The sequence below is a fragment of the Phasianus colchicus genome, chromosome 9, assembly GCF_987193195.1.
Source record: "Phasianus colchicus chromosome 9, bPhaCol1.hap1.1, whole genome shotgun sequence".
NCBI lineage: Eukaryota > Metazoa > Chordata > Aves > Galliformes > Phasianidae > Phasianus > Phasianus colchicus.
Genome location: NC_143444.1, coordinates 7,728,208 through 7,955,419, shown reverse-complemented (window position 1 = coordinate 7,955,419; position 227,212 = coordinate 7,728,208). Strand labels below are relative to the sequence as shown.

At 51.7% G+C, this 227,212-nt stretch overlaps 7 protein-coding genes and 4 long non-coding RNA genes across 41 annotated transcripts; 6 read left to right on the top strand and 5 right to left on the bottom strand.

Moving 5' to 3' along the window:
• The first annotated feature begins 8,545 nt into the window (after positions 1-8,545).
• On the top strand, positions 8,546-27,277 carry LOC116230461 (regulator of G protein signaling 8). 9 transcript variants are annotated; one of them, XM_090146047.1, is made up of 7 exons: positions 8,546-8,630; positions 9,128-9,171; positions 10,550-11,034; positions 12,720-12,821; positions 13,578-13,642; positions 20,415-20,581; positions 22,325-27,277. In XM_090146047.1, the coding sequence occupies exons 3-7, from the start codon at positions 11,009-11,011 to the stop codon at positions 22,505-22,507; spliced, it is 543 nt and encodes a 180-aa protein (XP_090002173.1). In that variant the 5' UTR covers positions 8,546-8,630; positions 9,128-9,171; positions 10,550-11,008; the 3' UTR covers positions 22,508-27,277. The 9 variants fall into 9 exon arrangements, with proteins under 9 accessions (XP_090002173.1, XP_090002169.1, XP_090002171.1 ...); XM_090146043.1 differs by lacking the exon at positions 8,546-8,630 and adding an exon at positions 8,728-8,914; XM_090146045.1 differs by lacking the exon at positions 8,546-8,630 and adding an exon at positions 8,728-8,955.
• Positions 27,278-30,264: 2,987 nt separating this feature from the next.
• LOC116230379 (regulator of G protein signaling 16) lies at positions 30,265-36,109 on the top strand. Its single transcript, XM_031595498.2, has 5 exons — positions 30,265-30,776; positions 31,620-31,721; positions 32,345-32,406; positions 33,516-33,682; positions 34,166-36,109. Exons 1-5 carry the CDS (start codon positions 30,328-30,330, stop codon positions 34,364-34,366), a joined length of 981 nt encoding a protein of 326 aa, XP_031451358.2. The 5' UTR covers positions 30,265-30,327; the 3' UTR covers positions 34,367-36,109.
• Positions 36,110-37,952: 1,843 nt separating this feature from the next.
• On the top strand, positions 37,953-49,983 carry RNASEL (ribonuclease L). Of its 7 annotated transcripts, XR_016469097.1 has the most exons (10): positions 38,830-38,999; positions 39,626-41,238; positions 41,554-41,642; positions 42,041-42,231; positions 42,334-42,457; positions 42,824-42,945; positions 43,907-44,002; positions 48,524-48,595; positions 48,675-48,755; positions 49,889-49,983. XR_016469097.1 is itself a non-coding variant. In XM_090146040.1 (8 exons), exons 2-8 carry the CDS (start codon positions 39,801-39,803, stop codon positions 46,897-46,899), a joined length of 2,184 nt encoding a protein of 727 aa, XP_090002166.1. In that variant the 5' UTR covers positions 37,953-38,182; positions 39,626-39,800; the 3' UTR covers positions 46,900-47,738. The 7 variants fall into 7 exon arrangements, 4 of the variants coding, with proteins under 4 accessions (XP_090002166.1, XP_090002167.1, XP_090002165.1 ...); XR_016469095.1 differs by lacking the exons at positions 48,675-48,755; positions 49,889-49,983 and adding an exon at positions 46,776-47,473 and having other exon boundaries at positions 38,829-38,999; positions 48,524-48,572; XR_016469096.1 differs by having other exon boundaries at positions 48,524-48,755.
• RGSL1 (regulator of G protein signaling like 1) lies at positions 45,753-60,548 on the bottom strand. Of its 3 annotated transcripts, none has more exons than XM_031595626.2 (22): positions 59,846-60,548; positions 59,296-59,378; positions 58,976-59,050; positions 58,457-58,586; positions 57,875-57,979; positions 57,585-57,746; positions 56,498-57,432; positions 55,964-56,026; positions 54,231-54,462; positions 53,649-53,762; positions 53,148-53,256; positions 52,709-52,902; positions 52,189-52,306; positions 51,758-51,854; positions 51,323-51,452; positions 49,803-49,974; positions 49,133-49,271; positions 48,409-48,533; positions 48,138-48,253; positions 46,520-46,615; positions 46,385-46,440; positions 45,753-45,969 (listed from the first exon to the last, which is right to left on the bottom strand). In XM_031595626.2, the coding sequence occupies exons 1-22, from the start codon at positions 59,901-59,903 to the stop codon at positions 45,853-45,855; spliced, it is 3,426 nt and encodes a 1,141-aa protein (XP_031451486.2). In that variant the 5' UTR covers positions 59,904-60,548; the 3' UTR covers positions 45,753-45,852. The 3 variants fall into 3 exon arrangements, with proteins under 3 accessions (XP_031451486.2, XP_031451487.2, XP_031451488.2); XM_031595627.2 differs by having other exon boundaries at positions 59,879-60,548; XM_031595628.2 differs by having other exon boundaries at positions 59,967-60,548.
• Positions 60,549-65,731: 5,183 nt separating this feature from the next.
• Positions 65,732-71,604, top strand: GLUL (glutamate-ammonia ligase). The gene is made up of 7 exons (XM_031595632.2): positions 65,732-65,866; positions 66,899-67,089; positions 68,132-68,293; positions 68,612-68,758; positions 69,197-69,324; positions 69,498-69,697; positions 70,541-71,604. Exons 2-7 carry the CDS (start codon positions 66,924-66,926, stop codon positions 70,857-70,859), a joined length of 1,122 nt encoding a protein of 373 aa, XP_031451492.1. The 5' UTR covers positions 65,732-65,866; positions 66,899-66,923; the 3' UTR covers positions 70,860-71,604.
• A 19,429-nt stretch (positions 71,605-91,033) lies between these two features.
• On the bottom strand, positions 91,034-107,000 carry LOC149916802 (uncharacterized). Its single transcript, XR_016469094.1, has 5 exons — positions 104,395-107,000; positions 102,776-103,452; positions 96,017-99,815; positions 94,093-94,286; positions 91,034-92,243 (listed from the first exon to the last, which is right to left on the bottom strand). It is a non-coding gene; the product is annotated as an uncharacterized LOC149916802 (long non-coding RNA).
• Positions 107,001-108,939: 1,939 nt separating this feature from the next.
• On the bottom strand, positions 108,940-116,760 carry LOC116230456 (uncharacterized). 7 transcript variants are annotated; one of them, XM_090146038.1, is made up of 6 exons: positions 116,610-116,760; positions 115,872-116,098; positions 115,105-115,178; positions 113,122-113,280; positions 110,982-111,143; positions 108,940-110,861 (listed from the first exon to the last, which is right to left on the bottom strand). In XM_090146038.1, exons 5-6 carry the CDS (start codon positions 111,028-111,030, stop codon positions 109,870-109,872), a joined length of 1,041 nt encoding a protein of 346 aa, XP_090002164.1. In that variant the 5' UTR covers positions 111,031-111,143; positions 113,122-113,280; positions 115,105-115,178; positions 115,872-116,098; positions 116,610-116,760; the 3' UTR covers positions 108,940-109,869. The 7 variants fall into 7 exon arrangements, with proteins under 7 accessions (XP_090002164.1, XP_031451482.2, XP_090002163.1 ...); XM_031595622.2 differs by having other exon boundaries at positions 108,945-111,143; XM_090146037.1 differs by having other exon boundaries at positions 108,945-111,143; positions 113,131-113,280.
• A 10,493-nt stretch (positions 116,761-127,253) lies between these two features.
• Positions 127,254-133,524, bottom strand: LOC116230378 (uncharacterized). The gene is made up of 3 exons (XR_004167213.2): positions 133,437-133,524; positions 127,960-128,062; positions 127,254-127,663 (listed from the first exon to the last, which is right to left on the bottom strand). It is a non-coding gene; the product is annotated as an uncharacterized LOC116230378 (long non-coding RNA).
• A 4,360-nt stretch (positions 133,525-137,884) lies between these two features.
• CACNA1E (calcium voltage-gated channel subunit alpha1 E) lies at positions 137,885-220,858 on the bottom strand. Of its 9 annotated transcripts, none has more exons than XM_090146021.1 (50): positions 220,730-220,858; positions 210,396-210,819; positions 203,687-203,952; positions 198,183-198,289; positions 197,715-197,854; positions 191,496-191,599; positions 190,763-190,915; positions 190,378-190,559; positions 182,479-182,582; positions 173,532-173,647; positions 172,955-173,008; positions 172,521-172,655; positions 172,129-172,332; positions 171,008-171,120; positions 170,681-170,793; positions 170,434-170,565; positions 170,030-170,102; positions 169,574-169,691; positions 169,182-169,249; positions 168,127-168,224; positions 165,448-165,504; positions 163,506-164,111; positions 163,156-163,418; positions 162,777-162,936; positions 162,363-162,492; positions 162,178-162,237; positions 161,796-161,902; positions 160,510-160,521; positions 159,824-159,920; positions 158,656-158,816; positions 158,137-158,274; positions 157,365-157,566; positions 157,062-157,226; positions 156,460-156,570; positions 155,972-156,055; positions 155,755-155,880; positions 155,544-155,609; positions 154,183-154,274; positions 153,929-154,094; positions 153,505-153,632; positions 147,048-147,144; positions 145,416-145,521; positions 144,255-144,362; positions 143,598-143,698; positions 143,151-143,257; positions 142,843-142,951; positions 141,850-141,978; positions 139,922-140,102; positions 139,625-139,818; positions 137,885-138,600 (listed from the first exon to the last, which is right to left on the bottom strand). In XM_090146021.1, the coding sequence occupies exons 2-50, from the start codon at positions 210,791-210,793 to the stop codon at positions 138,064-138,066; spliced, it is 7,278 nt and encodes a 2,425-aa protein (XP_090002147.1). In that variant the 5' UTR covers positions 210,794-210,819; positions 220,730-220,858; the 3' UTR covers positions 137,885-138,063. The 9 variants fall into 9 exon arrangements, with proteins under 9 accessions (XP_090002147.1, XP_090002148.1, XP_090002149.1 ...); XM_090146022.1 differs by lacking the exon at positions 220,730-220,858 and adding an exon at positions 220,482-220,567; XM_090146027.1 differs by lacking the exon at positions 147,048-147,144 and adding an exon at positions 151,037-151,133 and having other exon boundaries at positions 137,886-138,600.
• On the top strand, positions 192,366-196,567 carry LOC149916801 (uncharacterized). The gene is made up of 3 exons (XR_016469092.1): positions 192,366-192,385; positions 195,400-195,558; positions 196,417-196,567. It is a non-coding gene; the product is annotated as an uncharacterized LOC149916801 (long non-coding RNA).
• LOC149916800 (uncharacterized) lies at positions 203,093-205,161 on the top strand. The gene is made up of 4 exons (XR_016469093.1): positions 203,093-203,242; positions 203,740-203,970; positions 204,271-204,735; positions 204,903-205,161. It is a non-coding gene; the product is annotated as an uncharacterized LOC149916800 (long non-coding RNA).
• Positions 220,859-227,212: the final 6,354 nt, after the last annotated feature.

Below are 227,212 nucleotides of genomic sequence, written 5' to 3'. Positions count from 1 at the left end.
AATGACCAGCAGAGGTAGTGCATGAGGACTTACCCAAGGTCTTTGCTGCTGTGGGCCAACCTGTGATGGTTGGGTACCTGTGTTTGATTTCAGCCTGTGTCTTTAGGAGCCTGGGGACCTCATCTGAGACCTGATGTAAGGATGCCCAGTGCTGTGCAAGTGTCAACTCAGGAGTACAAAACTATTCCTGGAGATAGCTCTTTTGTCATCCTGCTGCTCCCACATGTGAGCAGGTGGTGCTTTGTACATTCATGCAGCAAATTTCCAACAACAACAGGGAGGCATGGCTCCACTGCAGTGCATCCCTCTGGGAGGGACGTGGCTGGTGTTGGATGAAACTGAAATGGCATCCAGTGAGTAAAGGCAGCCCCAGAGAACATCTGTAATGCTAGGAATGAAAGGATGAGGAGAGTTTATTCTCCCAAATGTGAGCTTTTCTATTTTCTCCTCTTGTTTCTCACCATCAGTTGCTTGCACAATGGTATATTTTGACCACGCTTGCTCACTGGTGCCTCTGTGCATAGCCAGCAGTCTGGTGAGGATGCTCGGTGCTGTCTCTGTGCCTTTGGCCCACGTGCTAACAGCAGCAGCAGAGACACAGCCAACTGACAGGCATATCGATGCTGCCAGATGGAAATCCCCTCTGTAAACTTCACCTGACTTCACCTCTAAATATTTGGGCTCTTATTTTAGGCTCGTGCTCTAGTTTGTTGTTTTCCTCCACGCATTGTTTTATGTAATTAACAAATGCTGCTTACATGCGGTCACCAGCTGTGCCAGCCACAATTTTGCAGCACAGAACTCTGGCAGATATATTCAGCCTGCATTGGTCCCATTTTCCTATAATAAGTTCCAGCTTTCTTCCTTAAGTCTTGATAGCACTGCAGCAAAATCAGAGGATGAGTAGAGTTGAAGGTGTCCTGCAAACTTTGTTATATTTTGATGTATTCACTTTCTGCCCTATGCTGCAGCAATATGTAAGGAAACTTCTAGGTGAAAAACAAGCTTCTTTGGTTACTACTCAAAACAAAACCAAACCCAACCACTACACAAAGTACCTTAAAAAGCTACGGCCAACCCTTCGCTCCTCCCTGAGCAGCAGATAGATGCATGCCAACTGAACAGCATAAAAACATTTCAGGGGACAGTTGGTACAAGGGCACGTATAGTTGAGTTGACTGCAGAACAACAAGCATAGTGTGCTATTGGATTTTTTTTTTTAATATTATACTCAATTTAGAGAGAGAGAGGGATCTAAAACACTGTTAGCCCTGAGAATCTGGCTTGTTTGCTTGGCAGTCTGAAGAGAATTGCAGATGAAGCCCACAGCTCTTTGTTGGTGTCCCTTAAAAATGTAGATTCCTTGTTTGTCATCTGTTCTGTTGTCTTGTCAGGAGATGTTTATCCATGTATAAGGAAGACATCCAGTAAATAGACAGTTCTTTTAAGGAGAGGGGTGTAATTTTAGCACAGTTGCCACAGAAATGCCCAGGACCGAATTCAGCCATGGCTGTGCTGGGAGATGTCTTGCTGGATTTCACGTTGTTATGGGAGCCACGTGAAGAAAGCACCTGGCAGGCCTCTGCTAAGTGCATCTGCAGAAGGTGAGGCAAATAACAACGAATACAAGCACCCATTAAGTGCAGACTCATCAGTTAGTTAAGTATGCTCCTGATTCCCTTCTCCCTGCAGTCCCTGGGGCTGCACCAGGCAGGTAATTGTGGAGGCTCTGCTTTTCAGCAGCTCCCTGCATATCTCATCTCTCCTTTCTGGGCATTGGCTCTCCTTAAGCAAATGTGGAAAAAGATGCATGCTTTCCTGGATTTATTGACAGCTTCTTGCTACTGTCCAGCTTAGATACCTGTTTTGTAATAGAATTATCAAAGCTAATATCTTTCTTAAGTACCTCTCCAAGAATATTTCTTGTTCTATTAGGTTCCCTTGGCTAGACTATGTTTTTCTTTCTTCTGAAATGGCTTTTTGATAATAGGGAAGCCTGGACTGTATACAAATTATACCTGCCCTTCTTGTGTACATAGCCTTTATGCCTTGTCATTTATAACATTTAAAGTAAGCAAATCACACATCCTCCATGCGTTTTCCCTTTTATATCCATGTGCCTACTCACAGTGTCATAGAACTGTTTGAGCTGCAAGGGACCCTTCAAGGCCATCTGGTCCCAGTCCCTGCACTCAGCAGGGACACCCACAGCTCCATCAGTGCTCACAGCCCATCCAGCCTGACCTTGGTGTCTGCAGAGATGGGGCACCACCACCCCTCTGGGCAACCTGTGCCACTGCCTCACTGCTCTTATTGATTAAGCTGACTTCATTATATCCACTTTAAATCTCCCCTCTTATAGTTTGAAACCATTTCCTCCTGTCCTATCTTACAGACCCTGCTAAAAAGCTGAAGAGAAGGAAGCACTGACTAGACTGCCGGTGGTAACAATTATCAGTGAGATCTCTGCTTAACATGCAGAAAAAAATGGGTGTTCTTGGGAAAGCAGGTGGTCTCATGCTGTCTGAGTGTCAAGGATTTTGTTAAAGAGCAAGCTGAAGTGATTTGTGAACAGTCTGTGGTGTTTCTTGACAAAAATGGGGCACCTGAATGCCCTGGATTTAAGTAGTACCTGTCTCTAGAAAGAATACAAAGAAGGCTTGGGTAATTACAGATCTGTTTAATTATCATCTGCAGGAGGAAAAAATAATATCTGAAACAAAAGCAGCCTGGAAAGTGCTCAACAAGTAAAGCATGTGAGGTTTTCAGGAAAAAGTCACCTCCAACTGAAGCAATCGCATGTGACAAGACAAAGAGGTCCCAAAGCTTTGGAGAGAGCAGTGCTTAACAATATGCTAAGACTTTTGTTGTGTCTGGTGTGATTCTGGATGAAATGGGCACAAAGTGATTGGATGACTGTACCCAAATGCTCTTTTGGGTGTTTGCCCCAGGAACATTTCTTTCAATCTTGGGTGGTGAATAGAGAGTGTAGGTGCATGTATGGAGGAACCAGCTAATTCCCCACATGGGGCAATGGGGAGAACATGTAGGCTGCTGGGAGAGGGATATGGCTGGAATTCAAGCCTTGCATGGAGAAATGGTCATGGAAAAACTAGGGTGCCATGCAATACAGGTAAATGCATGTTGTTCCACTATAGGAGCTCTATAGACAGCATCAACCAGGAACAGCTGGTGTTTATACTGGATCACAAGCAGAACATGAGTCAACAAAACTTGTCCTGTTGTGCAGAAGAAAACATCACACTGGGCTGTGAACAGACCTGCAGACAGCAAAGCACGTGTTGTGATCTCTTCATTGCACTCAGCACGTGTAGGGCTGCCTTGTGCAGTAGGTGTCGATGCTTTCCAATGGGGCTGCTGCATGTGTGGCTTAAGTAGTGTCAATCAATGGGCATCTTTACACAGATGTGGTAGATGGAAACTCCTGAAACACAACCTTGTCTCTCTGGGTCACCTTGTTTGGATGCCTATAGTCAGATGCAGAGACTGCAGGCACTTCGCTAATCCCAACCCTTCCATTGTTTTTTTCCTACTGAATTTTGAGTATTCATGTCTTTCCTCTTGACTCTTTCTCTGCTGCAGCCATCCTGTAACCTTGCTTTGTCTTACATTTTGGTTTTTTTCTGCCCAGTTTTTTTTTCTCCTGATTTTAGGGAGTTAGTTGGGCTACACTGAAGTTAGGCATTGGGTCCTTGGACGTGGCATAACCCCTTGGAGAGGTGGCTTAAAGGATCATGCTATCCCCAGTCTTGGAGTCTGAGCAGAGCCAGTGAGAGGCAAATTATGGCAGTGATGGGGAGTAGGTAAAAGCCAAACTCACGGATGAGAGCCAGCCCCATCTCCCTCCTGGTGTTGGGTCTTGGGGCTGTGTTGTCTGCCCTCCTAGCACTGCTGGCCATGGATCTCCCCAACCCACGGCTTCTGAGAATGAGCTTTCTGCTGCCTAACAGCATGGAGTAGATGATCTCAGTGCTCTTTTCCAACCTTAATGATTCTGTGGCTCAGGGTCCGGCTGTGTTGCAGCGATAGAAATCTGAAAGAGGACTTGAATTGCTTAGTCAGAGCTGGCGTGTGGCTCTCCAGGCATGCAAGCCATTCTCAGGATCAAGTTGGCTGGGCCGTGTGGTGTCTCAGCTTGTGTCATGAGAACATCTAAATGCAAATCTGGGCACTGAATGAAGCGTCTCTTGTTCTTTGCCAAGTGATACCTGCAACACTCCATCTTCCACAGAGGGCGAAGAAACACTCTCCAAGTGCATCACCTCAAGTGGAGGCTCAGCAGCTTTTCCAGATGTTAGTTCAGTAACACGAGGGCTAAACAAACAGCAGCAGATGGGAAGTCCCCTGTTGTTGTGCACCACGAAGCCGGCCGATGACTCCAAAACACATTTTGCAGAGTTGCTGCTCACAGTGGGTTGGTTTGAGTGAGAAATGAGCGACAGCCAAAGGAAATGAGAGAGCAGCAGGAGCGCTGTTAGATCCTTCTCAGATGTGATTAGGAAAGGGTGTCGGAAGGTGACGGCTCTCCTCGAGGCTGTGTGTGTTGCTGCTGCAGCCAGGCTAAATGGCCTTTTTTTTTTTTTTTTAAGACTTTCTCTGGAAATTCTTTAGCCATTGTGTTGTTCCTAGGGGCGAGAGAAAGAGGTTATTTCAAGAGTCCTTTCCCAAAAGAGCGTTCTATTATGTGATGTTTTAGTTTCTTTAGAAGCTGTGCTTTCCCTCAGGAGATTAATCAGTTTGCCAAAGCTTTTCCTTGTATGTTTCGAAAACTCATTTCTGCCTCCATTTATTTGAAAACAACACTTAAGGTTTGCTTTAGCCTCCAGCCCATTGTGCTCCTGTGGTGTGGTGTTCTCCCAGAGCAGACCTTCCATCACACAGAATTACAACAGAACCCTCTGCAGCTGATGCTGTCGTGCAGTGCTGCCTCCAGCTTGGACTCTGCTTAAAGGCAGTCACAACTTCATCTCACCAATTTGTCTGGAAATTGTTCCCTGCTGCGTTCAGGTAAATGTCCACAAGATCAGATAGAGCCAGACTGGCAATGGTGGGAGCTGGGAGGTGTTAGGCTTTATTTATGCACAAGGGACTGGTGTGTTGTGAGCACACCATGGGTGATGTCTCTGCGAGCAGAGGCCAGGCACTAATGCCATCCTGCATGGCTGTGAATGAATTCACCCTTTATTCAGCATTCTTCACCCCTGCTGGGCTGGAGCTTGTGCTGCTCACAGCACACACAGATGCTGCCATTTGCAGTGCTCCTTCAGCCAGGCTTCCACACCCTGTGCTTCTCCACCCAGACAGAACCTGGGCTGTGGTGTAGCACACACAATGAGACCTCTATTCTTGGGCTGCACAGCCTCTGAGCTGCTCCTTTGGGCTGTAGGGTGATGGGTAAGCACCCAATGGAGGTCCTGACAAAGCAGAGTGAATAGCAGTGCTGTTAGCCCCGTACATCTCCTTCTCTCTCATTGGATCCACAGCCTTCACTGCAGCTTTTCACGGTTACATAAATACGGCCTATTTTTCCCCAGGAATTAACATCTTGCTCGCTAAGTTTAGGTTTTCACAGGCACAAAAAAAAAAAAAAACACCCAAACCATCTGATGCTTCACGTGCAGCTGGGATGCTGGCACAGCCCCGAGGAGCAGCAGTCCCTGGCCATGCAGAGCCTTTCCAGCAGTGCTGACTGTCCTCAGTGAGTGACACAGCCCTGCCACATCCTGGCATGGCACTGCCACCAGCACCCACAGGGCCCCATCCTTTTCCCTTGGGCCAGCCATGCCCCACTGCATCCCTGCAGCCTGTATGCTTTCCCTGGTGCCTGGGAGGGGGGGGCAGGAGGTTGGCTGTGCTCTTGGAGCATGCAGCAGATGGCTCCTCGCTCCCCAGATGTGTTTTGTTGTTGTTGTTTTCCCTTCGATGCGTCGCACCTATTGACTTTATCAGCAGCAGCCACATGGTGGGACCTCTGTGTTTTTCTGGAAATGCTGATGGAAAGAGGAGGGAGCTGAGATCAACAGTAAAAGGAGAGGGGTTGGGTGATCCCCGTTTCAATGGGATTAGCAGTGGGCTTTGATGCTGGAAGGAAAGGCAGTGCCTGAAGCTCTGCTGTGCTCGCATTTCTCCATCTCTGTTGTTGTGATATTAAAATGGTGGAATGCGTTTCCTCTGAATGCTTGCATCCTGGGTATCTGTGATGGTACAATAAACACCAGGGCTGAGCTAGTTGGAAATCAGGCTAACTGTAGCAAGAGGAGAACGTGTCAGAGGCGAGTGAACCACATGTAGCAAAGGCTGCAGTGGAACCTTGCAGGTGGCAGGAGGGCGTGCAGGTGGGGAAAAGTGGGGCAGATGCATTCTCCTGCAGCTTGGCCTCTGGGACTGCTGCAGGTCATGGAGATCCCCTGTGTGATGGGCAGAGGAGTGAGCTGGTGAGTCAGTGCAGCCAAGGACCCATCGTGCTGCTGCTCCTGTGGCTGATGAGCACCGAGTCCTGGGCATTGGCAGCTGTGTTCCTTCAGCTGGAGGCTCTGCACATGGCCAGGGCTCTGCTTGGCACTGCTTTAACACTTAACAAAGCCCACAGAGGTGTTGATGCACTTCTACAAGTGCAGCAGCTCCTGGGTGCGGATGTTTGATCAGAGAACGATGATGAAATTACAACAAAATACACAAAAGTTGGGATGGAATCTCACTTGGAGGTGGCAGCCAAGCCTGTGAGATCCTTGGTAGACGTGCTATGTTCCAACGTGGCCCAGAGGGGTGGATGCCCAGACTGTGGGCTGGTAAATCCCCACCTGCAGTGCCTGGTGACAGCCAGCCATACCCCTGTGTCCGTGTTTGCTGAGAGGAGGTCATGGGGAGATTGCTTTAAAGCATTTCTTTAGAGATTTACCCTGTATGATATGGGATTCAAACGTAATATCAAAATGAGTTATTTTATTAAAAGGTTTTAAATAGGAGCTAGGGGGTAGTTGGAAACATCAGGGCCATTTTAGAAGGAATTTGCTATAAACCTTTTCTCACAGAAGCTTTCTAAAATATTACCCTGCAAAGTACAGTTCTCTTTATCTGCAATTTAATTACACTTCCCGCTGTGCCTGTGTCAACACAGCTCGCTTTGATCTCCATTAACTCCAACCCAGCCCAGGGATGTAGGAGAAAAACGGTGGTCGGCAGAATGGTCTGTGGGTTGCAACAGGAGGTGATGGATGCTCCATCCCTGCAGACAGCCAAGGTGAGGCTGGATGTGGCTCTGAGCACTGATGGAGCTGTGGGTGTCCCTGCTCAGTGCACGGAGTGGGACCAGGTGGCCGTGAAGGGTCCCTTCCAATCCTATGGTTCTATATGAGTAATGGGTCAGGAGGATCCAGAGGAGAGTTTTGTTGATGGAACGTTTTGTTGGCAGCCCTCCACTCCCCCGATGTCTGTACGTGTGAGTGAGATCTGATGGTTGTGTTACAAAACCAGTGTCACTCGAGACATCCTGCAGTTGCCCAGGGAGAACCTGGAAGTGTGGAAATGCATTAAAACAAAAATGACACGCTAGGAGTTGAACCCTAAGTGATGCTGTGTTAAATTTGGCTTGGGTTCAGGGAAGGGCTGAAGCGGATTTTTATTTAACTGGAACAAACCAGAGGCATCAGATGAACCTCAACCTTTAACCTTGGCTAAAAGGAGATTGTATCAACCACTGCATTTTTTTAGGGTATTTTTCAGCACTTGTCTCCTCATCACCGGAGATGTGATGAATCCAAGTCAGGATGACCTGGGCTTTGCAAAGGGAGGATGACAGCAAGGAGAGTGTTTCCTTGCCAAGATGAGCTGTGAAGGAGGGAATCCAGGCTGGAGCAGTGGGATCATCCCTTCAGTGCTGCTAATCCCTGTGTTTTCATAGTAAGTTCTGCAGGACGCTCCCTCCCCAGGGATGTTGCCTGGTGATGATGTGCTATCTCAAGGCATGCTTCTTGCTAGTAGCACGGGGATGTCAGCCCAGTGCTTTGTTAGCTGAGGAAAGGCAGCGAGAGAAAAATAATGACTGATTTAACTGCTTGTGATTTGGGTTTTGTGGTGTGTGTTTGTTTCTGATGCCTCAAGCAGTGAGTGACCAGGAGCTCTCGTGGTCATAGAATCACAGAATTATTTGAGTTGGAAGGGACCCTTAAAGGTCATCTGGTCCAACCCCCTGCACTGAGCAGAGACACCCACAGCTCCATCAGTGCTCAGAGCCCACCCAGCCCACCTTGGCTGTCTGCAGGGATGGGGCACCCACTACCAGTCTGAACAACTTGTTCCAAGCCAAAATGAGGGGGTCTCACAGCTTGGGCCCTCGGTGCATTGGCATCTGCATTGGCATCTAGGGGCTGTGCTTCTGGTGGCTGAGTCAAGCCCAGGCCTGAGGTCTCACTGCTGGAGTGCAGGGTCTTATTAGTGGGGTGCAGGGATAGGTTCCAGCAGAAGCCCTGGATACACGCTCTGTTGGCTGAAGGTGGAGGGGTGGGTGCAGGAGAGGGGTGGGAGGCTGTGCTGTGAGCAAGCCAAGGTCGGTTCTAGGGCAGGGGGCACGCAGAGGAGAGCAAGGGCTGGTCACAACCTGAGCTGCCCAGGTGGGTTGGTTTCTTCCCTTTCCCATGCCGTGCAATAAGGTTAACGATTTCCCTTGACCCCTCTGACACAGAGGCTCTCTAATTAAACTCCCCACTCCCTTCTGTCTGCGCGACTGCCGACGATCCGAGGGCAGCATCCTCCCCTAAACCTCAGAGGAGCTGATCAAAGCGATGCGGGAGGGACGCTCCCTTCCAAAGCGGGGAGGGTGACAGCAGCGACAGCTCTCGCAGACATCCCTCCTCCCCCCGGCATCTGTAGCGGGGCGGGGGGATTCTCCCAGCAGGTGAGAAGGCGAGGAGGGATGCGGAGGGACGTGCGGGTCAGGTGGGCACCGCTGCATCGCCGCCCATCGCGGTGCAGCCGCCGCGTTGCGGAGCGCCGGGTGAGGCTGTGCGGGGCTGAGGCGCGGGGCTCCGGGTGGGGTGCGGGGAAAGAAAGGGCTCGAAGGGCAGTGCGAGGGGTTGGATGCGAAGGGAGCTCTCTGCTGTGTCTCCAGAGCCTTCCCGAGCACACGCGGGTGGAGAGGACAGGTCAACCGCGGTGAGTATCGCGCTGTGTGTCCGCAGTGCCTCCCCGCTCGGTTTATCTACTCGGCTCTGCGGGTTCTTAATCTCCTGAAGTCCCCCCCCCCCCCCCTCCTCCGGGTCTGGTGTTTGTTTGGTTTGTTTTCCTCTTCCCCTTTGTGCTGCTGATTGGGATGGCTCCCTTATCTTTGCTCAGGTGATCTCCTGGGATGGAGGGGGGTCGATAATCCTGATGTTGTGATTGCTCCCCCTCCCTTTGTCTCCCAAGGAGAAACCCCAAAACGCATCCATGATGAGTCTGGAAATTCTCCTGGATGGGGTCCTGCTGTAGGAGGGGGGTAGAGGAGGATGAGGGATGGAGGGTGAAGCGATAATCCTCGCCACAGACTCTTACTGGGATGCCTTCACCGCATTCTGTTTCTAAAGGGATCGACCGACTTCGCTGGCAAGCCAAGGGCATCCCCACAGATGCTCCAGTCTGCCTGTGGGACTCGATGTCCCAAAGTCAGACAGACTTTGGGACCTTGGGGAAGTTGGGTGCCACTCTGTCGTGCAGTTTTTGTGGGTGGGAGCAGGGGTGAGCAGCGAGCTGTTTCGTAACAACACCTCCAAAAGCATGCAGCAACGGGAGACTGCAAGAGAGGGCACCGTGCAGGCACCCATCCCAGCTGTCAGAGAGAGAAGGGGCTGCTGGGCTCTGGGAAATTCTCTGCTTGGCCCCACATGTGGGTGAAACTGTTAATGAGGAAATTTTGAAGGGGCTTAAGGAATTACAAGGATTGATTTCAGTTAAAGCGTATCGAAGCAGCCGGTCAGGGCAGGGATTAAGAAAATGCACTCACTGGCGTATAGTGCAATCCCAGTTCCATTAATTTAGTTGGGAAGAGGCTTTGTGCATTTTTAATGTAATCAGGTTTTAAAAGGGACGCTGCATTGGGCAGCCTGAGCTTTGGGATCTCCCCTGGCCCTGGCAGAGCGAGCTCCTGGCCCTTTGCATGCAGCTGCTGCTCCCTCGCTCTCCTCCTTGGCCATCCCCTCTGGTCAGGGGGACCTGGAGGTTATCAGGAGCTCAGCCTTGTCCTGGCAAACAGGAAACCTTTGCACTTTGCTCGCTACGCAGGCAGCTCCATCCTGCTCTGTCCCACCAGCTTAGTGGATACTGCCTTCACTCCCTGCTGGGTGATCCGTTCCAGCAGCATCTGTGTGCCCATGCTCAGGGAACCCTGCCACCCTCTCAGTCCGTTCATCCCTCCCTATGGCATCCCATGAGCTTCCACCACCCGGACGAGGAGATGCTTTCTTTGAGTTCATCTGTGTGAGTGCTGCTTGAGCCTTGTGATGGTGAGAGGAGAGATCTGCAGGCGCATGAAGTCCTCCTGTTCTTCTGTTTGCAGCACCACGATGGCCAGTAATGCCAGCCATGACTCGCAGGGACGGGGACAAGAGGTAATTCAGTGCTCTTAGTGAGGTCAGCCCAGAGCTCTGCCTGTTGAGGACCGACCTTTGGAGGCACTGCGTGATGAATGTGGCTGTGCTGAGCCCTGCTGCTCCATGCTGAGCCGTGACACCAAGCTCGGACCTGCAGCTGGACTCACCCCATGGCTCTGCTCCCAGAAAGAAATGCTGTCTCTTCTCTGTGATCATCCTTCAACTCCGAGAGTCTTCCATTGGAAAACTGATGAAGATCAAATGGGTTGAGAGCAACGGGCCCTCCTTTTCTGGCAGAGGATTCTTTGTTATATTTTTAAGTGCCAGGGCGTGAAACTGTAAATCCCTCCTTCCTACACTCCTGTTTCCTGCAAACCACTCTCCAAGCCAACCAGATAGAGGATTGGCCATAACTGGAGTCCTGAATGGCTGCGTTACTGATCCCACGGAGGTAACTGCACAGACACCACATCCCTTACCCATCCTGTTGCTGTCTGCCTCATCCTGTGAGCCTCACGGCTCCCTCCTGCCCTTCCCCTGCCTCCCTTCCTCCTACCAACCCAGGTTCTTTCCCCCACGTCCTGTCCTGGAGTCACAACCTGTGTTCCACGAACTGAGTTCTGTGCTCACAGTGCAGCATCGCAGCCTCCTTGCTGCCATTCCCTGCTGCAGTCTCTTCATCTCAGGCACTGGAAAGAAATCCGAGCAGCAGTGCAGCAGTGCATGCCACATCTCTTGCTGAGGAAGCCGTGAGCTTCATCAGGGCACGGCTGAGGAGGATAAGGGAGGGGGGTAGGTGGCATATGGGAAAGGTATCAATGGGATCCTATGGCCACTCAGTGTCAGTCTGAGCACAGCAGGGCCAGCAGGCTCAGCTGGAGATGCAGTTCTCTGCACGCAGGGTGTCTGCTTTGCTGTGGGGGGTGGATGTAGGGCAACATCCTGAGACTGCTGGTCACAGGTTCAGGTTTTGGAGCTATTCTTGCCACTGAAGATCCCCAGGTTCTGTGCTTGGAGCTGCCTGCGCTCTGCCAGGGAGACACTCGTTGCATTTAATTAACATTTAATTTGCTGTAAGATTACATGAAAATGTGCAATAATAGAAACTCTCTGCAGGGCGGGAGGAGAAGGGGGGACAGGCGTGCTACGGATTAGCTCAGTGCTGAAGCCTTCTGCATAGGGAAGGGAGAAACACTGTGCTTCTCTCTGCAGTCTCAGGGAGCGCTTGGCATCTGCTCAGCAGCAGGGCTCAGAGGGGGCTTTCAGGGGGTGTCTAGCAGCTGAGAAGTGCACGCAGCAACTGAGTGGCCCTCCCGTGCTCAGGGGTGACCCAGGAGGGATGCTCTTAGGCTTGGAGGAGCTCAGGCTCTGTCCTTCTAGACACTGTGTCCAACCATCAGTCGGCATCTGTTTCTGAGGGGAGACGATGCCAGTCCAGTGCCATGCATGTGTGTTCCATCTCCCACTCCCTTTGTGTTCCCTCCCTTTCCAAGCCCTCTCCATCCCAGTGATGCTGTTCTCATCATTTGTGCTGGGAAGGAGCTGGCAGGGAGCTGAGGAGCCTACGTGGGAGCAAAGCACTGGAACTGCTCCGAAATTCAAAGGGAAAAGCAGTAAGGTCCTTTTCTGCATGGATAAACCTGCCGTGGAAGAGGCAGCTTTAGCCTGCTTATGTAATGCTGAATCTAAAGAAGCGGGCCGGGCTCCCCTGGCTCTGCAGCACAGCTCACATCACAGGTGCCTTGCTCCTTCCTGCCCTCTAACCCCCTCCTACCCTCCAGCACCACACTGTTCTGATGCAGCTGATTGCAGGTGTAGCTGCCCTCCTGCTCTGTTGAGGGCAGGTCCTTCCAGGACACCACCCAGTACACAGCCTTTGTGCCAGCTGGACCAGTAGAACAACTGGCTGGCATTGGGCGAGCCAGTATCCGTGCCGTATCCATCCTTAGCATCCTCCTGGAGGTGCTTCAGGGTCCCTCCTGCAGGTGAGGGACGAGGGATGCAGATCTGACAAGGCACAGAGCTGCTGAGCTGTGTCATCTTTGGGGTTTTTGTTTTGTTAGCTCTGGCTAGAGTTATAATCCTCTTCTTTGGTTTTCCCCTGCTCACCCCCCTGCTCCCCCACATCGACCACAGGAACAGAGGGATGAGGACTCGCCTGGGCTGCCTGTCTCACAAATCAGACTCATATAATGATTTCACAGCTATTCTTCCGGACAAGCCCAACCGGGCTTTGAAGTGAGTATAGCTGCAGCATCCCACCCCATCCCACCTCTGTCCTCCCCTCCCTGCCCACCACTCCTCTCAAATTACCTTCCTTCCGTTGTATGCTGTAGGCTGCCCAGCCCCATCCAACCCATCCTTGGACACCTCCAGGGATGGGGATAATATATCCCTCTGTCATCGCAAATCGAAGTCTGAGCAGTTGACTTTGTTGAAGAGGTGAACAGCAATTCCAGGTCGCAGTCCTCCTTAGCTGAGTGTTATTAAACACTGCCTAAATGTCCCGTGTTAGTTTGCACAGCACTAAAGCAGATGCCTCAAACAATACGGAGTCCTGATTTAAGGCGAGTGGGATGGAACCCATCTGATCCCATGTCTGAGCTGACCTTCCCCTTGCAGTCAGGAGAGAGAAATAAACACTTCTGCAGGGGTGGGTTTCGTTTCACTTAACTTTTGACATTTACAATGTAAATGTCTGCATCTGAACTTGTTCCCTGGGTCTTTGCTTAGAGTCGGTAAGGAAAAATTTGTCCCTTTTTGGGTGTGATTCATCTGGCTTGTTTTACCCGCCTACCTGAGGACGAGGTGAGGAGACCCACGAGAGTCCCTTGGCATCTCCCCACTGACTTTGCAGGGAACCAGGGGGCTTGCTCACTTGGAGACCACTACACTGTAGACCTCCAAAGTTTGGTGAGAAGAATTCCAGCCTTCCTCGGCGTGCTTGTCAAACAGCCACGGGTTGTCTGTAATCTGCCTCTTCCTTTCTTCCAGAAGACTGTCAACAGAAGAAGCAACGAGATGGGCAGACTCTTTTGATGTCCTTTTGTCCCATAAATGTGAGTAGAGATCAAGTTGTACCACTTTCTTTTCCCCAAGCATGCACTGCATTGCACAGGAGTGGTCCCTTGGATACCTCTTACCCCTAGGAAGTGGTAACAGTGATTCACGGGCAGGACTTCATTGCCACCACTCATTAGCACTCCACTGCAGGGGTCTTAATATTTTATCTTCACATTTGCAAAAGGTCACGGGTAGGGGGTTATGAGACCATAGCATCACATTCCTTTCCATTCATAGAATCGTTCAGGTTGGAAAAGGCCTTTAAGATCATCAGGCTGAACCCATTGCCGCCGTGCCCAGTGACCGTGTCCCTTGCAGAATATCCTAATCCAAGCCTGCAAAGCTGAAATTCTCAGAGCCATCTGGTGAATCTGACTGATTGCTCCCATCAATTGCAATAGGAAATCCAATGTGCAGTTAAATAACCTTGAACTCTGTGCTCCGTAGCAGTCCTTATGAAGAAACCACGCATGGTAGCACTTGGCTGGCTCTAATTTACAGTTCCCAATGCAAACTTGAAAGTTTCACATCAAGAAACATTATGCAAACATATAATCAGTGCACCTCACTCCATTCAATAGATCAATCATATCAGTTCTGTTCAGAATACATTACCCTGCCTCACCGGCGCATTCATGCTGAGGAATTATAAACAAGGCAGCAAAGCTCACAGTATAGATTCATTAATTTGTTTCTATTTAAGAGTAAAACGAGTGAATTGAGGTTGGGAAGAAGTCGGTGTAGGCGGTGAACTGATTTACCGCAATAAGGAACCAGCTGACTTCCTTAGCGGTTCAGGATTTGCATATTAAAGCATCAGGATAGAATTATATTATTATTTTGAATAATATGCAGTTTATTTTCTGGATTTTCGGCTGAGATGACAACAGTTTTGGCTGAGAATTAGGTGACAATTCTGAACAGGCTGGCCGTCCAAGGCAGAAAAAGCGATATGTAATTATAGCAGCAGTATCTCATTGAGATCATGGCTTGCAGGCAGTGGGAAATGATCGTGTATCTGGGTATGGCCAAGAGAGAACATTTCTTTAGTCCAAATCTGGAACAAGAAGGGAAAAAATACACAAAAGAGAGAGGGGTGCCTGGAGAATAGGCAGTGAGAGAGGACAGGATGTTCACGCTGATGTTACAGCTCTGTCTTTAAACTCAAGCCCTTGTTCTTCCTTCAATAATGCTAAAGTTGTCCATTTTTCTCCTTTCTGGACAGAGGCTGCAACAAAAATATGTTGGTTACAAAAGGCAGTGAAGTTGCCTTTTGTCTGTGTTTTGGAATTACACACATTGTTCCCTCTTCAGCTGAGTGCTGTGAATGCCAAATCGAGCCTCAGCCCAATTACTTCGTCCAATAGCATTACAAGAATATCTGGTTCTGTTAATCAATTAGCCTCATAGAGCGATCAATGAAACATCAGGATCTTCCCTGTCTCTAGGATAGGAAGTAATTATGGCAGTTCTTTGGCAGCTAGTGAAAAACATTTAGTTCCTGATAGGTAACTCTATGCCTTATCTGACCAAAATTTCAGAGTAAGAAAGCAACGTCTACAGTAAAGCTGCCAGCTAATCTGTATCGAGTGCCAAGAGAAGTACAGAGCTGTTTTCCCTGTGACTGCCCAGGTGAACAACATCAGCCAGCCACAAATCCCAATCTATGCTTCAGGGCATGGGCTGAGCACCAGCTGTGCTCATGGAGGATTTCCCCCGTGGCTCGCAGTGTTAGCAGGTGGGCTGCTGCTGCCTGGCACGTCTGTCACACCTCCTTCACTATGTGGACATTTGGCTTCTTTTGGAAGGAGGCTGTGATGCTGATTTCAGGGAGCTGAGTGAGGCTCCAGTGCCACCCTGTAGGACACAGCACAGCCCAGCTTTGTTGGCAGCCCCCGACAAGTAGGTCAGCACAACGATACCTGACTTGCTCTTGCTAATGAGAGAAGCAAATCAGCTTGAAACCATGGGATCAGCCAGCCAACCCTCTTCATGTAGCAGGAGCCTTGTCCCAGCTCGTTGCAAGAGACATCTCCCAGAGCAGTGTGCCCTTGGGTCAGGGCTTGTGAGCATGGCAGGCAGCAGGAAAGGGGAGCTCAAGCCTGGTTTACAGCAGGGGTTTGCAAAAGCAAGAGGAAGGATCATATGTAGCATGTTCCCTTGGGTGCTCGGGGAGAAAAAGCAGTGGCTGCAACTCGCTAGGTTCTGGCATCCTTTCCTATTCAGTGCTGGATTAGCAATGGCTCCCAGGGAACTGGAGCTCTGTGGCCTGCAGAGCGTGTGTGCATGATGTGAGTAACAGAGGAGAAATCCCCCCGCTGTACCCGTGCCCAGGAGGTGCAGTCTGGTCAGCCAGATGGAGATTCCTTTTGACAGGCTGCTGCAGGGAGATGCACACAGTGGCATGTCTCATTCTGCGTCCCTCGCGGGGCTGGACACATGGCTTCTCATTTGTCCAGGATCCAGCAGGACAGTCTGTCCTCAACCCTTACTCACTTATCAACGAAGCATCCGACACGGAAAACCTTGGCATTGAGTTTCCATTTTTATCTCACAGATTATTTTTTACTACAATTTTGTGAACTCGAGGCTCTTCTGCCCGAATTTTATTGTCCTCCTCCTCCTCCTGTTGTCTACACCTTGCTGCTCTTCCTACACAGCATAGGAATATCCCTTCCTACTCTCAGTTCTCTCTAAGCCAGAACAGCATTAGCATGAGCATTGTGCTAGTGACAGGCAGCTAGCATTTATCAAAGCAATACTAGGCAGCAGTGAACATGTACATATGCTATGCAGAGCATTGTGACCTTGTCCCTTCAGCCCTGTCTGGTGAGGAATTACCTACAACCTCAGCTGGGGCTGTTCAGCACGGAGAGGAGAAGGCTCTGGGGAGACCTGGGAGCAGCCTTTCAATGTTTAAAGGGGCTGTAAGAAGGATGGGGACAGACTCTTCATCAGGGCCTGTGAGATAGGACAAGGAGAAATGGTTTCAAACTAAAAGAGGGGAGATTTAGACTGGATGTAAGGAAAAGTTTATTACAACAAGAGCAGTGAGGCACTGGCACAGACTGCCCAGAGAGCTGTGGGTGCCCCATCCTTGCAGACAGCCAAGGTCAGGCTCTGAGCACTGATGGGCAACCTGATCTAGCAGAGATCTATCCTGTGATAGATCGAAAGATATCGAACCAGAGAATGGTTTGAGTTGGAAGAGACCTTTAAAGTTCAACTTGTTCCAAGCCCCTGCCATAGGAAGGGACATCTCTGCCTATATCAATTTGCCCAAAGTTGCATCCAACTTGCCCCTCCTGGGATGGGGCATCCACAGCTTCTCTGAGCAGCCTGTGCTAGGGCTTACCCACCTTCATGAAGGATTCTAATACATCCTATCATCCCCATGCTTTTTCTGTAAAAGCATCCCTTTGGAATTGTACTTCTTAAGTGTTCCACGTGCCTTCTAGCCTACTTCAAGAGGCTGACCCAACAGCAGATATTCTCCTGTTCACATCACACAGCAACCCAGTGCTTCTCAGTTGAAATGAGCTTTGAAATGCGGATTCATCAGGGATGCTTCCTTGGTAGCCTTCACGTACAGAGATGAAAGCCAACAACCGGGTCAAATGCCAGCTCAGGTGGTGTCTGTCCCCATCTAATTGTCCTCCTGCCCTTCCTATTAGGTTAGCCACTGTCCCATGACAGACCTGTTGGCAGTGGTTTAGCACTGTGCAGTGATGCAGACTTCCATCTCTGTGGCTGAACTCGCAGCTGGAGGTGCAGGCAGGCAGGCAGAGGCCGAAGGGTTGATCTGCAGAGCAGAGTGGCCTCCAGCTCAGGATGACCTCTCTTCCATCCAAGCTCTCCTTAACAAGGTCCTCTCAGGTCTGCCCTGATTGTTTCCAGCTCCCCAAGGGCTTTGGGGAGGAGATGACAGGAATGTATAAAAAAACCCCATGGAGCTCAGCCAGATACTATTATTTATATATCCTCTGTCTAAACTTGCTTCAAAATAAAAAGGAACTGATTGATGTGAGAGCATGTGGAGACCTCTTGGTCCCAGCTGCTGCTCTGCTCTCTGGGGCAGGGCTGAAGCCAAAGCCTTTCTCATCTCATCAATCACCAAGTCCACTTGTTTGAGCAGATACCACGTTCTGCAGATATTATATTTGCCGTGCACAGCTGCTATTTTTGGCAAGTGGTTCTCTCTCAATGCTGGGGCTGTTGGAGAGGAAAGGGAAAGTTCAGGACAGCGAATCTCAACGTCATAGACTGGCATAGACTCCAAGATCGTCCAGTTCTGACTCTTGCTGTGCGTAGGATTGCCAAACCACTTAATCAGGCACCAATCATGCTGCCCAGGGCCCCATCCAACCTGCCCTTGGGCACCTGCAGAGACGGGACACCCGTAACTTCTGTGGGCAAAAGGCAAGTGAAAGGGAAGAAAGAACTCTGCAGGGACACACAGTGGAGATGGTGTTGTCATAACAGCTTGTTTGGATGCTGGAATGATTAGTATTAAGCATCCTACAAGCTGATGGTGCACCAAATGGCAAAATCTCAGGGAACTGCTGCTTTTCCCCTTTCATACTTCCTGAAATCCATCAGTTCAGCTGTTAATTTCCTCTCCTTTTCCTCCTATAAGGGCTCCTCTCTCCTTTGTCAAGTCCTCCACATAGGCACGATGAATGTTGTAGGCATTAAATAGCAAAGTTTAGAATATCTGTGTATCTCTGGGTTTCAGGAGCTGGAGCAGCTCTAAAACAGCCCTCTCTTGCTCCATATCTACCTGTTCATAGAGGTGCTTGGAGCACCCAGGGGAAGCATGACTGACAGGTGCTAGCTTTCTACAGGTGCCTTTAGACACTCCATTCTGCAGGCTTCTCAAGGGCTGACATTGCCTTATTGCTGCTCTGGTCTTGAACCCACAATTTGTGCTCAGCAGTGCGCTTGGATGAGAGCCTTCCTTTGCCCACAGCTGCAGCCCCAAACCTTTCTACAAGTGCGTTAATCACTGGGTGTGATACAGCTATTTCTCACCCTCCCAGGGCTGACAGGAAGAAAGCAGTGTAGCTGAGGTGGAGACATTCCAGTTTTAGCTGCTGGTTGCTGTGCCACAGCAGCTCTTTGCAGTGCAGAGTGCTGATGGAGCAGTTAGCATTGCCAAGCCTGTCGGTGAGGAAGCTTCATAAAGCCTAAAGCAGAGAGTAATAGCCTGGAGCTTGGTCCTATCTGGCCATGTATCTTCTCTGCTGGTCCCTCTGAGGATCCAGGCAGTCAGATATCTCCCCTGCCTTGGGCTGTTGGCTGCTGTTCAACACTTATAGCGGTTCATTGGGTGAGGTGCAGCTCACCCCTTAATGCAGTGCAGGAGGAGATCCAGGCCTACAAACCCTGTCAGCCTTTGTCCATCTCAGCCAATATCCACTCCCATCATTCTTTCCCTGAGTCTGACCTTGCTGAGTGCTCTCCCGACTCCATCAATATTTATAGATGCTTCCTTGGAAGCAGCCAAGGCTGACTGGGGAGGTTTCCAGTCATGAGCTACAACTATTCAGGCTCTACTGGAAAAGTTTGAGACGTTACTGGAAAAAAAAACAGGAGCCAAATTTATCCTTCAGCTTAGCAAAAGAGAAAGGGTGTGTGTAAAGCCTTCAGTTAGTTCTACTCTGCTCGTGCCATTCGGGGAAAGGAAATAAAAAACAATAGCTGTGTCCATAAATACACCCCAGCTGGGGTTTAAGAGCACATCGATGCCTAATAAATCTCTCGATGTTTCTATTCTGCCCCAGCTGAGTCAGATTACATTACTGGAATGTCACAATTGCTGAGCATTAGCAAGCGATAAGAACACTTTTACTGCTGACTAGACGAGTAGTAATTACGCTGTGTCCTTTCCCTCTCCCCTTTATTGTAGCTGTAACAGTTGTGCTCTCCAAGATCCTTCCTCTGTATGAGTGGGAACTAAAAATATGTCGTAAGGCAATAAAGCAAAGTGATGGAGAACGTCAGAGACAAGTCCACACGTGCTCTATTTTATTAAAGGCTTTTCTTAATGCCCCACTTTGTAACATCCCATCATTAATGTGGACGAGGTGGTGTGGAAACAGGTTGCCTCATTCAAGCTTGTACTGTGTCCAGAGAAGGGCAGGGAGCTGTGTGGGGTCTGGAGCACAGTGTGATGGGGAGCAGCTAAGGGAAATGGGATGGAGCAGTGTGGAGAAGAGGAGCTTAGGGGAGACCTTGCTGCTCTCTACAGCTCCTGAAAGGAGGATGTGCTGAGGTGGGTCAGCCTCTGCTCCTGGTAACAGCAATAGGATGAGAGGTGATGGCATCACGTTGTGCCAAGAGAAGTTTAGGTTGGGTGTGAGGAAAAATTTCTAAGAAGAACCCTGGAGGAGTTCAAGAACTGTGGAGATGTAGCACTGAGGAACATGAGCTGGAGCAGTCACAGGCTGGACTAGATGATCTTAGTGATCTTTCCAACCTTAATGATTCTATGGTTGTTTCAAGAGGAAATTTCAAAGGTTCGATATTTCAGTCCCAAAGAAAGCATTTTGCTATGTTGGCTGGCAAAAACTAAGTTTTCATTAATCACAGTGAATAATGCTTGGCTTCATGGCATCACTCTAGGTGATGGATAATGAGATCATGGACTGTGCTGTCACACAGCTATGAGAATGGCCTCGGTTGGGCAGGAGCAGATGGAGGGATGCTGTAGGATTGTTGCCAGCCTGCTTTCTCCTCCCGCTGTAACTCCCCTTGTATTCCTTGCAGATGGGCTGGCTGCTTTCCGTGCTTTCCTGAAGACTGAGTTCAGCGAGGAGAACCTGGAGTTTTGGCTGGCCTGCGAAGACTTCAAGAAGACCCGCTCAGCAGCCAAGCTGGCAGCCAAGGCACAGCGCATCTTCGAGGAGTTCATTGACGTGCAGGCTCCCCGTGAGGTGGGTAGGCAGAGCTGCCCTTGGGCAGGGAATGGGTCCTGTCCCCCTGGTGGGACTGCAGGGGGTGGGGGATCTTCCTTCCCCTGGAGGTGATGGGGAGGAGAGGGTAAAGAGGAGAAGACTTCCTGTTACAGGAAAGCCATCCTGCCTGCTCCAATGCCTCTGCTTGCAGTGACTCATCCCCTGGTGAGGGCAACTGCTTTGATGATGCTAAATTAGTCATTGCCAATGAGTTCGTTGGCAATTGCAACTTACATTTCCTATCCTCACCAGCTTCCTAGGAGAGCCTCCCCACCAACTTCACTACCGCTCCCCAGGCAGGCAGTTGGGCTCACTCCTCAAGGACATTGTGTCTAGGAGCATCCCACCAATGACTAACTTGTTGACTCTCCAGGGAAGAGTGTTTATCTGCTGACTAACTCCAAATTCAATTAGACCTCCTGAAAAGATGCAAGCAGGAGCTGGGAGCTGAACAAAAAGTGCAGTCACCACCTGAAGCCTGGCATTGTTCAGCACTCTTTAATGTACTGACAGGCTGATGCGGCTGTCAGATCCTGTGTCGTGATGTTGCTTTGTGGTACTGTATTCATAATGCAGTGCTTGCAGCACTGCTCTCCCACAGCGGTCCTCTTGCACGTGTGCTTGTCATCATACGGGTGCTGCAAGGGGATCAGAGAATCACAGAATGGCTTTAAAGGTCATCCAGTTCAAACCCCTGCCGTGGGCTGGCTGCCCACCAGCTCAGGCTGCCCAGGGCCCATCCACAGCCTGGGGGATCTCCAGGGATGGGGCAGGGCTCATCCTAAGAAGGCTCTCACAACCCCATCTCTGCACTGACAAGGCCATTGCAAGGCCACCGATGGCACCAGCTGGTGTGGACATCTCAGGGTGCAGTGCCCCTCAGTGAGCATCTTCCTGCTGGGAGATTCACAGTTCTGCAGGGCTGTTTCTGGGTTAGAAACATGAGTGCAGGTTGGATGGGGTCCTTCCTAAAATTGAGTCCTTTTGTCATCATTCTGGCTTGCTAGTGACTCTCAAGTGACAGAGGGAGCTGATCTATTCTGCTGCCATCAGGGTTAAAGCAGGCAGCTTTGCTATTGAGACAGCTTTAAGTCTGGGCGCTCGTTAATAATGACAAATAACATCTTAGCAGCCAGGTTTTCAATACTAACCCTAACAAAAGCCGACGGCTTGCTAGCAAAAGAAAACAGGAAAGCTCTTGTTGTTGGCTTCACAAACACACTGCAGTCATAACACGAGGGCTGTTTATTTTTTAAAGTCCCATTTCAAGGCATTGTAATACCACGTTGTTATGGGAAAAATCAAACAATTTATTTTATAATAACATAGCTGAATAAGAGTATGCTGATAGATTAAACCCAGCTAAAAGTTCACTCCCCATCCTATTGGGCATAGTGGGGAAAAAGACGGAACAGAGAATTCTTGGGCAGCAGGAGAGAGGTACGTTAGACTGAGCAGGAATTTGTAGGATATTTGCTATGTAAACCCATGATTAAGAGACTGAATAAAAGCAACCTGAGTTCAGAAACACTCAGGTCAGTATATATCATCTTCAACAACTATTTGAATTTTGGGGTAGGATTTATAACTCTGGGTCACTCAGCCCACAGAGTTTGGGGGGCTGTTGAGATGTGTCCAAGAGTAAGTGCTTGGTTGTCCTGCTGCTGAGACAAAATAAGCGTTTTTTAGCAGCACCCAACACTCTTCTGTTGCTTTTCCCAGGTGAACATTGACTTCCAGACACGGGAGCTGACGAGAAGGAACATGCAGGAGCCCTCCCTCTCCTGCTTTGACCAAGCCCAGGGAAAAGTGCACAGCCTGATGGAAAAAGACTCATACCCCAGGTTCCTGAGATCCAAAATCTACACAGACCTGCTGTCTCAAACCCAGAGGAGGCTCAGCTAGAACAGCAATGGGGCCCGTGTGCTTCCCACTACAGCAACAACCCATCTCTAAATGTGAAACTTCCATGGGGTTAAAGGCAGTGGGAATGAGAGAGGAGGTAGGAGGGGAAGAGGAGACTTCCAAAGCGTGACCCTGACATGGTGTCAAGACTTTTTGAGTTTCTGTGCTTTTTTTTTTTAGTTAGCAGTAGCACCTTGCAGCTGTTGCACACAATGCTGTCCTGTCTGGTCATGGGGCCTTGAGGCTGTGGGGAGGGAGAGAGAAGGCAAAGGCACGTGAGTTGTGCTGCTTCCCAGGGTGGAAACCATCAGCACACTCAGCTCCCTTCCCATCGTGCTTGCACACTGTGTGATACAACAGCCACTCCGCACCCCTCGTATGCTTATCTTCGTGGGATGGAGGCTGACTGTTGTCTTCGTGCTGCTGCCAAGGAGCAGAGCGTTTCTCATGAGGAAGGTTATCCCAAAAGCTCCTGCTAGACCTGGTCCTTTAAGGCAAATGATTGCTTTTCGTTGCTATTATTTGTTTGTACTGTAGTTCAGCCTCAGGACTCCTGTCGCCGTTCAGGCTCCGTTGTGCTAGGCACCGTACCAGAACCCAGCACAAAGAGCATCAGGGACATACATGGCCTTGGTGGCTTCTTCTACCAGCTTTTGGGAAAGGGTTGGGAGAAGGGATGTCCCATCTGCCCCATACTGAGGTGTAAGAAAAGCACAAGACCCCTCTACCATGCCAGATATCATTTCTTATTGTAGTACTTGACCAAGCTCGTGGCGTGGAGAGGTGATGTGAGAACCACAATCTTATTTTTGCTCTTGACTGTTGTTACCTACTGAATGTCTACTGTGGGTTCGATGCAATGCAGAGAAATCCTAAAGATGCAGATTCTGCTGCATGAAGCTTGCATACAAACAGTGCGCAGGACGGCCGTCCGAGCTCAAAGTGGTGTGCAAGGTGTGTTTTGGCCCCGCTCCATGGCCCAGATAACAGCTGCAGGAGGAGGCTCTGCAGATGTCGGTTGTGTAACCACACCTCTGTGCTGTGCAGTGATGCTGACTGCCTACATGGCTTTGCTTTCCCAGCTTATCAGCTGTTCGCATTCCTGCAGTGTTGTCTGGTGGGGAAGCAGATCGACAGCCTGTCTGTGGACTTAAGCCTGCAGACCAGAGGTCTGTTTTCTTGATTTTATGAAGGTCTGGATGGTAAGCTCATGGATCTTTCCCTTCTGTCATTTATCAGAGGCTGCAAAGCTCCGTTCTAGTTTAGGGTGGTGGGTAGGTTTGATGCTTCAGATGATCGAGGTTTAAATGTAATGTGGTGTAAGCTGGGTAAACTAAATTCTGAAGCTATACATTATGCTTGGAATGAGATGCACAGAGTCTGCTTGGATGCTAGAAATCAGCAGTATGCACAATAGGTAGTAAAGGGATGCTGAGGGGGTTTGTAGGGACAGATAGGTGCAGATCGTGATAGGGATGATTAGTGCCAGGTACCCTGAGTGTGGCAGGAGAGGTGAGGTGAGCTGCCTGCCTGTGCTTCTCCTAAAGCTGGTGCACCTCCGAGTGGGCTTGGCTGATGCTGACCTCTAGTGCCAGCCAGATTTTCAGCCAAGTGCCCATTGCTGCTATGGTCACAGGCAGCCAGATGGGGAGGAAACAGCAGAACTGTAAGTTTCTATCTAGGAATGAGGGCAAAAAGCTCAGAAGTGAAGTCAATGCCCAGGCTTGCTGGCAGAGCAGCATCTCTGTTCATGCTCTTCCAGACTCGGGGCTAGCATCCTCACCAGAATGTGCCAGAAAGCTTCAAAGCAGCCCAAACCCTGTAAAACCCCAGCTGTTCTCCTCCCATTCATCTGGGGAAGTGCTCTGAGCAGGCGTGTTGAGACGGCCTTGCTGCAGCTTGTGATGGGATTTGTATCCCTGATGATGTAAGGAGTTTTTCCCCTTCACCTGATGCCAGATAGCATCCCAACAGGAAGTGTCCCAGGGTGTACAGTGAAGCAAAGGTATTCTCTGAGGTGTATGAGCCTGGCATGGTTATTTTTGCTGCTGCTCTTACAATTTGTCTCTCTTGCAGGAAAGCAGCCTGGTTATTTAAAGTAAATTTCTTTCCTTCTTTTTAATAAGGAATTGGCACCAGCTGCTGCTTTTATGCCAAATGTCAGTCTGAAGTGAATTAAAATAGGCAACTTATATCTCTTCCTCTTAAACCAGGGGCTGATTAAGGAAATAGTGACAGAGCCAAAGCCTTGAAAAGCACTGAATGATGACTAATCCTCACCGAGGACAAATATCCTATCTTTGATTCATCTCCCACTGAAGTGAAAGGAATATTCATATCTCACAAACCCCCTTTTCCCTCTCCACAGGCACACACCTCCAAAAACTCACTCCTGTTTCAAGTTATGTCAGAGTGCCATCGCATGAAAGGAAGGGGAAAAAAAAGAAAACAAGAGCCAGTCAAGTCAGCTCTGTTGACTCTGTGCTGGTGTGCATGCAGGCAGCCCTCAAGCCCTTTGGCAGCAAAGGAAAGAAGAGTTTACAAATGGCCTTTCCCCACTTTATAGACTGCAGACCCAAAATCCAAGTGGGGATGCAGAACCCAAATCTGCTCCAATTTCCTTTCTCCTGCTGTGGCTGCCAGCCAGGCTGGGGATTACTTCCATCCCTTTTACGTGTCAGTGCTCTGATGGGTCCCTGCTTTCCACGCTGCGAGAGCGTGAAGGGCAAAGTCCCATGAGTTAAGCACAGGAGGGAAATGGGGGTGTGGGTGGGTGAGAGTGCATGTCAATTTGTGTCCGTGTTACCTCGTGTCTCCTTTTAGAGAAGCTTTTCTGAGACATAAATCTGCATGATAAAATAGGAGAATTAGGCATAAACAACATACAGTGAGATTTTTAGTGGTGTTGTGTTTGCCTCTTGTGTAGGTTTGACTAGTAATAGGAGATGTAAACTCTGCTAGGCTTCCAGTTACCCATAAGAGCACATGTATCAAACTGAACTGAATGTTCGCCGATAGACACAAAACCAAAATGTTTACAGCATTCAGAGCAATAGCAAAGCATACCTCATGCCAGCCCTGGAGTGCCTCTCGCTCGTCACTGCGACTCTCCCCCGTGGGCCTCCAGCTTCTCCCCCCAAACCCCTCTCTGGTTTTCAGTCCTGTCCCTGTGGCCGTCCCTCCTCTTCCTCACCCTCACCTGAAGCACTCCTGTCCATGCCCTTCCCCTCCACCAGCACAAGCCTGGGTCACACCGCCTCTTGTTTGCATATCCTCTGTACCCATGTGTCCATTTTTCCTTTCCTTCCCTGGATGCTTGTCTTGCCTACACACCTACAGAGCTCCGAGTAGCTGTTCCTTGCGCGTTATATAAGAAGAAAACGCTCCCCATCATTTATGCATCATCTTTCATCCCTGGGGCTGCTGCAGTTGTCTCCTGTCTCAGTGTGGTGTATCTCTGGCATCGAAGCATTTTGATCCTAAAGCAGGAACGAACCCACGTGTTGCTGCTAGACCAGAAAGCTTTTCCCATCTGTGCACCCCCTGGGCTTTTCTCATCCCTGTGCCATGCTGTGTGCCCACTCGTGCTCCACGTGCTGCTGGGTGAGACGGAGCTGGGCTGCACTTGGTGCTCGCTGCTGGGCTGCTCCAGCACGGCTGCAGCTGTGTTTCCTCTGAGCTTCCTGATTAAACAAAACGAAGTGTAAATAAAGGTGTATTTGCTCAGCGAAGTCGGTCGTTCTGCTCTGTGCTTCCTCTTGGCTTTACTGGAAGGATGCTTCTCTGGTTTGATGCTCCAGTAAATTCAGTGGGAGTTCAGGGAAATGAGTGGATGGGAGGGAGGTGGCAGAAGGGATGAACTTAGTGCAGAAAAAAAAAAGAGCCTTGCTGGCAAAAGGGCACAGGAGACCAGGCAGTGCCTGTTTCTGGAGCACCTGGTGCCTCCTGCAACCCATTGCTGTTACTGAACCCACAGCACAGCAGATCTGGAGCAGCTCAGCTTTGCACTCACAGTGCAGATAGTAGTGCTGCCCTGGGAGAAATGTCTTTACGTTGCTCTACAGCTGAAAAGTAATGTGGGGAAGGAGGCATTTTGTGTTGTTTATGCAGCCCTCTGTGGGATGCTGGTAATTAAAGAGCCCTCTCTGGGGTGGGTCCCCTTCCCTTAATTACCATGACTGAAGCATATCTTCCCCTCTCTCTACAAGCAAAACCCATCAGACAATCAGAGTTCAGACTTCTCCTTAAGTTCCATCTTCTTTGGGATGACAGCCTCAAGGACCTGACCCCATCACCAAGCACTGAGCAAGGAGTGGTGTAAGATGTGTGCTCCTCAGGAAATATCACTGCAAGTGGCTCAGAGGAGGTGTGGAGGGGAATGAATGTATGGGGTGACTTCAGAATGGGGCAGAAAAACTCTTTTTAGGTGTTCCCTGAGCAGTGTTTTTATTTTAATAAGTCCTGATGCTGTAACTGTCTCCTGTGTGTCTGGGAGCTGCGGTGCCACTGGGTGATGGAGCTGCTTGGGCAGGACATGGGGTTCAGCCTGATTCCTTCCCTATGGGGAAGGCTTGGGTTCAGTTGGACCTTCCCTATCTATTAACTGCTTATTAGGTTCTAGGGTCACCTCCCTCATTATCTGGAGGAACTCCTCACCCCATCAGCTGTCTGAACAGACCACCTCCCCACTGAGCCACATCACTGCACCGCGATGCATTGTTCACCTTTACTGTATAGACATCATGAGGATGTGAAATAAACAGCCTGAGAACTACCTGCCTTGGTGTGCCTGTGTGTCTGGAAAACTGCGAGGTCGGATGCGTCCTGCTGTCCTACAGGTCACGCTGCCTTGTGGCCATTTGGAAGGAATGCAGAACCATGGAATCTTTCAGGTTGGAAAAGACCCTGGGGGATCCTTGAGGATCCCCCAACCCATCCCCATCGTTGACCACGTCCATCAGTGCCACATCTCCATGGTTCTGTGACACCTCAAGGGATGGTGAGTCCCCACTCCCTGGGCAGCTGTGCCACTGCATCACTGCTCTTTGAGAGAGGAAATGTTTCCTGACATCCCTCCCTGCCCACAGGTGAGTGTTAGTTACATGGCCCATGCAGGGCTGCAGCCTTATTCTAAAAGAAAACCTCAGCAAGCTTGTTTTTCTACAGGAATTACTGCAGTGCAATTTATCACCCCCTCTGTTTTCTTCCTATCCCACTTTGTTGACCCTAATGATCTTCTTTTATTGTTTTCTCCTTTCATCTGCAGCTCCTTTCCCTCTAAGCCTCTCCCTGAGCCAAACCGATTTGCATGCATCCAAGGGGAGAATCTGCCATTAGTGCCGCTCTGTCTCTGCTCTCAGTTAGGATATATTTAGCTGCTGCCTTTGTTGTTTCTTTTTTTAATTTTTTTTTTTTCCCCTTGCTGTTCAGTGTCTTTACAGAGCTGGTGCTGGGATCGGAAAGGGAAGATTAAAAATACCTGCTGTCAGATACTCAGATACCTCTCCCTACACAGCTGTGCTTGCATGCTGCACAAAGCAGTTTGCAGGGGCAGAGTGGGTAACAGCTGCCCCTTGAAAACCCCATTTGTAATTCTAATTTTTAATGATTTTTTTTTTTTTTTTTTTTTGTGTCTTTCAGTCATCCCTTTCCATGCTGCTATGAATTTCCAGAGCAATGATTCCCTCCAATGCTGTGTGTGAGGACAGAGTGCTTTTTTTTTTTTGGCTGGCAATCCATCCAACAGCCCTCTGTGCAGACACAGCCCTCGGGGCACGGCCTACAGGTATCAGCATCACTGATTGCTGCTGCTCCCAATCAGTTGGAAAGGAATCAGGTGAATCAGCATCACCCTCCTGTGATGCACCAGGTGCCATGCAAGCCCCATAAGAAGAAGAGAACATTTATAAAACCTCAGCAGGAGGGAAACCATAGAACCATCAGGGCTGGAAAAGATATCCAAGATTACCAAGTTCAGCCTTCAGCCTGACTTATGGAAACCCACCACTGTCTCCCATGCATACATGCCTAAGCTCTTCCTCTCCTTCTCCCCTTACCTCCCATTCCTTTCTGTACCCTTCCCATTCCACCAAACCACATGATTTTGCATTTCCTCCTCTGCCCACACCCCTCAGCTCCTTCCCTCCTGCTCCCATTCCCCACGCCCAACATCTGTTCCCTATTTACCGTGGCTCCTCTTCCTTCTTCCACGTCTCTTCCAGCAAAAATACCTATAGGGAAATAGCAACAGGGAGGTTCTTATCAGCAGGGCTGGATGCTGGGACCATGCTGGTTATGTGAAGGGCCACACTGGTTCCATGGGTGGTGGGCTTCGTGCTGCCAGTGTTGCAGCATGTTGATGGGAAAGCGGCACAGCCCTGGGCATTGCAACACAGCTGGGTTTTTGTGTTCCAAAACAAGGGCTGATAACACAGAACACAGGCTGGAGCTGCAGGAGGCTGCTAAGCTAAATGAGACAGGAAGCACGTAATTAAATTAGATATTGAACAGAATGAAGACATCTGAGTACACACACGTAGTTGGGCTCAGAAGTTATTGCATAACCCTGATGAAGAGCTGTGCATTAGAAAATATAGCACGGACCATCTCCCATGCTGGAGCTCACCCACTGAAAGGGAAAGTTCAAATCCTGCCCCGAGGCAGCAGGGCAGGGGCTCAGGTATAATTTCCCATGGCTTTGTGCATTTTCTGGCTGAGCAGCCTTGCTGCCCAAGAAGATGCAGCCTCCGGCTGGCTCTTGATTTTAGGTTTAGGTTGGATTTTGGGAAGAATTTCTTTCTGGAAAGGGTGGCAAAGCCTTGGAGCAGGCTGCCCAGGGAAGAGGGGGACTCCCCCATCCCTGGGGGTATTGAAAAGACATGAGGATGTGATACTAATGGACAAGTGGTGGATCTCTATAGGTCAGGCTGAAGGGTAATCTTGGATATCTTTTCCAACCCTGATTGTTCCACAGTTTCCCTCCTGCTGAGGCTTTATAAAGGTTCTCTTCCTCCTGTGGTGCTTGCAGGCTCCCATTGCAGACGTTTCCTAACATCTGACTTCCATCAGCCTTCTCTCATCTGAGCATTCAAAAGATGCTACAGAGGGAACAAGGTATGTCTACACCTTATTTCTATGGGGAAAAGCAGTGGGGAGGAAGGGGCTAGAGCAAAGTGAAGGCTGGAACATCAGGGCCAGTGATCATAGAACCACAGAACATCCTGAGTTGGAAGGGAAACTGAAGGATCATAGAATGGTTTAGGTTGGAAGGGACCCTAAAGATCATCTAGTTTCAACTCCGCTGCCATGGGCAGGTTGTCTCCTGTGAGCTCTGGCCATTACTATGTTGGATTGATGCTGGCAATGGGGCAGCAAGGTAGGAGGCAGCTTGAATTTATGAAAGATGCCTCTGCTGACTGCTGAGCTGGTACTAATGGGAGAAGGAGGAAGGAGAAGATGAGGAGTATCCATTCAGTTCCCATCTTCTTGCCTGTTTCTTTGTCTTTGTTTCAGTAGAGTTTCAACTCTACTCTTTCCATCTTCAGTTCCCATTGGGATGCCCCTTTACCAAGTGTTTCCCCACGCTATGTTCAGTCTTTCATCAGTGCCCTTCCCCTCCCCTTCTCCCAAAAAATCTGCCATGAAAAGACAGATGAGGGCAGACATCAGCCCTCATTTAACCAGCCTTGAACTTGGCCGTTGATGCACTTTGTGCAGTGCCAGAATGTCTCATCACTCTGCGCAGCAGCGTGGTGCCCGGGGGCTGCTGTGGGGTCAGCAAGGTGTGCCGATCCCCGTGTCCCTGCTGCAGTGATGCCACCATGCCATGCAGGGATGAGGGTTTGGAGTCATCAGCCGGTGGGATGGCGCTGACTAATTGCTTGTCCCCTTCGCCGTCCCCGCAGTTACTCAGCAGGCTGCACACGTCGGTAGATGCGAGCCTGTTTTTTCCACTTATCGAGGAAGCAGTGCTGACTGTGATGCTCAAGGACGAGCCTCCCTCCCCCTCCCTTTGCACCTACCCAAGCGGTTATCATCTCTGCTGGTGCCGAGCAGCTGTTGGTTGGCTGGAGGCTGGAGTGGAGCCGGATACCCTCCCAGCCCTCCCGCCCCATATAAGCACAGCTCCTCGACGCTATTCCAGCCAGCAGCACGCAACGCAGAAGTACAGGTGGTGCTCAGAGGATTCAATGAGTTGCTGGATGCCTCGGTGCCCAGCTCTCAGCATGTGCCGACGATTGGCTGCGCTTCCTATCGTTTGCCTGGAGAGGTAAGGGGCTTTGCCACACCGCAGCGCTGGGAAGCAGAGGGTTAGCTGGAAAAGATGCTCCTGACGTCGGATCAGCCTCTGCTGTCATGATGTTTTGATAGAAATCAGGGTGCAGACTGCACTGAACTCACAGCTAGGGACGGCTGCAGGATTTGCTGTGGTTTCCAGGGAGGGATGTAGAGCTAAAACACATAGGCTGCCCCACACCTTGCCGTGTGCACACAACGTTTGTTCTGCCATCTCCATCTCAGCACAGGTTGGCAGCAGCACTGCTTTAATCGAGGCGCTCACAGCACTCGGTGACATCCTGCCAAACATGGCTACGAAGCCGTGCAATGCTGGTGCCCTGACATTTAAGCACTTATTTTTGCACGGGCACCCTGGGATGCCAGCAGGAGCTGCAGCACGCAAATAGCAGCAGGGCTGCGCGCTGCCAGGGGACTCAAGGGAGAGGAGCAGATTTAGCAGCAGCTCCTGCCCTGTTGCTGCAGGACACCCGGTGGGGACTCATCTGGCTCTGAGTTGGCACAGCTGCCCTTGTGCTGTCTGGGTCCCCAAGGCATGGGGTAGGTGACAGCGACAGCTCTGTGGCACCCCTACAAAGCAGGGGAGCAGCTGCAACAGCACAGCACAGAGATGCTCCCTCTCTGCTGAGCAGAAGGCGAGCGCTGTGATTTTTCCAGCTTGCTGCGGAGCACGGTTGCCAGGGAGCAGAAAAAGCCATTAGGGGATTGCTTGTCGTATGCAGCAGAAAGCAAGAAAGGAGGAGAGAGGGCTACCCCTGCAAACAGGGATGGTGGTGGCAGTCCCCACATTCCAACCTCTTCACTTTCTCCCTTCCAGAGCCAAGGAACTCAAGACCCGCTTGGGGATCCTGCTGCATAAATCGGAGCTGAGACACGGCAGCGGGGAAGCAGGCAAGCTGCAGCTGGGCTCCAGGCGGAGGTAAGCTGAGGCTGCGGGTCCCCTTGGGCTGGGCTGTCCCTAGGGATGCTCTGCTTGGCGGGGAGGATGCGGTGCTGCTCGTCCTGGCGGTCCCGCCCCACTGCCTGCCACGTCCCAGCTCCACCAGTTATAAAGTCGGGTTGGAGAGGGATGCACCGGCATTAGGCAGAGTGGGCGCTCAGCATCAAGTTAGAAAGCCAGAGGGCTCCCACAGGTGCTGGTACCTCAAACCCATGCCTGAGTCCCCCATGGAATGCATACAGCATTAAAAACGAAATACTGAACCTTGCGGCTGTCAGCCAGGTGTCTGCATGCAGAAGGGGCTCTGCTGGGCTGCTACTAGGGAAAAGAGCTCTGCTGAGCATCCTCTAGAGGAGACTGCCCAGCCAAAGCTGCACTATGGAGCTGAGGTCTGGTGAGCCATCAGAGAATGTAAAAGAAAGAGGAAAAGAGAAAGGAAAGAGGGCTCACAGGTAAAGGATACTGGGGTCTCGTTGTGGCTTCCTGCTGGTGCTGCTGCTTTCCTTCTTGTGCTGTCTCATCTGTGAACTGCTTTAATGAAGTGCTCCCATCCTTCGCCGGCAAGATGCCAAGCCTCATGTCCTGTTGTTTTTTCTTTGCAGAGACTCCTCACGAGAGGTGCTTGAGTGGAGGGAATCCTTTGACCAGCTCCTCAAGAGTAAAAGTGAGTCGGATTTTGTTTTTTCCTCTTTATAAGAGCATGTAGGACGTATCCTGGAGCCAGGTCTCCTCCTCAGTTAGCTGCTCTAGAAACTCGAAAGGTGCCCGCATGCCCAGTGTGCAGCCAGGTCCCTGTGGCTTTACCCTTCCCTTCTGGCTGGATGTTTTTGGGGGGCAGAAGTGCTGTCTCATATCTTTGTGGGCCAGGAGCATTGCCGTGGGCATGCTGAGCAGTGGCACGTACCTTCAGCTGGAGGGTATCTTTCCATTACATTCTCAGGGCTCATGTCTGCTGCCCATGTAGCTGCTTTCATGCAGGATTTTATTCCTTTGGAAAACATTGCTGCCCTCTGTCTGCCCATTCTATATGTCTCCAATGACTCTTACACAGAGAGAAGGCATTCAACCGCTGTGTAGAGATGCACACCTCCATTTTCCTCTCCAAAATTCACGGCATTTCATACGGTTCGCGTAAGGCGTTGTACCCGTAGGGCCAGCAAGGAGACCAAATCTGAACACAGAAGTATTTGCTTAAATTTATTCCATGGCAACAGACAGTCCTTCCACAGTGCTAGTCTAGGGCCAGGCATCTTTTTCCAGCCTTCGTCATGTGCTGTAAAGGTTAGCGAACATCTCCAGCTTTGTCACTCAATAAATACATTCCCCCAAGCCTGGTTCCCCTGCTGCAGGCACTCTCCCATACTCCTCAGCATCTCATTCCCCTAAATCCCAGCTGAGAAATAAAAATAAAGCCATCTCTCCTTGATTCCCGCAGGCATACTCATATCTCAGTGGATTTTCCCTTCGTAGAATTAGCTCTTTTCCAAAGCTGTAAAGAAACCACTCTAAAGACTCATTACAGAAAGGTCAGATAAATAAAACTGGAGGATTATTTGTCTGTGGGAAAGGATTTTATTGGAGCCTTAAGGCCAATTAGCAGAGGTTCAGAGGCTGGAGTTTGTCCAGAGGGAAAGGAAATCCACAGATGCTGTGGTATGCTCTCCCAGGGAGACGGTGGGCAATGCCACATCCAGCAGCCCCATCACCTCCCAGTGCAAGTCCTGATGACTTCTTCCCCTCCAACCCCACTCACTGCCTGTCCCTCTGCTGCAGATGGGGTGACTGCCTTCCACACCTTCCTGAAGACCGAGTTCAGTGAGGAGAACCTGGACTTCTGGCTGGCCTGCGAGGACTTCAAGAAGACCCGCTCCAAAACCAAGCTGGCCTCCAAAGCCAACAGGATCTTTGAGGAGTTTGTCCAAAGCGAGGCACCCAGAGAGGTGAGAGCTGACTCTGCCTCTGCTGTGTGGCACTGGATGGGAAGGGGAAGGGATAAAACATCCTAAAATATCCGATGGGTTTTGGTAGATACTATTTCAGCTCAGTGGGAAGGTTTGGCCTCGTACACCTGAGCTTTCCAATCTCATGTGGTGACCCAAAATGAAGGGCTGTAAAAGGCCTGCGAGTTTCATACGAGGAAAAATTTCTTCTCAGAAGGAATGGTGAAGCGCTGGCACAGGCTGCCCAGAGAGGTGGTGGAGTCACCATCCCTGGGGGGGTCCAAGGGTAGATGATACACTGAGTAACGTGTGGTCTGAGGCATGGTCTGAGCGGTCAGGGGCACGGGCTGATGGTGGGTCCTGATGATTACAGCGGTCTTTCCAACCGTAATGATTCTATGACCCTGCCTCTTCACCCTCATTAGGAGAAGCCTGCTCCTCTCCAGCGCTAAGCTAACATTTATGGGTACTCCTTCCTTGCAGGTCAACATTGACCACGAAACCAGGGAGATCACCAGGAAGAACCTCACGGGAGCCACCTCCGCTTGCTTCAACGAGGCGCAGGCCAAGACCCGCACCCTGATGGAGAAGGACTCCTACCCCCGCTTCCTGAAATCAGCCTCCTACCAGGACATGACCAAGCAGGCCGCCAGCCGCAGCATCAACAAGCGCTTGCACACCTGACCCGTGCCCAGCACCAAACCCGCTCTGGGCGGGCGCCTAGGGCCTGGTGGTGGAGTTTTGGCCGAAATTCCAGCCTTCCAGCAGGACGCCCAAGATCTTCAGTGCTCCCACTGAGGCTGCCTTATGGAGAGGCCTTCCCACCCCACTGCCGGTGGTCCCGTTGCTGGGCTGCACAGGGTTGAAGCCACCCATGTTTCAGCAAGAAGAGCGGTGGGCCCGGGAGCAGCGCAGTGACTTTTCTATCCTTTCCTTAAGCTTTGTGGCCTGCAGGTTGCACCCGAACTTAGGTCACAGGCATTTTTATTATTGTTATTATTTATTTTGTGGCTATTGTTATGATGTGTATTTATGAGAAGAGCACTGCTCAAAGCATGCGCACATCCCTTGCTCGGAGGAGCTTGTAAATTAATTTATTTTAGGTATTGCAGCACTTAGCATGCCTCCCACGGCTTCTGTATAATAACTGCAAGAGAGAAAAATAGCTTTGTAATGCATCCGTGGAGCAAGGTACGCAAATAGCAGCAGGGAGAGCTGCACCGAACTGGGTCTGAGGTTTCCTGGGAGCATGGAGGACCATTGATGGCCATAAAAGGATGCTTTGCAGTTCGTGACATTTCCCTTTTTTTGCCCTTAAATAGAGCTCTGTGGCCGGCACCTCGGCACGTGGGCTAGCAGCTTGTTCTAGGCAGAGAATAGCAGTGCAGAAGGGCACTTTGAGTGTTGAAAACTTATTTTTAAATCACTTAGGAGGTAAAAGCTGTGTTTACAGTTTGGTTTACAGTTGGGTCTGGTGTTGCCCTGTCCAGTTTGCAGCTGAGGAACCCCAAGGACCAGTTTAAGGATGTTTTTCTGGGTCCTCTTCCTGCTTCTACCTCTGAGTCTGGTGGGTCCCAGCTGCATTCATGGGGCTATTTGAGCTGTTTTGTTATTTATTATTTGCTTTTACAACTGGAACCACCTTCATTGTGTTACTGAAGTGAATGGCATACAGAGGTCCATTTTTGCTACGAACATGACGTCATGGTTACAAAATAAAATACAAAGAGGGCAATGCTGTGACACCATTACTGGTTGTGGGCTTTCCATTGATTTTCTCTTTCAGCCTTTGGGGGGCCGTTGCAAAGCAGACATGTAGGGAAAGCTGCTTACAGTTTGTGGCTTGAGGCTCCTTTGAAACGTGTGACCTGAGAAACACAGCAAGGGAAGGGGAAAACTGTGAAGAGTAAAACTTCCTCATGGTACCAGGAAGGGTGTTGGAAACCACCCAACTCCTGCTGAGAACATATTGCCTTCCAAGGTCCAGGATGCTTCATCCAAGTGCTGCCCCAAATAACAACCAAACCAAGCATGCCTTTAAACTTCCAACTTTCTATTTATTGGAAGGCAAAATGAGCTGTACTGAGGAGAGCATGAGTGCTGTGTGAGGAAGAGTTGTGTTGCAGATGGCGGTCACTCAGATCCCAAGGCAATGCTGTTACCACAAGTGGGTCACAACCATTGAAGTGATGTTTGCAAGCAACAGCCTCCATAACAAACGCTCCTGTCTCTTCTGGCATGGCCACACATTCCAAAGATCACATCAGCTCTTCTTCACAATTGTCATGCACCTAAATGGAGAAGAGAGATGAAGCTGCCCACCTTATCTTTTGTTCAAGGAATGAGGTGAAAGATAGCCAGTGTTTAAATTACCCAGAAATAAAGACTCAGTGAGAGCAACAAATGGCACTGAGGCAAATAGAAACAAAATCACATCCATTTGATTTGCAGGGCCTAGCAACAACAACAAAAAATACTTTGTCTTGCACACTTTGACATTAATTCAAATGTGATTTTCTGTTAAAAAAAAAGTCAATTTGGCAAAGAAAAAAAAAAAACCCTCATATTGGTATTGTTTCATTTCACAAAGAGAAAACTCCATTGACAAAACCACGTGCTTGCATCTAATACATCCTTCACTGCTGGCAAAACCCCAGGCTCATATAACAAAGCCTTGGGAAAAAAAAAAAACAAAAAAAAACAAAAAAAACCAAAAAGCAAAACTCAAACCACAGACCCGCCTTGAGAAAGCAGAGCTGAAGCCTCCCATAAACCATGGCCAAAGTTTCCCAGGGCAAGGTCTGGGAATTTGGGATCAGAAGGGACATTCTGATATGTGGTTACATGCTCTCACCCATTATGTATTATGGAAAGACAACCTACAAATAAATGCTACAACATGAAGGGCAGTATTCCTGTTTTCTGGCACTGCAGGGTGCTGGGCTCTGCAGCCATATCCTCCATGCTGGCTCTGATGTGCTGCAGCTGCAACCCAGGCACAGCTGGTGGGGAAGGACAGGGGGTAGAAAATAGATGGGAGAAGCAGTGCTGGGATCCCCCTCCCAGCTGGGGAAAAGCATTTAAGTTTACGTCTTCAGGTTGGGTGCCTATTTGACCTACTTTGGGTGCCTTCAATGGATCTGTTCTGCTCTTCTTGTCCGTGCACTGTGGATGGTGACCTGCTTGGTAGGGTGCTTGTATGCCTGGGTGTTGCCCTCACTTCTTCTTGAGCCCACTTGCTGATGGATGTGCTGTTTAGAGTTGGTTTTCTTTTACTAATGAGAACAGTGTAGCAGCCCAGAAGAGAAGAAAGTATAGATGGGAAGTGTAGCAGTGCTCTACTGCAGAATGAGCTTTGGTTAGTGCTTCAGGCTGGATATTTCTTCTCTGGGTGGTGATGAATTGGCACAGGAAGCCCAGGGGAGTGGTGGGGTCACCATCTCTGGTGGTGTTCAAGAAATGTGGAGTTGTGACATGGAGTGATATAGTAGGCAACACTGGGAGTCGATGGATGGTTAGACTAGATGATCTTAGAGGTTTTTTTCATCCATAGTGATTCTGTATTCAGAGCTCCACCTGCCATGGTTCAGGTCACATCTTCCTGTAGGCTATTTTCCAGTGCTCTGCTCCAGCATGGTAGTGTGGCCAAGCATATAAATCCTTAGATGTTCTCAGTTAGAAATATAATAAGGAAGGAAGTACAAAGAACACGAGAAAAAAGACCCATCCTTACTATTCTTAGCTTCTTTAAAAATTATTTTGACTTAGCAGGCAATTTCTGTTGTCATCTTTTAGCTCATGTTTATTTGTGGCCAGTGCGTGGATGCTATCTCAAGGGAGAACTGCAAACTGGGTGTGTGTCCATCAGCATGGAGGAACAGGAGGACTTGCATCACTGTGAGCTTTGTTTCCCTTCTTGTTGAGTCCGTAACCCATCTCCTGAGCCCTCTGCTTTGCTGGTGTGCAGGCATACAACACGGTAGCCATTGCTTTTCCATCCTTTGGTTGCTTCTTGTCCTCAGCTTGGCTTTTTCTTTTTGTGATCCTGATGCTACTTTGTCTACCGTCATGCTGTGAAGCTGAACTTCTGCACTGCAGCCCCCAAAAAGCTGTTGTAGTGTCTGAGACACCCTGAGTCTGTTTCTATGTCTTGCTGGCAATAATGCTGTTTACAAATGGTTTGTATTGTGCCTAACAATTTCTGATGGTGCATCTGTCAGAGCTGGCTCCCTTTCATCCTTACGCTATTAAACAGCAAACTGCTTTAATGTAGTTGGGTGACATTGGTATTTTTGTGTTGTAAATTGGATTTCTTTTTTTTTTAATAATAGGTTGCAAGGATCATGCTCAAAGAGCTGCAACGCAGGCCTGCTTCAAGCCAAAGATGACTCTTCAAAAAAGGCTTCCGGACCATAAATAAGCACAGGCTGCCCAGGAGGGTGGTGGAGGTGTTCCAGAACCATGGAGATTTGGCACTGAAGGATGTGGGCAGTGAGCATGGTGGGAGTTAATTATTTCTGATGATCCCAGAGGTCTTTTCCAGTCTTAAAGATTCTTTGATACTTGGACAGCTAGACTGAAAATGCCTGTACTATATACGTCCACTGGCTAACAGCTTGGTAACCACTGAGCTATGGCAGAGTTGTCCACAGTTATCTAAAAGTTGGTACTCCCTTGGGTGAAGAAGCTGTGCTGAGTCTGTAGCAGGCTACCTTGAGTGATGTTGTAGGAGGGGAAGATATAAAAGGTGATCCTGGGGTGACAGCCAGCCATCAAGAATGATGTAGGGGGCAGCTGCCTTTTTCCAACATGGCTTGGTGATCCCCTGGGTGAAACTTAGGAGATTCTGTTTGATCATGAGGATGGAACCTTGCAAACAGGTTTGCAGACCTCTGCTGCATGCTGAAAGCAGCACATGCTGAAACACACGTCCCAAAAGCTTGTTTTTCTCCTCCAAAAGTGAGCACAATCCTTCCGGGTGCTGCTCCATCCTATGGGAGCTTGTTCTTGGCAAAGCTGCTCCCTGGCTCTGGAGCTGTCTTAAGCTGTTGCTGGGCTTGCAACTGATTAGAGAATCCTGTTCTTGTCTGCCTGGAGCTGGTGGTTACGGCTGACAATGGGTGAGTGCAGGCAGGGCTGTGTGACTTGGCGTGTCCTCTGGCTGAGAGCCAGTGGGATGGGCCAGAAATGCTGAACGCTCCTTTGGGCGGGCTGTTCTGCATCTCGGAAGAGGAAGAAGGAAAAAAAAGAGAAGGACAGATATAGACCTCCATTTTGCAAGCTTCTCCTCCCCTCTTTCACTTTCCAGAGCTTGCAGGTTCTTCTTGGTGGTGGTGGGGCACTTGGTGGGGCCCTGTTGTGCTGGAGGGGTGGGGGTGTCAGTGAAGTTCAGTTCGGTTACTGCTTTGTGGTTTGGGGGAAGATGGGGGGGGGGGGGGGTAGCCCTACGAGAACGGGATCTTTGTCTTTCCTGAGGGTACACTGCTGTGAATTTAAACTTTAGCTTCTTGCATTAAAAACTGCTCTGCCCCTTTTCTGATTAGATCAGATTTAATTATCTAGGATTCTGCTTGTTTCTGCCAGTTTCTGCCTGCATGCTGTGTTCTCTAACTGGATGGGGAGAACATCAGGGACCAGCTTATTGGGTAACCTGTAGGATAATCCATCATGACTTTAATAGCAAGAACATCTGAAATTCACCCCATCCCTTCATTCAGATGTGCCAGCCCCATGGAAGGCACCTGCTTGTGTTGTGGTCAGTGAAGTGGGGCAAGCAATGAGGATGAGTGGGGGATGTGTGCCCCAGTAAATGCTGTAGTCATGCTTGTTTCAGCTAGCGTTGGCATTACTATCCTTAGTTGCTCCTCTCACATCTGCAAGGCATCAGTGTAAACAATGGGGTTTCATGGCTTAATAAAATAGGGTCTTCTGCTAATTAATTAGGTGAAGACCGTGAAGCCAATATCTCACCTAGTGCATTCCATGAGCCAGACCTGGAGCACCCCTCGTGATGAAGACACTGAGTGTTGCACTTAACCTGTCCTTCACTGAGATCCCTGGATCTTTGATGTTTGTTTGATGAGGAACACCAGGGTACAGAATCCTCCCTGTGACCGTCATGGAGCCCAGAGCCCACAGTCAGCAGGAAGCATCTACCATCTCTAGCATGCAGAGAGCAGAAAACATTGCCTCTGAGTTAAATGATGCTTTGCGATATGGCCAGAGGGAAAAGGTACTGGAGCTGCTGGAGAATGGGGCAGATGTCAACTCTAAAGTAGAATTTGGATGGACACCGCTTCACAGTGCTGTGCAATCTGGTGACAAGGAGATGGTCCAACTTTTGCTGGCCAAAGGTGCGTGTCCACACGCCAGGAAGGATAACGGTGGCACTGTGTTTATTGAGGCAGCGATGGTGGGAAACGTGGAAATACTGGAGCTGCTTTTTGGTTGTGGGTTTAACATTAATGACAGTGACGATAATGGATTCACCGCTTTTATGGAAGCTGCTTGGTATGGGAAGGAGGAAGCCTTGAGGTTCCTGCACAGCAGAGGAGCAGATGTGAATTTGGGGAGGACAGCTAGTGAGGAGAAGAAGAAACTGAGCAAAGGAGGGAAGACTGCACTAATGGATGCGTGTTTGGGAGGCTACTTCTCAGTAGTAAAAACTCTTATCCAGGAGATGGGGGCTGACGTGAACATTTGTGACAATGAAGGTAGGAATGCCTTGATCCATGCCCTCAAGGATAATGCAAGGGGAAAAAATGAGTCAGATGTCTTTGAAATAGGCCGTTTCCTGCTGGACTGTGGTGTTGATGTCAACTGCAAAGATGAAGCTGGCAAAACTGCCCTCATTCTAGCTGTGCAAAGGAAGAATACAAGTTTGGTGAAAGCTCTGTTGGACAGGGATGACATAAAAGTTGATGAAGCGGGTGAGGATGGCCAAACAGCTCTGACGGTGGCTGTAGAGAAAAACACATATGATATAGCAGAGATGCTGTGTAGAAAAGGTGCAAGGACTGACATTGGGAAACTTATTGCTGTTGCAAATAGGAACCGTGCTAGTGAAATGGCATGCCTTCTTCTGAAGTATAACACCACGTTTGTTCCAACAAAACCTGACTACTTGGAGCCAAAGAGCAAACGCTGGAGGCAACAGCTGCAAAGTCTTCATAAAATGTATCGCCCCATGATTGGCAAATTAAAAGTATTTCAGCACGCCTCTCAGAGAATTCAGGATAACATCTACCTTGGGCTCTATGATGGGATGGAGGTGGCGGTATGGATACACCACCGTGCAGAAGGTGGCAAAGAGAAAACGTTCCTTGGCCAATGTGGAAGCTGTGAACATCTACTGAAGCTCTTCCAGTCTGAGCAAGAAAAGGGCTGCGTGTATTTGTGCTTTCCTCTCTGGGAGAAAAACCTTGAAGAACATCTGCAGGACCCGGAAGACCAAAAGGATTACAAAGGCATCCTGAAGATGATCTTCCAGGCAGTGAGAGAGCTGCACTCACTCGGGTTTGCTCACCAGTCTCTGCATCCCAAGGACTTCTTGATAGGTTGGTTGTTTTTTGTTGTTTTGGTGAGGTTTTTTTGTTGTTTCTTGTTGCCTGACACCTCCCATCCTAAGTCAGATATGAAAGGCCGGTGCAGATGTGTTTATGCAGAATTAGTTCTCTGGATAAGCACAGATGTGTTCCAGATAGCCCTGGGGGAGTGAATAGAGTAGCTTTCATGTCTCATTAGATCTACATTTCTGGGCTTTGCAGATAGCACAACCCACAGCAGCCTCTCCAGAGATCTATTTTCTAAAGAAAGCAGTGACAAGCTTGTACCAACGTTCCTCACTTGTTAACATTCTCTTATTTCCCCAGACTTAGGTGGCAAAATTTACTTGGCGGATTTTGATAGCAGCAGAAAGCTGACTGAAGGCAAAACAGAAGTTCTCAACAAAGACTTAGAGGTAACTTCCATCCCAATCAATGTACGGTTTCAAGCCTCAGGTTATTTCTGATACTTTCTTTTGCTGTGATTTCTAAGGGCATCTCTTGTGCATCCTCAACTAGAAGATGTGTTGCTTTTTGGGCAAGCCCATGTCACAGCAGACCACATATGAGAATGGCAGTGATGGAGATGTAAGGCTTGGGCTGGTTCTACAGACACCTACAGACACCTTGGGATCTGCTTTATGGTGTTTGCCCCATCTCATTGTGCACAAACCTTCAGAGTTCCTATCCATATGTATTTGCACAGTTGTGCACACCTGCAGACCCATGTATACATTCTGCTCATTTAGGAATACTGGTCCCATTTCTTCCATTTGATAAGAACCTTTACATGTCTTGATTTGTTTCTTTGCAGAACCTCAGCAAGCTCATGCTGTATGTTTTAACAATGGGTAAGAAACCCCTTAATGAAGTCAGTACCAAGGATATGGATGCGGGTTCCATGGATTATGAGGAGGCTTTGGACCTTATTGATAGCCTGGCCTCTCATGATGAGCGGGGCTTGGAAGGTCTGAGCGAGCACCCCTATTTCTGGAGCAAACAGAAGTAAGCCCTAAGAGCACAAAGACAAGTTGTTTGTGCAGGATTTGCCTGCAATGCTGGGAATGGTGTTGGCTGTTGCAACTAATGAAGGTCCTTGTTCTGCAGGAAGTTCAACTTCCTAAAGAATATATGGAATAAAATCAAGGATCTGACTGGTGATGATAAAGAGGATGCTTTTAACACTCTCAATGCTGGAAAACCTATTCTTTACCCAAACTGGACTAAACAGGTAAACCTCTTCTCTTTGGGTTGATGTGAGGTTGGAGCTAGATCTTCAACCAGAAGTTTTCTTCAGCTGGACCAAGACTCTGGATTCTCTCCTCCTCTCTAGACCTGTAGATGTTCATAATCAACTCTGCCATGTTGACAGTCCTAATATGAATGCTACGCCTTGGCCAGGCAGGATCAGGGAGTCTGTATGATGTGTTTCCTCCAGAGCTCATGCTGGTCAACATGCTTATAAGTGTCACAGAGTGCAGCCACACAAGGCGATGTCTCTGCAGAAAGGCAGGAGTGGTGATAAGTAAAAGCAGATGTGCCGCTTTCATGGTGCGTATGAAAGGCAGGGAATAAATAATCTGTAATCTTATTTCAGATTGATCAAAAGATTCTGCGCATCATGACGACTCCCAGGGATGGAAAAAAATTCTTCTACAATAAAAGCATTGCACACCTACTGAGATTCATCAGAAATCTGGATGAGCACCCTGATAAGAGGTACGTGTTCACATGCTTGTCCCCGCCACGGTTGTTTTGTTGGATATCTGTAAGTATTAATGAGTTTTAATGCAAAATCTTCTTTAGAAAGGAACCCAGGATATGGGAGGAAGCTCATCAAAGCTCATTTTTTCAGGGGTTGCTTCTTTTGACAGCACAGTAGCGTATAAAGGGTTGTGAAACACCTCCTGAGGATGAGAATGAAGCTTGTGACCTGGTGTAGGGAACCTGCTTTGGCAGGGGGGTTGGACTCGATGATCTCTGGAGGTCCCTTCCAACCCCTACAATTCTGTGATTCTGTGATTAAACTTCAGATTCTGAAGCAACATCTGGCTCCCAGATTTGTATCATCCCTTCCTTGTTCTTTGAGGTACCTTACTGCTTACTTCTATTTCCAAAGTGCTGATGTTACTGAGCTTGAGTTTGAATCATAGAATCATTAAGGTTGGAAAGGCTGCTAAGATCATCGAGTCCGACCATCTAACCACCAACCCATGCTTTAAACTGTGCCACTCAGTTCCCCATCTACCCACTATCCCTGAAAATCTCAGGGATAGTGAGTCCACCACCATCCTGGGCAGCCAATGGCTCAATCAGTGCTCCTGTAGAGCTGCTGGACTGCCTAACCCTCTACAACCATGGGCGTTTTACATCTGAGGCCAGAGGTCTCTGGTGACACAGGCTCTAACTCCAAGTCCTGCTTTCACCAAAGCCAGTGGCCAGCACTGCTCTTCTGTGAAGATGCAGGTAGAGGTGCTGGAGAAATAGCAAAAAGGTAGAGCGCAGATCTTCGGGAAAGCATGGAAATGTTTGCAGCTCAAGGACTCGTAGGAAACCTTCCTGTGTTATCAGAATGGCTTTTTCTCTGCGAGGGAGGAATTGAGGCATCATGGGTTCCCTGGATGTTTTTTTAGAAACCTTTTTAATTTTTTTGTTTTATTTTTTGTTCTTTCTCCTTCAGGATCAGTGAAATAGCAGGAGACTATGCTGAGTATTTCCTGAAACGTTTTCCAAAACTGACCATTTATGCCTACAACCGTTTACGCCAGCATCCCAGGTACAGTCACTTCATAGACATTCAGGACCCTTCTTCATAGGAGGCCGTTGCCTCGCATCCCATGGATGATCCCACTTTCTCTGCCTCCTTCAGCTGCATAAGAGTTGAAGAAAACGGGTAAGGAGATGAGAGCACAGGCAGGGGCAGAGCACAGAGGACTTGGTCTGAGAAAATGGAATAATGTTCAGAAGATGTGTCTGGTATAGGAACCATAGGCTTGGGAGAGGAGCCAAGCTGACTGTTAGCTCAGTGACTTCCCTATCCCTCTGGGCTTGATTACCCCTTGGAGATGGAGACCTTGTGGCATCTTCATTGTCCCAAGGGTTGCTTGTTTCTCTGTTAACAGCTTTCAGGAGGTGGCACAATGTTTACACAGTGCTTATGGAATATCTTCTAGCTGCTGAAAAGATTTTGAATGCTATGAAATACCTATTGGTGTTTTGTTAGCCTATACAGAGCCAAACTGGGAATAAACTTCTTTGGAAAACTGACATTTCCTATGCTCTTCTGTAAATGAGGTACCCCACTCCTCCCTGAGAGAGGAAAGCATTCTAAAGCTGTGCTGGGCACTGAAGGCTTCCTCTCCTTGGGTGCGTAACATCTCTTGGGAGATGGGCTGTATGGAGAACTAATTGTTGCTTTGCTTTCATGGGGTGAGGATTTCATGGCTGAGTTGATGTGTAAAGATGAATCAGTGCTTGCGTGCTCTTGTGTACATGCAAAATTCAGAGTGGGTGTGTTTGACCCATCTCCTCTCCAAGGGAGTGACTGTCAGAATGCATCACTGAGCCCCGTGCATCTGCTTAGCTGTGTGTGCTGATATCTTTTCGTGTTTGCAAACCAGCAGGCAGTGCCGTGCGTGAGCCTGATTGCCACACATCTTGGTGTGTGTGCACGAGAAATCCAGGCACATCTGTTATTTTGAGCCTGGCTGTGAGCTGCCTTCTGCAGTGCAAACAAAGTCAGATTTCTGCACCTTCCCAACTCGTATTATGCAGTGTGCTCATGCAATGGCTCTGCTCGCTTGCCAGTGCAGTGCTTGCACTGTGTTAGTGCCTGAGCTGCTGCTCTGGGCACTGATGCATGCATGGCTCACCATGTATGCATGCTGTGACTTAAGGGCTGATGCAGTGCAGCTAGCTTTTGGGGCTGGAAGCCTGGAGTAAACCCAGCTTGCAGCACAAGAGCAGTGTTGAGGAGCTGGTTGGACATGCAGCTGGCTGTAAGAAGCTGCTGCAGCTCCTGAGAAGTCTTTCATTTACGAGAACATTGGACTTTGGGTTTGTTTGATCCTGCCAAGTGTTGTTAATCCTAATGGACAAATAGGAAACGTCATCTCCTGCCTTAAATACACCTGTGCTGTTGCCAGGCTGCGGGTTCTAGGATTTGAGGGTTAAAATGTAGCTGAAAATAGCTGTAAAGGTACACAATGGAGTTTGCACGGGAGGCAGCTGTGAGCAGCAATGTGTGCTAAAGGTTTTGCTCTTTGCTTCATGAAGTGATGTCCAAAGTACACCGGATTTCTGCAGCTTCCTGGTGGCTCAGCACAGCCATACTTCCTCACCTTTCAAAAAGGCCAAATGAAGGCATTTGGTAGGATTTGGTTAGTGCTTTGGAAATTTGGATGCACTGGGGATTTAAAAAGGGAACAAAAAAAAAAAAAAAAAGAGGCCCAAATTCAGCATGAGCTGACTCTGATTGGAAGATGGGTATCTCCTTGAGTAGATACACCTGAGTGGCATGTCCCTGCAAGGTGCTGTGTTAGCACAAGGCTGAAGGATGCTGTGAGTTGCTTTATTTTTCAGCCTTGTTGCAAATTAAGCCCAGCCAATGCAGCATGTCCTGACTGCTCAGCTTCCTTGGAGCATGTCCCCATGGCTGTTGTGCTGGGATATCTCTTCTTCTGTCTCTTCTTCCGTTTCTTCTTCTTCTTCTTCTTCTTCTTCTTCTTCCTCCTCTTCCTCATCCTGTGGGGAGGGGAGAAGCACTGTGTCAGTGGCTGATGGTTGGTGCATGGGTGAAAAGTACAAATGGAATGTGGATAGAGCAGGGAGAAGTGCAGCCACTGCAGATCTTCTGAGTGTGTTACTGGGAAAGACTGCAGAGAGCTGGAGTCAGGAACAGCCCACCCAGAGGTAGCAGCAGTCACTTCAGTGACATGGATAGGCCAGTACCTGTGGTATAAACTCAGGAAGGGCAGCAAAAGGAGGTGGCTTGTGTCTGTGTGACCCCATCCTGGAGGCTGTGGGGCGAGCAGCATCCTGCACAGCTACCCAGCAGCCCCACAGCTGGAGGAAACAGCCCCTCCCAGCTGGCTGCCCTCCTGCTCCAGCTGCCTGTGCTGGTGGAGCCTGAGGACGTGGCTGCTTTGCAACCACCTACCTGCTCTGAAGGCTCAGAGGTGGACCTGCTGGATGACGTCTCAGCACTTTCTGACCCTGTGGAAAGCACAGAACCCATCACAATACGTCAGGGAGCCCTAAATCTATGCTCCCATCCCGGCAGCCTTTTGCTCACCCTCGTGCTCCTCCTCTAACTCCTCCTTCTTATGAGACCGGGGCAGCAGGACCTGGATACCTCTCAGGAGCGAGAACAGAATGACGACGTGATTGCCTGGTGTGGGAGAAGAGAGGGAACAGTTAAGTGGGGGGGGGAACAGCAGGACGTGTTGTCCCCTTCGGCTCCTACAGAGCACAAGAGATGGAGGGGATGCGGTGACATCGAATGCTTGCTCGCACAAAAATACGAGTTCTGCGCACCTCCTCGTTTGCAGGGAGGAGGTGGCACGCCCTGCTCTGCCTCGCAAGGAGATGGCATTCGGAGAGCTGCGGACGCGAGCCCCCGTGAGCATCACCGCACCGAGCTCCGCGGAGCGAGGCTCGGCAGTGCCACAGTGACGCCTGGTGACAGGCTGCGAGATGGCCGCAACCACAGCCCGGCTGCTGAGCCCGCAGCTCCGACTCCTGCATGTTCTCCCCCCCCCTCCCTGCATCTCCCAGCCGAGCCGAGCTGAGCCTCACAGCCTGACAGTGATGAATTAACGGGAGCGGAACGCTGTGCTGCAAGACACCCACCCGGCCGTCAAAGCAAGATTAGGACGTGCCTATTTTGGTTTCCCCTTTAATCAAAAAATCAATTAGGCAATTTCCAAATGAATATTCAGTCGAGGAGCCGGGTTGTCAGGCAGAGTGACAGCGCATAGCAGCACTTTCTTTGTGGGTTTCTCTTCTTTTTTTTTCCCCCACAGTTTAGCATTGTTTAGTATATTGGAACCAAGTAAGAGGATGAGGGGAAAAAAGATCTTTTCCCTAGAGATCATAGAATCCTTAGAGTTGGAAGCGACCTTTAAAAGCCATGTTGTCCAACTCCCCTGCAATGAACAGGGGCACCACAGCTCCATCAGGTTGCCCAGGGCCTGATCCAGCCTCTCCTTGACAGTCTCCAGGGATGGAGCACCAACCACATCACCAGGTAACCAGTGCCTCACCACCCTCACTGCAAAAGGTTTTTCCTTATATCTAACCTAAATCTGCCCTCTTTCAGCTTGAGATGTCCTGGTGAGTGCTCCCTCTGACCCTCATGAAACCTTTTCTCCATTCCAAACATCCTCAAAGCATCTTCTGTGCTGTGCCACTAAGCCTGCTGTTTACCTGCATGTTTCTGGGCAGCCTCTTTTCTTTCTGCTCCCAGCTGACTTGTAACCTGGCTTTAACAGCTCTTTTAGGGGATGTATTTTTAAGTTTCGGTTTTTTTTGTTTTTTTTTGTTTTTTTTTAAGCAAAAAGGGCTTATGCAACAGCTCTGTCCTCATGAACTCTCTGCACCCCACTTCCCTGTTCCCTAAAGAAATTTCTTAAAACCTCCCTGGGTGATTTTGGCTGAACTTGAGAGGAAGGAAGGGCTTTAAAGACGTTGCATTCTCCAGCCCCATGTAGCTGAAGCTGTGTGTATTAGTGGAACGTGCCATGTGCACTGCATGGGAGGGGTTTGGCTCTTCTATGGGGAACCATCACTGAAGATTTGGGGATGTGGGGGGTCCATAAACACTGCGGGACACCAAAAAGCCAGGTCTGGAGGCTTCTGTGCTGGAAGAATGAGAGAGTAAATGTGGAGTGGGGAACGGGCGCTCATCTTACTTGGGCTGTAGATCTCAGATGATTCAGAACAGGCTTTTTTAATACTGGTCAACGAGGTTGGTTCCCTTTCCATTGAGTAGACTCGGAAGCTCTTCATCACCTTCCAGTTGCAGAACCTGCATGAGGAATGCTAATGACAACAAGTCTCTGAGCAGATATCTGCAGCTCAGATCCTGGGCAGTGTCTTGTCTTCATTTACATCGTGCCAGAGGCTGGAAGCAGAGGCTGGCATCTGTGCAGCCTCTGCAACCCAGAGAGAAGGGCTTCGTACCTCTTCCAGAAGTAGATCAGGATGGGGAAAATGGCCACCTTGGCTCTGTGGTAGAGGAGCCGGTTCAGTAGCCCCTTGGAAGACAAACTCCAAATTAAATCTCTCTCATCTTCAGAGATGTTCACCTGAGCACAGAAAGGAGCTTGTTTAACCAAAGCAGTTTGGAGCAGCCTGGTGGGCCCTAGAGGTATGTCTCTCTCCCTAACCCCACTGTGCAATTCAAGCTGTGCCTATGAAGTTACAGTATTTCTGTCCTGGATATAAAGGCTGGATTCCTCCTGGATTTCCATGGAAAAATGCTTTCCAAACAGGAGATAAACAGAACCACTGCTACTCTAGGGGAAGAGGTAAGTGTGTGGGGAGGGCACTGTGATGACATTGACTTCTGGAGACTGAAAGGACTGATCTGGCAGATTGCTGCACACATCCTGGTGCTTCAGCTCTACCATCCTTCCTGCAGATAGGGGATTTCACCATCTCCATGCCTATATGCTTGTTCTTAGTGGCTACAGATCAAGTGCTAACGTGGGCCTGGTGATAGATCAGTTCCCATGGAGCCCAGGGATGGTTCCCAAGATCCAGAGTGTGTTCTGAAGCTTCAGAGCATTCATGGAGCAGATCCACCCCCCTATCTGGTCTCTTTCTCCCTATACCTGCTTGCAGCTGCTATGGTCTTGAGCAATGAACAGCCTACAGGCTTCCTGGGTGGGACCCAGCATCTCACCCGCAGTCTGGGGGGAATATCAGAGCTCAGGAAGAGCTTGCTGATGATGGCAGCTTTCCTTTTGAGAAAGTCAACTTCATTTTTGGTGCACACGTTGCGGGCTGCCAACGCTTCAGCTGAATCAGCTAGCTTGGAAAACCTGCAAAAGCATGTGTTTAGGTGTCACTCTGAGACAAGTTCCCTGATCAGTAGGCTAGGTAGGCATGGAATCACAGAATCCTGGAGCTGCTTGAGCTGGAAGGGATCCTTAAAGGCCATCTGATCCAACTGCACTGCAATGAACAGAGTCCCTTACAGCTCCATCAGGTGCTCAAAGCCCCAGACCTTGGCTGTCTGCAGGGATGGGGCACCACCACCTCTCTGGGCAGTGGTTTTGTTTAGCTCAGTATTTACCAAAATGAAGGTCTGGGGCTCTCTAGGGGGCAGGTAGCCACAAGCAGATTAGATGCAGGCAGCTATAGAATGAGACTTCTGTTGAGCCTCACACTGCAGTGTGGTGTCCAGCAGCCTTGCTGAGGGGAGTTTTAGGATGGCAGCAAAGCCCTCAGTATGTGCAAAGGAACCCATGCACCAGGCTTTCTGCCTTACCAAGGGGTGCAGACTGCTCCCAGAATGGATTTGGGCCTGAGAAAAGGAGACTTGGAGGCACCTGAGCACTGGTGAGGCTTACTTGTTGATCTCCAGGTAAAAGTGGAGGTCGTCAACGAGGAAGTTGACAGTGATGAGCTGGTTGTTAAACATCTGTCTTTTCACCAGCACCACATCCTTGTCCCTCGGGGATCTGGCAGAGGATGCATGGGAACGCAAGGTGTTGTTGCTCTGCGTCGAGGTCATGGGCAGGTCTGTGAGAGGGTAAGAGATGTTGTCTCCTGCTTATAGCATTGGTTTGGGGGCAACTGAGCATTTGATGCTGAGCTATATCCCACTCTTTCACCTCCCTTGTGCTTCCCTTTCCTGCTTACAGGGGATTTGTTGGTATTTTTCTACCTTAGAATAATAGAATGGCTTGGATTGGAAGGGACCCAAAGCATCATGAAGTTCCAACCCCCGTGCCACATGTAGGGCCACCAACCACTCTGATCTGATACTAGACCATGTTGCCCAGGGCTCCATCCAACCTGGTCTTGAGCACCCCCAGCGATGGGGCAGGGATGGGTACCTTGGTAGACTACAGCCTATAGGGGCCCCAGGGAATTCAGATGTTCAGATCCATCCAGTGTGTTCCATTCTCTTAGCTCAGTAACCTCCATCCATCCTCCTCTTTGCACCCATAGAGTGCTTGTGTTCCTTGTTTGCTTTGGAGCTGGCCACAGTATGTTAGATCAAAAATCTGCCTGTCTGCCTAGCCATCACCTTCTCTGATAGAGGCCATAGTGGATAGTTAAGGAGAATGAAGTTAAAATATGTTACTATTCCCATATAAAACATTCTCCAAATTCCAAATATTTTGTACGTCTTTCTCAAGGTGGGCTTTCTGCATATCCACCAATTCCAATGGATTTCTTCTCTACCAGCTTTTCCAGTGTCCTTTTGAACCAACTCTACTCTGCATCCTCTTGCTCAGCACCTTGTAGAAAGGCTCCCTGTTGCATCTCCTTCTATTTATTTTTGCCTTGTCTCAACTTAGTTTCATCTATTGCCTCCTGTTGTGTTTCTTTTTATTGTGGAAGGTGTGCAAACTGTTGCATTTATGTTGCTTGAGAGACATGCACCAGCATCACTGCACTCACTTAGCAGAGAAAGGAGGGACACTGATGTCAGAAAACCAGATATTGTGTGAGTGTGTGTATATATATGTCCATGTTGCTTCTGCTTCTCATCTCCCAGCCCCATCACCAAGGTGCTGATATTCCTGTGGCTTCTCTGTGTCAGTGTGCAGGGCCTGGGAGCACTAGGATTAGTGGCCAAGGGCCCAGCCTGACTGTTAACCTCCAGAACTTCTTGGCTAGAAGAGACAAGCTCATTTTGTGCCTCATCTCTGCCCTCCTTTCCACCCTCTGCTCACTCGGTGCAGATTTCTGCAGGCAATATTTGGTGCTTTGCCAGCAGGAAAGAAGAAGTGCACCTTCAGCAGAGACAACTGAATATATGAGGATGGGAGAGAAGCCTCACAAGTTTCTTCCATTTATCTCTCCCAAACCTAGGATTGCCTTGGGGAGGGAAGAGAGGTGTTCAGGAGTCTAGCCATACTTTCCTCCTCGTTTTCTACTTCCTTCCGGAGAAAGTCCTCAAACTCCACACGGCACTTGTTGTTGTTCATCTCCCGATGGAACTTGCAGATGCTCCTGACAATGTTCTGAATGGCAAACCATGCCCATCGCTGCAGAGACAGGACAGTGCACGTCAGTTGGTGGTACAGCAATGGGGAGCCAGGGTTGGAAATGACCCAGCCATCATTTCTGGTGTTTCTGCATTCCCCTGGAGGCCATAGGTGATAGTGTGAATTGCTTGGCCACATGCCACTATCTAAATCTGGAGCCTGTGAGAACAAAACTTAAACTCTGCTTTTAGCAGTCCTCCAGTTCTAACCTCCCTCATCCCATTTCTCTGAGCACTGCTTAATGCACAGCATCTCCTCTTTCCTAGACAGCACCCACAGCAGGCCAGGAGAAGGTCTTTCCTTACCAGGTTGTCTGTCTTGAAGTTCCCCATCCTGTGTCGCAAACAAAGGTTGGACTTGCTTGTGTCACTGGGGGGAAAGAGGTCCTGGTACTCTTTAAACCTGCAAGATGGGAGATCAGAGAGCATCAGGGACAGCCAGATGTGTGAGCAGGGGTTGGGTGGGTAGGATGGGGAGCAGCTGAGGGGGGTAGTCCTGTGGTTGGGGTCTCATAGGACTCCTATTTGTGGAGGAGGATGGAGAAAGGGATGGGAACTGGAGCTCTCCCCTTGCATGGTTAAAGACATCAGCAGATCTAAGGCTGGGGTGAGGGTCTAGCTGGGACGTTGATGCACTGATAGATGGTTCATAGAGTAATACATTTGTAGCAGTCATTGTCTGTAAGGAAAGGGTGTTTGTGTCTGTACCTAGGAACCCATCTAAGCCAAGTCCTCACCATCGTTTTTCCATTGCTTTCTGGACGAAGATCTGTGCTGTCATCAACATGAAGGGAGTGACTGTTTCAGCCTCACTTATTTCCTTGATGATAGAAGAGCTGCACTCCAGCTGTTCCTCTGGAAGAGACGTGCAGTTGCTGCCTGCCATTAGCAGCCACCTCAGCCACCATGACAACTCTTCCTACCCTCGCATCAGCAAGTGGCATCCTGTCCCACCTCCGCCTGCCTACCCCATCAGCTGTTCACTGAATTTGATAAGTCTCACCTCTTTTTCTTTCTCTACTGTGCTAATTGCATGCTTTGGGAGTGAAACTCTGACTCCAAGAACATCAGAGGTCCCTGGTAAAGAGCAGACCACCTTCCTAGAAATTCAAGTGGCAGTGGAAGACCTCAGCAAACACTGGGCAAGGAAAGGAGAACTGGCAGGTCCCTGTGAGAGGATCTAAAATCTTCACCCACATCAAGGAAAAGAAGCCTTTGTCACAGCTTGTGTAAAGTACAGGGCAGGAGGGTGCCTACCAGCTGGGATTTCACCATGGAAATAATTTCTGACAATGCTGTTAACGAGGAGGTTCTTTGTCTTGGTGTTGGTCTCTGCAGCTAACTTCTCCGTGGCCATCCAGAAGCGCAGAGGTTCAGCAGCATTGCGCTCCTCGAGGAACTGCTTGAAGTACTGCAGGTGGGCAGGGCTGTGCAGAACCTTCACAAAGTGCCTGCAGGGAGGAGACACCAGGAGACAACCAGAGCTGAGAGCAGGGAGGGATTTGCAATTTACATCCTGATGTGGGGCTGTCAGAAGTCTTGTCTGGAGTATCCCCAGGAGGTGGGACTCCACATGGACATTCACATGGCATCTCTATGACAAAGCAAGGAGTGAGACTGAAGGAAATCAGTGGGAAAATTCTGTTTCCTGAAAGTAGCAAAAAACAGCAAAGCTTTGTACTGCAAGGTGCCAGACCTGGGTCTTCTCGTTGGCTTCTCTACTGCAACAGTGGTGTCCTTCTTGGCACTTGATTTGGTTTTTCTCCTAGGAGCAGCCCTCTTCCTTTTCTTCTCAGGCTCAGCAGCTGTGGGGACAGAATGGAGCTGGCCCCTTCCTTGGGTGACAATTATAGCCTGTCACAGCTGTTCTCAGGTCAGAGGGCCCCAAAGAAGCCTGAGCTGCCTCCAGAACTGCCCTGCTGACTTCAACAGGATGAGCCTAACTCAGGGGATGTTGGATACTGTTAGGAGCCCTTCACCTCTGCATGGCTTCAACTCCTCAGCATCTGCTTCAGAGGAAACCTCCAGCTCCCACCCATGCTGGCTGGATTAACACCCCTAACCATGTGCCTTCCAAGGGTGGATGCACCTATCTCTCCTTCTGGAGATGTTTCCCTGATGATGCCTCCCCCTGCTTGTCCTGGGGGGTACTGGCTGGGAGCCTGCCCTGCTTCTAGTCTGCTTGGGTTGGACTCACCAAGTGGTGGGCTTTTGGGAGACAAAACCTCCTTATCCTTGCTGCAGCTATCCACAGACAGCGATTCTTTCTGAACAGCCAACTCTTTTGATGTCATCTTCTGGGAATCTGCATCTGATAGAGAAGAAGGAACAGATCCATCTCCTGCAGGCTCTGATTGTCCTCCAGCGCTTACTGAGTGCTGCCTTAGCACTCTTTGTCTTTCCTTTTCCCTTCTCTGTTCTTTTCCTGTGATCCACCCATGATGCTACATTTCTCAGAACCCCAAGCTCCCCAAGAGGTCAAGGTATGGCAGTGGGATAACAATGATCATTCCTGCCAGTGCAGGGACAAGCAATTTGGTGCCTCTAGTACTGAGAAGGGCAAATTTGACACAAAGCTCACCGCTAAAGCTTGGATTACAGCTTGTGGCTTGCAGATACCCTGTCCCAACTCACCCAGTGACACTGTCAGCAATAAAACAAGATACCCTGCTAAGCCAAAATCTGTGTGTTGGTGGCTTGGTCACTACAGACATGCAAAATATGCTGCATCAGCCTGAGCCAACCTGAATACCTGCAGAAATTCAGAGCCTTCTCTTACCAGTTTTGCTTACAAGAGGTTCCACCTCTACTTGGAGCATGCCCCTTTTCTGGGGGTCTTGAGTACCAAAGGTTCGCCAGCGCTCAGGGGAGAGGCCTTCCAAGTTTCTTGTGTCATGCAAGGCCTGGCTCAGCTTCAAGGACTCATTTATCCGCTCGGACAGAAGGAAATATTTGTCTTTCCCAAGATCGTGTCCTTGTACCTTGGGCACTGGGACATCACTCTGTGAAGACTGACAAGAAGAGCAGAGGGTGATGGCACAGAGCATCCTATTACACCCCATTCGAGGAACTTCTCCTGCAGTGCACCCAGCAGGCTAGCTGCGCATTTTTGCAGTTAAAACCTATCCAAATTAAACCTCTGGAAGAAACCTGAGCTCAGCATAAGACTTGGACCTGTCCACACTTTTCCTAAAGCTGGCTCACATCTGCCTGCAGCTGCATCCAAAGGCAGCTGCTTTCCTGAAGAGGTCACCATCCATCCAGGAGGATTGAAAACAGCCACAAGGGTGTCATGGACAGACAGGTGAGCTCACATTTTCTTTTCTGCTGTCCCTGGTGCGGGCTCTGGCTGATGTCCCAGGAGTGCCACACACTGTCCCCACTGAGACCCTCGTGCAGGTTTTGGCCGTTCACCACCAGCAAGCAGGTACAGAGAGGCTGCTAACCGAGCTGCATGTTGCTGAGAGCAAGCACCAAAAATAGCCCTGCTAAGCTTCAAGCAGCTCCTCTGACACTGGTGCAGAGAGAGCCCCCAGTGAGTTTGGCTTAGGTGCCTGCGGAGAGCATGGCCCCGACACCTGCCCAAGTGCTAATTGCACTCCCAGACCAAGCATTTGCTCTGAGTGGTAATTTCCTTGACAAGGGATGCTTAGAAACATGGGCAGCTAATTAACTTACAACCAAAAGCATTTAATGAACAGAGCCAGGAGCTGACAGCTGCCAACTGACTGCTCCATAAGAGCTCGGCTCTCACGGGCTGCAATGCTGGGGCTTTGGGGCACTGCCCTTGCCAGACCCTCCTAACCATTTCTGGGGCCAGCTGCTGATTTTTTACATTGCTATTCTGGGAAAATCCTAATGGTCAGCCTGAAGACATGAGGTGCAGTGAGCAAAAATTCCTGTGTGGGTTGTGCAAGGGACCAAAACATGCAGGATGTTCCGAGGTTTCTGTTTGCGAGGAGGCTTCCTGGAGTTAGGGTAGCATTCAGGGCACTGAGAAGTATGATGCATGAGTGGGATATCTGCCGGAAGAATGGTTTGCTTGTGTAATTCTTACTTAAATCACTGCTTTACACAGTGGGGGAAAAAAAAAAAAAGAAAAAAAAAATACTTGGAAAACTTGAGTGCAGTTGAATCAGAGGCCAAAACGCTGCACATCCTCCTCCTCCAGCATGCTGGCAACAAGTTTGTGCTGGGACAAGGATGTATGCATGTGTAGCTGCCCATGAGTCAGATTAAAAAGCAGTATTTGGTCCAGGCAGGGAAAAAGGGGGAGAATTAATTCCCAGAAGTGGTTTGCTCAGCATGCTGCCTGCTGCTGGCTTCGCATGGACTTTGCATTTAGATCTCTCCATTTCTGGGATGGGTAATGGCCCAGGGGCTGACCTATGGGATGCTGGATCACTGCAGCTAGTGCTGAGCTTCCCTCCCTCCCTCTCCCCCCTTCTGCCATCCACACTGCCACCTGCAAACCCCTTGAAGATGCCCACAACCCCTATGCATTCCCTTTACCATGAACTGGAGGAACGTCTTGTCATCATGAGCCAGAAATTTCTCATAGTAGGTGCAGAGGACCTGAAGAGGAGAAAAGGTAGGGTGTCCCCAGCTGTTCTCATGTGTCCCATAGCAGCCAGCACCCTTACTGTACCCCAAGGTCACAGTGACAGTGTTGAGACAGCCAAGGGCAGCTTTGCTGTGGGCTGTACACGACGTGCTTCAGTCATGTTGTGCTGGAAGCAGTGACTCAGATGTGAAAGGATGGCTGCCATCCTGTGAGCACCATCTGACAGCTGAGGCCACCAGCTGCTCAGTGGCTGCTCATCTCTGCTCCTCAGCCCAGCAGACCCATGGGGATGCTTCTCTCTGCCAGTCTGCTGCATCTAGGTCACTGATTCCAGTCCAAGCTGACTTGTGACCATAAGTTTTGCCCTCCCTGTTCTCTGTTCGCCTTCATCTTCTAAATATCTCTGTTAAGCCTGCCCTTGCACCAGGTCGGGGTGTGTAGGCCCAGCTGTACCCCACAGTCTGACCACTGCCAATCTCTACCTTGCAAATCTCTTTTTGAGTCCTGTATATCCAGGGGGTGAATTCTGCAGAAGCCAGGTGGTCCTGCAGGCCTTGGAGGATCCTTGTCTCCATGGGAAGCTGCTGGATGCTGTTTTCCACCAGATAGGACTCACAGATCTTCTCCGTGAGGAAATGGCGCAGGGAGAAGCTGTTTTCTCTGCTGTGGTCCAGCACCACGGGCAGGAATTCCTCCAGGTCGTGCCATAGGTCCAGGAGACGAGCTTCAGCAGTGCAGTCCTGGCAGAGCAAGAAGGTCCTGAAGGGCCGTCCTGCATAGCTGTCAGCACTGAGGGCCCAGGGGAGGTAGCGTATGGTCTTGGCTGGCCTTTTGGCGGACGGCATCTTGGCCAGGGGCGTAGAGGAACGTAGGCTGGAGGGGGCCTTCTCTTCACGTAGGTCTTCCAGCTGGAGAACCTGTTTTTCTTTGGGCTTAGGTCTTTTTGCTCCTCCTTGGCTTCCCATGGCAGTATTTGCAGGACGCTCTGGCTGCTGACGAATCCGTCCCAAACTACCTTTACCCTGCTGCAATCTCTTCGTGCTCCCGGCTGGCTCTGCCTGCCTTTCTGGTTGCATCTTCATTTCTTGGGTGTCTCTTCCCTCCTTGATAAGAGCCCAGATCTTTTCTTTGGCCTTCCTGCTGCAGTAGGGCTCTGGTGAATCCTGGCTCCTATTAATTCTCATTGGGGAAACGCCATCTGAAATGCCTGAGGGCTCCTGCAAATGGCCCTGTGCCAACCGCTCCCGATATTCCTGCAGCAGAGGCCAGCAGGATTTTTCCTCCTCCATGCTCATCTTGCACTGGATGAAGAATTTAGGGAGCCAGTAACTCTGAAGGATAAACAGGGCCCGTTGCTGCATTTTGCTCAGGATCTCCCTCCGGGTGCCTACAGACTCAACGTGTGTCCGCGATGAGCCTGAAATGAATGCAGGGAGTGATGATGTGAAGATGGCTCCAACCAGACCTGATGCTGCCACAGGGGATTCCCAGCCAAGCAAAGGTGCTGCTGGCATCCCATCCGTTCCTGGGAGCAGCCAGCAACAGGCCACCAGCTCCCATCCCACTTACGGGCAGTGGTGCCGCAGAGGGTAAGGACGCTGGAGCCTTCACGCAGGTGTGTGACCTTCAGCCTTTGGACCAAGGACAGATAGACGTCCTTCTGCATTGCATCTGACTCATCAAGCCCCAGCAGCCTCTCAGTGATGAGCCAGAAGTCTGTCAGTTCTTCCCCTTTGGATCAGACAAGAGAATGATGTGATGGAGGTGGTATTAAAAGCCTTGCTGGGGAGCAAAGCAGCCTGTGATTAAAAGAAAAGGCTGTGAAGATGTGGAGGGGCTGCAGAGCACACCATGCCCACCTGCCATTCCTTGGGTGAAGGCTCGGAAGCGCCACATGCCCTGGCTCCCACTGATGCATTTCTCCAGCAGCCACTGGTCCGCGCTCTGCCAGTTCAGCAACCTTGCTGTTGGAGAGAGAGCAGAGCACGGCATCAAGGCACAAGCCTTGATGAATGCCTTATTTTTCCAAAATAAAGATCTGCATCCCAGCTGCTAGAACTTTCTTTCCAGCAGCCAACTCTTGCGTTGACTCGCAGATGGGCAAAACAACAGGCTGGAATGAAGGGGGCAATCAGCAAAGTCCAGACATGCTGCCTGGAGGTAAGGGTGTAAGGTAAGGGTGTGTGTTGTGCGTTTGCAGGGTATATTAATGGCGCTAAGGGACACGAGTTAGTAATGGGACTCCTTAGGTCAGGTTGATGGTTGGACTTGATTATCTTCAAAGTATTTTTCAGCCTGGATGATTTTATGAGTTTCCCAGCATAGGATGCACAGTGCAGAGCAAGAGCCCAAAACCAGACTGTGCAATGCCTTTTTAACCCAGTGCTATGCTCAGCAGGCACCAGGCAAGAGGAAGCCCTGTTAGTGCAGCAATGACTCACCTGCTTCCTCTGAGCGAATGAAACCCAGGAGCTTCTGGCAGAGGACGAGGAGGAGGCACAGGCTGGATTTGCAGAAGTGAGGCAGCCGGTGTTTTCCCAGCCAGGCCAGCAGAGCTGGGGGACTGGGATCCTGCATTGCACCCCACGCCCAAGGAGAGGATGAGGCAGTGAGCAAGGAGCTGGCTCTTGCAAGGGGATTAGGGTGAGTAATGGGCCCATGCTAGGGGGGTTGCTGGAGAACGGCGTGAGCCATTCCCGTGTGCAGAAGAAGGGGGGATGCTCGTGCTGCCTGTGTCCCTGCTGTCTCTCCTCCCCACTTGCCTCCTTTCCCAGAGCCCCAATTTCCCGTGGTTTCTGCTCCACCCAGGGCTTAAAGGCAAAATGAAACCTGGGTTTGAAATCACACCCCTGGCTGCATGAACATGGAGGAAAGAGCAACCTCAGAAATGAGGAACCGATCCGCCCCTGCCCGGTGCCCTTCCTCCAGTTTCTCTGTTCTCACAAGGGATGTTTTCTCACCAGGTGGCTCGGCAGCTCTGGCCAGAGGTCCCATTGCCCCGTGCTGCTGCTGTAAATGGGTGTCTGGCCAAAAACCTGCATCGAAAGGAATGGGGAGATCTTGATGTGATGGAAGGTGGTGGGGGAGCCCAGAGCCTGGCTGTCCTAGTTAGTTCCCACTACAGAGAAGGCATCATCTTCTGTCAGACCTCACTAACGCCTCCATGCCAAGGTCCCCAGCTTTCCCTTAGCCCTGACAGCCTGAGCACAATATAGTCCCAAGTTTTTCTCTAAAGCGGAACTCAAAAGATCCTGGGCTTTGTGGTGAGGAGCAGACTTACAGGAAGGTTCAGAAACGTGTTGAAGAAGTCAACAAAAACTTCATCTCTCAGCAGCAGCTCTATGTCCGTGGAGGCTATAGTTGCTGCAGGGGAAGAAGAGAAAGTTACCTGGGCTCTGTGTTGTTGAAAGATGGATTGGAAAGCAAAAGAGAAGTGGGAGCAGTCAGGACAGAACAGAGCTCAAAAAAATGTGATCTCAGTTGGGGTTTGGTGCACTGAGGTCCTACTGCACCTATGTGCTGTGGGCTGCTGACACAGGGTGTTTGGAAACCATGTGGTTCAGTTGCATGTAGGACTTGGGAAGTTTGAATGGCCACTTGCTAAATACCCAAGGGTTTGTGGAGGTTGAGTACAAATGCTACAGCATTTCTTTTGAATTATCAGGCATCATCAGGCAGGTTGTGTCTTTAGGTAGAGCAGCAGTGACTGCAGACATCCACTCCAAACACCCAGGACCTGGAGGCAGTGTGTCAGTTTTGGTAGTGACCCAAAATCTATCCCTTGAATTTTTGTACTTGGTTCTGAAAGACCTGGAGTGGACTGGCAGCACCTGCTGATGTTGGAAGCCCTTGGAAATGCCCACCAGCATCAAGGCATGGCTGTGCCATAGGGAGGATCTAATGCTGTTTTTCCTCTTCAGAGTGTGCTTTGCTCTAGCAAAGTTCACTCACTGGTGGCCATCGTGTTGCTGTGTCCTGAGGATGTGTTCTAGATCACTGTGCTGCTTGTGACACAATTGTCCCAGCCCTGATCTCCAGGGACACAGAGGATTCTTGGGGGCTGCAGTGTTCTCCGCACTTTCCTGTAGCTCCAGCTTTGCCAGTCCTTTGGGCAGTCCTGAAATGAAGACCTTCCCATCTCCCCACTCGGGTCAGCTTCTTGCCTTCAAACCAGGCTCTCGGTAGCACCTTGGTGCCATGTTTGGTGTCAGGGCATTCGTGCAGGTGGCAACTGATGTCTCATGGCAGACTCCGCTACGGTTCGCCTCAACAGAGCAACCCTTGGCTCCCAGTTGGGACTGATGCCCACCTTTGGAGACCTCCTGGGAAGAGGAGGAAAGAAATGCCAAATCAAATGCAGCCTGGGTTGGAAGTAGCAGGTGGTGGAGGGGAAACCCTGACAGCTCTAGCATCACGTTAACTGAGCAGGAGAGCAGAGAAAGGCTGGTCTTAACTGTGTTGAGGCCACTGGTGCCCCAGCCCAGGTTGCCTGCGGCAGGTCTGAGCTTGCTTTGGTGGGGACCAGCCCGTGGAATCCTGGTGCCCTCGGGGAAGAGAAGCGGGTCGAGCCATCTTTCTGGAGCCGGTCCCCAGCAGCGAGGTCACCTCACCAGATGGCGCTATCAAACCAGCAATGCGACGCTGTCCCCAGCGCAGGGATGGCTCCTTGCTGCTCCCGTCCCCAGCGTGATGAGTAGAGAGGCACGGCTGGTTTTACAGCTGGGCAGTGATGTGTTGAGAAGGTTAATGGTGTGGGGGCATCGACACACTCTGTCACCCTGAGCGTTTATTTGCAGATTGCCGGAGCTGTCCCTGTACACGCGTGTGCACTGGGAGGGATGCTGGCTTTGGGATAGGGTTGAGCACTGCCCCGTGGGCAGCCACCATCCCCTTCTTCTGGTCGGGGAGCACACCAGGGCTGGGGGCACATCAGCCCAGAAGTCAGTCCCCCCAAATGATGCAGGGAAGGCTGAGCCGTGAGCAACGTTGCTCATTCCAGGTGCCAATTGGTCTGCAAACAAGCGTGCAGTGAGATCCTCAGAGCTTTGCTCGTGTCAGCACGGCTCCGGGCTGACTTCAGCAGGGCCGAGCCAGCCCTGCCAGGAGAGGATCAAGGCTGCGAGCTGGAACAGATCGGCACGGTTACCATGGAAAAGCACGGGACCGTTTCCATAAAGCCTTTACCCGAGGTGAGGTGGTGTTTCGGCAGGACGGAGCTCTGCTCAGCACAGCTGGTTGGTGCACAGCTGCCCCATCCACTTCGCTGCAAAGGTGCCTTGCAAAAGAGGCTCACGTAGGCTGAGATTGAGCAGATTTAGAAGGGTAGGAGGGGGCTCACAGAGGGATTTGGGGTGGCCACGCTCTTTGCGCAAAGATACAGGCAAAGTTGCAACACCAACTGCGTCAGTATCGCTCCTGAGAGCAGCCCACCCTCAGCAGACCTGAGGCCACCTCCGCTCCCTGGCAGCCCCACACACGGTGCTGGCAGAAGGGACGTGCCTGGGGCTCAGGGCTCAGGTCCTTGCCCCACTACAACACCAAAGTCCAAGGCCGTGTGGCTGCAGGGTCGCCAGAACCTGGACGCCTGCAGCATCCACGTGGGCTCACAGCCTCTCAGATCCACCCACTTTACAGGAGCAGGGCAACCACACACAACTCTGCTGTGCTTTTGGTGGCACACATCACTGCGGTGCCCAGGCTTTGCAAGCCTGACATGAGTATTCTATGCATGAATACTACTGGATTTTTTTCCTCATGCACCCTCAGGCTGTTCTGATATGAATAGTTTAGGATACCTCGATACATCAGCAATGGTGGGATCCTTCTGGGCTTGTAGCACCTCACAATTAATTATACGAAGTCTTGGGTGCAGCAGTTCAGCCTTAGCCTTGAATATATTAGCCTATTTTTTCTAATGCAATTTTCATGCTCACTCTCCTGGGTGCCTAAGACTTGTTTGCTCAATGAGGACATCTCTGGTGTTTCCTGATGTTAATTAGAAGTATTTCTGAGCCTACTGCCATCTGTCTGTGATTTCTTTGCTTGGGATTTGCCATGGACACACTGCCCCTGTAGCAAGCTTTGCATTTCCTTGCTCCCTCTCCAGCAGCATCACCCGTAATCCTGCATATGTCCAAGTGGAGCACAGCTGGGACTGGGGGATGCGATCCAGCTGTAAGGAAGGCATGCAGGCAGCACTGCAGCACCTTGTACAGTGTGCAATGTCAGGCCTTGATCCTGCCACTGAATGCACTCGGGAGAATTCCCGCGCTCCTTAATAAAGCTGTGATGTGTATTAGGCTGAGATTAATCTGCCAGTCACGGTTAACATGGCCCTGAACTAGCAGGGAGCATGCTTAGCAGCATGAACTGTGCTAATAAAAAAAAAAAAAAAGAAAGAAAGAAAAAGAAGAAAGCAAGCAAAGGAAAAAAAAAAAAATAAATTGCCAATGCACACTGTGACCAATTTCCAACTGCAAAGGAAAGGCATGCGCTGAGCTCTCCCTAGGATATTCTCCACCCTTGTACAGAGTGAGCAGAGCCAAGCAATCTCTGGGTCTCAAATCCCCCGCCCTGCCTGCCTGGTTCTCATCTTCCAGCTTCCCCCGGCCACGCTTGAAGGAAGAGCACGTGCTTCACAGCGGTGTCCCTGCTTGCTGCAGAGCAGCCAGGTGGGTTCTGGGCTCGCGATGCCGAGCGTGTTGCTCTGAGCAAAAGCAAAGAGGTGGGCTGGTGGGGGATGCGGAAGGGGAGGAAGCTGCGTGGGGAGGGACTTTCTTTTTCACATGTGCCTCCGCACGTTTTTATTAATTTGCTTTCCTACGCCACCGTTCTGTGCAGCTCAGGTCATCGCCAGCTTTGCTCTGCCTTTGCAAGCCTTCCGGTCACCACCCCACAGCCACCCTTGACCCTGGCAGCACCTTCAAAGGCAGCATGCTGCGGAGCCTGCAATGTTTGCTCGCTTATCAGGTGGGCAGCCTCCCACTGCACTCCTGGGGACACCGCTTGGCCACCGCTGCCCACGCAAGGTCAGTCCCCTGGCGCCGTGCTGAGCTCCCTGTCCTCATTGGGTGACTACCGTTTGAGGGCAGAGTGGTAATTAATTAATTAAACAGCAGCTCGTCTCGCTAAGGCCTTGGGTTTGCTAACCCATGGGTAGAGGGCTTCGCCCCCGTGAGCCCCTCTGGGGGTGATGCAGTGGTGTCAATGTGTGAGCAGGTCCCAGCTGGCCGTGCTGGTGGAGGTGGCACGTAGTCAGACACCAAGCTCTTGTCCCTTGGCCGCATTTCAGTTGTGCCCTGCGTGGCATCACACAATGAGCAGCGGTTTTGCAGACTAGTTTGAAAGTGATACAGCTGCCTTGGCTGGTGGGCACAGGGGGAGATGCTCTTCTCACCTTCCTCCCAGCTGTGTCAGAGGCCGGGCCTCTTCTTAGCATCTAATCCATCACAGCAAAATAGACCATTCGTACTCCTTGTGTGATGCTTATATTTTAAGAAAAGAAAAGGTGAAGTGCTGGTAGAGCTGCCCAGAGCTGTGGGTGCCCAATCCCTGGAGGTACCCCAGGCCATGGATGGGAGCTGGCCGCCTGAGCTGGGGGGCAGGCAGCCCATGGCAGGAGTGGGGCTGGGTTTTCTTCGAAGTCCCTTTCAACCCAACATTCAATGGACCTATACAATCATTCATTTGGATTTAAGAAACACTTTTAGTGCAGGTGGAAGGCAATGGTTACCTGAGCTTAGCATATCAGGTCTGCACTCGAGCATCGCAATCCACCAGATTCTGATGGAGAGGTTTGTACAGGGTTTGCACCGCTGGCCCGAAGGCAACAGAGCTCGGCGTCACCCAGCCCCGGATCACGTTGTGTTCTGCGGGTTCGTGGCTTTGAAGGCTGAATTAAAGCCAACTTCGGGAGGTGTCACCTCTCGGCACCACGCCTGTCCCCCGCCCCGCGGCGAGGAGGGGTCACAAGGCTGAGCTTCCTCAAAAGACCAGCAGGCGGTGGGGAGGAAGAAGAGAAGGCAGGAGGTAAACAGGCGGCAGGAGGCCGGCCGCCTTCCCGTGAGAGGGCGCTGGGAGCCTCCGCCGCTTCTCGGCTGTCTCGTAAACATGTTGTGCTGCAGGAGATGGGCCGTGCCAACGCCGGGGGCTGCTGGCCGTGGGTGCCCCGGGGGTGGCTGGCAGGCAGCTGGGCTGGCCACCGCTTCTGAGAAAGTCGCAGGTAGCACATTTCTAGGAAACGGGAGCTGTCGGTGTCCCGATTAAACAAACCATTTAGGTAAACCCAGGCGTTAGGTTTCCAGAGGCAGCCCCGCTTTTTGGGGGCTGTTTTGCTGCTGGGTCTCCCTAAGCGCCAGCATCCCTTCCTGTGCTTTCAGCTGAGCCACTCTGGGTGACCGCAGCTGAACTCTGGCTTTGGGTTCTGCTGTGGGGTGACACTGGGGGCAAAACGTGGGTGCCAAATGGGGAAATGGAACAAGATCCAGTCAGGGAAGGAGGCAGCCGAGGTGAGAAATTATTGAGGCACCCAGCTCTGCCCTGCTTGGGGCTGCAGCAGGGACACCTCATCCCCCTATACTGAGAGTGTCAGTGCCTGCTTGTCACCTCCAAAACGGTTCTGTGTGCTGATCCTAACCCCTTCTGAATCGAAATCTTTGCTTTACACACGAGGTGCAAGAATTTGGATACTGGAGGAAGGTAGCAAGGTATAGGCTGCTGGGAGGTAAGCAGTTGGCTTGGAGGCTCTGATTTGCCTAAACTATGCAAGGAGGTGAAAAGCACCTGAATTACACCTCCATCCTGGTGAGCCCTGAGGGATTAACTTGCACTTGTGGCTGCTGTAATGCGGTGGCAAAGAATGAGGCAGGTTGTCCCGCAGGCAGGGTGGGGACCTGGCTCTCAGATGGGCCATAAATCAAGACAAGCCCTTGGCCAGCAGTTAGTCTGGGCTGAGGATCCGGCTCTCCAGGGCCACTGTGTCCCCAACCTCCAACTGAGCAGAGGTTGTGCTTTGGATGGCTGTGATGGCACAGAGGGTCAGGCTTCTTGAGGAGGTGGGTGCCAGCGTTGGGTAGCTCCTGTCACCCCAAGGCAGGCGTGTGCTTGTCCTGGCACTTGGGTGCTGGGAATGGATGTGTATGGAGCAAGCGCTGGCACTGCCCCTTGGGTCTGGGCTGGAGGGCCGACCAGGAGCGGGGATGAGAGAGGAAGCAAGCATCAAGGGTGGAAAAATATCGGGCAATCAACGGGTGCTCCCTCGGGGTCACGGTGCCCTGCAGTGAGGGTCTGGACTGTAAATCCGTGCTGGAAGGGTGCAGCACAGCAACAGCAGCCCTCAAACACAGAGTCCAACACGAGGGGTGCAGGGGGGCTCCCACTCCTCTCCCCCCTTCCCTGCTTGTCCTGTTTACCCAGGGCGACTCATTTCCATGCCTGCGAGTTATGCAAAGGCAGCTGCTAATGTAAACGCCGCAGAAAGCCCTGGATTCGCTCCCACCGCTGCTTTCCGAGAAGAGGGGGATATGTTTTCGGGGGCTGGAGCGGCGGGACGGCAAAAAGGAAGGAAAAACAACCCCCCCTCCTTTTGCCATTCCCCTAAACGGGACAGACGAAATATCGCAGAGCAGCTCAGCGGGGCGCTCGGCTTGTTTTTCCCCCTGCCCCGACTCTCTTGCCAGCTCCCTCCTCCTCGCAGCCCCATCCCCGGCCCCGTCCTGCCCCCGGCCCGCTTCCCGCTGCCCAATCAGTGCGGCGGGGCCGGCGCTCCGGCTCCATAAAGCGGCGGCGGGCGCGGCCCCCGGGAGCCGAGCGTGGGAGCCCCGCGCCGAGCCCCTGCCCGCAACCCAGCCCAGGTAACAGCACGGCTATGGGGGGAGGAAACGAGGGTTACGGGGGGTCCGCAGGGCTCAGCCGCGGGGTTGTCCCAGCACGTTCCCACAGGGGAAGATTCCTGCTTAGCCTTCGGGACGGGGGGGTGGGGGAGGAAGGAGGATAAGGGGCGGCTCTTGTTTTGTCTTCAAAACAAGCTCTCTGCTGTTCCCCCCCCCCCCTTCCTTTTTTTTTTTTTTTTCCTCCTTATTTTTTCTTTCATTTCTTCCTTTCTTTTTTTTTCTTTTTCCTTTCGAGGCTCTCACTCTTTTTCCTTAAATAATGGCAATCTCATTGAGATATAGGTGATGCTCCCCACAGCTCAGCCTACCGAAAATCCCCTCCCCAAGAGAGGGGTCACATGAGGGGATTTTGATCTGAGAAGCTCTGGCATTTTTCAAGGCTCTCAGCATGAATATTCCTACTTGTTTTCCATTTCTGAGCTGCTGGCATTGCCAACCCCACTGCAAACACAAGCGGACCCAACGCACGTGGGTTGTTGGGAAGGTTGGGTTGGGAGCAGAGCCCCTCCATGGCAGCCCATTTTGGGGTTGCTGTCCTGCTTGTTGCTTTCCTCAGCCCTGGATGAGCCTTGTGTAACTTCAGACCAGCTGATCTGGGGAGGCAGCTGGGCTGGCAAGCCCTCCTTGCTGAAGCAAGCATATTAAGAAAGCCCCAGCTAAGCTTTCCTGCTCATTAGCCCTGCTCCAGAGCAGCGGCGAGCACGGGGGTGTTTGAGAGGTAAAAAGTTCACACCAGGTTCAGAAGGTGTTTTGAAGGCTGTTGCTTGGTGGATAGGACCCTTGCCAAGGAACAGGAGTTTGGGTGTTAACAGGATGGTTTGAAGGTATCAGAGAAGCTGCTGGGTTTTCCACCTTGGGCATGGGATGCGGAGTAGCATGGGACCATGACTGAGCTGACTCTGTGAATAGAGTGTAGGGGGAAAAAAAAAAAGCAAATTGGGAGTGCAAGGAAGAGTCTCATGTTTGGGATTGGTTTTGGCATCCTCCCTGCAGGACAGCCCTCGTCAGCTCCGCAGCCATGGCCACCTCGGCGAGCTCCCACCTGAGCAAAGCCATCAAGCACATGTACATGAAGCTGCCGCAGGGGGAGAAGGTCCAAGCCATGTACATCTGGATCGATGGGACTGGGGAACACCTCCGCTGCAAAACCCGCACGCTGGACCACGAACCCAAGAGCCTGGAAGGTGAGAGGTGCGGGATTCAGAGTAGGTGCTTTTTGGGAAGAGCTGAAGATGCTGCTCTTCATCCCCCCTCTGCTCACCTCCTGCTCCAGGTGCCCGGGGAGGAAGGTTCCCAGCTCTCCAGATGTGACATTGAGCATCGTGGCAGGGGTTGGGTGCCAGGCCCGGCGGAGGGGGCTCTTGGCATGGGATCCGTGGCCCATTGACTCTCAAGTGCTCGTTTTGGCCGGAAGTAGTTTGGCAGAAAGTGGAAGGGGAAGAATGGAGCTATCCGGTGTAATTAAGAGCTTGTGTCCCTCAGAACAAACAGTCCCAGCTTACACAATAATAGCATTAGGATTTTCTCAGGTTGCCATGGAGCTGGCTGGAGACAGTTATGAAATGAAAATACTGTGTGTGACTGAGCAGAATTCTCTCTCTCTCTCTCTCTCTTTTTTTTTTCCTTTTTCCCTCAAAGGGAGTGGTTGGCACAGCTCTTTCGAAATCTCAGTGCTTCCCATCCTCCCACTTTCCCCCCAGGATACGGAGGAGATAACATAGCCTGGGTAGAGTTCACTGCAGCTCCCGCTGTGCTTTGACCCCCAGGATGGAGGCCACAAGGCCATACTCCTTTTTTCCATATGAAGCTCAACACATGTGGCAGTGCATGTGATTTACTCTTCCCCAGTCCCCAAACATCCTGAATGAAAGCAAACTGGGTGCCCAGCTCACTCCATGGTGGTTGGGAGATGGGAATTATCTTCAACGCTGCAGTACTGGCTTGGGCTTGGCCAGCAGCCCAGTGACTTGTGTTTTTCAGGGTGGCTGCAGAGCTGGGAAGTTGCCTTCTCTCATTTCTTACTTGTTTTGTGTTTCTACTTCCTTTATTTGCAAAAAAAAAAAAAAAAACACCCAAAAAACAAAAGATCATCTGAGCTGGGATGAAACCCCTTGTAGTCCCATTGTCTATAAGTACTTGCACTTCCATGGCACTGAGGAGTGATGGAGAGTCGATCCTCCTGGCACTGGTGGACCCTGGCTCACGGTGATTTGCTCTTCTCTTCAGATCTTCCCGAGTGGAACTTCGATGGCTCCAGCACCTTCCAAGCTGAAGGCTCCAACAGCGACATGTACCTGCGACCTGCTGCCATGTTTCGGGACCCTTTCCGCAAGGATCCCAACAAACTAGTTCTCTGTGAGGTCTTCAAATACAACCGCCAGTCTGCAGGTGAATGGACACATTACTGGTGTTTGTGGGGAGGGGGTGCTGGTAGAAGAAGGGGGGTGGAAAAGGGGAGACCTATCCAAATGTTGTTCATGCCCTTCAGCATGATGCATGGCAAAAATAGAGCGCCGAAAATAAAAGGCAAACAAAGCACTGGTGGTGATGGTTATGGTGGAACGGTGATGGTTATGGTGGAACACTGGTCCTGGATTCTTCTCTTCACCAGTGCTGCTGGCACTCAGGCTGTAGATAAAGGAAAAATGGGCAACGGAGGTGGAGATCCTAAAAAAAAAAAACCCTTGTGCTGCTTTTCCATTATAGAGACAAATCTCCGGCACACCTGTAGGCGGATTATGGATATGGTGTCCAACCAGCACCCCTGGTTTGGGATGGAGCAGGAGTACACCCTTCTGGGAACAGATGGTCATCCGTTTGGCTGGCCTTCCAATGGCTTCCCTGGACCCCAAGGTAACCTTTCAGGAGCCAGCAATGCAGTGTGTCAGGGGCATTTTCTACCATGCTTGAGTTGTGATCCTTGTGACACAACTTATGTTTCAAGCAAGATGAATGATGCAAGACCTTTCTAGTACTGAAAGTAGCAAGCGGGACAGTGGCAGAAACTAATTCAAAAAATTAAGATCTTTATGGAAAGGCAAAAATGTTCACTGCCCTCTTCCAGATTCTGCTGTTCAGTTTATTAGTCTACATGTAACGTAAACTCTTGCCCAGTATGACAGAGCACAAGTCCAGACCATCTCCATTAGTGCTCTGCTCTACCAGTGCTTTGCCATGAAAAATAGATGCTGAGCCTTGATCTTCCCCATGTGTGCTCTCTCTTCACAAAATTTGAAGCTTTTACCTTCTGGAAGCTCACGTTTTTCTTGCTTTCCATCTGTGCTGTTGCAGGTCCATACTACTGTGGTGTAGGAGCTGACAAAGCCTATGGCAGAGACATTGTGGAGGCCCACTACCGAGCGTGCCTGTATGCTGGCGTGAAAATTGGAGGAACCAATGCAGAAGTGATGCCAGCCCAGGTAAAATCTTGGGTGCCTTGTGGGGTGAGATGGTCCAGAAAAACTGTGGGTAAAAGGAGCTTTTGGCTCGCCGCTCCAAGCAGTGCAGCTTTGCCTGTGGTCAGAGTGTAAGGGGGTGGGAAGTGCTTTGCTGTGCCTCTGCTTGACTAAGCTCTGACTCCTCCTTCCTGTAGTGGGAGTTCCAGGTGGGACCATGCGAAGGGATTGAGATGGGGGATCACCTCTGGATAGCACGCTTCATCCTCCACCGGGTGTGTGAAGACTTTGGTGTCATCGTGTCCTTCGATCCCAAACCCATCCCTGGGAACTGGAATGGTGCTGGCTGTCACACCAACTTCAGCACCAAGAACATGAGGGAAGACGGGGGACTCAAGTAAGTCCGGACCAGGGCAGCAAGTTGGGCTTGGTAGCTGCAAGCTTTTAGCAGAGCTTTTGACTGCATGGTGGACACTGTTATGGGGTTTGGCATTCTGTGTGAGACTTTTTTTTCTGGATTTCACTCTTTTTTTGTGTGTGTGTCTGTGTTCTTTGTTGAGATGTGTATGTAGTATTACGCTCCTGTTGGTGCTGGATTGGAAATTGAGTACAGGTGGAAGGATGCAGCAGTTTGTAGCAGGCTGTCCAGCTCTTGTTAATAAACAAGCCGACTCATTTTTTTATTTATAACCATGATGAAAGAGACCACTTGCTTATGTCTGGGTCAGGCTGGACGCAAATGCCGTGTTTGTTTTCAACGTGAGGATTTTGGAAATGTAAAACCCAGGTCACCAATGGGACTGGCGTGCTCAGTGCAGACCTCACAGCACTGGACCTTGGTGGAGCTCTCCAAAGGGATTTGTTTGGGCAGCTGTGCTTTCTTGCCTTAAGGTGCTCTGAAATAATGAACCAGCCTGTGATTGTCAGCTTCCCTAATAGGACCTTGGGTTAAGAAATCTTTCTTCTGGGAGCAGATTTTGCCAGAGGCAAAGAGATCTGGCCACGGGTGATGCCCGTGAGCACTGTCAGTGAACTCTATGAGGCCATGGGGATCCTTTTCCAAGAATCACACAGGTTAGAAGGGAAGCAAAGCCCCATATTGATGAGGACAGGGAAGTGGGTTGTAGGACATCATTCACTTGGGGATGTGGGGGGGAGGGATGAAGCTACATTCACTTGGACACAACAGCAAGAGCGGCTCACTCACCGAGCCTTCTCCTCTACCTTGCTTCCTCCCCAGGCACATTGAGGAGGCCATCGAGAAGCTGAGCAAGCGTCACCAGTACCACATCCGTGCCTACGACCCCAAAGGAGGGCTGGACAACGCCCGGCGCCTGACGGGCTTCCACGAGACATCCAACATCCATGAGTTCTCCGCCGGCGTGGCCAACCGCGGTGCCAGCATCCGCATCCCACGCAACGTGGGCCATGAGAAGAAAGGCTACTTTGAGGACCGCCGGCCTTCAGCCAACTGCGATCCCTATGCTGTGACGGAGGCCCTCGTCCGTACGTGTCTCCTCAACGAAACTGGGGATGAGCCTTTTGAGTACAAGAACTAAGTGGAATCGTGCCCACAGACGCCACCTTCCCCCCATGCTTCCCACACCCCTAAACTTCCCTTCTAGTTGTAATCCTGAGGGTACAAGATAACACACTTCGTGTCTCAGTAACTCTTGTTGTTTTGAGGTGGGGGAGGAGGGCAGGTTTAGTTTTAATGATGTCTGTTTGTCGTTGACTCTTCAAAAGGCGAGAGGAGGAGCAGAGGGTGTTTAGAGAATTTTTAACCACTGTTTTTGTTTTATTGTTTTGTTGGTTTTGTTTTGTTTTTTTTTTGTCTAATTCATCTGTACATCCGGTGGGATCCAATGGTTTCCAGGGACAGGCTACACATAGAAAGCCAGCAGACAAGAGGAAAGTGAAAATTAGAGCTGACTTCTCCAAATTTGGGTGTTAGACCCAACGCTGGTGCTCTGTGGGCTGATGGTTCTCAAGGCATAGCATCCCAAGAAGGGCAGGGAGGAGCTGAGATGAGGCCCAGCTCTGTCCTGTGGTGTGATGGGGAAGTCTTCAGCCTCTTGGCACTGTCAGATTTCTAGGATTCTTCTTGGCATCGAGCGTGTGGTGTAGGAGCACTTAGGAAAGCTCCTTGTTCTGTCATTGGAAGTCAACCGATCTCCTGCTCATAACACAGAGTGAAGTAGTATTTTTCTATTTAAATGTAAAAACAAAAAAAATTATATATGAAAGGGGGGGGGGGGGGGGGTTGTGTTTCTGATTTTTGGATTCTTTTTTTTTTCTTTTCTTTTAAAGAAGAAAAAGATGACGTCCCAGGGACTTGACCACAAGAGTGGGCAGAGTTCATGGGATGCTGCCAGAGGGCCTCCAGGTGGGACTGAGGGAGAGCTTGGAGGGCTCAGTGGGGAAGACTCAGAGGAGTGCAGCTTGCAGGAGGCAATTCCCAGACCTGGGAAGCCCACAGAAACGTTTATCACTGTAATTCAAGTAGCCATGAAGTGCTTGTGTGGATGAGGGGGAGGAAGGCGTTCCGAACAAGGAGTTGGCTGGTCAACTTCACCATGTTCTGGACAGAGCTGTGGGTGCTTCACTTTCCGGTGGGGTTAGCACGTCACTAAAGCAGGGCTTTTGATAAATGAAATTTTAGATGACTTTTTTTTTTTTTTTTTTTCTCGTAATGTACTTAGTTTATAAAACTGAGTGATTTTACAGAGACCGTCGATGTCACTGTTGTGTCCTGGCTATGGGACTGCCTGCCTCCACTGATGGTGGCTGGGAGAAGGGGAAGGATCCATCCCTCCCAGGCAGCCCTGTGCCTCTCAGCTCAGGCTGGGGGTACAAACGTTCCAGGATCTTACACTTTGGGTATCTTAGATGGTGCCAGTTATATTCCGTTGCATTTGGACTTCTTCCGAATAGTTTTTTTTATAATTAAAAAAAAAAAAAAAGATGGAAATGTTAATTCTTCCTCCTTTCTGTGCTTCCTGGCAACTTCTTTTGTATGTGTTTTGTCTTTACTTAAAGGTAATTTTACCCTGATACCGGGAAGGTTTTGGCTTTTCATTTGTGGGGTGGGTGGGAAGGAGGAGATGGTCAGAACCTGCGTACCCAATAGTTGGTTCTCTGGGGCACTGAGGTCCTGCTGTGACTGCAGTGGGGGTCTCTGTGTGGGGGGACGTGGGGCTTTGTGGACATCCGTGCACACAGCCCATAGGGTGTAGAAAGTAAAATGGCAGCAAATGCTTTGGAAAAAGGAGCATGGTGTATGGGACACTTAGGCAACCCTGATGGTGGGAGTGGGAATCAGTCCTTTGCTGCTCCTGTTGTCTTGCATGTAAATGTAGCACGGGTGCTTGATGCTTAATGGTACCTCGTGTTCTCAGCTGACAGAGCATTTACCCACTGGCTTGGTAATTACCCAGATGAAGAAAGCCTAAAACAATGAACACTGTGCTGCAAAATGACTTTTCTTATAATTATATATGGAAAAAGGCTGCCAGGAATTAGAAGGAAAAATCCCTGCTCTCCTTCAGGCGCTGTTGTCTGACTTCTTGCCTAAAGCTTGCAGGCTCAGCCTGCTTTGCAGCCACCTGAACACCATTTCCCATGCACTGGTGGGCAAAGACCAGCTTCCCACTTTGCAGAAAATCTACAGCTTGAGAGCTTTTTGCTCTGCTTTCCTCCATGATGTTCCTGGGACAACCTGATTGCAGTGTAGTGCAGCCAGTGACTCACAGGTCCATGATGAGGTGATCACTGGTACAAAGCTGGCTGTGTGCAGCAGCCCATGCACTTTTGGTGTGAAGTGCTGGAGGATGATTTGAGGCTCAGCATTGCAGCATCCTTCAGCCAGGAAACCTTGCCTGTATAAAGCAAGGCACTGTCCCTAGAGGTATTCAAGACCCGTGGAGATGTGGCACTAAGGGACACATGGTCAGTGGGCAGGTGGGGATGGGTTGGGGTTGGATTGGTGGTCTCCATGGTCTTTCCAACCCTAACAATTCTGCTTTTCTGCTGCCACCCTGGATTTGCTTTACCTCTTCATGCTCAGAGGTGGGCTTGTTGTCAGTGGCTGCCCCAGAGGTGACTCCTCTTTTCCTCCGTTTGCCAGTGAGATGGTGTAAGGCTGCATTGCCTGCAGGAGCAGCAGTGCAAGGGGGCTTTTTTTTCCCCCTTTTTTCCTCCTCATCCTGGCCTGCCCACGGGCTGGCACGGCCAGGCTATTTTGCTTTCATAAGCTGCATTATGTAAGCTGGTCTCGAGCAAGGACGTGGTGCCAACTTGGCGTTGGGAAGGAGCCACATTCCTGTGCCGCGGGGTCTAATCCCTGCCTGCAGCAAAAGCTGGGCTGCAGGAGGAACAGGAAGGCTGTGCCTTGCTTTCCAATCCCTCGCCCCAGGTGGAGGAGCCTTGCAGAGCCATCGCTCCCTTTGTCAACAGGCTGTGCCCGGCGTTCCACTTTGCAAACCTCATCCTCAGCAGCACTGGGGGTTGGCCCAGGCTTGCACAGCACACCTCGGGACCTTTCTCTCCTGCTGTGTTTGTTGAACTCTCTGTGCTCTGCAGCTTCGGTTACGCTTGTTTGGAAAGGCTCAGGGGGAGGAACATGGAAGCAGAGACTTCCACAGTGCTAGCCAAAAAGACAGTGGCAAAGGTGAGCAGCATAGGGTGTAGGGCTGTTTGGTGAGCAGATAGGGTTCATGGTGAGGAGGTGGGGTGCAGAGCCTGGGAAAGACCATGGGATCGTAGGATGGCTTGGGTTGGAAGAGACCTCAGAGGCCATCCAGTCCCCTGCCATGGGCAGGGTCACTAACTGCTAAATCAGACACTGGGGTAGGTTGTCCAGGGCCCCGTTCAACCTGTCCTTGAACAGGAATGGGGGATCCACAACATCCTTGGGAAACCTGTGCCACAACCTCAACGGTGCATGGGCCAGGATCTCCAGAACAGACTGCCCCCAGGGTGCCCTGTCTGCAGGACAGCCCTACCCCTGTCAAACCAATGGGCAGCTTGGATGGGGCATTGGGCAGCCTGAACTATGAGATGCATCCCTGCCTATGGCAGGGGGTGGGAGCTACATGATCACTGGGGTCCCTTCCAACCCCAGCCTATGACTGTAGAATCACAGAACGGTTTGGGTTGGAAGGGACCTCAGTGATCATCTAGCTCCATGGGCAGGGCAGCATGCTGGGAAGCAGTCCTGCATGCAGTGCATACAGTGCAGGGTGGCACTGGGTGCTTGGCAGGGCTCTTGGGCTTCTTTGGCCCTTCCACTGACAAGCTCCAGGACCTCGTTTGGCCAGGCATGGCCATACAGATTCAGAAGATTTGCTCTTCTTCCCCTTGGGTTAAAGGTGGCAGCAGTAATGCCTTGACCTCTTGTGGGTAGACCATGGAAGCCCGGGCTTCAGCTGGCTGAATCACCAAAAACTATCCAGTTGCTCTGAAACACAGGATATTTTCAGCCCATTTTCCATCCAGATAGATAACACATGCAGGGTGATTAACTGGCTCTATTTTTTTCCACCTCTCCATGTGGCTGGCTCTCCTGGCACAATATCTGTTCTCCTTTTGAAATCCTTTCAGTGCAGGATGGCTGCCTTCCCTCCTGGCACACAGCTGGGCTGGCACTCACTGAGGGCTGCCAACCTGGGAGGAAGTGGCTCATTAGAAGGGCAGCATGAGCCTGTGTATGGACAGGCACAAGCCAACGTGCTCCTCTCTAACCAAAAGCCAGCAGCTTTCCCCATTGCACCTTGCAAGGAGCAGCCTGGGCTTCCTGTAGCTGCCACACTTGAAAGGGTTGTGTTGTCATAGCAGGAAGGAACCACACAGGGCTTATTGCCTGCTCCTGCCCCTTCCCTAGGTCAGGGTGGGTGTGCTGGGCTCATTGTTCATTTGCATGGCCGTTTTTCTCGTGCTGCTGACATCTGCTGATCCCAGATTGCTTTCCGACCATCAAACCCTATGTGGCAAGAGGGAATTGAAAGAGCAGGAGACACCTCATTAACTTTTACTCCACCCTGTATCCTTCCCATCATTATCCTCTTGCAGTGACAGGGAGGAATATTGTTTTGCTCACCATAGGGGGGGGAATAGGATGCTTATGGGGTAAGCAGGGGAGCGTAGCTGTCTGCAAGAAGCCTGGCAACTGTGTGCACCAACACAACCTGGGTTCTGAACAGCCCCACAATGAACAACCCTGTGGGATCCCATTTTGGCTCCTGAACAGGGGATGGGGACCATCTGGTTTCTGCTTCCCAGCTGTGCTGAAGTAGCCAAGCAAGGCTTGAGCAGCAATGCCCTCCTTGATGGGCATCCACTTCCCTTCTTGATGCCCCCGGCTGATGTTTTATAGGAGCTGCAGATGTTCAGCATCCAGGTGTGTTCTTTCCCTGGCAGGCTTTGTCCAGGCAGAGAGTCAAGTGAGCAAGCAAAGAACAAGATGGAATTGGAAGTGGTCTGATTTTACTCTAGCTATATCTAGCCCCTGTGCTGAGCAGAAATTTGTCTCAGAGTGACAACCTGCAGGCAGCTGTGCTTTTTCCAAGCAGTTCTCCATCTCAGACCCAAAGCAGCATTGTGTCAGGGGCAGTTTGGGGTTTTCCTAGCAGTCTCAGGTGGAGATAACTCCTTTCCCTTCAAACTTTGAGTGCTGGACACCTTTCATTTATCCATCCTAGCTTTCCCATGCAAACAGGGCATAAAGAGCAAAAATAGAACACGGGTGGTGCTTTCCTTAGATTCCAGCTGCACTGCTCTGGGAAAGAGGCACAGGGTGGGAGACAGGCAGAGATGGGGCTGCATCCTGCCTGGCTGGCTCCCAGCCGCCCTGCACTGCAGGAGGTGCTTCCGTGGGAAGGTGACTCCACCTGGGAGGTGTGACACTGAGGCTGGGGCAAGGCAGGAGGAACAAAGCTCCTTTTGTTGCACTTCCCCTGCCCCGCTGAGATTCCTGAAGCTGTGCCAGCGAGATGCGGGCTGTGGCATCGTGAGGTTGAGGGAGGCTGGCTGAACAGGGCACCTCTGTGCCAAATCCCAGATAGGTACAGCAGGAGAAGGGGATTGGCAAGGAGCACCCATGGGGTGCACGTGGGTCTGGGACATGGAGTGTCAGCATGTGGGTGAGCACCTGTTACCAGTGTCACCAGCATCACTGGTGACATGGCATGCCAACCTTGCTCTGCACCCTGATGCCCTGGGCACGTAGAGGGAACGTGATGGGTTTGTCCAGGTGTGGGATGTAGCTGAGTGTAAGAATGCCAAAAATCCACCCAGCATGCTAAAAATCTAATTCCAAAGGAACTCTATCCACCAGAACAAAACCCCTTAAAATCTGACCTTATCATGGAGGCCAGAGAGGATGCAGCAGTACTTCAGAACATCTCTGGCTCATCACAGCAGGGTGAGGGAGATGCACAGCCCTGCGCTCCTCAGAGATGGGCACATCCACCCCATCCCTGCAATGCCATACATGGTGCATAGTGCTACTCCGTGTATCTGGAAAACCCCTGGGATGGTGAGAGTTAATCCTTGCTCCCAGCTGCCTTCCTCCAGCACTGTACAGGAAGAGGGGCTGCCTGGGGGAGGAAAAAGCACTGCGTTCAGACCTTTTACCTAATTTCCAAAGGTTCAGACCTGACAGCCTTAGCAACAGGAGCTGCCAGGATTTGCACTGTTGGCTGCCTTCATGCACAGCCCACATCCTTGCTGCAGGGACGCAGCAGCATCCATCTCAGCACTGACTCGATGCCTCCTCACCCACAGGGCCAGCCAAGGGACACAGTGCTGCTTGCTCCTGTCCTGAGGTGTGTGAGGATCACAGCCCTGCGTTTAAAGGGCAAAAGATTGCCTCTACGACACACAAATATATTTCCCTCTGATTTGAGCCAGGAAAACTAGAAATTAGCAAGGTGGTGAGAACCCAAGGAGTTGCCCTATGTATGGGTGAGGCACTTTGCAGCAGAAGAGCAGAGTGTGACCCAAAGGAACTTGAGTCCCAAAGTGTTTTCCCTTAGCCAAGGCCAAAGCAACCTTTGGAGAAAACCAAGGGTTATAGAATCATTAAGGTTGGAAGAGACCATTGTCATCATCAAGTCCAACCCCCATCCCCACCATCCCCACTAACCACATCTCCAAAAAATAAATAAATCAGGGATTCCTGCAATCCTAACCCAAAGACTTTGGGCTATGAAGATGGAGGTTGCAAAAGGTTCTTGTTATGCCCATAGCTAGCTAATTCTCCTTCTGTATTCATTAATGGAACTATTAGTGCTGCTCAAGTTATCCAGTCCATCTCCAAGCCCAGCCCATCTTGGAGGTATATCAGCCCATCTTGGAGGTATATCAGCCCATCTTGGAGGTATATCAGCCCATCTTGGAGGTATATCACAGGGTCTTTATGGTTCAAAGACTCAAGGGAGCTCAGCTCTACTCCCCACAGACATTCTGAGCAACCAGAATCTTTTCCTAAGGAACAGATGGGTATTTCAGGAGTGACAACAGAGCTGATTTAATTACAGCTAAACTCTGTTCCTGAGACCTTCATGATCAATCAACTCTTCAGCAAAGCAATTAAGTTTGATTACGCCCGTGTTAAGATCCTCCTTGTGTAGCAGGCAGCATCTTCTCTAGGTGCTTGTTCCTTGATGAGCCACGCATTTAGCAGAGCACAGGCTTCAGCAACTCAGCAAACCCAATTAATTCTCCCTGTCATGAAGAGCTCCCCAAAGCTACATTTCTACTCTCTCCAGCTTGTGCACGGCCATGCTTGCTCATGGATTCCTTCCTAGAGAAGAGAATGTCATTCCAACAGTGGCATTCATTTATCTTCGAGTCAGAATTGCTATTTAAGAAGAGGGTTGATGTACTCCAGAGAAAGCTACCTTTGTGTTTCCTCAAGACTTGCTGTGCATCCTCATGCATCTGAAGATGTGTACAGAGCAGTGGAACCCAGCTCATCCCTCAGGAGACATGTGCTGAGAGGATCAGCTTCCCTCAGATCTTAACTAGCCACAGAAACAGGTATTAGGCTGTTCGTACTATAATTTGGGGAGCGTAAAGGAGTTTGTTGCTTTTAATCCATTTGTCTTCCATCCACCAATTGCAATATTTCTATGTGTCTTTCAATGCAAGGCTCTCAGCAAACAAACTATCCTGACATTTATTTGGCAACAGCCACGTGCATCAGACACGAGACAAACTGGATTTGGGGGCAGGTAGCTCTTTAGGAAGGCAGCAGCAGGAGAGCTGCTGTAAGACATGACCCAGTGCCATGTTGGATAGGAGCAGTTTCCCACCATTCCTTGTTTCTTCACCTTATTTACAGGCTATGCACTGCAAGGTTTGTGCAAGAGCCCTTGAGAGCTGGGAGCATCTCTTCTCCCATAGCAGGAGCCTGCAAGCATTGAGCAGACAGGAGCCAGACTGCTTGCAAGCAACTTTCTTTTCTTAAGCAATCGTTGGAATATGAATAGGATCCTTATCACAGTAGATTCATCCAAAGGACAAGACTGTATTAACTGTTTGCAGAACTCCAGCAAATAAACAACATTTCTCCTGATTTTCACTCCTGAGAAGTCACTCAAATACAACAGCACAGAAACAATGAAAAGAAAAGAAGCTGCTTACCTTTGGAAGGCCTCAGATGGGCAGGAACCTGCAACAAAAGATGTCCTCACTGCCACTGCCAACCCTTAAATGAGGTCTGGGAAGGGGTGGATCCTGGCTTCAGCCCTTCTATCACTCAGGTTTGTTGCACACACCTGAGCTCCCCTGGGTTGGCCCTGCCTTTCCAGCAGATGCTCAGTCACTGCTTCAAGCTGTGACTCAGTATCTCCACTACAAGTGGCAATAAGGCATGAGTGCAGGGCTTCACTCCCTTCCCAAGGGATGGTCAGCCTGGACAACTGAAGTGTGAGAGACCAAAAGCCACCGAGCCCTTCTGTGCCCCAAAATAAAAGCAAGATTACATGAGGTATTGCTGGTGTCCTCCTGACCTCTTTGCTGCCTGTTGAGAGCCCTCTATGATCTCCCAAAAAGGAGAGAGAAAATTGCAAGTGCCATTCTTTGTCTCCATGTAGACTAAATATCCCCCAAAAATACATTATTCCAACTGGAGCACTTTGCCCAGCCATTGTGGATCCCTGGAGAGTTGTCTGGGTGGTTTCTGCGCTCATGGACTGGCAGGGCTCTGCCTGGGGCTGGGGAGGGAAGGGTGCTTGCTGGGCGCAGCGCGTGGCAAAAGCTCGTGTTGACGCTGGCCACAATGCTGGCTAACCAGAAGGGCTCATGTCTGCAACATTTCAATCTCGGGCTAAATTTAAACGCTGAAAGAAGCCCAAAAAACAGCCCAACCCTCATCTGCTGTGGCCGCCTCTTGCCAGCCCTCCCTTTGGCAAGGAATGAGCTTTTGTTTCGCCTGGTCCCGGGGCCAGCTTGGAATAATACCACCGGCGAGACCCTCCCTGTCCCACACAATGCAGCAGCGTGCTCAATTCCCAGCTGTGTGCCACGAGGAAGTGCCCGGCGTGCTGCTGCACTTCCAGATGTGCAGCCATGTGGAGCTCCTGCTCCGAGGCAGAGGTGGAACAGGGGCACACGGTGTGGGACCTGTGGTGGGATGGGGTCCCCGTGGTGCTGGGAAGTGCAAGCTCTCTCTGTTCTTATAGGGATGACGGGGTCCATTTTTGGGCATCCGGGCATGACAGGAATGCGTTGCCCAGCTGCACCTCATGATGCTTCTCATGCTTCCCATCACCCACCACCTTTGCTTCTTGCCCACTCCTGGAAAAGGCCTGCAGATCAGCAGGGTCCTCCTGCTGTTATTTTTACGCAGTTTGCTGAGGACACGGAGATAGTGGGTGCTGACAGGAACCTGGCTGCGGGCTTACATGTGTGTTTGTAAGTAAAGGGAGGTGGGAGGGGACAAGAACACACAGATGTGATAGGAGACCTCGTGCTAAAAGTGAGCATGGAGAGAACTCGCATTCCAGCACCCAGTTGACTCCCTCCCAGCCATCACTGTGCTGGGCAGCCCAGGGCAGTGGTGGGATCACCATCCCTGGAGGTGTTACAGAACTGTGGTACTGAGGGATGGGCTGGGGGTGGACTCGGTGATCTTGTAGGTCTTTCCCAATCTTATGATGCTCTGACGTACAGAGCACAGACCTGCTGTCTGGGTCTGTCAGAGCTGCTCAGAGCTTTACTCTGACTCACATCCCTTATTCATCCCAGGGCAGGGCTGCCCCAGCAGTGTGGGCTGGGCTCCCACAGCTTCCTCTCCTGCGGCTTTTCTGCCGGTGTCACCCCTTCTGCTTTAAATTAAAAGTCAGGGTTAAGAGAAGACAAGGGGGAAAAAAAGATGATGATTAGAAGAGATGGGGCCAGCCCTGTGCTGGAAGCAGGCAGCAGGAGGAGGAGGAGGAGGGTGGGAAGGGATGAGGTCAGCCACGGTCACGTGCAGGCTTTGGTTTCGGCACAGCCGGCGTGTTTGTACGGCAGGAGGGTGCGACATGGTCTCCCGCTTCCAGGAATCCTCCGAGCACAGGATACGTGTGGGGAGAGGGTAAACATGATACAATAGCTGGCCTGTAACTCGATCAGCTCCCTGCATTAGCTGCTCCCTGCGCTCGGACCTCGGTGCCTTCTCATGGCGGCAGGGCATGAGGTGGCACGTCCCGGGATGCAAGGCATACAGCAGTGAGAGCATCATTAGTTACATTCCTTAGTTCAATCTCCAGCTATATTCTTCAGCTCACACTCGGGAAGAATAGGGCCTGGTTAATTTTATAAGCTTGATTGCTTTGCTGCAGGAGCAGCAGGAAGTTGCTGGACAGACTCTATGGGGAGCAGGGTGGGTTTCTCCCTGCCTGCTGCTTTGTTTGTATTTTTAGAGTGCACCGCAGGCACGAGGTCCCCGTGGCAAGTGGAATTCCAGCCTGCAGCCCTGCTCCATGCGCCCATCCTGCTCCTCCAACAGCCAACAGCTGAGCCGGGGCTCAAGTGTCCCAGATGCCAGGGTTTGGGGCTGAGCAATGGCATCATGGGCTGTGGAGTGAGTCCCATAGTGCGCAATGGGCTCTAAGCATCACCGGGATGTGATGCAAGAAGGATGCTTCACTGTGGAGTGACATCACTGACTGGCTGGCTGCAGACATCACTCCCACTGACAGGTCCCAGAGGGCCTGGGGTTCAGCAGGCAGTGAGTCAGGCAGGCACCCATCCCACTGCCTGAATCAGCGCTGAGAGCATCCCAGAGCTGGCAGCTCTGCCTGCTGTTCCTCCTGCCTGGGGTCATAAATAGGGCTGCTGTATCTGTGCATGCACATGCATACCTATATACACACGCAGAGCTTGCTTGGAGCTTCTTGCATAAGGGGCACCAGTCAGCAGCTCAGCTCTGCAGCACCCAAAGCAGGCTGTTTCACCTAATAGCAAGCGCAAGCCACAGCTGCTGAAGGCTCAGTTGCTTTGCCTCCTGCACAACTTTCCACTTGTGCTTTCATTGGGCCTCTCCCTGGAGCAGGAGCACACAGGAGGTGGCTGCCCTCCTGTGTCCAAAGTCCCCTGCACGGAGAGGCGAAGAGAGCACTGACCTCATGGAGCAAATATTTTCCATCCCATCTCCTTCCTAGATCTCCTTGCAGTCTACAGTGCAGTCTACTATGATGCAGTGCTGCATTTGCAGCTGGCAGTGTTGCAGCGGGGCACAAGACTGCCTCCATGCACTGCCCCTGCAGGTTAATACCCTGCAGGCTTCTGAGACCCCTCAACATCCCTCCAAAGGAATATATAACAAACATGTACAGGACAGAGGGTGTTTGGAATGGGAGCAAGTGGACAGCAAAGTGGGGAACGTGGTGGCTCAGTCCCCTTGGTGGTCACCCAGCGGAATGATGAGGATCAGATCCATACCATCCCCATCTCACGGAGCAAGGTGAAAACGGTGCACTGCCAGCAGCAGTGACAAGCATGTGGCACGCACCAGGAGGTGTCAAAAGATGCTCACGTAGGCTTCACCCGCAGCCCCGTGCCTCTGCTTTGGCCATGTAGGGGAAATCACTCGAGCAGTTTGCATTTCCCATTTCTGCACAGGAGAGGTACCGTGCTTACCTATAGGGAAAGGTTTGCAGTGAGCTAGATGGATAAATCTTGCCTTTCCTGTAGGCAAAGGTCTGCCCTGGGGCTGCTGTTCCCTCTTTGTGTATTTTTGGGGTGAGGAAGCTGTGGCTAACCTTACCACAAGCACAGATTAGCTAAGCGGCGCTGCTTTTATTTTTTGGGGGGAGGTTGCTTTTTGTTTTGTGCTCAATTGGAACAATAAAACATCTGTTCCTGAGCCTGGCAGCTGGACCGAGCTGAAATGACGTTAGCATCAATTATCCTCTGGGATGGGAAGGATGACAGAGAATGGCGCAGATTTCCTTCGTGCTGAATGACAAATGGGAACAACAGCTTGGCGAGGTGTTCCCGGATAGGGGCCAAATATCAGCCCTCATGTTGGGATGCCCAAAGTTGTGCACTGCTTCCCTGCATGCCCAAATCACCATTCGGCTGCCAAGGGGGAGAATAAATGAAGATTGAAGGATAATGCTCATTTTGGTGGAAGCCAAATGCAGAGGGTTTATATGGCAGCTGCAGAGATTCTTCTGAGTGCACCAACCCAAAATACCCCAAAGTTGGCTCTGCTGCCAATCTCAGGGCTCGGATCAGGCATGCACGCAGCAGAGCTGGGTCCTGCAGAAGGATGGGGTGATGAAGGATCACGTTCCCTGGGTGCAGAAAGGGGCTATTAAAGGCATGCACGGGGGGGTAACCCAGCACAAAGGCTGCGATTTGCTGGCACTGGCTGCCAGCCGTGGTGATGCTCGGGCGCGTGATGCAGCCGCCTGACCCTGACATAGGGCAGAAGGGCATGGAGCCATCCTCTGTGCAGGTGTGCAGGAAGCAGGGGTTGTTCCCTTGGTTGTTCCCAAGGCAAACCCATCTGTCCCAGTGACCAAGCACCGACATCACCTCTTGTAGGGCTTTCTGCCCAAAGTTGGGTGCACACAATGCTGTAGGTGAGGAGACACCGTGAGCATAACACACACACACAAATCCCCCCTGTCCCATCCTGCACAGGAAGAAAATCATTTCCTCTCATCCCAGCAGCACAGGGAAGAAATGGAAATGTGGGAAAACTCAGCAAAATGATAATCACTGAGCAGCGTTTCCAAGCGAACTGCTCCGTACCTGCGTAGCCAGATGCCTGCATAGCTTAATGCCAGCTGCCAGAAATAATGTGGGCTGCTGTAAGCTCCAAAATAGCTCTCCTGCTCCCCGGGGAGCTGTGCATTTTCAGCCTGACAGCTCTTAGTGCCCAAGGAGTGGGTACAGCTGGAAAACCCAACAGCATCGACCACCCCTCGCGTCTGACTCCTGGGGACTCAGGTGGCCCTGGGGCAGAGGGTTTGGATGCTGTTGGCTCTGTGTGCTTCACCTGGCTGTTTCCCTGCCTGTGCTGTGGCTCTCTGATCCCCCACTGCCTCCTGGTTGGCAGCATCAGGGTGTCAGCAGATCGTCCTTGGCGTCACCTCGATGTGCGTCACCTCTGCTCTGCGTCTGGGAGCTCCTGCACTGGTTTCATCCACCAGAAAATGGAGTCAAACTGGGACAGTTCCCCAAATCCTCCCCCTGGAGAGGCCTGGCAGAATCAGGAGCTGGCAGCCCAGCAGCTGGGCTGAAACAAAGGCTAGGTGGCCCCCCAGAGATCAGCCCACAGTCTCTCCTTTTCTCCTTTTGACCCACTTTTTGCCAGCTTTTCCCTACTTGCTCAGTAATCCTAAGAGAAGGCAGTAGCCTGGACATCCTTTGCAGACCTTAATCCCCACCTATGGTGATCCAGCTCCCGGCGCTGTCACGTCAGGGCCAGCAGAGCTTCCTATGCACGGCACTGGGTGCTCTGCAAAACGTGCCCTGCAGAGCATGGGTGCTAGGAACAGGCACTGGGGTCATCATCCTATATGGGACAGTGTATTGATGGTCACCCCGAGAAGGAGCAGAAGACAGGGGTGGCAGCTGCAGGTGGAGCACAAGGCACACAGGGCTGCCTGCACACCAGCCCAGGCTCTGCATCACAGCACAGAGCCCCCGCTCCCCATCACCCCTTTGTTTCAACACACCCCTCCACTCCTGGTTGTTTGCACAGCGTGAAATATTCTAGCCTTTATCAGTGTTTGCACTTTTGCCTCTGTTTGTGCTAGTTGCATTTTAAAGGCAATAAAGTCCAGCTCTGTTTGCTCGTAAGGAATCCATATTTTTCCTCCAGTGCACACACCGGTGCTCCAAGCACCCATGCTGTGCATCACCTCACAGCTCAGCTCCCCCACCACGAGCTCCCCAGGAGCTCCAAGCCCCACAGCTGGTCCCCTGGTGCAGTGGATCCCACGGCCTCAGAGTGTCCCTGCATGACCCCCACAAAGCTGCTTCACCCTAACTGAGGGAGCTGGGTGCTGATGCCAGTGGGCACGCACATCCCTCCATCCATGGGTGTCCCCTCATGGTGACAACGCCTCCGAATGACACCACGCTTGTACCAGCACCAGTGTGCCATCCTGCCCAGCAGGGTTAAACATTAACAGGGGCAAGGCCAGGTGAGTCCCAGGAGGGGGTAAGGATGTTGTTTTGGGAGAAAGCATTGCTCAGAAAGTGCTCAGCTCTCTGGTTGTTCTGGTCATCTCCTCCCACCCAGCTCCTCCTCAGTTTCCTTCAGGGCCAGGATTGATGGGGCCCTGGGCAACCTGAGCTGGTGAGGAGCAGCCAGCCCATGGCAGGAGTTAGAACTCTGTGGTTATTAACTTTCCTTCCAACCTAAGCTATTCTTTGGCTCCAGCCTTCCCAGCTGCTGCCTTCACTTCTGGTGGCCAATCTTGGCACATCACCCCGTGGGGAGGGGATTTCTGACATCTCCTAACATATCTGTGGCCAGGGGATAGCTACTGGAGGTGCTCTACGCTGGGGATACATCAGTCCTGTTTCTGCCCCTGCTGCCCCCAGTGCTTGGTATGGCTGCAGCACCCTCACCCACTGCAATCTGTTCACAGCTGTTAACATCAGCTGTGTTCTCCAGGGCATACGGAGCCTCTCAACAGAGGATGGCTCAGCACCAGGAACACGGTGTGAGTGGGGACAGCCTGGGGAAAGCAAAGGAACAAGCTGTGCTGCTGCAAGGCTCTGCAAGCAGGGTTTCAGCACCCAAAGCAAGGAGGAAAAGGGCATCTCTAGCTTGACCTTGGCTGGAAATCACGGCTCCTGAAATGTCGGCTGCCCTGCGTGGTCACAGTCTGCCCTGCCCTCTCCTGGACACAGCTTGCTGGAAAAAGTCCCAGATTATGAGAAGTGCAGCATTGGCTGTTTGAGGGGCTCAGCTCACATGAGTCCATTCATGGAACCTGAGTGCTGATTTACCACGTGAGCCACGCTCCTTGGAAAACAGGCTCACGGGGCAGGGAAATGCACATTGCTCTGAGTCCCAGCACCTCCTTGGCAAGCAGGCACTGGCTATAATTAGTGCCCAGCAGCCTGGGATGTGTCCATCCCTGCAGCATGGGTAGATCTGTGCAGGTGGGCACCGGGGCTGCAGCTCTGCTCCTGTGTAAAAGCCCCTTTGGGGTCCTCTCCCCAGCTGCTCCCTGCAAAGCATGGGCAGAGCAGAGCTGGCATGGATGGAGCGGCACATCTGTCAAAATGAAGGCAGCTCCTTGGGCACAGCCATACCTCATCCCCGCATCCAGGGCTGCTTATGAAATTACTGGGGCCGTACAAATGGCAAGTTTTGTTTCAGCAGACACAGTGTCCTGCAGGAGATAAATCTCTGACCCAGTAATCGTATTTCTCCCTCCTTGGCTTTGCATAAATGAGTTTGAAGCTCAGCGGTGAGGTGGGGATGGCTGGGAAGGAAGAATTGGGTGAGGGATGTAAAGGGCTCCACACGGCCCATGGAGAGAGGTGTGTGGAGGTGTCCCCATGTTTCCCCAGGTATTTTGCGTGAAGAGATGCATTTAGTGTTGCTTTCCCATAGTGCTCAATGGTCGTGAGCTTTAGGCCAATGGTGTGAGCCCACCCCTTCCTGAGCGTGCCAAAAATTATTGAAATTCTTCTCATCAAAAAGCCAGATAGCGAGTGGTCTTGTGCCCTGTACTCCGAGGAGCAGATGCAGCTCTGGCAGGCAGCCAGAAAAACTCCATGTGAGCATCTATATGTGTATTTCTACATAAATGAGGAGGGCTTTTTTTTCCTGCTTTTTGCATCCACGCCGCTCCTCTGTGCTTGCAAGCGCGTGGCACAGTCCCTCTCCTTTTGGTTTTACTGCTGCAGCTACAGCAAGGTAATGGATGGGGGCAGAAGCAAAAGTAAAGTCTGCCCCTGGGGCTGCATGAATAATGGGACAGAACAGGGTGCAATCGTTCCTCTGTCCCTGTGAGCTTTAATAAGTCCCCAGCCAATGAGGTAGATACAGGTGTGTCTGTGAGCACAGCTGTGATGTGAGCATCCCCACTGAGGTCCCCAGCTGCCTCTCCATTGCTGTCCCACCAGGATGGTGCTCGGAGCCCAAAGCACACTGTCTGTGAGTGCAGTCAGCTACTTCATCTCCAGGAAATTTATAGTCTGGGCCCAGCCTTGCTGTCACCCTCTCTATCCATTGGGTTTCCCAGCCAGGGCCATGAGGAGCTCAAGCAGTGCAGCCAAGGTCAGCTCACAGGTCAGGACAGAGCCGTCCGAGCCTCCAGCTGTGATTTATGTCCCTGTTGCTGCTTCCTCATTGTCAGCACCTCGTTACATCCTTCGCCCCTGCCTCGCAGTCTGGCTGGGGGATGCCTGGCCATCCCCAGGTGCTGACGCTTTGGTGAGAAGGGAGAAGATGATCAGCTCTTTGCCTATACCATAGCACATCCTGAGCATTCGGGCAATTCATTTTTGCCTCTGGGTGGGTTACTTTGGAAAGGCACATCCTTGGGACGGGCTGCCCAGTGCTGAGACATTCCTGGCTTCACACCCGGCTCTGCTCCAAACACAGCTCGTCCAGAGGCTTGCATGGGATCGCTGTTTATTTTAGCTCATCTCAACCTGCAGTGTGGCTGCATGGCCAAGATCAGCTGCAGCAGCCGAGATCCTGGAAGAGGTGCTACATTTCAGAATGCTCTTCTATATCCAGCATCCTTAACCCAAGGTAATGAGGACCTCTGTGCACGTACGCTCTGGACCTAATAAAGTTGTCTTGATGGTGATCCCAGATTTTGAGCAAGGTGAAGCTGTGTATGCCCTGGGACAAGATGCTGTGCTTGCAATGGGGCTGGAGCATGCGTGGGATAATGCTGCTGGTGCAAAGTTTGCCTGCAAGCTATGGCCTGAGGAGGCTGAGTGTCCTGGGCTGCTGGGATCTGCCAGATGCCCTTGGGTTACAGTGTAAAACATCCTTGCTGCTGCAGAAGGGTTGCATCGGTGACGCTGGAGGGCTGAGTGTTTGCTTTTAGTGCAACACGTGTGGGCGTGAGGTGTTCACAGCCAGCAGCAAGGCAGCGCTGGTGCAGAACGGCGTGGGTGGTGCTGGTGGCACAGCAGCACTCCCAGATCAGTGACAGCATCACACATCAGCCCATGCCTGCTCCTGAAGGCTGCTTTCTTCCTGATGTAACATTGATGTGGTGCATCACTGCCCAGCGTTGGCACTGCCCAACATTGCCATTGCTGGGTGCAGACTGGGCTGTGACAAATAGCATCCCCTGGGCTCCAACCCCAAGGGCAGCAGAGATGTAAGAAGCTGCTTTAAGGATTTTTTTTCCCCAGTTCCTATGCTGGTAGGAGTGATGGCTGTGAGAATTGCCCCCTCTTCAGGCAGAAGGGCTGAAGGGTCCCCAGCCCCGCTTCCCAGATCAGCAGTAATCCCCAGTTCAGCACGCACCTATCTGACAAAATCTGGGTTTTCTGTAAGCAGTGCCAAAACACTGCACATCACTGAGGAGCTGCTCTACAGTTCTGCTGCCCTGGAGATGCAATTTGATGCTGCTGCTGCCCTATAAACATATGCAAAACTGTACCAGCCTGGGTCCTAGCAAGATTCAAGGGGAATTTGTTCTTCATCTCGTTGTGCACAGAGTCAGGTCCCACATGGGCAGAGCCCCAGTGCTGCAGTGCAGGATTTGCAATCAAATGGTACAAGAAGGGAACAAAGGGGGGTCTGAATGTTTGGTATCTTGGGGGCTTCCCTTGGGAGCATGAGAGTGGACATGTGTCCATGAGGCTTGGAGCAGGCTGTCATGTGTGCAAGAGATCTGGGTGCAGAGGGTGCCTGGGATGAATGGGGCTCGAAGGCTTTGCCATACCCAACTGCATGCACAGTGTAGAGCTGTAGAGCACAGACAATCCTTGGCTGCAATGCAAATCGTGTTTTCCCTTTTTTACTACTGCAGGAAATGTCATTTGGAAAGAACCTTTGGATAGCAGAGTACACAGGGATGCAGGTGATAGGGAGAAGCAGCAGCTCAGGGGGAAGCCTCACCCCATACACAGCAGCATAAGGGCTGTGGAGACACTGCCAATTGCCAGAGTCATCTGGAAAGAAGCACAGGATCCTGGAAGTGCTGCTGGAAGAATCTGCACTGTAAATTTTAAATGGAAGGCAGCCCCAAAGTGGCAATATATGTGTTTGCATGCACAGCCCCATGCCAGCATTCTCACTTCTTTGCATTCTGGTATCTAGAAATGGTATTTGAATTCTGGTGTGGAAAGTGTGTCCATTCACCCACGTCCACCATCTGGTCCCAGGGCCATCCTGTGGGTCCACTGTGGTCCCCTCCATGGGATGGAAATGAAGAGCTGGTGCAAGAAAGCTGCAGCAGATGAATGTGTGAGTTTCTTCATCCCAGCAGCGCTGCTCCTCACCATACACTGTGGGTTTGAAAGGGTTTCCAAGCTCCTGGCACCACCTCTGAAGAAAAAACAAAGACCCAGCCCTGGAACGGGGCTGTGGGTAAAAAAGCAGATGCTTCATCACTCCTCTTTGCTGAAGGATGGCTGGGAAGAGGAGGCCCAGCAAATGAGAGTATATTTCATGTTGACTTTGCTATTTGGTGCAAAGCCAGAAAGACAGAGTATTCGGGTGGGGGGGAAGGAGGGAGGAGGAAGATTATCTTTGCTGCAAAGAAAACTGAGTCACTCTGCCAGGGAAATCTCCTCTGAGGTCTGAAAAGCAGTGGGAAGGTCACTTCTGTTGCTCTGGGTGTCCTCCGGGCTGAGCTCAATCTCTTCTTTACTTTAGACTTGAGCAAAACCAACACATTTCCTCACACTGCAGCCACATCCTGTATGCAGTTCAGCTCTTGAGCTGCTGTTTTGCCTGGTGTTTCCCACAGCTAGTTGTAGACTGTGCCCATATCCTATATTGTCACTGGAGGTGCTCAAGAACCCGTGGAGATCTGGCACTGAGGGTCATGGTTGCATGGTGGGGAAGGGCTGATGGTTGAACTAGATGATCTTAGTGGTCTTTCCAACCTTAACGATTCTGTGATTCTACACCATCCTATAGAATACCCCACGCTCCATGCCTTTATACTATTACCCAGTGAAGCCTGAGTGAGCCAGTGCTGAGGCTTTCCCTATGAACACAATAGTTAGCCCTGTAGTACCCAGCAACTGCGCCTATGGGCAACTGGAGCAGTGACCTTGCTGCACGCATCTTTATTCCACCTATGTTCAGGTCAATCTCAAGACTGTGTCTCCTCCTGGATCCACGCTGGGGGTGTGCAGAGCTAGGAAGTGATGGGTTGTACTGCTTATCCATGCACCATGCATCTGTAGCTTCTACGTGTCCTGATATAACAGTAGGCTCAAGGAAAGGGGATGAGAAACAGGGAAAAGAAGGTTACAGGAGCAAAAGGCTCCAGGAACTAAGGACCCAGCACAGAGAGCTGCTCAGTGCCCTGGGCCATGGCTCTCCTCACCCTGCACAAACAGTTTATGCAAGCAGCCTGGGTGCAGCCTCTCCCTGGGTGGAGCACACAGGGACATCGTGCCCTCACCAGGCTCTTGCAGCCGTCTCCCAAAGCTTGGCACAGCCCTGCACAAACAGCTCCTTCCCTGCAGTTTCCTTCACCCAATGGATAACCCAGGCTTTGGTAGGATGCATCCCTGCTGCTGAATATAGAGCTCCTATGGCGGTGTGCAAGCTGGCATCCTCCATCCAATCAGGCATTGCTGCATCAAGATAAAGCTGTGCATGGAAGCAGGCATCAAGGAGTAGTTAACCCATGTGGCTAGAGGGTCCCAGAGCCAAGCACCCTGCCCTTATAGCACACACAGGCTCTGGGATTGCAATCTAATGCTCACTACCCCAACACCTCCATGTGCTCCATGCACATCTCATACGTTGGCCACCAACATTCTCTGTGCCCATCTACAGGCAAGCCCCAACAGTGTTTCATTACTATTTGGCACCATGCAATCGACAGCTGGGTCTGAGGGACCTGCAGAAAGACACAGGGGTGGGCTGTGGTGGGAGCATGGGGATGGATTGGAGCCTCTCTCCCTGCACTAACACCAGCTGTTCCCAGGCAGTCTGGAAGGGCAGCGGGCTGGAGCAGAGCCGGCAGCCACCATAAACCATCCTGCAGTGATTTACAGCCACCCAGCCTCCTGCGAGCACAGCAGCTGCTGTGAGCTAGGAGCTGGAGAGGAGGAAAAACAGCAAAGCTGACAGGAGGGGGAGAAAAGCAACGAGGAACGGGCAAGAAAACGTCTGGTTGGATGTGGGGAGGATGAAAGCCTGATTTCCTTACTCTCCTCCCCTCCTTTATCCCACCCCCCAAAAAATCTCTTATCTGCCTGCAGTGAAAAACAAGGCTTCCTTTGAACCTTTATTATTATTATCATTTTTTTTATGGGGAAAGGACACGTGTGCTAAAGCGGGGGCAGCCCATGAGCTCAGCCCAGCACCTCCCCTCCATCCCCGAAGAAAAACAAGCGGCTCGGGAGGAAGAAAGGGAGAAGGAAAACATGCCGTTCCCTGCACCGCCGCCTTGGCAGCGCGCAGATTGGCCGAAGCCTGGGAAAAGGGAGCCTGCTTCGGTGTTACCGGGCAGATTTGGAGATTTTGGGGGGATGGAGGCAGGGAGGGGGGAGCAGGACACCCGCGCGCCTGCGTCGTGAATGGAGCATGCACAGGGCTGGTTTTGTGATGCTGGATTCCAATTCGCCTCCGCCGGCGCACTGGGACACGGCCTCAGCCGCTTTGTTTCTTGCACTGCTATTTGGGGGAGGCAATGGGGGGTCGGGGGGGGGGTCCCATATTCTTGCCTGGTTTGTTCCTCGCTGCACGGTGCCCGGCTGAATGTGCCCATTGTGCCAGGAGCTGCCATGGGCACACGGCCAGGGCTCCCCGGGCAGGGGCCCGGTCCCAGGGGGCTCAGAGGGAGGGAGGGGAAATAGGAGGGGAAAAGGAAGGAATAAGAAATTAAGAGCAGGGTTTGGAAATGGGAAACGTCACTGTGCAGAAAGCGGTTTGAAAGGAAGGGAGAAAATGTGGCCAGCACCTTTGTCTGCTGTATTTTGGCATCCAAAAGGGCATTTTTCTATGGGAACAGTAAAATAAGTCCCCCTGTCACTATCCTAAAATGTTGATTTCATCTCCAAAAAGGGCTTGTGCAGGGATCTGCCTTGATGCCCACATGGGATGCCCCTGCTGCTCTCCTGCATGCCACATCCTGCACGTAGGGTTGGACATTGCCATTGACAGGGAATGGCCCTGGCTCTGAGGGATGGGCTCGTGCTGTGCCATGTAGCAATCCACCCCAAATCCATCCACCAAGCTCTCAGTTTGCCTTGATGCCATCTCCTTCACATGGGCTGAGGAGCTCCTGTGGTGCTCAGACTGTACAGTGCAAAATCACAACCTAAGGCAAGAGAGAAGCATTTAAACAGCAGTAGAAAATAATATATTTTTGTTTTTAAGCTTGTAAAAGACCATTGATTTCTCCAGGCCAGAGGCAAAATGAATGCCATGCCACATTGCTGGATGGCCACTCCACCCTGCACAAGGGACATAACTTAGTGGGCATGGTGGGGATGGGTTGGAGTTGGACTAAATTATATTAGCAGTCCCTTCCAACCTTAGCGATAATATGATTAATCTTTCTTACTCATTAGCATGCAAACCAGAAAATCCATCACTTTGTCCTGAACAGAGGGAACAAAAAAAGGCCCACAGAACTGGCTATCACGTAAGCAAACAGGGTGACATGGAGACCCTTCCTGGTCCTCGGGCTTATTTGCTTCCTTCCTGCTTCCTTGGGCTTATTTGGTGATGCTTCCATGAATTTCCTTGGCTTTCCCCAGGGGAGCAAACTGTAGCATCTGTAGATACAGAGAGTTGGGGAACCACACATATTACAGGTCCTAAAACATTGTCTACCGTTTCACCTTCCTGCTGGCCATGGGAGATGGGGAAGGTGACAGCAGCTTAGGAGACAGGGCCCCAGGCAACTCTCCAAGCCAAGCAAAGTGCAGGACAAAAGCATCTTAAGAGTGACACTCATTAGGGTAAGGGTGAGGTGTTTTCATTTGCGTGTGATGTGAACTCCTATTCATGGTTCCTCATTAAGACACAAAGGACCTGAGGAACTGTCCCAACTTTGGGTTGGCAGTATCCTATCTGCTTGTGACCATCTCTTGGACAGGTCACCCAAGGGAAAATAGGAAAAGAAAAAAAAGCAATTAAAAACCAGGCCCTGCCTTGTGCTCAGCCCCAGCTCAGGGATGCTCTGCTGAGGTGACCCAAGACATGACCTCGGTCTCCTGCCCTCCTCCTGTTCACTCTACAGTCCAGTCAAGGCCAACACCAAAGGATTTTAATTAAAACCTTTTTCCAGCCACAGTGGTGGGCATTTTGTCTCTTAATTGCAGAACAGACAGGCTCTCAGAGGAACGAATGGTTGTCCAGTTGGCTGGCATACTCTGCCCAAGCCAAGGGCTGGGAACACTAGCACCAAGCACAAGAAGGGTCTTTCAGCATTAAGGACACACACAATGCAAGAGGAGCACTGTCATCATCATTAGGAGGCAAAAAGGAGAAGAACATTTTCTTCTGCCTGGCAGGGGTGGAAACTGGGCTCAGTGCCTGCCGCTGCCAAGCTGGAAAACCGAGGGACAATCACCTCCAGTCTTCATGCCTCCTTCACCTTCATTTGCAACGTGCTTGCCCCCAGCTGACATTTTCTGGAATAAGGATGGTCAGATCTGCACCGCCTGTTCCAGCAGACATCTTGGTGGGTCCTGACCTGGAGGATTTAATGTCAGTGGAGAGACATGAGAATCCCCAAGAAATACATAGATGCGGCACTGAAAGCCATGGTGGTGATGGGTTGGCCAGTTGGACTTGATTGTAGTGGCCCTACCAACCTTAATAATTCTGATATTCTAAATGTGCATCTGCCTTTTGAATGACAGCATTCAGGTGGTGACTCTTCTCTGCCACCTCCAGACATCAAAGTCCTACTTTAACGTATGCTATTGCTCTTCTAGCTGAAAGACCTTGTGTCCTCTATCAATGAGCTTTGTATCACTACTGTCGCCCCTAGGTCACAGAATTCTGTCTCTAAAAGCATCAGAGATCATGCAGCACTCCCTGAAGGATTACTCAATATTAAACACTGCCAGCACCATTCACTTGGTAGATGCAGGAAAACCCCAGCTATTGCCTGTGTGCCCTGTCAGGGCGATGGTTTGGATGTTGCACAGTCTTACCTGCTCTTTGGTTTGCTTGCTTGCAGTTAAAAACCTGATTTTGCCTACAGGGGAAAACCAACATGTTCTTCTGTTACACCACAAAAATTTCTTCTTGTAGATGAGAAGATCCCTCCTCTCCACTTATAAGCATAGCATATGCTTCAGGATGCCCTTAACCCTTTTTTTGCCCTGGAATCCTCACCAGCTTTCACCTGGAAAACAACACGAGCATACTTGTAATTGAAGGATGTTGACCCAAGGGTGAAAACACATTGGTAAGGAAACAATTTTCACTTTCAAATGCTACGGCTTTGCTGTTTGGAAACTCTCTATTTCATGTTCCCGTTCCCAGCCAATTCACATTTTTGCTTTCAATCTTTGCAGCCTCAGCCAGGCTCTGCTATGCGGGCTTGTTGTTAGTGTGTCATGGAGAGCAACACATACCTAAGGGAAGGAGTCAATGCATGTTGAAGATGGGCCTGGCCAAGTTCCCTTTCCCTCTCCCGCTCCAAACGTCCCCCAGCTTCGGAAAAGTTTGCCTCCAACTCTGAACTCGCTTGGCCCCACCGCTATAAATAGATGGAACAAAACCTCCCAAGCCAAATGCCCTGAGTGTTTAGAAAGCTTTGATCCCGCGCTGCTTTTGAGCGCTTGATCCCTTCCTGCTAATGCAGCTTGTGACCATATTGCAGCTCAAAGTGGGGTGAAGGAGGGGGGGCTGTGCCATAAGACCCCTGGTATTGTCCCATGCGGTGCCAAGACACATCCCTGGGGCTTTGCATCCTGGTGGTCACCGTGTCACTCCCCATGTCTGGACAGAACAGACCATGGGTTAAGCCTCCTTGGTGCCAGCTATGGGTTTTCCCTTCTGTTTCCCTTTTCCTGTGGGTTGAGGGCACTTGCCCCCCCACCCCGCTGGGTGTGCCTGCCTCTTGTGCCTTGGCATTGCTTGCCTTGGCCAGGGACGGAAGTGGAAAGAGACAAACATCAGGAGAATAAAAACAAGAGCAACAACAAAAAAGGGCTGCTCTTGCAGTATTTCCAACCCATCAAGCACAGGGTAGGAATCTCATGAGAAAGCTCTCACCAAACCCCAGGCTGAGAGGGTTGGGTAGTGGCCCCAAGACTTGACTGCTCCTGCTGAGATCCCAATGGGTACAGAGGAGTTCAGCACCCACTGCTGCTCAGGCATGCCACCCTTCAGCCCCCCATATCCCTCCCCTACTCCAAGTCAGTGCAGCCAGAGCCCTCTGTGCACCCCGGCTCTCATATGGCTCCAGGACAGACAACACAGGACAGATGCACAGCATCAAAACAACCTTCCCACCGTGCTGCTTTAGCATTTCCCAGCAGCTTCGTGGCAGCCCTACAGCAAACCAAGCTGCATCAAGTTAGATACAGGCTTCTTTGATGCAAATCCCATTTGAAAGGAAACTCTCTAGTGTTTCAAACTTCCTGCCTTCTCACCTTGCCCTGCGCAAGGCTGCAGTGCTGCAATCACAGTTCTGTGGAAATGCAGGAGAGCTGGCATGGGCTGGGGCTGGCATGGGACCAGCCCCACAGCTGTGTCCCTGGGGAGCTGGATTAGCTAATACCACGTTGGGAAAGGGCTGAGGTCAGCCCTATCACCCTCTGTCACTGACAGGGACAAGAGAGCTTGGATATTGTTCCAGAGGGAAACTGCAACTAAAGAAGAACAGCTTTCTGAGTAAAATGATACAGAGCTTATTGCAGAGAAGAGCAGTGCTCAACTCTCCTTGCTCCCTGCACCTCATGGTACCTATGATAGGGCTCTGCACTGCTGGGACACCTACAGCCCTCACAGGGAACACTCAATCTGATCAGCATCTGCGCAGCCCCCAGCCTGGGGTCATCATAGGAACACCCATCCTCAGCTCACCAAGGATGCAGGGCTGGGCTGTTGATCCCTATCCATACATACCTGCTGAGGTGCTTTGCCCCATTTGTCCTGCTCGCTCCTCACCAGGAACAACACTCACCTACCCAAGAAAACAGCATCCAAAAATCAGCCCGCAGAGGCTGAAAGTGGCCCCATCACCTCCACACACCCCGGGGTGGCTGGCAGGAGGCAACCTCGGAGGCGGGCGCTGGCTTGGGGCTTTGTTTTTTGTCCTGTTTACCCTGCCGAGAGGAACAGAGGAGTTCAGTGTGCAGGAATCTCGTGCCCTCGCCCCGCTCCCCCGCCACACGAAAGCTGCTGAGCAAACAGGAGGACGCAGAGCCACTCGCGCCCCGCTGGCACCCGCTGCCTTTCGGTGCGGCCGGCCCCACTGCCAGCTCTTGCATAAGTGGCTGTCTCAGCTCGGTGCTGTTCTCGGGGGCTTTTTTCTTCTTTTGTCCCACAGGAGGCATGGCCAAGGGGGTCTTGGGACCACCAGAGCATTGAGCATCCCGTCCTGCTTGTTGGATGCACGGTCCAGGTGCCATGGTTGCCTCCTGCAAGTCTCCAAAGCCAAACACAGGAGCATCTTCGCAAGGGCATCTCGATGCCATTACCTTCAAGGAACACTCCTCATCCTCCACGTTGCAGAAGGGTTCTTGCATCCTATTTTTTGTTCCTTTAAGCCCTATGTAACAAGGTATTGCTTCTGATTAGAAGCAATAAAAATAATAATCCAAATGCCAGTCCCATGCGTTTCATTATTATAGAAACCTCTGTGCCAACAGCCCTGCTTACCTGCACACTTCCTCAGTGGGGATCTCCTCACCTCACAGCACAGGGATTAGATCAAATTAACTCATGCTTAGAGCTGAGGCAGGATCAGGCAAATCCTGGCTTGGCTAGCTCTCTTTAAACTACATCTTGCAAACAGAAGGCCTGGAAACAGTTTTGCTTTAATTGCTTTTCAAAATGCAGCCAGCAGATGGTTTGGTAACCCGAATTCATGACTCTTTCCACAGCTCCAGGCTGCTGGCTTTGAAACCAAACCCAAGCACGACCCAGGTAGCGAGGGCCCCATCCTGTCTGCTTCACCAAAGCACCCATGTGGTGCATGGGACAGGACAGCACAAACATAAGTTACACAACACTGGGGCAGCCCAGATGGGCAGGGACGTTCAAGCATACCTGCCCTCTGGTCCCAGGTGTTATTTTTGGTCGAAGGCAACGGGCTGGCTGCTCCTGAAGAGCATTTACTGAGTGTAGGACAGCCAGAAATGAGGGGCAATTTGCACAGCCTGTGGCCAGGGCCACTGTGTTCAGAAATGCTTCAACGAGCCTGGAAAGCCCATGGGTCCATAAAATAGTCTGCACCACAGGGAATGTCCCTGGCCACACATCCTTTCAACACCTGGTCCTTGGGGCTGCTCCTGTGCACCCATACCCCAAAGCATCCCAGCTGCTCCCAAAAGGCTACAGGTTAGGGAGCAGGTTCCTCTGCTCACCCTTACATGCTATGTGATTACCAGCATCCCTTCACCTCTCCCATTAGCCACACTGATGCGCCAGTGTATGGTGCATCCCCATGTCCATCAAGCTGGGAATGGGGACCAACAGGGCTACAGATTGACCTCCACTCTGCAGCAAAGTTTTAATAGGTTCCTTATGGCTCTGCTGGCCTAAGTGTTGTCCTCACCTCACTAGAACACCTCCATGCTCAGCATCCCACACCCAGATACACAGCCGTGCCCCAAAACCAGCCACATCCCACTGCAGATGAATTAAGGCTGTCCCGAGAACCTCGCACGCGTCTGCTGAAGCAGACTTGTTTTTCTGTTACAAAGTAATTTGAAATTCTTGGAAGGCAATCAGGAAAGTACAAAGTATTCCAGCTCAGGACAGCCTGGGACTCATTCCTTAGAGGCACAATGGTTGTTTACTCAATCCTTCATACATTAATATCTAAAAATTCATGAGTTCAATTGTAAACAAGAAGCACTGACTTCAGCGGGTTGTCTACTTAACAACAGTTGTCCCAGCCTGAATGCTGATTTTGTTATCTTTCTTCTAATCTTACTATCAGAGGGTCAAGATTTCGCAAAAAAAAATTATGGGAAATATTTCAAGCCCATTTATTTCTGGTTTTGAAACGCATCCCTCTGAAACCCAAGGCCAAAGAAAGACTATTTCGAATCAACATCGAGGAGTGCAGGCAGGGAGAAGAGCTGTTTGTGCCAGCACTGTCCTCTGGCTCAAGAACAAATGAGCAAGAAGCCGGCCACAGATGCGCTTGTGCTGGAAGTCAGAAGATTCCTAACCACCACAAGGGACTGTCCCAAGGCAGGGGACAAATGGACACTAAATAATCCAAACTCTAACTGCTGCCAAGACAAAGCACAACGGCTTGCTGGAAGCAAAACAGCAGGCTGCCTGCAGCGAGCAGAGGTCTCACCTGCATTTATCAGACTCAAGGAACGACACAAGAGGAGAAGGGAGCTTCCTGAGCGAGATGTTCATGTATCTTTATCTCTGCTGCTGTCAAAGGGCAATAGCTGAGATTGCAGACTGTCAGAAAGCCTCCCTGCAGGCTATCTCCCGAGGACATCAACAAGCCCGAACAATCACCTTCACTCTCCTGATAAAGGTTTCCAAGCAAGTGAACGCCCAGGGAGCTGTCACCTTTGCCAGTTATAAGTCATAGAACCACAGAATCACAGAATGGTTGGTTTGGAAGAGACTTCAAAGCCCATCCAGTCCCACCCCTGGCCATGGGCTGGCTGCCCCCCACCAGATCAGTCTGCCCAGGGCCCATCTGTGGCCTTGGAGACTCCCCGGGATGGGGAATTCACTGCTTCTTTGGGCACCAGCTTGCCTGGGGCTGGTTCAGGTACAGCCCAAAGATGCAAAGCCTGCGGTCCCTGTTGGACTTGATCACTTTTTAGCTTTAACCTCCTGTCCCACCCTGCAGAAACAAGGCAGACAAGTAGGGGTGACAGGATGGTTACACACTTACTGCCAAATCACTGACCAAGGACAAGAGCGCTTGGGCAAGCCCAAGTTTCATCCAACAAAGAAACTGGGGAGAAAACGCCCCTCAATTCAATCTATGTCCCTTCCTGACCCATGGAAGCCAGTTGAACATGCCATCCGAGAGCACTCATGAGTCTTCAATCTCTACTTCCTTGATCTCCACCTGGGAAAAGCCACTGCACAACAATGCAAGCAGTGCCACAGCAATGCAAGAGGTGCCATTCAACTCCCTGTTTGTTTCGGTGAGCAGTTGCTTCTATGAGCATCATGTCCCTGTAGGACATTTAGGTCTAAGTTTGCATCCATACAAACATTCCACTGGAACAGAACAAAGCCAGGCTGTGTTTGGAGCCAACCTCCCTGAGGAGGACACATAGAACCATTGGGGGTTGGAGCTCAATGATCTTTAAGGTCCCTTCCAACTCGAGCCACTCGACGCTTCTGCACTGATGCTACTCAGGCTGATAAACTCATTCTGATGAAAGAACCGAGCAGACACTTCAGGTGGTGGTGAGAAGGGCTCCTTCTCCCTATCATGAGCTGGGATATCTCCTCCCTGACCGTCTGCAGGGATGGCAGTGAGGCAGAATGCCTGCCCATCCTGCCCGCCAGCCGGGCTGCCCCGCAAAGCAGTTCCATGTTTGTCTTGGATGACCTCCTGCTGGACCAGTGCTTTCCACTGCGTGGCTCTCCTGCGCCGTCAGAAAGCGGACTTCCTGCTGTTTGATCTATTTTCGCTGCTCGTTGAGCCGAGTGCCTCCTCGTTTCCTCCATCAGGACCAATCTTTCCATCGCCCCAGTCTGGGTATTGCTGTGGGAAGAGGGCTAGAGGTCAGGGAGCTGCTCCATCCCTCAATGACCCTGGAGAGGCCACATCCTCACCCACAGGGATGGCACGTGGACACAGAGTGCCCTCTGCTGCTGCGGTCTCCAAGGAAGACGTGGGACAAAGCAACATGCAGCTTTGTAAGCCTCGGGACAGGCTGCCAAGCTCAGAGCCTCCCTGCCAACAGAGCCTGCTGGCACACTGCTGCTAACCACAGCTCCTGGGGAGCGGGCTGGCAGGGGAGGCCCTGCTGGCCATGTCACACCTGGAAGGACACTTCCGTGATCCCTTAGCAGCCCACACCACAGCAAAGAGCACAGAGCATGGCAGAAATGGGCTGTTTTTCCTGAAACAGTGCAGGGAAGCAGCTGCACAGGAAGGTCCACACAAGCAGATGGGGTGCAAAATGGATGCCTCACCCTTCCCAAGCCACCAGCTAGCAGCTGTTCTTGCTGCAGAGGGTCCACTGGGAGCACAAAGGCAGACATTAGTTAATTAAAGGCCCAAACAGGTTCTGCACAACATTTCAGAGGCTTGGGTGCAGCCTCTGGGCCATACAGAGGTTGGTGGGTGCTCATCTTGCTCCCGGAGCACTGCCTGCTCTGTTTTCCTTTTCCTCACAAACCCTCCCGTTTCATTTGGGCACAGAGAACCTCAAGGCAGGTTTCAAGAGCACGCCACAGGTGGCAAAGTTCATTCCCTGTTAATAAGACTCCCTTTCAGAGATAAGGCCTATTGACAGCAGAGACCGACGGGGGTTTATGGCACTGGCAGCACTCCGTCCCCCAGCAGGGTTACGTGGCACAGGCAACGTCCAGGAGATAGTCATCACCTGCTGTGAGCTGACACTGGCCTCCTTCTGGCTGCACAGCCTGCACATTCCCTACCTCTGCTACAAGGGAAGGGCTCTGCCAGTCTGAAATCCAGCTCCCAGCGCCACAAGGGAGCACCCAAAATCCAGACCGTATGTCTGAGAGCATTGTCCACATGTTTCTTTGTCATGCTTTCATCTCTAGATCTCCCTGTGACAGAGGACAGCAGGCCCCCACCATGCCCAGTGACCACATCCCTCAGTGTCGCATCTCCACGGTTCTGGAACACCTCCAGAGATGTGACTCCTCCACCACCACCACCCTGGGCAGCCTGTGCCAATGCCTCACCACTCTTTCTGCAAAGAAATTTTTCCTCCTCCACCCAAATCACCCCTTTGGGAGAGACCCCTTTCCAACTTCTCAGACATTCCTGCTACAAAGCCTTCCCTGCTGGGTCCAAAGCACAGCGTTCGGGGCTGGACCCCTCCCCACCTCCACGACCCACACATCCTTTTGCTGACCCTACCTCTATCCCCAGCGTGCTGAGTGTGCACAGCCACTATCTCTGTGTTGTGCTGATCAGGAGATGCCTGGCCAAGAGGAGTGCCCCACTGTGTCTTCTAGTTATCTCACAGCTGCTGTAAAGTGCTGGCAACCGAAACGCTGAATCAGGAGTGCTCAGCTGGAAGAAACACCTTTGGGTTTCGGCACCAGCATGGACTTGTGCCAGTTTGAAGCCTTTGATCAGGGAGCAGAGGACAACCCAGGTAAACGTGGCTCAGTGCCCATCTCCTCAGAAATACCTTGACCCCAAACATGCTGCAGTCAGACAACGGGGAGGCCAAGGGGACCAGCAGCACAGAAACCCAAAAATAATTTTCTAACATCACCTGGCTTCTTCATCACAACACCCATGGTGAGATATGGCAGCCTGCAGCACTGGCACCCAGAAGCTCCCACACTCCACCGATGTTGTTATCCTAGGGCAGTCAGCAGAACTCCTCAGGAGCCTGCCCCAGCCACAAGCAGCTCCTGTTTCCCTGAGCTCAGCAGCCCTGCAGTAGAGCAGCTCGGAGAGAAGGAAAAACCGCAACAGCATTGGCTCACGTCCCATCAGATAGGACACACAGCCGCACAAAGTCCTGGGGTACAGCTGATGGTGCCCTGCGGTCCCTCTGGGGGACATGAGGTGGGGACAGCAGCTACATGGATCCCATTCCCAGGCACGTTCCCTGCCTCAGTTTCCCCAGCTGTCCCTATCCACCTGACACCTGATTTTTGAGGCACGGCAGGCGAGATGCTGGCAGAAACAGGTTACTCCTGCTCACCTCCACACTCACCGCGCTGCCTGCACGAAGGAGCCAGTGCCACGGAACATCCCTAGAGGCCAGCATCCAGCACTGCCTGAGGCTCTGTGCCACCCATCGAGGGGGTGACGTTGTCCGTGTCCCCAGCGCTGCCAGCAGGATTCGCTAGGCGACAATGCCACCTGCTGCCCGCTGCCGGCCAGGACACCCCGCCACGCAGCCCTGCAGGGGACTGTCTCCATCCCGCATCAGACTCTGTCCCATCCAATCCCCTCCATGCTGATTTTGAGCCAAATCGATGCCCTGAACTGCCTTAAGGCGAGCCCGTGGCAATCTCAGTGATTCACCCACCGAGTGCCACCAGCCACCTCCAGCTCCCCCCTGCCTGGGTTTAATCATCTGGAAACACAACGATGCTATTTATTTATTTATTTATTTTAAACTAGGAGCCACACCATGAGACACTGATGTATTTTAACCTTTCAAGCACTTACACATTGTTTCTACAGCTTAAGATAAAAGATGTTACCAAAGGGAGGAGAACGGCGGTAATTATCTGCATTTCAGAAGTTTAACCTTTAGAGAAGGAATCGGGTTTCCAGCCCTATTTGTTAAATGTTTTTAAGCTGCACTTTTCTAAGTGGCTGTACACCTGATTATAAGGGTATTATATTGATAGCTGGCATCCCCAAGCACAGCCTGAGGCTGACGGTAGCCCCAAAACTCAGGAGTGACAGTACCACAGAAGGTGACATGGGAACAGATTGATGAGGTCCCTTACAGCCAGACACCAGAGCGATGTGGGTTGTTATTCCTAGCTGCTTACCTGCTGGCAGAGACTCTCCCCAAAGCCAGGCTGAAAGTCAGTGTGACAGGCTTCTGCATGGATCTAGATGGCTGCTTACCCATCCTGGTAGGCTATTTCTGAAGGAAACAGCATGGTGATGTTACATCTAGCATTAATTGCTGGAGAATAGATGGTGGAGGGAATGAGTACCAGCCAGATGATGCAAGAGGAAGGTGCACAGCAGGAAAGGACGAACCCCACCATGGGGTCATTCAGGGACCACAAAAAGAGCAGACATCACAAAGAACCAAATGTCTTATCCACGTGCTGCAGGGATGAGGACATCAGCCCACATTCACTTCCCTTCAAAGCTCCCTGGGGCTCTGTGTCCTGGCTGCTTGCCCTATTCCCTGCCTTACAGCAGAGCAGTGCTTCTTCGTTGCACTGACAGGCAAAGTCAGTCTCGTTGGCTGTCTGTAATACATCAGGCTGCTGCACCCTGAAGGCATCGCTAGGTGCTGATCCTCCCCTGACAGCCATTCAAATTCATATTTACCCATATGGAGTTGCCACTTGGCATCACAGCCTCCTGAACTGATGAATACGGTAGGGAGAAGGGGGAAAAAAAAAAAAAACATCTGATTGCTGTGCTGGTTCTGGATGTGATTCTTTTTGTGTTCATTTCAGAAAATACCGTAGTTAGCAGCCAGCAATACCTGCAAGGGAAGCATATTTTAAGTGAGCATTGCAGGCGAGCCATGCAAAACAGATTTCAGCTTCACCCTTGCACACAGTGAGTTAGGTTCCCATGGGGAGAGAACAGAAAAATGCTGTGATGCCATGTGTCACCTTCACCACCCCACAAACTGGCAAGAGCAACCCAGTCCACAACAGGGGCTGGGATTGACCTTAGGACAGCTGCAATTGGTCAAGAAAAAGGAAGAGGCATAGAACTGGAAAAAAAAAAACAAAAAACAAAAAACCAGCATTATTGCACCAGCAGAACAACAGCCATGCACAAACAGAGATACCTGGTTGCTATTCTATAGATTATGTCAGATGGTTTTGCTGCAAGGTTGTAAACCGTGAGATACAGCTCTGAGATTTTGTGGCATCTTCTTAAATCACTGTTTTCTTGCCCGGGATGCAGGGCTTTGAGGTTGTTTTTTGGGTTTTTTTGTTTTGTTTTGTTTTTTTAATAATGTAGATGGCATTTTACAAGGCTTTTTTTTCCTTGGCTGCATCTTCAGCATAGATCTCTGCTGCAGTTAGAAATCAGTCCAGAGCACGTTGTTCACAGACCCGAGCAGGGAGGGCATTTTCCCTTAACTACAAGTTTATCCCTTATTTCAAAGACACTAAAGGGAAGGAATGCTCATCAAAATTACCTTTTACAATGCCTAGAGCTCTCTCCAGCCTGCCACCCTCCCCAGTGCTGGCAGGACCCAGCTCCCAGCTGGGTGACAGCACTGCCTGGGGACACGTTTTGCAGTCCCCTGCCTTGATGGCACCAACTACAGCCTAGAGATGGCAAAGGAGATGGGCTCCAATCCAGCCCTACATAGGACTTTCTGATGTGCATGGAGAGAGCCAGCCACTGTCTATAGAGATGAAAAAGAGAAAAGCAGTGTTGTGCCACACTGAGAAGTGGTGCTCACCTGCCCTCCTCCCACGTCTCCTGCCTTGCAGCAGCGTGGGAGCAGACGCTTTCCTCCAGCACGAGCTCCCAGGGCTGCTTCACATGGTGCAGGGCAGAGCCTGCGGAGCTGCTGGCAAAGCTGCAAAGAGAATGAGTGAAAATATAAGCAAAGCATCAGTCCTGATTTGTTCTGCTGGTGGCACGCCGGGCACTTTCCTGCTGAGCCTGTGGGGCAACTTTCCCACCAGTGCTGTCACAGCTCCCACGTGTCCTCACTACTTTCTCATCCTCTCGCTATTTTTATTTCTCTGGAAATGCTCTGGGCAGCCAGGTGACCTTTATTAAGATTGGGGCTTTTTATACTGCATGATTCTGCATTAACGCACAGCTTTTTTCTTTGCTGAGCCATCCTGGAGAGGCTTCTGCTGCTCACCTGACATTGCAACATGTGAGCCAAGATGCGAAACAACTACTGGACCTGAAACTTGGCAGAGCATCAGGGCCTCTGGAATTAACAATAGTGGCTCTTGCCACCATATGCTTTGCATGGGGTGGGGAGAACCCTGACCACTAGGTTTAAATCCCACACTGGAATGGCTGTGGAAAACCACATTGAAACCTCATCTCTCTATGCTGCCACTGAGCAGTGCTATGGACAACTCTCTCACCTACAGCACACCAGGTCCAGTAATTACAAGCAAAATATTTGCACTCTTCACTCTCCTCCTGGGACAGCCCCTTCCCAAAGCACGGAGTGTTTTCACATCAATAAGCTCCTCTCTCAGGCCAAGAACAGGGAGCAGAGGGTTGGAGAAAATGGCTTTTCTCAAGTACCTGGTAGCTGAGGCAATTAAAAGAAAATTAAACTGACATTTCTAACTTGCAGCATAAAAGAGATGTGCAACAGTGAAATAATTAAAAGTTACTGCTGGGAACATCCTGTTCTCACCAGTTTGCTGAGAAGAACAAAAGGGCAAGAAGCAATTTTGGTGCTCCTTCTTTTGATTTATTTATTCCTCCTGTTTTGATAATTAATTATTAGTTATTGCTGTCTCCTCAAAAGCTGAAACCCAAGGGTTTTCCAAAGGGTAGCAGAGAGACATACTGGTCAATACCTGATTTACCCAGCCCCACTAGTGACAAAAGCAGCCTTTTGCCAGCTAGGTCCCCAGCCCACAAAAGGCTTCAGAGCTCCATTTCCAGGTTTGCAGCACCTGCCTGCAAGATCTTTCCAGCAACAACCTGGGAGCAACTCCATGATGGAGCTGCAGCCCATTCCATGCTGTCTCTTGCCATCCAGCATCTTCCCAAGTCAGCTGCACCTGGGTATCTTGGGCACAGAAAGAGAGCCTCTGGTTGGAAATCAGCTTTAGAGCATCCACACTTGCTCCTCCCCAGAGCTCAGCTGGCCACATACAACAGCATAAGAGAATTCCTGATGTTCTTCAAGCCAAAGCATCCCAGGATTCTACTCTCATGGACTTCAAGACTGAGTATACCCAGGGTTTATCACTGACCTTCTGGAAGTAAAGTACTCACTGCAGTTTTAGAATGAGCATCCCCTTGCCCTACACATAAGCAAGATGAAGCAGGGGGGGGTATATGCTTCTCCAGTGTCTGCATAGCACTGCTTCAGCCTGTCCAACCCCCTGCATACAAGTGCTTCTGGGAGGGACCTGGGGAACAGTCTGGAAGGAAAGCAAATGCTCAAATCACTGCTGGAGGTTGTGGTCATATTTTATACATCTGTACCCACTCATCCAGCAAATCTTTGCAATACGTGACAGAAAAGTCACTATAAGCTCTTCCTCAATGGTGCTTTGTGGTAAGAGAAGCAAAAATGCAATTATAGCAATCCGTGTATTTAAAAGGAAGTCAGGTGAAAAGACAGGCAAGTGCACAATGCACTAAACAAGGCTCTGCATTGGAAACTGCTAGAAGCCCCCCTAAATTTGCTTCTCCTTTCTATGAATGTGAACTAAACAAATCAGGCCAGGCCTTTCCTTGCTCAGAGCTGGCTGTCTTCCGTCTCAACAGGGGCAAGAAAGCACATCAGTTTGTGGAGGCACACCAAAAGTGAGAGATGTCCTCGTTTCCAGTTTGCTTTGATTGGCTTTGTTAGCAGGTTGGGCCTCAACAACATTGCTGCCAGCATCACACACCCTCTGAGGCCACATCTCACTCGACTCAGATGCTGCTTCCAGATTTCTTACTCTGTTCTTCAGAGTGGGAAGAAAACCTGTGCAGAGGTGAGCCCTGGTCCTACCTGGCTGTGCTACAACATTGCAGGCACATAAATTTATTTGTAAACAACATACAAATGTGCTTGTGTTGTGATAGTATCATAGCTGCTAAGGACTGGCCAGGCAGGGGGAAGCCTAGCTTTATTTTTCACTCTTGCAGTAATTACTGCGTGACCATTACCAAAGCTGTGTAACACTTGGAGAGCTGAGAAGAAAGTGATGTACTTAAAATTGAGGATATTATTTGTGTTTACACAGACTCCTCAATCCCCGAGCTATTTTAAAACTGTTGTTGTATTCTCAAGTGAATACACTGGGAATAAATACTCTGTCTACAGACCTAGTCGTGTATGCCATGAGCAGTTTAAAAGTCTCTTGTGCTTTTAACTCACATGCACTGCAGTGGTGTTGAACAGGTATCTGTACAGACACACAGCATACAACAGGTGTGCATCTGCATGCATCCAGAAGTGAGAAGGACCTGAGGTCTTGCATCCGTGCTGGCAGCTTGAATAGAAGCAGGTCTGCTTGGGAAAAATCACAATAAAAACACAGTTCTCCCTTCTATTTCCAACACTCCATCTCTGTATTTCTACATTCCGCTGCTCACCAACACCATCAGGTGATGAGAATTACCTGCAACGAGAGAGGGTCAGATGACTTCCAAACCCTTGTACTAAAGCTTGGAAGCACAGAAATGATGATCCCCAGGCTAAATTAAGTTGCAATGGACTTCCCACAGCTCGTGCAGGAGTTTGTGGAAGTTTCTTTGCTGAGGGTTCAACAGGTTTTTCCCAGAAATCATCGCACATTTTAATTACTCCCTTCACACATCTGAGCACTTGATATCCAAGTTAACCTTCCAGGCAAGTATCTTTTTAATAAGCTTTCAGTTAAGCCTAGCAGTTTCCATTTCACCAGCCATTTACTTTCCCCATTAAACAGGCCTTTGTTCAAAACACTTTCACCATTATGCTTTTACAGGTACAAATTGCACCGGCTGCTAACCCCGATGAGCAGAATAACTGGATGTTCCTAATTACCACAACTGCCTAAGCAGAACAGTCAAACAGCATAAAGCTGTGCATACTGGTGCAGTTTAATTAGATATCAAACCCCCCTACAGCAAGAGCACAGCATACCAAGGGAAAGCAAGATGCTGAAAAAGGGGAGACTGTGGCTGAGAACTCAATGTGGGTTTAGAGGAGGACGTATGCTTAATGTATGACAGCTCCTGGGATGGCTTTGCACCTTGCTGTCCTCCCCCTCTGGGTCACTTCAGAATAAGACGCAGTCCCTACAGAACAGCACCTCTCTCAGCAGGTCATTTACCCATCGTTTCCTTTTAGCCAGAACTCTTTCCATTGAAGATCTTTCCTTACAGAGATGAAGCAGCCCTCAGATGAGGCCCTTTGCTGACTGTTTCTGAAAAGCGTTTCAGTATTGGCACTGCCTGCAGGGGGTAGCTTGGAGAAGTCTCATTCACTGCTTTAGTAAATGTACATGGTATGCAGAGCCTTGATCCGTCCTGGCACAGGTATCTGCATTACATCATTTCAGAGACAACACAACAGGAATTCCTAAGAACAGGAATGCAGATCTGATCCCTGATCCAGGAACTCCTTTGATGAATCAAATCAAAGCAATCCACTAGTGAGACTGGGGGAATTAGTCTCCTTTCTGCAGTCAAGCTAAAGTGCTGCTGAGGACAGTGGTTCAGCTCTATCTGAGCCAAGGACCTCACATCAAACGCTGCACCGAGCATGAGTGCAGCACACCTGCTGAGCAGCCATCACATTCAGCCCAAGTTCTCATACACAGAGCCTTGGGACTTCACATCTGCACAGAAACACAGGAGAATACAAGCCATTTCTACCCCGCGAAAGATGCAGACAAATGGCACAACCACTACTTTACATTAAATAGTCTGGTAGTAAATGCAAAGGTACATTACCCTGAAGTTTTACTTTCACTCTGCTGCACAGCCTCCTGCTGAAAAGGCAGAATGCATTAGACAGAAACTAGTGAAATCACAGCAGCTGGCAGGAAAAGGAAGCAAAGCTTTCTGACAGAAAGCAAATCTGGGCTGGCGCTTAAGGGCAAACTGGATGCTCCTACCACAGTAGTTAACAAGAGGCTATTGTAAGCATCATGATTATGTTTCAAAGCTACAAACCCCATTGCCATCATGGTGGCAATACCTACCTTTTCCACTCACGGAGAATTTGGCAACATCTGCCTGAACCTGCAGTCACAGCAGACAGTTTTCCTCACTGATCACCTGCGCCTAGATGAAAGCGAAGAGTCTAGCAGCCACTCTGAGTAGTACACAGACATGTCACAGAGCACAAAACTTGGTTTAGTTAGGAGAAGCTTCCTTAATTCCCAAAAGGTTTAAATGAAGAAGGCTCCCATGCAACAAGCAGCAAGGTGGCTTAAGCTGGGTGTTTCTCCTGCCCTCTGCATTTTGTGTTCTCCAACTACTGCAGTACTCAGTTGGACAGATTTTGAGTGCACGGTTCCATCATAAACATGAATGTATTCAAATTCCTCACCTCAGGAATGTGCACCATCACAGCAAAAACAAAGCTCTTACTAACAGTCCATTAACAAATAACATAATGATGTGTAAGGAACGGGTATTCCTTTAGATAGAAACATTTATGCAATACAGCTGACAACTGTCGCGTTTATTAAGGAATTGTTTTGTGGGTGGCTTGTTTTTCGTTTTGTTTTTAAATAACAAACATTTTACTTCTCTTCCAAATAAAAACACATAATGGAAAGAAAACCTCAACAGAATGTAAGAACAGATACATGGATGACTGTGGACTGTTCTGACTTTAAGACCTGCAACAACAGATCTCCAAAGCCATTGCCAACCAGTCATCACACTCCAGAGGGCAGAGCCAATTAGTCCAGCAACCAGGACTGCAGAGAGAAGTCTCATAGCCCCTGCATCCCTGCAAAAAGCTCAAGCAGATGCACCTCCCATTCACAGTGGTGACACAATGCTAGCACATGTGAGCTATTTCAGTCTTCACAAGTCTCACATTTCATTACTCAGTGGTAATTCAGTAAATTATTCACACAAAGGCAGTTTAAAACCAGCAAAGTGCAAGCTCTACCAGCACAAGTTCCTGTGCTTCCCACTGCTGGGACGTGGGTCTGGATTGGTTGTAGTGCATGCGGTGGAGTGCTTTTCTCAAGCCTCTTCAGGTAAGAACCTGAGAGCCCACAATCACAAAGAGTTAAGATTTGTCCAACTTGTGCGTGCGCTCATGCCTCCGTAGGGTACCTGACTCGGTGAAGGAATGCCCACAGTAATCACAAGAGTAGGGCTTCTCTCCGGTGTGGATGCGCTGATGGCGCTGGAGCGAGGCCAGCCTTGTGAACGTCCCTCCACACTCCTCACAATAGAAGGGACGCACCCCAGAGTGAGTCTGCTGGTGTCTTTTCAGCCTGAGCAGCTGGACGAACGCCATGCCGCATTCCTGACACTTATAGGGCTTTTCCTGCCGGTGGATCACTTTGTGTTTGGAAAGCAGGTTTGGTTTATCGAAACCTTTGCCACACGTTGGGCAGGCGTAAGGCTTACAGTCTTCTTCCTCAGCCTTGTGGTTATCTGCACAAGGCTGATCGGTGTACTCAACAGTGTGCTGGTTACGGTGCACTATCGACCACGGGTTCCTAGCCATGCCATTTCCTAAGATCACCATGGAGCGCTCTATCTTGTGCACATTGCGGAGGTGCCTCCAGACGTCAGCCGTGCGAATGAAACCCTTGTCACACTCTGGACACTTGTGTGGCCTGTCACTGTTATGAATGAGCTTGTGCATGCGTAAGTTTGCTGCACGGAAGAACTCTTTGGCACAGACAGGACAGCGGTATGAGTTTTCCACGAGGTGAGTCCGTTTATGCTGCTGCAGCTCACTTGTCCCCTGAAAAGAGGCACCACACTTCTTGCACCGATAGGACAAAGCCTTCCCAGCTGCAGGCTCTGCAGCAAACACACCATCAAGAAGGGCATTTTCATTATCACCACGTGCTCTTCTCCGTGATCTCTTGGAGTGCTCAGAGGAACCACGCTGTGAGGTTTTATCTTCACACTGCAGGTCCAAGTTGGTACTGGAGGGGACAAATATCCCAGCTGTACTCTCACCCTGTTTCTGGTAATAGGTCTGATAGATTTCTTTATCTTCATGCTGCAACTCTGTAGAAAGTTCCTGTTTATCTGATGGTCCTGCAGTGTTGCGACAAGGACTGAGCGTCTGTGAGTAATTCATGCCCACCTCCTCCTGGAGGCAAGACTTGTAGCCCACCTCCTTAGTGCTCTTTCTGGAATCATTTGACAGCTCCTCACCTGTATCACAAGTGCTATTTTCAGAGTCCCAGTCCACCTCCGCATCCATCCTCTGATGTGTGTGCTGTGTTTATCTGCAGCTCACTGATGATGTATATAGCGAGAGCATCAAGTCTTTTGTGGTGAATCCATCTCATCCTCAGCTCACTTTACAGGCCCTTCCTATAAAATAAAACACGTATTTCATCAGTGATTTCCTGATATTTACAGATAAAATTAATGCAGTAGAATGTTTTTAGTTATTACGAAAATGAAGGGACAGGCCATTATTTATGCAGAAAGAGAAACAAGATCACCTACATCGTAGATGTAGATTACATATTCAACGTATAGAATACACACAAACTACGTTGAAAAAGGTTAAATCTTCTGTCATAATTCAGCCTCCTCACTGTGAACTGTTTAATAACATGCACTTTAAACTCACTTAAAGACAAGAAATCTTCAGAGCTCTAGGGTGCAAACACGTTAGACAAAGTCCTGCACGTATCTCCCCACTAGTCTTCATCTAAAGACTCACATTCATTTTTACCTTGCTAAATCAGAAACAGTTACAAGGTACTGCCTTTCAGTAACTGGTTAAGGAACGCAACAAGACCAAGGGATGGTGTCAAACTGCCAAGTTTGGCAGCAATGGAAGGAAGTACTGGAAAGCCTAAGGAAGGAACCTTACATCAGTGCAGAAGGTGAGTTTAGGAAGTTCTGGAACACCTTTGGTCTACCATCCTGTTACAGCACTCTCATAATCATCCTGAGGATGTTTGGGATACTATCAGCTGGTATCATGCAGAAAAGACAGCATATGGAGCAGCAGCACAGAGAGAAAGGCCCTAACAGAGCTGTCCAGAAAGCTTCCTAATTATCTTCCTGGCCTTCAGAGCACCACAAGCAATCCTCCAGAACTGGCACGCTGCAGCAGCTTCAAATTCTCTGGGTAAACAGCCTTTGCTGGTAGAAAAAACGAGCAATGGTAACTGGTCTGAAACACTTGTTTGAGTCACAGACTTTCTTCTGAGGAAGCTGCTTTCATTTATGTCATACCAAGGTGTGGATTTACAAACGATTTCTAGGTTTGTCCCAGTGGCCTTTACTGACAGCAGCTCCACAGGGAGCTTTCAATCACCTGGCTTAAAAACACACTGAATAGCTAATCTAGCCTCAGAAAGTACATTTTTCCCCCATCTTGACAGTAGTCTTGTGTGCTCCTCATACCCCTACTTTCTCTTTAAAATCCATTTTTCATATTCCCTTTACTCCCCCCCATTTCTTCAGTTCCTCATGACTGCTTTGGTGTGGATAAGACCTCTTTGCACATGTATATAAGCACATGTATATCCACCCAAATGCATGTAAGCATGTAAATACAGAATTATTTATGTGCATACATGTGAATATAATGCTCATCTATTTAGTTTATGTTTAAGTAGTTATAAAGGCAGTATAGTTACACGCTTTAAGTGAAAGGCCCCATTCACATCTCAGAAAGGCTGGTTTCATTTGAGAAACAAACTGTGCTTTCTTCTGCTACAAACACAGAAAACAAGCCTGAATTGATCTTTAATCACTGCCTGGAACAGAATGGCTCAAGTCACCCATCAGCATCAACTGTTCTTGCTAGCTTAGTAATGCCTGCATGAAAACTGACTTACTCCTGCAAGGCATGAGCACCACCAGCAGCACACCTGCAGCAAATCTGAAATCAGAAGTGAGTGGGGCTCTTCACAAGAGCACTATTTCCATCATTGTAATGGCAGCCCTTTGGTACATTGTAAAATTCCATTTGTCTTCTTAAAAGCCACAGGAGGATAGCGGTCTGCAGGCATTTCCAGGCTCCTTTCCTCCATCCCTTACAGCCCATTCACAAGCCACCAATCTGAAGCAAGAACTTTCACCACTTGTCTATCATCATGTTCTAATAGACTTATTTTTTGGAAGCTCTGCAGCCCTCCCTCCTGTCTGTATTCCATGTCAGCACATCTTACTCCCACTAGCCCATTCTTACTGTACTATTCAACACAAGGAGTCCAAACTCCAGACCCCATGAAGCCCCATCACAAACCTCCCAAAATCTTCTCTTCCACAACCAGCAGCAGTCCCTGACCCAGCTCCCCCAGCTATTATGCATTCATCCCCTACTTACTGTGCTGACCAGCACCGTGCTCCCTGCAGTCATAATCACTCTCCAGCATCATCAGGTAATCTTGCAGAGATCACTGCTGCTTTCAATGTTATTCTGCACACTGGTCAGCCACTTCAGTGTATTTTCTTAACAGAGCTTACAGGTTTCCAAAATGGGTATCTACAATTAACAACAGATACAGAACTCAAATTAAAAACAATCAAGAATGTACATTATATGCCATATTTGCATGCTAGTAAGTTTTGCCATCTAGAAGAATCTCATGAAACCAGAAACTATTCTTCTAGGATGCAAAGGCAAGGAAAAGAAATCTAACCACTTTCCTCACATTCAAAAAGTCATCTACTTTTGTACACACAAGTGATTGTTTTATTTCTTTAGGCTAGGCACTTAAAACAAAAACTGGCAACTTTCCCTTAATAATGCTTCTTGAATCCATGAGAAACTCACATGCTGCATAACATGGAGAATCTTGCAGAGAAAGAGCTGCCATTCCAACTCCTGTGACGAGGAAGACGCTTGTATTTTATTTTTTAATTGGCCTTTTTTCTGAATTTGAACTCTTAAACATTTCTTACTGTAATGCAGCAGTTGGGCAGCAAAGACATTCTTTACCTAGGCCCAGGACACACAAACTTTCATACCTCCTCCCCATGCCTAAGACAAGCACACAACTTTGCTCATCAGCGCTGATACAGAAAACTCTAACAATATATACACACGAGAGCAACTTTTCTACAGACAAGCATGTCTGCGTGGGATGCAGATAATATATGGTCACTTCTTAAAACAAAATAAAAAAAAAAACAAAAAACATACACCAAAAATCATGGCTTATTACAACTAATGCATTTAAACGTGGAAGGAAGCATGGATGGATGAGTTATTCTGGCCAAGCAAGCTGAGCGGTGACTCTTCTGCAAATCAGAGGATGGTGATAACTTAGACAACTTACAGACCATGCATGCACATCAACCAGAAAATGCTGGTCTTTCTTGCAATGCTCATGGAGTCCTTGAAGAACAGCTAGTCACTAGGCTAGAGTTATACTAGTCATTCTTGGAGACACCTGCGTGAACATCCCCCCACACTCCTTGCAGTAGAATGCGTCTGCTGGTGTCATTTCAACTGGACAAAGGACTTTCCAACTGACATTCATGAGGTTTCTCTTGCCAGTGGATCACCTTGTGTTTGGAAAACAGGTTAGGCTTACAAAAGCCTTTGCCACATGTTGGACAGACGTATGGTTTACACTCTTCTTTAGGTTTATGGTCATCTGAGCACTGCTGATAAACGTTGTTCTCACCGTACTGTGTGCTTGAGACGATGGATTCCTAGCCATGCAACTTCCTAAAATCTTTAACACTCTACCTTATGCATATTTCTTAAGTGCCTCCAGGTATCAGCTGTGCAAATGAAACCCATGTAACACTCTGGATGGCTGCGTGGCCTGTCACTAGAATTAATACACAGATTTGCCACATGAAAGAACTCTATGACACAGATAAGACATCAACATGGGTTTTCCACAAGGTGAGTTTGCTTGTGTTCCCACAAATGACTTGCATCCTGCAAACAGACATCACATTTACTGGTTCTCTAAGTCAAAGCATCTCCACCTTCCAGGCCCTACTTCAAAGAAGCATTAAGAAGAATGACCACTCTTGCTTACCCCTCCTTGAGGTTCTTCAAAGTAACAGCACTCTAAATGTTCATATTCACAATGCAGGTCGGAAGGTGACAAAAAAACCCCAGGAGTGGTTGAATCATACTTCCAGTTGTAGGTTTCTAAGGTCAATTCCATCAGTTCTATGAGAATTTCTTCTCAAGCTGAAGGTTCAGCAGGAAAGCACCTAGGAGCAGATAGCAGTCCATCATCTCTGATATTTGTTTGGAATTATTCAAGTGTTCCTCACCTGTTTGAGAATGGTCATTAATGGAAACCAAGTCCATCTCCAACCTATGGTATCACATAGAACTTACTTGTTAGTAATTGTGGAAACAGGCAGTACAAATTCCTCCGACCCTTCATAGTTGGTTTCTTTCACATCAGCTTCCTTAGAAAAGAAACAAGAATTCCATTAAGATGCTAATTTAATTGAAAATACTTTTGAAGTGTTATGACCTAGGAATTATTACTAATCATAATTAATAGGTTAGATTGAAGACTGAGGACAACTCTATCCAGTAGACTATTTTTCCTGCTCTTATTCTGATAAGACAGAAAAGGACTTCTATGTCAGGTAATACAAGCAGCATGTACACACCCACAGAAATATCAATATGCTCAAACAATTCATGAGCACAATCCTGATACTAGCCTCTTGTTTTCAGTAATGAATAGCAGGCCTATCTGCTAATGTTTCCCTTTAAATCTAAAGCAAAAAGAACAACATGAAATCCAGAGGTCTTATCACGTGCATACTGGTCTTCAGACTAATATGCTTGGCTCTACCAAGTTCTTATTTTTATATTTTACTCCTCAATAATGGAGTAAAATATAACGAGGTATTTAAAATACCTCGATAATGAGGTATTTTAAAACACAGCTTGCCTCCTACTTCACATGCTCTATTTACGAGCACGTGATTTCATTAAATTCCACATTCCAAGCATTTTCCATCAGCCTTGATACTATTCCAGCACAAATAAATAAGCCCTAATCAAGGGGAAGGGGGCAGATCTCCTACCAAAGCCGATTATAACACATGCAACACGCTCCAACCACAGAAAGGGACAGAGAGCAGTACCCTGCTGGGAGCACGGTTCAAAGAAGGTTCAAGAGGCGATGCTGTCCTCTCTCCAATCCCAGGCACTACCTACAGCCTGCTATTACAAGATGCTTTTCCACAAAGCTCTCTCTTCGGGATCTTCCAGGTCTTCTTTGGGTCCCGCTCAACCGGCATCTCACAAACGAGGCATCCAGATGAGAGAATACAAGGAGAAAACAAGCCCTAAGCACAGCCAGCGTCAGGCACTGTTATGAGAGCATAGAACGGCTTAGTTTAGAAGGAACCTTACTGACCCCCCCACGGGCTGGGGACCAACTCAGGCTGCCCAGGGCCAACCCACGGCCTGGGGCACCTGCAGGGACGGAGCACCACAGCTCTTGCTGTCAGTCTCGGATTATCTTGGCGGCTCAGATCTCCAGTGAGCACGAAGGCTTTTCTCTGCGCAGTCCCGTTAACCACACGCAGGACGCTTCGAGCCGTGCCCTCAGCAAAACACGCATTCTGCAACTTTGGTGGGTTTGTCGGTCCATTTCTAAAATTTATTTATATATATATACATATTTTGCTTTAAGAGAGCCCTGCAGGCGCATCCCTGCCCTCAGCTGCTCCACCCGAGCCCAGCACCGAGGCAGCCCGCAGCCCTTTGTTCCCCGCCGCCCGCCCTCTCCCCTGGCCAGCGTGGCCACGCACAGCCGGAGCGCTCTCCCCGCCCTCTGCCCGGCCCGCACCACCCCTTCGCCCGCAGCATCCCCTCACCGTGAGGCGGAGGGCCGGGCCGGACGCTGTCCCCGGCGGCCTCGGCCCCGCGGGCGGAACGAGGGCAGCGGCACTCAATGTCCGGCCCGGCCGGCGGCCGCCATGTTGCGCCGGGACCATCGGCGGCGAGCGGGGAACGGCCCGCCGTCGCTGGGTGAGCGTCGATGTCCCGCCCTTTTTCTGACGGACCAATCGCCGGCCGCATATCGGTTGACTGGCAGCGCTAGTCACCAATCGCTGTGCAAAGGGGTGGGGGCCCGTCGCTTCTCTTATCGCTTTGACTGACACAGCCCTGTCACACCTCCAGAGTGACTGACACTGCCAAAAACACCTCCTGCGCGACCGACGCAACTACAGACCGCCCTGTGACACCCTCATGGGACGGGCACTGACAGGGACCAGCCTCTGTCCCAAGCCCAGTGTGAATGGTACAGTCACAGACCAGCCCGTCACCTCCAAAGCGTGACTGAAATCCCGAGATCGGTCTCTGTTACACCCCCAGCGTGGCTGACACAGCCCCAAAACACCCCCAACGTGACTGACACTGGAGGGACCGCCCCTCAGCGTGATTGATCCAGGCATGGGCCACCCCCATCACACCCTTCAGTGTGACTGACACAGGCAGAGACCACCCCCAGTGTCACTGAGGCAGGCAGAGCCCGCCCCCATCACACCCCCAGTGTGACTGACACAGGCAGGGACCAGCCTTGCTCCTCTCTCGGCATCACCTGAGACAGGTGCCCATCACACACACCTGTGAGATGGAACAGCCAGAGCCCAGCCTCTGCTCCAGTCCTCAGCGTGACTGACACAGCGACCACCCTTGCCCCCTGACCCATCTCACTGCCATGCATCTGATAGAGAGAAGCCCTGTGCAACCCCTCCAGGCTCACTGACAGCTCCTTATCGCTCCTGCAAGGCCAGAGAGGCCAGCTCTGCATGCAACCCTTCAGAGTGAATGACACACAGCTGCAGCTACACTGTCACCCAGGACAACCATCAGCCCAAACCTGATGGCAGGAGTACCCCCGCCGCTCTGCCCAACAGGGATCAGGCAACTGTCACAGCCCTTTATAGCCACAATGTCCCCTTCTGAAACAGCTGGTGGCACAGTCACTCAACCAGCCCGTGGCCCTCATCGCAGCCGAGAAAGCTAGAGAGCAGCTGGGGTCACACCAAGCATCACAATCCACAGCAGGGGACAGCAGCACCATGCTCACAGAAGGAGCAGAGTGTTCTTTAACACACATGTAATAATCCAGGATGGCTGGATGCATCATGCACCAGCAACCCCAGAAGCAGTTCCCCCCCAGCAGGGTCAGCCACGTGCCACGATTTATGCACAACCACCTGCACTGCCCACAGAATGGAGAAATGACGCTGCGAGAGAGTGCGAGAGCACTGTGTGTATATGAGCAATCCCCTAAATATACTGACTGAATGGGAGAAGCCTCCAGATCCAGGACTCTTTGCTAAATCAAGTCAGGGGTATGATGCCTGTGCTATGCAGATGAGCTGTCATATTGTCTCCCACACAAGACCGTCTCCAAAGGAACCTACACCTACTGCAAATATCCTGCAGCATATGGACATTTATAGGTCAACCTGGAAAAAAGTGAGAATAATGACTGTCCAAAAAAAGCAGGAGCCCAAATAATTTTCCAGTGTTATTTTGGAAAATGCAGACGAGGAACAGGGTGAATTATGCATACCTGAGAGCCATTAGAAAATGTCAGATTGCCTCTAAAGCACATTAGAAGGAAAAATGACTCCAGCTTTCTTGTGCAATAAAGGAATGCAGTCAGTAAAAAGATTCCCTGAGAAAAATCAGTACTGGAGTGGCTTTGAAAATATACCTTAACCATCTGTTGTGGTGTGGATGGAGTCTGGGGCCATACCTTAGAAGCCAGGAGCACCACAGGGCTGAAACTCAGGCACTTTCACTGCAGGAACAACCATGATGTATAACCCAGGATCTCCTTTCATAACAATTTCCGAGCAAACCCAGAATGTTTGTTACCCTTCTCTATATGGAGCTAGAAAAAAAGAATAACTTCTGGTGCCAACTCTGTGAAAACAACACATGTGTCTTGACAGCAGAGTGTTAGATGATTTTAAAATGAAGACTGATCAACAATGCAATATTCTGGGTATTGTGGGAGAAAGGGAGCTGGCAGCTCCCCAGGTCTGTTTGCATTTCCAAATTCCCCTCTAGTGCATACCTGCTACACGTCCCAGTTGTATGCACCACCTTCAGCCTATTTTTCCAAAGCTTCAGCCTCTGAAAAGAGCTGAACTTCCCGTTGACTAATGCATCTGCTGGAGAGCTGAGATTTCTATAATTAGCAGCAGAGAGAATACGGGGAGGAAGGTGGATTTTCTGGGGGGTAAATTTGGATGTCGCACATTTAAAAACAAAACACTTTACTTAAACATCAGCACATCGGTTCATAATTGCAGAGCAGGGAAGAAGAGCACGTCAGCAGTTGGAGAAACATTGAATTTGCGGGGAAGCGACTGAAGCATTTGCACAGAAGGGGGCAAATGGAGATAAGACAGGCTGTCTTCTGCTCGCATTCCGCTGTCAGGAAATTTGCACAGCAGAGATTTATCCTTTTTAAAGGAGCATGGAGGAGAAAAGGAAAGCTATAGAAACACCTGCTTTCCCTTCTCTCCTGTCTGTATGCATCTCTTGGGCCACAGGTTCATTGGGCCTGACGGTTTGCACCAGGATGAATCCCACTGGGATTTGCAAATCCACTTGCAGGATTGTGCTGAGATCCATGCTTACAAAGGATGCATTGTTCAAGGGGGAGAATCCCTCTGCCTCGCACACTGTGCTAGCTGTCAGGATGACCAAGGTGTCAGGGTTTGCACATTTTTATGAATGTCTTTCCCTAGAACCATAGAATCATTAAGGCTGGAAAGACTAAGATCATCTAGTCCAACCATCAACCCGCCACCATGCCACTAAATCATGTCACTCAATGTGACATCTACCATTTTATGAACACCCCCAGCAGTGGTGACTCCACCACCTGCCTGTGCAGCCTGTTCCAATGCTTCCCCAAAAGTGAGTCAAGACATACCGACTCCTTGGCCAGCTGTTGAGCCAAAAGTGGATGTTTTTTAACTGCTGCTGTCTGCCATCTTCCATAAAAGAGAAATTTGAAGTTGTAAGGGTCTAGGCACACTTGGGGCAGTAGAGAATCTTCTTCACAATACATTGCCTCCACTAAGCAAGAGGTGAATCTGTGCTGTCTCATGTACAAGGTGGGCATTGAAGCACTGGCAAGCTTTGTGCAGCATCACAGCTTTCCAGGCTGGATTGTTCCAGCATAAGGCCCTCATACTACCCACGGCATGCTATCAACAGAACAAAGAGGACACCCAGCTGTGTGTGAAATGCACAAGCATCACAGCAAAACCCTTCTTGTCTGTGAGGGGCTGAAGGTCTGGTTTGGTTTGTACTTGGCTGCCATCCCAACTTCAGGTATAACAAACTCAGTATCGTCTCCTTATACCTGGGAGACAGCACAAAACACCCGAAATAAAGGCATCAATTCTCCATGTGCTGGGGAAGCAAGCCTAGCTTTTAAAACTGTCTGCAAGATGGGAGCAAATGAAGTCCTGAATGGGTGCACAAGGGAACAGAACATAATAAAAACGAAACAGGTAATCGCTGATAGATTATCTGGAGACACAGCCTAATACAAAACAAACCAGGGGAGATTGCTTAAAAATATCTGATAAGTGAAGCTCTGCTCTGGTGCTGAGTGCAACAGTGCTCTTGACATCTTCATATTTGCTAACTGGGAACACTGCAATTATTCACATTTAAAAAGCATCACTTACACGAATCCAACTTCGCATTATTTTGCACATCTGTCCTATACAGATGCCTCTGTGACTTTGCATGGAAAGAAAACCTTACTTGATGTAAAATAATCCACTTGCCAAGTGAAATTCAAGTTATCCAACATACTTTAGAGCTTTTTTCCTTCTCAGAGAACTGAAACACAAGCTAATGAATCAGAAAACCTCTAGAAAAGAGGTCAAAATGGTCACTCTTGCTCAGCTGAAGAATCCACTGGTTATCTGCCCTAGATTCAATTAGTGAAAACCACAAGGACTGCCTGGCTCAGCGCGAAGTTTCTGACCTGAGCCAATTTCATATTTGACAGGATAAAATACCACTTACTTAGAAGAACAAGCTGCATAACATCGACTAAGCACGCATGCTGATGAGCCATCAGAGGGGCAATGGCTGCACAAAACCAGCCCCATTTGGATGAAACATATTTGAGAGATCCAACCAGCAGAGCACAGCCTGCAGGCACATGGCTTTCAGATACCAGGGCTTCCCCAGTGCACAGTTCTGCCTGCTGTGTCCTTTGGGGTGACTTTGAAACCGAAGGATCACGGGTAACGCAAAGCAGCCAACATAATCAAAGCCACTGTCATAAATTCCAGATTCCCAAACTGCTTATAAATACATGGTAGCCACATAAAAATTAATGACCCATTGATTGCAAACAGCAAAGTACAAGGCAGAAACAGCTTTGTTGATGTATCTATTTGCCATTCTCTGCCCGTCTTCACACTAAAAATGTTTCTGGTTACGGTTACTGCTAATTGCTTTTTATCTCAGCAGCAGAGCTAAGAGATTTCAGCTGAGATGGGGTTTCACTCTCTTAGGCAATTACACAACCAGCCAGATGCACAGAAAATCCCTGCTTTGTAATCCTGGCGAGGCAGAGCACAGCAAGGTGTGTCAGGCCTGAAGAGAGGTTTCTGATGTAGAAAAAAAACACATCTGGTTGACCAAGGAAGCATCCGGGGAGGTAAAAAACTGAATTACTCCTCCTCGTGCTTCATCTGCCACAGCTCGTGGGTTAAGAACCCAGCCACGGTTGCCTGAATTTTAGCTCATCAACAGCAAGACACATGGTATTTTCAGACACACCACGTCTTCCAAAGACGTTCCTCCTAAGGAGGGCTTCCTCATGCGGTGTCATTATCTCCGACAGATTTGCTTTGGAAATTTCCTCTCGGGGCTCCTCCGAGCTGACAAGTGAATTCTCTGCATCGGAAATATTTGTTCAGAGGCTGCCAGGCTCATCAGTCACTTCCCGGAGGAGGAGGCGGTCCAGGGGGGATTCTGCTCTTCCCGTTCCTATTGCCCCTGTAAAATGACTTCATTGAGTCAACCACGTGCCTGGGCCACTTGTCTCCCCTGCCAACAGCCACCCACTGACACAAGGATGATTATTTTAGTCCTATCCAGGAAGAAGGGCAGAACAAAGGACCTCCCAGCATAGGACTGCTCGACACACACCTTTAGTCTGATGTTAATTCTTCATGAACTGTAGACGTGATTTATGACATCTCCGTAGAGCATCACAGATGGACAAGGAGAGGATGACCCAATCTCAGGAGGGTGGGTTGCCAAAGGCCTCTGGCAGCTCCTGATCTACTTAACGAAAAGCTCCTTCTTACAGTTCTGACTACTTCTTCATCAGTCATCGTTAACGAAGCACTTAGGTATCTTATCTCTGAATGGCAAGATTCCTCATGTACCCATAAATCAGCCTCTCTCCAGCGAGAAAGCTCCATCTTCACCTTGCCAGCTCTTTCTGAAAGCAAAGGCCCTTCCACAAGAAAGAAAAATACCCTTCCTGTTTTCCTTCTCAGACATGCCACGCTACTCTCTTCCCTTTCATAGCTTATTTGTTATTTTTCATACCGTGTTCGCCAATTATTAAAGCGATTTTGCTTAGACAGAGACAAGCAGAGCACAGCGTAGCTTCTTCCTCTTTCTTTTTCATCTCTTATGTTTTTGTCACACGAGTGGAAATTTGATTTGTTCTCTTTGAAAGATGGCTGAGGACTCATTTGTCATGATTATTCCACTTTTAAGCTTGTGCTGCTCTGCTACATGGCTGAAACCAGGCAAACCAGTGGTGAACATAGCAGGTTATGAGAAAAATGGTTGTCAGCTCTTCCTGCTACCAAAGGTATCGTGCTGGATTTTCAGCCTTGCCACTGCTGCTGCGTCCATGGTTTCTAAAGCCAAAAAGATGAAGATTCATTAATTAACAAAAGAAGCTGGCAGATAACTTCATGATTAAGGCACTGGAGTGGGACCTGGGAAAAGTGGGTTGATTTCCCAGTCCTGGGCTGGTTGCTATGTGATCTTATTCAAATCAGCGCGTGGAGATAAACGCTCAACGTTGGCATTGCCTGCTCCCCATCAGCTGCAAGTGCTATGGGTAGGGGCTGCTGCACATTATTTTTCTCATTATTACCAGCTGAAGTCTCTCCGTTCTGCTGGAAGACAAATGGAAATAACCCCCAAACTCTCCTTGCATTTCATGTTAATCAATCGGCCTTCCCTCAAGGTTGTCATTTTTTCCAGAATCTCCCGTGATTGACTAAATAACTGCTTTTAATGTGTGGTTTTTTTTCCCCTTTCTTCTGTTTCCTAGTGAATGCCTTTACCTTCTGTCTGTTGCAAATGTGAACGGTTTTAATTAGGTGCTGTTGAAATGTCTTTTGCAGCTTGGCATCCTGTTCAGTTTCGCTCCTCTCGTTCTCTTTGCAGTTCTGTTCCTTCCCACATTGCTTATGTTTTCTTGTTTGTGGACTCTTCTTTATATGCATAATTCAATCGTGCTGCACTTTAATTTCATCTCTAATAAGCATAAATAGGGAAGAGGACAGATAAAGCCCATCTCTCCAGATGCTCCTCAAGTATTCCTCTTTTCCTATGGCATATCCTTCTAATGTTTCAGGGCTTCCAGCTGGATTCAAGCACAAAACACCTCAGCCACTCAGCTCAGTGGATTTGCTGTGCTTTCAATTATCTTCTTAAATGACATCTTTCTTTTTCCCCACAACTTCACAGAACGTACTAAGCCTTTGAGTAAGGTCCAGAAAAACAGGGAACTGCTCAACTAACTTGTCAAAGAACCATTAAAGCTATTCCTTCATCCCCTCCCATTCCTGTTCTAGAGTTGATGAGCTCTGGAATTCTGGTTTTGCCAACCCTTAAATGAGGTCAGGGAGGGGTGGATCCTGGCTCCAGCTCTTCTGGTCACTCAGGTTCATTGCACACACCTGAGCTCCCCTGGGTTGGCCCTCCCTTCCCACCAGGTGCTCAATCACTGCTTCAGGCCATGACTTAGTGTTTCTGCTACATCTACTTACATCCAGCTTGTCTGGGGAAGTCAGTAATTTCAATTAAGCTGTACCATGCATTTACTTCCAGGCTTATAAGTGAAGACAGAGTTTCACTTTTTTACTTCCTGACCTCCAGCAGCAATACTGCAAAAAACATAAGTAGTAGGGATGAAGTGTGACAGTCTGGCAGCTCACCTCTCCAGCACTAGGACACAGTCAACTCCACACCAACCCAGCCCAGATGGAGGTGCTCCGCACGCAAACCTTTTGGAGCCTCTCACACAAGCTGTTCTAGCGTGTATGCTAAACCTTTCATGACCACGTTTCCTTTCCTCACCCCATTGTGTTCCTACTGCATATGCTCTGCTATCATGCAAGCCTACAGCTTCTTCTCCCACCCAGAGCACGTGCAGCGGATATGAATTTAAAAGCATGCAGTCTGCTACCAGATCTCCCTGCTTACAGTCTTATATTCTCCTCTCTGATTGCTGGCCTCAGCCAATCCTTTTAGCAGAGGAGCAGCAGGAAACATGCCCTCTGAGCAGCCTACGTTGGGCCTGAAGTCAGCTCCCCCAAGAAACAGGCATCTGAAGAGCCAGGATTAGCATGCTCCAGACTGTAAGAAAGGGCACGGTAAGATGAATTTTATGATAAGTGACAAACATGGAGCCAATCTTGAAGACATTTTGTTCTAATGTTAGCACTGGTCAAAAGACAAAGAACACTGCTTGGCTTTAGGGTGTCCACACCACCCTTGGAGGTGCTCTGAGGAGGGTTTATCCTTGGGAAGCACACAGGCATGCCCCTTCTTTCATGTCTTCATGGAAGCCCCAGCATAGCTGGCCAGTGAGAGTTTCTGCTCTAATGCTTCCCAGCACAGGTGAGTCTGTCTTTTCTACTTTGTCTCATCGAGGAAAATGAGGACACACAGTGTCCCCAGTGAATGGTACCTCATTCCTCCAGTGCTCCCAGCTCCGTCCCCAGGGGATGCCTGTTGAATTTCATTCCCTTCTGCTCTTAAGCACCTATTGGAAAAGCAGCAGCCAAGCACTGCAAGCTTAGAGATCTGTCCTGGGCTGCCTGTAAAAAGGAAATGGGTTAACAAGTAATATTTCAGCTGCAGCAATGGAATCCATGTCCTAAAATTCTATTCCTTTGGCTGTATTTCTTAGGAGGATAGAAAGCCTTAATCTGACCTGTGGCTTGGGTCTTTATTTCACATGTCCTTTCTGTTCCAGGTGCCAAGGCACCAGATGTGGCTCTGAGAATGGGGTGGTTCAGGCAGGAGCAGAAGACTTTGTGAAACCCCTTTCTCCACAGCTTCCTGCTCAACTTTTCAAGCACAGCACTGAGGTGACCTCCAGCATCACCCAGCACGTTGTTTACCTGAAGCCACCTCTGACACATTGCAGGTTTGCTCATGCTTAAATGAAGTAAGAGAAGCCCTGGATAACTTGGCTCTGACAGGTGCCCTGACATTTTCTTTCTACTAGAGGAAACCTCAAAGACGTTCATGCTTGATGAGGTCTGACTGTTTCCATGGTTCACATTTACAAAGGAAATAGGTAAAAGTACCCACAACTGGAGGGGAAGAAAAGGAAGCCTTTGTTCTGCAAGTAGTGGAAGCCCTTGCTTCAAGAATTAAAGCAGTTAGAATTACTGGTTGCTTTTCCAAGTCCTGGCCAAACAGCTGCTGTTTGACGTTTGTGCGCAAAGTCACCATACAAAGAGGATGTGTTTGGAAGCAGAGCTAGAGCTGCATGCAGGAGAAAACACATGGCTCCTTCCAGCCCGGATTGTGTCACGTACTGCATGTCTGGGTGGTAGAGCTGAAAGCATCACATTTGATGTGCTCGCTGGCTGTGGGAAGGCAGCTGGGGCAAGGCAGGTCATAGAATCAGAATCATTAAGGTTGGAAGAGATCACTGAGATCATCAAGTCCAACAATCAGCCCACCCCCACCATGCCTACCGAGCATGCCTCCCAGTGCCTCGACTACTCAGTTCTTAAATACCTCCAGGGATGGTGTTGTAGAGAGCTGTAGAAAAATTGGTTGTGTTAATATCGTCGGCAGGCTCAGCCTGAGCAATTTTGTGGTCAACTCCTGCAAAGGAAAGCTCAAAAGAGGATGCTGGGCAACGTGCGCTTAGTTTTTCCTGATCCTAGGTCAAATCAAGACCTTGTGGTAGATCTGCACAGCATCACTGTTGTATTTGCATCAGTGGAGATGCAAAGAGTGAGTTCTGGTCTGGTGAAATGACAGGCTGCCTAGAGAAGTTGTGGGTGCCCCATGTGTGGATGTATTCAAGGCCAGGTTAGATGGTGCTCTGGACAGCATCATCTGGTGTATGATCTAGTGGGTAGCAACCCTGCACATGGCAGGGGGTTGGAACTGGATGATCTTTGAGATCCCTTCCAACCCAGGCTGTTCTACGGTCCTAAGGACAGGAGAAAGCTGTCAGCTGTGCCAGCATAATGGCAGGGAATCCTTATGGGTGAAGATGACTTGGGGAGATGAATCCAGGGCAGAGGTGCTGCAGATGAAGTGCATGCCACTCAGCTAATGAAAGCTCAGCCTGTGTTTCCAGAGGGGCTTTCAGCAGCATCAGCAATCAGTGCACCTGCTAAGATGGTGGGAATAATGGGGCAGCTGGAAAATAAAATTCCAGCAAGCAAGAAACGCTCAGCAATGAAGACTATGACTTCAGGAGAGTCTTAAAATAACGCTGAGATGCTAGAAGAGAAAGAGATGGAGATGAAGCCAGAAAACCAACCTGTTGGATCAAGTCCCTTCCCCATCACAGGGTAATGTCCCAGGTTGTTTAGCTACAATGAAATGAGCTTGATAGCAGCTTAATTAGAGTAAAAAGTTGGGAAAAATAAATAAAAGATGTAACTTTTTATGCAAACAGAGAGCAAGCAGGACCTCTAAAATCTACCCTGGCAAGCAAACAGAGCCTGCTGATCCAGTAAGAAGGAAAGCAAGGAGGAAGGAGTGCCAGGAGCTCCCAACACAACACGGGTTGGACTCCTCTTGGACCACCCACAGCCCATGCATGGTAGCCTCACGCTCCTTCCCCATGCAGCATGCCCAGCTGGCAGCGAGGAAGCAGACACCGCCAGCTCCTCAGCTTCATCAATATTTCAATAGATATTGGTTTTTACTGTAAGAGACATCACTTCTTGTTAATTTGAGTGCTAGAATGGCACTGGCAGGCAGAATACTTTGGCTCCAAACAAACCCCGAGGGAAAACGGGAAATATATTCTTAAGAACAACAATTGGAAAGAATCTAATTCAATAATAGATTTGGTTTGGTATCGTTCTGGCACCAGCAGTCGTCTTCTTGTTATTTTTAGGTTCCGATGACGCCAATAGGTTTTGATTTTTTAATTTATTTTTTTTTTTAAATTGTTGCTGTTAAGCAAAAAAAAAAAAATTCCATAGTTTAATCACATTGAATGAAACTGTAATTATTTTTAGAATTTAAGACTTTGTACCTCTAGATCTTCAGCAAAACATGCAGAGGTTTGCCTGAGCCCAGAGAGAAGGATAAGGCTGCTTCTTTGGCTTTTGGAGACGAGGACAGAAAACAAATATGTTTTTCTAGCAAGAGACTAACAGGGTTTTAGATGAAGCATATTACACAGCCCAAGAGGCAGAATTTATGTTTATAAACACAAAACAAACATCAAAAATCATCTCTTTTCATGTGACAGCTCCTTTCATTGTGTTTTATCCTTCCAAGAAATTAGTCACAGAGGTATTTATTTGGGATATTAGCTGCAATAGCTACACAAACAGGCACCAAACATTACGAATGCTTGGCCCCATATTGTTTGTGACTTCCACTAGGTCGTGAAATACTTGATCTGTGGAAAAAAAAAAAAAAAAAAAGCCTGTTTTGAAGAGAGTTTCCCCACGACTTCCTTTGCTTTGTGCATCACGAAGGCATTGTTTGTGCACTATGCAGCAGAGCAGTGACTGCAAACCCAAACTAAGTCAGGAGTGCTCAGGAGAGACAGGGCAAGGGAAGTACATCAGCATCAGCCCCACTCTTGGGGTGCAGCGATGGAGAGGAGCTGTTCCTCTTGTGCCACAAACCAACCTCAAGCACAGCCAATAGAAGAGGTCTGATGAAGGGGTTGCTCACCAAAGGGATGCTCACCTCGCTCCAGGTCCAACCCAGCTGATGTCTACGGTTCCCAGAAAGAGGACGGAGATTTCTCACTCATCAATGGAAATGCCTTCTCTCGTGTTTCATTTCACTGCTGTTTTGGGAAAAGGATGAGAACAATCCCATTATTGGTCTTAATGCTAAACTTGAGAGGAAGATCTACCAAAAAAACAATGCCAAAACAGAGTGAAGAGCAAAGAGGGAGGGATCTCTCTGAATGCACCCATCTCTCCCCAGGATACGTTGGCCAAGGGAAGAGCAGTAGGGAAACAAACCCACCAACTCTTGGGAGCTCTGTGCTTTCATTCAGTGATGACAACCTCCAGACCAAAAAACGACATCATCATCCTGAGCCACCCAAATTGACAGGGAAACTCTCCCAAAAACCATTTGTGTTGCTGTAGGCTTGGCCATACCCATCATCCTGCGAAGGCTCATGGATACAACAATGACAGAGGCACACCAAACCCTCCCAAATAAAGTAATTTGTACTTTGGGTCAGCACGCTCTGAATCTCCTTGTGGGATTTACTGCCAGGCTTGAGGCATTTTCTGTTCTTGCTCGAGCACTTGGGATGAAGAGACATTGGTTACAAATCTGCTTGCCTATGAGGAATGAGATGCAAACCATAAACTCCTGTTTTGAAGAGTTTGTTCAGCTTAGATGTCACTTCTAGGTTCTGAGTTACACAAGATCTCATTTTTCAAAGGTTAAAAAGAAAGGACTCCTGAACTCTTTCTAGTTTCTGCTTCTTTTTTCCTGTTTTTCTCTCTTTTTAAAAAAATAATTTACAATTACAAAAGGTATTTGCAAAACATTTTTTTTTTCCAGATAGCTTCTGGCTGCTTTCATGCTGAAATTTGGCAGTCAGCACGCATTTCTTATTCAAGAACAGACATAGATTCTGCACTTTAAAACTTGAGGTGGGTACAGACCCAAGAGATTTTTTTTCCCTTTTCAAACCTGCTTTAAAAATTGTGCACAACCCCTTTTTTTCCCTCCTCGTTGTTTTTAAAGAAAAAGCTCCAAGGACGTGTATTAACAACAGCCAATTAGCCACACATTGCCTGGGCAGCTCCTGAAGAAAGCGTTTTTTTAAATCAATAACAAAATCCTGAAAGATGATGAATTTTTACAGTGGGCCATTTTAATAGTGGGGAATGAAATGGCCTCGGATGTAGGATGGGCTCTGTGTGTCTGCTGGGCACCCGATCAAGGCCAGCCCTACCTGGGGCTGCACTGCTTGCTTAGGGGCTGGTGATGGTGCTGTAGGGTGAAGGATCTGGGAGAGGGAACAGAGAACTCCTGGACTGATCCTGCTTTCACGTCTATCCATCACCTTTCTCCCTGGAGCTACAGGGAGACGCACACATCTAATTGTACATTTGAAGTGGTAGAAATGGTGGCTGCTCTTTCCGCTTCCCCACAACAAACATCTCTGCACATTGTAAATCCTACACCCCCCAGGAGCTGGTTTGATATGCACAGCTTCTTAGCGCTTGCTCGGATCGGTGCCTTTGGGTAGCTTTGAAAAATATGAGAAATTAACATTTGAAAAGGTATTCCCACACACTCTTTGAGCAGGAAATGTGGCTTCCTTCTCCACCCACTTTATCGCTAAGCAGCTTGGAGATGCATAATGGAGACTTTCACAGCTATTGTGGTTTAAAACCATCAGCCAGGCTGGGATAATCTCTTGAGCGTGGCTTTGCTGAGGGAGAAAACTGGATGGGGAACAGCACCTAGATACCCAGGGATTGTTTCTACCACTGCGGAGGGCTTTCTATAGAGCTGTGCTTCTTACATACATCCTTGGGTCCTCGCATGTAACCAAGCTATGGGCAGATTGAAGCTGCCTCCTGGACAGGACAGCTTGCTTTCCATTGCTGCCCCTTAGGGCATCATCACATGAAGGTGCCTGGTTTGGGTCTAGGACCCATGTTAACCCTCCTTCTTGTGCTGACGGGCAGCTTGTTTGGAGCTAAGCTGGAGTAGCATGGGGAAGGGACCAGCAAGATCTTGAGACAAAAAAATCCAGGAAAGGGCTGTTATCATAGGAACATTAGGGTTGGAAAAGATCACTAAAATCATCCCATTCAACCATCAATCCATCACCATCAAAGCTTTATGGGCAAAAAGCCAGCAAATGTTTTAGATGTTCTACCACGCTGAACACAGATGCAAAATTTCAACTATGAGAGCACAAAAATCTGTGAGCCAAACCTCTACTGAAGGACACATTTCAATTTCAGATATAACCTGGTACCTCCCTGAGGAAAAAAAAAAAAACAAAACAAAACAAGAAAAACAGGCCCAGTTTGCCATCCAGGCCTCAGCGTTTCCTTGCCCATTTTCTCATGTGCACCAATCTGCCAAGCCAGATGTACAAATGTTTTGTGTGGGCAAACAGGCACTCGTATGGGCAAACATTGCCCTGATGCATGCGTTCTCATGGGCATGAAATCAGGCAGTGCACAGAGGCAACAAGCAGCAATGGGGCTGGGGGGACACACACCACAACCTTGTGCTCCCAGCAAGCTGAACCTTGCTGGCATTGCCACGCAGTTGATTAGGAGAAATGCCTTTTCTGAAAGAGCAGAGGTGCGCTGGCATAGGCTGCCCAGGGAGGTGATGGGGTCACTGTCCTTGGAGGTGTTACAGAACCGTGGGGATGTGACACTGAGGGACTGAACTGCTGTGGTTATTGGGCACGAGGGGGGTGGTTTGGGGTTGCACTTGGGGATCCGAGATGTCTTCTCCAACCTTAGTCATTCTATGCCCTCCATAAAAGCTGTGCATCGCATCCCTGTGGCCTGGTGGTGGAAAAAGTGCTCTGTTCATCTTGGTTGTGTGAATTCGTGCCCTCCCTAGCCTAGGGAAGGGCACAGCCAAGAACCAGAGTGCTATAACACCCTAATATCACACACATAATGGCTTATCTTTCACCATCTATGAATAACCTTGTACAAGCCATTAAAAACAGGTGTGAAGTAATGCATTTGCTATGCTTTCACAAGCTAATTGGGAGTATTACAACAAATGACTAGGTAATTAACCAGTGTTTCAACTCCAGTAATCACATATTGTAATTCTAGCAGAGCCACAAAGGCTCTAATATCAGCTTGGTTTGGGAAGAAAGCAACATTAAGTTATATTCTGAATGCCTGTTCTTAAGACAAATACCATTCCCCCAGGAAGAGCAGTGGGAAGGGAGTGCTTTCCATGCTTGGAAGGACCTAGCAATCCCCACATTTCAGCCCTGCCACCTACACTGGAGCAGCCCTAGTGCGAGCAGCGTTCAGCTTGGGCTCATCTCAGCCTCCTTTCCCACCAGCAGGGCAGAACCGAGGGATCCAAGCACAGGGATACCTCTGCCAAGGCAGCTGAAGCAGCTCCCTGTGCCCAACCCAAATCTCATCCATCCTTCACGGATCTCTGTTCTCTCCTTCCTCCCAGGCAGCGAAGCAAAAGGGAAAACAGGGGCTCTGCTACGAGCAGCACCTGTTTCCATAGAGATTTGCTTAGAAAACATGTGAGGCAGAGATGGAAGTTAGTGAGGAAAGCACCATGGCTTGTCCTTGTGCATCACAGACTCTCGCCCGCCAGCTATCCCGCTGCTCCAGCATCTAAAGATGGAGATGAAGAGTTTCCTCGGCCCTGCAGAATGCAGGGTTTTCTGATTCTTCTGGCAAACCTCGGTGCCTCGGGAGGAGATAAAAGCACGGATGCAATTAGAGTCTCTCCTATTTGCCTTTAATCAGCTCTCCAAAGAAACAGAGGTTTCTTAGAAAATCACTGCAAACTCTTGATTGCTTCCACAGCCTTCCAGAAGAAGGGAAGAATAACCAAGACAAGCAGAGCAGAAAGAAAAGATGGTGGGAAAGGGCAGAGGGTGCTGCCCTGGTTTCCATCACCAGTGTGCCACACTGGCTTGAAGTGGCCATCCCCAGGGGAGTACATCAGGAGGTGCCATCAAGACACATATTAGAAAAGAGGGTTTGTTAAACGATGGGATGGCATCTCGAGAGAAGACAAGGCAGGTCAGGCTGGGAGTGCCTGGACATGAGCAAAGTGGCCACATTGTCACTGATACCATATCTGGGGAGAGAAGTGTCACCCAGGAACTATTGGGCTCCTTGTTTGATGGAGCTACTCCTGCCTCCATGAAATAGGATCTGCTTTTCCCACGCCAAGCTGACTTGCTTTGAGGAACTATTGCCCTGCTGCCCCCAGCAGCCCTGTCTCTGCAGTGAGGTTGCGGGCTGCTCGGTGTGAAGGAGCAGCTGCCAGGCAGTCATTCCCTCTGATTTTCTCTAGGAGCTGCTCAGCCTTGCTCCCCATTTCTTAGGGCAATCTGCACAGGCATCTGCAGCCCTGCTGCTCTCCCCACTCCACGCATTTTAACGCAAGGTGAAATCTAAGCCTGCGACGCAGCCTATTGAACCAAAGAAACCAAGCCAGGCTGAGCTTCAAATTAATGGAGCAAAACCCACTACAAAAATGCAGCCAGCTGGTCCAGCCCCCAGCTCCCCAAGCCACTGGTTGGAGAGCCAGGACAGCTATCATGCTGCCAACCAACAGATTGCCCCAGTGGGTCGGTGGCTCACGGCCATTTAGCGCATCCACTGCTGAGCGCACTGCAAGGCAGGAGTTCCTGCCAGAGCTCTGGAAATGCAAATTAAAACGTGGCACTTCCAGAGAGGTTTCACCATTCCCCGGCTGTGCCCAGAGCTGCTTCTCACATCTGCCCCCACGTGCTGCAGGAATTCGGTCAAAGGGTTCCTGTGATCAACAGAGGCAGAAGCACAGAGAAACGGGAGCTTGTGGAAAAATACAAACACCAAACAAGCTCCCCAAGCCCCTGCTTTATATTCAGGCTTTATATATCCAGCCATTCATTTGTCAGGAATGGAGGGTGCAGCGTTCTCCATCTGCAATGTCTCCTTATGGCAGCGCTGGTAAAAACCAAAAGCTCGTTCTGTTCACAGCTGTGCACATCAACCTGAGAAGTCTGTCCAGCCCTCCCTGCCTCTCATTTCCCAGAGGAAATCAGACTGTGCTGCTAAGAGAGGGGCCAGAGCCCCCTGATCGATCCTGCTTGCAGGGCAGCCTCTTGCCAGCCACAGCACCCACTGTTTTTCTGCCCTCATTGCAGTTAAGAGAGATGATTGCAGACCATCACTTCTCTATGTCCTCCCCAGGCTGAAACCTGACCCATTCCTACAGCCAGTAATAACATCTCAGAGTTAATTCACTGGAGTTATACTCATTTGTGGCCAAAAATAGTGCTTAATACTCTTCCCTCAGCACAGAGACTGGTCTGAGTGGTCAGTCCCACAGGCACAGCACCAACGGCCAGCTAAGCAAGGCAATGAATTGCTTTGTGCAAGGGAAAGCATTAGGGAGCAACAGCTCACACCCAGCAGAGCACCACCCACCCCCCAGGAAATGCAGCTTCACCCCCATACCTCAGTTTTCCCAGCTGTGAGCAGGAACAGCAATGCCACACACCCATCCAGACAAAGAGACAACCCCACACCTGCTGCCTCTCCAGGGAAAAACAGGGAGAGCTGCTCAGGGCTGTTTAAGAGGCTCATGCCACACACCTGTAGTGCACTCGTCCTGTGCAGCTGGGAGCAGGCACCAAGCTGAGGGCCAGTACTGAGAACCTCTCCTTCCCCAACACAGAGAGGTGACAAAATGCAGGAAGCCTGAGAGCAGCATGTTGTTTTCTGCTGGAAATGCTCTTCTTTTGCAATATCAACTCTTTGCAACCCACCCAGCTCCAGGTCTGTGCCCTTTAGATGGCACCCCATTGCACCCCTCTGCTCTCACTCCTGCTGTGAGGTGCAAGACGCTGCTCCCCAGGGGTGAAGGAGGGGGGGTTGCTGATTGGCAGTGCCTCTGCACAGCTCCTGCTGACTTCCAGACGTGCTGCAAGCTGTGAAAGGAGGTGAGATGTGCTGCTGGGGTGTAACATCACATGCCGAAGGAGCAGGAGCTCAAGCTGGGACGGGCGCTCCAAAAATTACATCTGCGTCCATGAAGCTCATCCTCTGAAAAAGTATTTTAAACAGTGTGATGGCACTGTGTTTTAAGCTTCTTTTATACCTGGATTATCAGGCTGTGTGAAAGGCCGTGCTGACACTACTGCAGCCCAGGCACCAGGCTCTGCCTGCAGGACTGAACAGAGGGCTGAACTCCATCAGGAGGTAAAGCCGTTGGATTATTTCCTTCCTCTACTCCTCCCATTTTGGAAAGGCAAAAAAACACATCACTCACGATGCTCGTGAAGCAGATCTGTGAAAATCAATCTGCAAATCGCATCATCTATGGCAGATTGCTCCATAAATTGACTGACTGGGTCCCGAGGGGGGTGGGGGGGGAACGTGGGAGGGAGCACTCATACGGAGCATCTGGATCGGGTCCGGCTCCAGCAAATCCCTGCACATCCACCACCCTTCTGCTACCCCAATGGTACCAGTACCTTTGGTGCTGGCAGCATCGTGCCCATGTCCTCAGTGCAGCTCAGCCAGGAAGATGCCAGCTGGAAAGGGGAGCAATTAATGTGTTATGCATTCATTTATAAGGATTTTGTTATTAATACTCCACTGAGGCAATGCAAGCCCATAGGAGAGGTGGCTCCCATCCTCCCTCTCTCCCACTGCCACCTATAATGCCCAAGCTGACCCAAAAGGGGCTCCCAAAGTGTTTCCAGCAGGCATTGTGTACCAGAAACCAATTCCCAGGGTAGCCTGTCGTATTTTGCCTGCTCACGTGGGATCTGGCATAAATACATCAAACAAATGAAAAAAGAGAGGTGCTGAACCAGGCTGGGCACTTCAAAGAAGGAGCAGCAATTGCATGTGCTCGTCATGGAAGATGCTTACACACGGGTGGGATGCTCACCCATGGAGGGGAGTGCCTGCCTATGAAGGGGGATGCTCACCCATGCAGGAATGCTCACCCAAGGAGCCACCAGCACTGCCATCCTGCCATGCCACGTGGCTCTCAGCATGAGTAAGCGCAGCCCCACTTCAAATCCCACACACATCCTCAACACCCGAAGAGCACACTTGTAAGTGCCATCAGAGGAACAAAAAGGGAAGGGGGGGGATGAGAACCACCCCCGGCATCTCCCCTCCAAGCTGCTTGGGAAAAGCTCGCTGCAGCTCACAAAGCACCAGCAAGCAGGGCAGACAGGGACAGGCATGCCATGATGCTCAGAGACATCCCTGCCAGCAGGACAGGGCTCTGGTGCACTGAGAGATGCACCCAGCTCTTTCCTTTGGCTTTGCAGGGTGGAGGACAGCACCCAGAGGTCACATTTCATTTCCCGTAGCGTCTGTGTCCCCACATCCCTGCAAGGAGGAGCACCCCCAGCTCCCCCACCAGTTCCCAATTTATCCCCCGTCTCCCGGAGCTATTCTCAGCAGGTACAATCTGCATTGCCATTGTTATTCAGATGATGTACAGATAATTTTAACCTTTCTGTTCCATTTGTCAAGGTTTTTTTTTAGCCTCCACGCCTGCCAGGCAGAGCACTGCCTCCCTAGCAGCAGAGGCTCCTGCTTTGCAGCACTAGGTTCCCTTGCTAGGGCTGAGCTCCGCTTCCCCTCATTGCTTTAGTTGAGGTCGGCTCACGTTGAGGTGGCCCAGCTGAGCACAGCAGTTGCCCCAATCCTTCCCTGAGCCCTTCTTGGTGCAGCATCCACAATAAAACAAGAGCCCTGCTGCAAAGCCACGCAGCACAGCCATCACCCACAGCCAGCCTGCAGCTTGCCGCAGGCTGCTGACAGCCTGGAAACTTGCTGCGCTCCCAACAGCTCTATGCAGGAGAAGCACAAGCCCTGACTTCAGCATCTTTCCTTGACAACTCACCCGGAGGCTTTGGACCAGGCCAACAGTACCTGCGTGAGAAAGAGCCAAAGCACGGGGCGGTTCTTTACAACAAGGTTTTATTTTTTCTTTCCTTTTGACAAAAAACATGGAAGTTGTACATGGCCGCCCGTCGGCTCGGCTCCACGGCGGGTCTGAGCGAGCACACTGCAGTCCAGCATCCCGCCCCCTCCCACTGGCTCAGGCCTCCCAACACCTTTTTTGGGGGAACCTCCTGTCTCCCCTCCTACGCTCACAACAAACACTGACGGCAGATCTGGAGTCTTGGAGGAGAAAGGAACGTTCAAAAAGCCAGGGAAGGGAGACATTGTGCGGCAGCAACGTGAGTCCAGTGACTTCGAAGAGAGATGCTGCAGTGGTGCATGGGGGCTGTTCCTCACCCCCTTGGTGCAGTCCTTCCCGCAGCCCTGCCAGGGTTGGTTTTGGTTTTGCAGCCTCCATGGCCCCACAGTCCCTGCCTGCTGTGGGAGCTGCTATGGGAAAGGCCAGATAGGGGCATTTTTGTGCTGCCCCCTAAGAAAGAAAACCAGGCTGCTTTGCTTGTACAAACATATCCCACATGTCAATAAAACAGAGGTCATAGGCAGCAAAGCTTGAGTTCAGCCCATCGATGCCTCAGCACCCATTGGTGTGATGCCGTGTCCTCGTCCCCTTCTTCTTGGCTCTGCCACCAGCAGTCACAGCAGCACGCATCCCCACCCCCTGGCCCCATAAGCTCTGTGTTGCAAAAGCCTGCTTTGTTTTACATGGTTTGCTAGGAAACTGCAAAGCATCGCTACTCATCAGCCCCATTCTGGGGTCCCATTCTGGGTCTGAGAAATGCAAATGCCCAAATCCCCAAATCCATCCTTTCACCCAATGAAGACACAAAGAGCTGCCACCTCCCCAGCCCTGGGGCTGCTCTGTGGGACACCCTGCTGCATCTGGGAGGAGACAATGCCGGTGCCTAAACTTAGAGGACATACAGCAGCTGGAGCTGTCGGCTCAGAAGCAAAGAGGCTTGCGTGGGGCCAGCAGGACTGGTAGGAGGTTTGGTTCCATCAGTGGAACCTATTTCTAAGGGCAAGCATTAGCCATTAGAAAAAGGGTTTTGGTTCATGACAGAGCCTGAGCCTTTGGAGCTGGCAGGATTTGCTCTGGGGGAGCTCTGTGAGCAGTCGGGCAGGGGCTGATCTGCACATGCAGGAGCGGGGCTGCGTGTGCCCATAGCATCTATCAGTGGGGAGCAGTGGGTTACCGGTTTGCCAGACCACCTCTAAGGCAGAAAATGCAATTCCCACTGCTGTGAATGCCATGGGGACAGGGGGATGTCCCTGCTTCTCCGTTGCATCCAGCAAACCCCGCCGGGGCTTGGTCAGATGACTAAAACAAATCCATGTATGTGTATATCTTTATATATACAGCATATAAATATATATACACACACATACCGTATATACACGCACAGGCACACCTAGAGTTCTCCTTATAGAAATACAGCTATTTCAATGCAAGACGGGGTACATCGGCTGCACTGAGCCCCCCTTCGCTGCTTCCACCCACCCCAGAACAAACCAGTTGGCTTTGGCTTGGCCCCCTGGGAAGGCAGAGCTGCTGCTATCTGCCCTGTGCCCCCCCAGACCCCACACCTCACCCCTTCCCTGGGCCAGCATGACACCATTAGGGAGGGAAACTCAAAGCCGGGGCAGCACGAACCCAAGCACAGAACCCCCGTGCTGGGATGCTCTGGCCATGGGGAGCACAAAAGCAGCATCATGAGCACTGCCAGGTCCTGCTCAGGGGCATCCCCGAGCGCCTCTCACTGCAGCTGGGTGCTCTCATTGCCCCCAGCCAAGGCCTCTCCACCTCTGGCCAAATGCTTCTCTGTGCAGAAAAAAAAAAAGTGATCGTAATAAATGAAAGTCGACAGGTTTTAATTTTTTTTTTTTTTTTTTTTTTTTTGCACAAAGACTTTTTTTCTTTTTTTTCTGTTTCCCCATTCCGGTCAGTTGAGTTTTCTTCTTCTTCTTCTTCTTTTTTTTTGTTGTGTTTTTTGTGTTTGCGTTTTTGTTGTTTTTTTGTGTGTTTTTGTTTTTGTTTTTTTTTTTAACTTCCCCCTTTGCGTTTGGTTTTGGTTTCGTTTCATTCCCAGGCGTGGCGAAGAGCATGCATTGGAGAGGGCAGGGCGGCGGGGCGGCAGCGGCGGGGACGCAACCTCTAGCACTTGTCATCTTCCTCGGTGTCGCTGAGCACGTCGATGCTGGCCCCGCACATCACGCCTTGCCCGGCCCCTCGCCTCCTCCTCCTGTAGTGCCCGTTGGGCATCTGCCAGCTGTGCCGCAGAGGTGGAGCTGAGCCAATGGTGTTGGAACGACCCAGGCTGGTGGCCACGGCCGCCTCGAAGGTGAGCGTTTCCTCCTCGCCGCAGTCCGAGGCGTGCGAGTCGTCGTGCAGGGCCAGGTAGGGCTCTGAGATGTAACGCTGCGGGGTGGACGGCCGGCTCGGCTTCCCCGCTGGGGAGCTGGAAGACTCGGTCAGGCCGGCGGCGTTGGGCTCCTTGGAGAGGAGCGGGGACCCCCCTTCGGTCTCGTCGGGAGGTGGTGAGGCGTCTCCGGCAGCGTGCCGCAGCATGGAGGCGTAGGAGAGGAGGGGACGCGGTTTTGGGGGCACCGGTGGGAGCTGGCGGCGGCCTCGCCGGGGTGTGCTGGTGTCCGAGATGGAGGGGATGGAGCTTTCACTCAGGGAGCCCGTTCCCTGCAAAGACACACAGGGTCTGAGCTCTGCTTGTGGTGGCAACACGCAAAAAGCTTTTTGTGTAAGGTGACCAACCAGAGCAGGGCACTGCAAGCTCGCAGTGCGAAGAGCTAAGTGCTCTTTAGCTGACGCTCTCTTCACTGGTAGCATATCTTTGAGCGCTGGCATCTCCAGCTTGTGCAGCTGGGACTCCTCAGCTTCAGCAGGGAGCAGGTGCCGTGGTGGTGAAACCAGCTCCAGAGGCACCAGAACCTACGTGGTGACCTCCCTTCTCTCCAAAGACACTGTGAGGTGCAGCAGGCACCATCAAGCCAACACAATGCTATTCTCATTCTCACTGGGGACAAGAAGAGATGTCACCTGCATGGGAACTCTGAGTCAGGGCCTGAACCACTGATTGATCACCTGAAGCAAGCACTGAGTCAGCTGCAGCAGCACAGGTGAAGGCAATTCAGCTTTGTGACTGGAAGGGGTGAAGCCTGGCTCCATCTCTCCTAGACCCCATTGAAGGGCTGACTGCCACTTGGAAAGGATCTCTTTCTGGAGATCCCTCCTTTTGGAGTTTTCTTCTGAGGCCTAGGACACGGGTGAGCATTTCGTTTATCTTTGATTATCGCTTTCTACCACGATAATATTTCTAATTACACAACCTGTAGAATATCATCTTAACCACGCCACTCTGCTAACTACATTTGTTGATTGTACGCACCACTGGGAGAAGAGCCATTGCAGAGCCCCCAGCATGGAATCATAGAACCATTATGGTTGGAAAAGACCTCTAAGATCACCAAGTCCAACCCCAGCCCACCACCACCACTGCCCACATCCCTCAGTGCCACATCTCCACGGTTCTGCAACACCTCCAGGGACAGTGACTCCACCACTCCCTGGGCAGCCAGCGCCTTGCTGCTCTTTCTGAAAAGAACCTTTTCTTAATACTCAACTTGAACATCCCCCCGCAATGGCACAACTTGAGGCCATTACCAAGCATCCCTTTGCACTTAAGAAAGACTTTTCCACCCACCTGCCTGTTGGGCGTTTGTGACCTGCCCTCACTGGGGGACCGGGACTCACGCCGCCGCTCTGGAGACTCATCGTGTGCCTGGGGACTCCTCTCCTCTGAGTTGCAGCGGGAGATGTCAGGGGACAGCAAGTGCTTGCGCTCTTTGGATCGGCCCCGCTCCCTGCCACCCGAGCGGTGCCCCTCGGACCTGTGGCCTGCAGCAAAGCCCATTGGTCCCTTGTTCCACGTCCCCGCGGTGGTGACAAGGAAGGATAACATCGGGTTGATTTTTAGAGACGGGAAGGGATTCTCATTCACCTGAGTCAGCGTTGAGGCGCCGGGCAGAGAGCTGGAGCGAGGAATGGTAGCTGCGCCGGCGGGACTTGTAGGTGTTGTCGCTGCTGCGCTCCATGGAGAACTCATCCAGCCAGGAGGTGTTGGTGCGTTTGTCTCGGATGGTGGAAAACGACCGCCTCATCGAGCTGGTGTCCGTCACCACCTGCAACGGCCCGGCCAGACGGTGATGGGGTGAGCACAGGATGCTCCAGCCACAGCCCCATCGCTGCTCCCACCACGAGCTCCTTAGCACCATGAGGTTTAGGGGTGGTCAACCTGGGCACACGCCCCTAAATGATCTCGCCATGAATCAGGGGCAGAAAGAAAGTGGGTCTGTCTGAAGACTGTTGCTAGCAAAGTGCCTGAGCATGACTCAAAGCTCTGGGAGCCAGAGGAGGAGCAGCTGCATCCTGCCCATGGCACAGTGATAGTGTGGGTACTGAACCATGGCCCCCAGGCTGCCACAGCATCCCTCCCACCTTGGGAATGGGACCAGCAGAGCAAATGGGGGCACTTCAGGAGAAATCATGATGAGAGAGTAGGGAGTGCCCCAACTCTCCAGTGCTCCTCACTCAATGGTTATTTTCACAGCATTCTCAGACCCCTGTCCTGTTCTCTCTTTTATCCTCATGTCCCCTTTTCCCTGCATTCAGTCCCTCTCTCCCTGCTCACACTGCCATTGTATCACTCCTCTTCCTCACTCCTCCTTCCTACCTTCTCCATTCCTTCCAGCTTGTGATCTCGTATTCTTTTTGGAAAACATCATCCCCTTGATAGAATCACTGAATGGTTGGGTTGGAAGGGACCCTAAAAGCCCTGCCAGCTCCCCCCTGCCATGAGCTGGCTGCACTCAGCTCAGACTCCCCAGGGCCCATCCATGGCCTGGAGCACCTCCAGGGATGGGGCACCCACAGTTCTGGGTGGCAGTGCTGGCAACTTCCCCACCCTTAGTGAAGAATTTCCTCCTAACATCTCACCTAAATCTCCCCTCTTTTAGTTTAAAGCAATTCCCGCTTGTCCTATCACTATCAGACCACATAGGAACTCAGTCCCCTCCTGCTTATAAGCTCCTTTCAAGTACTGGAAGGCCACAATGAGGTGTCCCTGGAGCCTTATCATCTCCAGGCTGAACAAGATGAGCTCCTTCAGCTTAGGAGAGGTGCTCCAGCCCTCTGACCATCTTATGAATTTCCCTCCACTTTACTTTAGCAGCTTTTTGCCTCTCCAGCCTCAGGTCCTTCTCCCATCTCCTCTCCTCCCTTATTCCCAACCATCTCCCAAACAGTTGAATTCCATGAGGCAAAGCTTCCCTTCCCCTTGGCGCTCCCCAAAGCACCCTGCACTGGTGCCAGGCTGCACCAGCACCCCTGTGAGGAACCAGACCTGGAGACTTCAGAGGGATGGATTGTGAAATCAAATCCCAGAAAACCTTCTGCGTCTCAGTTGAGGCTGAATACAAGACAGAACAACAGAGAAACCAGCCAGACAAACGAGGTGAAATGTGGCCTGGGCTCACCCGGACAGACTGTCCACAGACACATGCGGACAAGCACATGTGATGGGACAAGGGGGCACAAGGAGAAGGTGTTTCATTCTCTGGGACATCACTTTGCATCCGAGCAGGGACTCCTTACATCTCAGCCAATCTCAGGGCTGGAGGAAAGGAGGTTGTCCTATTATATCGGTTCCCTGCGGTGTCCCAGCACGATCCTGCTCCAAGAGCAAGTGAGCAATTCCTTTGGCTGCTCTGCACTGCTGGTCCCCACCACGCAGGGGACAGCAGCTCTCCTCCTTGTGGAACACCCCACTGGTGCTCCGGGGAGCTGTGGAGCTCAGAAGGTTTTATCACCAGTGTTACCTGGTAGGCTTTGCTTGGACCCGGCACCCGTGGGGGCTTTGCTTGGTTTTACCTGGGGATCCACAGTGAGACGAGGCATGGAGGAGGCCCTCCCAGAGACAGCGTGGTCCTGAGTGTCCACAGGAAGGTAGCTGCCACGGTTAGAGGGTTGCACTCTTTGAAACTCCCTAACCTCTGGCTCCTGGAAACAAACACACAGCCAAGCTCTTGGGATGGGGTTGGGGCACGGTTGGGCACTACTCCTCATAGGGGACAGGCAGCCTGAGGTGGGTTTTAAGTGGGCCAACGGGGAAGTCTGGGAGAGATCACAGCCTTGTAGCCACTCAAATTGACCTCCATTTTGCAGACCAGGCGAACTCAGGTGTGGGACTTCAGGCTCACTCTATGTCCAAGTCCACCTCACACCTCATTCCTTCAGTGCTGGCAGTGCAAACATTGCCTGGATTGGCCCAGCCACTTAGGCTTGACTTCCTTTCCCAATCTCTGATTTAGGGGAATCGTGTCAGATTGAGGGAGGGTTGGCAGAAGGGACAGGGACTGCACATGTGTGTGGTACACAGCTCACGGAGTGTGACAGAGCACAGGGACGCAGACCGGGCTGGAGACGCACGGTGGTACCCAACAGGCACTGTGGCAGTGCGTGGCTGCACACACACAGACACGGAGAGAGAAATACGTGTAAAGATGCACACACACACACGGACACTGCTGCTGGCATGTGTGCGAGGCTGGAGGGGTGCACCCTGTGGTGATGGTTTGGGTTGGGGACACCAGCACCGACAACAAAATGGACACGAATCCAAAAACATCAGATACCATCGCTCAGCACGGGGTAACCCACCGAAATGAGCGCTCAGGGGGAAAAAAAAGAGCAGCCTGCAAAAAGAAGGATGTTTTACTGCAGGGCATCAGACCGTGCTCGCAGCCTTGTCTGCAAGAGCTGAGGGGCCAGATTCAAACACAACGATGGTCCCACACCTCCCCGCGCCCACCAGCATCCTTCTGGGAGCACAGGCAGTGCCCGGCAGGCAGCGTGTGGCTTTACCAGAGACTGGTGCTCCTGGAACTGCCCCTGGGCTGGATCCATGCACGCCAGCTGGAAGATCTCCTGTGGTGAGAGCGGGCTCAGCGAGGGGAACCCGCTTCGGCTGCTCCTGCAATAATGGTCTGGCTTCAGGGTGGGCACGACTCAGGTGCTGCCGTCACTTGGGGAAGGTCCCCATGCTCAGCCCCGATACAGAGATCCCCAATACAACCACCATGCTCCTTGGAGAGCTGAAACAGTGCCCGTTCCCCCTTCCAGAAATAGAGAAGCTGCAGGAAAACCTCACCCCTTGTTGAGGTAATACTCACAGCCCCGTGAGGGTGTCCTGCTGGAGGTAAGGCAGAGCCTTTGCATTGGAGATGATTTCCTGTGGCAAAGAGGATGGCTCCATGCGCTGGAACATGGGCGCGTTTTTCTGAGGGGAACAAATGAAGAAGCTGAGCCTGCATGAAACACAGTCCAGCTCTTTAACTAGAAAGCTTGGGAAGGTGAGGGTGTGCTTGTATTCACTGTCAGAGGCTGAGGACGCATGTCTGTAGCCAACAAAACCCGACATGCACCAAGGGATGGGCAGCACCTGTTGAAAGCCAGCACCACACGAGCCAAGAGCCCCTTGGACATCCTCAATTTGGCTCCCCAGCCAGCTCGGGGCTGGACAGGTGTCAGGTCAGGATGTGACATGAAGCATGCTGTCCCTGTGAGGGTGCTCCAAAAAAAACCCATCCTGAGCACCACAGGCCCTCCCTGAGCCTCACCTGCTCCTCCAGCTGCTGCCTCTGTTTCTTCGCTTTGCTCTGCTTGTAGTAATCCATAATCATCATGGCTGCATATATTTTGCCAACAGTCAGGTCAGAGGCTGAGGGCATGAGAAGAGAAGGAAAAAGGGATGCTTTTGTGTCAAAAAAAATAGCAGATCTGAAGGCACCAGCACTGATATCAGGAAGAACCCAGCTGTGGAATGCCATGATCACCCACAAACTTCTCACCACTGGGGCAGTGAAAGAGTTGAACATTTAGGTACATGGGCGGAGATGAAATGGATGGAGGTGGCAGGCACCATAATAAACCACCAAAATGCACATCCTCATCACATCAACAGACTAATGGTGCCTGTGAGCAATTAAGTTGAACCAGGTGACCTCCAGAGGTCCTTTCCAACCTCAACCGTTCTGTGATTCTGTGAAATGATGCTCAGCTTGCTGCTCCCGTACGCTCCAGAATGACTTACAGGAGACCTTCTCTGTGAACTGGGTGTTTCCCCAAACATGAGCAAGCCTTGTAGCAGCACAAACCCTCTTCCCAGCTCTTTCCCAACAGGGTTGTGTCTGACTGGTCCCCATCTCCCAACAGGAAGACGCTGCTGGAGGTGCACTGAAAATGTGGCAGTGGTCATGGTCCATACAGAGACTCACTTTTTGGCATGGGTACCAACAGGTCGAGCATCTTCTGGGACAGGTGAGGCCAAATGGTCAGGATCTCCTTTTGAAGCTCAGAGTCTAACTGCTGCCAATCTGCACCACCTTGAACAGCAAGGAAAAAAGCAGCCCGTGTACATCAAGGCCTGGCACCCATCCAAAGGCACCACTTCAGTGAGGTTCACTCCCAGAGATGAGCAGCGCCCAGCTCTCGGGGCTGGGAGAGCCACGTTCCGTCATGCAGCCTGCTCTCCTGCTCTTGCAGGGAAACCTTCCCACCATTCCCTCCATATGTGCCACCATCTCCCATCCCCTGCCCTCCCACTCAAAGCTGCCATCTTCGAGCTCTCCTTGGGTCCGTCTCTGCCGCTCCAATCCTACTCCAGCCCACACACACCTGCTGCTGCCCCACTTTCTTTTTGCTGGGGAGCAGATCATGTGCTGGTGGAAGAGCAGCTCTGCTTGGCTGAAGTCCTTGTAGTAGAGCAGAGCTCTTTGGCCAGCAGTGAAGGGATCTGCTGAGCTGTGGAAGAACCAGGCTCAAAGTAAGCCATTAACACACCCAAACAGAGGCTTGGGTGCCTCTGGGCAAGGGAATTTGGCCAGCTTCAAATCTCTGCTTTATCCAGACAGGGCTCAAACCTGATGTTTCATGATGCAGGCAGCGCCGGGCTCCTGCTGATCTTGCCTGGGTTGGGCTTTCTGAACTCTTCCCAGGGGACAATTTGAAAGTGGCATGTTTCTGCAGAAAGCTTTTGATCTGATGAATCAGAGTGTTTCCAGCAACACAACAACAAAAAAAAAACACCCTGTTTTTTCAGCTCTGAACATGTTGTGCTCGCTGCGAGATAGATTTCTGCTCCTCAGTCTTTGGAGCCAGGCACACGTGATGTATCTCCCTCCTTGGTTTGTCTTTCTACTTCAGGAGGAAGGGAAGCTTGACGGTGGATGTCAAGCAGGTTTTGCTCTAGGAGCAGCTTCTAGAGGAAAACTGGCTACATAAATGCAATTCTGCTCCTTACGAGCGGCAGAAATTTGCTTGCTTGGATCAGTCGCTTCCATCCACACGCCAGACTCAACCCCTAGTTCGGCTACGATGCCAACAGGACTGCTCCAAAACCTTCCTGCTCTGCCCATCCCCAACCCCAGAGCCATTACCTTTGGCAATTTTGATGTCCAGGGCGGTGCGTATCAGCGCCATCAGGGTGGAGGTGAAATGGACCGTCATGTCCTCAGCCACGGGCATGTTCATCAGCACCAATCTCTGCGCAAGAGAGAGAAGAAAACAGCGGACGGAAAACAATATCGAAAAACACATCGACCAGGCTGGAGGAAAAGAAATTAAATGTTAAATAAAAGGAAAAAAATAAATAAATCAAAATAAAATAAAATAAAAAGCAACAAAGAGTGTCAAAACAGCACAGCCAAAAAAGAAGGGCAAGGATCACTCCCGCCACCCCCCCCGGCTCCTTCCACCCCAGGACACCGGCTCACTGCCTTCCAGGGCTCCTCCTGCACCCCAGGAACGGCCCCTGGGCCCCCTCCCCAAAAAAGCCATGACAATGGGCCACCTCCCAGCACTTTGTGGATGCCTGATCCGTCAGGGGAATGGCAGGTGCTGGGGAGGGGGAGAGGGGGCTCAAGTCTCCGTTCCTGGGTGGTTTGGCTTTCCAGCTCTCAACCCTTCCCACCTGGGGCAGGGGAGAGGAGGGTCCCTAACCTTCAGGGACTTCAGATCGGCTCGATTCCTCTAGCATGCTACATCCTGGCGCCCCTTTTTGCGTCTTTCAGAGATGAAGTTTGCCAGCACATGCACAGGGTCCGAATTATCCAAGGGTGGGGAAGGGAAGGAGGGGGAGAAAAAAGTGCAGAAGGAAAGAGAGGAGGGCAACCAAGGCAGGTTAGACACGCCATGCTCCTTCCCCACCCTGGGCAGGCGGGGTGCAAACCAAAGTGACCAGATCCACTTTCCAGAGAGTATATTTTGCTTTGTGAACTCCTGGGCTCATCCCTTCCCTGCCCAGTCCCTTTGCCTCCAGCTTCTCATGTCCTCTCCCTGCCTTCAATCCTATGGTGGGTGTATGCATGTGAAAGCATACACACAAGCGCTGCAGTGCTTGCAAGCACACAAACACCCCCCCCTCTTATTGCTAGCCCCTTTGCCAGTGTTGCTGAAAGGACAGCAACCAGCTACCAAGGGAAGGCCCAGCTCTCTCCAGTCTGGGCAGCACATTGCTCCATCTCTCATCCTAGCTGTTCCCAACCCACATCCTTCAGGGCTCTCTGGGCATCCTGTACAGCTGCCTATTGGAGGCACCTAGGTATCCTTATAACATGAGATGTCCCTGGGATGTCTCAAGCCAATGTGCTGCAGAGATGCTCCTGCAGGATGCATCCTTGCTGCCCACCTGCTTCCCATCTCTGCGGGGTTTAGTTGGCTGGGACAAGGGTGGCTGCAAGCTTAGGGGTCAAACTCCTGGGCTAGAGGTCTTAGAGACATGCCACCCTCCTGAGAGTGCTATGGACCCGCTCCTCACCTTGTCTCCAGCCCTCCCACCTCCACACTTGCCCTACCACTGCCCCCTTTCCTTGCCCTTCCTCAGGAGTCTTCCACCCCAGAGCTCTCCAAGTTTGCAAGTGACAAGGGGAGCAGAGACCTGCCAGTGTGGCCAGCACCCTTTTGGGCACACCATGGGTTGGAAGCCTCCAGCAAACCCCAGGTCCCCCAGCCCCACCGCCCACCAGCTCCTGCTCGGCCCTAAGCCCCCATAGAAGGAAGGGTTGATCTACCTTATAGGCCACTTTGGAAGGACATCTCTTGCCGAGGCCTAGCGGTGGTGACATAAGAGTCAGCATTTCATACATCTCAGTGTAATGGATTCGGCCACTGCTCATGGAGGGGGAAGGGGAGGGAGGGAGATGCAGAGAGAGAGGAGGCATTCCCAGAGAGCAGAAAAAACGTACGAACAAAATAGTACAGGAAAACAGGAGAGAAAAAACAAACGGACAAACAGGAAAAGAACAGGAAACCCATTAATCAAGGCAAATCATACACGAGAGACTGTCCTGATGTGGATTTATAGCACTGCTCACACAGACCCAGGAATGCTGGCAGAAAAGCGACTCACCCCGCTCTGCTGCTGGCCTCAAGCGCCCACCTCGCCAGCAGCCCGGGAGTCCTCCTCCTGCCTCACCCCCGTCCCTACGGCCCTCCAGGAGCCCCCGCCTCGTCCCACAAGGTTCCAGGGCTGTGTGCGAGTGGTATAAATCAGATACACGGCACTCGAGCCATGGGTTATTGGAGGTCGGGTGGTTTGCACCACGGCGACTCAACGCGCACAGTGGCCTGCGTCGTGTTCTTCCCTCCCTTGGGCCTGGGGGTTGCTTTGTGTGGCCACCTAACCCATAGCCGGAAGGCTGTGTATCCCCATCTCATAAGGTCTATGCAATTGGGAGGCAGCGTCTTGCATAGAAGGCAGTGGGCCAGGGTCACTTGTCAAAGGAAGATGCCCAGTTGCTTCCGTCTGGCTCTGCGGATGGACCGCTTTCCCACCATGCACCAGTGCAAAAGGCATGCTGAATCGGCTGAAAAAATAAAATCAGGAGGAAAAAGTTGTGCATGCCATGCTCCCGCCCTGGCTCTCTCCCGCATGCGGCTGCAAGTTCCACCAGGTTGGAGTTTAAAGAGTCTCAGCAGAGGCAGCTGTTTGGGCCTTCCAACATTGGGGTTCATTTGGGTTTCCCATGGGGGGCAGCTAGGACGGGCCCCACTTCTCGCTTCTCCTCTTTACCAGGGCCAGCCTAGGGTCACTGTCACCAGAAACGCCCTGTGCCGGGCTCTGCACACCCAGGAGGATGCCTACATGCATTTCCCAGATATGCTGGGCTTGACCACCTCTTCTTCCCCTCATGCCAAGCTGTCGATCTGCTCCACTGGGGGGTGGCTGAGGGAGAAGGGCAATAGTAGCATGGGGGTCATCACAGCAAGGACAGGAGGAGGATGGAGAGGAACCCAGCTCAGACAGGTGGCTGGAGAGAGAAGGATGCCACTGGGATGCTGGCTGTTTCCCAATCCCACTGGTGAGAGGAAAAGAGAGGAGGTATCTCCTCTTCTCAGGGGCATCAGCCGCTGTGGAAGCAGCCCCAGGCCAAAGAGGTCCTCGCTAGGTTAGTTCTGATGTTTCTGATATGATCACTTGCAGTGGGCTGCTGGTGGGACAAGCTGTCCCTTTGCGGAACGGACGTATCTAAAAGGCCTGGAGAGAGGATGATAATAATGCAGGGATGGGATGGGCAAGAGAAAATACCCAGATCCAGGAGTCCATAAGCAGCGCCATGGCAGAGCTGGTTGTACACTGCTTTGAGGTGTCTGAGGGTGAGATGCTGACTTCAGAATTCACATGCTCAAAGCTTTGTGCAACAAGGGAGCAAGACAGTGACCTTGAACCCGTCCTTCCTGGCAGAGTGGATTTTAGCACTCCCAGCATATGTCAGACTTCACCTTTTGTACTGAGAGGAATGGATTTCCATGAAAGCAAGAGTTTGCATCAAAAGCCAGCAGATATTGCACAAGAACTGTGCTGCTCTTACATACAGACTGCATACATTGCATCTGCTCAGAGCAGAGATCTTATATCATCTTGCTCAGCACAGCTGTGCCCAGAAGCACATCCCCATGAAGCCCAAGCATGTAAAATGCTGTCCATCTGGACAGGATGGCTCCCAGAGCTGTTTCCAGCATGGGCTGCCAGAAGTAGAAGGGGATGAAGAAAGGCAGTGAGAGCCCCAGGGAGCAGAGCTGACTGTCAGGGTGCATTCCCAGTGAGGTGCAATTACAAGGTGCTCTCCCCAGCACAAGGACAGAGCTTGCTGGATTTCCATGGGCAGGCTTTTTGCATCTTGTGAGCCCACCTGCAGATGGCCCAGCAGATAAGCTTCCCTACCATACCATGCTGCACCCCTACACAGCATCCTGAAGTTGCCGGACCACCACATTCATAGCATCCTGTCTCCCACTCCATAAACTTCCTTGCCATGTTTCTGCAAGTATTTGTTGTTAAATTGCCTGGTGATGAAAGGCTGCAGTCTTGCTCTCATACATCACTTTGAAAATGATGGCTCCTGACGCCTCCAGGAAGGTGAACCTTCTGTGATGTGTCAGGCAGACTCCCCAAGCTGCAAGATGGTTGACATTTGGTGATCTGGACCATGGTGGCAAAACACAATGACCATGTGGACTTTCTTTCTTCACCAGTTGTCTTCTTGGAACCATCCCAGGCTGGGAGGAATCCCAGGAAATCTCTCATGTCCTTGAAATGCCCCGTACCCAGGGAGGAGACGATGGTGCACAATGAAGAGAAGGCCAGCAGGATATCTACTCACCACCTCCACTGCTCTGTGCATCCCACAGAGCCAGCAGAAAGCCCAGACAGCTGCAAATCTCCCTCCTATGAGGAGTCATCACAGGTACCCCTGCAAGCACCAGGTGCTCTGGCTTAGGAGAGCAGAACGGAGAAAGGCCAGAATTTCATCCTGCAGGCGCCTTTTTTTTTTTGCAGGACCAAAGTATTTTGCCAGGAATGCAACAGAGAAGTGTGCAAAGACCGTGGACTGTCTCCTTGAAGGGATGAGCTGTCCGAGATTCTTGCAAGAAAACCCTCAACCACCTCTTCATAAACGAGCTGACTGAGTGCCCGAGGCTTGTCTGGCTTCCTCTGCTTTGCTCCTGGTTTTAACCTTCCAGATGTGTGCATCATCCCTATGGGCAGCTGCAGAGGGTGACAAACCCACTTCGGGGATGCTGGAGGAAACACAGCAGAGAGGATGCAGAGGAATCTCTTCCCTTGCAGGATAAAGACTGGGGAGCACACATCAGATGCTGCGAGGGATGAAGAGGGAAGACAGAGTGCTGTGGTTCATCCTCTTCTGCCACAGACACAGACATGGCTGTTGTGGCACTTTGGAGAAGGCAGTGGTGTGGGGATATGCTCAGTTGCCATTCTAAGAATCAATCTAAAAGAAGGTGCACAGGTGCACAAGGAAGTCAGATCGCTCCTTTGGGCTTACAGCTGAAAAGCTGCCTCAAGCAGGAGGATGGCTGAGCTCCAGGAACCAGGAATGAGCACAGGTGGCTGCTGTCCCTGGCTGGGGTGGCCACCACAGAGCCAGCCTGGCCCTAGAAGATGCCTGATGCCACCTTCTTCTGGCAGCTCCGGCAAACAAAGGGGAAGATGAGCAAGAGAAGAGCTCCCCTGATCACTGAGATCTGAACTGTGACTTCTGAACGTCACGCTTAGAGCACGGTGTGTCAGGCTCAGCACCGTGTTCCCAGGTGTCCTACAGGGAGTGGGGTCACTCTGGTCTCCCAGTCCTCCCTCTCCAAAGCAACTGAGCCCCTGACACCCTTCTGCCTTCAGCCATCTCTCCATCCCCAGCAGTAAACCACACCTGATCCCCCAGCAGGGGAGAGAAAAAGCCCTGCTCCCACGGATGCTACCTGGAGGAGCCAAGTGGGGGACGGTGGCACGTGTCCACCGAGCTGAGGCTCTGAGCTGATGGGGCAGGGGGGATTGGCACAATTTGTCAAAACCCACCCCGGGAGGCTCTGGGCCCCCCCGGAGGGGACAGCTGCTGGCTCTGGGAGGCCATGGACCTCTTTAAACTCAAAGGAAAGCAACGTGAGGGTTCCCTCAGGAGGCGCGGTGGTGGCAGAGCGGGGGGAAGGAGGGGTGGATGGTGCGTCCCGTGGCCAGGTTGTGGCGGAGGACTGGGAGGCAAACCTTGCACGCCACCCTGTAGGGGCAGTTCTCTCCTAGGCCCAGAGGAGGCGAGATCACCCGTACTAATTTGTACATATCCTTATACGAGATCCTGCCGCTGCAAAGGAAGCACAGGTGGGTTAATAGGACACTGAAAGGGTGGAGAGCTTCACCAGGGGGCTAGGACCAGCTGTGGGGTAAGACCCCCAGGGTGCATGGCTCTTCTCCTTCTGGCTCTGTCAGACCCAGAGAGGGGGAGTGGTGAGCTCCAGCTGCTGCCCTCTCCATCGTGAGTCAGCTCGCACCTCCTCACCCTGACCCACACTGACCCTGGAGAAATATGGTGTAAGCAGTGGGCACCACCCCATCACCCATCCTTATTGTGCCCCTGGCTATCTATAGTTGATGGGAGAGGGCTGGGGTTCTAGAAGGGAGATATTGGTTGGGTTCTAGCAACCATAAGCCCTTCTGGTGGAGCTGCATCTCCCACATCAGAACCCTCTGGTCCTTCCAGAGTGGTTGGCAGCTGAGTCAATTGCATCTCCAGTATCTGGGGAACATGAGACAGGGAGAGATAATGTGACCAGCTGATGGCCAGTGGCTCTGGCACTGACACCTAGGTCTCTGGTGGTCTGTTCCTGTGCTCTGATCACCAGACCACGCTCTGCCAAGGGTACACATTATTAGAAGCAAACCCTCCCACACACACACACCCTTCTCTCCCAAACCCAGACCCAGCAGTAGCAGTGGCAGGATACAGCCCATATCCCTCCATCACTGCTGCAATAAGGAAGCAGTCGGGGTGGGGAGCTGGCAGGACAGAGCGCAGGGATGCTGAGCTCTTCACCCCTCTCCAGCTCAGAGCCCTTTGGGAAGCAGGACTGTGGGGTGGATGTGCTGAGGTGCAGCGTGCTGCAGCCTCCTGGGCATCCTTGGACAAGCTTGGAGGGAAACCATACAGGGAGGCAAAGAGCAGCATTACCACCCTACCCTGTGCCTTTGCCTCAGGTTTCTCCTTCAACTTCTCTTGTCCCATCTCCATCGCTGGCCAGAGCTAAGCCAACCATGTGGGCAAAACCAGTCCCTGAGCCTCCCTAGTGTAAGACTTGTACAGTCTCCCCTAAGACCCTTCCTGAAACGTTCCCAGTGTCAGGGTGCAGAGCTGTGCCCCACGCAGGTGGTGGGACCCACTGGGATGTACTCACCTGTTCTTCACCCCACAATGAGGGGCAGGGCTGCCCCAGTGGGCCCAACACCACCATCTGCTCACAGCCCCTACCCACCAGCTACATATCATGACAAAGAGCATGCTTTGCTCAGAAATCAGAGAAGGGCTTTTGCAGCAACTGCCCTTGGAACCCAAACACTGACATGGGGGTGAGAGTGGCTGGCGTGAAGAAATTCTTTCCCATATCCATAGGCGAGGAACCCCACACCAACTCCTCTGGATATCTGCTCACCCATGCTCACCTTTCCCAAAGGCACAGCTACCTGCTCACAAGCCAACTCACCTGCCCATGCAACAGCACTGGGCACTGGTGGGAGGCCATATGGGAGGAATCTGGCCAGCTCTGAACTGAACCGGGCTGGAGACAAATGGTGCAGGAAACTGTGCCAGGAGGTGATATTAGGCTTATAAAACCTCCAGATTTCTCAAGAGGCAGATTAGCAGAAGAGGTGATGCTTCCTCTAAGGAGCATGTGCATCGGCCAAGGGTCCTGAGTTAAGAGCACCCAGGCACAGTGTTGGGATGTGGCTCCAAAAAGGGTGTCCCTAGGCTGCGGGAGGAAGGGGCCACACAAGACACCTTCATAGTGTTCTCTGCTCTGCTGAGGGCTGCACACAGCTCTTGAGATGCTCCAATCATCATGGGAGGAGCAGCATAGAGCTGCATCAAAGCAAAAGCCTGACCAACCAGTGTGGCTCATCCCATTGCCGAGAACAGGGTGCTGCCTACAAACAGGAGCCTTGCTCACTGGGGTCCTCATCAGCAAAGCTATAAGTGTAGGAAACAAAGTGCATCCATCTCCTGAAGGGTGGGTGCATAAGAGCGAGCCTGTCCCCAGCCTACACAACTCCCTGGTGACCTAGCAGGACCCCAGCAGACACTCAGCATCTCCTCAGGTTGGGGACAAGCCACCCTCCACTCCACCTTGATGGGAGCTGTGGGTGCTGGGGACCAGGCTCTGGAGCCCGACTTGGGCAGAGACCAGGAAGGATGCCTGCCTGTGGCATGGTGGAGGAGGAGAGGGACAGCAGGAACCATGGTAAACACCATGGGTAAACACTGTGAGCATCTTCAGGATAGACCCTAAGGTGCCTGTGCCACCAGGCACTGTAAGAACCAGCTGCTGCCCTTGTAATGTCTGTGAATGAGAGCAGTCCTGCCGTGACATCCCAGGCATCCCATTCCAACAGCAGAAAGCAGAGACACCTACTTAAAACTAGACTGGAGAGGTTGCTTGGGAGAGTAGGAGCTGGCTACATACCACGCTGCTCTGTCATACTCTGCCCAGATCCGGACAAATTCATCTAGATGGTGAGGTCCCAGGATGGAGGAATCTCGTGTCAGGTACTCAAAATTGTCCATGATGACTGCCACAAACAGGTTGAGCATCTAAGTGAAAAGGAGAAAGGCAGAGAGAAAGGGAAGTGGGGGAAAGGGAGCAGAAAAGGAAGTCGTGGGAAGACGGAATTAAAGAAGGAATTGAGACATACAGCAGGTGCTGTTTTGGAGGAGCAGGTGCACCAGGATTGAGGCTATCTTGGTTGTAATGGGATGCAGGGCACAGCGCGCTCTACGTGCTAACCCCAAAGCCTTAGGGAAGGTGCTGGGTGGCTGCGGGGCTGCACCCCAGGGAAGGTGGGATGAAGGCATCCAGGGTGACCCCATGTCCAGGTAGAGGAACTCACCAGGAACGAGCAGAAGAAGATGAAGGAGACAAAATAGACGTAGGCCAGGTCGGTGCCACAGCGCTCGTTCTCATTCTGCCCGGATGTCGCCGTCGTGTCTGGCTCGCAGCCTTTGCCCTCCAGGCAGGAGAGCATGATCTCCTGCCATGCCTCACCAGTGGCACTCCTGCACCAACACAGCCATGCTCAGCAGCAGGGAAGGATGCAGTAGGGAAGGATGTAGAGCCCTGAACCCCCAACCTGTAGCTGCTTACCTGAAGAGAAGCATGAGGGAGCCCAGGAAGCTGCGGAAGTTGTTGTGCCGGTTAATGTGGCTTTCCTCATCTAGTTTGATGTTGCCAAAAACCTATGGGGGGGAAAATGGGTTCAGGCAACACCCAGTTCTGCCCCAGACCAGAAAGTCTCCAGGGCCACGAGGGGTGACAAAGCCCCAAATCCAGACAACATCCTACCAACAACCCACCGCCAAGGCCACGATAGGATGCGGTGAACGTTCACAAAGTGCCTTAAATTGGAAAAATGTGCTGTTATTACTGTTAAATATTTATTCCACTTTTCCTGAGCCTAAAAATACTCTAACTGCAAGAGTATTTCTTCCCCTGTACGGGTTTTTTGGAATGCGTAATTGTGGAATATTTTCTGCCTCCAGCTATTTTGCTCAAATAACGCCCACAGACTTTACTGCTTGGGGATTTGTTCACAATGATGTTAAAAAAAAATAATAATAATAAATCCAATACTACCACACGGCAGGGAGGGGGCTGAGTCAGATGGCAATTGCTTAGCATGGAGAACACCTGGAGCCGTTGCTGAGATGTGTGGGATGGAGAGGCCAAAACCAACCCAGCAACTCTTGGGGAAGGATGAGACCACACAGCAGTGCTGCCAAGCAGCGAGCGATGCGCTACCTGCTCTGAAATTCTGCTTCACTCCCCTCCCTAACAGCGAGCAGCAGGAGATTGCTTTTGTTATCACAGAGGCTTGCTCATCGGGCAGCTGAAGATCCTGAGTGCTAATAGAGATGCTTTGTGAGATCCTCAGCACGGGTGTTAGTCACCGTGCTGCCGAGCCAGTGCCGCGAGCACGTGTTGGAGTGAGAGCAGTGCTCACGTGCCTGTGCTGGAGCCTGGGAAGCCCACGTCTCCCTGTGCTATGCAGACCCCCACTTTGCTAAGGGCTGCAGGTCCCTGAGCTCAAGATCCCGACCAGTGTGGCCACCACTGTATGCAAGGATGGGCTGCAGGGGACCGTGTGGCGATGCATCTGTTGGGATGGGAAGCGATGCTCACCGCATCCTTCCTACCAGGGAGACAGGGATTGGGTATGATTTTGAAAACCTGTGGAATGAAGAGGGAGTGACTGGGAAGCGGCTGCGGCACAGGCTGCCCAGCTGAGTCCCCGCATCCCCCATTGGGTACAAGCAGGGAGGAAGCAGGGAGCTCAGCGCACGCAGTGATGTGGCTCCTAAGCAAGCTCTGCTGCCCTTGGGACGTTCCTGGGCGCCCAGAGCGGTGAAGCAGTGACAGACTGGCTGCTGTGCAGGGTTGTAACGCTGAGGATGTGCCTCTCCAGCTTGTCTGTGCCCAAGGAAGCATGCTGAGCTGTCTGTGCTCACCTGCATCCCAATGATGGCATAGATGAAGAAAAGCATCGCGATTAGGAGGCAGACATAGGGGAGAGCCTGCAAGAGAAGCACGAATCATCTCCTTACACAGCTTCAGCTCTGGAGGCACACACCTCTCCAGGCCCATCCACCTCTCCTACGAGCCAAGGAGCAGCATGCCAACACCGAGGCCCGAGAGGAGCCCAGTGTGTGTAGTCCTCACCTTGAAGGACTGCACAAATGTCCACAGCAGGATGCGGATGGTGTAACCCTGGCGCAGCAGCTTGATGAGCCGAGCCGCCCGGAAGAGCTTCAGGAAACTCATGTTGAAGCTGCTGGTGTTTACCAGCTGAGAGGAAAGAGAGGTGAGGGTCAGGGAGGAGGCAGCAGCACCTCGGCCCCCACAACAGGGGCATGTGGCACCCAATCTGCCCAGTCACCTTGGTGTCTGTCAGGATGATCTCTGTGATGCTGCCAATGACGGTGATGAAGTCAAAGATATTCCAGGTGTCCCGGAAATAATTCTGTGGGAAGAAGGAGAGGGGTTGAGGCTGGGACAGCCAGTCTCGATGGTGCTGGGACACACATAGACCCCTCCAGGCTGGCCTGGCACCAGGAAGCCCAGCCTGACCATAGTCCAGGGTGCTGAGCTTTGCAAGTTGGACTGATCCGTATGGACACACACTCCATGTCCAACAGCAGTGCTGGCAGCTGGCTTGGGAAGCTCAGAAGGTCTCTCTCGACCTTCCAGACTAGATCCAAAGGAGCAATTCCAACCACCAGCTTCCAAGCAGCTCTCAGGATGAGACCCAGAATAGATAGCATCGATCTCACATTATTAACACCTTCCCTCTGTAAATCAGAGAGCTGAAATGTGCTGCCAAAGTCTAAATTAACACCTTTGCTGAGAATGGGATCAGATACTTACCAGAAAGCCAAAAGCAATGATCTTAAGGACACACTCCAAAGAGAACACCATGGTGAAAGCGATGTTCAGGTACTTCAGGGCCAGCTCATAGGTGTATGGAGCAGAGTAGTACTAATGGAGACAGAGAGACATTGCCCTTGGCTGATGTCTGTCCCTGGGAGGACCTGTGATGGCCATGATCCTTGCCCCCGATGCCTCAAGATCACCTCATAGAATCATAGAATGGCTTAGGTTGGAGGGGATCTTAAAGATCATCTAGTTCCAACCCTCCTGCCATAGGCAGGGTTAGCAGACACCAGACCTGTCTACCCAGGACCCCATCCAACCTGTCCTTGAATGCCTCCAGAGAGAGGGCACCCACAACCCCTGTGGGCAAACTGTTCCAGCACCTCACCACCCTCTGAGTAAAAAATTTCTGCCTAATATCTAATCTAACACCTCCTTATTCCCTTTCTTCTCCTCTCCACCCCTCTCCCAGGACAGCAGGCCCTGCTTCTGAGGAGGAAGCATTTCACAGAAATAACCCAAATACCCTCTGGTCCCATCCCAACTGATGCTTCTACTCCTCGCCACACTAACCAAGCCCACCCTGACCTGCTCACCTTCATCATCAGCACCACAGTGTTCAAAGCAATCATGGCCATGATGGTATACTCAAAGGATGGGGAGACCACAAAGTGCCAGACCCGGTACTGGAAGGTGTGCCGGTTCTGGGGCATGTAGCGTGTGAGAGGCTTGGCACTGATGGCAAAGTCAATACAGGCCCTCTGGAAGAAAAAAAAGTTACCTGGCTGATGGTAACATAGAGAACAGTGGCCAGACTTCTTAACATCTGGGGAGCTCCAGGCTCCTGAACTCCATGTAGCAATCCCATAGAAACATCCTTCTTCCTCCCCAGACTGTACCTCATTCTTCTCCAGACTGCACTCCTCCATCATTTTGTCTCCTTGCTCTTGGAATGTGATGATGATGAGAGCCACAAAAATGTTGACGAAGAAGAAAGGGAAGACCACAAAATAGACGACGTAAAAAATGGACATCTCCATGCGGTTACTGCGGCTGGGCCCACGGTCCTCCTCCGTCACATCCACCGAATGCTGCAGCACCCTGTGGGCAGACAGGTGGAGGAAAGCAACGGGAAGTATGTCCATCAGGATCGGGACTGCCACCACCCAGCACTTCTCATGGGACCTCCCTTCCATGTCCATCTCCATCCATCCACACTCAGTAAGATAAAACTGCTTTAACCAGCTTTACAAGGACAACCCTTCCAAGCGGCTTCAGCTTGTTTCACAGTGCTTTGCCCATGTCCCTGATGGAAAATGGATTTTCCAGTGCTTCACACAGAGAAAAAGGTTTCCCAGTCTCTCACGAGCACGGAGAGAGCACTAGCCCTATAGTCATTTCTAAAACTGACCTAAAATGAATGTACCTCCATGAGGGAGCAGGGATAATCCATCACTCAATTTCGGATGAAGAAGTTAACCACAGCCACGTCCCCAGTCTCATCTAGGGAATAAAGCTCTTTTGTCCTGACCTAATTTCTCAGCCTTCCTCTCCTTCCCACTGTGCAGTTTCTCTCTCCATCCAGCTGGGATATAGCCAGTTATTAACCCAACTAAGGCAATGGGGTCATGCCCAACCTATCCAAGGGAAGAGGATGGAGCAAATACTCACTGTGGCCAACCCTCGCCAGTGGAGACTGTGAACAAGGTGAGCAACGCCCAGATTATATTGTCATAGTGAAACTCATGTCGTTTCCACTCCCGGCACTTCACCTCCATCTTGTTCTTCTCATGGTCCACGTAGTTCCCTCTGCAAGGTTGGAAGAGAGCAGTAGCTTTGCTAGTGTCAAGCTACAGGAAGGTTGTTCTATACCTGGGGCAGAGTGTGTGCTGGGGGGGGGGACACCTCTGCTCCTGTGGGGCTGAAGAAATGGGGAGAGGCTCAATGACAGATAGGGGGAGCAGAGACATGGAGAGAGGAGAAAAGAAAGAGCAGGAAGAAAATACTGGGCTCTACATCATTGCTGATACAAAGCAATGGGATAGGACTCAGCCCAAGCTGTCCATCCCCAGAAACTACATCCAAGAGCAAGTCATGACCAAGGGCTGTACTGGGAACCCAAAGGCAACACTGCCCAGCACCCTGCCTTTCCCAGAGCTGTCAGCAGCACTGGACCCACGGGGCACATACATGCAGTCCTTCTCTGTGTCCTTAGAGCTGTCAGTGCAGTAGAAAAACTTCCCCTTGAATAGCTGGACAGCAATGACAGCAAAGATGAACATGAAGAGCTTGTAGACAATGAGGATGTTGAAAACGTTCTTGAGGGACGTCACAACGCAGTCGAAGACAGCCTGCAGGAGAGGACATAGCTCACCATGGGGAACAACAGGGCAGAACCAGACCCTCCTCAACACTACTGTGTGGAAAGATGCTTCCCACTCCTGGTAGGGAAATGAGGAAAGAGCTTATTTCTGTCCCAAGCAAAGGGATGTCTGGTAGATGACACCCAGCATAGCCGCAGTGATGGATATTTATATCTTCCAATACTTTCTGCAACCAGAGCAGCAGACAGGGACTGTCCCAAAGATGCAATTAGCGCTCAAGACCAATTAGTCAATACTCCTTTTTCAGCATCATCCCAGACAGTGAGGCAGACTGAATACCCCTGCCTGCAATAGCAGCAGTTTCCAAAGCCTCAGAGGCTGTGCTCACAGCCCCTTGCTTTGTGGCACAGCGTGTCCAGAAATGAACTAAAGTAAGCCAGTGTCCAACCACTGGCCAGGAGGAAAGAATGAGATGAAAACCTGTGTATCTGGGGTGCCATCCTGGGCTTTATCCATAAGTCAAATACCTCCTTGTGAGGATGGCTCAGGGCTCCCTTGGTCTCTTAGACATTTCCGGCTCCATAACCCATAGGCTCAAGCAGGGAAATGCATGATTCTACCTCCACTACACAAATAATCCCTCTATTCAGCTGGGAAATCCCCTTCTGCTGTGACACGAGGACAGTACAACACACAAAAACGGAGTTGTTTGCAAGCTGCTCTGGTGGGAAAGATAATGAACTTTGGATAGAGATCTGAGCTTTCCCAAAGCCAGGGCTATGTACTCTACTGCTGCCTGGTTCTACACCAGCCCCAGTATCCCTAGCAGAGGAATCAGCTCGGATCTACCCACAGCTGGGCTTGCTTTGAATAACTCTGCACACCCCGATGTGCAGCAGTCTGAAAGGAGCTGTGTTTGAAAACAGGGCTCCTAAAATGCAGCAAATGCTTGGAAAACGGCTTGTTTATCGCTTGGGAGCAAACTGATGCTAATGCTGGAGGAGGCAGACGTCAAGCCTATGTAGAGTAGTTACCTTGAGCTTTGGCAGCCTCTTGATGGTTTTCAGGGGCCTCAAGACCCGCAGCACACGGAGAGACTTGATGGTCTTGATATCCCGACCCTTGTTGGTCCTGCCACGTGGGAGGGAGGCACAGGCACCCAAAGATGGAACAGAGAGACAATAACCTTCCAGCTCCAGGGCTGGATGTTATACTCCCAGCACGGGGAGGGGAACGTGGGGCCATGCTCTGCAGTGAGGGCCAGCTCTGTGACTCTAATTTATTGAATGTGGTGATCAGTCCCACCCACAATGTTGGTTTTTTTTCTGGTTTTCTAACCAAAGCCCGTGGGCTGGAGCCCAAGGTGGAGCAGAACAATCCTGGTGAAGGTGGCATAGCTTAAAAACCATCAAAGAAACATTTTACAACAACATACACCCTGAGCTACACAGCTCTTTTGCAAGGGTTAATGCTACAGGGAGCCCATAATGGGCTTAATCATTAAAAGATGTAAACAAAGCCACTAATTAATACTCTAGAAAGTGACTGTACTAACAGCCCTAGGACCCACACTTCCACCTTTAACACACTGAGCAAACAAGCTCAGATCCCAGGAACCGTGTTGGGAACGCAGCTAAGGGTCAGCACAGATGTCAGACAGATAGACAGACACCTGCCCACCCCCCATGCCCCCCCGTGGACACTCAGACAGCATAGTTACCCCAAAGCATTCCTGTTGGCAATCCAGCCCACGCCACCGAACAGCGTGAATAGAACGGAAAAGAGAGGAGAGAGAAAGAAAGTAAGGAAAGCATTATGGGATCGCGTGGGATGGCGACAGCCTCCAGCAGCACAGCCAGGCTGGGGACCTGAGGCAGGAGGACATCCATCATGTCCACCCATAGGCATGGCTTGCGTCCAGCGGTGCAAGGAAAAGCACAGAGGAGGAGGAGGCAGCTCTGCAGGGTGCTTCTGCCCTTGCACACCAGGTGAGACAGAGAGGGCCGTGCTCTGAGCACCGCTCAACCTTTCCTCCCATTGCAAACCCACAAGCCAGGTCTTACCACAGCTCTCAGAGCTGCATGCTAATGCCTCTTCCGAGGGTGCAACGGGAGGCAAAAGCGAGCAGGGTCTTTAGTTATGGTGCTGGTTATTCCAGCTAATTTAATTACAGCTCTTTGGAGATTTACAGTGGTATGTCAGGCTTTTTATTTAGACTGCATTTGGGTTGATGTATTAGCTTTCCAAGCTGAGAGCTGCGGACTAGAGGCAGGCATAGGCGGCCTCTCACTTGGAAAGTGCATGCACTGAGTGGGCAGCAGATAAACAGCAACATCACCCGGAGATGAGGCTTTACAGGCAGACACGTGGGCATTGTTTTTTACTGTGGGATGGCACTGATGGCTGTGAGAGGGCACCACAAACCAGCTCAGAGAGCTCCTGCCATGCCTGTGGGGGAAACCCAAACCTCCATGGGTGTGCAAAAGACCCCTCAAAATTCAGTGGCCCCATGTCAAAGGGGATCTCTCTGTCCCCCAAGAGGCTGGGGACAGGGAAAAGGCACAATGCTGACAGTGCAAAGGATGTGGGCACAACCCCTGCTGACCACATCCCTGTCCCCAAAGGGCTATGGGGTGATGTCCACTCTCAGAGTAGAGGGAAAGCCACCAGCTGGAGAGCACAACTTCCAGCTCAGATGCATTCAGAGAGCAGCTCCACCACACAGAGTGCTGCTTCTGCTGGTTTTGTGCACCCTGGAGTGCATTGCAGGTGTACAACTCCAGCTCTGGCACTCTTTGTTCTCATCTATCTAACAAGTCCCTGAAGCTGCACAGCTTTCGGCCATCAGAGATACAGTTGGGCTTCACACACAGCGGTAAGAAGCTATTCTCACAGCACAAAATCACAGAGAACTTCCCCCTAGATCGTGGTCTTGCAGCTATAACGCACGGTCACATCCTCCCTCCTCCCAGCCAAGCAGAGCCCACAGGGCCAACAGCCACTCACGCCAAGGCGAAGGCCACCAGAGCTCCCACCACCACGATGAAATCTAGGATGTTCCAGAGGTCTCGGAAGTAGGAGCCATCCTGCAGGATCAATCCCTGATCGATCATCTGGGGGGATAAAAACAGGCAGGAGGGCAGCAGCTCGGCCACAGAGCTAAAGCTGTCCAGCTACCCAGCCGGGGGAAGGTTGGGATCCAGAAGCATTGCGTTTCAAGGGGTCTGGATGCTGATGTAAGCAGTACTGAGTTCTCTCATCCTACTGCTAAGAACCAGGCTTTCAAATTTCTATCAAACAAATTCAGGACCAGGGTGGAAAACCTGAGCTATTTCCCACGCAAGACGCTTGCTCCACTCACCACCATCAGCACAGCCAGCTGTCTTACCTTGATAACCATCTCGAAGGTGAACACACCAGTGAAAACATAGTCAAAATACCTCAGCACCTGCAGAGAGAGGGCATGGGTGCTCTGCAGCAGCTTGCCAGAAAAAGGGCTCACCGAGGCTCCTCCGGAGCAGCCACGAGACAAGCCCCATTTTAGAGGTATACAGAAAGGGGATTTGCAATCACTTTGTTACGGTCGGAGTTGGTGAGGACGGGATCCTCAGCTGCGAGGGCGATGCTGCTGGCGGCGATGACCAGCAGGATGCACATCTCGAAGTAGCGCAGGTTCACAATGTAGTGGCAGGCTCTGCGCACCCTACGGCGAGATAGTCCCCATCTGTTACAGCCACCCCACGCGTGCAAAGGCCGTGAATTGTTCCAGGCTCTCAGGCCTGAGCCATCACCAAGGGAGAGCAGGTTGGGTATTAGGAAAAAGTTCTCAGAAAGAGTGGCGTGCATTGGCACAGTCTGCGCAGGGAGGTGGTGGGGCCACTGTCCCTGGAGGTATTACAGAGCCATGGAGATGTGGTACTGAGGGATGTGGGCAGTGGACATGGTGGAGGTGGGCTGTACAAAAGCCAAAAAAAAAGAAAATCTCACGGGTTTGTGGTGCTGAAGATGAACATGGAGCTGTGTGGCACCATCGCTTTGCCTGTCTCGCTCTTCTCCTTCTTCCGCTTCTTCTTCTCCATCTCCTCCTCATCCTCTTTGCTCTCAGCCTCCTTCAAGGGGCTGGCTTCTCCATCGGTCTTGTTGCTAACTGCAGAGAAACGAGAACCTTTGCCTGCAGCCAAGTGGGGTGAAGGGCAGCTTCTGCCCCAGACCTGCCCCACTCCCTGCTGTGGGGACACTGGGAGGGACAACATGGGATGATGAGATGGACACCCCCACCCACCCCATGGATATGGATGGGGAAAGCCATGTGAGCAGCCTTCCGCTCCCCCCTGCGTGTGCTCAGGAAAGAGAGAGGGGTCCTCACTCTGTACCACAGTGGAGTCTTGGACATCAATCATGATGGTGGTGCTCTCAGTGGCCTTTTCGGTGTTGGCGGTGACGGAGGACAGGTCAGGCTCACTGCGGCTGACAGTGCGGCTGGCCCCCAGTGCCGCCCCCCCTAGCAGGGCCTGCTCACTGGTGTCTGGGCTGCTGCAGTCCTGCTCACCCAGGCTGCCTTCCATCCCCCGAGGGGGCTCAGGGGCTGATGCTGGAATGCTTCCCTCCTCAGTTGGAGCCCCATTGGTCCTGTGGGACAAAAAAGTGAGAGAAAATAAGTGGAAGGCAATGATACAAAGAGTCACAAGGATTGCAAAATGTCCCCCAGCGACCAACCTGGTGGGGTCCCCGCTCGCCTCCAGCTCGCCCTGAATCAGGTCCAGTGCTGCGGCAGCATCCCCACGCCGCTCCCCATCCTGCATCCCCTCTGCGGGGCAGGGCTCCTCCAGTCCCATCTCCTGGCTGCCCGCACGGCTCTCCAGGGCTCCAGTCGGCTCCTTCCCCTCCATCCTGGCTTTCCGATGCCGGCTGCGCCGCTGGCTCTGCCTCATCCGCGCCCTCTCCTCAATGCCACCTCCTGCCCCTTCCTCACCCGGCTCGCAGTTCCCGTGGCACGCTTTGTGTTGCCACATCTCCTTGTCCCTCCTGGAGCGGGGCGATGGGCTCCTCCTGTCCTCCCCACCGCCTGGGTTGGTCCCTGGGGCCGGCTGCTCGGTACCCTCAGCCGGCGGCCGCTCTCCCTTGCCACCTTGCTCCTCATCGCACTTCTCCAAGGCAACGCCGTCCCCTGGTTTCTTGCGGCGGAAGATGCTGGCGTGTGGGTTGATGAGAGGTGGCTCATCCTTATTGATGCCCTCCTGGCTGGACATCTGCATGTGCCGGCGCAGCTGGCTGGTGCGCTGCTCCCACACCGACATGTGGTGCCTCCGGCGCCGCTCCCGCCTGCAGCAGGGATAATCATGTCACCAATGTTCCCCACCAGTGCTGGCATGTCACCCTGTCCCATCCCTGCTGCATGCACCCACAGCCCCCGTGACAAGACATGGGGGTGCACACAAGTCACCAGACACGGAGTTTGGGGACACAAACACCCGCCCAGCCCCAAAGACTTAGTTCCCAGCCTTTGGGCATCCTTCTGGTGCTGGCAGGGGCTGGCAATTTGGCTGAGCCTGACCACCCGCTCCTTCAAAAGACTGCAGGATGTAGGAGGAATGGACCCACACCTGTCCCATGCCAACTAGGTGGTGACCAACCATAACTGTCTTGCTTGCCTGACGACATCATTTTCAATCATAGAATCATAGAATGGTCTGGGTCGGAAAGGACCTCAAAGCCCATTTAGTTCCACCCCACTCTGCCAAGGGAAGGGACACCACCCAGCAGCTCAGGCTGCCCAAGATCCATCCATAGCACCTGCAGGGATGGGGCACCCACAGCTCTGGGCAGCGCTGCCAGTGCCTCCCCACTCTGAGAGAACAATTTCCTCCTAACATCTCATCTAAATCTCCCCTCTTTTAGTTTAAAGCCATTCCCTCTCATTCTATCACTGTCACCATGTAAAAAGTGAGCCTCCATTCCTTTTTTATAATCTCTCTTTAAGCGCTGAAAGGTTGCAGTGAGGTCTCTCCAAAGGAACAGGGACAAAGTCCTATTGCTGCAGCACTGGGAGTGCCCTTGCTTCTCCAGCTCCTTGGAGCCAGGCTCCTTTTGGGAGCAACACTGCCCTAATGATGACCGTGCTTGTGTGGCAATGCTGATAGGATGAAGATGGGGAGTAAAAAAGGATAAGATGTCAGGTCCAAGAGCAGCCTTTCTCTATGGGAGATGGCCCTTGCTGCTGAGACGTGTGCGATGGAGTGCATCACCAGGTACAGGAACCCCTCTCCGCCTGCACAGCTGGGCTAACACATGCCATGGGAGGACTGCACAGAGGATTTGAGGCTGCAGCTGTTGGCTTCCTGCATAGCCAGAGCTCCTCAGTATTCTGCCTTCTAGGATCCCTGACACCTCCATAAACACAAACACCCTGCAGAGGACAAACGTTCCCCTTCCCAACACACCGAGGCACACAGAAACACACACGTGCACACGCGTACACCGCTCTCCCCCGGAGCACACGCTGTACACACCCCACCCACGGGTACACCAACACACAGATGCACAGAGCCACGAACGCACGCAGGGACACGGGTGCAGGGGAGCACCCCAAGCACTCCACACACGGGCAGGAGCTGCCCCCAACAGCACAGGAGCCATAGACGACACGCGACCCACGTACAGGTGGCTGCTGCGCGGCTCCCACATCGACATGTGGTGTCTCCTGCGCCTGTCTCTTCTGGGGAGGAAAAACAAACCCGTTCAATCCCCACCAGCCCTCCTCCATCACAGCAGGCTGCGCACAGTGGTGCCCGAGGGTGCATGGATGCTGGAGCAAGGAGCTACTAGCAAACTGCTACCTGTCTGTGCTTGCACACCAGCAACAAGCTCTGTATGTGCCCACACACGTGTGCCCCGTTTGGACATCCCACCAGGACACACGGACTGCTCGCCAAAGGGACACACGCTGCAGTGCCTGTGCTAGGGCTGCAGAGCTGGGCTGGGGAGAAAGGAAGATGTGACCAAACAAGCTGCCTCAAAGTCTTGGTCCTTGGATACTCCAAGCGGAAAAAGCTATTCACTTCTAGTAACACACAGCATTTTTACAGAGGAGGTGATGTGTCGGGCTGGCCCTGTGATGCTCAGAGCATCACCATGTGTTAATGCAGCCATGTGTGAGACCACAGTGTGGGGCACACAGCTGATATATGCAAATATGCATACACTGATTTACATTTTTTGCTTTTTGCAAACGCCGTATCCATGTAAGAACGCACAACCAAACTCACCCTCAGGTGCACGCAGAGCTCGTGTCTGCAAGGTTCTGTGCATCACAGAAATATACAGTAGTTCAGCTTGGAAAGGAAGATCACCCATGCTGCAGGCAAGGTTGTCAACTGCTAGAACAAGCACTAGATCAGGTTGCCCAGTGCCCCGTCAAACCCTGCCTTGGGCATTTCCAGGGATGGGGCAGCTGCTTTCTCCATGGGCACCGACAGCCCCCAACACAGTCCCATTGCCATGCCAGGGCCACATCACAGCCCCACACACAGGGACAGCCCAGTTCCATGCTCAGGGCACATGGCTCAGGTATGGCTGTCGTTCCCACAGCAAGTGGCATCCGCACAGCGCTCTGGGCACCGGCACATTGCAGCACCCGCATGCGTCTGTCCATCAGGCCTCCCACTCACCGAGCAGCCCGAGCCATCTGCACCACGGGCGCCCGTGTGCACACACAATGCTCCAATCTGCACCGCAGCCACCCACACCACCAGCATGGCCACGTGGGAGCACTCCTCCCAACCACAATCGGACCTCTCTGCCGGCACCAATGCGCGCACCCAACCTGCCCGCACCGCGTACCCACGTAGGAATTGAGCCATCTGTGTCTGTGCACGCCCAAACACCGAGAGCAGTTCTGCTGCACCGTTGCAGCCCTATGGCACCAGCTCTGCTCCTGCTTGCCCCTTCCTGCGATTTCCTCACCATGTTCCCCCGCCAGCTGCTGGCATCAGTGGGACATCCAAATCAATCCTGGAAAACGTCACCCCCGCACCACTGCAACCCTTGAAACTATCCATCCCTAGTGGGGGGAGGAATAGGGAAAAAGAGCTGCAGATATCCATATCTCCAATTTAAATGCCAGTGGAGCAACAACATTAAGGTTAAGAAAATCTGCTTTCCCAACCAGCTGTATTTGACAACAACTGTAAGACTAGTAAGGATGTGCAAAGCAGATAAATCCTTTGGTGTCCCCACATATTCCATCTCCCACCTCTTCCTCTCCATTCTCCATCTCTTTCCAGCCTCTATTTTTCTCCATTCTCCAGCCCAAATTTCTGTCTTCTCTCACTTTACGCAGCGCATTCAGGGGGGCAGCTAGAGCTCATCACAACACACAAGCTCTGCCATCTTGCCCATAAACCCCCAAATCCTGCTTGTATGGATTTCTCTATTACGATGAATATCCCTTCATTCTCAGGCATGTCTTACAGGTACATGACCTCAAAACCAGCAGGCACGCATTCAGGACAGGGAATCATCACATCCCACTGCTGCAAATCCAAGGAGCCAGGGACCTTGGACAGATCCCAAATGTCTAAGACGAATCTCACCACTTCCTCCAACACTGTGCATTAGAGCTTGCCTAGATTTCTCTCAGCAGATTTGCTGGAGACTCTGCCGTGTGCGAACCTGGCTTGTTTTCAAAGCATGATGAAACCTAAAATTCCCTGGGAAGGGATTCTATAAAAAAAATAAAAATAAAAAATGAATCCTTTCAGCCATACTGAAATGTACTGTTTTGGGAAACAAATCAAAACGCCTCGTTCCAATGTTGACTTTCAAAGTTTTATATGATTTAGACCATATGACACGGCAAAATAAAGGGGGGAAAAAAAGGTGTCTAGGAAGGAAAAACAACTTTCTGCTGCTGAAACGCAGAGGCAGGGCTCTTTAACACTGTGTTAGGGGTTTTATGTGGTTTTGGGTTTTTCCTTCCCCAAATGACATTTCTGCACAATGAAACGTGATTTTGCAAACCTGCTCCATCTCATGTAACTGCATTATAGCCAGGAAAGGAGCCCAGGGAGGTTTGGATCTGGTGGTGATCACCAGCATTCTCCTCATCTCTGACTTCATTTCTTACTCTTAGCTGCATTTTCAAGTATCCAGCCTTTATGTTTTGGGACAGAAAGCCACTCTGGGGAGATTTCTGCCATGTGAGGCTCTGCTTGGGGGCAGCCCAGGGCCTGTTGGTGAGCTGGTCTCTGCTCCATGGGGAGCACATATCCATCTCCACCCATCCCAAGGGATGGGCTTGGGAAGCAAAGGAAGGCTCAGGGTGAATGGGGTCACTCACTCAATAGCAGGCATGTTGGGGGCAGACATGGGGCTGACTTCCTTGGCTTTCTGAAGGGCATGCTTCTGGTTAAAGGCCTCTTCTTCCTCCTGCTCGTCCTACAAAGGAAACAGAGGAGTTGCTTAGTGTGAGGCCAGCAGTTCAAGGGAACGTGGACCCATTAGAGAGGTCAAGAGAAAGGGGGAACATGCAGAGACTGTCTTCATTTGTCTCACATTATGGGGACACTGCTTTGCCACTACACCAGTTCTTGGCGATAGTCCAAGCTGCCATCATCATCTGCTCCCACCATGGGAGGACAGGGACAATGGGGGACCCCGGGCTCTGCCATGCCATTTCATTTACTGGGAACGGGTTAGATTTACATCTACGTGGAGGCTGCTCAGTGAGCCTACAGAAGCTGAGGAATAGGCATGAGCTCTGCAAAAGCAGGCAGCATGGGGTAGCTGGTCACGTTTGAAGAGCAGCAATGACCCCTGCAGCTCTCACCTCCTTGCCTTTGCCCAAACGGTGCCCCAACATTTAGCCTTCCTCAAATATTTCCCAGCACGGTCTTAAAAGCAGTCAAGCCCAATAAGTTTCTCAAGAGCCATCCTAAATTGCATTCTAAATCACTCCACTGCCCTGCAGGCAGATGTGGAGTAAATAGTGACACCGCTGGAAAGCGCTTCCCTGCCACATCTCCAGCAAATAACAACCCACACCAGATAGATGAGAGTTATCTCAGTGTGACTGGGGGCAAACAAAGCTAGGGAACTTATATGGAGAAATGGTTAGGCCACACTTGATGTGAAGTGTGAGCGCTCAGGAGAGCCACAAGAGCAGCAGGTTGGGATACTTCCCCAAACCAAGGTCCAGTGATAGGGGTTGGTATCTCACAGGAGAGTTCCCTGTGAGCCCTCCTGGAGGAAGAACCCCACATCCACTTTGAGATGACCTCTTTGCAAGTTGAGCTGAGCTAAGGGGCAAAGGGGTCACAGGTACTGCTCCTGGTGCCATCCCCTCTCACCCACCCTTTCCATCAGTAAGAAGAAAAAGGAGCAACTGGAACTTACCTTGGTGAGCTCCTGAGCGTTAGCCAGGTTGTCCACTGCAATGGCCAAGAAGACATTCAGCAGAGTATCTGTGAGCAGCTAAGGATGCATAAGCCACGTGTTAAGGACATGGGCATCTGCAGCCACCGAGGGAGGTTGGCCCTGATGGCTCCTCACAGCTTAGTGAGAAGCAACCACGAGGACAAACGCCTCACCCATCCCATCTGAACCACCCACAGTGCATCTCCAGACAGCTCCTTATCCGTGTTTGGGACATCCAAGACTGCCCCACGTGTGATGGGTCTCCCTCGATGGGTAAAGGAGGAAGGAGCAGTGGTGGGGAGAGTGGCTGCCCCAAAGAGGGAGATGAGATGGGTTTATTTCTGCAATAAGCACAGTGTTCAGGTGGATACAATTCCCAAACAAGGTGAGGACGATGAAATAGATGGAGGACCACATGCCAGAGCGAACACCTCCCTGGGAGCGGATGCCGTTGTACATCACCTCGTTCCAGTCCTCACCCGTCAAGATCTGCAGAAAGAAAGCCAGCAGATCTGTCACCAGCCACCTTCTCACCACCTGGACAGTCCCATCAACCTATTCCAGACAGAGCAAGAGCTCAGTATGAAGACCCGTTCTACAGGCACAGTCTTGAGGGAGTGAATATCAGACTGCTGAGGGACCGGGTCTCCTCAGAAGTGTTCTGAAACTCTTGTATCGTATATAATGACAAAGAGAGCCATCTGCAAGTTATGTCCTAGCAGATGATGGAGGGAGACTTGCTTGGTTTAGAACCCTGTCCAGTCAGGTGCAGTGAGCAGATGGCCCCAAACCCATTTGGCTTTTTCCCCTTGCAGCCCAGCTCCTACCTGGAACACCGTCATGATGGCCGCAGGGAAAGTGTCAAAGTTGGCCGATGGTGTCCCATCAATGAAATTAAACCTGGAAGTGGAACCAGAAGGACACGAGCAAGCTGGAGCAAAGAGGTCATCAAAACATAGGCTGCTTATTCATACTTATAGGACTTTCACCGGCTCTAGGGAAGATCTGCTGGTCATGTAATGCCAAAACACAGAATAAATGTATCATGGCCAGGAGGACTCCCATAGCCCTGAGGCACTTCACAAGCAAGGACTTTTGTGTGGGAAAGTTGCCACTGGTAGCAACAGGCTGAGGAGCACGGCTGCAGAATTCCTGGCACCCACAAGGGTATAATCTCTCAGCTTCAAAATCACCCAGCAAAGCTGTTTCCCCAAGACCTGCAACAACCTACCCCCCTCCAAACAGCTGCATTCCCAGCAGGGCAAAGACTACAATGAAGAGGAAGAGCAAGAAGAGCAGGCTGATAATAGACTTCATGGAGCTCATCAGCGAGACCACCAAATTCCTCAAGGATGCCCAGTACCTAGAAAACAGAGACAGTGCTGAGCGCTTGCAGCAATGCCAGCAAGAGTGACTGCACCTGGGCTGCAGCCACAGCCCAAGGTGGAGGGTGACAGGCACAAATGGTTGGTACACACTTGGTTATTTTAAATATTCGCAGGAGGCGAAGGGCTCGTAGGACACTGATCCCAAAAGAGGTCCCTGGTCGGAAGATGGCCCAAACCACTTCAAAGATGCTTCCCACTGTGACCTGAGAAACAGACATGGCCAAGATGAGCTCAAGACAGGCTGCTGCAGGAAGCTTCCCCATTCTTGAGAGCAAAGCACCCACCACCCTGCCCCAAAACCTGGTGTTTCAGTTTGGTTGTCCTGGCCCCTTCAAGGACCGTGTCCTCGTCAGTCCCTTGCTCTGTAGACAACCCTAAACATATTCCCTGGTCTGCAGCATCCCTGGAGCCACCTACCCCACAGTCAAAGCAGTTGAATGAAGAATGGAAGTAGAGGCGTGGCCCCATCCCATACATCTTCAAGGACATCTCCAGGAGGAAGAGCCCAAGAAACAGGAACTCTGCATAGTCTGAAAGCAAAAACCCAGATGTGCTACCCATGGGGCACAAAGCAGCATGCATGCACCCACCAGAGGCCCACACAGCAACGTCACAGAGGTGGGACGAGTCAAGGAGCACACTGCTTCCCCAAGGTATGGAATTTGGAAGCAAGTATGCAAGGAGCTAAACGTGAATAACAGAGCACCAGTCCCACAGTGTTAATCTTTCAGGGTAGATGCATTGGTTCCCCAGGGGGTACTGAGGACCAGTGAGGGCTATCGTGGAGCAAAGCAGTTTCTTAACATATGACAATTGTTGGAGCATCCTCCAAGATGTTAACCACGCTGCCCTGTAAGGGAATATTAGCAGTTTGGAGCCAAATCATTGCACAACTGGAACTTGGCCAGGGTAACTAAGCCAAACAGCCACACAGGGTAACTAAGCCACAGTGAAAAGCTTCTCAAGCTATTTCACAAACATTAGCAGGCAACAGTCTGGCTCTTCACCTTGTCCAAAAGATGCTTCTCACCACGACCAGCTGCCACACCACACTGTGTCGTGCTGAGATCCCAGCAGGTCTGAGCATGCTAATGCAGGCTGGGCAGGCCTGATGCTTGCTGGGGACGTTTTCAAGGTGAGTAAGAGTAACATGGATAAGAAAACAGCACTGTCCCTCCTGCAACAGCTTGGAAGTAGCACACGACTTCCGTGGGGTTGACCACACTGCTCTGCTTGTTGCACCACACCAGAACGGGCATAGATGTACTGCCACTGAGACACTCTGTACCACAGCCCACAGCAGGCTGGGGGATGCCCCAGTCGCTGTCATTGGGATCCCCAATGCCATGCTATGAACCAAAACTTCAGTTGGAAAGTTTTTTCATGACCATTGTTCAGCCTCAGCCTCATCCACACACACCTTCCCAGCTCAGACCTTGCAACTGTAGGCATTCAAATGGAGCTCCAGTAAGATTTCCATCACCACTGCTCACAGTTTTAGGATAAACACAACCCCTGCACCAAACCCAGGGACTCACAGAGGAAGTGTGTGAGCCAGGCTGGCTGGTTGTGATGGACGATGGCCACACAGGCAGTGTTAAGAGCCACCAGGCTCAAGACAATCCAGTAGAAGACCTGGGATTTCACCATGTGGCGAACGGAGATGCGCAGGAGCCGCTCCTTGTGCCGTAAATAAGAGGCTCCATCCACTCCTTTGAGACCAGAGCGACTCAGGGGGTTACCTGAGGGGAAAGAGGGGGTGCCAAGGTGAGGAGAGGAGCTGGGATCTCCAGCCTTCATTGCAACATGGAGGTGAGTCAACCGTCTCCCAACGCAATGGCACAAGGATGTCTGACGGTGCTGCATGCAACCACCACAACTCAGTGTGCTGTCAGATGTTTGGGGAAGGAAAGCTTCGAACTGCACTGACCCAATGTGGGATGAAGAGGCCTCCTCTGTGCCAGCCTCCGCTCGCCCACGGAGGAGATATCGACGCAGTGCTCATCGCTGGAGTCACGGTTCATGGCATCTGTCCGGTTCCTCTTGATGGTGGCTCGCCTGAGCACTGGGAAGAAGAATAGGGTTGGACCACGGTGGGCCAGCTCTGCCAGCAACCTGATCATAGGACCATGACCAGGTGATCAGCACTTGGTAAATTCAGGTCTGGGCATGGGATGGAGATACGATCACACTCAATTGACCCCAGGCCAGAGATACTCCTGGCCTCAGGAGCCATCCGTCTCCCCTCAGCCCTCCACTGGGCTGCAGACCCCAATGGAGCATCTGTAGGCCCTTCTCCACTCATAGAGGAGGGTTTAAGGCACAAGGAAGGGCAGTAGGTGCTTTTGCAGGACATTCTCTTACCTTCTAAGGCTGAGGTCCCAGCATTTTTGTTCTCTTCAGCCAGCATGACTTCCTCTATGCAAAACACACAGCTCAGCATCAGGAGACAAGCCACCATTGGCTGAGCACATCAGACTTAAGCTCTTTGCCTGGCCTGGAATTGGTTGCTAGAGGGTGCAAACTCTCATCAAGTATAGAGTAAGTATCCAAAAGCAAATTCTCAGGGGTGGCACGGAGCAGCTACCACATTTCACATCAGAATGAGAAATGACTTCTGATCAACCCTACCAAATAATAACTAAATAAGCTGAATACTGCAGATAGAAAATCTTGTTTCTGAGTCATGCTTTCAGAAGAAACCCCTCGACATATCTCTGTGAGATCTCTGAAGGGCTCCTTGCCCTCTGCTAACGCCTCAGCTGATCACAACATCTCTTCTCCGCTCGCTCACAAGTTAGATTTGCCATCACGTCTGCTGGGGCTGAGCTCACCCACACACCCATTGTGAGCACCAGGACCACCTTGGGGCTGCAAGGAGACCACTCTTCATCCCAACCACTCTGCATTCCCACCGCCCCCTGGGATCCCAGCCCTTTACCCGCTTTGTCTATCCAGGCCCGGTAGCCATTGAGCTCCCGCTCGATCTGCTGCTGTCGCCGCAGCTTCATGAAGGCCCGGCGGTTCTCCACGCGCTCACGTTCTTTGGCAAACTCCCTGCAATAGCACAGAGCGGTGGTGAGAGCACACACAGGGGTCCTGTAGACATCCCATCCACAGCGCACAACCCTCACCTCGCTGCCTCCAGCCACAGTTTCTGCTGTTGTCACCCAACCGATGGCCAAAGCCAGCAGACCAAGAGTCTGGATGGCTGAATCAGAAGGGACAGCCCCTGGATGGTGGATTCACTCTTGGGAGGCATTGGATGAGCAAAGAGGGCAGAAACAGCACTGGGAAGCTCTCAGCTCTTTGTGCTCTGGAAGCACACAGTGCACGGGGAAGAAGGTGGGTGATGCTCCATCCAAGACTCATCTGCTTCTCCAGCAACAGCTGCCAAACACTTCCCTTGCTCCAAATTCCACACCAGTTGGCAAATTTGCTCTGGGTTCCCTCTCAATCTCCAGCAAGCCATCATGAAGTGGGACTTTTATAGAATCATAGAGTTGTTTGAGTTGGAAAGGACACTTAAAGATCACCTAGTCCAATTCCCTGCAATTAATAGGGACACCTACAGCTCCATCAGGTGCTCAGAGCTCCAGCCAGCCTGACCTTGAATGTCTCTAAGGATGGGGCATCCATCACCTCTCTGGCCTCTCTCCTGCAATACCATTCACTAGTGCACATGCTTTTGGGCTCTGACTAAGGATCTTCCTTTCTCCCTCCAGCCTCTCCTTGGAGGGTCTTCCCATGGCTTGAGATACTCCTGTTGTCATCCTATGGACCTCAGAGCTAACACCATGCCCACTGCTCACACAGCTTCTAACGTGCATGGATATACCAGCATCCACGTGCTTACATCCACTCCTAAACACACACACAAACATTCTAGATACCAGATCCATCGTTGACACGCACCAAGCACCTGGGACATATCCAATTCACAAGTTACAGCTCTAGCAATGAGCAGGTTGGCACACAGAGAGCATCCCCTGCCCCAGACATCCCCCAGCACACCCTTTCTGATCATCGGGATGGAATTTGCTGGCTGATATTCCCAAGTCCTGCAGGACTTTGGATTGCACACCAGGAGGAACACAATCGTGGAGAACAAGCAACAAGACAAACATCTGTCTCCCTGGAGCCCAGCAGCAATCTCCAGCCTCAGAATATTCCAAGTAACTGAAAGAATTGGTCTGTCTGCTGCAGGGGGAGTTCAAGTGCATCACCCCAGCTGAGCTATTACACCCTTAATGCTGTGTGGGCTTTCGCATGTGTGTGAGCGCGTGTTTGTGTGAAAAGCCCTGAAATGTTCCCTGCATCTCTTGTTTAAGATCCGCAGACAATTCAAGCATTTTTAATTCCACCCCAGGAAGGTGAAGTTTCCTGCCGCTCCAGCATTGAGCATCAAATAACTCTCTCCTTCCAGCTCCGGCTTTCAACCCAAAATGAGACTTTCTTCCTGGGGCAGGGAAGGGGGAGAGAACAAAAGGAAAGGAAGAGAAAAGCAGCCTAAGTGCAGGGAAGGAGGGCGGGGAGCACCTCCCACAGCCGGCGGGGAAAGGCACTCGCTTTGGGCACGGCATGTGGAACAGCTCCTTGCCTTGCGCGGGGGAAAGGCAGGATGGTGCCGGCTGCGCTTCATCCCCCACGCCAGCTTCTGTGCACTGCTAACGTGGAGATGCCAAGGAGAGAGAAGATGCCATTGGCAGCCAGAGCCAGCGGGGACCGTGCCTTTACCCCGCTGGTGCTGTGCCCTGGTGTGACCTGTGTCGTTGTAGCATCTTCTCCAGCAATCTCATTGAGCCTGGGCATGGTTTGCACAGGAAAGCCCCCAGCCCCCTGCAGCCAAGAGAGATGAAAGCCGAAGCGCCATCTCCCCATGTCCAAGCATTGGTTTGCAGAACCCTGACTGCAAGAAGCTGGTGCCACACGCACACACCCAGGGACACAACAGCCCTTTCTGCTGTGGCAGCAGCTCCGAGGGAGATGCTTCCCACACTCCTGCTCCCTAATGGAGCCTAATTGCTTTTGTCCATTAGGAGAAGGAAAGGGGGGGAGTGGAGGGTTGGGGGGGGGGGGAGGGAGGGAAAAGTTAAACTCAACTTAATGAATTATTACATTTCAGTGAGACACGTTACCGAGCAGGGCAGCAGCGGGGGCTGGTGACATCTGAGAGTGGGTAGGCGATGCTGACAGATCAAGGATTGCTCAGAGCCAATTTGCAGCAGCGGGTAGAGATAGTGCTGTGCAATGAGCGCAGGGCTGGCCGTGCTGACTGACAGCCGCCTGGGAATGCTCCAAGCACGGGGCTGGCTGCCACAAAGGATGCTGCTCCCTATGGTGTTAGGGTTGCGTCCCGTGGAACAGCACTGTTTGGCTTTGCAAAGAGATCCAGCATCACTCCCCAGCCCTATGGAAGGTCCCCAGATCTGCACGGGCACATTCAAGCCTCCACCATGGAAAAATTCCCTTGCGATAGTGAAACCCACCTTGTGCCAAATGTGGGGCTGTGTAGGACCCGGGCACAACCTTGGGAATACCAACGGCAGGCACTGAGGGATGGAGGGAATTGTGGTGGGAGCTCAGTGCCATCTGTTCTCACACCAGCGAGGCAGCATCCAGACCCCATGCCCAGCCTGCCAAGGCCATGGGAGCAGATGGCTTGCTCTTCCCATGGCTGCAAATCATCCTTCGTTCCCACTCCTGTGCCCAGCAAGAGATCTTGGGGCAGCCTTCCTCTCCAGGCTGCTGCTGCAGCTGTGTATTCATAGAACCATAGAACTGCTTGGGTTGGAAGGGTCCTTAAAGACCATCCACTTCCACCCTCATGCTATGAGCAGGGTTGCCAACCACTAGATTTCTCTTCTTCATTGGTGTTCTCGGCTCAAAGCACTGCAGGGCCAAGGTCAAGTTTTAATAGGAGAGGAAACTTTGTGAAAGCATCCTCAGAACAATCTCCTTTGGGAAAAAAAATATAATAAGGCTAAGAGAAAAACTATCACAGATGCTGCAACCCACTTGTATTATACCAGGAGCATCTTGGAGTCCAGAGTGGATATATAGAATCATTAAGGTTGGAAAAAAACACTAAGATCATCATGTCCAACACCACCCCCATCCCATGCCCACTGCCCACGTCCCTCAGTGCAACATCTCTGTGGTTCTGTAACACCTCCAGGGACTGTGACCCCACCAACTCCCTAGGCAGCCTGTGCCAGTACCTCACTACCCTTATCTATAGCACAGGTCACACCAACACTGTGGTTTCCATGCTTTCAAAGAAGCCAACCACCTCCACACAATCACCTTTCACCACCAGTAAGCACACAGCCAGCAAAGCAGTTACCAAAATGGTCATAAAATGACACACAGCAGCAGATGGGGTGGGAAGAGGCTCACATGCTGAAGCTGAGGCAGCAGTAGAGTGCTGCTGTGAGAAAGCCAGTTGTAGTGGGCTGTGTAGCAAGGGATGCCATCTGTAAGGCACCAGGTAATGCTTCTGCTCTGCTCAGCATGAGGGAGGCTCACGGCTCCTGTTTTGAGCATCACAACTTCAGGAAAAACACTTTCACCTCCAGAAAGGTTAAGGGACAGAGCTGGCACCTAGAGATCTGGAGAGGATAGATGAGGCAGGTGCAGAACAGGAGGGTCAGCTGGTATCTACCCAAGAGGTGTAAAGGAACTAAAACAAGAGCAGGGAGAGCTCTGTGTAAGCTGGTGCTGGAGATTAAACAGAAGGTGCAAGCAAGCAGCAGGGCTGGCACAGCCAGCCAGGGGGTCTGGGCGCTGCACTGCTGAGGTCATGCCTTACATCAGCGACCCATTTAGCAGAGGCAGATGCTGATGGTTACCCTCTACCTTGAGAGAAGCTTGTGATTTAAAAGAGGTTTTCTAATGGGTATCGCTGGAAGCCTTCTGCCAGGTCCTACAGGGGCTCGTGTCAGACAGGGCTGACAGCGAGCAGCGTGAATGATTCACACAGAGCACGTCATGCTGGTTTGCATTGACACCGTGTGCCAAGAGGAGAAGGGTTTTCTGTGAACAAAACCAGAGGCAGAAGGGGAAAGCAATGCCCATGTGAAAGCACAGGGAAAAGGTAGTGCAAACAGGCAACCGTCCCCAACAGTGAACAGGGGATCGAGGGGCTCCAGTGAGGAACCACCAAAGTTCCCATCTCCAGAGGTCCTTTTATAAGCTGGTTCCTCCAAGAGGTGCAGATGTGTGGCCCCACGTAGGGCCCAAAGGCAGTGGAGACAGGGCTACCACTGGCCAGCTATTTCATAGGACACTGTGCTCCTCCCAAGGAGTGACACTCTGGGATCTGAGGGGAAACGCACGCATGGAGGTTTGCTGCATATTTGGCTCAGCCCTGCTGTTCCATGCACTGCTACCTTTAAATGCAGCCTACTTTCCCAGGACACAGGCTGGGCTCAGAGCAGCCATGAGCCTGCAGAGTTTATTGTTTTGAAGTAGAGAAAAACAAAGGTCATAGAGGGTAAATATCAAATGTTAAAAAAGCCGCTGACATCCAGCTGCAGAGCCTCAGCTTCAACATGTGTCTCGAGGTGACAAGGTGGGGGTTTGCATCTGTGCTCCCACTGTTCCAAGGACACGCTGCTCCTCCCATCCTCTCCTGGGCTCTGCATTTCATCCTCTGTAAACAAGGCAGGTTTTGTCCCTCTTTGCAAGTGACAGCAATCTGCAGATGGGAAGTGTGGGGCTAGTATTGATACAGCATGAAAAATCACCATTTTTCAGTATTTCATCACGTTAACATCCCAGCAACTTTCAAGCGCTCTAATTGATGGCTTCAAAACGCAAATACAATGGATTCAGAACCAACCATCAAGTGCAAAACCCACAACAACTGCTAGATATGTCATTGCCACTGCAAAACAAACAAACAGCCGCCTACAGCGTACAGAGGACTGATAATGTGCATGATTCATTTGGGAGATCCTGCCCAATCCACCCAGCAAAGGTGTAAAGCACCTCTTTCAGAGAATCACAGTATGATCGGGTTAGAAGGGGCCTCAAAGCCCCTCAGCCCCCTCTGCTGTGGGCTGGCTGCCCCCAAAGCTCAGGCTGCCCAGGGCCTGGGACACCTCCAGGGATGGGGCACCCACAGCTCTGGGCAGCAGTGCCAGCTCCTCACCACTCAGAGTGAAGAATGCACTCCTAACATCTACATTTTCCTAAATTAACCTCTCCTTATCATGGCCACCAAGGAGCTGGGCATTGCCAAAGCTGCAGAATCGTCTGTGTTGGAGAAGACCTTCAGCCCCAGTCACCAGGCTGATCCATCTACCCAGTCAAGCAGCTCACGGATGCTATTGCTAACTGAAATAGGGAAGAACTGGAACAAACAGCTCCAAAAGCAATCTCCAAAAGCAAGAGCTCGCTGCCGAGTGCTTTCTGAAGAGCATCAAAGCGAGCCCTTCACCCGCAGCCTGCAGACCACAGGGAGTCCGCAGAGCACATCTGCAAGAGAACAGCAAACACGGAGCGGCTGAGCCATGCCAGCAAATAATTCCCAAGGAGAAATCAAAGGGGAGACACTTGCACTGCCTCGTGGCTGTGGGTTTTTCTCTCTCTGGTCCCGCTGGCTGCAGGAGAAGATGATGCTCCCAGTGACATGGGGGACGTGGCACTCCCGACACGCTCCTCTTGTCAGGCAGCGTGTTCACATGGGGCCTGGGGCCTCGGGGACAGGTGGCACACGCAGGCGAGGCAGAGAGGTGCTCGATGAATATGGATGCCCACCTGGCTACTGAATATAGATGAGCATTGCTCCTTTGCATCAGCCGCAGAAGGTGCTCAAGTGCCACGTCGGTGAGATGAGAGCTACCCCAGGGCACAGCAACAAGTGCAGCCCAAACCTACATCCCCATTACAGCTCAGAAGAGCGAAATCCCAAACGCGCAGTGGGCACAGACGTCCTGCCCTCCTCTAAACCACTCTGCAAGATGCCACCACTGCTGAAGAAAACACAGCGTAAGCTTCCAGCGTAATATTTCCTGGGCACATTTGTTGGCATCTTGCTGTCATTCCTGACGTCCCCACAAGACTTCTCCACAAGCACCTCCAAGGCATTAATCACAGAACCACAGAGTCGGAGGGGACCTTTAAAGGCCATCTGGTCCCACTGCCCTGCACTGAGCAAGGACACCCACAGCTCCATCAGTGCTCAGAGCCCCTCCAGCCTGACCTTGGCTGTCTGCAGGGATGGAGCACCCACCAAGTGTTTGGCTTCAAACCATCCGACCCAGCTCAAACATGGGCCAGCAGAAACCCTGCTTCCATTGACAACGTGCACTTGTGCCTTTGATGCCCTGATTGTTAATTGCTAGAACTTAATCTTATTCATCATTTGTTATGCCTCAAAATTGGGTAGGAAAAAAAAATCCAAATGAAGCGAAGTGAAAAGATTTCAGAGATGGTACAGAAGGCTCCTGGAGGAGCTGAAGAATACTCTCAGGAGACTGGGAACGCAGTGCTAACCCAACCTGAAAGAAAGAAGATCTTAAGACAAAGAAATCTTGCCAAATTGATCCTTTAATTATAACATTAGTCGTTTCTTTCAAAGGCTTAGTGCAAGAGCTGAAGGTGGGGGGCAGAAAAGACTCAAAGGGAGAAAAGACTTAACATCACCAGGATGAGTGGAAGCAATTAGGAGGATTTAAATTACTCTCTTGTTTGGTACAAGGCAGATAGATTTCATTTCTCTTGCCATCGTTGCTCAACTTCTTGCTTTGGCATCACCCTGGGTTACACCAGCCCTAGGACACACGATGTACCGAGTCGAGCTCCTGAGCTCCCAGCCCCACAGCACTGCAGCGGCTGCTCCTTCCCTGCTCTCTCTGATGCTCCTGGCAGGGTTATTTCAGGAGCTTGTGGAGCTTTAAAAGCTGAGCAGTCACATCTCCTTGGGCTTTATACCTGCGAAATGTGCACAGAGAGGAACAGGGCCAATTTTTTTTTTTTTTCCCCTTTCCTGCTTTCAGTTGGAATTAATTGATCTGTAATTGCACCCATAGAGGGGAAAAAGTTAATAGACGCAGTAATAAATGCCAAAGCCCCAGAAGATCTGGCTCTCCAAGCCCCTGCCTGGAGCGACTCCATCTCTGCTAATAGCGGTGCATGCAATTCCAGCGCATGTGTGCGTGTTAGTATTTAGAGAGCAAACCGAGGGGCCTCGGCATGATGGAAATCATTGCTTTTCCTCTCCCACATACTTAGTGCTCAGGAGCAGATGGATCCAGGCTGTTTACATCACGGAGGTCATGGCTCAGCCTAACAGTTGGGGAACTGACTGTTGGGAGAGATGCGCATCGCAACCAGAAGATTGCTAAATCTGGGCTCAGGCAAACTTCTAATGGTGGCAAATGAAACAAATGTCCTCCTGCAGCCTCTTGGCATTCATGACCTGCCTTGGGTGGCTGGTTGGCTCCCCAGTGAGAACAGCTGCTGAGCTGTAGCGGGGAAGGCAGGAGGCCAGACCAGATCCCAGTGTAACCACCCCCTCCCTGCTCAGCCCAGCGCAGGGGGATGCGGAGTGGAAAAGCCACCCTTTGCCACCCAGAGCAGAGCCCAGTGCTCTCTTCCAGCACAACAGAATGGTGAGAAATGTTAAAACCAATAAAACCTCTGCAAGCAAAGCGAGGAAGTCAGCCCCTTGCATGCCTCCACCCTGAGGACACTGCATCTCACAGTCCTCCAACAGCCTCACCACGAGGACAGCCAGCCTCAACCAGGTCCTGCATCCAGGGAGGCTGCGGCCTCACTGGTGGCCATGCACAGCCCATCTGGATGCCTCCATCACCTTGATCAGCCCTCAGGGAGCTGAGCAGTCAAGCTTTTCCTTAGGTAGCTGGCACACCACGAGAGCAACTCCATTGCCAATTAGGCCACCCACCCACTTGCATCCTTCCCCAGTACAAACCCTATCAGCAATAAACAAACATTGGAAATGCCAGCCAGCGCCTGGGAAGAGCCTGAGGTGACTGCATCCAATTCAGCGGATATAAGAAGGGCTGCCCCACACAGTCCTGCTGTGGACAGACATCAAGGGAGGACCACGCCATCCCCATCACACCTGAACTCACGGGGACATTTAGGACAGCGATGGAGATGGTCAGCTTCCACTTTGATCCCTGCATCCTGACATCACACACCACTCAAAACAAGGACCAAGGAATCGTATGATGTACAAGCAAAGAAGTCTTTTTTTCCTCACTGTAGGCTGTCTCTAGCCATACAGCCATCCCGTGCCCAAAAAAAAGCATCTTGGAACACCCTCGAGGTACTCCATGGGGTTGCTGATTACACCCCAGCAGGAGCACACCACCCACCATGCCCCACTGCCCTCACTCTGCACAGCCTCACCACCAGTCGCCCTCCCCACGTGCCAACCTCTGCCAGTGCTGGGGATGCGCTGATGCAGCCGCAGTTCATTGTCATGGAAACAAGAAGCCTTTTTCTCTCCAAGGCCAGCCTGATGGCTTGGAGGAAAATCTCTGTTCCACATAGACGATCAGGAATGAGACAGTTGTCTTTCCCCTCCTGTGTCCCCCTCCATGTGCAAGTGGTGCTGGGTATCCCCAGCCAACAGCCCCCAAACCCATCCCATGCCCACCACGCTCCATCAGCTGGCGAATGTGCACCTGGCTACAGGCACATCCCAAACTCATAGGCATTTCTGTACCTCTTCCTCTCCCTCTTCCCTCCCAGTCACAGTCAACAACTTCTTGCACATCAAAACACCAAAATCTTCAGCCCCTTGTTGTGAGACAGGCATGGAGGGGAGTAGCAAGGTATGGGGACATAGCAGCTGGCCAGGGCCAGGCGCAGGGCTCAGGCACATTCCAAGAGGATGGTGACTTGCTTACCCTGACAGCACTCCCAGGACAAGGTTGAGGACAAAGAAGGATCCAATGATGATGAGGGGGATGAAGTATAGCCAGTTCCAGGTGGCTCCTAAGGCATCATTGGTCTGGAGGGGAAAGAAATCACAGGGGTGATGTTAGGCACAGCACAAGCAGAGGGTACATTAATTCAGGTGCAGGAGAATTCCCCTTCTGTACTGACCACACCAAGCTCCTTGGAGTGACCATCTCCTTGCCAACCCTGACAGTAGGCTCCTGCCATCATCCCACTGTACTGTTCCATTCTGGCCGCGTGAAGCAGGCTGCAGCTCCAGACAATTATTTACCAAACAAAGCTTTTGATAAAAGCAATGCCCCCTCACCCCTCGCAGCCACTCCCCGGCCCCATTTGTCCCCTGGTGTAAGGCACTGTGCACATGATGCCAGGCTGGAGGGTGATGCGGCAGAACGTGACTGTCTGGGGGAGGTGGCATCAATCTTGTTGCAATGAAAGGCTCTTTCTCTTTTCTCTCTCTTTCTTCCCCCTCTCCCCGTGCTAATTAAGCCCTCATCTCCGTCTGAGTCATTGGCACCACGTCTCCCCATCGGCCAGCACAGGAACCTGCAAGTGGGGAGGTAGCCACCTCTGGTGACCACCATACAGATACTGGGGCCACCAGTACGTCAGCACACAGAGGGATGCTGCAGGGAGAGACACCAGTGCTGCATGCCAGCCCCTTCCCTGAGGTTGGTCTCCGTTCCGGGAGATGAGAATGATGCACCAAAATCCCATGCAGCCCATACTCACCGTTGCTCTCCAGAGATACTTGGACTCACCCATGAGTCCCGGTGCCAGGCCACTGCTCTCCAACAGCAGCATTTCCCATGGCATTCAAGGCACTGTGTACCCCTTGGAACAAGCTCATACTGGACTTCACTCTGCTGTCCAGGTGCCATTGGGCATCTAGCACCTGTCTTGGGATCACACCCCACCAAGACCTGGCCTGAGAGCCAGGGGCTTTCCCCCAAGCTCTCAGCACAGGGGCTCCATTCCTATAGGTGAAGAAGGCGTCTTCCCCCAGACTCTGTTGTGCCCTGAAAGCACAGCTAAATTGGGGGCAATGGGGACCAGCATCACCCTGCTCTGATTGCCAGCATTTTCCCTTTTGTTCCCTAAGAAGCTCAGCATTTCTCGCTGCTTTTCAAACCCATAGTAGACAGTGAGACTACCTCCCCACCTCAAAGCTGAAGCGTGTCTAACTCTGAAAAATGCACTGTTCCCACTGGAAATGGCAACCACTCTAATGGTTGTCCCTAAGTCTCAGCCTAAATTTATTTGTGGACAGTTTATATCCATTTGTACTTTTGCCAACATTGACCTTTGGCTTACACAGCTCTTCTCTTCCCCGTTTCCCATCCTGATATATTTATAGATGGCGACTGTTGCCATTCCCAGGCTCTGCTCTGGTAGCTGAAGTAAGGTTCATCCAGTTTTCTCCCGCATGACTGCCTCTCCCTCTTCATTCATCCAGCAGCCCCTCCTCTGCTCCAGTCCAGGCTCAGTTCATCACCCACATACACGGGAGACCCAAGTGAGCAATGCTGACAGGTCCTGCTGCATCCGTGCATGATGCTGCTGACACCTCACCATCCTGCCCGAAAGCTTCTCCTCTTTCCCTTCCATCTCCATCCTGGCACCTTCCAGTACAAAGCCCTGAGTTTTTGGGAGGTATCCTCGCTATTCTCCAACAAGCATACAACTCACCCTGAGAGCCCTAAACCACCACCCAGCCCCACCTTGGTGCTGCTCCCTTCCCACCAGCTCTGCTTCGCCAACACTTCTCCTTAGGGAAAGCATTACTACGACAAGCGACTCTGCATGTTTCCTGCACTTAGAAAACCAGCCCTTGGATGCCAGGTTAGCCCGGCATGACCTACCTTTGGCAAACCCATGATTCATTTTTCCTCTTTCGCCTCCAAAATCTGTTCCGAAATGGCATGCAATTGAGGTCAGGCTCGCAGCCCTATTCCTGCCTGCCTTACTTTTTCCTTCCTCCCCCCGCTTTTAAATATAGGCACTGCATTCACTCTTCCCCAGTCAGCTGGTGCCTCCCCCAGCACGCCGGAGCTGTTATAAATACGCAGGACCAGACCTGCCATCTATGTGCCAGCTCCCCCTAAATGCACTGGGGGTGATGCTTATCGCCAAGCTGGTGGGCACAATGGGCTGTGGCCATGCTCGTGTTCTTGGTCACACAATCCATCCTTTTGTTGCCATTGGGTTCACCAGAAGTTTGGGTGAAATGCCCACCTGGTGGGGGGGCTGTGCCCAAACATCCCCTTATTCCAGGTTGGATATGAGGAAAAATTTCTTCTCTGAAAGAGTGGTGAGGTGTTGGAATGGGCTGCCCAAGGAAGTGGTGGAGTCACTGTCTCTGGAAGTGTTCAAGAAAAGGGTAGATGTTGCACTGAGTGATGTTTAGTGGGCATGGTGGGGATGGGCTGATGGTTGGACTTGGTGATCATTGTGGTTTTTTCCAACCTTAACGATTCCGTGATTGGCAGAGGTGAGAAAGCAGTAAGTGGTTTCCACTTACTGCTCCTTTGAGCAATCTGCATGAGGTCCATGTTGCTTGAATTTTGGCACTTCCCAACTTCTTTGGCACAAAGAAATCGTTTTCTTTACCAAGCAGCCCCTTTTCCTTTATATTTGGAGCATCATTCACTCCTAATACCCTTCCACAGACAGTAATTCACCACCTTGTGCCTTCCCATAGATTTTCCACTTGCTCAGGACCCAGCAGGATATCTCATGCAGGGTCCAGGCAGGCCAGACCATGGGTAGTTCAATCCCCAGACTACACCAAAGCTGCAACTCCTTTAAATGAAGAAAGTCCTTCCTGCCCTGGCCTTGTGCTGGAGATGGGCCTGTTGTTCACACAAAGCCTTTGGGAAACTGAGGAGCCACCCGATGTCTGGTCTTTCTTCACCTTTAAGGCAACAACCTTCTCATTACAGCATCACAGAGCCATTTAGGTTGGAAAGACCTTGAAGATCACCAAGGCCAACCATCAGACCGACTCACCGAGTCCCACCACTACCTCATGCCCATTAGTGCCACATCCACACATTTCTTCAATACCTTGAGGGATGGAGACTCCACCACCTCCCTGACAGCCCATTGTGGATGGCTCCATCCTAAAATACCACCAGCCACGCTCTTCCTTGGCCGCCTGACCACAAAATGTGTTCACTACCACCTCCAGGAACGCGTGAGACACTGACACATACAAAGCATACAAATGACCCAGGCCACCTCACCAGCTCGGGCCACCAGGGTGATGGTGCTGGCACCATACCCACCACCAAGGCTACCACATGGACCGGCCCTGTTACTTTGGCAGCTCCTATATTTCCAAAGGGCAGGAAAAGGCACAGGGAGCTGCAAAAGCAGGTCTCACTCAGGGGCCAGAAATCTAAAGAAGTCTAAATATATACTGCCGTCGAATGCAAAGCACAGGCTCGCAGCCCACACATACCCTCCCTCAGCATGAGAAACTTCAGGATTTTTTTGCTGTGCTGGGAAAAAATAATAAAACAACCACAAACTCAGGTTTTTTTCTACCTAAAAATTAGCAAAAAGCACCTTCTGCCTTCGCAGGGCACCCTTGGATTCCCAGTGGTTTGATAGAAAGTGCAAGGGAAGGAAGGGTGATGCTGGACAGACAAGCAGATAAGCTTTGCTATTGAGAGAAACAGTCTCAGAGATGGTCCCTGCTCTGAGCAGCAGCACAGCCACATCCCCTGTCCAAATCCATCTGCAGCAGGAGAGCCTCTGCGATTTCTGCTCTAATCCAGACCCAAATGGCACGTAATTAGATTGGAGTAATATTCTGATATTACCATAACCCACTTGCTTAGGGAATAAACACAGCTTGGGAGCAAGGCCCACAGGCAGATGTAGCAGGGCTGTGCACTCCATCACCTCCCAGACCCCAACATTGTGGGGTCTGAGGATCAGAGCTGGTACTGAGCCTCCCTGGCACACAGATCACGAGAAACAGCATCACAACCCCACCAAAGGCTAAAAAAAAAAAAAAAAAAAAAAAGAAAGAAATTAAAGAACTCTCCCAGCAGATTCCCTGACCTAACCAGCTCCTTCAAGACCTTGACACCCACTGCTGCTCCCCAGCACAGTAACAGATCTCCTTCTTCCCTTTAATAGCTATAATTCGATATCCTGCATGCAGGGCCATGCTTCACTCCCTGCCAGCTGTGCCTGGAATCTGTCAGTGACCCCAGTGCTGTACAAGATCTGAATGAAAATGCTTTTCTTCTCCAAATTAGGTTAATGAGGAAATTGGTATATTTCCTTCACAGAGCAAGGGCTGGCCGTATCCTATCCTGAGTGGGTGCCCAACGCTGTGCCCACAGCACTGTGCAGACCCCAGGGTACCAGGGCTCCCCACAATGGGATGCAGGATTCTTGGTGAACTGTGTTGGCATGCATCCTGCTGGGTAGGAACGGGGAGAACAGGGAAGAGCTCCCATGTATTTCATTTTTCTTGTTTTCTAAATGAAACATTTTGATTTCAGACTAAGAAAACAATGCGTTGCTAAAAGCATTATGAAAAATTAAGTGTTTTGAAAGTGCTTCATGTGGGTGTGGAGACTGACTTTGGTTCTGTTCTATTCCGATCTGCCAAGAAATCACACCCAGACCCCCCCAGCACTGCATACCATGCAGTGGGTATGGCATGGGACACCAATGAGACCTTCCATGGGTTGCCAGCAGGACCTTCCATGGGATGCCAATGGAATCACAGCCCCTGGGCTTAACAAAGAGGGGCTGAAACCCTCTGTCTTTGTAGGGCAGTGCCAGAGCATTGGGTTCTGCTCTGTTCCTCTGGCTCAGGACAGAGCTATTCCATTGGCAAGCAGGAGGAGGGTGTAAGCAGGCAGCTCTCAGCGGAGCAAACCTTCAAAGCTGCAGATCCAGCAGACACAGTTTGTTTCTTGCTGTGTCATTTCAGTGCGCACACATTAAAAAAAAATAAATAAAGAGGGGAAAAAAAAAAAAAAAAGGAACAGTTGGCAAGAAGGAGAGGGTCTGGCTTTAAGTGCTAACAAACAGCTGAGCCAAGAGAGAGCAAAAACCAGCACCCTGCCCATGGCTGCTCGGGATGTACGCAGCAGCATCACTGGGCTCACCTGGCAGGGCTCAATGACCAGGAGCCTTTAAGGGAAAAACAGCACACTTAGCTAAAAGTTTGGATGGTGTTAAGCCCTTGGGGTGGCACTTCCTCAGCTCCTCTTCCCTGCAAAACCCAGCACTTGGCTCCCTCCACCTTCGCTCACCAGCATCTCTCCCTCCTTGGGAATGCACAGGGATAAAGGCACGAGTGATGCTCAGGACCTCCGAGCCTAAGGCACAGCATTGTGACCCCCTGTATTTATCACCTCCCAACCCATCCTTCATGTCAACAAGGTGGATTTTGGGTTTACAGCAAGCAGCTGTGGCCCATCAGATCCCTTGACGCCTTGCCATGCATTTTTAATTAGCAGCACGGATGCTGCTGTAATGCCTGGGAGGCAAAATGTTTTTACCCATCGCTGCTAACAGCCGTGGCCCTGTGCACAAATCAGGGCTGTGCCAAGCCTTCTGCCTGCTCCCACCACCTTGATACCATCGGGGCTGCCCGCTTCCCACCCCAGCATCAACCCCACAGTGACACCAAGCAGCTTTCTGCACGTTGCCTGGTCCCAATGCCACACAGCCAATGTCCCTGGCACACAGTGTGGGGAGGCCCATGCTTTCTGAAAAGGAATCAAAGCCCTCCAAGGATGGGCAAAGGGAAGGACTCCAGTTTGAGGTATTTTTTGCTGTTTTTTTTCCCAATCACACTGTGATTTCTGCATAGCAAGGCGGCATCTCACGCAGGCAGGGTGAGGAAAACAAGGTGAGAGCTGAGCACATCCACAGAATAACACACGTGGAGAGCACCACGGGGCTGATTAGCTTTTTCATGATGCTTTCTACATATTCGGAGAGATGTGCTTCTAGACCGGGTAAAATTGTGGAAAAATGGCTCTTAAAATCACGATACAGCTACACGGGGGAATATTATAGTAAGCAATTTCTTTGAGAGATTGCTGAAGCACTTTGCCTGCCATCTCCTCTCCTCTGCAGAGCTCCTTGCTAACCCAAAAGGGCCCCATTTCTCATCACTGCACCCAATGGCCGAACCCCCAAACCTGCAGGCAGCGAGCATTTCCCAGAGGACCTCAGCCTCATGAACAGGCTTGCTCACATATCCTCATTTATAGCTTTTTTTCCCATTAAAAAAAAAAAAGTTCCAAAGCCCATTTTGCAGCCTAGAGCCATGCATCCCCATGAGACAATGGAAGGACAAGAGGCAGCTGAGGGAGAAGTGAATCAGCAGTGATTTGCCACCAAGCCCCAAACCCTCATTCAATTAGCAGCTGAGAAGGTCCCTGATACTTCCATTAAAGGTAAGTAATAGCTGGAGCTGTGCAAGGAGCAGGAAAGGGAGGCAGTGGGCAGTCACAGCCATCAGGGATGTGATGACAGAGCACATCTGGACGGTGATGCCAAGAAGATCACTTGAATCCCAGACCAGCAGGCATATCCCTGAATATCCATCTCAGCTATGGGTCCCACCCAGCTGCCATGGGGATGGGAGGGCTTAGAGTGGGATTGTGGGGATAATCAGGAAAGGAATGGGCTTGCCCTGCTTCCCAGCCATCCCAAAGGCAGTTCTGCAAGGGAAAATCCCTTTTCATGCTGTACACATTTATCCTGCCAATATGCACTGTGGTTAAGTCTCTAAGCCCACTGATGTAGCAGAAATGCTCTTATATTTCAATCTCCCAAGTGGTTCAGTTCTGCCCAGTTCCCCAACAAAGCGACAAGATGCAGACACCAATAGCTCCTTTAGGATGAGGAGGAACAGAACCTCGGGGCAAGAATCATCATAGAATGATAGAACCACTAACGTTGGAAAAGACCGCTAAGATCCCCAGATCCAACTATCAGCCCTTCCCCACCGTGCCCACTGCCCACGTCCCTCAGTGCCACACAGGGATGGTGACCCCACCACCTCCCTGGGCAGCCTGTGCCAGCACATCACCACTTTTCAGAGAAGAAATGTTTCCTGACATCCAACCCGATCCTCTCCTGACACAACTTGAAGTCATCACCCCTTGTAGGTGAAGCCCTGGCTCCCCCAGTCCAGGTTTTGGTGGTCCACCTGCCTCATGGATGCCAACCAGAACCCCCAGCATCACCAAAACAAACAGGGTCCCTGATGCTGGCAGCACACAGCATTCATCCAGCTTACAAAACAGCCTCCCTGCTTACAGCAAAGCAAATATCGAAAAGCATTTCTCCATTGCGATCCATCCAATCTGCCTCCCGCAGAGCAATGCCACTCTGTAAATCTCCAGGCGTTATGGGAACCAGTGTATAAAAACATTCCTGGTGCAATGACGCCGGAGGCGATGCTGAAATTAGGCTGGGAACAGAACTGGCACGGCTGCTTCCAGACCATGAACTGAAACCCATCGCCCACAAAGATGCAGCCATGCACCTCTCCTCCTGCTTCATGTTCTGCCCAGAGCTGGGGATGGGATGTCCCCTTCGACATGTCTCTTTATTCCACATCTCCTCCCCAAATGGGATGCGCCGACCCCATCTCATAAAATCACAAAATCGTTTCAGTTGGACAGGACCCTTTAAGGTTATGTGGTCTGACTCCCCTGCAACGAACAGGGACATCTACAGCTATTTCAGGAGCTCAGTCTCCACTACTCAGGATCTCAAAAATTTCCAATCCAAGTAAATGCCACCTCTAGAACCCCTGTATCCCCACACCCAGCTGCCCCAAAAAGCCCCTGACTCACATTGTACAGAACTGTGGTCCACCCTTCCATGGTGATGCACTGGAAGACGGTCAGCACAGCAAAGAGGATGTTGTCAAACTGCGTGATCCCATCGTTGGGACCGATCCACTCCCGGCACTCATAGCCTGGCGGACAACCCTGCACCCCGCAGGGGTGGGGAGGGTCCAGCTCCTCCAGCTCACCTGCGAACACACAACATAACCAGTGGAATGGGAGTGAGAGATGGGGAGAACCTGGAGGCAACTGGGGGATGCAACTGCACGCAACTGAGGGATGCGTGCAGTGCATAACGCAAAATGCAGGTCACACACCCTGGTGGTCACTGCATCAGCACGTGGATAGCAGAGCATGGTGCCCAACCCAGGATGCAGGGTGCCTCCCTCACCTGAATTGTTTGTGTAGCAGGCTCGGTGCAGTTTCCCACTGTAGAACTCCAGGCCGATGATGGCAAACATGAGAATAGCAAAAAAGAGCAGCAAGCCGATCTGGAGGAGAGGCACCATGGCCTTCATGATGGATTTCAGCACAATTTGAAGGCCTGGAAGAGAAAAGAGTGAGTTCAGCTCAGCAGCCCCTACCCAGGCCATAGGCACCCTGTAGGCATTGGGAGAGCTCCTGGTGCATCCATCATCTCCTAACGCAATATCCCAACCCAGGCACCCCAATTCCCATCATGTCAACAGCCAGTAGGACAGGGGAAGCTCCCCAGCACCATACAGGCATCTTCTGGACTAACCCCCACCATCCAGCATGCATCATGCCTCTCATGCTGCCTGAGCTACAAATCCCATACACCGCATGTTGGGTGCCCAGGGAGGGGAGGGAGGCTCAGCCACAGTAGCAGTCTGGTTTCTTTATTTATCTCCATTCCTGCAGAGGAAATCTTGACAAAAAAGAAAGAAATATCCCCTGGAAGGATCCACCCACCACCTTCTGGCCATGGAGCTGAGCCCTATAGCGGGATGCACCAAAGCTCCACTGGGTTGAAGGAGAGGACACGCCACCAGGGAGCTTTTCCTCCCCTCCCATTTCCACACCACGCCACCAAGGTGGCACGAGGTCTCCATGCAAGGCGAGGTAGATGGGAAGAAGAGGAGAACTGGGAGCACCCAACTTACTGGGAATGCCCGAGACGAGCTTCAGAGGCCTGAGCACACGCACGGCCCGCAGGGTGCGCAGGTCCACGTGTGTGTTGAAGTGTGTTCCAGCTGTGGCAAGGATGCTGCAGGCAGACATGAAGAGAGCTTGGTTACAGCCCCATAGTGCAGGGTGCTGAGAACCTGGTTCCCCATCCAATAAAGCAGTCCCCACCAGCAGGACCCAACATGGGTATTCTTGACACCTGCCCTAAGCCCACGTGCCCCAGAGGATGGGGTCCATGGCCGAGTCTTGACCCCAAGCACACGTGGAGCCATCAGCTGCATCAGCTCCTTCAACACGTGGTGTTTCCTTAGGGAATGAGCCGAGAGCCTCGCACGCATTCAAAAATATACAGTAATGAAAATTTGATGCCCTTGGAAAGCACAGGAAGGACTCCAGGGTTTGCTTTTAAAACACAAAGATTTCTCAAGCTGATCTCTGGAAAACAAACTGGGACAGTGGGGAGCCAGTACACTGCGAGTCTGGCAGTGCCCGAGGTGCCCATAGCGAGAGGGGAGTGGGGGACCAGTGACACTGGGAGCACAGAACGTGTCACCAGGGCTGGTGGCCTGTCCCACGTGGGCTGAGTGAGGAAGAGGAGGAGGAGGGCTGCATGGTGGAACCAGGGATGGGGAGGAGAGGGGGACAGAGGGTGGCAGCAACCTCAGGGATGTTTGCAGCAATCCAAAAAACTGAGGGAAATTGGGTCATTGTTCCACTAATTCATCTAATTACAGGCCAGAGCGGCTCTCTGGCACACAGAGCAATTAGCACAAGTTCCCTGCCATGCTCCCCGAGGTACGTAGGTCCCAGCCCCCCAAAAAGGCAGCTTGGTTTCCTAGGATACCCGGCACCACAATGCAAGCAGGTTGGTACCACCCGCTTCCCAACCCTCCTCTTCCTCCTTGCTGGTTTACCAGGCTGCTTGCAGAAGGGGTGGGCAGCAAACCTGTCCCAGCATCACCCTGGCACCGCCTACAGCCCCAGTGCACCGAGCTGCACACCCATGGTGCAGCCCCACGGGGACCACCCTTGGTGGCATAGGGGCACCAAGCATCTCCCTGCTTCCAGCAGTGGTCAGACGCCCCAGCTCTCTGGAAGCAGACCCAGTGAGGAGCCGAGCACCCATGCTGCAAAGTCCTCTGCTAACCCAGATTCATCTGAAGGGCTCAGGAGCATTGGCGAGGAGCCTCCAGGCAAGGTTCACACGATTTCAGGGCGAGCCTCTACTGCGCTCCAAATTAGCTGCTAAGAATGGGACTCCTCTGTGGCAAGGTGACGTGCTCCTTGTCCTCACTTGGGGACAAGGGACATCACGAGCTGTGTCACGGAGGGGGTGGGTCAGAAAAATCACCAAGCATAGCAGTGCCGCTGCTGATGTTTCTCTTGACCGAAGGTGTCTATGCATCCTTCCTGCTCAGCATCCCAGGGCATCCACGCAGCCTAGAGCAGGGTCTCAGCTGCACGGGACTAAATTTAGATCATTTGAGGTGCTGGAAAAAGCAAGCAAGCGTTCAGGCACGCGAGCCTGGTTTCTGTCTGCTTTCTCCAAGCCCTTCAGCCTCTAATAAAAGAAATCGCCCCTCCTTGATAGGTTCTCCTGTACACCCAAAACCTCCTGCTCTGGATGTCTCACTCAACATCTGTTAATTGCTCGTTAACCCTTACATGTGCCTTTTTGGTGGCATGACCCACATGGCACGGTGTGACCCACTTCTGCTCCACATTGCTTTCACCACTTGCTGCTCACCTCCCCAGGCCAAATTGCTCAGGGGAAGACCTGGCTCTGAAACCACACAGGGAAACTCATGCCACGTTGGTTTTGCAGCCTTTCTTCCCCTTTTTTAAAACTGCCACCAGAACTTTAAAGGCTTCACCAACTACAATAAACCAAAGTGAAATTGGAAGCAAGAGTTAGAAGCCAAAAAGCGAGGGAGAAAACCCAGGCATCACCAAGCCTGCTGGGGAGCATCACCCCAGGGCTGGGCAGCAACAACAACAAGAACACTGGCACACCAAGCATCCCCTTGAGGATGGGATGGAGTTCAGTGTTTGTGCAGGACTGCAGATCTGCTATCTGCAGAACAATTCAAGCCCTCTCCAACACTTACAATATCCACGTCTGATGTACTAATAATTATTCTTTATTTTTAGGCAAGGGCCCAAACTAAAATTACATCTCACCATCCAAGTTATCTGAAAAAAGCTGCCAGATTGGGCTATAAAAATCCCAATGATCTCATGCTTTTCATCATATGTACCAGAGAAAAAAAGGAAAAAAAAAAAAAAAAAAAGTGAAGGCGTTTTTATAGGTCACCTAGGCAAAGGGGCGAGCTCTGCTTCTTCGGAATAAAAGGGGGAAGAGAGACTTCAGGTGGAGAAAGGAGCAGAGAGGATCTATTGGAAGAATGCAAATGAGAGAGGAGGCAGGATGGGAAATATATGCTAATCCGCAAAGTATAATTGAATAGTGAGCAATCACCAGCAGACAAAAACACACTTTGGAGAAAAAAAAAATATATGTATTAGAAAAGAAAATCCGATGCTTTGTGTTTGCAGCCTGGGCGGTTATTTTGTTTTATTTATCTGCAACCCCTGGAGCAAGAGATGAGACCCTGAGGCACTGTGCAGCAGTGGGGAAACCATCTCCAAACTCAGTGGTGATCAATGCGATGTGCACTGGGTATGGCACAAGTCATGTCCCATGGTCACATTCCCACAACACCATTCTGATGCACCCAGCTCTGCATCACCACCCTAGCATAAACCTCAGCACTGGGAACCACCGGGCCATGCTTTCCAGCAGGGTGCCCAAGCAAATGCTGATCTCCCAAAATATTTGGATGGAGCATCCCGCAATGGTTCCACGCAGGGGTGAGGTGGCAGAGAGCTGTCCCAGCAAGGGGACGAGGGAGCCGCCGCTGCAGCCAGACAAATCCCAGCTCCAAATCTGGGCCAGGCAGGGTGCTGGCTGGCACACAAATTAATATTTATAATTAAGTGGAAAGGCCCCTCAAGGCCTGAACCGTCACCTGACTCTATGAGGGAGACGAGTGCGTAATTAATAGACTGGTCAAACAGCTCACAGGAAGGGACCTGATGGATTTACCCCATTCTTCCCCTTTCTGGCTGGTGAACCAACCCCCTCCTCTGCAGAGATTAGCACTGGTTACACCCAGACAGATGCACTCAGCAGCCCAGCCCTGGGGATGCTGTGCAACCTGAAAGCCGCTGTCCTTTTTTTTTTTTTTCTCCACGCTCTTTCTAGGTTTTGGGGCCATGACACAAGTGGATTGTGAGGCTGCAGAGCCTGCGGGTCCCATCTCAGATGGCACCAAAACAGTGCTTTGCTCCAGGAAACCCTGAGCTCAAAGTGATGGGAGCGTTAGGGTGACCGCTAGGGTTCCCCAGCTGGCCCTGCAGCAAAATGGGGGATGCCTGTGTTCCCAAACAGCACAGCTCTGCCTACACAGGGCCCCCCCAAAACCCTCTGGCTCTAACACATCCCTGATGCTTGCAGTCTGCCCTTTGTGCAAGGTGCCGGTGGCAGGCACGTCCTGTTGCCATGGCATATGGCCCATGAATCATTCACAGAGCTCAGGAATCAATTATTCATCCAAACGAAAGACCAAACACTTTACTAATTGTCCTGGAAGGGAAGAGCTGGGGACGGGAGATGTGGAATCACTGTGCTGGGGACTGGCTAAAGACTAAAGGGAAAAAGGGAAGATGACCAAGGCGAGCAGCCCGAAATCTCATTCCCCTGTGCAGATAGACAACATCTAAGCCATTCTGCTAGCCCATTCTTGTGGCATTAGGGCTCCTTCCAGTCTGCTCCAGGCTGCGTTTTGATCATGCTTTTTTTATTCCTTACACTAACAGCAGAACCACTGCGTGTGCAGGGAGGTGATGCTCCATCACCAGTTTGTTCAGCTCCAACCTCTCCCTCCCAGGGCTGCATGTAAAGAACTGACCATGGTCTGCTTCAGGCCTGGGACACTGCACCAAGCAGGTCTCAAGCCCAGCTTCAGAGCCTACGAGGTGAGCATCCCCAGGGTAACACGTGCCATCTCCATCTCAGTTCTGTTCCACAATGCATGAAGGTAACTTATGCACGTTTTCTGAGAAAAATATATTTGGCTGGGGGAGAAGGGGCTGTTTTTCAGGCAGCGATGATGATTTAGAAACCACAGGTTACAAATGGAGCAGGTTTACAAATGTGCCTATTAGTTCCCCAGTGGAAGCTTTAGCATTAGGGAGTTTGGGGTGGGCGTTGATTTCCACCGAGATGAGAAATCTGGGTTTATTGACATAAGAAGCAAACACCAGTTGAACCTGCGCTGGTGCCATCTGCTCCTTCATGGGGTCCCAGGAGGCCATTCATGTTATCAGCTCCTCGTTAGGCTAATTTGTGCCTGCTGCCCACAGACACCCCAACACAGCGCCCAGGCCACAATGCCACCTGCATAAAGCACCTCTCTGATTCACGTAGCTAAATGAATGCTAAAAGAAAGAGCACCCCACCTGCATAGCAAGCGATGTTGGCCCATTGGGATGCATACCACTCCCACGGATGCCCTCTGTGTTGCATCACCATCCCAAACCACTCAGCGCATCCTGAGGACGCTCGCAACACCCCCTGCACCCCAGGCATCTCCGCGCAATCCCTCAGACCGTTTCATTCTCCCCAGCCCAAAGACATCTGGCCACACCTATCCATCAAATTTTAATCCACAGCCATGCTCACAAGGTGCAGCACTCCAACGTTGCCACCCGCCCATCACAGCACGTGCCCCTCCCACGGCTGCCTGCGAGCCGTTTTGCAGCCCGGCATCGCTCGCTGCAGAAAGCCACTGATAACTCACAACACCCAACGCAACGCACTGGTTTATCTTGCAGAGAGGCAAGCTGTCACTGTCACACGCACCTCTCCGAGAGCGAGAGCTGCACAGGCGATTCTGGGAGGGGTTTCCATCTGCCTGAGCAAAAAGCAGGATGTAAGAGGGGCAAGGTGGTGAAGCTGACTCTCCGTGCCCCGTGAGCGCGCTGGGGGACGGCACCTGAGGGCACGGCAGCAGCCTTGCACGGCCGTTTGCTCCGTTGGCACCGGGCCCAGTGCAGGCAGGAGCCGGCGATGCCAGCGGGTGAGTAATTGCTGAGCGCTGACTCAGCACAGGCTGGGCTGCAGCCGGCTCACCCCGATCCGTCGGAGAGGCTCACGGTGGAGCTCCCAGCTCAAACATGGCATTTCCCCTTGGCTTAGCCCCAAAGAATGCTCAGGTCAGCTGGCAGCCCATGGGCATTTCCAGCCACCCTGGAAATTCCACCTCATTCCCCAGTCCCTGCGTCGCCCTAGAGACGCCACCAGGATGACCAATCCTTCCAACCAGGACATCTCCAACAAGCACACTCCTGATCCATGCCATGCCACGCCACTGTGGGCACACAACGCCCATCACCACGTCCCAGGCACCAGGCTCAGTGTCCACCTTCCTCCAACAAACCAGTGCCACATCCCACACGGTGCCACCATGCAGGAGCTTGCATACCAGAAGACGGGACTGCAGCCAACAGCTCTGCAAGGACCCCAGATACCTGAGGTTCCCATGCCTCATTTTCCTCGAGCCACTTCTGCTCCAACAGCTCTGCAAGGACCCCAGATACCTGAGGTTCCCATGCCTCATTTTCCTCGAGCCACTTCTGCTCAAGCCAATAGCCATCATCAGTGAGTGCAAACCCAACAAACAATACCTGCTCATTTCTTTTTGTGTCACCAGCACAGCTCGTCATATCCCAAGCAAGACTTGAATCTGGGCCACAACCCCAGCAGGTGATACAAGCGGTGACAACCAGCACCTGGCACAGTTCATGCACTGCCACCCCCAGCACGGATCCCACGTGCTGAGCCAGTGTTACCTGGAGCCGCAGCCCCACCAGGACCCTGGGTCTGACTAACACCTGTCCAACACCCACCTCACTCCACAACCAGGCCACCAGCTGAGAAAAGCTGGACGTGATGCCTTCAGAGCTTGCCCGACAGGGAACCACATCCCATTGTGGGAATCCATCCTCCCTTCCCTCAGTTTGGTAGAAGAACAGCACCAGAAAGTGGCAAAACATGGCTGCACCATGTCCTGCAGTTTGGTGTCACCACCATGACAAGCCCCATGCCCACACACCAATGTTCCCAGACTCACCCACTGAGGACCACGATGAAGTCCATGACGTTCCAGCCATTGCGCAGGTATGAGCCCTTGTGGAAAACAAAGCCCAGAGCCACAATCTTAATCCCAGCCTCAAAGCAGAAAATCCCAATGAAGTACGGCTCCGTCTTCTCCTGCAGAGAGGAATCAGGAGCACAGTGAGAGAGCACAGGGAACACATCACCAAGCATTTCACATGAGAGCAGCTTCACCTTGCATCAACCCCATTCCATATCCCATCCCACCTTCCTCATCCAGGAGCTTCCCCAGCCCTTCCTCAGACATCATCAATTTGGAGGCCAGAAATGCAGAGTTGCAACTTACTTCAGTGCCACTTTTTAGGGTTTTTAAACCCCCATGGACCCACCCACCACAAAGGCCGGTGGGGTCCCCTCCTGACCCGCCACCCCAAAATGAGCAGAAATCATCTGTTGGGAAAGGGGCCCCGACAAGGATGCTCACCAGTCTCCGTGACATGGGTGTCTTGTCGTCCTCTGGGAGGTGCTGCTCCAGGGCCAGCACGATGCAGTTGGCAATGATGGTTGCCAGGATCATATACTCAAAGGGAGTGGGAGAAGTCAAGGAGAAGTGGGATGGAGCCACCAGCCCCCCCAAGCCTCCCCATAGCTACCCCATTTTCTCCTATAGCTCTGCTGGGATGGTGCCCGTGGTGGATGCCCCAGGGATGAACGTGAGCGTGGAGGTGGGTAGTTGGGCTGTGATCAGGCTGGGCTTCATCTGAGAAAGAATTTGGGGTTGTGCACTGTTGGAGTTGTACACTGTTGGAGAGCCAGGCATGACACCAAGCTGAGCACTTGCCATGGAAGCTCCCAGCTTTGCCACCCATCAGAAAGGAAGGGAAGGACAGAATCACCGCAGGGAAGCACCCAGACCAAATCCTTGTGGTTTCCAGCAGTGCCCACCCACCAACCACCAAACACCTCCTGCATCTTGCCAAAACCCTGTGGCCACATCACTACCGTCACGGCACTGTCCAGGAGAGCTGCCAGGGGCAGGCAGCCCAGCTCACTGGAGCTGGGATGTGTTTAGGGATAGGAGCCAGAGCGGCTTCAGCCAAAACATTTGAAAGGCCACTCAGGGAAATTAATGGTTGATAAGTTAAAAACACACCAGGAGAGATCTCTGCAGCACGCAGGTTCCACGCAGAAGATCCGGAGCATCTCCTCACATTCAGCTGGAAAACTTTCCCCTCAAGGCTTCCTACCAGCAAGGATTCTATTGCCTCCTTTCCCTGCTCCCTACCCACAAACTTCAGCTAACACAGAAGACACAGCACTCGACCACAAGCCATCAGCCTATTTGGTGTCTGTTGTTTCATTTTCCTGAAAGTCTGTGAGCAATTAGCACAGCTTCCAAGGAACCAGAGCTCTGGAGGGGCAGCTGCACTGGGCACATGTGTCGAGATAAGAAGGGAGGGAACATCATGGTCAAACCCTAAGAGCATCCTGAGCTCCCCAACAAAGGCATTTACCACCACTGCATCCTCCCTCCTACAATGCCCTGGGGGAAACACTTCACATTTTCCCACCCCACAAAGCTAAGAGGTCCACTCTAAACGTAGGGTCCGCTCTAACTGTGGGGTATGAGGTGAGAAAAGCCTCCCCCGAGGACTGCAGAAACATCTGCCCAAACGATGGGGACATTCATCCGCACACATCCAAGTGTCATCTCAGCTCAGGGCCAGGCGGTGCTCTCACAGCCTTTCCTCTCTCATTAAGTGTCTAATTGCCAACCTCCCAGCCCCCCAGATCGCAGCACAGCGCTCGCCTCCCTGAGAAGCTGGTAATGAAAACCCATCTCTCTCCAGCCTTCTCCTCCTCCTTCGTCTGGCTTCTCCGGGCAGATCATTAGGGAGCCGATAAAAATAGGTTTTCTTATTGATTTATCTCCTTTCCCCATGCCCTCGCCCCTGAGCAGCTGACTGGTTTCCTTAGCAAGTCTGCTAATCCCCAGGCACACCTTGCAGCCCAAATCCCATCCAGGGCAGAGAAGGGTCCCTGAGGCCACAGTGTCCCCAGACAATGTCCCCATGACCATCTTTGTGCAGGCAGACGTGTGATGGTGATGGAGATGCCAAACTTGCCCCTCTTCCCCACCCAGGAGATATTGCTCATGAGGAGAGCACGAAGATGGATTTGCAATGCTGGTAGCCCAGCGATGCAACCTCATCAGGTGGTTGGACTTCACCAAGTATAAGGATGAATCCATCCCTGGGTCCGGGTGAGGTGTGGGAGCTGCAGGGAACCCTCCTCATCCCCTTGCCTAGCAGGAGCCTGGTGCTCACGCCTCACCCAGCTTTCAGGCAGGAAGGTGTGGAAGGAGCAGAAGAAAAAGGAGCAGAAGAAAAAGATGTGAAGCCACCTGGGCATCTCCAAAGGGTAGGAGTGGTTCCACCTTGCTCAGCCCCAACGTCTCCTACAAATGGCAGTCTCCATTCTCCACCCATCCCCACGTTTCCCCCAGGACCTGTTGCACTGCAGGCTTTTCCATGCTTCCCGTGTGTGAACGTGATGGATCTTCACCTCCACTGTCCACACACCAACACAGACCTTCTCCTGCCCCATATGCACATCTCTTGGTCCTCAGCTCCACACCCAACAGGAAAGCAGGAGGCACCCAAACAGAGCAAGTACCACAAGTGCTCCTCATTCAGCTCCAGGTCCCCCAGCCCTGTTGCTTTTGTCCCCAAGGACACAAGCCCCATCCAGAGCAGAGCTGCCCGCAGCAACGTGGGTGCAGGCACTGCCTACCACGTGCAAGCAGCGCCGAGGAGAAGTGTTCTCCTGAAAACTGGAAACCAAATCTCTCTCCTTTTTTTTTTTTTTTTTTCACCCCCTCCCTTTTTTTTTTTTAACAAAAAAGAACCGCATCATGTGATTCTCCTGCCTTAACATCAGTTTTTTAACTTTGGTTGCCACGGCAACAGGATGCAACTTGGCGTCACCATGACAACAGCTGCCTCTGTTTAAATTCACCATCTGACAGGCAGCCTCTCTCTCCCTGGCTGTCAGAGAGATGGACCTGCCATTACACCTACTCGCCCCTCCCCAAAGAAAACATTTTAAGAAATCCGATGAATGAAGGGCACAGAAAGCAGCCTCAGTGGTGGAGGGGAGATGTTCCTGGGTAGCACAGCGTGGTGATGCTCTTCCTGCAGGGTGCAGGGAAAGGGGACAAAGAGGCTGTAGTGTCCCCAGGTGACACTCACCGCCCAAGCAGAGACATCCACTCACCCCCAAATCTGCCATATGGGGTGCACCAAAGCATGGATCCCTCGTGGGATGAGGCAGCAATGGGCACCAGCAATGGGATGCGGTGACACGACTGTCACCGGCTGCAGCGGAAAGCCACGGGCACAGGGAGGTCACCTGGGATGCAGGGAGAGGCTTTGAGGACAGTGTGCTGGGGACGAGCCAGCAGCACCCCATGTCATCTGGTCCTTCTGGGGAGGGAGAAGGATCGTGTCAAATGCGATTAAGTGGATGAAGGACGGAGCAGATAGAGCAGAGCTGCAGCCCATCTTGTGCACTAACTGAATTGCAGCTTTCCAGGCAGTGAACAAATGAAATCAGGGCTCAAGACCTGGCCATCAGTGGGAGCAGCGGGGCTGCATACAGGAGAAGCAAAGGGAAGAGGAGACGTTCCTGAAGCTGAGCCAGAGGCTTCCTCGTGTTTGGAGCACCAGCACCCAAAAAGAGCAGCTCCAGAAGAGATAGCAAAGCTCTCAGCAAAGGCTCTCCCCGTGGAGCCGAATCCCGAGCCCTGTTCCTTGTGTTTCTCCTCCTTCCCCTCCATGCATCATCCCTATTTACACTGGGAAGCCAAACTGCAGAGGCTGCTGGTTATAATTATACAGTTACCCAGCAGATATCCAGGCCTGAATCACCCGTTATTTTTAGCCCTATTACCTAGTCAACTGGAGCTGGGTGAAGAAGAGCCTTCACCCTCCCCTCGCCCCATCCCAGCCCCCTCTGACCCGTGAGCCCAGCACTCTCAAGTACAATACTGGGCTGCAGGCTGCAGCCAGGTGCTCACATCCCATGGCCCTGATGCACCATTTCCAAGAGGAGAGCAACTTTCTTGGCCAATGACACCAACAACAGCATGACCACACTGCTTCCACCCAAGGAGACCTCGCTACAAGATTAGCACAGCCCAAAGCTACACTGATGCTAGCATGACATCGTGGTGTAGCACAAGTTGAGGTGGCACTGAGTTCCTCTTCACCAAATGAAGCTCAGGCTCATGCAAGGCTTACAAGAGGTCATTCCACTCGACCCAGCATATACAACCAGCATCCAAAGGTCCCTTTTTTCCAGCCCATCACACAGTGGGCACAAACCCATCACCAAAAAGCTTTGCCTGTAGCCAAGCCCTCAAAAGCTCAATACACAACAAGCCCCGAGGTGGGAAAATTTCCTGGAAAGAGATGGCAGCTACGTATGGCACGGCAACCAAGATGCAGCTCCCACTCCACACACTTGCCTAGGGATGTTTCCTTTCTTTTTTTGGGGAAAAAAATTAAAATAAATTAGCAAACGAGCCCATCTCCTTCCTGCAGTGCAAGTCCTAGGGAGGAATAACGCCGTGGGGTTGCTGCAGCACGGTGGCCATGCACCAGCTGGTGGGTGAGCACGGCGTTGGCATGGGACCCCGGCCCATAGCCCTGCTCAGAGCAACAGCCAAGCAGCGACAGCCCTCCCACATCATGCTGGGAAAGCACATGAATAATTTGGCATATTCTGGAAAACAAGACCCAGCGGCCCAGCGAGCGCCCTGCAGTGCTCTGAGTGCAGCTGCTGCCTCGCTGATGCTCTGCACCCAACACAGGGCTGGGCATGGCACGGCAGGGATTTGGAAAAGCTGCCCCCATCCCACAGTGCCCTGCACCCCTATGGCAAAGCTGGACTCCCAACAGGCCCTGGAGGTGAACCCAGAGGCTGCAGTGCACCGATACAAAGGGTTATGCCCCCAGCAATGCTTAGAGTGGGGTGGCAGACCCATGGGTTCCCCAGGGCACCTGTTGCATTGAGTCACCCTATATCTGCTGGGCACCTCTGTCCTGCACCTAAGGAGCCAGCAAGTTACCCAACAAGTTGCAAGGAGAGGAAGCAACAGCGAGAGCTGCACATAATCACCACTGCAGAGAGCGCTACGGGGAGGGTCCTGGAGCCAAAGCATGGCCATGGGGAAGTTTGTGGGTTTGGGAGGGGAGCAAGGTGCTGAGCAGAGGTGTGATGGAGAGGGGTGTACAGCAGGGCTGGGTACCAAGCACAGTTCCCAGGGCACCTGCGGGGAAGGTGGGAGGCGACAGAAATGCATGGGGGTGCAAAAGGATGGGGGAGCAGGGGAAGGAGTGGGAGATTCATGCCCTCTGTCCGGTGTATTCCTAGGGTAATCCCTGGAACAGACGCAGCAGGAGGCAGGCAGAGGGGGTCAGCACCTCTGCGCAGCACAGGGAGGGAGCATCCCACTTCTAGAGGATGGGATGAAGCTGCAGGGTGAGGGCAGCCATGCTCGTGCCCAGCATGCCAGGCTGCAGGGGGGTCTGTCCCCAGCAGGGTGGGGGCTCTGGGTAGGGAAGCAGAACCCCCACCAGCCACACGCATCCTAAAGCCAAAATGGACCAGAGAGCCTCTGGACAGCACAGGAGTGATCCAAAGCCTCAAGAGGGGCTGGGGTCAGCTGGGGGGGGAGGGGGGAGAGAGGGAAGGGGCTCTGCTCCCTCTGTGTGATGGAGTGATGGGGGGGGGGAGCAGCAGCAATAGGGTGAGGAGAGCATCCCCGGGGATGGGGCCAGGGCACCCCTCTCCGCACGCTGAAGGAGAGCAAAAGGCAGGCGCTTACCTGCCGGCTGCTGCCACACACGTGTCCTGGGCAGCCACCAAGGCAAATCCGGGCACGGGGAGGAAGGGGGGGCTCGCAGGGGGTGCAGAAAGGATATGGCCAGTCGATGAGCTTCTTGGCATATTTCCTGACTATGTTATCTTCCCCAAAGAGGAACAATGATCTGTTGACGGTGAAGCAGTTCTGCCGGACAGGGATGGGGTTGTACAGAGCCATAGTCCGGGCTCGCTGCGCTTTGGTTTGCTTGAAGGCTCCCGGGGACCCTCCTGCCGAAGCAGCGGCTCCTTGCCGGCTGCGGTTCTGCTCGGAGCCCCCATCCCCGGAGCCCAGCCTGCCAGCCACCGCCTCCCCGAAGCGAGCCATCCTGCAAGAAAGCGCACAGGTGAGCCGAGCAGCACCGCCGAGGCGGCGGGGGGGGAAACAGGGGGGGCTGCGGGGCTCCTTCCTCCTCCTTTCTCCTCCTCCTCCTCCTCTCCGGTGATGCTCATCCCCGTCGCTCCCGCATCCCTCCGGGAGAGCATCGAGAGCATCGCGGAGAGGGAGCGGCACAGCGGGGGGGATATCAGCCCCATCCTTTCTCCCCCTCCCCCCAAATCTAAACCTTTGGGACCCGCAAGCCCAACCCAGGCTGCTCGGAGCCCTTCCACCCGCCCCATCGCAACCCCACCGCCGTTCGGTACAGCACCCAGCGCAGCGCAGGGGAGGCCGGCGAACAGGTTGCAGCGCGATCCAGCCTAGTTGAAGCCAAGTGGCCAACTTCCTCCCGCCGCCTCCATCTTCGGCAGCCCCCCCGGGAGCCCCCCGGCCCCGCTGCAGGCCCGGCTGCCGCCGAGGGATGGACGTCGGCTTTCTGCAGGAACGGGGCCGCGGTACCCGAGGCTGCCGCGCCTCTGCAGCTCGGGGCTGGCTGCCTTTAATGAAGTCGGCTGCAACACACACGGGCGGGCGCGCACACACGCGCACGCACGCCCGGCTCGCTCGCTCGCTCCATCCAGTGCATTCTTTTGGCAAGCGACGAGCTGCTTGCTGCAAAGGGAAGGCAGCGGCGAGGGGAGGGTCTGCAGGGAACAAAGGCGACGCGAGAGCCCCCCCCTGCAAGGAGAACTCCCTGCCCACAAAGGGGTTTTTGGCACACGGGGGCTCCCGGGTGAGTGGGGATGGAGGTAGGGGGGCACTGGGGCTCTGCTTCCCCCCCCTTGTCTGTGGGATTGGTGCACAAGCACCGGGGCTGCCCCCAGCTACCTCATCCCCTGGGGCCGAGGGGCGTCCCCATATCCACCTGAATTTGATATCCCCATATCCATTTGCCTCCAGCATCACTGCTTACAACTGTGCATCCTCCAAGGGATGTGACCAGCACCACCAGTGGGTCCGTGGCTTCTCCATGCCCTTGGACCCTCTGTGTCCACAGGATCAGCACCCACACTACAGCCCTGCAGTGCCCCACATCCCATCCATGCTCTTCCCCCAACACCGCTGATCTGCTTTGCAAAACAGCAGCAGGCACCTGGTCCATGTCCTACAAGTTTGCCGTGTAGCAACTTAGGTTAAGTCTTAATAAAACAAAATAAAATAAAACCCTTAATCAGCTAGGTCATTAACTCATCTGCGACAAGGGACGTTCCCCCTGTGCAGCCCACAACACCTCACCATGGGCATCCCCTCCTCCAGCTATGGGGCTGGCTTTATGATCCAGGCTGCCACAGTGCATTGCTGGGAGGGAGAAGGATCAGACCCTCTCCAGCAGGATGAGAGGAGCATTCAGTACAAAGGCCACAGGACGGCTGCTCCAACCTCAGCCAGACACCAAGAGCCCACTGCTCACCAGGACACCCATCTGCTGCACCCATCCTCAGCTCTTCTCCATAGGCCATGTAACAGGTGGGGGGTGCCCGTGGGGGTCAGCCAGCTCCCAGCTATGCCACCAGCACAGCACGCAGCGGGCATCCCTCCCTACCAACACACAGAGCTTTAATTCACCAGCCATCCTAATTACAGTCCCAGGATCCACTCCTAACCAAACCGGTGAGGATCTGCAAGTCGTTCCCATTGCCATCTCCCCGCTGCCACTGGAGCGGTGCTGCTCATCTCACCTCTCAGCCACAGGTCATTAAGCTCAACCTGGGTGACCCTGGGTTCCCAAGCATCCTCCCATCCCCATGAGGCATTCCCCAACGCCCATCTCCAGCTGGCACCTAGGGGTGGGAGTGGGAAAGACCAGACACCAGCAGCACTGCCCAGCCCATATGCACCTCGCTGCCTTCCTCCTGGCCCCACAAGCAGCTGTACCCCTTACCTGGACACCCTGTACCCAGGCCTTGTCTCCACTCTCCTCTGTATTTGCTGCAGCAGAGCAGAGCACAGGAAGACCCAATTGGGAGCCTCTCTCCTGTTCAAATGGTTCTAAAGGATGGGATATTTATGAGAAAGCAGCTCCTTAAGAGAAGATTGAAAGCAAAAGAAGTCCTGGCGGTGCCAAGAGCTGCAGGCTCTGCTTCCCAGGATGTTTATTGCCGCTCTCGGCTTGACCCTCACCTCAGCACGCCGGGATCTGTGAGTCAGGGAGAAGCAAGGCTGATGCCTACATGATTCAACACAGCACGGGGACTGGGAGCCAGCTCTGTGCGGGGCTGGCTTGAGTTGCAAACGAAGGAAAACCAACACAGGGCAACGGGGTGATGGGGTTGGGAAGGAGCGGGGCTCGCAGCTGTAGGGCAACAGCAAAATGCAAACCTCCTCCCTGCTTTCCCCCTCACATCAGCATCAGGAGGTGCAGGCAGCCCATTCCTCAGGCGGAGGCAGGAGCCCCCCAGGCTGCAGCGTGCGGTGCGGGGATCTCGGAGCTCCGCTCCGGCATTGCCATCTAGCGGCTGCTGCCCGCTCCCCGCCCGCAGAGCGACGCGATACGAGCATGCGGTGCTCCGCCCGGCGTCGGGCTGCGGGAGGAAAGTTGCATGGAACCGTAGAATCGGTACGGATGGAAAAGACCTCCAAGATCCCCAAGCCCAACCCCAGCCCATCCCACCGCTGACCGTGCTGCGTCCAGCCACGTCTGGGGGTCACATCCCTATTGCACGCCCTCTGCTTTGGCAGTTCTCCTATTAGGAAAGAGACTCCAGGCATCGTGATTTCATTATATATCTTTTAAAATAAGGCTTTAACTATGCACAGAGGGGGGAAAAAATAGGATCAAATGAGAACAGTCTCCATTGCTCTGGCCGAATTTCAAATTGGGATTGGATAGCTCTGACTCAGAAGCATGTTTATAACCATGCAGGGATGGAAGTTTTTTCCAGGAACAGATTAATTACCTGCAGGATAGACATCTCTCCCTTTGCCAGAGCCTGCCCAGCCCTGCAGCCCCACAGTGGACACAGCCCCAGGGTCTGGGCTGGCATCTCCTGGAGGACACTGCTCACCCCACACCCCCATCCCAGCACTCCATCACTGTGTGCTATCCTTACCACAAGCATTTCCCTAAGACTACCCAGCCCAGAGCATCCTCAGCCCTGTCTGTAAGAACATCTGACAGCTGATGTTCAAAATGCAGCATGAACGCATTGCACTGGTACAGCTTGGCACCAGTCCTGCTTGAGTGCTTGAGGTGCACGAGTGCCCCAAAACAAGCTCTTATTTACCTCCTGAAGTCACCAGAGGGTACAAATACAACACTGAAACTTGAGGACAACTGCTCCCCACGCTGTGCTGCAGTGGGACTTGAGCATCCCATCCATCAGATCCACCAACAGAGAATGCTGCGTGTCCAACTGCATGCTGAAAGAGTTAGAAGAAGTTTAAGGCCAACCAAAAAATCTCTGGTCCTGAGCATTTATGGGGATGCAGAAGCCGTGAGATGCTTTAGGGGTTTGGTCTCACTCAGCCACCAGCAACATGCTGCCTTGGGTCACGAGGTTTCACAGCTCAGCTGAAGAGCCCTGAAATAATTACTCATTAATAAATTGCCTGGAGTGTCCTGCTGCTTTATTTAGCCTGGCAAGTCGGGCTTTAATTGGCATTCACAGCTCTGGCTGCTCCAGGCAGGTGCACTGCAATCCCCACACCCAGAGAACCACTGCCCTTCCATCAGGTCTAAAGGAATCCCCAATCCATTTCCAGCCCCAAAATCCCCCTGCACGACTCCTCCCCTTGGCCAAGGGCAGTCTTCACTAGCCAGCACCCAGCTGGTGAGCTTTGCTGCTGAGCCCTTCCCAGCTGGGTCCAGTTTGGGGCATCACATTTCCAGAGAAGCTGGCTGGGAGGGGATCAGAGGGAAAAGAATATTAAGGAGATTGGATATTTGGGAATGGCCATGCTGAGGGATGGACATGGGCAGCATGGAGAAGGGGAGCTGGGAGAAGGAGAGAGGGAAAGAACCTCCCCTTGCCCCCACATTGTAGGCGTGCACCAGGCTCCCCGTGCCCAGGGAACATCCTTGGATCCCATCAGGCAAACATGAGTGGGATGGCTGCAAATCATGGAATCACAGGATATCCCAAGTTGGAAGGGACCCATAAGGGTCACCGAGCCCAACTCCTAACTGCACACAGCACCACCCAGAAATCAGACTATCAACAGCCCAGCCATGCATGAAACTGAGCCAGAAAACCCAGCTCCATCCCTAACACAGCAAAGCCAAACAGGGTGGCTTTGATAAAACCCCACTGTCTGGATAGGAGCCAGGAGAAGGTGGAGCTGCTGGCATCCTCCAGCAGCAAACACCTCCTGCATTGGGAAGGATGAGCTGAAGGACTGTGACCCATACAAGAGAGCTGAACATGGACAGAAAGCAGAATGGCATTCACAGCAAGGTGGAAGTGCAATTCCATGCAGGAACAGGAGAGGCTTCGCAGCGCTGCCTGCATGCACTCCAACAGGGAATTCCTGCAGGGTGTGCCCAAAGCCAGGCTCTGAGCGCTGCGGGGAGGATGCAGCAGCGTTGCCAGGACACAGGGTTCATCCCGGGTCAGAGAACAGCCCCCTGCCCTGCTGTGTGCCCATAGAGGCTGAGGGACACCCCTGGGAGGTATGCAGAGCTCATCTGCTGCTGGAGGCCGAATTACCATAACGAGAGCCATATGGCATTGCCCCAGGCAACGAGACAGCGCATCCACAGCTCATTCCGCTGCCTCCACTGCTGCTCTTGCAGGGTAAAACAGGCAGGGACAGTCATCCTGAAGCCATCCCAATGCACCTCAAGTCATCCTATGGCAGGAATGCTGCTGGTGCCCCAGGTGTGCCCACATCCCTCCTTCACAGCAGCCAATGAACCCCAGGTGGTGCCAAACGGCAGCAAAGGGCCCTTTGTCTCCTTCAGCACCGAGGAAGAAAAAAAGATGGGAGAAGAAGTAGGTTTCATTGGTAACCTGGGATGCAGAGCACGCATCTCAGATTGTCAAGATGTACAGAGCCACTGAGAGCTGCTAGCAACACCCTGCCTGTTTTCACAGTTTATTCTGTTCTATTTGTCCCAGGGAAAATGCACAAACTCAGAGCTGCAGCATGGAGAACTCCTCAGAGGTTCCACATTTGCTTACTCAAGACAAAACAGAGGGAAGAAGTGCAGAGCACCAGGCTGGGGCTCTGAAAAATGGGATTTGGTGACTGCCTTGGGCTCATATCCCTCCTGATAGAGCAAAAGGGACAGGAGCACATAAAACATAGACTTGTAGCCTCACAGAATCATAGAATAGTTGGGTGAGAAGGGACCCCAAGGCCCCACAGCACCCCCCTTGTCATGGGCTGGCTGCCCCCAGCTCAGGCTGCCCAGGGCCCATCCATGGCCTCGGGCACCTCCAGGGATGGGGCACCCACAGCTCTGGGCAGCCATTTAAACTTGGAAAACACCACCAAGATCACCAAGTCCAACACCAATCCAACCCCATCACTGTCCCTCAGTGCCACGTCTCCACGGTTCTGTAACACCTCTGAGGATAGTGACCCCCCTTCCCCCAGTCCCTGGGCATCCTGTGCCACTGCACACCCCACTTCTAGAGAAGAAATTTTTCCTAATACCCAACCTGAGATGCTGAGCCAAATCTTGCAGATGACAGCCCCCAGAGCAACCCACTGCACACCCCACTGAAAATTAAATCTCAGGGAAAGCGCATCACTACAAACAGAATTATAGATAAGGAAGTTGATTTGATTTTCCTTCTCCCCTACATGCCATACACCTAGTTTCAGAGAGGAGCTGCAACAACTGGGCGCATCCCCACGGTGGGGCCACGGATCCATGATCCCCAGAGCCTTCTGCACCTTCCCATAGCACAAAACAAGGAGAGAACCCACCCCCCCAGGAGTCGGTGCGAGGGCAGTCCCTGTGCTGAAGGCTCCGGGTTCCCCTCCCTCCACAGTGATGGATCTGCAGCCATCCCCATCCAGGCGGTTAATTAGCGAGCAGCCGTTGCAGCAGCTCACGCCGCCAGCCGACAATTAACGAGGCCATCCCTCTGCTTCCTGCCTGCCCATGATTTATTCATCTGGCAGCTCCAGCAGGGTATGGGGGATAATGAGGCAGCGCTCTCACGGAGCCCATATGTCTGTGGGTCACCTCTGACATTGTCTGGCCAAATAGTGCCAGACCCAAGAGAGGGCACAGCTGGGTGTGAGCAGGGCAAAGTGCCACGCAGCAGCAACTCCCATGGGCAGACACAAGTGAGGACACCCTATGATTTCAGTGCAGAACCACATTACCTCTCCATCTCCAAGAAACCCCCCTAGAAACTGAGCCCGGTGACACCGACTGCTCTTTGGAGTGACACCACTGTGACCACTTCTCCCACCCTGACAGCCCCATTCTCTACTTACTCCCACTCCTTCCTCCTTGCCTGCGGCGTGCTCTGCATCTTGTGTGCCTCGTGTGCCTTGATGATGTCCCTCTGCTCGATCAGCCCTCCCCGACGGCGCTTGATGACATCGGGGCTGATGGGGACATAGGTGCCAAGCCCCAGATCCAAAGCGCTGCCGCTGTCACCGTCGGCATCTCGGGGTTGGTAGAGGGCATCGAAGCTGGCTGCACGTGAGACCAGCACCTCGGCCAGGCTTTGGGGTTCCAGCAGGTTGCAGGACTGGGTGCTGTGCATCAGGGCGAGTCGGTGCTCACGCCACATCTCCTCCTCAGGCAGGGCCAGCGCGTAGTGGGGGGATGCGGCCGGCTCAGCCGCCCTGCCCGGGGCGCTGACGGAGCACGTGCCAAGTCCGAGCATCCTGGGAGTGGGCACAGCTCATCACTCTGCAGGGCACAAAGACAGCGGAAGCTCAGAAGCATTCAACCCCACAATTCCCTCCCTTCCTCCCAGAGTATCCATATGCATGTCCCTTTTCTCCCGGGCAAAAACACAGCAGGGTCACCCAAACTGGGTTGGGACCCAACTCCTAATCAACTTCAGGTTGGATACTAGGGAACGTTTTTTCTCCAAAAGAGTGGTTGGGCGCTGGCACAGGCTGCCCAGGGATGTGGTGGTGTCACCATCCCTGGAGGTGTCCAAGAACCATGGAGATGGGGCAATGAGGGACTTGGTCAGTGGTAAGGGTGGGCTGGGGTTGTGTCTGGGGATCCTAGAGGTCTTTTCCAGCCTTAACGATTCTATGATTCTCACATTGCTTTCCCCACTTATGCTCCTAGTCCGGCTGCTCTGGTTTATCACTGCTGCTCCACGTCCCCACTTCCACCCAGAGCATCTCGTTGGGTACTGGGAAGGAACGAGGGCAGGCAGCTTTCTTGCACACAACAAAACAAGCCGGGGCTGCAGCACAGCCAGCCCTAAATGAGAGGGATATGAGCAGAGGCCCCATGCTTGCTTAATCCATACACACAATGAGCTCGAGGGATGCGTTCTGTGCCCTGGCCGCTCCTGAGGCTTGGAGGCGAGTGAAAAAGATCAAGCAGAGCCATCAAATAAAACACCGAGGAAGTCAGAAGAAATAAATAGAAATAATTAGCTGTGCCTTCGCCTGGCAAACAGGGCTCACGCTGCCAGGGGAACGAGTCCCGTTCCCTTCGGAGAAGTGACAAGCAGAGACGGGAGGATGCCAGAACATTTTGTTAAGGCGAGCTGACGAGGCTGCGCGTTAACGAGGACGCGGCGCCGAGCATCTGACAGCCGGCACCCGCGGGAAGGTGGTCCCTGCTCCAGCCTGCGGTTCCCCCCGAAACAAACCCACTTTATTTTGACGCAGAATCAGCTCACAGGAAAAGCAATGTGCTTGTTCACACGGCTTCTGCTGTGTCGTTGCAGCCCTGCCTCCCACCGACCCCAAGCCCATGGCAAGCCAACACGTGGCTGGCTCTAAAAAGGGGGAAATCCCCCCAGCAACTTGCCATGGGTGGGTTAAAATGGGATGCAAACACCTGGAAGCCAAAGAGAGACGCTCGCTGCATCCCTGACCAAAGCACATATGAGGGGTCCCGCAGCAGGGGTGAACCAGCCATGGTCCAAACAGCCCCAGGAGAAAATCAGTTAATGACGGTTAGTAATTAAAAAAGCCAAAGGAAACGGCGTGGGCAGAGAGATTATCAGCACTGCTTGGGGGAGCCGTGTGTCAAGCTACTGCAATCAGTTCCCTGGGAGATTTGGGGAGAGGAAAGAAGAGAAATTAGAAGAAATTAGAAGAGAAATTAGCTGGCATTCCCAAAGATGAATGGCCCAGATCCTTTGTGCTCCCTCAATACCAGGCGCTCCTGCTGCCTAGCACGAGTCCTTATGTTCATGGCATGTACCAATTACCAGAAAATCAAGATTGGAGCTAAGTTTGGGGGAAAGCAATGAGTTTCAGAGGGTTTACTGCTTGCCACTAAAACAGAGGAGCCATCAAGGTAGAACCATGGCCCTGGACACCGCGCTGAGTCACCTGCTGGCACCCAGCTACACGCCAGGGTCTTAGTGCATGGGAACACATGGGGACATGGATCAAGAGATGGGGGCAGCGGGCCTGCACTGCACCTGGAAAACCAATAGGGATGCCAAACCCTCATGCAGCTTGCTGCCACATGGCTTGACCCAATCACAGAATCATTCAGGTTGAAAAGACCACTCAGACCCACAAGTCCAACCCCCAACCCACCCCACCATGCTCACTGACCACGTCCCTCAGTGCCACATCTCCACCATTCTTGAACATCTCCAGGGACTGTGACCCCCAGCACCTCCCTGGGCAGCCTGTACCACTGCATCACTGCTCCTCATTCAAGGTTTCATCCCAAACTTCTCAGCCAGGCTAAAGCAGCAGCAGGGCGCACAGGCTCTGCAGGCTGTAAGCTCTCACACCACGCTTCACTTTTCTCTTCATGACCAATTAATTACACAACAGCAACGAGTTCGTAGCAGCGCTGATGACCTCTACTGAGGACATTCCTTTTTGGGGTATCTCCGTGCAAATGTTTGCATTGCAGCAGCAGCGATCAAACCTTCAGCCAAGTAACTGCCTCTTACCTTAACAACTGCACTCAGTGCACAAGGAGCTCCATGAGTCCTTTGCAACCTTTCCGCACACCTGTTTGTGTTCAAGCAGCAATGCCACTGTATCTCCCCTTTCAGAGACTTCTCATCCCATCTCCTAGGCAAGCAGAGGGAGGAGAGGGTGACAGGAGGAGCAGCACACAGCAGCCAGGAGACACCTCAGGACCCAGTGAGCCCACAGTGGGGTGGTGGCAGCCATGGGTGCCCACCCTACAGCACCACTCCCAGGGACTCCACTCTAGAGAAATCACAACATGGAATCATCTCATCCCTCCTTTGTGGGCAGCTGTTCCATAACCCTGCTAGTATGGATACAAGCATGCATCAAGGCAATAAGCTCCTGCAGAGGGAGGGGACAAGGGGACAGCAAGGTGTCCCGCTGCACAGGAAAGAATTGCACAGAGAGGCAAGCAGTGATTTGTGGGCAGTGATTTGTGGGCAGCAGTGCTGGGTGCAGCATGCACACAGCCAGAGAGCGTGCCCTGAGGAGTTTGCTTCCCAAAGAAGGGCACAGATGGGATTCCTCAGGATAACTTCCAGCTGCACGCAGCGGGCCGGCATCCAAGAACACAAGAAGCAGAGAACGGGCTGCAGTCCCACCACCCCCTAGCTCCTTTTGCAATGAGGTTGACCTGGTGACCCGAGACTGTTTGTTTCAAGGCAAATAGCTCCGTGTGACACCAGGGTCCCCACCAGCCTCCTCCTAACAGAGGCAAAGGAGAGAAGAGCAGGAGCTGCCAGCACGAGTCAGAGTGCGTTCGGAGTTGCTGCGCAACAGGAAGGGAAGGATTTGGAAAATAAATAGAGCGGTCTCCCAGGAGCACTGCTGGCAGGGCACAGCTCCCTGCAGCACCTGGAGCAGATGGGAACATGGGCACAGGGAGTGCTTAAAGTAAATGGAGGGGAGAGCAAGGAGGCGTGAAGCCTGCACTCTACAGCTTCCCCAGTAAGCTCTGGCTTACATAAAGCTATGCGATGTGGCTGGGCAGGATGGGCACACAAACAGCGCTAGGAGAGCATCCCATGAGGAAGGTCCCCCCTCACTGCCAACAACCCCAACAACAGAGGTAACAAACAAGTGTTCAACCTGGCAAAACCAAGGAGGAGAAGTTCTCGCTTCCCGCGGCGCCTTCACCACGGTGACTCACGCGCCACAATGTGTGTCACTGCTTAGCAGAGCCACAAAGGCAATTAAACCATCATGCAAACATCACATTCACGGCACATGGAGTCACAGCACCCCTGAGAGGTTAAAACAATGGGATGCGTTAGAGGTGAGCAACGGGAGGTTTTATTCTTTGGCTTTTAGCCTTCTTATCATCACTGAAAAGGTCTCGTTATTTGTGCACGGGGCTCTTGCACCCATTCCATGGTGAAGAAGCAAAGGGGATGAAGGTGCACCCAGCCCAGTGCCAGCACTGGTGGTTTGCTTCCATGGGAAGCAAGCAATAATGACTCCGGCAGCCTCCCTCTCCCTTGCCCGCTCACTCCTTCCTAAATAGTTTATAAGCATTGATTTTCCAATGCCACTCACGTGCTGGCTGCCTGCAGGCTTCAGCATGCTGCTTGTTTACAGCCAGGTGAATAATTAGGCAACACTTTCCCCAATGCCTCGCTTAACCCTGCCCCAATAACCCTGTGGAAGGCTGCTGGACGCACCAGCAGCGTCCCTGGGCATATTGCCACACTCTCCTCTCCACGGGAGGCCAAGGGACTGCTCCATGCCCTCAAGCCGTAGAGCTTGGGAGCATAGAGAGATGGATGCTTTACCCATCTGTATCTTGGCTGTGAGATGCCAAGGGGCCTCCAAGTCAACAGTGCACAATCTCCAGCTGGGAATCCTTGAGCCACAGCATCTCCAACCAGGCTGCCGGGCACCCATGCGCACCCACATCCCGCTGCCCTTTCTCACTTGTGGCTGATTTCCACCTTATTTTGCAAACCAAAACAAAACCCCAAAACACTCAGTTAGGAGCTCGGGGTGTACTCCACACCTTGGGAGTTTTTCCCAGGGGAATAAACCAGGACAGCTCCAAAAAGCCCCGCAATGAGGACTGCGGTGTCTGTGCCGCCTGCTTGAAGCGGCTAACGGAGCGCATCCATCTCCAGCCTGCTCCTTCCATCTGCCAGCAAAAAAACGTCCAACACCAGAGCAGCAGTGATAGATTTCTGAAGCTGCTGTAGCAAGAAATAAAAACCCGTAGTAGAAAAATCTTCGTGCCATCTCCCAGAAACTCCTCGCTCTGTGAATGCCAAATTATTAAATCAAAAGAAAGGAGGAGGGAAAAAACAAAAACAAAAACACACCCTTTCCATGGCAGATTGCTGCTGTGTTTCCTTCAAAAGCACAACAGAATCTATGTTCCCAAAGAACAACACTGTACGTGTTCCCAAAGAACAACACTATCCATTTTCCCAAAGAACACTGTTCATGTTCCCAAAGAAGAGCACTGTATGTGCTCGTGGAATATCATGGAATATCATAGAATGGCCTGGGTTGAAAAGGACCACAATGATCATCCAGTTTCAACCCCACTGCCATGGGCAGGGTCACCAACCTCCAGACCAGGCTGCCCAGAGCCACATCCGGCCTGGATGTTCCCAAAGAACACTGCCCATGCTCCTAAAGTAGAGCACTATCCACGTTCCCAAGGAGCAACACTGCCCATTTTTCATGTGTCAGTGCTTCACATTTAGCACTCATTTAAGGTCTGGAGGAACACCAGCACTTTGGGATGCAGGATTATGGGGATTCCCATCAAGTCCTGCACCAGTGCCCATCCCCTCTTGAGTGATGCACCAACCAATACAGAGCCTGGGGTCCTTAAGGGGAAGCTGGAGGAACATCAGCCCCCACAACAGGGCCACTCCCCATCAATATAAGACAATATGAGTCCCTTCCTTCCCACCTCCTTCTTGTTCATTGGTCCCAAAAAGTTTCAGAAAGCAGAGGCGGATCTGAAAAACTGAATGCAAGGAGCACTGACACTTTGCAGCTCCTTTAAAAAAAAAAAAAAAGAAAGAAATACATAAACAATCATTTTTACATATTCTTATAGACTGGCGAGATGCTTCCATCTCCTTAGCTGGAGGAGAGGTGGCATGCTTGGCAAAGAGCTCTCTCTTTCCTTTTAAATGATTCCTCTGGGGCTGAGACCAAAAAAAAGAAAGGGAGAAAAGGGGCCAAACCCCAGGCAAAGATACTCACAAAGCAACACAACTACTAGCCAGACCACAGGAGGGGGCAGTGACCATCCCTGCAGAAGGGCACCTGCATTTTCCAAGAACTCAGCACCACCTCAGCACCCACCCCGGAGCTCCAGGAGCTGCGTTTCCCTTATTCTGCTCTCCTCTAACCTCACAAAGGCCCAAAACAGAGCTCAATGCCATACCCACCCCCCAGCCCATGGAGGGGCAGGGATGTCACCCACATCCCCAGCTCCAGCGCCAGCCGAGCGCTACAGCTGACAAGAGCAGGAGAAAAGAGATATTGCATGCAGGAGAGCTCCGAAATTAAAAACGGAGAGAGCGGCCTACGGGGAAGAAGCCTGGATAATGAAAGCATTAATTCAGAGCTGTTTCTCCTCGAGCCACCCAGAAGTCCAAAGGACAGGTGGATGGCTGGACGTCCACACCATCGCTGGGAGCACCGCCGTGACAGCCAGCTCTCAGCACACCGCAATAACTGCAGGCTCTGGGTGACAGCACCAAGGGTGGCACTCCCTCCCACCCAGCAGCACATGCTGGGCATGCAGGGCGGTGGCAGACGGCGCTGGGAAAGGCAGGGAGAAGAGGGAGACGGCACACAGAGCAGGTGGGAGAGCCTGATCCCAGCCGGCAGACACGCTCCGCTTCAGTTTTGCTTTTTATGTCACCATCCACCAGAGAAAAAAAAACCACGCCTTGCAGCCCCAAATCCTTCACGCGTTCAGCTGCTCCTCCAACATGCAGCACATGGAGGTGTTTCTGCCCTCTCCTAACACCGTGCAAAGCCACCCTGCCGTGCACCAACAGACCTTTTTCCCTTGTGGATGCGGTGCCTGCAAACTCTGTGCCGTAGAGCTGCGCCCCCCCGGGGGGGTTTTCTCCTTCCTCCCTCAGTTCGGCACCCACGGCATCGCTCAGATATAGGATGCTGAACACCCAGCAAAGAGAAAAGGAAGGATTTACAAATCCATCTAGAGATGGGGATCCACATGAGCACAGCCTGGCACCGAGCCCTGGGGAACCTGCAGACCTGGGCTCTATAAATACCCCCGGTGCCGGCAGCACGCTGTGCTCACAGCCCACAGCACCGAGCTCAGCATCAGCAGGGATGTGTTTTGCAAACAGATCTATTTCTTTTCTTTTTAATGTTGCTTCAGAAGGAGCTGATCAACCAACCCACAAATACGGCTGTCTGATGTGGCAGAAATGAAGCTGGGGGGAACCCAACAAGAGGAAAAATCCCTGTATGTTGGAGGGGGACGCCTCAGTGCTGCTGCTTCCCTATGTTCCAGCTCCAAAAATCACATGGATGGAAAGAGGAGCCCCCCAGGACCTCCCATGCTGCTGGGCTGATCCAGCACACGGAGCAGAAGAGTCACCCAAACTGTTGCTCAGTTAATGACAGTAATTAGCCGCAGTCTTGAGTGACTCCCATTCATTCCAGCACGCTGTTCCCCAGCGCACGCGATTGCAATTAGACCTCACAGCGTGGTGAAATTGGAGGTGGCTGAGGACCCTTGGGGTGCTCATTGCTTTTAGGACACAGCTCAAAGCAGAGCTCCCAGGCCTGCCCAGAGGATTTGCAGAGCACGGGGTTGGATCCGTGCCCCCAGTGCAACACGGAGCTGGGGGTCAGGCTGGGAATGCAAGAACGGGACTGCTGGTAGGGAGATGCTGCTCGCACCTCAGAGCTGGCTTGGTGCTTACAGCAGGCATCAGCACTCAGGGAGTTGAGAATCCACGTGGAACGCCTGAGATTTGGTTGGAAGGGATATGCTCTGGGACAGGGGGCAGGAGAACTGGTCCCTCCTGAGCCAACTCGTAGCATAGGACAAAGCTCAAAGGATTTCCTTTAACCACAATGCTCCTTGCCCAGCCAGATGCAGCACTCAGAAACCTCTCCCTGTTTTGACATCCCTGAGATGCTCCAGCAGTGGGGAGCAGGAAGGAAGGGGGAGATGGCAGTGGGGAGCCGGCCCAGGAGAGAGGGAGGAGCAGGAAGGGGGTTTGTGGGAGCACTAAGAAAAGCAGCACGCGAGGGATGCAGCACCAGGAAGCCTGTCAGGGAGCTTAATTAAAAAGCATTATCCCCAAGGTTCAAACAGCTGCCTCCGGTGCCGAGGGGCAGCATCCAGCAGGGCAGCAAAGAGCACTGCAGCCTCCACCCAGGGTCACCATCTGCTACCAGTAACACCAGGAGCGGAGCAGCCCAGCAGGGCCAGATTTCTCCTTTCTGCCAGCTGTTGTACCCCAGCAGGATGGGGAGAGGAAAGAGCACCAGGATGGGTTTCCAACCCTCAGCTACACGGGTTATAGGCAGGGTGCAGCTGACCCTGCATGCATTATACCCCAATCCCATCCATACCCCTCAGAGAATGGCACTTCTGTGTGCTCAGGAATGCCTCCAGCCTCTCACTTCAGGCTACGAGCATCCTCGCTGCCATCTGCACCCCAGCCTAAATACAGTACACGCAACACCCAGCCACTGTCACCACGGTGCCGCTCGCTGAAGTTTTATGGGGTCATCGCATGCAGTGGCATTGGTAGCAGTGGCAGGGCAGAGAGGGGATTGTTTTCTCCCTCCAGCTGTCACTAAAGCCATCAGCGTGGCTGTGTGTGAGTGATTCACAGCCGTGTATGAACAGCCGGTGACTCAGAGCTGGATGCAGTGGGTGGGTGCATTGACTCAATGCGTCGCGGAGGGGTCCTGGGGGGGGGGGGTCAGTCAGGCAGTGCCGGCCGGGAGCTCCCCCACGTGCTCAGACCTCGGCATCCCCAGCAGCACCACTGGGTGGAGGTTCTGTCTGCACCTCCGGCTCCAGCACACACAAAATAAGTGGAGCCAGATGGGCAACATTCAGCATCTCAACTGGAGGTGAGTTTGTGTCACCCCATGTGATGGCCAAGGGAACCCCTCGGTGCTCATTGTGCATCCCAAAGTGCTGGGAACAAACTTAGTGAGAGCTCCAGGACTTGCAAGGAGTGAGGAAGCTCAGCTAGGCAGACGCAAGGCTCAGTGCTATGGGACACCCCATGACCAGCTCCTGCACCTCCTAAACCCTGAGACACAGCCAACGATCCACAGCCACCCAAAAAGCCACACTGCAGCAAGACTCCAAAAACACCACCTGAGGGACCCCAGCCCTTGGTCCCCCAGCAGCCCACGATATGCCACACACGCTCTTCAAAGAGAGGGAGCTGAATGGACATCCTGCAAAAGACATTCCCATTAGGATGGCACTCAGTCTCCAAAAACTCCATAGGGGGTGATGCTGCCTGGACCTTGCCAAAGATGCCAGCAGCAGAGAAGGCTGCATGTGCACGGTTCACCCTGTTGCCAGCACCTTCCATATCACTGTGCCTCATCTACCAAGCAGCACCATCCAAGAGCATCACCACATCCTACAGCATCCAAAGCTCCCCATCTGCAGCACTGCCCAACAGCAGTTGGGATGAGATCTCTCACCAAAGGTCCAATGGGGGCATACAGAGATGGGAGGGTGGGAGGTGAGATACAGCCGTCTGGGGTGTCCCCCCCCCAGCCAGTCAGAGAGCCACCAGCACCCAAACTCATCCTGTGCGACTCAGAGCATCCAGAGCTCTAAAAGAGCATGGCAATGCAGCACCTCACTTTTGGGGACCGCTGCTCTGCACTGCCACCAGCACCTCCTAAGAGTTGGGGTCGGTAGGGGGGCAGTGAGAGACAGAAGGGCCTGCTGGGGAGATGAGCCCAGGGGCCGCAGTGTGGACTGCAGAGCCCACTTATGGGGAGGTACTGGGGATTGGATTTCTGCCCCATGCTGCTGTGTCTCCCCACAGGGTGCAGGCTGAGGCACATGGGGTCAAACGATGGGGCTGGGATCCCCACAGCCATACCAGCCGCTCAGCACATAGCAGGCAGCCAGTACAAGGAGATACCCCCACACACACACTTTTCCCCCCAGCATGGCAACCCTGAGGCATGGTGGGGGGGCACAACAGCGAGTCCCATACGAGCTACCTTAAGCACACAGAGTGGGCCACCCCCCTCTCACACACGCAGGCTACTTTAACAAAAACTTTCACATAGCAGGGCTTCTCCCTGCAGGGAAACCCTCCAAACCCACCGAACCGCTCCAAAAAAAATACTTAACCCCCCTCCCCCCCACCACCACCCACCCCAGCGCCTCCTACCCCGCGATCCCCCACGAGTTGGGCCGTGCCGGGCGCTCCACGCGTGACCCCGCACCTGTCCCAGGCTCCGTCCCTTCGATGCGTGGTAAAATCCCCCCGAGCCGCGAGCATCCCCGGCCGCCGGGCTGAGACAAAAGCCTCGGGAGAAAGGAGGGAGGAAATGTCCACCCGGAGGAGGAGGAGGAAGAGGAGGAAGGCGGCTCCCCGCGGGCAGCTGGTGGCTGTCCCCAACAGGTGGCAGAGGGAGCGGGGACAAAGCGGGGACAGCGTTGGGATGGGCGCGGGGAGCCGGCGGGGGCTCACCTGGGGCGGGAGGCATGGCTGGCTCCGGCTGCGTGCTATGCCCGAGGCATCGGTGGTGCGGAGGGAGAGAGGGAGGAGAGACGGCGGAGAGGGGAAGGGAGGAAGGCGAGAGGGAAAGAGGGAGGGAGGAGGGGGAGGGGGGGGGGGGGAGAAGAAAGCGAAATTTGAAAAAAAAAAAAAAAAAAAAGAGGAGAAAATAGAGACAGTTAAAATCTGTCTCCTGCCCACACAGTGGAAAAGAAAATTCTGACAATCGGAGAAAGAACTCGAGCGCACACACACAGCGGAGGGGGCAGACGGGGGATAACAAAGGAGGGAGGGAGCCCAGCTCCGCCAAAACACAGCCGGGGCTGCCCCGGCGCATCCCCTGCGCGCACACCTCCCCCAGTGTGCCCACCTCCTGCACACACACACAACACCAGAACCCCGCACCCTGGCTGCCCAGGTTCAATGGGACCCGTTCCTCCCCACAACGGGCTGGGGAACCCGCAAGGCTCACCCCGGTGCCGCCCATCCCATTCTTCTGTGCCCCCCCTGCCCTTCACCTCCAGCCGTCAGGGACCCCAGCCCCCATCTCAGCATACAAAACGGAGGGGTGCATCATCCTCAGCACTCCCACCTAGGGTTCATTCTGCCCTCCCGAGGCAGGGCAGCACTCACGGGCACCAGCACCCACCATCGCAAGCTGCAGGTGACACAGTCCTCCCATTGCCACCCTGAGACACCAGAAGTGACACATTGCATTTGGGCGTCCCGTTCCCCAAAACATCCCCCAGCACTCTGCAGGACACCCAGCAACACCATACCATGCCCCAGGGTGCTGCAGCAGATCCAGCAGCTTGCATCACCATAATGCTGTCCCCATCCCCACAGCTGCAACCCCAGCACCTCACCATGCTGGCAGCACCTCCCTGGGGCCAATGCCACAGGGCATTTGGGGACGGTCACGTCACTCTGGTTTCACGGCACGACATGGCACGGCTCTGCAGGCATGGGGAGCAGTGGGACCAGGCACCCTGCAGCCCATCAGTGGGGTGCACACCCAGTCCTGGTGCTGCTGTCTCTTTAAAGCCTTCATCGCTGAATCTGAATGAAGCCAAGGGAAGAAATTCCCGGAGAGGAGTGCTTCGTTTACAGCAGTGCTGGGGTTTATTCACACTGAGCTGCTGAGCGCGCTCCTACCCCAGCTCCATGGGGAGGGTGCGCACATACCCATCCTTTTTGAGATGTGCAGAAATCCCCCAACCCACACCAAGGCCACCGACATCCCAAAAGCAACCCAAGCAAGGTCACATGGGCAAGCACAGAGAAACACAGTGCTGTCACCCCATAGGACTCCTGCACACCAACAGCCCCATCCCTCACCATTTCTCCCGTCTTGTTGCTGTGAGATGGCACCAGGAGGGATGCAGCTGCACCTCACGGCACTGCACCCCACAGGTGTGCTCTGGGCAGTGCCCCTAGTGCCACACAGCTCCCCACAGCCATCTCCCTCTGCCTGGGGTCCTCCTTCCAACACATCCGTGCTGTTCCTCGGGGCCTGGCGATGCCTCAGATTCGGATGTCTCCATGGTTACCTGCTGGAGCGGGGGGTGACGGAGCTCTCGGGGTTCACCGCTCAGCGCATCTCCCTTTGCCTGCCCTGGATGCCACTGGCACTAAGGCACAATGCTGGCAGGGCAGAAGCACAACGCTTGCCCTGACAGCTCACTGTGTGCCAGCTCCACGGATGGCTGGGCACGAGCAGCGCGGCATCCCAAAAGGCAAGCCAAGCCTGAGCCATGCAGACGAAAGCCAGTGCCTCCTCCCACCGCCCCGCCAGCTCCAGGCACAGAGACACGGGCAGGATTTATGCTGTGGCATTCATGCTGGTGGCATCCCCAGGGTGTCCATCTGCTGGGAACCACTGACCCCCAGGAGCATCCCTGGGTGTGCAAAGCAGAGCAGTGTACGCAGGAAGAGCAGCCCATGGTGCAGAGTCTGGCAAAGCTCTTTTTTCTTATTTATTAACATCCAGCAGCGTCTGCCTTCGCCTGATCCCAAGCTTTGTGGAAGCACCCACAGAGACACCCTGCCCAAATGCAGCCCCATACAGCTCTGCAGGGCAACACCTGGATTTTTTCTGTCCTCCCATAGAGCAGCGCACAGCTCTCTAACGGTGCACAACACACACATCTATCCAGCTTTCCTCCTCCTCCCTGCCTGCAGCCACAGACACTTCAGCTGTGGACTAATTGGAGAGAGTTCAGAGGGCAGCCAAGAGCACACAGAGGGCAGCACAACACAACCTGCTGCAAAAAAAAAAAAAAAAAGCCCGAAAATTGGGTTTGTCTGATTTGCAGCTCCAAAGGCTGAGAGAGACATGATGCAGCTCGCAGTTATGCAAAGGTTGTGGGGTGAATTCTGCTCCGTCCCCACTTGGAACAGGACAAGAGGGAACGGGCTGTAAGCTGTACATCAGACACTGCCCTGCACTGAGCAGCCTTGCTGCCCTCCACCTGCACGCAGCCCCAGCACACCGCTCTGTTTCTCTCCCCCTATTTGCGTCGGAGCGCTTTGACTCAGCTCTGAGCTGCTTCCCAGGCTCTGTCTCACAGCCCAGTCAACACGGAGCGCGCCAGTGCCAAAAAAAAATAGGTTTCTTTCGGATCTGATTGTTTGTTTTCCTCTCTTTCCAGTTTGGGATTTTTGAAATGGAGCCATGTGAAAGCAACTGCTCATTGTTTACTGCAAAGCCGGCTGCGGCTGCGTTGTAGCAGTTCCACTTGCCATCCACCCCAAGGATGGGGTGGAAAGTTAACCAGCTCCACTTCACAGCACGGCACTCGTGGGGCTCTCCAGTATCTTTGCACGCTGCCCATCACCTGCGTGGCAAACCCAGAGCTCGGGTAGGAGGGCCACGGTCAAGTCGGAGGGGACACTTGAAGGTCATCTGGTCCAGCTCCCCTGCAATGAATAGGGACACTTACAGCTCCATCAGGTGCTCAGAGCCCTGTCCAGCCCCCCCTGTTACGTAGTGCAGACCTCCAGGAGCATTCCTGTGTCTCATTGCTGAAAATAACATTAACTATAGCACAGCTCAGGCTGAGCACTCGGTGATGCCTTTCTGCTGACAGCGACGCTGAGCGGCTCCGACATCGTCTTTCCCACTAAACTCTGTTGATATCACTCCTGCTCGAGTCAAACAACGCCTAAATCATTGCTTTTGCAAGTATTCCCTTTCATGATGTTATGAGCAACACCAAATGAGCTCATTATGACCCATTTTCCATAAAGCTCCTGCTGACTGGAGTGAATAACACCTCCCTTCAGCTCACAAGGAAAAAGCCCCGCAGATCTGCCTTCATGCAGGGCTGATGCTGAGAGGTTGACGTGACCCAGTCCCATGGCACAGCCTGCTCCAAGCACTACGATCCAACCTGCTACTGGAGGTGCCCAAGGCCAGCTCAGATGATGCCCTGGGCAGCCTGAGGTGGTGTCTTTGAGGTCCATTTCAACCCAAGCCATTCATTTGGTGACCCATAGCAGCAGCCAGCCCATAGCAAGGAGTGTTTTCCAGAACCAAAGCAAGGCATTGGAAGCAGTGTGGCTTACAGCTCACCCTGTTTCCCCCATTTCCTCTTGTCCTGACCCCAGAAAATCTCATACCTGCCCTGAACAGAGCATGGGTGGGTGAGAATATGGGTACCTCGGCACACAGCCCACAGTGAGGCTGGCAGCCCCCGAACCCCAGGCTCCATGGCACAGCTCCAATGCGCAATAAGCAGCAATATTAGCAAAACAGCACACAAATAGATCCAAACAGGAGCCTCCTGCCAGCAGGCAGGGTGGGCAGCTCGCTGCAGGGGAGCACCAGAGATGTGTATGAGCAACAGGGAAATGGAGCACTGAACGTTTTTTTGGCAACTCTCCCCTCCTGGTGCAGCTCATCTCCGTTCCAGGCACTGAGCAGTCTGTCCTCTGCATGAAAATGTTCTTTTCTCTCCCATCATACTGCCAGAAAGGTGGGAGAACTCTGGTGACGGGTCCCTGTATGTGGGTCTCACCCCATGTGTGGCTTGTCCAGGTGGCTGGGACCCACCAGCAGCATCAGCATGGCACGGGGTGACAGCACAGATACGGGGCTCTGGGGCAGCAATGTGACAAAGGAGCAGCAAACAGCCACGGGATGCAGAGCTGTCAGAGGAGGGGAGAGCGGATGGCTTCGCTTTGGGGAAGGCAGGGAGCAGCTGTTGCTGGGAAACTGCTCGCAAACCCTGGCTCAATGAGGCACCAAAAGCACGGGGCTGGTGGCACCCAAGCAGCACAGGTGTCCATCAGTCTGTCCAACCATCCATCTGTCCATCCATCCTCACACAGCTCACTCACCGCATCACTGCCCACCCCCTGCAAGGACAGCCCCAGGGTCTGTGCCCCACAACCCACCCCCAGCTTCCCCCAGGGCATGGAAAGCTGCGGGCACACATCCCCAGCGTATGCCTCAGTTTCCCCACAATGAGGATGCTCATCGCCCACTTGGGCTGTGCTCATCGCAGCTGGGGCCTCTACCCAGCTCAAATAAAAGGTGATCATTAGAACTGGAGGGAGAATTAAAGGTATGAATCACTTCCTCCCCTGACTCCCCTCATCCTGCTGTCCCTCCCCCAGAGAAGCCCGAGGGGAACATCCATTTCCCCTCCTCTGCTCTGCAATGAGCACCGAGGGGACACGTTTGCGCCTCATTTCCAATCAGCAGCAGCCACCAAACACCTCGACATGCACCAAGGCTGAGAGCCAGTGTCATTTCTCTGCAGAATGAGCCATGTAGGGCTCCACCAGCCTGATGGTAACACAGCACAGACATGGGGCACGCGCAGCCCTGGGCACCCCATGGCTGTAGAGCTCAGACACAGCTCTGCAGGATAGGGAGCAGTAGGACTGTGCCCTGTAGGACAGGGGCAATGTCCCAGCTCCATGGGGAGAGGGCACATAGAGCTCAGTGCAGCTCTGCTCTCTGCATTGCAACAGCCAACAGACAGCAGCGCTGAACTCGCTGCGAGGTTAGAACAATAGATCCGTTGTTTCAGGTACAATATGTAATTAACCTGTGGGACTCATCCCCACAAGGCTAATTGGGAGCGAGGGCTGCACTGAGCTGTGCACAGAATGGTTGCACGCTGCCAGGAAGAGGCATCCCCATGGACACAAGCTGGGGGCTGCTCCATCCAAACAGGGAAGCAAAGGAGCACTCAGAAATGCCAAAACCCAGCACAGGGCTCTCTCCCCACCAACACGTGCTTAGGAACAAGGCAAGGCCCTAGAGATGCTTCCTAGAACACTGCCCTGGTATCATTGTCACTTAAGAGCTCTCCAGGCTCCAGTTTTCCTTGAATTATCTGCTATGCTTTGAGCTCAGATTGTTTTCAATTTTTTTTTATTTTTTATTTTTTTAAAGCACCCACAGCAGCATCCCACACCATCAGCACGTACCTGGACCCTGCTGCTTCACTGCTGCTCCTGGAGACCCTGAGTTCTGCTAGCAGCCCAGAAGCTGAGGACTGGCAACCAGAGGGCTGGTGCTATGTCAGCAGGGATGCCAGATGTTGACACAAGCTGCCATCAGCCCCTGGGAGAGGAGATGACAACCATACCATTTACGTGCAAGCAGTACAAAGCTGTATTGCTACAAGTGCAGGGAAATTACTTAACCACATACCCAAAGTGGGGAATTAAACCTATTGGAGTCAAAAGGGAGAGGAGCACCTGGGCAGTATACAAAGTGAGCTGCTCAGGGGCACTGATGGCACACAGGGAGCCCCTCACTGATGCTGTAACAGGGACATCATTGCAGTGGAAGCCTCCTCCTACAGCTACGAGCATAGAGAAACCAACTCCCAACTCAACACAGCTAAAGGAGACTGGGTTGAGCTTAAATCCCCATGGGCAGCAGGTGGGTGGAAGCCCCAGGTGAGGCCACTCAGCTCCTCAACCAACTGGCCAGGTGTGCAGGCAAACTGATGGCTCCTCTCTGCTAGATTTAGAGAAGGGAAATAGCCAAAAAGCCTTTGTGTAAGCAGGTGGCCCCAGGCTGGGGGAATGTTGTTAAGTTGCATGATTATACCAAGTGATACATATCACTGTTGGCCACAGTATGCATACATTGAGGGACATAGGGGCTGGGTATCATCAGGTGATGACAGGGCATGCTGAATGACACACAGTCACCCACCAATTTGCAGCATCTCCTTCATTCATTGGGAGGGAGGGCTGTGCCTGCAGAGCCCCCAGCGCAGCATAGCTGTGCAGGGGCAGCTCCTGGCTGGCAAGCTTCTGCAGGCCTCCACGAGAGGGCTTTGCTGCACAAGGAAAGGAGGAGGTTGGCTGCTTACAGCCTGCTTCCAGACCGGCAGCTCCTTTGCTACAGCTCAAAGCGAGCAGCAGGCAGCAGGAGGATGTTGGCACTGTGCTGCACCTGAAGGAGATGCTTGGAAGGGAGGATGACCT

What these genes read in the sequence shown, in the direction of transcription:
- LOC116230456 (XM_031595622.2), bottom strand. Translation starts at nt 111,030, where the DNA reads ATGGATGCGGAGGTGGACTGGGACTCTGAAAATAGCACTTGTGATACA.
- RGSL1 (XM_031595626.2), bottom strand. Translation starts at nt 59,903, where the DNA reads ATGGCACAGCCATGCCTTGATGCTGGTGGGCATTTCCAAGGGCTTCCA. An exon ending in AAAGCAATGGAAAAACGATG is followed by an intron (nt 51,855 to 52,188) that starts GTGAGGACTTGG and finishes CCCATCTTGCAG; the next exon opens with GTTTAAAGAGTACCAGGACC. An exon ending in CTGATCTACTTCTGGAAGAG is followed by an intron (nt 48,254 to 48,408) that starts GTACGAAGCCCT and finishes TTCCTCATGCAG; the next exon opens with GTTCTGCAACTGGAAGGTGA.
- LOC116230379 (XM_031595498.2), top strand. Translation starts at nt 30,328, where the DNA reads ATGCCATGCAGGGATGAGGGTTTGGAGTCATCAGCCGGTGGGATGGCG. An exon ending in CCTATCGTTTGCCTGGAGAG is followed by an intron (nt 30,777 to 31,619) that starts GTAAGGGGCTTT and finishes TCTCCCTTCCAG; the next exon opens with AGCCAAGGAACTCAAGACCC. An exon ending in CAGCTGGGCTCCAGGCGGAG is followed by an intron (nt 31,722 to 32,344) that starts GTAAGCTGAGGC and finishes TTTTCTTTGCAG; the next exon opens with AGACTCCTCACGAGAGGTGC.
- LOC116230461 (XM_090146047.1), top strand. Translation starts at nt 11,009, where the DNA reads ATGGCTGCGTTACTGATCCCACGGAG. An exon ending in GCGTTACTGATCCCACGGAG is followed by an intron (nt 11,035 to 12,719) that starts GTAACTGCACAG and finishes CATCGACCACAG; the next exon opens with GAACAGAGGGATGAGGACTC. An exon ending in TGTCCTTTTGTCCCATAAAT is followed by an intron (nt 13,643 to 20,414) that starts GTGAGTAGAGAT and finishes TATTCCTTGCAG; the next exon opens with ATGGGCTGGCTGCTTTCCGT.
- CACNA1E (XM_090146021.1), bottom strand. Translation starts at nt 210,793, where the DNA reads ATGCTCGGACTTGGCACGTGCTCCGTCAGCGCCCCGGGCAGGGCGGCT. An exon ending in CTGGCTCACACACTTCCTCT is followed by an intron (nt 171,121 to 172,128) that starts GTGAGTCCCTGG and finishes TTTTGCTTTCAG; the next exon opens with ACTATGCAGAGTTCCTGTTT. An exon ending in ACTGGCGAGGGTTGGCCACA is followed by an intron (nt 157,567 to 158,136) that starts GTGAGTATTTGC and finishes GTCTGCCCACAG; the next exon opens with GGTGCTGCAGCATTCGGTGG.
- GLUL (XM_031595632.2), top strand. Translation starts at nt 66,924, where the DNA reads ATGGCCACCTCGGCGAGCTCCCACCTGAGCAAAGCCATCAAGCACATG. An exon ending in CGAACCCAAGAGCCTGGAAG is followed by an intron (nt 67,090 to 68,131) that starts GTGAGAGGTGCG and finishes TCTTCTCTTCAG; the next exon opens with ATCTTCCCGAGTGGAACTTC. An exon ending in AGGGAAGACGGGGGACTCAA is followed by an intron (nt 69,698 to 70,540) that starts GTAAGTCCGGAC and finishes CTTCCTCCCCAG; the next exon opens with GCACATTGAGGAGGCCATCG.
- RNASEL (XM_090146040.1), top strand. Translation starts at nt 39,801, where the DNA reads ATGGAGCCCAGAGCCCACAGTCAGCAGGAAGCATCTACCATCTCTAGC. An exon ending in TTCTCAACAAAGACTTAGAG is followed by an intron (nt 41,643 to 42,040) that starts GTAACTTCCATC and finishes GTTTCTTTGCAG; the next exon opens with AACCTCAGCAAGCTCATGCT. An exon ending in GATGAGCACCCTGATAAGAG is followed by an intron (nt 42,946 to 43,906) that starts GTACGTGTTCAC and finishes TTTCTCCTTCAG; the next exon opens with GATCAGTGAAATAGCAGGAG.